This window comes from Balaenoptera musculus, chromosome 6 (genome assembly GCF_009873245.2).
Source record: "Balaenoptera musculus isolate JJ_BM4_2016_0621 chromosome 6, mBalMus1.pri.v3, whole genome shotgun sequence".
NCBI lineage: Eukaryota > Metazoa > Chordata > Mammalia > Artiodactyla > Balaenopteridae > Balaenoptera > Balaenoptera musculus.
The window spans coordinates 11,860,317-12,142,288 of NC_045790.1; the positions used below are offsets into that span (position 1 = coordinate 11,860,317).

General features: G+C 45.0%; 2 protein-coding genes across 3 annotated transcripts; one reads left to right on the forward strand and one right to left on the reverse strand.

Annotated features, from left to right (window-relative positions):
* Window positions 1-86,346: 86,346 nt before the first annotated feature.
* Window positions 86,347-201,568, reverse strand: DPYSL2 (dihydropyrimidinase like 2). 2 transcript variants are annotated; one of them, XM_036855011.1, is made up of 14 exons: window positions 201,154-201,568; window positions 158,753-158,841; window positions 156,863-157,047; window positions 119,289-119,453; window positions 117,020-117,081; window positions 116,428-116,508; window positions 115,820-115,888; window positions 109,160-109,280; window positions 99,287-99,443; window positions 98,679-98,820; window positions 96,477-96,647; window positions 91,794-91,973; window positions 90,810-90,975; window positions 86,347-88,876 (listed from the first exon to the last, which is right to left on the reverse strand). In XM_036855011.1, exons 1-14 carry the CDS (start codon window positions 201,505-201,507, stop codon window positions 88,785-88,787), a joined length of 2,034 nt encoding a protein of 677 aa, XP_036710906.1. In that variant the 5' UTR covers window positions 201,508-201,568; the 3' UTR covers window positions 86,347-88,784. The 2 variants fall into 2 exon arrangements, with proteins under 2 accessions (XP_036710906.1, XP_036710908.1); XM_036855013.1 differs by lacking the exon at window positions 201,154-201,568 and adding an exon at window positions 162,227-162,612 and having other exon boundaries at window positions 86,451-88,876.
* Window positions 201,569-201,912: 344 nt separating this feature from the next.
* On the forward strand, window positions 201,913-208,910 carry PNMA2 (PNMA family member 2). Its single transcript, XM_036854076.1, has 3 exons — window positions 201,913-202,014; window positions 204,814-204,947; window positions 205,230-208,910. The coding sequence occupies exon 3, from the start codon at window positions 205,683-205,685 to the stop codon at window positions 206,775-206,777; it is 1,095 nt and encodes a 364-aa protein (XP_036709971.1). The 5' UTR covers window positions 201,913-202,014; window positions 204,814-204,947; window positions 205,230-205,682; the 3' UTR covers window positions 206,778-208,910.
* Window positions 208,911-281,972: the final 73,062 nt, after the last annotated feature.

The window sequence follows — 281,972 nt, forward strand, 5'->3', positions numbered from 1 at the left end:
CCAGAAGAAATACTGTAGGCAAAACTCAACTGCGTGCAAGGTGTTCCTTCTTTTCTGGTGCTGCTGTGCCCCGTCTCTATCCCACCAGCCCATTTGCTCCTGGACTCCTATTCTTTCATCGTATCCTTGCACCGGGAGACTTTCCACTGCAAGCAAAGGGTCCTCTCCTACCAAACGTGCTCCTGCTTTTGCTGACACAGCTCCTAGCATTTGTAATCCCTCCGTCTGCTCAGACCATCATAACAAAGTACCACACACTGAGTGGCTTAAACAGCAGAAGTTTCTCCTCTCACAGTCTACAGGCTGGAAGTCAAAGATCAAAGTGTCGGCAGGGTTGGTTCTTCTGAGGCCCCTCTCCTTGACTTACAGACAGCCATCTTCTCCCTGTGTCTGCACACGGCCTTCCCTCTGTGTGTCTGTGCCCTAATCTCCTCTTCTTAGAAAGACACCAGTCCTGTCGGATCAGAGCCCACGCCAATGACCTCATTTAACTGCAATTACCTCTTTAAAGACCCTGTCTCCAAATACAGTCACATTCTGGAGTACTAGGAGTAGGATTTCAACATACAAAATTTAGGGGGGGACACAATTCAGCCCATAACACTTCCCTTCCCACTGTCTTCTTTCTGCCCATAAAAATTTTTCCACAATTCTTTTCCCAAATCAGAAGTTCAAATGCAGCCCTTCCTGATCACCCTCTCCAAGTTCCTACAGCGATTGTCTATAAAATATATTTAACTACTTGCGTACTTTATTGTGATCTTTCTGTTGCTTTTTAAAACCTATAACTATTTTTTCACTTTAAAATGTACTTTACACTCTACCTATATAGGTTTTGTCTTCTCAACTAGATGAAAACTCTTGGAGGACAGGGAGTGTCACATGACTTCATATTCCCACAGCAGTCCTCAGCACCTGGGTGGTCATCTCGGAGCACTGGGACCCCTCATAAGCAGGCAAGGAGAAAGCAAGGGACCACTAATTCAGGCACTAGTTACAGGTAGGGGCTGGGAGACCAGGACCGCAGGTTCTTGGGAGCACCAGATGCTCCACCAGGAAGGCTCGGGTAATAGCTGATGACAAGAGGCTTCTGGTTCTAATCAGGGTTCAGAACCCAGCAGTGGGGAATCTCAGGCTAGTGACTGTCTCCAGACCCACAGGCACGGAATCCCTCCCCGGAGCCATCAGTGAATGGGACAGACTCTAGACCCTGAGAGAAGGTGAGACAGAGCAAGATGGGATCAAGAACCAAAGCCAGGGAATTTGCTGGTGATCCAGTGGTTAGGACTCTGTGCTTTCACTGCCGAGGGCGCAGGTTCGATCCCTGGTCAGGGAATTAAGACCCCACATGCCTTGTGGCCAAAAAAAAAAGAAAAAAGAACCAAAGGCAGAACCCAGTTCTGGGAGTTGGGTCACTGAGGAGCACATGGGAGGCTGTGATCACCACGGGGCCCCAATCCCAGCAGTGGGTGAGTGCTACTTCAGTGACACCTGCCCTGCATCAGGATTAGCTTGGAAGATGGGTGCCAACCAGCCTCCAGTTAGCTTGTACTCTGCTTTGTCTCACAGCCTAAGAGTAGAGGAAAGGAAAGTCCACTGACTTGACTGGATATGAGGATGTAGACAGCCATTCCCTGCTCAGAGGCCTTTTCATTCAGACCTTCTGAAGACCACCTCCCAATCTTACTGCCCACACCCTTAGTGACTGTAGTGGTACAATCTCAGCTGCTGTGGCTCCTGCGTCTTGGGTCCCGCTGCCCATTCTGTGTGGCATTACAGTACCTTGGCCTGGTCCCCTTGCTTCTCTTGAGAAAATCTGATCCCATTTCTGTTTCATCAACCCCCCCCAAGCCCCTCATTGTAGACAAATTTATTACCTACATGGTGCTTCCCTGACAGCCGTAGAGAGATGCCTTCTCTTCTGCCTGGATTTTGCTGAGAGGCACGAGCATTTATCCTCATTTGGAAGAATCAGCGTAGCATCTGTTGCCATGCTTTCTGGACGAAGAACAATGCCACTTCGGTTCCTGTCCCCCCTGTCTCCTCCCCAGAGACTCTCATATTGGAAGTGTTCCTGGTTCCACAATATCTATCACAAGGGAACACAGTTTTGTCTAGAGTGATGTGGTTTGCCAGCTTCAATCCAATCTAGAAATTACAGGAGGAAAAATCACATGAAAAGGCGGGTCCTACAAAAGCATTAAGTGTATTTAAGCCAAAACCATCCAAAAATAGGTTTGAATGTGTGTCGCAATGGTTTATTGATTTATCCAGTAAAAAGAAGGAACTGTTTTTCTTCCCCACCCTGGTCCCCATGCCTTTTGCTAAACCCAGCCTTACCTTAATAGTGAAAAGATTTTAGCTCTGCAGCTTGGCTACTTGAAGTCTCAAGGGTGGGAAGGCCCTGGGCATATTAATCAAAAGCTGAGCATCAGTATGAATGCATCTTAGTCCCAGCGTCCTCCCCACCCAGGCCCCGTGTCATAGCAGAGGTGACAGTGGTTGTAAAGAGCTGGGAAAGAGGGAGCACTGCTGACTGGGTAGATAAATGAGCAGATTTAATAAAACATAAGGATGCTCCAATTCAATCTGATAAGTAGGAAGGCTGTTAAAAAGTAAGCTGATGAAGTATTTTTAAGAGCAAAACAAGCAAGGATTACAAATATTTACATAACAAGTTATTGCTAGTTTTCTATATACTTTCATAACGGAGTTAAACATTTATTAGGGAGTCATTGAAGAAAACAGTGGGGTCCCCTTCTTGCTTTTGTCTCCATTCCTAAGAGCTCCCCTGACCCTCTGCCTCTTTATTCCAAACATCGCATACAACCTTGATCCCTAAACTTCAGCACACGAGAGCTGCCATCCTGCAACAGAAACTTTGCTTCAGCTTGTAAAGCCCGAGTCAAAACACATGCTTTCTTCATCAGATGTGGAGGGAGGAAAATAGCTACTTTTGTCTCTGGGGTATAACAAGCCATAAGCAATCCATTTTCCAGTATTACCACACCTACTTAACCCAATATTGCAGACAATGAAACGAGTCTGCTGCATACAAGGCACTGTGATGGAATATGTAGAGATAAATTCTGAAGAGTAAAAATTACATTTTTCCAGCATCTGCTATGTGCCAAGCCCTCTGCACATTTTTGATATGGTAAAATATAAATTTTTACAGTCGCGTTACCAAAGAAATATTTTCACAGAGAACCAACATAGTGATATGGGTGTGAGAAGAATAAAAACAGTAAAGTCGTAAGGGAGTTCAGGAAAAAAAGACTGGAAAAAGTTGAGCTCTCTGTGAACCTTTTTCTGGGGTTCACCTGTGTGGGCAGGCACCCAGTTTGTTGAACCCTTGGCCTGACTTTACCCCAGAGCCCATCATAGGAGGGGAACTGGTGGATTCTGTAAGCAGGGGCCTGGGAGCCACAAGGCCTGGTCTTAATTTCAAGCCGCAACTCTGCACCTAACTGAGTGACCCTGGACAAGTCATGTGACTTCTCTTGGCCCCTTGGTCTTCCTCATCTGTGAAATGGGTAAGCAAATGAAATGGTGGAGGTGAAAACACCTCATGTGCTGATAAAACGTGTGAAATCACAGTAGGCCCCCGATAAATGCTAGCCCTCTTTCCCTGTCATTTCCCCTCACAAGTGCTATATAAATAAAACATTATTATAAATTAGATCACCTTTATGGTATCTTAAAGCACTGAAAACTCCATGTGCAGGAAGAGACGGAATAAGTCCATTTCCTTTGTTCTTCATCCTAGTTCAGGTTGATCCTTTCTAGAAGTTAGTCATCACCAGTTCAAGACACTAGTGACTCTTTCACTAGAAAGGAAGTCACAGAATGGGTGTTTTACCATTGCCTGGGTGCCGTCATTCCTAAATTTAGAGTGCCGGCCACCAAAATCCAAGTTTCAGTTATTTCTCCACACCCCGACCCCTGACACCTTCCATGATGCTATTTTCTTCTGGTTAGAAATATCCCCACCAGAACATTTTGTTTTAAATTTTAAAAGTCAGACTCACTGTGCTACTTTGAGGCTTTCCACCCAACTTTCAAATTATAGACGACCCAGAACAAGAGTTCGGAGTGCTGGTGTTTGTAATCCTTCTCACACTGACGACTTACTTGGCAAATAGGAAGTATTTTGTTATCATCATTGCTCTGTGAAAGTCTATAGGATGCAGTCATTACATAAAAGATGTGTATGTGTCTACATAACCAATGTTACAAGAAAGAGAAGTAATTTTGACCTGTGGAAGACAGCAGAGCAATTGAAGCAAAGTTTGGGTCTAAAATCATCTCAGGAAATAGGGCTGGACACCACCTGGGCTGGGGAACTGTCAGAAGTAAGTGTTTACAAGACAAAATAGCAAATTCCAGTCATGACCCGGGGGCAGTTTAGATTTCAGCCGGAATTAAAACCCACATCACGGGAGCACCAACTCATAGTCTTAGCTCTAATTTCAAGTTCTGCTCGTGACAGCCTCGGCATTTCTGTGGACCCCTTTAAATGATCTCCAGGACCCTTCTGGGCAAGTGGCTGGATAGGAAAGTCCACACTGCAAGCTCAGCTCACCACGACTCAGCCTGCCCAGGGCAGTCAGCTGGACTCAAAAGGCGGTGTTTGGCCTAGGAGCTGCCATCCTCTCCCTGCCAAACGGCCTCTCGTGACTCAGAATCTCAAACTTGTTTTAAACAGAGGGGAAAAGTCACTTTCAGGGATGAGGTCCTTGGCCCAACTCTGCTTCGTACAAACACAGTCTATGTCTATTTCGGTGTTCTGGGGTTTTGAAGCAGCTGCTGACTTGTGGCAGGGGTGAATGGATTGGTGTTGGCCCAAATTGAAAAGAAGAGTTTTCCACACTTTCAGTGCTGGGAGATGGAAAACAGAGCATCACCTCATAGGGAGCAGAATGCGACGGGGCTGCGAACAGGGAAATAAGCGTGGGCTTCGATTTACAAAGAAGCAGCTCACCAAAGTCTGAACTTGTACAAACGAAGACATGGGTTTGGAGTAAGAATTCTTACTCTACAGGAGGATAAAATTTTGATGCATAACGTTTAGCATATTGAGTATTAATATAATTCATTAAAGGTTGATCTGCCTTGTTTTTGGAGGGGACATACATCCATTACATGAAGCCAGCTTCACGTTCATGAATGTGGTCCTTACCACGCATTGGAAGGGAGGGTGGGTCTCCATCCCAACCCCCTTTCCTGCTAGCCACTGTCTTTTGAATCCACCTCAGGAGCCTATAAGTCTTCCCTGCCGTGTGGATTTCCTTCTTTATCCAGCATTTATCTGACTAAGGCACAAACCTTGCAGATTACTCTTGTCAGCACTGGGACAACAGTGATTTAGGAGATGATTTTGAATGTAAAGAGAATGAAGAAAACAGATTTGAGGAAAAATAGCTCTACGTTTTGAGAGTCAGCTTAGTACAACTCCCCCTGTTCTGTTCTGAAAAGGTAAACACTGAAGTTCCTTTTGTGTCCCTCAAACTCTAGCACATCGATAGAAGTAGAAGTCATACTGCCAAACAAAATCACCTTCCTGCAAAGGAAGCTGCCTTTCCACACGCAGCTCCTGCCCTCATTTATCTGTTCTGTAATATCCGGTGGTCTGTGGAGAGTCCAGACAAGTCAATGAGAGCAGACAGTGGTAAGCGCTAGAGCACGAGCATTCACGTGGTACCATGGGAGTTTGGTAGAAGGCTTCTCAAAAATAGTGACCTCTTGGTGGGATCCTGGAGGACAAAGTGGAATTGGGAACAGCGGGAGTTGTTCCAAGCAAGGAAGGGATGCACCCGTGCAAAAGCGGAGGGGCTGTGATCCCCGGGCATGTTCTGGGCTGCCTCTTCCTCCAGTGGGCCAGGGCAAGTGGAAGGCAGCCTTGCTCATCATGGCGGCCAACTCCCCAGCCCTCACGTCCTCTGCAGGCAAACCACGCTGGCTGTTCTTCTCACTCTTCTTTTAAGCCAAGGAAGAACCAAGGACGAGCCAGTAAATCATGAGTCCAGGGCCTTTCGTATCAGAGCTCCTGCGTTTGGCTTGGCTGAAGGGCCTTATTTTCTCAGTCTTGTGATTATCTTAGGTCTCAAGGCTTAGCACAGCATTACAAGGGGATGGCTAAACAGAAGAAAACAAGTCTAGTTCTCGTTGTGCAAATAAACATTTGCTTGAACATGAAGTAGCTAATCCGTTAGAATAACCAAACGCTTTGTTAGTCTTAACGAGCAAATCTTAGATGATGCAATTAATGTTTTTAAAAATGGAGGAATTGTTTTTTAGCAAGAAAATGGCCGTGCAATACATTTTCAAAGAAAGAGTTTTTCCTACCAAAAAAATGCAGAAAATAATTGGATCACTACAGTACCCCCAGAGGCTGCCTTTCCCACCGTCCATCAGTGAAGGGTGGGTATCTTATGCTGTATCAGGGCACATTATTATTGAAGGGGGCCTAGGGTTTTATTCCACACCCAGTGCAGCAGAGATGTTGGGAGAAACTGAAACAGAAATGAAGGCCCTGGAGCTGCACTTTTACAATCAAGCAGCAGTGAGGAGGGACTTGACTTTCTGGGACTAAGGAAAACAGATTTGGAGGTTCCTTCTGTCTATGAAAATAAATCTGTGTTTTAGTAAATAAAGCTGATGCCATTTAAGCATGAACCCCAGGACATTCCCGGCTTACTGCAGCTTTATGGCTTGTCGCCTCATTAGATCTGTTCAAAACACAAACACGGCATTTCCACATTGCCAGGGAAGCAAATGTGAGCTGACGGGCTGAGTTCAGCTGCTATGGTTTTCCTATAACCCCTACTATTGCTGTGACAAATAAGATCCCCACGAGGTGTGAGTTCCACTACGCACTGCTTGCGTACACATCCGTCTTCTCCAGGTTTGCTACTTGGTCGGTTGAGTTGATCTCACCACCCTTTCCCGCCATGTAACAAAGTTCGTCTGAATCATGCCGGGAGTTCAGTCTGTGCTCTGTGCTACAGGAGGGAGGATTCTCTCTGATGTCAGATAAACATGCTCATGTGTGTGACTTGTTATACTTGAATTCGCTGCACCATTTTGTATGGATGCATGTATATGACTCCCAGGCTGACTACAATGGCTTCTAAAGCATTTAATTCCTTTTAAATGGATTCAGTATCCTTAGAATGTGCTGTTTAAGTGTTTCTGCATTTTCTACATGCCATTTTTACAGATCCATTTGTTTCTGATGTGATATGGTGAACAATCACGTTGGTTACTTTTTTTTTTAAGAAAACAAAAGTATATATAAAGCAGATGAATAAATTATTGAAAAAATGGACTTTATGAATCATGTAGCGCACTCTTCAAAAGGAATTTATTTTATTTGTTTAATAAAGTGACTGTTCAAATTATAAGCATTTATACTGTCCTTCTAAATATGTATGCCATAATGTTTAAATTAAGTGTTGTTCAATATCTATGTATGTTCTCTAATAAAATATTTTAAACCTCTTTCTTTATACACACAGTGCCCTAGTTCTTCAATCATAAGGCATTGTTAATATGTCTGTTGAGAACTGGAGTGGGTAACTCTTAAGAAGGAGAGTTGATGCCTTCGGTCAGCTATGTGGGGTAGATTGTACATAAGATATGCGAGTTGGCAGTATTCAAGGCACAGACAAAAGCTGAAATATAACTGCATCATCAGGTTTAGAGGAAGGGGAAGTTGATACTGAAGCCAGACACACAAAAATGTTGAGTGTGTTCAAGGATAGATGTGCTAAGTAACCCAAAGCCAAGGCAATAAGTTAGGGGGGCTAGTGGTCAGAGAAGGTCTTGGGAAGCACAGTTCAAGAAGAGTTCTTTGATGGAGATTCTTGTCTGACCATGGTCTCAGAACCTGGAAGCCCCAAGACAACACTTTAGCTCCATTCCCTCAATGGGACTCCTTGGCAACATGATGTCATCATTGGGGACAAGAATTCTGGAGTCAAATTGTCACAGGCTCCAAATTCCCTCAACCTCTTGCCACCTATATGATCTGAAGCCAGTTATTCAACATCTCTAAATCTTAGTTTCCTCTTCTAAAAAATGGGGACACTTACTGTACATCGCTCAGAGGGTTGCTGGGATAATATAATAAAACAATGCATATACAATGCTTAGAAAAATGCCTGACATCTAGTTAGCACTCAGCAATTATAGGTTGTTCCTTTTCCCATTGATCTTGATGTTTTTGTTGTGGCCATTGTTTTTGGCTGCCCACAAAGACGAGCATTGCCTTCCTGGTGATAAGAGATCATTATGTTTTTTACCCAAAGTCCTTAGCATCTCAGTCAAATGACAGTACCACATCTCCTATACATGCGGATTTGGGTTTTGCCAAATGATGTCATGTCTTACGGATGCTCTGCTGGTCACGATCCAGCTTCACTCCCTGGGGTCCCACAGAGGGTGTGGAGTGCAGGGCAGAGGCAGAGTGGGAAGTCAGTTGTTCAGGCTTCGTTTTCATGGAGCATGGAACTGGCAAAACGGGTTTGTAAACTAACAGCACGGATTATCCTGATGACTTCTATTCTTAACTCATTTATTTTTTGCCCCAGGATATAGACTCTGGAAGAGAGAGAAAATGGAGATATGGTCAGTTTTGCCATTCATTAGTTCCTATGAAGGTAGAGAAATAGTTTGAAATTGATGACCGCAGTGACGTTAGGGACATATCTCTGCTGGGCATTCTTCTATGGCTAATATTTACTATGGGAAGCCCTATTCTAACTAATTCAAATGCAGTATCTCATTTAATCCTCATAACAACTCTATAAGGAAGTGCTAGGAATCAATTACCGTGCATTTGTCTGGAAGTAACAGAATACCCAAATAAAAGTGGCTCACGCAATAGGAAATGTGTAATACTATTATCAATAATTTGGCATGAAAACATTCATCTTTGCCAAAATGCCCTGAAATCAAACTGCCTGGGTTAGAATCCTATCCAGTGATATGTCAGTAAATGTTTAGCAACCACGTCTCAGGGAAAAAAAAATAAACAAAAATACCCCCACGATTTACAGCATTTGCCAATTCTTGGGGTGTAAATTCTCCCACAGTGACCCATATCAAGCTGCCAACATGAGGTCATTGAACATGGTGCTGGGGAGAGATGTGCATAATCGTCTCTCTAGAGCCATAGGAGCCAACTTTAGCACAGCTAGGATCCCAACCTTGCCCCCTTAGTAGTATGTGACCTAAGCCCACCTGTGTGTTCATTTCCTCAGCTGTAAAATGGGATAATGACAGTTCCTTCCTCACTGGATTTAATACATGTAAAGAATTTCTGTGCTTATTTCACAGTAAGCAATCAGTGGATGTTAGTTATTATTGCTATCGTCACTGTTAATACAATACGGCTTCACATAGACACAAGGCAGAAGCCATCTCAGAATAACAAAAGTGTTCATCCTTACTCAATTCCTTGAGGAGCAACTCTTCCAAAATATATGTGACAATATTACAATCCCATTTTAGACACTATATAGCAACTGATTCCTCACCCCCCATTCACATTGAATGTGCTAGTGTCTGTTTCAGACACCAAAGTTTTTCAGTGGTAATTCTACTCCTTTGCATTTTTATCCTAACCAAAGTATTTAATGATTCTATGAGCCAGTTTTCTCAAAGAGCCTCTTCATACCGAATCATTCTGCCAACCAATTATTATGATCTCTTCTGTTTATAAATACAAATTGCCTTCAACAGTGTTTATGAAAAATAAGTATTCTGTTGTGTAGGTGGACCAAAAAACCCGTTATCCCTTCTCACTTTGTTATTATCTTCTTATCCATACACTCTTTTCAGAGATAATATATGCACACGGTAGACTAAGTAAATAAAAGCACTACAGTGTCATAGGATTGGGATGAGTTTTGGGTCCCTGAAGGCTACCACACACCACCCTGTAGTCTCTTCTCCAGGAACTGTCCACAGAAACATAAGAGCCAAGTGGGAAACAAAGTACAACTCTCATTAATCCCCAAGAGAACGCTGTTCCCAAGCAAGTTTTCCTACGCTGACTTGCCTGAATCTACAATGTCCAATGGAATCTAAATGTCCAATCTAAATGTCTTCGTCCTCTGTAGGCAAAGGTACAAGGAGAGAAGCAGACGATCTTCCCACCATCCCCATATGAATAAATCCCGTTGTGGGTATAAGCTGAAAAGTAATAGTTCCACCAACTCCCAGCCCTACTCCCCAGAGGCAATCACCTTTACCACTCAACACATAATCTGTTGAACATCTGTTATATGCCAGCCATCATCACGGGATACATTAATAAACAAAGCAGGGGAAGAAAGATTTGCCCCATGAAGTTTCCATTCTAGAGCCTCTTCCAGAAATGCTCTACACGTATGCAAATATATGGATCCTTTAAAAATGTTTATAAAAGGAGAATGAGCCAGATATTCTGATTGGTTACAGTAGATGCATTTTTATAGTTCAGGGATTGAGCAATTGGTCGATCCTTGATTATCTTAGATCTGTAAAGTTTTGCCTTAACAAACACCTGGCAAAGTTAAGAGAGCAAAGTCTAGTCTCCTGCCCTTTGCAAAGTTCCTGTTTGATATTTTGAATATTTTGAATTCTTGAAGTCTAAAACGACTTCAAGAGCTTATTTTAGAGCTTCTAGCATTTCTAGGGGCCATAAACTTATTTCAGCAGTGTTGTCGCTGCTTAAAATATTTGGGGAGCTCTTTTGAGAGTACCTTTGGAATCAATTTCTATGTGGTACCTCTTCCTCCTCCTTCCCGTGTTATATACTTATGACCGTGAATATCCTAGCCTTGACCCGCTAGGTCTTTCTGGAACTTCCGGGTCCCCTCTGTTTGACTCTGTGTGTGACTGGTGCCAATGTCTCCGTCAGATTGCTCTGTCATCTTGTTGGCCAGACACAAGCTGGAAGAAGGGTTGAACCACTATAAAAAGTTATTCTGAATAAATTCAGTGGAAAACATTAGGTCGATGGTGTTCAAATTTTTTTTACAAACAGTTCAGTCCTCTCTGTGGATAGAATCGTACACAGAAGGCCGACATGCAGAACAAAGCAAAGCAGAGCCGTTCTGGAACGATGTGGGAGGCAGGGTAACACCGCAACCACTCAGACACGCCCACTGCACACACACTCTCTCCCTGGTGGCCCCTGAGGAGCCCCCGCGGGACCCTTAGGACCCCCAGGAGCAGGGTTTAAGCACCACTGAACTACACATTCTTCTGGGCCAGGGGGTAGCTCACCTTCTCGTAGACTTGGCACAAAGCAATCAGCCAATAAAGGTTTCCCAAGTGAGGGAGGGAATCAGGTAGTAAAAGGCTTTTGGGGGGCAAAGTGTCTCCCTAAAGAACTTAGTTTTTAAAGAAGCCTGCTAAAGATCAACAGAGGGCCGATAACCAAAGATAATTGCCGAGCAGGGACCCATATCTGCAAGAACGATTTGCTGAAGGTTGAAATCCAGAGCAAGCCCAAGTTTATGAAGACTGCAGAGGAAAGGGCGCTGACTCTCTTTGAATCCACGGCCTGGGTAGATGGTGTAATGATAACTGATGACAGAGAAGACAGACACTCAATTTCCAGCAGAGAGAATAATCTATTTAAAAACTGGAAAAGTAGCACACTGGTATTGAAGCAGGATTCGCAGGAATTACAGCCAGGGCAGGTGGGGTGGCCAGGAGATGCTGGGGCTCAGGAACAGTGGCAAGGGTGCAGGGGAGCTGTGGAAGAGCAGAAACGGGGATGGGAGTCTCTGCGGGGTCCAGGGTCCACCATCTGCCTTCCCTGAGCAAGTTCTGAATAAACTGTTGACCGTGACCAGGGACTAGCAATTAGTTAACACTTGTTTACCAGGTACTGTTCTAAATGTTTTCCATACACTACTAACTCATCCAAAGTTCCCAATAAACCTATCAAGTAGGTTCTATTATTTCCTCCCTTTTATAGAAGTGAAACTGAGGCCCAATAGGGCTTAGGGGGTTGGAAAATTTACATACCAGTAAGTGGCAGAGCTAAAATTCGAAGCCAGCCAATCTGACTCTGGAGACCAATCTCTTAACCAATATGCCATGATGCCTCTGGAAGCTAGGCTCTCAGTTTTATTGCTAATAAAACTTCAAGTTGCAGGAGATAGCTTATACCCGTGGGCAATTGAGCTTTGTGAGGGGCTGCCCTATCTGCTTTTTCCAAATTGTCCAATCAGGAAACGTCAGGCAAGCAATGGGCCCCCAATTCCCGTAAGAAGAAAATTCAGGGCAGTATGAAGACCCGGCGACAAAGCAAAGCCGAGGGGCTGATTCCCTGCAAATGGTGGCAAAAGGTAGAGCCATGGGCTGGGCAAAAAGTCACCAACTATGACAGTCATTATATGGCTTCAAACACCCTTATATGACAGGCACTTAAGACACACTGCCCAAGCTACTCTTCACAGCCAGCTTTTAGAGCACGTAATAAGCTCCTTTTACAGATGAGGAAACCGAGGCACAGCGAGGTCCAGCACAGCTCACGGTTTCCCAGCTGCTGCATGCCAGAGTCACGTTTCCTCTCTGCCTCTACTAAACCTCACTTTTTGGCAAAGAAGGAAGAGAAACTTGCTGCAATGCAGAATATTCAAACGCTACCCTAAATTAGTACATTGCCTTTAAAATTCTCCACTGCACATAGTCAAGCTTTTAATAAAATGTTGACTATGGCTTCGCTACAAAAGTATATTCACTGCCCACTGTTGACAATATTCTCTCATTCCAACGTTAGGACATGCAGTTTTCAAATTCAGACAAGATATTTAGAGGTGGGGCATTCCTAGACATATGGTTGCTTAACTACACTAATCCCCAGTTCCCCAAGCAAGCATCGTCAGTTTAACACTCTCCTACACGCAACTGCGTTAAGTCGCCCCTAAACTAATTTCATAGTCCCATGAGTGAGCTGATACAATCTGACTTCCTGACTTTCTGATGAGAAAGCCAATGAGAGGCCCGGCACCAATAAAACGTGGACACCAGCATGGAGGCACCAAAAATTATTATTCCTTTTGCAGCCACATTCGGCCTTGCAGCTGGAAGCCTCCCTAAGGACTCAGATCTTGAAATCCTCCAGATAGTAAATATTGCTTCCAGAAAAATTTCCTCCTAGAATTCATCGCAGTAACACTCTTTTTAATTACTTGCAAAGACAGCAGCAGAGTTAATACCCTCGCCCCCAGTTAGCTGGTAATTGGAGAGTTGCTGACTTAATCACTGCCTGTTACCCACATCAAGGGCGAGAGGGGTCCTGTTACATTAGGAGAAATATTTAGGAAGGGAACAAAGAGAGTCTTTTCTCCAGGCTCAGTACTCTGCAGAAATTTGGGAATACTGAGGTGTGAGAAGAATTCACATTCATACTTGGAAGAGACAACTTCAAGTTATGCCTCCAGCTGGAGGAGAAATACTAGATACTAGAATACTAGAAGAGAAAATACTAGAACAAAACAGGAAAGACAAGATTCTCATGTCTCTGGTACAAGATCCCTGTGCACTGCTTTGGGTCGCAGTCACCTGAGAAATAATCAGTAGAAATGAAGAAAACTTTCACTGATCAGCAAACGTCACTTTCCCACCTGCTTAGGGTTAAAAGCTGTGTAGGCAGGCAGGAGAGTCCTCAGCCTTGACCTTGAGAGGCCTCATTTTGGATATGGCAAGAAATCCACGAGGCCAGGGTGACCCTTCCAACCTTCTAGACCACATCCCAGGTACCCTGGAATGCCCAAAATGCCCTGCCCAATTGGCCCTGAGATTGTTTCCAAAGCTTGCCTGGCTTCTTCCCCCGTCTGTCCACTTAAGCCGTGGCCAAGGAGGGCTGTTTACAGGGTTGTGGGCAGAGCTTGGACCTGCAGCCCAGCGAGTTCAGACACAGGCACACACAGAGCTGAAGGTGGCAAGGAAGTGAGCTGCAGGCCAGGGGCCAGCTCTCCAGCACAGGTCTGGGCATCGGAACCTGCCTTCCAGGTCATTCTGAATGTGTATTTGTCATCGTAGGAGGAAGAACATACAGTCATTCTTGTCATGGTCCATAGCATGGCTGCAAACCTGAATAGCAAATACGGAACCATTGCTCTTAGGGGAAATACAGGGTTAGGTTCCTGGAACCCTCTGGTTACAACTTCTGTCAACTGATCAAAACATACCCTTGTTTTATGGGTGCTTCTATTTGAAGAGACCTTATTTAATATATATTGTTGGTTCATTAACATTGAACTCATGGCCAACAGCGCTGTCAGATGTCTGAACGGAGCTTATCTAACACAGGTGTTTTCTTCATAAGGCACATCCCAGCCCTCTTGCACTTGAGAACCCCAGACAGCGCTTCAGAATTAGACTTGGAGTCATTTTAAACAGTGAAATCCCCAACAAAAAGCAGAAAATGCAAAAAACATGACACTAAATAAACTACAAAAAGGACTCTCGATTACAGTTAGAGTTGAAACAAGAAAGCACACTGTTGCTTTGTTCGACCTCAGATGGGGACGCAGGAATGATGGTGAAAATGCCACGAGTATTGATTTGGGAGTTACAAATAAATTTTAGCAAGTAGACAAATTTGCAAATCCGAAATCTGGGAATAATGAAGATGACTGTATTTGATTTAAGATGATGGCATTTGGGTCTCCACTGACACTCTTGTCTCGGTCCAGAAATGTTATGGGTAAGCCTGTAGACAAAAAAAATAGATCCTTCCAGAACTGTACTCTAACTAGTGCCTGGGCAGAGGAAAACCATCAGTCCATTCGTGCAACTTGAAAAAGGTGTGGCTACAAAGAAAAATGACATGACACGGAATTCCCTGGCAGCCCAGTGGTTAGGACTCAGTGCTTTCACTGCTGGAGCCTAGGTTCAGTCCCTGGTCGGGGAACTAAGATCCCGCAATCCGTGCAGCGTGGAAAAAATAAACTAAATAAAATAAAATAATTTGAAAAACAAAAAAGAAAGAAAAATGACATGATAGATGGTTTGAGTTTCAGAACTTCCATCAGTGAAAGGGCAGAGTGGACTCCTGGGGCCGGGGCTGAAGTATTGGCTGGTGAACAGCAGCCAATACATAGACAAGCCTGATCTTGACTTAGGCAAGTTGAAGCTTACATGGATGACTAGTAATGTGCTTGGCAATATCAAGAGAATCATGCCCATCTCCCTTGATGGTTCCATGTCTGACCCTCCACTCATCCTACGTCTCAGTCCTTCTTCCCTGCGTAGCCCAGCAAAACCAACCATCTGCTACAAAACTAATCATTGCTACCACTTCTGGAGTCCTCCCCACACGTCAGGCAATATGATAAATGCTTTACATGTGCTATCATTTATCGCTTACAGCAATACGATAGATGGTTATTATTAATCCACGTTTTACCTATTAGAAAACAGAGGTTTAAAGAGGCTAAGTAATTTGCCCAAGGTCAAGCAGCTAGAGAATCAGCGCTGTGAAACAACACATGTTGATTGATGAGGTCCAATATTATTTAGTCCCTCAGCCATACTTGTCCTTGATCAACCTCACTCTCTTCAGCTGCTGCTGCAATCTTGGACGTATTTTGGGTCCCAAGACCCTTCCCCCCTTCCTACACAGGAGTCCTCACTTCCTATTTCAACAACAAAGGTTAGAAGGTAGGTGCTTCTTTGACTGTACTCCCAAACCTACAAATTTATCAAAGCTATCCCAGGAATAAAATAATAACAACTGCCATTTATCAATTGCTAAGAACTTTACAAGTTATGCCTTATTATCTTTACAGAAAAAACCTGCTGGGAAGCATTTTTGTTCCCCATTTTACAAGCAAGGACGTTTCGGGAAATTCATAGTATGTTTTATGACCTGCTAGGACAAGTTCTCCACATTATTTTTTTCCTTTTTCAAAAACTTCTGAAACTTCAAAAACTTAGACTTAACCATTTAGTCAGTCCATCAGATAAATTTTAGTAACATAGAATTTGTTTGCCACATTCTAAGAAAGTCACGGGATTTTGATTAAAATGGTATTACATTCATAAATTAATCTGGGGCATACATATCTTCACTATGGGTCTTTCCTCCTGGGCAGGGGGACCTAAGCCCAGCCTGGGCTGGTGGGGGGAGCCAGGACTGGGCAAGAGTGGATGCATCTCTTTCAGTGGGGTGACATCCTTCCAAATGCTTAACCTCACCAGTCTCTCGGAAGGAAAGAAAAGCAGCACAAAGCCACACCTGAGACAGGGCCCAGAGCCAGGGAGCTCTCAGCCCAGCTCAGCTGTATTTTTAGTCCCTTCACCCCTCCCAGGGGAACCCCCATCCCAAGCCTAATGACACACAGTGCAGGACCCACATCAGTGATTCTGCTGGGGATGGAGTGAGAGAGGGAACGAGTGATGTTAGAGGTTAAAGAGACATTAACAGGATCCCCAGCCCCCAAAACAACCAAGGATGGCTGCTGCTGTATTGTTTTCTCTTTTCAGCTTTATTGAGATGTAATTGACAAATACTACTGTGTAAGTTTCAAGTGCACAATGTGATGATTGGATGTAATACATATTGTGAAATTATTGCCAAAATAAGGTTAGTTAACATGTCAATCATCTCACATAGTGACCATTATTTTCTGTAGTGAGAACATTTTTGTCAAATTTCTTGCATACAATTCAGCATTTTTTTCTTTTAGTTTTACTGAGATATAACTGGCATATGCCACTGTATACGTTTAAGGTCTACAGCATAATGACTTGACTTACATATATTGCAAAATGATTACCACAATACATTTAGTTAGCATCTATCTAGATACATGATAAAAGGGGGAGAAATTGTATTGTTAAGTACAGTCATCATACCGTACCTTAGATCCCTAGAACTTATTCATCTCATAACTGAAAGTTTATACACTTTGAACACCATCTCCCAATTTCCCCCACTCCCCAGCGCCTGACAACCATCATTCTACTCTGTTTCTGTGAGACTGAAATTTTTTTATTTCATATATAAGTGATATTATATAGTATTTGTCTTTGTCTGACTTATTTTACTTAGCATAATGCCTTCAAGTTTCATCCATGCTGTCGCAAAGGGCAGGATTTCCCTTTTTACTGCTGAAATGTATTCCATCATAAATATATATATATATAAATTGGTTTATATGTATCTATCTATCTATATATATATCACATTTTATGTATCTATTCATTTATCAGCAGTCACTTAGGTTGTTTCCACATATTGGCTATTGTGAATAATGCTGCAATAAACATGGGGATGCAGATATCTATTTGTGAGAGTGATTTCATTTCCTCCAGATATATACCAAGAAGAGGGATTGCTGGATCATATGGTAATTCTATTCTTAATTTTTTCAGGAACCTCCATAGTGTTTTCCATAGTGGCTGTACCAATTTACATTCCCAATAACAGTGTATAAGCGTCCCCTTTTTCCACATCCTTGCCAACAATTGTTATTTATTTGCCTTTTGATAACCATCATTCTAAAAGATGTGGAGTGATATCTCATTGTGGTTTTGATTTGCATTTCCCTGATGATTAGTAATGTTGAGCATCTTTTCATGTGTCTGTTGGCCATCTGTGTCTCTTCTTTGGGAAAATGTCTATTCAGGTCCTCTGCCCATTTTTAAATTGGATTGCTCTCCAACAAAGTGTGTCCATTTACTTTTCTGCCAACAGTGTTCAAAAGCGCAGATGTCCCCCATACTCTCACACCACTCATTCTACTATTATCATCCTATTGTATTCTTTTTCAGTCTGATAGACCAAACTGACATCTTGCTTTGTAAGTATATTTGATTCCTGGGAAGGTGAAACCTTACTTTGTAAGTTTATTGAGAATCTGTATATCTTCATTTCTTTTTATATCCTTTGTCTCTTTTTCCACTGTGGTGCCTGCCTTTTTAAATTAAATTTCAAATCCCAGCCCTGCCACTGACTAGCAGTGAGGTATCCGCTCTGTGCCTTAGTTTCCTCAACAGTAAAAGAGGCGTGCATCTATTCAGTAGGTTGTTAAACGGATTAAAGGAGCTAATATATGTGAAGGGCTTAGACACATAGGTGACCTGACACATAAGAAGCACTACATGAGGGTAGGCTGTCATTCCAGTTATGTCCCTAAGTAGACAACAAATCCTAAGGTCGTCTAAGCTATACCCTGCTTCTGTCCCAGCTGCTACCAAGCCCGTGCCTTGGGCTCTATCATCTAGTTAGCCATGCTGCTCTCTGAGTTGGAGTCCTAGGATAGACATCATTAGCTTACTGGAAACATAAACATCTATTTCTTTAAACTTCCTTACTACAATAATACACACCTACATCTCTTCCTTCTGGAGTGCCAGGTTAAGGAACTGTCAGCCAGTTTAAAGGACCGGATAAGAAGGAATAAAGAGACAAAGATGATAAATGCCAGATTGGGACTGACGTATACACACTACTCTATATAAAATAGAATACTAATAAGGACCTACTTTATAGCACAGGGAACTCTACTCAATGCTCTGTAATGACCTATATGGGAAAGAATCTAAAAAAGAGTTAATATATGTATAACTGATTCACTTTGCTGTACAGCAGAAAGTAGCACAACACTGTAAATCAACTATACTCCAATGAAAATTTTTAAAAATAAATAAATAAAATAAGGGTACCAAGAAGCAGTTATAACTGATCAATTTGATATTTCCATATTCAAGAAAATTTTGTATTAATCCCCACTCCACAATCATTTCATATGTAATGTTCTAGTAAACTTGTAAATATATTTTTTAAATAAACTTTATCTAGATTCTAAAAAAAAAAAAAAGAAAAAAAAAGAGGATGATAAACGCCGAGCCACCTCCAACCTGAAAAGCCTACACCCTTGAGATCACTTGAGCTGAGTCCACCGCTGTGGCCTTTGAATTAATCTCTAATTTCCCTGAGGCGAGATCTCACCTGCTTCACTGGGGAAATGTCCTGTAGGAAGTGATGGTCCAGAATGACTCTTCTCCGGCCCTAGAATTGATTGCTTGTCTCCAGTAACACCCATTCCTCCTTTGAGAACTTCCCCTACCACAGATGCCTGTTCTCTATGGATGGGAACTCACCAAAGAGAGGAGCGTCTGGTCCCACCCCGGCAGGACCTGGAAGAACAGTACTGAACACGTCACAGGTCCCTGGGCAGATGTTCCAGTCACCCAGCAGTGTGGGTTGAGGTTATGAGTCTGATGAGAGAGCGGTCAGGATCCAGAAAACTTGCATCTTATTGTATTCACAGCTATTCCTGCCAGGTTTCCAAGCCATTTAGGTAAAAAAGGGCAAAGCCAGGCAAGTGGCAGCTAATCATAACTAATAAGGATTTGGCCCAAATCCCTGTCTGGTCTCCTGCCAAATCAACCAACTCACTCCCTGCTTAAAATCCTCCGAGGACTTCTCATTCCTCTTAGGATAAAATCCAAAATCCTTAACAAGTTCCTGGCTGCACAGGCCTCCTTCTCCATTCCTCTCTGCTCTCCAACACTCTGCCTTGCAGCTCCTTGAACTTGCCTACTCCCTCCAGCCTCTGTGAGGAAATGCCCAACCCTCTCCACTCAGCCTCTTCCTACCCACCCTTCAGAGCTCAGCCTGAGCAGCACTAGCCCCTACCCTGACCCCCAAGACTAGCTCAGATCCTCTTCATATACATTCTTGTAGCATCCCATACTTCTTGGTGGCACTTACTATATTATATATATACATAACTCATTTGTAATTATGCGACCAACATATTTAGTAAATTTCACTAAATTTAGTAAAACACAACTGTATTAGGGTTCTCCAGAGAAACAGAACATTAGGATGTACATATATAAAGATTTATTATATTTATTATAAAGAGATTTATTATAAGGTGTTGGTTCACACCGTTGTGCAGGCTGAGAATTCCCACAATTGGCTGTCTGCAAGCTAGAGACCCAGGAAGACCAGTGATGAAGTTCAAAGACCTGAGAGCCAGAGATGGTGTAGATTCCAGTGCAGGTCTGAAGACCTGAGAATTAGGAGAGCAGAGGGCATGAGAGGACCTGCGTCCCAGCTCAAGCAATCAAGCAAAGAGAGTGAACTCAAACTTCCTCTGCTTTTTTGTTCTATTTAGGCCCTCAACAGATTGGAGGTTGCCTACCTGCCTTGGTGAGGACCACCTGCGTTACTCAGTTCAACTCAAATGCTAATCTCTTAAAGAAACACCCTCACAGACACATCCAGAAACCATGTTTAACCAGATACCTGGGTATCCCATGGCCCACTCAAGTTGACACATAACATTAACCATCACAACAACAATTACCAATTTGGGGTTATACTTTTTAAATTTTCTGTTAGGATTTGGATTTTATGATACCTAAACTTCTGACAAGTATTTTTTTGCAACCAATTGTTTTTGTATCATGTAGACAGAATTTATGAGAAATCAACACAGAGACACTGCATGGTCCTTAATAAAGTAGAACACATAGAAATGACTTGGGTTGTCAAACCCTCCTCCTACTAGCTAGCTACTCCATCTCTAGGCTCATTGCCCTATGTAATTTACCTACACATCCCCACAGGATTAATATGCTAGGGCTGCTGTAACAAATTACCATAAACTTGGTGACTTAAAACTATAGGAATTGTTCTCTCATAGTTCTGGAGGCCAAAAGTCCGAAATTAAGGTGTGGGCAGGGTTGGTTCCATGTGGAGGTTTTGAGAAAGAAATTGTTTCATGCCTCTTTCCTAGATTCTAGTAGTTGCTGGAAAATCTTGGCAGTCCTTGGCTTATAGCTGCATCACTCCACTCTCTGCCTTCATCTTCACATGGCCTTCTCCCCAGTATCTCTGTGTGTCTTCTCCTTTCCTGTTTCTTATAAGGTCACTTGGCATTGAATTTAGGGCCCAACCTAATCCAGGATGATCTTATCTCGAGATCCTTAATAATATCTGCAAAGACCCTTATTCCAAATAAGGTGGTCACATTCTGAAGTTCTGGATAGATCTATCCTTTGCAGGGGATACCATTGAACCCACTATACCCACCGAACTAAATTTTCTCAAGTATCATATGGAAGGCAAATGTTCAGTAGCTATATAGAGCTATAAAATTAATTGCAGATCATTTAGCCTGGTCTTTGGTGCCTTCCACAATCTTACCTCAGCCTGTGTTTCAATCTTATCTTTCCTTCTTTCCATATGTGAAGTTAACACTTCTGCCAGAATTTTCTACTCATTGCCAATCTACACTTTCCTCTCCCTCATCCACACTGAGTAAGTCTTCTCTTGTTTTCTTCATCCTTTTTGATGCATTTTTAACCTCAACTTCTCCAGAAAGGCTCCTCTGATGATATCTGCATGAAAGATAAGTATTTATTGTTTGCACTTTCCATTTGAGGGACTCTTGCACTGTCTTTTGACATCTTTTTGTTAGTATTTGAGCCGTTATTTAAATTATATTGTTATTTAGCTTCTCATATGTTTCTGCTTTGTCTTCCCATATTTTAGGTTCTGTGAGATAGGATAACCTGTCCTTAAATTCCTTGCATCCCTCCCTCACAAGGAACCTTTGTTACTTTGATTTAGAGTTCTCCAGAGAAACAGAACCAGTAGGACGTGCATACATATATATACAGAGAGAGAGAGAGAAATAATTTATTATAAGGAGTTAGCTCACATGATTATACAGGCTAAGTCCCAAGATCTGAATCAGGAAAGCCGAAGACCCCGGAGAGCTAATGTTTCAGTCTGAGTCCAGAGGCCAGAAAAGACCAATGTCCCAGCTCACGCCCTCAGGCAGGAGTTTCTTCTTACTCAGACTTTTTGTTCTTTCTATTCAGGTCTTCAACTGATTAGATGAGGCCCACATTGAAGAAGGCAATTTGCTTTACACAGTCTACTGATTTAAATGTTAATCTCATCCAGAAACGTTCTCACAGACACACCCAGAGTAATGTTTGGCCAAATACCTGGGCATTCCATGGCCCAGTCAGGCTGACACATAAAATTAACCATCACAGAGAGATACAAAGGAGTAGCAGTTGGCCCCAGCTCTGCTAGTGAATAATGCACCACTGATTTCTAGAATCAGACTCAGCAACTTGGAACCACTAAATTTTACCGCAGGTTCATTCCAGGTTGAGTGAGATGTTTTTCTAGAACCTCCTCTTTTTAATTAGAGGCAGTTGCTCTTCCTTTAGTGGCTCCTGAAACAGGATTAATGAAATAGAGCAATGTTTATTAGCAAACCAAATAACAATGTAAATATCAGTTGGCTTCCTATCTTCCCAACCCATATCCCACATGCCATCAGTTCTGACGTTGTATGCTTGAGAGAGACAGAAATCAAGTTCATGGGGTCCACGAGGAATGGTTTAAGATTCCCTTGTGAATCATTACATTTACGCTGATGTACTATATCTGAAAGGTCACTTTAGCTCTACTTTGCACGTAACAGATAATAAATATTGTTGAATCAATGACTGCGGAATATTCATTTTTACATTTATGCTCACACTGCTAAAATATTTTCCTCCTATGAATGTGATATTGTATGTCATTTCATCATTTGGGGAGATTTATAGAAGAGAATTACAGTGTGATACTGTGATTAATACTGTGAATGAAAATGTACTGAAAATAAAATAAACTCTGTTCAAAATCTGTCTTCCACCACCTCCACTTTTGAGCTGTAGTATATAATGCCTTATCTAACACTAACTTTTTAATACTTAGCTTGAAAAAGTTTTCCTGTGACATCCCCTAGTGCCTTTTTTGTGTGTGTGATATAGAAGCATGTTTTAATACTTAATAGACTTCATTTTTTTAGAGTAGTTTTAGATGCACAGCAAAATTGAGAAGACAGTAGAATTCCCACATACCCCCTCAACTCCCCACACATAACCTTCCCCACCATCAACATCCAGCACCAAAGTGGTATCCTTGTTCCAGGTGATGAACCTTCATTGACACATCACTATCAAGCAAAGTCCATAATTTACATAAGCGTTCACTCTCGGTGTTGTACATTCTCTGAGTTTGGAAAAATGTATAATGACACGTATCTACCATTACAATATCATACAGAGTAGTTTCACTGCCCTAAAGATTCCGTGTGCTCCACCTATTCATTCCCTCCCCTAGTGCCTTTGATTTCCATCTATTTTAGGATAATGGTATCCTGTGTCTGTACCTGTGAATCTCCAGAAATAATCTAATTCATTTTAAGTCAGCATTTCTTATTCATCCAGTACATGCTGAGCCCTGGGCTGCACTCAGAGGCTTATTAATCAAGAATATGCCACCATAGCTATATCTGTTCAGCTGTCACCGTCCCGCCAGGAGAATAAGCACCACTCTAAATAATCCAACAAGGAATATAATGCAGGGGAGCGGTTTTAAATGTGTTTTTTAAAATTTATTTATTTTATTATTTTTGGCTGTGTTGGGTCTTCGTTTCTGTGCAAGGGCTTTCTCTAGTTGCGGCAAGCGGGGGCCACTCTTCATCGCGGTGCGCGGGCCTCTCACCATCGCGGCCTCTCCTATTGCGGAGCACAGGCTCCAGACACGCAGGCTCAGCAGCTGTGGCTCACGGGCCCAGTTGCTCCGCGGCACGTGGGATCTTCCCAGACCAGGGCTCGAACCCGTGCCCCCTGCATTGGCAGGCAGACTCTCAACCACTGCGCCACCAGGGAAGCCCTTAAATGTGTTTTAAAGGCTGGAAGGGCGAAAGGAATAAGGATATGAAAGGGAGGCTAGGAGAACAAGAGAAAAAAGAGAACTGTCACCCAGATATCAGAGAGCTGGCCTGGAAATCCCAAGCCCACACTAGGTGCTGGGCTACTTGAGGCATGCTCACTGCCGCTGGGGGAAAATGCTGACGACTTAGGTCAGGGTCCCACTGATACTGCTGAAAACACCTCTGCGTGGGAACCCCCAGATGCCTGTAGTCCCTTAGCCACGTGCCAGCGCTGCTGCCACTGTGCCCAGGGGTCCCTCATGTTCCTGTGTGCCTTGCTGGGTGTGCCAAGGAGGGAAGGCTTTGGGCACCGACCAAAACAAAGATGGCGACGTCCACGCAATGTGTCGTGTCTGGACTTGCCAGATTTAACAAATAAAAATACTGGACGCCCAGTTCAACTTTCATGTCAGATAAACAACAAATAGAAACAGTATGTGGGCTTCCCTGGTGGCGCAGTGGTTGAGAATCTGCCTGCCAATGCAGGAGACGCGGGTTCGAGCCCTGGTCTGGGAAGATCCCACATGCCGCGGACCAACTGGGCCCGTGTGCCACAACTACTGAGCCTGCGCGTCTGGAGCCTGTGCTCCGCAACAAGAGAGGCCGCGATAGTGAGAGGCCCGCGCACCGCGATGAAGAGTGGCCCCCGCTTGCCACAACTAGAGAAAGCCCTCGCACAGAAACAAAGACCCATAAATAAATAAATAAAAATATTTTTTAAAAAAAAACAAAAAAACCAGTATGTGCCCGGAGTAATAAAGTCCTTTTTCTCTGACTCAGGAGACTAGTATCTTCTGCCAGATTCCATGAAACAGTAACAGACTAACTTCTTAGCTTGGAAGGAGGGTAAAAATCCAATCCCAGACCTGACCTAGGGGAGCCTGTAACCCTAGGGCCTTCCAGCTCTCCAAGTCTGATCTTCATATTCAAAGATGCAATATAAATTTCTGAAGCTAAGTAATCAACACCCTCCCATTCCCAATGGCCCAATTCTCTCTCTGTCTTCTTCTTTTTTTTTTTTTTTACTGTGTGATGAAATTTTTATTTTTGATAGCTGGATTTCTTGGCTACATTTTTATTTTATAGCTAAATATAATGATTATTTGTGACACATTATAACATCACATTCAATCAAAAGTCTGAATTTAAAACCCCCCAAAATAATGAATAGCAAAAATGACAAAAATATTTGTAAAGGCTGTTAGCCTTAAGGAATTTAAGCATATACTTTACTGAGTAAAAGATATATTTTCGCTGAGGAGACGCCCATACCATAACACTCCTAAAAGTTATAATTCATGAATCTAAATGCAGTAGCTCTCCTCATCTTTGAGTTTTTCTTTTTATATTATATTTGTTTTTAGAGCAAATGCAATATCGATTAAGAACAGAGAAACCCTTAAAACTTTTTGTTTTGTTTTGTTTCTTGAAGAGCTTTATCTTTAAGAAAAAAACTTCTAATGCAAGGCAAAAAAGCTTACTTTTTAAAAAGGTACTTTTTAAAGGATTTTACATTTTCACCTCAAGTCCTGCCTTTGTATTCTCAGTCCTTCTTTTCGCAATGAGCAGCCATAGCGATGACAACTATCTACATATGCTGATTGCTTGATAGATGGTGTGACTATTAGTGCCACTCTTGGTCAGGGGAGCCCAGCGGCTGACTGAGCATGGTTGACTGTGCTGAGAGTCCTATAGTCAATGCTGTGGGGAGGCAATGGCCCAGTTCCCGTGTAGGGGAATGTGTACAAAGGCTCACATGTGCAGCATATGTCTGTACCTTCCCAGTCATGCTGTCTACTCTAGAAGGAAACTATTGGGTAGGCCAAAAAGTTCATTTGGGTTTTCCGGAAGATCCCAAACGAAATTTTTGGCCACCCCAATGCTTCAAACAAATTGAAAACTTGAGTGAATTAGTTGTGTCCTTTTGTCTAAGCATTTGCTCACCAACAATAAGGTCCAGAGCCTGGAACATGGCAGGAGGAAAATGTAGATTTGGTCTCTCCAGGAGGAAAGATTATGAAAAGACCTGCATGGAAGTTGGTGCAAAGCACACCGAACTGGACTGGGGGTATCGTGCACAAGTGATTACTTAGAAGAAAATACGACACACTTTGAGAAATCTCTATTGCGATGGCCTTGAGAGTAGGGTGAGGTCAAGGTGTCCTCCTGCGGGACTGGGTCTCCACTCTCCGGTTGTCCTGGGGCAGTTATGGGGGCTCTGGGCCGGGGGAGGTGACACAGATGGAGGCCCTCCAGGATCAGGCAGGGCAGTTGGGCCCGTCGTGTCCAGCAGCAGCTGTCTCTGTTCACTACTGTAGGTTATTCTCAGCCATTCCATTAGCCCCGAATCAGGCCATCCGTGAAGTCACAGCTTGGCTGCAGTGGTGCTGCAAGGAAATAGGAAAGGCACTTCTGCTGTCAAAAACCAGAGTGTGGGGTGTCCGTGACAGTCTGAGACAGGGCTTCTCAGCAAAAGGTGAGCCTAAAAGGCAGGTGTGTGGAGGCAGGATGAGGAGCCAGGAAGGCTGAGGCCCTGATTCCAGACCCTTCCCCGTCGGTGCCCTGGGGAACCCTCAGAAATATTGTAGCTCAGGAAGGAGGGACTTGACATGTTCAGGGGATAATGTTTCCAGAAAGTAAGTCAGTGTAGGAAAAGTTTACATCATCCCATTTTTTTTTTAACTTCTTTTTTGACTTTTATTTATTTATTTTTTAACATCTTTATTGGAGTATAATTGCTTTACAATGGTGTGTTAGTTTCTGCTTTATAACAAAGTGAATCAGCTATACGTATACATATATCCCCATATCTCCTCCCTCTTGCATCTCCCTCCCACCCTCCCTATCCCACCCCTCTAGGTGGTCACAAAGCTGATCTCCCTGTGCTATGCGGCTGCTTCCCACTAGCTATCTATTTTACATTTGGTAGAGTATATATGTCCATGCCACTCTCTCACTTCGTCCCAGCTTACCCTTCCCCCTCCCCGTGTCCTCAAGTCCATTCTCTACATCTGTGTCTTTATTCCTGTCCTGCCCCTTTGTTCTTCAGAACAATTTTTTTTTTTTAGATTCCATATATATACATCATCTCATTTTGCAGGCTCAGGATTTTGAGACTGGGCAGGTGTGAGTGCGAGGCCCTGTACCGAGCATTTAATTTGCTCTGTCCCATCTGGTCCTTACGGCAGTGCTACACCCAGTAGAGCTCTTCTCATTTTGCAGCTGAGGAAACGGAAGCTTAAAGACGATAGATAACTTGCACAAGGTCCCAAGGTCCCATAACTGCCAGAGGAAACAGCTAGGGCTCAAACTCGGCCATGTCTAACACCAAACTCCATGCCCCTAACCACCATGCTTAATTGCATGGGTCTCTCCTTGAAGGATCCAGGGACACCGAAGTCAGATGGATTGCAGAACAGAAACTTGGCCAAGGACTCCAGTTCAGTAAATCGGAGAGGGAAGTTGGGACAAGCCATCCTAACTGAAGAGAAACACCTTAGACAGTGACAGCCCATGGAGGCAGGGCTCGGAGAGACAGTTGGCGGAAGGAGGGGTGGGGGGGCTAGGGTTAGGGTGTTTCCAGAAAAGATTGGCATGTGAGTCAGTAGACTGAGTAAAGCAGATGGCCCTTCCCGGCGTGCGTGGGCCTTATCCAACCCATTGAGGGCCTGAATAGAACAAAAAGGCAGAGGAAGGGGGAATTCACTCTCACAGCCGGACTGCTTGAGCTGGACCTCCCTCTCTTCCTGTGCTCTGGCTGGGACTTACACCAATGGCTCCCTTGGTTCTCAGGCCGTCAGAATCAGACTGCAGTACACCACCAGCTCTCCTGGGCCTCCAGCTTACAGACAGCAGATTGTGGAACCTCTCAGCCTCCATAATCACATGAGGCAACTCTTCATATTAAATCTTTCTCTCTCTCTCTCTCTCTCTCTCTCTCTCTCTATCTGTCTCTGCCTGTCTCTGTCTGTCTCTCTTTCCCTCTCTCGATTTAATATATACATAAAATGTCAAGGCAGACGTCACTTTTTTCCCCCATGTTTCCTCCTCGCAACCAATCTCAACCCCCAAAATTTCCATTCACTACATCTCTTTCCTGACTCCAAAGTGTATACAGATACACATATATATACATAGCTATGCACATTTTTAAAAAGAAAAAGGAATCCTGCTATTCAAAATGATTGCATCTTACTTTTATATTATTTAATAACATATCTGGAATGAATAATATATCTGAGATGAATCAGGATATCTAGATCTACTTTGGCCACTTTTTAAAAAAATTGTCATTGGGGTATAATTGATTAACGATGTTGTGTAAGTTTCAGGTGTACAGCAAATTGAATCTGTTATACAAAAACATATATCCACTCATTTTTAGATTCTTTTCCCATGTAGTACTCTGGCCCCTTTTAATGGCACACACTATAACTTATTCAACAACTTCTCCATAAATGGTCATCTAGGTGGTTTCCACTGTTTTGCTATTATAAACTAGGCTGCAACAAACTGTCTTATGTACATATGTCTTTATGTAATAGTGATATTATTTCTAAAAAAATAGATTCCTAGAAGTGATACTGCTGAGTCCGAATATAGATCTGTCTTTAACTGTCTACTGTTAAAAATGTATTTATCAGGAGTATTTTCTTTTTATTTTATGTACACCTGTATTGCTTAAATTTTTGTAATGAGCACATAATTTTAATAATAAAACCTCTTTAAAAGAAGATAAGGTATAAAAGCCTTCGATCACTTTGAGTCATTCCCTATAAATCTTTCTTCCCAAAAATATTCTCTGCTATTCAGACTTCTCAGTCGAGACATTTGGACATGTGTGAGAGCAGGATTCGTCTGCTTGCTTTGTTGATTGGTTGGATCATTGTTTGTTTGTCTGGTTAGGTTTGAGGGAGGGGTTTCTACTGGCTCTTCATGGGTAGGTATGATAACATCTTGCAATCCAACGAGAGATTTCTACACAAAACTGCAAAAGGACCTGTGCTGTCAAACTCCAAATCCTGTTTAAGAACATCAGATCCATTTCTTCCTGCTCTGGCTTTTGGTATCGGTCCTTTACCATAATCAATCATGGACATATAGGGCTGCAACATCACTTGCTCCTTGATACACAAGTGTACAGATCTCAGAGGACAGGAAAGACACTAAAGATCCAGTTTGCTGAACTAAATCTGTATCTGCCCAGGCCTACCATTGACCGTGTGAATGGCTACACCGCCAAGAAGATTGCTGGCATCCCTACAGCGTGTGATTGGTTTTGTTGAACCAATCCAATTGATGCAACCATTTCAAGTGTTAATTCATTACCTAGTGCTTGCCCATTATAATAATTTAAAAGTAAATGAATTAAAAATCATTCAGCCTGAACTTCAGTCCAATGGGAGACTCACACACAGAAAAGAACTAATTTTATTTCCTAATGGAGCAGCAATAAGACAATAACAATCCTTTGACCTTAAATATAGAGTCTCAGGACAGGAAGTCAGGACCTGCACTGAATGAATAGGCTCCCAACCCTGAAACCTCTTGGTGAAAACCAGGACTAGTTTTAATAAAACTGTCTGCTCGACTTATTCTATTCTCGATAGACTAGTGTGTCTCTTGCCAGAAGGATACCTTTCACAGTCTCAAGTCTGCAGTCTGGCTATTTTTAGGTGCACCACTGCAATATCACTGACTCCCCTGATGCATTCCACAAAACCAAAGAGGCAGTTAAATTAAATTATGAAGCTTAGTTTTCTTATTCCTGGCCTCCTAGCATTACCCAGAGAGGCTTCTACTTCCATTAGAGAATACTCAACTATAAATCTCGCCCCAAAATGCATTTGCATGTGGCTCTGTAGTCACTGATGGGTCCCAGGGGCTTCCTCAAAATTACGCTCCACTCTTGTCTCTATTCCAGTGCTCTTCCTTGTGCTGCCTGAGGATGGGGCTTGATAGCAAGAGGGGAATAGCCACAGAGGGGACGGAAGGGAGGGAACATGGGCCAAGGAAGGAAGACAATCCTGTCCTCACAACCAGCTCATAAAAGAAGGAGATGGAGGCTGTCATTTTTCCAGGGGAACTCGTGCCTAAGCCCCTGACCCACAGGAATGCAGTAAAGCCCCATAAGTTTTATCCTCAAAGCTTTCTGAGACTTCCCCCACAGTGAATTGGTGCCATGGTTAGATGGCACCTTAATTAGAATCTAGCTGTTGTAATAGTCCTGGTTCAGTGATGATCTGACAAAGTATCACAAAAAGAGACAGACTTTATCATTTGCTTGAAATTTTGTTTTTGCCTAAGGACATCTGGCAGCAATCATAACTTACTCATTTGGACTGAATGAATGGTGTCTTATTTCCTCCTCTATGTGCAAATCCTCAAGTATGGCCATTAGAGGAGGCTGAGTTCTCGCATGTCATCCGATGCTGCTCTATGCCAAGAAAGTCTTGTTCCCTATTTTTAAGCTCTAAGAACAATCCCATTTTAGGATATTTTTATCTGGACTAGATTTTCAGTAATTTGCATCACCTGTTTTCCTTTAAAAATGATTTATCTTCTTTCCACATTGGTCACCTTTCTGGATCTCCTGGTGGAATGTTCTTGGGTCTCTATCAAATATTACTGCTCGTTCTTAAGAAGGAAGCAACCTGGACTTCCCTGGTGGTGCAGGGGTTAAGAATCCGCCTGCCAGTGCAGGGGACACGGGTTCAAGCCCTGGTCCAGGAAGATCCCACATGCCGCGAAGCAACTAAGCCCGTGCGCCACAACTACTGAGCCTGCGTGACACAGCTACTGAAGCCCGCGTGACACAACTACTGAAGCCCACGTGCCTAGAAACCCACGCACCGCAACAAAGAGTAGCCCCCGCTCGCCGCAACTAGAGAAAGCCTGCACGCAGCAACGAGGACCCAAAGCAGCCAAAACTAAATAAATAAATTTTTTAAAAAAAGAAGAAGAAGAAGGAAGCAGCCCTCATCCTTACTGAAGGAACAAGCTACAAAGAATGTCGGTGGTTCTCAACCTTTGCAGCCCATTAGAATCGCCTGGAAAGCTTTTTAAACTCCCAAAGCTCCAAAGATGACATGCATGTAATTACATTTAAATGATATTCTTAAAAGGGGGCTGGGGAGGCTACAGGGACAGATCAGTGGTTGCCAGGGTCTGGGGCTGAGGGTGGAGCTAAGGGTCCGACCTCAAAAAACGAACTAGGGAAATTTGGGGGTTGTTAGAATTGTTCTGTATCCTGATTGTGGTGGTGTAACAAGAGTCTAAGCATGTGTTTAAACTCGAAAGGAGAAATGTACATCCTCCCAAAAAAGTGAATACCACTGTATATATTTTATCTTAAATCCCAATGCCCAGGCTATATCCAGACTAATTAATTCACAATTTCTGGGTGGGATCCAGGCATCCAAATCTTTTAAAGCTCTTCCATGGTTTCCTGTGTGTAGTCAAGGTTGAGAAACACTAGTCTACGTGAGTCATGTTTGATTGACATGGAAAGTTGCTGCCTTGTCAGTAGCTGATTCCCCACTTCCCAGAGGCAAACTCCATCAGTCAGGACCCTCCTGCCTCAGGTTTGGGTGGGAGGTAGGTTTGTATGATTTGATTCTCAAAGAGATGCTTTTCCTCGTGGATAGTGCATATCTCTGTCCCTGGGGACCCATCCCGATGCCCAGAAGTAGTCCCACGAGACATAGAAGGGACTGAGGTCCAGGGTTTCTGGACTATTGCAAATTCACTCTGGCCCCTCCCCCAACCATGGAACATAAAAGACATTAAAAATTTGGCATAAAAAAAAAAAAATTTGGCATAAGTGATCCGAAAGAGGCAAGGGTTCCATGATGGTGCATTTTATGTGTCAACTTGACTGGGCCACAAGGTGCCCAAATATTACTCTGGGTGTCTCTGCCAGGGTGTCTTTGGATGAGATTAACATTTAAATCAGTAGCCTGAGTACAACAGGTTGCCCTCCATAACGTGAGTCTGATCAGTTGAAGGTCTCACTAGAACACAGAAGCCAATCGTCTCATGAGTAAGAATTCCTCCTGCCTGTCTGTCTTCAAAGTAGGACATTGGCTTTTTCCTGCCTTCACACTCAAAACGAAGCATCAGCTCTTCCTGGATCTCAAGCCTCTCAGCCTACTGGCCTGCCATTCTAGCACTACACCAATAGCTCTACTGGTTGTCAGGTCTTCAGACTTGGACTGGAATTATACCCTTGTCTCTCCTGGGTCTCTATCTGTTGACTCACCCTGCAGATCTTGGGACTTGTCAGCCTCCATAATTGCACGAGCCAATTATGTCTATGTATGTATATGTGTTTATGTAAATGTACGTAGGCATATGTGTGTCTATCTATAAGTATGTGTGTATGTGTATATGTGTACGTATGTCTATGTGCACATATGTATATATCCTATTCTATTGGTTCTGCTTCTCTGGAGAACCCTGACTCATACAGATTTCTTAAAATTCACAGCCACTGGCCAGACAGGCCTAAGCTGCACCAGTTTAATGGTAACAAGAAGCCACTGACCTGGACCTTTCCAGAAAAACTACAGAAAACTTATATTCCCTGTCTATTATGCACTTCTGTTTCAAGGCTCCACCTTCAATCCCCAGAATATGGACCTCAATTCCTTGTACTGCCTTACAGACCACTGCTCCAGAAAGGAGAGCACCAAGGAGAGGAAGGAAGGCTTTTCACAGCTTCTTCCTAGAACATGGTGAACATATCCTCCCTGGAACAAACTCAGGAAGGTTAGTTCACTCAGATCTTTGAATATTGCTTCTATTTCCATTGTTTTGTTTCCTCCTTGGGAATATCTGAAATTCTGAAGCTGGCACTCCCTTTTCTATCTTCAATTGCTATTATCCACTCCCACATCATCTTGGTTAAAAGTCCTTGTACTTTTCCTCTGCATTCTGGAAGAGATTATGACATTTGTTCTCACTTCAGTGCTTCCATTGTTTTCTCTCCACCCTGCAGTTTACTGCTTCAATGTGGATAGCAATTCAGCTGTTGCATTTTTAATTGCCTTGCAATTGTCCCTTAATTTACCCAACTGCCTTCTTGTTTGATCCTCTTATATTTTCATGGCAGCACCTTCTTTTATAAATTTCTATCCCTTCATCATTGAAGCCATGTCTTCCTGCATCTTGTTATGCAAATGATACACTAAAATGTGCTTCTACTTCTGCAAAAGGTCGTTTCAGACTTTACTCTCCCACTGAATATTCAAAAAGATGTTCCCTCTCCTTTCTTTTGAGGGAGGATTTCATAAGCCCTATGATGAAACGTTTTCTGTTGACTTAACCAATAAAGACAAGATATCCATCTGGACTCAATATTTACCAAAATTCAAGGTGTGTGGACTGTCCTTGCCCTGAAATCTCTCCACTAGGGTGATGACAATTTTATTCTCAAATATATGACTGGAGAACAGTTGATATATTCAGCTTCTGGATCAATTTTCATGTCCAGGGAGCTTTTATCTGATACAATTTTGTTAAGCTAAAATGTTATCAAATTTTACTTCCAGTACCTGACTCTCTGATGCTGTGAATAGATGAAACGCTTATAAAACTACAATCCCCTTGTACTACTATCAAGTTTTCTTAGTCTCTGACGCCCACATAGAGTGTTTAATTATGGGGAGCAAGAGAGGGAGTTTAAACTTCTCACAATGCCATGCAACCTTGCCATCTCCCTCCCTCTTCTTTGCACAAGGTTAGCGGAGGTTAAAAAAAAACAGGTCAAGCTAGGATGAGGGTGCCTCTGAAAACAGTAGCCACTCAGTATAACAGTTTTCATTTTTTTTTTCTTTGACTAGATAATAAACATCCACTCTGGGTCTGGCACTCTTGCGGATGGTGAGGATGCAATAGCAAAACAAAGGTTCTCCCTCAAGGAAATTACATTCTAGTGGGTACAGAGTGGATGACCAGCCCAAGAAACTGATCAGGTGAGTAAGTGCTATGAAGAGCACTAGCAGGGTGAGGGGGTAGAAGATGATGAAGGACGTAAGGATTTAGGGGAGACATTTCATAACTTGATTGTTGTCGGCCCTTTTTCCTCCAGAATGAATATTATATAGAATCCCAATATAGGGGCAGGACAGGAATAAAGATGCAGACCTAGAGAATGGACTTGAGGACACGGGGAGGGGGAAGGGTAAGCTGGGATGAAGTGAGAGAGTGGCATGGACATATATACACTACCAAACGTAAAATAGATAGCTAGTGGGAAGCAGCCGCATAGCACAGGGAGATCAGCTCGGTGCTTTGTGACCACCTAGAGGGGTGGGATAGGGAGGGTGGGAGGGAGACGCAAGAGAGAGGAGATATGGGGATATATGTATATGTATAGCTGATTCACTTTGTTATGAAGCAGAAACTAGCACACCATTGTAAAGCAATTATACTCCAAAAAAGAGGTTAAAAAAAGAATCCCAATATAGAAAACACAAAATATCTAGTTAAAATGGAGCACTCAGCTTCCTTTTGACCCCTCCTGGGACCCCAGGGTATGTCCACAGACCCTAGAGCTTCAAGGGACACAGCTGGAAAACCACTAAAATGAGTCATGAGGCACATTTTCAATATTTTAGTGTTATTTTTTATTTTTAAACACTCAATAGCCACTCAGAATGGACCTAATTCCTAAAGTGAATGAAAAGCCTGGGGAATATCATTTCGATTTCAAAAAAAAGTGAGAAAATTTTAATTTAATAAAACTATTTTGCCTACAAGGCTTATAAACTGACAGTTTCAAATGGTAGCAATTGTGAAAAGAAATCTCCAAATTGTTCAAACCGTGTTCTCACTGTTGGAATAAAGAGGTGGACTTCTAAAGTGAGTCCTTTGAGAGAAAGCACTTATTTGAATGAATGATCTCTGATATGTTTATTAAAAACCAGTCCCATTGCTTAAAGAAATAGTGTCAAGTGGTGGGGAAAACAAACGTGTGTTCAGACACACCTGAGTTTGGAGCCCAAGTCTGTCCCATGATAGGTACTTATGTAACCATAGGCAAGATACCTAATGTCTCTGAGCCTAAATTTTCTCATCTGTAAAATGGGAATAAAGAGATATTTCATATAAGAGGAAATACACATAGCCAAAAAACATGTGGAGATGTTCGGCATCATCTTGTTCAGGGAAATGTAAATCAAGATTACAGTGAGATGTCATTTTGCCCCAATTTGGTAAGAAAAAAATGTAAAAGTCTGACAATACCAAATGTTAGAAAGCACAGGAAACCATTACATTTCTTACAGATTAATCATAGATACAAAAATTTGTGCAAATATATTGAAACAGCTTGTCATGATCTTCTAAAGTTGAATATTTAGGGACTTCCCTGGTGGCGCAGTGGTTAAGAATCCGCCTGCCAATGCAGGGGACACGGGTTCGAGCCCTGGTCTGGGAAGATCCCACATGCTGCGGAGCAACTAAGCCCGTGAGCCACAACTACTGAGCCCACGTGCCACAACTACTGAAACCCATACACCTAGAGCCCGTGTCCCGCAACAAGAGAAGCCAACACAATGAGAAGCTCACGCACGGCAACAGAGTAGCCCCCGCTCGCCACAACTAGAGAAAGACCGCTTGCAGCAACGAAAACCCAACACAGCCAAAAATAAATAAATAAATAAATAAATAATTTTAAAAATAGATTCAAACAAAGTATATTAACTACAGCAACTCAAACAGCCTGTCAGATCAATTGGTGCAGGTCCAGGCCCAGAAAGAGAAGGATACAGGATGAATGAAAGATGAGTAAGTGAATACAGGTGGAACCAAGGGGGATTCAGAAAATGGAAACATTCAAGCACTTGTGAGGAAAAGTGAGAAGCCTGGTTTTACTGCAGAAGAGGACTGTGAAATAGGAAGGAGTGAGCCCCTGCAGCAGAGGGAAGGAAGTGGACCAAAGGGCACTGCAGACAGAATGGCCTCGGTTATCATTCTGTAAATGGGATGGGGGTGGCCCAGACACAGCACGTGGACCACTGGCACACTGTCTCTCTCCCAGAAACACACACACACACACACACACACAGTCACACACAATGCAACTCTCTTAGACGACCCCCAAGCAGAATAAAATCTGTCTGCAAAAGTTCATGTTCCCCAAGACTAGAAAAATGCACAATGATATTTTATGTCTTCAAGATAGTCCCCAGTGGGGACTTCCCTGCTGGTCCAGTGGTTAAGACTTTGCCTTCCAGTGCAGGGGGTGTGGGTTCGAACCCTGGTTGGGGAGCTAAGATCCCACGTGCCTCACGGCCAAAAAACCAAAACATAAAATAGAAGAAATATTGTAACAAATTCAATGAAGACTTTTAAAAAATGGTCCACATCAAAAAAAAAAAAAAAAATCTTAAAAATAAATAAATAAATAATAAAAAAATTTTTAAAGATAGTCCCCAGTGGATATGGAAACTATTTCAGTCACTAATTCAGTCTTTCAATCAGTTTTGCGATGTATTGACTGATTATTTATTATAAAAATATCACTATTCAACTAGCTGAAGTATGCACATAAGGAAGGGAGTATAGCACCTGACTCACGGTAGATGGGACAGCAAACAGGAGAAGGGAGAGGAGAGGAGAGGGAAGAGGAGAGGAAGGAATCCTCACATCCTGCTGGTGAAAGAGGAAGCTGATTTAATCTCTTTGGAAGATAGTTTGTCATTATCTAATAAGTTTAAGATACATACACCCTATGACCCCAAAATTCCACTCCTAAGTAATTATGAAAATTCATGTTTATGTGCTCCAGAATATGGTCATAATAGCATCATAGTTAGTGATAGCCCCCAACTGGAAACGAAATGCCCACAAAAGAATAGCTAAATTGTGGCGTGTTAATCCAATGGAATACTATACAGCAATGAAAAGGAAGGAACTACAGCTACACACAGCAAAGATGACATGGATGGATGCATCTCAAAAACATAATGTTGAACAAAACAAACAAAAATATTCATTCTGTACAATTCCATTTACACAGTTCAAAATCAGGAAAAACCAAATTAATCTTAGGGATGTATACATAGGTGGTAAATCATAAAGCAAAACATGATCCATGTGCTGGTTAATCCTATGTGTCAACCTGGTTAGGATACAGTACCCAGATATTTAATCAAACACCAGTCTAGACGTTGCTGTGAAGGCATTTCTTAGATGCAATTAACATTTAAATCAGTAGACTTTGACTAAAGCAGACTGCTCTTCATAATGTGGGTGGGCTTCATCCAATCCATTGAAGACCTTAAGGGGAAAAGACTGAGGTCCCCAAAGGAAGAAGGAAGTCTGCCTCTAGACTCAAGCTGCAACCTCAGCTCTCCCCTGCATCTCAGCCTGCGGTCCTGCCATGTCGTTTTGGGACTTGCCAGTCCCCATGACTGCATCTTAAATCTCTCTCAGTCTTTCTTTCTCTCTCACTCTCACTCTCTAAACATGGATGTATGTGTGTGTCCTGTTGATTCTGTTTCTTTGGAGAACTCTAATACAACCATCTAGAATGGGACTTTGGATCGTTAGGAATATTCTGTGACTTGTCCTAGGTGGTAATTACATAGATGTTCCCTCCTCAATAATGCATTTAGCTGTACGTTTATGTTTTATGTACTATTCTGTATATGTATTATATTTTACAATTTTAAAAAAGGATTTTTAAGAGTCTTGCTTTCCTAGCTAGCATTGAGAGGTTCACAAAGAAATGCAAGATACTGCGTCTGGCATCAAAGGACATGCTTTGTAGCTGGATAGCTGGGGAGTCATGATAAAATATCCAGACATCTCCATGTCATATTTTCTTCCAGGGATTTATCTTTGACTCATCTCATTCTCTAAAAACTCAAGTGTCCTTCTTTTGAATCCCCACCATACCTTATCTATACCTCTTTCTACCTTTTCCTGTCTCCTCGTTAGACTGTAAGCTCTTTAAGAAAAAGATTTATATCGCTTTCATTTTCGCATCCACTTTTGAGCACAGGATACTTGCCGAACAGTGGGAATACCTACAGGGATGGGGCAGGACATATGAACTGAGAGGTAGAACAAAGCTGGTCGAACACACAAAGCCAGGCAGGGAGACCTGATTCTCTAGGAAACAAGAACCAGTTGTTATTTTCTTATTCTTTTTACTTTACATGAAGCCCCTACTTTCAGAAAGGGGAACCTGCAAACTCCAGTTCTCCATGCGGTGAGATTCTTCATTACTAAAAGATCTAAATTCTATGTTAATGCAGTTCCAAAGCTACTGATGAAAGCTCCTCAAACACTTAGATTTGCTCTTTTTGGAGGGGAAGGGTTCAGCCAAGGAGAAATATAATTGTTACTAAGGCATTAATGGAGTACTTTAAAACAGAGAAATGATTGTCTTAGAATTATGGCTTTTAGTTTTTGTCATGTAAGGTTGGGACCCAGGCTCTTATATTAAATTATTGGACACAAGACACAAATGTTAAGACCTCAAAATTGGTTAGATTGAGTTTTGTCCACAGAGCTGAGTAATATTTTTCAGTTGTTTAAATGGTTATTTGGACATCAAGTAGACTTAACAACTAACAATTTAGGTTTTCACTTTCTGTGCTCCTGAGTTAATGCATTCAGTGTCTAGAAAAATTAATAACCTTTATGCTAATGTCAGTAACACCACAGAGAGATGCCAACATTTGAGGAATACGTTGGCCCATAATTTCAGTCATCTCTGTGCCATTGTTCTCTCTGAAAACTTCTTCATTGCTTTTCTTTTTCTTTAGATATCCATGGACTCCTAATGCAGCTTTCTTAACTCTATAGCTTTTTTCTTTTAGTTTATTACATTCAGAACAGAAAGATAAAGCAGCCCTCCATAATTGAGTCCTGTGTTAACAACAAAAAAATGGAATTAAGAAAAAGTAGAGAAGATGGGAAATAAGGAAAGCGTCTGAACAAATGGTTGAAATTGTGGGCAATTTTCCAGCTTGATTTATGCTGCTCTTAATTGCCAATTCCCAGGAGCTTCTTCTGCTTGTTCTTTAATAAGAGAGGGAATGATCTATGCTTTGACCCAGAGTGAACTTGAAATGATGGATGGTACGAGCATTCAACAACGATGCTCTGTGTGTACAAAGGAAACGTCTCTTGCCTGGCCTGAAAGCTTAGCTCTCTTGGTTTGTAATTCCCATAAACCCCAGAGCCCATGCTCAGTGTGCATTTGAATGCCATGGTGTCACTTCACCTATTTTCAAGGACGATGTTTGTTGTAAATTCTTTGTCCTGGAATTCACAGAAAATGTTTCATACTTCAATGCAAAACCAAGGGAGAAACACATTTGGAGGTCATTATTAGACGCTAAGGTGTTGTAATAGCATGTGTCCCCTTATGTAAAAGCTAAATATCTTATGAAAAAAAATTATAACTATGTAAAAACACACCCCCTCTTATCTTACCACACGGAGATAACCACTGTTAATTTGTGCACGTGTGTTATTCCAATGCATTGTAGGTGAGGGTGTTATGCACTGAATGTGTGTTCCCCCAAAATTTATATGTCGAAGTCTTAATCCCCAATGTGAGGGTGTCAGGAGGTGGGGCCTTTGGGAGGTGATTAGGGTTAGATGAGGTCATGAGGACTGAGGCCCCATAATGGGATTAGTGTCCTCACAAGAAGAGGGAGAGACTACAGCTCTCTTTCTCTCTCTCCCCGTGTGCACACAGAAGAGGTCATGGAAAGACACAGCCAGAAGGCAGCTGTCTACAAGCCAGGAACCAGGTTTCACCAAGAATCTAATCAGCCAGCACCTTGATCTTGGACTTTCAGCCACCAGAACTGTAAGAAATAAATTTCTGTTGTTTAAACCACCCAGTCTATGGTATTTTGTTATGGCTTCCTGAGCAGGCTAAAACAGGCATATATTTTGTAATGTGGGCCATAGGTTTTCCATCCGTCTCACTCCTAGCTTTCTTTTTTGACTTTGCCCAGGTGTGAAATGCTCTATAAAAAGAGAAAGGTTTGTCTAATAGATACTCTTCTCTATAGCAAAGTGGTTAAAAGCAAAGTCTCTAGTCTGTTTGCATTCAAATCTACCATTTACTAGCTCTGCGATACCAGACAAGCTACTTAAACTCTCTGTGCCTCAGTTTCCTCAACTAAAATAGGATGTGTACTGTACCTACTTCAAAGGGCTCTTGTAAGGATTAAATTAGTAAATACATATATTGTACTTAGAACGTCTGTTATATGGTAACCACTCTGTAAGAATTCACAGCTATTATTCCTATTACTACAATGGAGTTACTGGATGGAGTTCCACGAGCATGAAGCTGAAACTTGAGGAGGAGGTCAGAGAGCTAGAGGAGAATATGGGCAGAAGAGAAAAGAAGAAGAGATACCAGAGAGAGAAAGGTACTCCAAGGCAACCACCTGACTCCGTAAGGACTAAAAAGCCATGTAAAAGAAAAGTTGCCCTAAGCCCAGCCTGGAACAGAACTTTTTTGTATGATATAATTCAAACTCATTCTGAAAAGAAATTTCTGATCAAATGCTTGAGCAATTTTCTGAAAAACTTGAAAGGAATTAAGACTTGTTCTGGGAAACCATGCTTTGTGCTGTCAGTCAAGAGCGTAGAGGTCCTGCACCCCTGGGTGCATGGTAAAGTCCCAGGTTCATCTCAGTGTAATCAATAATCGTGTGCCTGTGCTCTCTCAAACTGTGCCAGCTGGGACAATAAACACTTTGGACAAGTATTCCTTTCTTTTTATATAGTGTAACTTTTTGTGTATAGTTTAACAATGATTAGCTAACCATTCTCTTTTCCTTTAACTATGTCTCCCCCAAAATGAACTCTTAGAATATATTAATTAGCCTTTTCCTTTGCAGCAAGATTAAAATAAAACCCTGACACATGTTCTTAAATAAGCTGCCAGAAAATATGTTTACTTGATAACAACTTGATAGGTAAGAGAAAAGGTGTCTGGTCTCATCCTTTTGTATGCTTGTGATCTGTTAGAAATAAGTTTGTTAACAGCAAAGAATAATTGGAATTTGAAATTAAAAATACAATAGTATTTATATTAGCACCAAAAAAGTACAATACCTAGGTATAATTCTAAAATATATATACAAGATCTTAGGTATAATTCTAAAAATATATATATATACAAGACCTATATGAAGAAACTACAAAGCTCTGATGAAAGAAATCTAAGAGGAACTAAGTAATTGGAAAGATATTGCATGTTGGTGAATAGAAAGATTCGCTATTGTCAAGAGGTCAGTTCTTTCCAACTTTATCTATAGATTCAATGCAATCACAATCAAAATCCCAGAAAACTATTTTGTGGCTACTGATGAACTGATTCTCAATTTTATATGGAGAGGCAATAGACACAAAATAGCCAACACAATATTGAAGAAGAAGAACAAAGTCAGAGGGCTGACACTACTTGACTTTAAGATTTACTAAAAGCTACAGTAATCAAGACTGTGTGGTGCTGGTGAAAGAATAAACAAACAGATCAATGGAACAGAATAGAGAGCCCAGAAATAGACCCACATAATTATAGTCAACTGATCTTTGACAAAAGAGCAAAGATAATTCAATGAAGAAAAGATGGTCTTTTCAACAAATGGTGATGAAACTATTGGACTTGCAGATGCGAAGAAAAGAAAAAAAAACAACATCTAGACAGACACATCTTTCACAAAAATTCGCTCAAATGGATCATAGTCCTAAATGTAAAACACAAAGCTGTAAAACTCCCAGAAAATAACATAGGACAAGGTCTAGGGGATCTTGGGTTTGATGATGACTTTCTTTTTTTTTTTGGCTGTGCAGCGCGGCATGTGGGATCCTTGTTCCCCAACCAGGGATCAAACCCGTGCCCCCTACAGTGGCAGTGCAGAGTCCTAAGCACTGGACCACCAGGAAATTCCCAGTGATGACTTTTTAGATACAATATGAAGAGCGCAACCCATGAAAGGAAAAATTGATAATTTGACTTCATTAAAATTAAAAACTTTGGCTCCACAAAAGACATTGTTCAGAGAATGAAATAAGTCACAGGCTGGGAGAAAATATTTGCAAAACACATATTTCATAAGGGATGGTATCCAAAATATACAAAGAAATCTTAAAAAAGAAAAAAAAAAAAACAACCAAGCACCAAATTAAGAAATGGGCAACAGACACCTCACCAAAGAAAAAAAGAAAATATACAGATGGTAAATAAGCATATGAAGCAATATCATACGTCATTAATGAATTGCAAATTAATTAGATCAGTAAGATACCACTAACATAGCTATTAGAGTGGCCAAAATCCAAAACACTAAAACACCGAATGCTGGCAAAGATGTGGAGCAATAGGAAATCTCATTCATTGTTGGTGGGAATCAAAATGGTTCAAGCACTTTGGAAGACAGCTTGGTGGTTTCTTGCAAAACTAAACATACTTTTACCATACTATCTCGTAATCACACTCCTTGGTATTTACCCAAATGAGCTGAAAATACGTCTACACAAAAACCTGCACATGGATGTTTATAGCAGTTTTGTTCATAACTGCCGAAACTTGGAATCAACCAAGATGCCCTCCAGTAGATGAATGAATAAACAAACTGTGATACATCCAGTCAATGGATTATTATTCAGCAATTAGAAGAAATGAGCTATCAAGCCACAAAAAGACATGGAGGAACCTTAAATGCATACTGCTAAGTGAAAGGGACAAGTCTGAACAGCTACATACTGTATGATTCCAAGTATATGGCATTCTGGAAAAGGCAAAACTATTGAGACAGTAAAAAGATGAGTAATCGCTAGGGGATCAGGGAGAAGGAGAGAGGGAGGAATAAGTGGAGCACAGGAGATTTGAGGACAGTGAAACTACTCTGTACAATACCGTAATGGTGGACGCATGACATTATACGTTTGTCAAAACTCATAGAATCTAAGCTCAAAGAGTGAACCCTGATGTAAACTATGGATTTTATTTAATAATAGAGTATTAATATTGGCTAATCAGTTGTAACAAATGTACCACACTAATGGAAAATGTTACTAATAGGGGAAACTGGGGCATGGGGATGAATGGGCCTATGGGAACTCTCTGTGCTTTCTGTTCATTTTTCTACAAATTAAAAATACTCTAAAAAGTAGTCTAGGGAATTCCCTGGAGCTCCAGTGGTTAAGACTCGGCGCTTTCACTGCTGTGGCCTGGGTTCAATCCCTGGTGAGGGAATTAAGATCCTGCAAGCCACGCAGCGCAGCAAAAAAAAGTAAGAAAATTTTTTTAAATAAAATTAAAAATTGTCTATTAAATTATCTTTAAGTTTGTTTTCTTTCTGACAGTGAACTGAGCCTGCACACCCTTCCAAAGGGGTCTTTTTTTTTTTTTTTTATAAATAAAAAATTAAATGAACAACAAAGATTCATGTTATCAGTACTTTTGTAAACTTTATCTTTTTTGTAACTGTTTATTATGAGCATTTTTCCAAGCTGCTAAATATTCTACAACATTATTTTGGCTATATTGATTTTTGTTTATATATACAATAAGTAATTAACCAATTTCCTATTTTAGATATTTAGATTGGTCCCAGCAGTTGGTAAAACAATAACACTGTGATTACATTCTTCCAGTTACGTTCTTTCAAACATGAGTGATTCTTTGGTTAGGATAAGCTCCTAAAAGCAAAATTGTTTGACAAAGTCATACACAGAGTTAAGGCTTTTAATATTGATTGCCAAATTTCTCTCCAAAAATGTCACAGTTTTCACTTCCACTGGTCTGTTCTCTTGCCAGATTGCATATTATCGTTATGTAAAATCAATTAATGTAAATGAGGGAAATATACCTGATTATTATTCATTTAATTTGCATTTTACTACTAATGAGCGTAAATATATTTTAATACGTTTTTGGCCATTTAGAAGTCCTTATGATTTTACAGAAAGGTACTTTCAGTCAACATATTAAAGGAAATGCTGGCCAGGGACCCAGTTTTATTAAAAAAAAAACTAAATCTCTCAATCTATAGGCCCACGTATTTAATAATGTCAATTAATTCAAAGAATGTTTTTAAGTAGAAGAAAACAGGTGATAGTCATTAATTTTCTTTAAAAAAAACTTTAGATTTATAATTTCCAATACTGTTAGTAGCTATCTACTGATAAAAAAGCATAGCACCTGTAAAACTTGTCTGTCTAATGTGGGAATGACTAGGAGCAATAATCAGTTTGTTCTATTATGTGATGCCCATGAACATTTTAATACATTGCAATATGTTTTATATAATTTTAATGAATTTTCTCTTCAGAATGCCAGCTATGGGTTTAAATCTGTGCTATCTAGTGTGTGTGTGTGTGTGTGTGTGTATATATATATATATATATATATATGGCCACTAACTAGAAGTGGTTAATTTCCCATTTCTTTACTATTTTAACATGGTTACCAGAAAAATTTTAACTACATTTGTGGTTCACATTACACTTCTGTTTGACGGTGCAGGTTTGGGCTATAAACTCAAAAGTAATACCAGTTGACTAATGAAAGTATAGGCATTTGTAGCTATCAACAAATAAAATTACTATTGGAATTTTTTTCAAAAAAGCTTTTTGACACCAGCTGGAAATTTTTTAAATAAGATTTTGTTGTACAGCACATCTAGTAGAAAAGAATCAATATACAGGAAGACAATAGAACAAAGCAAATGCCCCAAAGCAGGAAGGCTACTTCTACATGCTGACATTTTCATTCCCCTGTACCATGCTGAGGTTGTGCTAATTGATTTGTTTGCTGTCAATAGCTGGCCTGGATTCCTTGAAGTCTGAAAACCATCACTCAGAATGCAGTAGAATGATAAATCTTCCATTTACTTACTTTGAAACTCACCATCCTGCTATTAATAGGCTTACTGCCAAATCCTTAAAGTTTTATGAAGAGAATGGAAGTTCAACAGTAGATGAGAGATTGCAATACATCTTTGAAAGATGGGAAATAAATGGAAGTGGGTCGCCAGCGAAGCAGAGCTGAGCGTGGATGTCTTGGAACTCAGCCCTGGAAGCCTCAGACTTGCCCTGCAGACAAGGAGGATGTGACTGGAAACAGAGCCTTTATGGAAGATTTGTGTACGTGAAAGTACTCCACCCACCCGCTCTGACAGCTACCATAAGGCAAGCAGAGAAAGTGGGTGGCCACAGGCTCCTTCCCAACATACTACCAGAAAAGACAGAAGAAAAAACAAAACATAAACTAGGGATGCTCTTTTTAAAAATGAGGGACTTCCCTGGTGGTCCAGTCGTTAAGACTCCACGCTTTCACTGCAGGGGGTGCGCTTCGATCCCTGGTTGGGGAACTAACATCCTGCACACCGCGTCTCGGCGTGGCCAAAAAAATTTTTTTTTAATTAAAATGAACAATCTGCCTGGCTGTCCGCCGACTAAGGATAATGACACCATTTGAAGGGCACTTATGTAACGACTGACCTCTTACCCTCCCACCTGGTGAGCAGGTCACCTCCAAATCAATCATTTTATTGCCTCATGTTTAGACATAAGCAAGCAATCAGTGGTTACTGGACATTTAAGGAAACCTACAACACGAAAAAGAGACCAAGATGAATGTACTAATTGCAAGATTTTGTGTGACTAGATTCCTTTTACTTCACCTGCTATGAACTAGGAGCACAGCTACAAGTTTGCTGGCAAATTCCAAATGAGCAGCCAGTGTTGCTTCTCTAAAGATACACAGGAGGTCAAGACTGACAGTTTCTGTATGTGGAGCCTGGTGATAAAAAATGTCAGCCAATTAGGGGTTTCTACTAACACCTGTGACTAGCACAACTGGAGAGCATGTTAGTGTGCTACATACTTTAACACTTCATTTCATCCACTATGGGGTCAGGGTGGTACTTGCAAAATGTTTGCAAGAACTGGACTCACGTTCAGTTGCTAGTGGCTGCTCGTGCTCCAAAGTTTGGAAAAAAACGAAATGCGATTATTCAGAACTCCCCAGGAGGAAACAAAAGTGGTTTGGATGTACCTTTGTTGATGCTTGCTGTCACTGGAAAAGGAGCTGTTGTCTGACAAACCTTCATTTCCTTGCTTTAAGGCTCACATGCTGCTACCATTTTAATCACAGGAAATAGACATGAGATGCTGGTGTGTATTCCTTCACGTTTCAGGGAGGATTAAGCCGCCACACTCCCGTGATTAAATTCACATCCCAGGCAGCGGCCCCCAACGCATCCCAGAACTCCTAGAGGAGAACCCAGGCAGAACACTCTTTGACATAAATCAGTGATATTTTTTCGGATTGGTCTCCTAAGGTAAAAGAAATAAAAGCAAAAATAAACAAGTGGGATCTAATTAAACTTAAAAGTTTTTGCACAGCAAAAGAAATCATTGACAAAACGAAAAGACAACCTACTGAATGGGAGAAAATATTTGCAAATAATATGACTGATAAGGGATGAATATCCAAACTATATAAACACCTCACACAACTCAGTATCAGAAAAGTAAACAAGCCAATTAAAAATGGGCAGAAGACCTAAGTAGACATTTTTCCAAAGATATACAGATGGCCCACAGGCACATGAAAAAATGCTCAACAGTGCTAATAATCAGAGAAATGCAAATCAAAACTCCAATGAGATAGCACTCTCATACTGGTTAAAATGACTATCAGCCAAAAGTCTACAAATAACAATTTTATCAAGGCTGTGAAGAAAGGGGAACACTGGTACACTGTTGGTGGGAACGTAAATTGGTGCAGCCGTTATGCAAAACAGTATGGAGGTGCCTCAACAAAACTAAAAATAGGGCTTCCCTGGTGGCGCAGTGGTTGAGAATCTGCCTGCCAGTGCAGCGGACATGGGTTCGAGCCCTGGTCTGGGAAGATCCCACATGCCACGGAGCGACTAGGCCCGTGAGCCACAATTACTGAGCCTGCGCGTCTGGAGCCTGTGCTCCGCAACAAGAGAGGCCGCGATAATGAGAGGCCCACGCACCACGATGAAGAGTGGCCCCCACTTGCCGCAACTAGAGAAAGCCCTCGCACAGAAACGAAGACCCAACACAGCCATAAATAAATAAATAAATAAATAAATAAACCCAAAGTTTAAAAAAAAAAAAATTTTCAATCATTAAAAAAAAAAAAAGCAACCATTAAGCAGACAACAAAGGAAAAGCTGATGATAAACTGTTAAGTAAAAAAAGTAAAATGCTGAATTCTCCTCAGGACATTCTAGAGGCTCAAACACAAAATCTCACCTTGGAGGAAATAGCTTATGCTCCAAACGACGTTCAAGATTGGGCTAATCTATAGCTGCAGAAACCTGGTAATGTGTGTAGGAGTGGATTGTAAGGATGTCAGACCAAGAGGACAGAGCATAGCACAGGACTGGGAGAAATGTATTAATATGGGTCAAACCACCAGAGATGCAGGGGTTCACACGTCCGCTACTACAACTGGAAATGGTTCTAACAGTCTGCTTGGCTGAAACTTGGACTCAGCAGTAGCCTAAATCTACCGCGATTGGGATTCTAGAACTTTCCTGGCATGATTTAGAGGAAGGAATTTAAAGGGTTCTGGAGGTAGAAATGTTACAGTGGGACATCATACATAACCTGCACACCTATCTGCACCCCTTCAACACTCCCCAAGAGGGCTCAGGAGACCCTTCCTCACTAAGGCATTGAGAATTACAGCAGTGAGCAAGCACCGGGGCCCTCACAAGACTCTCTGGTGACTGTCTCCTGGATGCCAGAGTGACAGGGGACGATGCCTCTGCAGAGATGGGCTCCCGGATTGCAGGCGAATCACGCTATCTGAGAACAGCAGAGGCCAATGGCAGTACTTACCTGCCAGGGACAAGGTGGGCACAATTAGAGTGACAGGCAGCAGAAACAACATGGCAAGTCAGAAGCTTTTGATCTGTACAGGTCTTTGATCCAATGTGTCTCACTGATTAGTGTTCCTAGGGACAGAATCAACGGGCAACCTACTAACAGAGATCTTGGTCCATATAAAAGGAAAAACTCCAGATCCCGTGATCAGAAACCTGACTTGATTCACTGCAATGGACAACCTTTACTTTAGTTTCTACACTCAAACAATTTCACAGACCCTTGATTGAAGAGGAGACTAGGTCACCTTAAGGAAGGACCCTGCAACATGGTCACAGTTATATACTCCTCCAAGCCTCCTCCCAAAGGACATGTGACCCTAATAAATGGTGACTGTGCACTGGGAAAGGAGGATGCCTGGACTTCGGGGATTATAAGACGTGAGTTCAGAACAGGTGCTTATTTCTAAGGACCTAAAACCTCTCTGGGATCCACTAATCAAAGTGCGGGGAGGTTATTTATAAAAGTCAGTAGACAGGGGAAGTCTTAGCTCCAATCTACATCACAGTGGGCCCAGTAGGTCCAAGGACCATCCTAAGAGTTGTTTCTCCATTTCTTGAATGTATAATTAGAACAGCTCACTCAGCAACTGCAAGAATCCCCATCTTGGCTCCTGACCCCTGGGATGAGAGCTACTGTGGTCAGAAGAGCCCCTGAAATCTCCCCTCTCTGTTAGGATGCAAAACCTAAAGCTATACTCCATCCTGAGAGGCACGTGCAGAAACAAGGCCACGATCAGACTCTAAAGAAGGAGGAGGGGTGATGCTCATTCTTGTTTAACAGAACTGCTTGGTCTGTCGGGAGAAGATCTTGGAGGATGTTGATTATTGTAAATTTAAGCAGGTGCCGGCTTCTATCACAGCTGCTGTTCTAGATGCAGAAACTTAATCTGGAGCAAATCGAACAGTTCATAGCTTACATGGCAGATGTTTGGTTTTCTCTACACCACGGACCATAGGAAGCAATCTGCTTTCATTGGCAGAGCCAACAGCACACCTTCAGATGTTGCCAGAGGGTAGAAATATTGATGGTCCTGACGCCCCACAAATAGCATACTGGTCTACGATGTTGACATTATGCAGATCGGCCCTGATGCACAAGAAATAGCAACTAAGATGCCTTAGTAAGAAAACAGACGCAAGCCAGAGGCTGAGAGATGAGCCCTGTGGTCTCAGCAGAGCTGGGATGTCCCTTCCAAAGTGAAAACAAGATGCTGGCTCCTCTCACCTCTTACCACGGAAAAAGACGTGATAATGCTTGGTGTGTCTTTTTTTATTTTAGAGGGAACATATTGCATTATATATGCTACTCTGATGCATCAGGCTTCGGGTTTTGAGTGGGGCCCAGAGGCCAAAAGGGTATCTGTAGCAGGCCCAGTCTCCAGAGGTAGCTGCTCTGTTATTTGGGCCTTATGACCCAGAATATCCGTGATGCATGAGGTTTCTATGGAAACGAACAATGCTGTATGAGAAGCTTCAGTAGGGGAATCATAGAGCAGAACCTTAAGGTTTAGGAGCAAAGCCTTGCCCTCATCCACAGACAATTATTCTCCTTTTGAGAAATGACTCCTGGCTTTCTACTGGGCCTGATAGGCACTGAATACTTAGCTATGGGATATCACAGGGTCATGGGACCTGAGTGTCCCATTACAAACCGGCGTTACCTGATACCCTGCATCATAATGTTAGGGATGCTCGAGATCGTAGATGCACATTTCCAGGTAGAAATGGTACAATCAGGCTCAAGCAGGTTCAGAAGGCACAGGTAAACTGCACGAGCAGGTGTCTCAGACTCCCTGACGTTTCTTCTCGCTCAGTCCACGTGTACAGTCTCGTGGGGAGTCGCTTAGGACTCCCTGACTGAGGAGAGAAAAGCCCCCACCCTTGTCTCAGATGGTCCTGCAGGAGACATGAAGCTGAAATGGCCTGCTGCTTACCAACCCAATCAGGAGTGCCCCTGAAAGGCAGCAGGAAGAACTCCAGTAAGAACTCTGTTGTTCTCTTTGGAGAGGGAACCAGAGGCACAGGTCTACACTGATTCCTGGGGAGGGGCTGATGGTTTGGCAGGTGGTCAGGGACATAGAGAGAACAGGACTGGAAAACTGGTGATTAGAGTGGTCTGGTGATAAAGAGGTATATGGATGGATCTCTGAGAATAAGCATGGGGTATGGAGATATATGTGCCTGGTATGAATGCTAAGCCTAGGGTGTCACTGCAGTGGAGGCTCTTAATAACTAGGTGAGAGTGAGCCAGCCTCTTTCCCAGTGACCCAGCTCTCTCTCTGTATGTACCTGTGCAAGGGTTTCTGGTGCTCAGACTGGGAGCTTTCTTAGTGCAGGCTGCTATAAGAAAATGCCATACATGGGGAGGCTTAAACAACAGACATTTATTTTTCACAGTTCTGGAGGATGGAAACTCCAAGATCAAGGTGCTGGCAGATTTGGTGTCTGGTGAGGGACCTCTTGCAAGTTGCAGATGGTCACCTTCTTGCTGTGCCCTCACATGGCAGAGAGACTTATCTCTGTGGCCTCTTCTTAGAAATGCACTAATCTCATTCAGTAGGGCTCCACCCTCATGACCTGATTATCTCCCAAAGGCCTCAACTCCCAATTCAGTCACATTGGGAATTAGATTTTTTTTATTGTTTTAATCTTTTGGCCGCGCTGCGCAGCATGTGGGATCTTAGTTCCCTGACCAGGGATCGAACCTTCGCCCCCTGCATTGGAAGCACAGAGTCTTAACCACTGGACCGCCAGGGAAGTCCGAGAGGGGATTAGATTTTAAACATGTGAATTTGGGGGGGGGGGACACAAACATTCAGTCCATAATATGGACTATGCCTGAACCCACTAACATGGGCTTCTCTCCACCAAGGCCAGTCTAGGTATTGCCACCACCTCATCTGTCAATTATGAAGAGGAACACTGGGCCCGCATTATGGCATCCTTGCCCTGGGAAGGCGAAGCAGCTGGCTGGTAGTGGTTGAAGATACTTGACCACTCCCACAAGGGGGAAGCACAAACTCATCCTCATTGAATGGACATGCATTTGCTTTCCTGCACAAAAATGCTTCTGCTGGTACAATTATCTGTGGATTCACAAAACACCATATTCACCTTCATTTTACACAGTATTGCCTCGGACCAAGGAACTTATTTTACAGCAAAATGAGTAAAACAATGGGCTCACGGTCATGATATTTACTTATCTTAACAACTACCACATCCCTAGAATGGACAGGCCTGGCAGAACGTGGTGGCCCCGTGGAATGGTCTCCTGAAGGCTCATTGGATGTCAGTTAAAAGACAACATCCTGAAAAACTGGGCTTCTACCTTAGAAGAAATAGTATGTATGTTGAATCTGCAACTCATGTACTGATGCTTTTTTCCCTCATAATCAGAATACCTGAGTCCGAGAATCTATGGGTGAAAATGAGAGTAACTCTCTTTACTTACACTCAACAGTACCCTCGCAGAATTTCTGTTTTCCATCCTTGCCACTGTAAGCTTTGCTGGTTTGAAGGCATGGGTTCTCAGGAAAGGCATACTTCCCCCAGAGACAAATACAATGGTCCCATTATGACTATGTTGGGGTCCTCCTGCCTCTGAACCAACAGCAAAAAGGGCACTCCTAAACCAGCTAGGGTTGCTTCCAAGTAAGTGGGTCACTTCTACACAGCAGAGAAAAGAGGACATTTCTGGAACCCAGTGGTTCCAGTGGATTCTCTAAGATTCTCTTCATATTTCCCTGCCCAACAATAATAGTTAATGGAAAACTATGGCAACTAAACCAAGACAAGACCACTGAGGATTCAGATCCTTCAGTGTAAATGGACTCCTTTACACTTTGGGTTATAATTCAATACTACCTTATATTTTGTAGCTCCAATTGTTCCATTCTGGCCGTAGGAAACCCTTTCAGATTGGCTCCTATGTCCCTTTGACATACCCTCATCTTTTGGGGTTTTGATCACTTCCGTACTTTCTGGCACTACAAGATGCTCCAGGCTTATCTTATATTTTCCCTGACTTAGATCTAAAATCAGCCATTCCTTCAAAGAATTCTGGTTCTTTTTATTGGAGAATAGTATGTAGAAATCAAGATCTGGGCACTGGGGTGCTACTTGCTACTGGGGTTTCACTGTTTCTAGGCACTCTCAGTGGACAAACCCTAGTGATGTGTATGTATACTAACCCATGTGTATACACACATCATAATCGTTTTAGTATCCATATGTCTGTTTACAAATATTTAGTGAACCTGAGTTCTTACTGATGTCTCCAATTCTAATCCAGTACAACAGAGTTTATTCTAGCCTTTTATCCCTTTGCTTGTCTGTAGCTTTGGAAAAAAAGAAGGTTTAAACATTAACTACAGCTTTATAAACAAATGAAAACACAAATACTCTAGGAGCTTATGCACATTTTCCCTTTCTTGTGCTTTGTGTGCGTGGTATATATTGACTGATTTTTCTTTCTCTCTTACTTTCCCCTTTATATTTCATATAAGGATTGTTGGTAGTGGTTAACCGTTGGTTTGTCACTCAGGTGACCGAATATTCCAGGGGGCCTTTAACTGAACTTGGGGAGTAATAAACATCAACCAGAGATGAATGCCATGACTGACTCCTAGAGAGAGCTACTTTTGAGGCTTTATGTCTCCTTTTCGAGGGGAGAGTCAGAGCCTCATATATTTCATTTATGTGAAATATAGTCGCACCTGATTGGGTGGAAGCATAAAGTTGTTACTACTGTCCTTTAGCAGTTGGGATGTGTAGAAAGCTGTGTATATGAAGGCTGAGTACCAAAGAGGTGAACTCTAATATTATGCTCCGATCTCTCAGCTCCAAATTCATACTTCTGTGCTCTGCTCTGTGAGGCTAGGACTGAATTCTAGCCTCAGCAGACTTCCTGTCAGGTTCTGCCACCAGGGGGCAGTAGCGGGAGATGAGAAGGCTGTAGTAGGAAAAGGGCCATACTTCCTCCTGTGTGCTGTCTGTTCCTTCCAGCGCCAGCAGTGGAAGCAGCAGATGCTTTGTTTCCAGCCTCTCTCTGAGTTTCTAGAACCAGCCTCCTGTGCCACCTCAGAGCCTCGGGGACCTGAGTCCCAGCTCCCCAGAGACCTCCCCCCTCCAAGATGACCCTGTTTTCTAATCATCTCACACCCTTCCCTTCCCTGCCCCAGTCTCCCAAGGAGTGGTAGCTGTTCCCTACAACTACTGGCTCTGTGTTGCCTCAGTTTCCCCATTTTGCTTTGTCAATTCTCCAACTCCTGTTTAGCCAATTCTCTATATTAAATTTTCTCTGTGAAAACAATTTAGTTCCTGCTTTCCTGCCTGGATCCTCACAGATATTGAACAAAATATATAAGCATGAGGCTAAGAAACCACAAGCCACAAGCAAGGTGAAAAGAGTTGTTTCAATGTGCTGAGCTCATGGGTGCTTCTGTATCTTTCTCCAAATATTTCTAAATTCCTGGTATGCTTTGGTTTCGTAACTGTGCCCCTTCCAGAGGACAGCCTGTATCTTATGTACCACAGCAAGCTACTCCTATGCGTAATGATAGGTAAGGAAACCAATTTATGTAACTCACTGGTAATCGCCAGATGGGAGGGGACAGAAGGCAAGTGCTTGGAGAAAAAGCAAATAGAATACTGACAGAGATGCTACCTAACAGAGAAAAAAGGTTTTCTGGGAACAGGAAAACAACCCCAGAGTTCAAAAAGAGAACTTTGTTTTATTACATTAAAATTTGTCTCTCTTTTTCTTTCCCCGCCATTTGAAAGGAGATGGGGTAACAAGTGAACTGGAGTGCTCCCAGGAGAAACAAGCTGTGTTTCTGGAAGCATTCTTCAAGGGAGGCTGACCATCTGGCCGGCCCTATCCTGCGAGCTAGACTGCAAGCATTAGCACCCTCTGCGGGACGGGTCTCTGGGGATGAGTGGACAGCACCCCGCATGTTAGGGACTGAATTGTGCCCCTCTCAAAATTCACGTGCTGAAGTCCTAACCCCAGTACCTCAGAATATGATTTTATTTGTAGATAGGGCCTTTAAAGAGGTAATTAAGGTTAAATGAGGTTGTTAGGGTGGGCCCTCATCCAACCTGACCGTCGTCCTTATAAGAAGAGATTAGGACACAGACACATACAGAGGGAAGACCATGTGAGGACACAGGGAGAAGACAGGGCTCTACAAGCCAAGGAGAGAGTCATCGGGAGAAGCCTTGACACCTTGACCTTGGATTTCCTGTCTCCAGAACTGTGAGAAAATAAACATCTGTTGTGTAAGACACCGACCTGTGTGCTTCATTATGGCAGCCCTCAAACGAGTATACTGAGTCCTTGATTACCTTGGCCACAGCGCCTCTGCTTTGATCCCACTCCAGAAAAATGCATATTTTGTTTCTAGATAGGGCTGTGGTCCCAAACCCTTATCAGGTCTCCTTCACTGGTGAATTGGGCTGAACAGTGAATGGCAAGGGCTCATCACTGTCTCAAGGCCAAGGTGCACCAGCCTTCTATCCAAGAATAAGGAACATCAGGCCACGTGGCATAGTGGGAAGGGGCCCAGCTCTGGAGTCAGGTAGATCTGGTTTCAATCCCAATCACGACACTCATTGCGTGAAAAAGCAAATCAATTCCTTACAGATGCCTTCTCTGTAGAATAAGGGTAAAGATTTTTACCCCATTGTTATGGACCGAATGTTTGTGTTCTCCAAATTCATATGTTGAAGCCATAACTTCCAGTGTGGCTGTATTTGGAGATGGGGCACTAAGGAAGTAATTAAGGTGGGGCCCCGATCCACTGAATTAGCATCCTTGTAAGAAGAGACACCAGAGAACACTCTCTCTCCCTGTGCACACACGCTGAGAAAGGGCCATGTGAAGACATAGCAAGAAGGCAGCCATCTAAAAGCCGGGAAGAGAAGTCTCACCAGAAATCGAACTAGGCAGATCATGACCTTGGACTTATAGCCTCCTGAACTGCGAGAAGATAAATTTCTGTTTTTAAGTCACCCAGGCTATGACACTTTGTTATGGCAGCCGAGTTATCTAATACACCCATAGAGATGCTTTAGGGGATAAAATGAAAGAACACCTAACCAGCTCCCAGTGTTCAATAAATACTGGCAGTGATCATTAGAAATCTGAGACCAGTGGATAGAAATGAAAGGTGAGCACCCAACATGGAAGGGGACGCCTTGGCAGGTATGACAGGCACCATGAAGAAATTCAAGCATAGGCCAGAGACCCTTTGGGGAGTGCTGTCACAGTGATAATTCAAGCATCAAAAAGTGGTTGGAGAACGTGTCTTTTCAGCTCCTTTTCAATCCCAAGAGTTTTGGAAAGTTTGCACTAGGATTTTAAAGTCCCTGCAAGCTGCCTTAGTATTCACTTTCTCTGGGTAATATATTCTCAAACCTATAAAGTGATGGTAAATGCCATGAAAAATAATCAGAAAAAGTGCCCTGTTGATCTGTCGTCTTTTGTGTGTTAGCATGTGTACATGGTATGTGCCATGTGTATACATGTGTGTGTGCTTGTAGTATTGAAAATTCCTGCTTTCATGCTTCTCGAACATCAGTGTAGCAGCTTTTTCACAGACCACCTGCCGGGTGACAATATAGTCATGTACACACATGCAGAGAGGAAAAAGCCAAAAGAACAGTTCATCTGTGGCTTCTTCAACTATGTGCAACACGGCAGGGCAGCCCTAAGAAATCCCTCCCTGTTTGGCTTATCAAGGAAACTTCTTCCCCACCTGAGTCACTGCATGGGCATTAAGAGCTGATTTTATTAATTGGCAACTCAGGGGTCTTAGTCAAAGGACCCACTCTTGGCTCCAAATGTGTCCCAACATTTTCCTCCTGAAGAGAGACCGCTCCCTGGCCTGCCAGCGTCACATCACACCGGCCTAGTGTGTGAGCCAGCTTGGGCTCTGGTCCTGGGATCCCCCTCACAGGACCCCAGAATCATCACGATGACTCAGACAACTCTGCCCTTCTCCACTGGTTTCCTCTCCTTGAGAAAAGCCGCAAACAGGACACGACAATGAGCAGAACTCGATCTGTTTTAGTATTTGGAAGTAACAATTCCTTTGTCTGTGCTTTGAACACCTTTGAGTTTTGTCAAAGATGGACAACTGGGTGAGGCTGGCTACTGTCATCAGTAGATGACGGCACAGACCCAATGTGTTAAAACCACGAAAGAGGCTGAGAATCGTGAATTCGGGGATTGCGCTGGTAGCGCCCTCTGGTGGACAAAGACAATGCTGCCTCTTGGTCTCCGCAAAACTACTAAAAAATTGTATTAAACTGTGTCAAATCCATCTGATAAAGTTAATAAAGTCAAGCATATTTTCCTGTTTTCCAAAATTAATTGGTAAGTTTATTTAATGTTATTGAAGTAGCACAGTGGCTAGGAGTGTAGGATTTAAAGATAGCCAGCTTGGGGGACTTCCCTGGTGCAGTGGTTAAGAATCCGCCTGCCAGTGCAGGGGACGCGGGTTCGATCTCTGGTCCGGGAAGATCCCACATGCCGCGGAGCAACTAAGCCCGTGTGCCATAACTACTGAGCTGGCACTCTAGAGCCTGCGAGCCACAACTACTGCGCCCGCGAGCCACAACTACTGCGCTCACATGCCACAACTACTGAAGCCCGCATGTCTAGAGCCCATGCTCCGCAACAGGAGAAGCCACCGCAATGAGAAGCCCGCGCACTGCAACGAAGAGTAGCCCCCCCTCACTGCAACTAAAGAAAGCCCGCACACAGCAAAGAAGACCCAATGCAGCCAAAATAAATTAATTAATAAAAATTAAAAAAAAAAAAGCCAGCTTGGGTTTGACTCCCAGCAAAGCTATTTTGTACCTGTATAAACTTTGGCAAATTATTTTAACTCTTTATGCTTCAATTTCCTACTCCACAAAATATCTCACACTGTGTTGTAATAATTAAATGGGTAAATACGTGCAAAGTGCTTAGAACAGTGCCTAGCACTAAATAAATGCTAATTTTTAGTCTTACAAGATGCTGAGAAATCAGGTGTCTAATTCAAAGTTACCTTTTCTCCAGAAATCTTTTATTAACCAAGGGCCCTGCTTTGATCAGTGCCATAATCAAGATTCCTACCTCTGAAACTGACACAATCTTTGTATCTACCCTTCAGCAGGTGTTTCCTGCCCTCACTGCAGGCTTGTAGCCCCTGTTCTGATCGGGACTAGTCTAGCTGGGTCACACCACTATCCCATGATTGTGACAAATACAGTATGATGTCACTTATATGTGGAATCTAAAAAAGCCAAACTCAAAGAAACAGAGTAGATTGGCGGGTCCCAGGAGCAGGAGGGGTGGGGGAAATGGGGACATGTTGGTCAAAGGGTATAAACTTTCAGTTATAAGGTTAACAAGCTCTGGGGATCCTGTGTACGCATGGTGATTATAGCTAATAATACTTTATTATATGCTTGCAAGTGGCTAAGAGAGTAAATCTTAAATGTTCTCACCCCAAAAGAGAAATGGTCATTATGTGACATGATGGAGGTGTGAGCTAATGGTAGCACCAAAATTGTAATCATTTTGCAATAGAGAAATGTATCAAATGTACACCTTAAACTTACACAATGTTACATGTCAATTACATCTCAATAAACCTGGGGAAATTTTTTTTAAATAAATGTCTGGGCATGTCCTTTGTTCATTTATCTGTAGGGTCTTGTGTTCTGCTTATCTGTTTTTCTGAGTACTTCATCTATGGAGATACCGATGTCGCTCTATTAGTATCAAATATTGTTTGCATTATACTGTGTTCATTTTTCCTAAATTTTACGTTTGTTTCTAGATAATCAGGTCTTTTTTAAATAGAAACCTATCTCAATGGAAAAAATAAATAAATAATAAAAATAAAAAATGAGCCCACAGAAGGATTATGGGTAAGGCTATTGACATAACGGCATTCTTTTTTTTTTTTTAATAGATTTATTCATTTATTTATTTATTTTTGGCTGTGTTGGGCCTTCGTTGCTGTACGCAGGCTTTCTCTAGTTGCGGCGAGCAGGGGCTACTCTTCGTTGCGGTGCGTGGGCTTCTCATTGCTGTGGCTTCTCTTGTTGCGGAGCACAGGCTCTAGAGCGCAGGCTCAGTAGTTGTGGCGCAGGGACTTAGTTGCTCTGCAGCACGTGGGATCTTCCCGGACCAGGACTCGAACCTGTGTCACCTGCGTTAGCAGGCAGATTCTTAACCACTGAGCCACCAGGGAAGCCCCATAATGGCGTTCTTGAATCAGACAGATCAGAAGCCCACTAAGTTTTTCCAGGGGTTATACATCCAAATGAACAACCAGTATAGACTAAAAGGGACTGCAATAACTTCAGGCCCTATTTGAGACCCAGTCTATGCACCTCCGCAGACAACGGCCCCCTGGGCCTCAGCCACTTGCCTTTCTCCCTACACAGAGCGACCCCAGCAAAGGTTCACAGCACTCGTCTGCTCATACAGTCTGGCTGCTGCCCCATTGCTTCATCTTCTTTCCTCATACAATATTTATTGGGATATAATTCACATACCATAAAATTCACCCATTTAAAGTGTTCCACTCAGTGGTCTTTAGTATGTTCAAAAACTTGGGCAACTGTCACCACTAATTCTAGTACATTTTCATCACCCCAGAAAGAAACCTTGAACCCAGGAGGAGTCACTCCCCACCCCTCCTCCCCACCCCCAAGTCCCCGATGGTACTAATCTACTTTCTGTCTCTAGGAGTTTGCCCATCCTGGACATTTCATATAGATGAAACAACATAATAGCTGGCCCTTTTGTCTGGTTTCTTTCACTTACTGTAATGTTTTTATTGTTCATCCATGTTGTAACATGTTTCAGTACTTTATTCTTTCTATGTCTGAATAATATTCCATTGTATGGCTATACTACATTTTCTTATCCATTCATCAATTGATGGGCATTTGGGTTATTTCAACTTTGTGGCTATTATGAATGAATAATGTTCATTCATATATGAATTTTTGTGTGGACCTATGCTTTCGGTTCCCTTGGAGAACACCTAGGAGTAGAATTGCTGAGCCATATGGTGGCTTTATGTTTGACTTTTTGAGGAATGCCCACGCTGTTTTCCATGGCAGCTACAACATTTTACCTTTCCACCAGCAGCGTATGAGGGGTCCAGTTTTTCTACATCCTCACCAACACTTTTTATTTATAGTCATCCTAGCAGGTGTGAAGTGGTATCTTGTGTTTTTCATTTGCCTTTCCCTAATGGCAAATGATAACAAGCCTCTTGTCATGTGTTTATTGACCATTTGTGAATATTTTTTGGAGAAATGTCCATTCAAATCCTTTGCCCATTTTTATACATATCCGGAGAAGCTATGGTTCAAAAGGATACATGCACCCCAATGTTCATTGCAGTGCTGTTTACAATAGCCAAGACATGAAAACAACCTAAATGTCCATAACAGATGAGTGGATAAAGAAGATGTGGTACCTATATACAATGGAATATTACGCAGTCACTAAAAAGAATGAAATAATGCCATTTGCGGCAACATGGATGGACCTGGAGAATATCATTCTAAGTGAAGTAAATCAGAGAGAGAAAGACAAATATCATATGATATTGCTTATATGCAGAATCTTTTAAAAAAATGATACAAATGAATTTATTTACAAACAGAAACAGACTCACAGACTTAGAAAACAAACTTACGGTTACCAAAGGGGAAACGTAGGGGGAGGGATAAATTGGGAGTTTGGGACTGCCATATACACACTAGTATATTTAAAATAGATAACCAAAAAGGACCTACTGTACAGCACAGGGAACTCTGCTCAATATACTGTAACAACCTAAATGGGAAAAGAATTAGAAAAAGGATAGATACATGTATACATATAACATATGTATATGCATCACTTTGCTGTACACCTGAAACTAACACAACGTTCTTAATCAACTATACTCCAGTATAAAATTAAAATTTTTTTAAAAGAAATTTAAAAAAAAAAACAAATCCGTTGCCCATTTTTAAACTGGGTTTTCTTTTCATTATTGAATTTTAATATTTCTTTGTATATTCTAGATACTAGTCTTTTATCAGAGATGATTTGCAAATATTTTATTCTATTCTCACCTCTGCTTTATCTTCTAACCCTATTGATTATCACAGTCTTTCCCAAGTGTGAGGATGAGGGTTCATCACAGCTTTGTTGTTTTTATCACAGCAGTATTCAAAAACCCCAGCGCCCAGTTCAGCCAGCTTCCCCAGTGGCCACTCAGTAGGATCAGATAACACAACCCAGAAACATGAGGGAGTTAGTGCCCCGAGAGGTGGGCACTGGTTAGTGAGGGACAGAAGATTGGAAGAGTCAGCAGACAATCGCCCATTCTTCCTCCACATGATGGACGATTCTGAGATACAGTAGTTTTGATGTGATCAAGCAACCTCCCGCACTTTCTTGTGAAGGGACCCCCCCCCCAGGCTGAGACAGGGGCCCCACCTATCTACAAGACCAAAAAAGCTGGTCAGCCCTCAAAAAGGGCACATTCTCCAAAGCTCATTTCCTATGTGACCAAGGAAGATCATGGAAAAGGAAGACCATCACAGAGGCTGGAGTAAGGGACCATGGGAGTAGCACCGGGGACAAGTCAATGCCATTGACCAGAACACCATGCACTGGTTATCCATCCCCAAGGGGAGGACTCCAAACACTGCTTCCCACTGCATCTTGGTATCAAAAAACACAACATACTCAAGCACTGAATGGAACAATGCTTTACTTACATGGAGAACAGTCAGAGCAAGTTCAGCTCCAATCATGCGCAATGGTCCCTCATGACTAGTGGGTCCCCCCGGCAGCCAACAAAGGGCAGATGGCTTATGTGCACCCCTCTCATGCCACAGCCCCTCCTCCAGGGAGTTTGAAAGACTGAAAGCTGGGGGCTTACCTGAAGGCCATTGGTGCACACACTTAAGCAGAACAAAGGAATATTCATTGATCATGAAACAGGAGAAGACATTTCCACACAAGGCATAAGCCCTGCACAGACTATGTGGGCTTCCTCTTGGTAGGAAGTGTTCCAGGCCCAACACCCATCCTTCCACAGCTGAGTGGAGGTTGAAAGACCAAATGCATGAGACTCTCTTTCCCAACAAATCGTGGGTCTGCCGTCACTAGCCTCTAGGTTGCTTCCCTATCCTGTGTATCTGCTCAGCTCTTTCCTCACTTGGGTAACGGAGTCTCTGTTTCATAACATTTCTTTGAGATGCATAGAGTGATTCTGAGGTCCAAGAGTTTGGGAGTTCCTCAAAAAGTTAAACATAAGGAAATCCCCCCCAAATATGATTTAAGGACACCTCAGGATAATAGCTGTGCCTCAGGTACAGAGGAAAATCACTCCGAACTGGAGACGATCAGAAATGTCAGGGTGACTATTCCTCAGGAAGATGAGATTGATAGAATACCTGATGAGTCTGAATATCATGAGAGAAGATTTAGACAATTGTGGCTTAGGGGTTATATGTGTGGTAAGCTCATGAAAAAAAAAAATAATACCGCTTAAACCATCATTACATTGGGAAAACATAGTTTTATCCTCATATTCCATGGAGCTTAAAACTAAAAAGAAAACGCAAAAAGCAATAAAGCCATGTTCTTTAGAGTTATTGAGATAAATCCCAAAATTATCAGCTAAAAGGAATAAAAAGAATTGCTTCTGGGAGTAGCCAAGGGGCTACTGCTACTTTTTCTAACAAACCTGGTAGAATGTGGTACCTTTTAAAGTCCAAAACAACAGCATGCATAACTTGACACCAATAAAAGCTGAAAAAACTAAAATTTTTTAAAAGGCATAGGAATCTAGAGGCCTGAGCTGCACAGGACTCTCCTCCCGGCACGGAATGCAAGGCTGAGTTTTTTGTTGTTGTTGTTGCTTTTGGCTGCCTTGGGTCTTCGTTGCTGCGCGCAGGCTTCTCATTGCGGTGGCTTCTCTTGTTGCAGAACACGGGCTCTAGGCTCACAGGCTTCAATAGTTGTGGCTCGCGGGCTCAGTAGTCATGGCTCGCGGGCTCCAGAGCGCAGGCTCAGTAGTTGTGGCGCACGGGCCTAGTCGCTCTGCGGCATGTGGAATCTTCCCCAACCAGGGCTCGAACCCGTGTCCCCTGCATTGCAGACGGATTCTGAACTACTGCGCCACCAAGGACGTCCCAAGGCTGAGTTTGAGAAAGGTGAGAGTGTATTTCTTGTTGGTGAAGAGGATAATGTATTTTGCTAGTTAATCAAAATCAGCTGTTATAGCACCTTGCTCTTCTCCTCGCTCACAAATATGCCACTAGACCAGCAAAGACCTGTGAGGACCACACTCTACACAAGGACCCTGAGAAGCAAGGACCAGAGCCAGGCAGTGTGTTCTGTCTCATAGCTCTGGGGGGAGGTCATTTTAAATAATCCCAGAGAAAGAGCTCTGATGGTTTTATTTTTATTTTTATTTTTATTTCAATTCAATTGCTTTTATTTGAATTAAAATTAAATTTTGAATATAATTGGTTTAGCTATTGATTCAACTGGGTCAAACAAGTAGTTTTTTATTTTTACAAAGACAGTCATACTTCGTCTCAGGCAGCTCACCCAGCATTTTTTACAGATAACGTTGTTTATAATCCCCTTCAAAGAGTGCTCTAAACGTGCAACTAAGAGTCATGCTGATAGACAGTAAACATCTAAGTCATGAGCATTAGGATCTGCTTTCTTGTAACACTGACTTTCTATCCTTTGCAAATTATTCTAACTCTGCAGGAAAAATGGGTAGCCCTTTGGCATTGTGCCTATTAGCTCAAGAAGCTCTGATGGTTTTAAAATCTCAAGGAGGAGGTTGGCTAGAAGACGTCTTGAAGCTGCCAAAGGAAGAGGAAATCGAAGACCATTTCATCTGGGGGTGGTGTCTTGGTCATGTGTCACCTTGGCTGGGCTGAGTCACATTTCCCAGAACTGCCTTTCTTTTGTGTTTCCGGTTAGGGTGGTCCCAGGGAAGAGGGGAAAGAGCAATGGTGCAGCTCGCACACTTTGCTGAGGATCTGCTGACTCATCTCACTGGCGTGAAGCAGCTGCTGGACCTGGACCAGCTCTTCCTTCCCCGAGGGCCTCCCTCCACCTCTCCGACTCCTGGGCCAGGCGTGTGTGTTTAGCTGCATTAAAAAAGTCTCCACCTTCTGCAGGACACTCGTACCACAAGGGCAGAGGCAACAAGAACTGACACGGTTTCAGTCCATCCTCAGGGGTTCCAGCCATGCTTGCACCTTCCAGGCTGCCCCTGACATTCATCTTCCCTTCCCGACTCCCTGTCCTGCGGACTTAAAGCTCCAACATCAAGCGTGGAGACCACAGCCTCAGAGAGACTGCCTAACCAGCTCCCACGATTGTGGAGGCAGTCTCTATAACAATCCCTTGACCCTTTATCCTGTTGCATATTTAGATCCCTTTTCCTAAGGGTTCTGCTTCTCTGATTGAAGCCAGAATAATACACTTGGGATTTTTAGATGAATTTTATCTCCTTCCAGGGATGGGAATGGGGCAGACTCTTGGAGGCTGGCTTGGAAGAGTTAGAGCAGCAATGTTGCACGCTGCATGTGCGGGGCAGGAAAAGCCCGAAACAAGAGGTGACTGAGGTACCAGAGAGGTCGCAACCACACTTTTGATGGGTGAAGGAGGGAGCTGAGACACGGAGCCAGTGTCAGTCACATGCAAAACACGTTAGTAAGAGCCATGATAGTTGATGGCAGACAAGCGTCATACCTGTGCTACAAAAGCCACAGTGGCCAAGGCGCTCGGGGTTGAGTAGAGCAGAGAAGAAATTGGCTTGAGAAGCCAGCGACCCCTTCCCCCCGGACCCCACCCAGACACACGCCTGATCAGGGTGTGTTTGCATCAGCTCATTTGCATGTTGTGTCAGTCAACACCCAGAAAGAGAAACAGAAATCGCCCTGCATAGTTAGAGTAGAATGGAATTTAATGCAATGTATTGCTTACAAGTGTGTTGGCATCACTGGAGACGTAAAATAGGAGGGGTTGGGGGTTACCCAGAGATCAGGAAGCTGTTCCCAGAGCTGTAGCTGCACTTGCTGCTTCCTGAGCCAGAAACAGGAAGCTCTTGTTTTCCAGTTTCCCGCTAGGGCTTCCACTGACAGCCCTTACCTGAGAAGCAGCTAGCAACAGGGACTGGGGAAGGCGGTTTGGGGGCATCTGTGGAGCTGAGTACTAACAGCATCTGATATGCATGTAGCACTTTTCTTTTTCCAATTTGGCTACAAGGAATGGGGAAGACATTTTTATGAACCGCCGCCCTGGGGAGAAATGTGGACAAGAGGAGATGGCACGAAGTCTGTTTCACGTAGTCCCTTGGACCAATTATGATCCATCCCGGAGCAAACTCAGAGACATCAGCAGCTTCAGGAGCTGTTTTTTTGAAAGAAAGCGGGAGGGTCCGAGGGACAGAGCATGACAAATCTGCAGGGATCGGGTTTGCTGGATTGCACACAAGTGTTGAAATTCCTAGGAACATGAGACGAGCATGCACACAGCTTGTTCAGCTGTAAGGATTCAGGTACAAAGAGGGTGGGAAGGAAGATGGAACACTGCTTTGCAGGCAGAGGGAGTTTGTGAAGCTCTGAAGAGCCCGGTGCTAGCTGGCTGGGCTCCCACAACAAAGCACCGCGGGCTGGACAGCTTAAACAACAGACCTATATTGTCTCATAGCTCTGGAGGCTGGGAGTCCAAGATCAAGGTGTTGGCAGGCTTGGTTTTCCCTGAGGCCTCTCTTCTTGGCTTGTAGATGGTTGTCTTCTCCCTGCTTCCTCACATGGTCTTCCCTCTGTGTGTCTGTGTCCTAATCTCCTCTTCTTATAAGAACAGCAGTCATACTGGGTTGTAAGGCCCATCCTAATGACCTCATTTAACTTAATTACCTCTTTGAAGACCTCCTCTCCAAATACAGTCACATCTGAGGTCCTGGGGGTTAGAACTTCAACTTATGAATGGGGGGTGGGAGATACACATTTCGTCCTATAACAATTCCAGAAGTTTGCAGAGTCGGGAGCCAAAGAATTCTCAGTAATCTCTCCAGCTCTGAGCAACCACTCGTCCCTATCAGGCCTGGTGCAACTTCTCAACATAAGAAGACATATATAAACACATTAAAGTTAAAGGACACATATGCTTCTTCAACAAGTGACAGTGCTTCTGACCACCGTCAGCTAATTTATAATATTGCATGACTACAGTCAGGGTCCAAGCCAGTGTTTCTTAAACGTTCATATGCACACAAGTTTCCTGGGAGCTCGTTTACATGCAGATTCTGACTCAGTGGGTTGGGGGGATGGGGGAATGTGGCCTGAGATTCTGCATTTCTGCACACTCCTAAGGCCTACCCAGATTCCTGGTCTGCAAACCATACTTTAAGTAGCAAGGTAGTGATTCTCAACCTTGACCATGTCAGAATCTGGGGAGCTTTTAAAACTTCCAAGGTCCAGGCTATACCCTCAAACCAATTAACTCAGAATGCTGATTTCCAGGGCCCAGGCATCCGAATTTGTGTAGCTTCCCAGGCGATTCCAAGGTCCAGCCAAGATAGAGAACCTCTTCTGTTGTTGAATTCCCACTACCCAAAGTGTGATGGAATTGGGGAAAAGACAATTCCTCCACCTGTACCCGCACCATGTCCCCCCTACCAGGCATCTTTGACACCAGGTGGCACTCAGAGTGGCAGCCAGTGAGACTGCATTCGTGTGGCAGTGCCAGAAACAAAGGCATGGGACCTCTATCAGAGACAGAGAGGATGTGGGGAAACACAGGGGACTCCCCGAAATAACTGGGGGAGAATTTAAGGAAGCTTAAGTTCCACTCAGACCAGCACGTGGGAGATATGAAGTTAGAAAAGTCTGGTGTCCGTTTTAAAGTGACCACTTTCACACCACAAGTCTGGTGAAGTGCAGGTGTGAAATTCAGCTTACAGAGGTTCAAAGACCAGAGCAATCAACGAGGCGAGTGGAGCTGTCATCAGAGGCAAAAAACAGCCTAAAAACCTGCACAGCATCAGGAGAGGCGAAACTGGTCACCAGGCACAGGCCTGCCTGTTACTCTGCAAAGTGACTTAAAGGTATGAAGCAAGGCAGGCTGGTCTGGACTCATGCAAACGCTGGCCTGACTGCACACAGCTATCGTCCTGTGTCTAGCGAAAGCATTTCTTTTTCTTAGTGCATTTGGGCAAATGTACAGGACATCTGAACGCTCCCCACATACATGTACTTTCAGAATAAAGAAGAGGCTTAATTTATAGCAAACAAAAGATCCTATACTAAGTTGACAGATTTTAGAGGGAAACCGAGTTTCCTCCATATTCCAATTGTCTAAATACAACTGGATCACCCTGGGGGCTGGAGGGATGAGGGTCTGCCTGTCTGAGGTCCTCCACGTGGAACATCTTCAACCTGAACTAGGCCTCTCGATCCAGACTCCCTGGTCTCAGTCTGCCTTCCTCCTGTGCTGGGCTCCCTCCATCCCGGACTCTGCACGATGCTAAACAAGCAGGCGAAGCAGGCGGAAGGAAAAGGAATTGCCCTGTACTTCTGCTACCATGATGGCCTTTACATTTTCCTTCTCTCTCCTTGTTCAACTTTTGATGTTGGAAGCCCTCTGCCCACCCTCAACGTGGGGGCCATGTAAAGAACATTCTACAGGGATCTGTGTTATTCTTCCTGTAGGTGGCCACTCTGTACTATACGATGCACTACATGATCGCTGATCACGGGGGACAGGACCAGGGTGGGCCCAGGAGCACCTTTACCATGCTAGGCCAGTGAAAGCCCTGACCTCAGTGTTTGGAATCCAGGACACGTAGAGTTAGACCCTTGATCTGCAGGGAATCAAACTGTCAGATCATGAAGGTTAGGTCTGTGTCAAGCCAAAGCCACCTGCAAAGCAAAGTGTACAGGGAAGTCAGCAAGGAGACTGGTCTCCATGGGCCGAAAGCAACAGACACAGAGACGCGTGATCGCTGAGAGCAGGAGGGTGGCCAAGTTCACATGAAGCCCAGCGGCATCTCAGTTCCTCGCCTCAAAGTTCCATGAGAATAGGAGCTTTAAACTCGGCTTCCTTAGAGAGAGGGATTCCCAGGACTAGTGTAGCTGCTGGCCTGGGATGCGGGGCTAGTGAATTTCTCCTCCCTCCAGGTTCATGGTTCAATTACCAAACACACAGAGCGGACCCTAAGAAAGAGGCAACAGGAATTGATTTGCCCGTGAAGAAGAGCGTTTTGACGTTGGGTGATGACACGGTACTGCCTTGACATTGAAAACTGGGAACTATCGGCACCTGGGCCTGTGCTGTACCTGCTGTCTCTGAGACGGTGAGACCCTTGCTTAGCGGAATGCTGTGTTCCCATCAACCTCTCTCAGGTTCACTCACTTTGGGCCAGTGTCAAGTGATCCAGTCCTGACTGAGAAGAGTTTAAACACCATCGTTTCTTCTGTTGCTGGTAAAGATATAGCCAGGGGCCTCTGTTCTAGTCAACATACAGGTTACACCTTTTACGTAAAGCCTTAGCTCCCTGAAAAAGGGAAACCCTAAGTCAAGTAACACAGAGGGAGCCCATCTTTTCTTGGAATGGATGTCAAGGCGCTCTATTACTTTAAGGAGGCCTCGTCAATACATCAAGCATTTAATAATCCCCCAGTCTTTACGTACAAAGCAAATCACATTCCCTTAACTGCATACATTTATAACCTAGTTATGGCTCTGAGACAGTTTTATGGGCAAGTCTTTTTGAACTTGCAAAAAACAGACAATTCTTATGCTTTGTAAACTATTCTGTAGCACAGAAACAAAAGGAAACAATCCCAATTAGTTGAAGAAGATATCACAGCCCTAAAGCCAAAATCTGACCAAATTAGCATATACATAAAAAATAGACCAATCTCAATCACAAAAATGTACCCAAAAAGTCTAAATAAAATTCTAACAAATCGATATCAGTTTTCTGATAAAAAATAATATGCCTGAGTTAATTTGATTTGTCACTTTAATAGATCAAAAAGGAAAAATCACATAATCATCCCAGTAGTATTTGTTACAGTTTGGCATCTGTTCTTTAAAAAAAAGAGAATTCTTTCTAAAATAGGATTTAAAAAATACTTTCCTAACATGATAAAGAATAACTATGTGAACACAATAGCCGTATTTGGTATTTCTTAAAATGTGTTCTAAATAATTTTAGTTCTGAGGGATTTTACCAGTAAATGTAGACATGGTGCTGTGGTCAAATAAACTTGAGAAATGACTAACCAAAGTAAACAGGCTTTTATGTGCTTATGTGTATTCTAACTGTCCAAATGTTCCATACCCCTTTGACCCTATAGGACATTGTTTGCACAGAGCATCTCATCAGACTAGTATTTTGTAGGAAGTCACTTTGGAAAATGTTGTAGTGATGATCTCTCAATAATGTGGAAAACAAAATAAGAATGTTACTGGCTCCACTTTAATGTTGTTCTACAATTTCAGATCAAATTGTTCTCAGCTAACATACTAGGATGAGTTAATGTAAGAAGTAGACAGATAATCACTGTGGACATTAGGAGATTTGAGTGATTCTATCAGCCAACTTGACCTACTGACATTTACAGAACACTTCATCCCCCAACAGCAGAAAATCCATTCATCTCAAATGTGCTTGGAACATTTTCCAAGATGGACCACATTTAGGGCCATAAAACAATTCTCAATAAATTTAAAGTTATTTAAGTCATATAAAATATGTTCTTTAACTACAATTAAATTAACATAGAAATAAATAACAGAAAGATCTCTAGATAATCTCCAAATATTTAGAAACTAACATACTTCTCAATAACTCATAGATAAAAGAAGAAAGTAAAACAGTAACTAGGGTAAGATTTATGGCACTAAATGCCTATATTAGAAAAGAAGAAATAGTTCAGATTCACTGTGGGAAACTAGAAAAAGAAGGGCAAATTAAACCCAAAGCAAATAAAAGAAAGGAAATTATATGGGACTTCCCTCGTGGCGCAGTGGTTAAGAATCCGCCTGCCAATGCAGGGAACATGGGTTCGAGCCCTGGTCCGGGAAGATCCCACATGCGCAGAGCAACTAAGCCCGTGCACCACAACTACTGAAGCCCGAGTGCCTAGAGCCCATGCTCCGCAACAAGAGAAGCCACCGCAATGAGAAGCCTGTGCACGGCAATGAAGGGTAGCCCCCACTCACCACAACTAGAGAAAGCCCACGCACAGCAACGAAGACCCAGCACAGCCAAAAATTAATTAATTTAAAATTAATTAATTAATTTTTAAAAATTAAAAAAAAAAAATAAGGCACGAAAAATAAAGGCACCAAGATTAGAAAGAAAGAAGTAAAATTGTTTTTATTTGCAGACTACCTGATTGTCTAGGTAGAAAATCAAATAGGACCTACAAAAAGCTACTGGGACATATAAGCAAGATTATCAAGATTGCAAGATTGATATACAAAGATGATTGTATTTCTAAACGCTAACAACGAAAAATTGGAACTTAGAATCTATGAAACAATCCCATATAAAATAACATCAAAAATACAAAGTACTTAGGGATAAATCTGACAAACATGAAAGATCTGTACACTAAAAATCTACATGCTCTGCCCTTAAAGAAGTGAAGCATAATTCTCCACTCCTTAAGTGCGAAACGTGCATCCAGTAAGTCCCTTCCATGCTAACGAGTTCTGTTCCGGGTGCATGTTTGTAAGTCTAATTTGTTCATCAGTCCAACAAAGTTAGCACAGGTACCCAACTAACACAATCAGCTGTATAGTACTGTACTGTGATAGGTTTATAATACTTTTCACACAAATAATACATAAAAAGAAACGAAAAAATAAAGAAAACATTTTTAATCTTACAGCACAGTACCTTGGAAAGTACAGTAGTAGAGAACAACAGGTGGCATACAGGAGCTGGCATCGAGTGAACAGGCAAGAAGAGTTACTGACTGGAGGAGGGAGAGGAGGTGGGAGATGGTAGAGCTGAAGGATCGCCAGCAATAGGAGACGGAGGGCAAGCTGCAATTTCACTCAAGCCTGACATTGATGGAACAGGTTCTGGTTCCTTGTTGGATTTAATTCTATCTACCCTCTTGAAAAAACAATCCAGTTTTTTCAAATGATCCAGTTTTGCATCTTTGAAAGTTCGCAACTTGAAGGTTCGTATGTAGGGAGCTTACTGTAATGACTGACTTCCAAAGGGGACAGTAAGTAATGAAGGAAAAAAGGGTAACTTCACAGAAGAGAAACCTGAAAAACACTGCCTCAATCAGGAGACCAAGATTTACATCAATAGTAATAAGTTATGTCGATAGTATATACCCTTGATATGATGTGATGAGAGACAATATGACACTTTACCTTTGTGGTCATCCTCCAAAAACCAATAACCCCAGTCTAATCATGAGAAAAACATCAGACGAATCCCTATTGAGGGACATTCTTCAAAACGCCTGACCAGTACTCCTCAAAACTGTCAAGATCATCAAACACAAGGGAAATCTGAGAAACTGCACAGCCAGGAGGAGCCTAAGGAGACATGACGACTAATAATGTGGTGACCTGGGCGGGATCCTGGACCAGAAAGAGGACATCAGGTAGAAACTGAATACATGAGCAAAGTATGGACTTTAGTTATTAATAGCATATCAGTATTGGTTCACTAAATTTGACAAATGTGCCACGCTTACATAAGATGTTAATAATAGGGGAAACTGGGTATGGAGTACATGGGAAATCTCTGACTATCTTCACAATTTTTCTGTAACTCTAAAACTATTGTAAAGAAAATATATATATAATTTTAAAATATATATAATTAAAATTAAAATGTATATGCTGATAGAAATTCTATAAAGACCTTAATAAATGGAGAGATGTACCATGTTTACAGGTCAGAAAACTCAATATTGTTAAGATGTTAATTCTCCCCCAAATTGATCTATCCAGTCAACACAATTCCAGTCAGGCTTTTTCTGTAAAAACTGACAAACTGATTCTAAAATTCATACAGAAGTTCCGGAATAGCCCAAGCAACTTTGAAAAAGGAGAACTAAGTTTGAGAACTAAAACTAACTGATTTCAAGACTGATTATCAAGACAGTGGGACACTGGTGTCAAGATAGAAAAATAGGTCAACACCACAGACTATAAAGTTCAGAAATAGGTCCACACAGAGATGGACATCTGTTTTTTAACATAAGTACAAAGGCAATTCAGTGGAGAATGAAAAGGCAATCCATAAATTGGGAGAGAACACCTAAGAACTTGAATCCAGAATATTTTTAAATGCTTAAATATCAATAATATTAAGTGCCAGAGAAGATAGACAGACAGCAAATAAGCATATGCATCACTGAGGAAACGCAATTTAAATATTAAAAAGACAGACCATACTGTGTATTAGTTAGGGGAGGAAGCAACTGAAACTCTCATCTGCTGGTGGAAACGTAAAGTGGTGCAACCACTTGGAAGTAGCTGGGCAATTTCCTTTAAAAAGTCAAACATGCCGTGTGACCTAGCCATTCCACGCCTAGGTATCTACATATGAACACATATGTCCAACTGTACAAGAAAGTCCATAACAGTTTTTATGTTATAGCCATAAACTGGAAATAATCCAAATGTCTATTAACAAGCGAATGAATAAACAACCTGTCTCTGTGATGTAATACTACCCAGCGATGAAAAAGAAATGAACTCTTGAGATACGCAGCAACATGGATGAAAATAAATGGAATTATACTGAGAGAACGAAGCCAGACAAAGAGAAAGAAGCCAGGTAAAATGAATCATCCATACCACATGATTCCATTTACATAAAAATTCTAGAAAATCCAAATTAATTGATAGTGACAGAAAGCAGATTAATGGTTGCCTGGGGATAGGGATAGGAGGCAGGGAGGGGAGAGAGAGAGGAATTACATGGGTTCAGTGAAACTTTCAGGGTAATTGAAATGTTCATTATCTTTTTGATCATTACCTTTATCAGTATATGTCAATTATACTTCAATAAAGCTATTTTAAAATTAACACTTATTTTGGGCTTCCCTGGTGGCACAGTGGTTAAGAATCTGCCTGCCAATGCAGGCGACACGGGTTCGAGCCCTGGTCCGGGAAGATCCCACCTGCTGTGGAGCAACTAAGCCCGTGAGCCACAACTACTGAGACTGAGCTCTAGAGCCTATGTGCCACAATACTGAAGCCTGCTCACCACAACTCCTGAAGCCCATGTGCCTAGAGCCCATGCTCTGCAACAAGAGAAGCCACCACAATGAGAAGCCCACGCACTGCAACAAAGAGTAGCCCCCGCTCAACGCAACTAGAGGAAGCCCGTGCGCAGCAGTGAAGACCCAATGCAGCCAAAAATAAAATAAATAAATTTTAAAAAAATTAACACTTATTTTAACTTTTAAAAAGCAAGTGACAGGACCTCCCTGGTGGTCCAGTGGTTAAGACTCCGTGCTTCCACTGCAGGGGGCACCGGTTCGATCCCTGGTTGGAGAACTAGGATCCCACGTGCCACTTGGTGCCGCCAAAACAGAAAAGAAAAAAAAAAAAAAAAGCAAGTACAAATTGGAGAAAATATTTGTAAATATATTACAGGAAAAGGGTAAATATAATTCACATACAAAGAGTTTATACAAATCAATGAGAAAAAAATCACTATAAATTTTAAATGGACAAATGACATGAATATACAGTTCACAAAGAATAAGTACGAATGGTTAATAAAGATAAGAAACAGTAACAAAGAAACATAAATAACACAAAAAATAGAATACTCTCAACTATCAAATTGGCAATACTATTTTAAAAGTTATTATATTCAGTGTTAGGACATGAGGGCTCATATACACTTTCTCAAGGTCACTTTGATGATGCTTATCAATGTCTCAAAATGGGCATACCTTTTGACTAAAGAATTCAGCTTCTAGCAATTTGTACTAAGGCTATAATCATGAATGAATACAAATATTTATCTGCAAGTATGTTCATTAAAGAATTAATTATAATAGAAAAAATGAAAACCAACATAACTACCCAAGAATAGGGGATTAAACATATTATACTTCCTTAGAATCGAGAATTAGCCAGTCATTTAAAATGATATTACTAAAAACTATGTCTGTACAGTATACACAGAATGATATCAGTTTGACAGTGGGGGGGGGGGAATATATGAATATACATACCAAAATGTATTTCCTCCTTTTTGTTCTTTTTTTACATTTAACATGTATTACTATATTGTTTTTTAAAAGCTTACTTGTCATGTTCCATTCACTTAGGGTGCTAAGCCTTAATTAGTACAGATAAATGAATTTGCATCAGCGGTATATAAGCAGCTAATATATTACCTATTCCAGTTTTCCTAACACCTTGACTCACTTAAAATACAAATGTAAAGAGAACACCTCTCCAACACATGACTCTATAATGGAAAGCCCATGTCTCCCAAGATATCCTAAATGGCAATGTGTACCCTCATACCCCAGTACATCAAGCAGTAGGACAGCCAAACATGGGCATGGGGAGTGGGAACCGGGATGGGAAGGAATAAGATGAAGTACGGAGAGAGAGATAGAGAAAGAGATGAACTGACTCTGACTACAGGACGTCAACATGAAACACCAAAACAGCCTACAAGAAGAAATGAAGAGCCCAATCCTAGTGTATCTGGTTAGTTAGTTGACAACTCAGCTGTAAACTATTAGAAAACAGGCCGCCTCTAACAGGAAGACCATCTTATTAATGAGGGAATTTGAGACTTTGACCCCTAGTAGTCAACTGTTTTAGTGATTCGTAAAATCTACACACCCACTTTGCATTAATACATAAAACTCTCCAAACTCGGAGCCATCCCTTGGTCTCTTCATGGACAGAACGTAGCCCATGCATTAGGGAGCTCGCTGGGTGCTTGTTTAGGAATGGGTCATTCACTTTCTCTGTTCATGCTCTGTTCAAGTGTTGGGGAACTGGTGTTTGCACAGCTCGTGCACTGCTGCCATCTACTGGAAAACCTGCGCAACCTGCCAGGGCTAAGTTTTTTAATTTGTTTTATAAATTTGTTTATTTTTGGCTGCGTTGGGTCTTTGTTGCTGTGCGCAGGCTTTATCTAGTTGTGGCGACCAGGGGCTGCTCTTCATTGTGGTGCACAGGCTTCTCATTGCAGTGTCTTCTCTAGTTGCAGAGCATGGGCTCTAGGCGAGCCGGTTCAGTAGCTGTGGCTCGCAGGCTCTAGAGAGCAGGCTCAGTAGTTGTGGCACACAGGCTTAGTTGCTCTGCGGCATGTGGGATCTTCCCAGAGCAGGGCTCGAACCCATGTCCCCTGCATTGGCAGATGGATTCTTAACCACTGTGCCACCAGAGAAGCCCCAGAGCTAAGTTTTTAATAGGCTTCTTTCCAAATTTCTCAACAAACGTTTTGTCAACCGAGCCTATCATCTTGTCATAGGCCTGCCATCCAGGAGGGAAAGGACACAGCAAGAGCAGACAGGACCCTTATTAAAGTGGAATTAAGCATTTAAAGGCCATCAGGTGAAGGACCATTCTAAGTAAGAACCTGAAGAAGAGGATGCCCACTCGAATGGGTAGAAGCTGAGTGGCCAAGTGGGGTGTGGAGGAGAAGCTGGAGAACTGGGAATGAGAAAGAGAAAGAGCAATAATAATACCAATGAAGTAACCCTTTATGAACATTACAGCATTTCAATAAGTGGCCCAATATCAGATTTGCAAATGAGTCACTGAGAACGGATAGAAAATTTTTGAGGAATAAAAAACAGGACCAGAGAAATAGGACTTCTGGTCACCTTGGTCCTAAACTAAAACAGTTTACATAAAAAGCTCAAATCCAAGGATCAGGTTAGCAATTTTGGAGATGAACTAGGCCTGAGATATACAGAGAATGAGCCTATGGGTCACAGCTCTGCAGTAGCAGACTTCTCCAGGTTTTTAAAAAATTATTCTACTTTCATTTTTTGACTTATTAATTCTTTGCGAAATCTTTCCCAACCCTTCTGTCCCATTAGCTACATCCCCCAACTTGTGTATACTGTGGTTTATAGTTCTGTCACATCACTAATCACAATTATTTGCTTATACATTTGCCTTCCCCTCTAGACTGAGACCTAACTAGATCCATTTTCTATTGTATTGGAAGAGTCCACAGACACCTGGGTTTGGTGGAGATCCACCTCTCTACAAACAGTCAGCTATGGTTACCAAAGGGGAAAGGGATGGGGCGGGGAAGGAGAAATTGAGAGTATGGAATTAACAGATACAAACTACTATACATAAAACAGATAATCAATGAGGATATACTGTATAGCACAGGGAATCATATTCAATATCTTGTAATAACCTATAATGGAAAATAATCTGAAATACATATATATATGTATATATATATACACACATATAACTGAATCACTTTGCTGTATACCTGAAACTAACACAATATTGTAAATCAACTCCACTTCAATAAAAAAAGAAAGACTCAACTAAGCAAAATAAGAAAGAGGAGAAATAATGACAAGTACCACAGAGATACAAAAAAAACTATAAGAGAATAGTACAAACAGTTATATTCAAACAAATGGGACAACCTAGAGGAAATGGACCAAAAAAACTATTAGAACTAATAAATGAATTCAGTGAAGTTGCAGGATACAAGATTAATACATAGAAATCTGTTGTTTTTGTAGACACTAATAAAGAACTATCAGAAAGAGAAAGCAAGAATACAATCCCATTTAAAATGGCATCAAAAAGTATAAAATACCTAGGAATAAGCTTAGCCAAGGAGGTGAAATACCTATACCCTCAAAACTATAAAATATTGATGAAGGAAATTGAAGGTGATACAAAGAATATATCCCTTGTTCATGGACTGGAAGAATTAATATTATTAAAATGTCCATACTACCCAAAGCAATCTACAAATTTAATGCCATCCCCATCAAAATACCCATGACATTTTTCACAGAACTAGGACAAATAATCCTAAAATTTATAGAGAACCACAAAAGACCCCAAATTGCCAAAAAATCTTGAGAAAAAGGAACAAAGCTGGCGATATCAACCCCCTGACTTCAGACTATATTACAAAGTTACAGTCATCAAAAAGGCATGGTACTGGCATGAAAACAGACATATAGATCAACAGAAAAGAATAGAGAGCCCAGAAATAAATCCACACATTTATAGTCGATTAATCTATGACAAGGGAGGCAAGAAGATACAGTGGAGAAAAGACAGCCTCTTCAATAAGCAGTGCTGAGAAAACTGGACAGCTAAATGTAAAACAATGAGATTAGAACATTCTCTAACACCATATATAAAAATAAATTCAAAATGTATTTAAGACCTGAAACCATAAAACTCCCAGAAGAGAACATAGGCAGAACACTCTTTGACATAAATCATGCCAATATTTTTTTGGCTCTATCTCCTAAGGCAAAAAGAACAAAAGCAAAATTAAACAAATGGAACCTATTATAAACTTAAAATGTAACTATCAACAAAACAAAAAGACAACCTACTGAACTGGAGAAAATATTTGCAAATGATACGACTGATAAGGGGTTAATATCCAATGTAGATAAACACCTCATACAACTCAGTATCAAAACAAACAAACAAAAAAACAACCTGACTACAAAATGGGCAGAAGACCTGAACAGACATTTTTCCAAAAAGATATACAGATGGCCAGAGGGACATGAAAAAATGCTCAACATTGCTGATCTTCAGAGAAATGCAAATCAAAACCAAAAGGAGGTATCACCTCACACTTGTCAGAATGGCTATCATCGAAAAGTCTACAAATAACAAATGTTGGCAAGGATGTGGAGAAAAGGGAACTGTAGTATACTGTTGATGGGATTGTAAATTGGTACAGTCATTATGGAAACCAGTACGGATGGTCCTCAAAAAACTAAAAATAGAACTACCATAGGATCCATCAATTCCACTCCTGGGTATATATCCAAAGAAAATGAAAACATTAATTGAAAAAGATAATGCATCCCAATTTCATAGCAGCATTATTTACAACAGCCAAGACATGGAAACAACCTAATTTTTCACCACAGATGAATGGATACAGAAGATGTGGTGTGTGTGTGTACATACACACACACACACACACACACACACACACACACACACAATGGAATACTACACGGCCATAAAAAAGAATGAAATTCTGTCATTTGCAACAACATAGATGGGCAAGTCAGAGAGAGAAAGACAAATACTCTATGTTGTCACTTATATGTGGAACCTAAAAGATAAAACAAATGAATGATATAACAAAACAGAAACAGACTCACAGATACAGAGAACAAATTAGTTGTTACCGAGAGAGAGGGAAGAGGGGAGGGGCAAGATAGGGGTAGGGGGCCAAGAGATGCAAACTACTATGTATAAAGTAAATAAGCAATAAGGAAATATTGTACAGCACAAGGAAATATAGCCATTGTTTTGTAAAAACTTTAAACAGAGTATAAAAATATTGAATCACTCTGTTGTAGACCTGAAGTGAATATAATATTGTAAATCAGCTACACTTCAATAAATTAATTAATTTATTTATTTATTAAAATGTGATACCAAATCTAGGTTCCATATATGTCCACTAGGTCAAGCTTGATCATTGCATTGTTCAAATTTGTGAATCCTTAATAAATGTTTTCTGCTTTTTGTAACAGTCAATAGTAAAAAAATATATGAAGACATATATCCACAAAGGCTGTACAAAAATGCACAGCAGCTTTATTCACAATAGCCAGAAATTGGAAACAGCCTAAACGTCCATCCACTGGTTAATGGACAGACAAATGGCAATATATTCATTCAGTGGAATGCTTTTCACCAATACATAAGAAAGATTTCCTGAATTTCATGAACATTATACTGAACAAAAGAAGCTGGATGTAAAAGATTACATACTTTATAATTCAGTGTAGATGAAATTCTAGAACAGGCAAAATTAAACTATGGTGCTAGAAGTCAGAAGACTGATGGCCCCAGACTGGGACGGGGGTTATTGTGGCAGGTACTGACAGCAGAGGCATACAAGGGAATTTCCTGAGTGATGGAAATGTTCTGTATGTTAACTGGGGCACTGGTTACCTGGGTGTACACATCAAGACAATTCAGGGAATTGTACACTTAAAACCTGCACCATTTTTTGTCTCTATACCTCAATCAAGAAAAGTTAAGCAAAACAAACAAAAAACGGATGCAGTAAAACCACTTAAGAAATTCTTCAGTTATCAGGAATTCCCTGGTGATCCTGTGTTTAGACTCAGCACTTTCACTGTTGTGGCCTGGGTTCAATCCCTGATCAGGGAACTGAGACCCCGCAAGCCGCATGGTGCAGCCAAAAAAAGAAAGAAAGAAATTCTTCAGTTATCTAGGAGAGTAATAATGGTAGTTGAGATACAGGCAAAGGAGCAGAGGGGAGGATAATAGTAGGAACAGAGGTGAAACTGTAGATTTGAGAGCTACTACAGAGGTAGAATTAACAGACCTTGGAGATACTTTATGTAGAACGGGTGAAGGATAACTAGAAATTGAACATGATCACTAGATTATTGGTTTGAAACAGCTAAATAGTTTTTGGTTTCACTTTTATGACACACTGAAGTTAAAACAGATTTGTGGGGGAAAGAAGACAGAGAGTTACCTATTTCACATGTGTATGAAGTGCCCATAAACTATGCAAGTAAGGTTTGGGTCATAGCTGGATATATGGGTTTGACCTGGAAGACAAGTTACTATCACCTCTTGGGAATCATTATCACATAGATTGAAAGTGAACTATAAGGGGGCTTCCCTGGTGGCCCAGTGGTTAAGAATCTGCCTGCCAATGCAGGGGACACGGGTTCGAGCCCTGGTCCAGGAAGATCCCACATGCCATGGAGCAACTAAGCCCGTGCGCCACAACTACTGAGCCTGTGCTCTGGAGCCCATGAGCCACAACTACTGAAGCCCACACACCCTAGAGCCTGCATGCCGCAACTACTGAGCCCATGCGCTCTAGAGCCCGCGAGCCACAACTACTGAAGCCTGCACGTCTAGAGCCCATGTTCTGCAACAAGAGAAGCCACTGCAATGAGAAGCCTGCGCACCACAACAAAGAGTAGCCCCTGCTCACCGCAACTAGAGAAAGCCCGCATGCGGCAACGAAGACCCAACACAGCCAAAAATAAAATAAATTTTAAAAAATTTAAAAAACAAAACTTTAAAAGAAAAAAAAAAGAAAGTGAACTATAAGAGTAGAGGAAGGACTTCCCTGGTGGTCCAATGGTTAAGATTCCATGATCCCAGTGCAGGGGGCCTGGGTTCAATCCCTCGTCAGGGAACTAGATCCCACATGCCGCAACTAAATATCCCGCACACCGCAACTAAAGATCCCACATGCCGCAACGAAGATCCTGCATGCTGCGACTAAGACCCGGCACAGACAAGTAAGTAAATAAATATTTAGAAAAAAAAAAAAAGAGAAGAGAAGATTGCCCCAGGAGAGAATGCAGAGTGAAGTGAGATTAAAAGGCTGGTATGACAGAGCCTGGGAGGATTCTAAATACCAAGTCAGCTAGAGAAGAAAGGGCTGGCAAAGAATACTGAGCAACGGCCAGAGAGATAGGAAGAAACTAAAACAAGTGACATGAGCATTAAAGGAAGAAGGGGAGAAGTCAACCACACTAAGTGCCCCTAAGAGGTCAGGAAAGATAAACATGGAAACATCTTCCTTGGATTTAGTAACAGGGAGGTCATTTATGGTCTATTCGGGATTTGAATATATTAAGGAGTAAATGGGAGGTGGGAAAATGGATCAAGTGAATCTGTAAAGGAACCATTAACCGAAACCACCTTGGCCAGGCACAATGATAATCACTTGCATGAGTTGTCTCGCAACAAGAGGTTCCCATAAGGAACACAGCGCTGCCGCCGAAAACTAACCAGGAGAATTCGGGAGAGGCCGAAAGGAGGGAGGAGATGCCAGTGCATATGTCCTACCAACCTCCCAGAGTCCTTCTCGCTGCAATCCATCTTGGCTGAGAGATGTGAGCACCACCAGGAAGGACCCTAAGTCAGATCAAATGTGGACCAAGCAATATGATTGGCCAGAGACAACCCGGAAACTAACCCCATTACCGTAAAACCTGAGACTGAGCCATGTGGCAGAGCAGTTCTCCTGGGTTTCCTTACCCTGCTGCTCTCCGCCCGGGAAACCCTTTCCCAATAAAGTCTTTTGCTTTGTCAATTTGTCAGCACGTGTGTCTCCTCGGACAATTCATTTCCAAATGTTAGACAAGAGCCCACTCTCGGGCCCTGGAAGGGATCCCCATTCCTGCAGCAAATCTACATACCTCATCCAAGAAAACTGGCTCTGAAGAGGGGATAAAATCGAATGGTATCTGAATGGAAATATAGAGTTAGGGGAGTGATTTTTTAAAAAAAATATCTGAACGTGTTTCGATGTTGACAATATTAGCCAGTAGAGAGAGAGAGATTGAAGGTACAGGTGAGAAAGTTTTCTGAGATGGTGGGAGCATCTGGCAAAGGTAGAGGGACTGACTTGGATAAACTGTGGGATTAGGGAGCAGGATAGGGCGGGTGGGTGTAGCTGCAGATAGCTTTATTCATCTGGTAGAGAGATGTCGAAGAAGTTTCTGCTTGCTGGTTTACACCTTCCTTGTGAAGTCAGAGGCAAGAACACCTCCTGGGGAGGACATGGGGAAAAGAGGGACAGAGATTTGAGATACAGAATGTAGGGCAGCAGGATGGTAGGATTCCTGGGAAGTAGTCAGTGCTCAGTGCACAGCTGGGGTTAGTGCCACGATGTTCTCAGGATAGCAACCTGCCTAGTTGTGCAATTTCCTCGAATGTAACTCTGGGGTTCGTGCCCAAGCTAGAGAGGAGAATGGTTGGGTTCATTTAGGTTTGAATTTTGACAAAGAAGAAGCAATGAGAGGACAAAGGTCAAGGGATTTTGTTGTTGGCGAGAGAATGAATGAAACGATGTATCTAAGTAGGATAGGGAGGGAAGGCAGGAGGAAGCCGGTGGAGAGAGAAGACGGATGGAATGATGGACGGGAGCACCTGGTGCCGCCAGAGAACGGGAGCAGTGGTGGTATTTGAACAAGTCAACCAAAAGGACCAGAGGATTGGTCAGAGAAGGGATGCGATTGCAGCAAGTAGAGCATTCGGGAAAATGCAACAGCCTGGGGAGTAGATAGTAGCTAAGGCAGAGCGGGGAATGGATCACAAAATTGAAAGTCTAGGACACCGGATGGGTCATCTACATGGACGCTGAAGTAACTCCTCCTGTTTGGTGGGAGCAAAACTGTGCCATGGTTTGACACCAAATGTCTCCAAATCGGGAGACAACAGCAGGAAGCCCGGGAGGGGGCAGCGCAGCTAGATGGCCGAGCGTGGAAGAAGTATTGAGGCTTGAGCAGTAAGGTCATCAACCCCTCCACCACCTGAAGAATATGGGGAGTTAGACGCAGAGGAAGCTCCACCTGAGAAGACTAAGGACAAAACTTTGTCCTCAGAAAGGGGGACTTGTTTTCTTTTAAGACAAAGATATAGGGAAGAATGTTCCGTGAAGATGGGTGTTTATGGAATCATGTCAGTAAGTTTGTTGATCATGAAGCATATGGAGAGAGAGAGTTTGGGAGTGGGAGGCTTGGTCAAGGGGAAGACACACAGAAGAGAACAGATGCCCAGAAGGACAATATGTAGGTGAAAACGGAGAAAAGAAAGGAAGATGAGGTGCTGAGGTGCGATGAACTGGCTTTCCCTAGTCCTGTGAAAAATTAACAAATGGAAATCTCAATTAAATAGAGCTGGGCCACCAGAAGGGGGAGCTCTCACGTCCTAAGATGATCCCAGGGCCCAACAGGAAGAAGAAAGACTCTTCTTCCCTGGCAAGAGTTCAGCCAATGAAAGCCACGGACTCTTTGTTTACTAGTTCCTCCCAACTTCATTTTCCTCTATTTAAATTTTTAAAAAAAGTGTTCTCCTTCCCTTGCCCCACGGGAACTTGCACGTGGCTCACCGTGGTCACAGACGGTTAATGGCAATTCTCTGCAGATCCTGAATAAACTCATCTTTGCTGGAGACATATCTGGCAGTCTGTTTCAGGTCAACAGTCCCGTGTTGCACAGTAGTACTTGGGCCTCCCAGAACTCAGCCGTGGCCTGGAAGGAGGCCAGGCAGTTGGGGATCGGTCACGAATTCACATTCCTCACGATCTGGCACGTGGTGTGCATTGCCAGGGAGGAATTAAGCAATAGGCAGGGAGCCCTTCATCTTGGTGGGGCTGTGTCTGCCCTTTGGAGTTGGTGCTCTGGATCAAGATAGCAGTGCAGGGGCTGCTGGATGGCAGGGCTGCTATGGTTGGGGATCCAGAGCCAGGGTTTGTTCAACAGGAACAGTGGGAGGACGTTAAGGGAACTAGGAGGAGAGTGAAAACACCCACCACGGGGCACTGGTGAGATGCTAGGGGTAGGCTAACAGCTGGAGGACAGCCAAGTCACAAGACTGAAGGTGTATGACATCAAAAAGTGGGTGGTCAAAAAGAGAGTGGAAGTTCAAGCTGGAACCCCACTTCCCTGCTGGCCCCCCAGAGTATCCCAGCAGGTGGCCGGCCCGTCTCCTCCTTGCTCCCTTGCGAGACAAAGCGGTCCCTGACTACATTCTGTGCTTTCTCACCTAACACTTAAACATGTAGGAAAAGACAAAAGATGTGTGTCTCCAGCTGGGGGAAAGCAACACCACAGTAAGCTGGCCTCTATTACTAGGCTTATTCGGGAGGTCCCCAGGGGCCCCCTGAATTGCTGAGGGATGGAAACAGCAAGTCTTTGGAGTGACAGGAACACGCAAGGGGAATAACCATCAGACGTGCAAGCTCAGTGTGACGTCCACTGCACATCCGGTCTTTCCTGAGGAGGGATGGACCCTGAAGACCTGTGAACAGTCAGACAGGAAGTTCTCCCCTCCTGCCCCCTTCTCCCCTGAGGGGTCCACCCTCGGGTGCTATCCAGGGTTCCTGGTGTCCCCAGATCCCAAGGTGAAGCTGAAGGTCATCACTGGAGGAGGTCAGGACACTTCTCTCTGACACCCCCCCTCCCCCCAGCCCTGTTCCCATCACACACACCAGGTTCTGGGCTGCGGGATGAAGTTTATTAGGATGTGGACCGTTTGTGTAACTGCAGCACGGACAAGGCTTAGCTGCCAAAACGAATCCTATAAATAATCTCAATGTAATAAATTATTTGAACCATACAACTTTATCTGGCATACTGTTTGACCTTCGACCCTCCCAGTGTTCCTTCCAAGGGCCCCTCATGTCACGTCCAGCCCCGCAAGGCCCAAAGCCCTGAGCAGAGGTTACGCTCCTTGCTGCTAAGGGCCGGGGTGGTACCTACCTGCCCCATCCGACTGCCACATGCCTCTCCTGACATCAACCTTCAGAAAACGACAACGCACTCCCACGTCTAGGTCCCTTTGCTCCTCTTCAAGTATTTGCTTTTTCTTTTTTTTTTTTAAAGATTTATTTATTTATTTGTTTTTATTTTGGCTGCGTCGGGTCTTAGTTGAGGCACATGGGATCTTTAGTTGTGGCATGCATGCGGGATCTAGTTCCCCAACCAGGGATCGAACCCGGGCCCCCTGCGTTGGGAGCACAAGTCCCACCCACTGGACCACCAGGGAAGCCCCCAAAGTATTTTCAATAGACACTATTTTATTCATTCTTTTGAGATCCTTATAAAAATTATACACATATGTTCATCTCTGCATATACACACATTTGTAGTTTTTCACCAAATCAACACAACTTCCCCACATCTGGTATATAAAACATAATGGCCTCAAATTATTGTTTTCCCTTACCCTTTTTGCCCTTCTCTAAACTCTTTTTTCCCTGGCTTTCTGTGTATTTTCTAGGCCTCTCATTTCTTCTTATCTAAAGGCCACATAGCTCCAAATCTGTGTTGGGCTTCGTGAGATCATCATTCTTTTCTGCCTCTTGTTTGTCCACAATTCTCCTCCATGAGTCTCCCTCACTACCTGCACAGTCATATTCTCTGGCACTTTCCATCTCTCTTTTCCCACCCCCTTCTAAGCAGGAGATTTCTCGTAAGAGAGAGTGGAATCACCATGAGTATAAACCTGGCCACTGGCCCCAGACGGAACGGGGGCCAAAGCCTGGTTCTGAGCAAGTCACGAACGCTCTGTGCTTCCGTACCCTCATCTGTGTGATGGCATAAGTCATAGTACCTTCTTCTGGGTTGCTGCAAAGACTGAGTTAATGTGTGAAACGCCCTTTAGAGCAGGGTCTGGCACATAATAACCTCTGCTGTTATCAGCGTGACTTCAACCAACAGATTTTTTTATTTAACGACTGACACCAGCTCTGATGTCTCATCGTTCTGCGATCTCTGCAGTCAACTAAAGACCTCTGCAGTCACCAGTCTTCATCAGCTAATCTATTTCTCTTTCAGGAGAGACACTTAGGACACCGTTCCCGACAGCTTCCTGTTCCTCTACTCTGCACCGTATCTGATTTATGGCTTGTCCATTATGGGAGTTAGGTTGGGTAGATAACATCACCTCTGTCTCACAGAGAGGGGAAATCAGGCCCATAGATGTGAAACAGCTTTCCCAAACATACGTACCTAATCAGTAGCACCATCAAAACTTAACCCCATCTCAGTTCATGGGAAAGGAGGAGATCTGCCTTTTCTTTCCGTCCTTCTTTTTTTTTTTTTTTTTTGTTTTTGTTTGTTCAATACTGAATTTGATAATTTTCTTTTTAGATCTGCCTTTTCTTACAGGACGTGTACTGCAGAAACTTGCCAGACAGTATAACCTTCAACTCCCATCAATTCAACACAAAAACACTTCCTGAAAGATATGCGCTCCACTTATTCTAGATGCTCTAACGTCTGTCTTTGGATTAAATTATACCACCAGAGTTATATACCTGGCCCCACTGTTCAGCCACCTGGCACCCATGGGACTCCCCTCTTTAGAGTACCTGCCCTCTGGCCACCTGCCTTCAATTCCCTCCTCAGATGGACACAAGCCTCTTCCCAGCATCTTCACGGGCCTCTCCGTCAGAGGGCAGGCCTCACAGCAGGTGTGGACGGCCCTTGGACTGGCTGCTTGCTGGAGGTTGGGCCAGACTTGGACACATGGGCGGAGCGTCCACAGGCCTGAGCGCGGGGACTGTCTTGGAGTGGGGTGAAGCCAGGCGGGGACTAGGGGGAGGTTGGGCTCTGGGCCTGGGGTTTCCACCTCAACTCTTATCAGGGGTCCCATGTCAGGGGGAGCCTCTTTGCCCTTCTCACCTGGACGGGCTCTATTTTCCCAGATCTCGGTGCTCTACCATCAGCCTACAGTGAAGGCAGGACAAGTTCCAGCCCTAGACACGAAATACTGTCATTCTTGGGGGGAACCAGGACCTGCCCTCAGGGCTGAGGACCAGGAATCTCTGTATTCTTTTGGAAGGACTAGTTCCTCTTTGGGTCACTATAGATGTTATACGGTCTTCTGGCTATGTTTCTCTTTTTTTCTATTTGTTGCTAGAACACTCAGCGGTCCCTCAGAAATTTACCACCTCATGGCAGTGTGTTGTCCCAACCAAACGCAGACCTTATTTTTCCTGCTCTTATTTTCCCTTAACTCAAACACCCTGCTCATCAAAGCTTGGTAGAGTGTTGTGTATTTTTGTAAATCACCTCCTATCCTGTTTGCACAGGGCTGGATAGAAAACAAGAGAAAAAAAGACTTCATCAACCATATGATGGGCCAGGGGAGCCCCCAAGCACACGCCCTCTTCATGCAGTGTTTTGTGAACCAATAATACCGATGCCAGTTAACAAGGTAACTATGGGAACCAAGCATCCGGTAGGCAGGGGTGGGCATGGCTCACCCTCCCACCAAGATGTGCATCCTTGGCACTTGCCTGGAGGGTAGAGGAATGTGTGCTTTATGTCCTGGTTTCCTGCGAGCTCCTTTTTTTTTTTTTTCCTTTGGCCGCGACAGGGATTGAACCAGGCCCCCAGCAGTGAGAGCATGGAGTCTTAACCACTGGACCACCAGGGAATTCCCTCCTGCAAGCTCCTTAACGGAACACTGGATGCAGGCCCATATATCCCAGTCCCTTATCTTCCATGCCCCCCATGTGGCTTGAGGATTTTCCAGAGTGCACAAGCTCTAAGGACGCACAGATCCCGGGGGTCACTACACTAACCCACGTGGTCCCACCGGATTTCTACTTCCCGACTTATGTTTGCAGCTCGATTCGGGGGGGCTCCCTTGGCCTGTCTTGGGGTTGAGTCTATGAATTTCTGAGACTCGGGGCTCTGCCCAGAATTAGACCTCAGTGGCCTGGACAAAACCACCCGCAACACTCAGTGAAAACACCTGAATGGACACAGTCATCAAAACGAGGCCAAAGGCATCCAGAATTTTCCAGAAAGGGAAGTTCTGATGGAGGCCCGGGCCAAGCAGCCACCGCCTTGAACATCTCAACACAGACACACCCTGAAACAACCACATTTTGCTTTATTAGGCGTTCCATGGTAATATAACACAGAGTTCTTAAGGAATAATAAACACGAGACTTGTTTTTTTACCATAATTATTTTGCCATTAAGACAGTGGTAACAAAAAAAAAAAAAAAAAAAAGGTACTCTTCTGGCTACACACATAATCAGCTTTAGCACTGAAAGTTCCTCCACTCGTGGGTCACAATCACAATTCCAAGGATTAAAAACCATCTATGATTAAATCCTACACTGGTTTAGAGCATCAGGTCACTGCAGTTATTCAGTTCTGAGACACTGTCAATTTATTTTAGCATTTACACATGACATTCATTAAACAGACACACAAAGCAAGCCAACAGGTAAACATGCTTACACAGCCTGCGGAAATCTTCAGGTTTTAAGTTGTTTGAAGGAAACAATTGAAACAACCAAAATGACCATCATGGAAAAACAGGAAGACTCAAGTGAATAGAAGAGAGCTGCAAGTGTTTCTCAGAATTGAAACAAAATTTTTTTTCCGACTGGTTCAAATTCCCTCGAAGTGCAGATGAGAAAAAAAAAAAAAGCAAATATATTAAGTTAACCAATTATTCTTTAAAAGTGCAATTTACTTTTAAAATAACAAACAACAACAACAACAAAAAAAGAAACCCCAGCCATAACCCCAAAGGCAAAACATGTGGAGAGAGGAGTGTCATGACGGGATGCGCTACTTCTTGATGTTACGCTTTACAAAAGCAGATTTGGTTTTATAAAAGCCTGCAGACATAACGTGGCTTGGGAGGACCTGTAAACACGCTTGGAAGGAGATGCAACAAAGCTCAGCAAAGACAGGGTCGAGCACAGGCAGCGAGTGGAAAGGGTCTCTGAGACCAGGAGCGGGCGGGGTGTGGACACAAGGTCGCCTGCGGTCTCTAAGGGGCCACTCGTCAAATTTACAAGGTTTTCTCCCCACAAGAGCTCTGACTCACAAAACAGATTTTTCCTCTTGCAAACTAAAATGGTCTTTAAGTCAAATCTCCCATGGGTTTTCCGAGTTTAGCGGGCTTCCCTGTGTCGCGTGATGTCTTTCTAAATAATTGGACAAGAAAACAGATTTCTTTTCCTCCAAAGTGAGAAGCCCAGTGTGCTCTGGCATCCCCAAAAAATACCTAGTTGGTAAACAGCAGGCCCTCAGGGCCAGACCACCATCAGCTTAGCACCTCTGAGCTGGTGGTTGGCTTGAGGCTGATTGGCTCCCTTGGGTCTTGGGCTTGATTTACAGATGTGTTTGTGTCTTTAGCTACTTAGCATTGCACAGAGGAAAAACTCTCAGGTCCTAGAGCCTCAGACTTCTTCAACAGCTCGGCACTGTTTGAGGTCTATTCTGGGCCCGCATGTGACAGTGTGGATAAGTTGGCCCTTTTCTGCACCTGGGAAGCATCTCAAACTCAAACGCACATCCTGGCGACGTGGGTGGGTAGCACTGGTCTTATATGGGCTAGGATAGCACATTACGACGGTTGCGATGACAAAGCTCATATCTTTCCAGGCAGGTGCTTAGGGCCACAGTAAAATGGCAGACCTGGTCACTGGAAAAGACCATGGGGGAAAGAAGGCAAAAACAGCACGTCAGAGACAAGGGCCGGAAGAAACACAAAGAAAGAGCCAGACACGTGAAAATATCCATGAATGAAAAAGCAAGAGGGAGAGAGTGCGAGCAGAAAAGAGGTGACGAGAGGAGAAGAGAATCCTCAAAAGATTTCATCTGCAGCAAAATCTAGGCCAGAAAGAAAACCTGACGATGGAATGGCGGTGTGGACGCTGTACAGCCTCTCAGGAGGGACATGACGAGTCTGCCCACCACCCTGAATCAGCTTGAAGGTGACACGATTGCATCATTAGGATGTCCAGTTCAAACCCCTTGTATTAATATTGCATTAGGCTTTCCAATTCAGTATTTAAAAAAAAAACAAACCTCTCCCCGCCCTTCCCCTGCCCACCCCACCTGCAGCCCCACAAAGAAAACTTTTCTAAAAATTTTAAAGGAAAAAGGCAGCTCTGGGCAATTCACTTTATCTTCCCCTCCCCCCGATGAAAAGGAAGATGATGCAAGCACAACAGAGGTTGGACATGAGCAACGCCCTCACTGGGGTTTGCTTTGTTTCGCATGTCTGAGTGTTGGACGCAGTTCTGTGTACGGGCCTGGTGGAGAGACGCAGGTGTGATATTCGTAGATGTGTATGTAGGGAGGTGGGTGAGCAAAATTGGTGACTCCGGGTGAGGGACGGAGTGCGGGGGGGCCCGAGGGAGCCCCAGGAACTGGCTGCCCCACAGTAACTATCACAGGCTCTTTAAAAAAAAAAAAAAAAGAAGGAAGGAAGGAAGGAAGGAAGTCTCCGAATGTCCTCAGGTGTTCCATCCCCCATCCCTAAGCCGACGGCGGCCCTGAACTCTAGCCCAGGCTGGTGATGTTAGCACGGCCACCAGGGGGAGCCACGATGCGCTGGGTGGTGCGGCGGGGAATGTTGTCATCAATCTGGGCGCCTGGAGACGAGAGAGGATGAGGGTCAGAGACAGCTACACAGATCCCTGCTCTAAACCGAAATAACATAGCTTGGGTTTTTTAAATTAATTTTTATTGGAGTCTAGTTGATTTACACTGGTGTGTTAGTGTCTGCTGTACAGCATAGTGAGTCAGTTATCCATATACATACATCCACTCTTTTTTAGATTCTATTTCCATCTAGGTCATTACAGAGTATTGACCTATACAGTAGGTCCTTGTGGATTATCTATTTTACATATAGTCGTGTGTATATGTCCATCCCCATCTCCCAATTTATCCCTCACCCCTCCCTTTCCCCCTTGGTAACCATAAGTTTGGTTTCTACATCTGTGACTTTATTTCTGTTTTGTAACGAAATAACATAGCTTGGGAGAAAAAGTGTCAGGCCCATTCTTTGTCCTTCTAAAACCTCACCAAAAGTATAAGCTACAGAAAAAGGATGGGTCTCAGGTGGCCTAGGAATCACACACTGAATAAAGCCATCCTTGTAGAAGCTAGTTGGATCCCGTACCTAAAAAGTAAAACTATATGTAAAAGGACACTATATTTCAGGCTTTTGAGCAACTCAGACTACATCTTGTCCCTCTTCTCAGTGATCAAATCGAGTGTGGCTTTTCCAGAGGTGCATTCTGTTCCGCTAACACTATCCATCCTCTGTGTAATCAAAGATAGGAGTCATGATACTGAATATAGAATATAGTTCCTTGTGCTCTACAGTAGGACCTTGTTGTTTATCCATCCTATATATGATAGTTTGCATCTGCTAACCCCAAACTCCCAACCCTTCCCTCCCTCACCGCCCGCCTTGGCAACCACAAGTCTGTTCTCTATGTCTGTGAGTCTGTTTTTGTTTCATAGATATAGCACAGGGAACTATATTCAACATCCTGTGATAAACCATAATGGAAAAGAATATGAAAAAGAATATAATGTATAACTGAGTCACTTTGCTGTACAGCAGAAATTAAGCTCAACATTGTAAATCAACTATACTTCAATAAAATTAAAAAAAAAAAAAGACAGGTGTCATGATGGTCTTTATATTTCAATGGCCTGGTGAAAGACAGCACAGACTGTATCATGCCCATGTTACTTTACGGAAAAACTAATTTTCATTATTTTTAAATTTTTTGAAAATGGGTAATCTGTGTATGGCAACTTTCTAAAAACCAGTATATCTGACAAGAAAAAAAATATGTATCTGCTTTACTGTTTCTTTAACCCTCCATAAAAATTTAGATACATATCTGTGACTCAAGGAACTAGAAAAGTAGGTTTCTAATCATAGGCAAAATGAAGTACTGAAGTTCAAGTAGGGAAGCTCTAAAATCTGGACTCTTTCCTCTCACCTCCCCTGACATCACATAGTTTATCCAGGCAAATAGCTAACAATTATCAAATGGCTTGATTCTAAGCATTTTACATGTATATTAAGTCATTTAATCCTCAGAACAACCCCATGAGGTAACTACTGCCATTATACCCATCCTATAGATGAGGAGATGGAGGCACAGTTCGAATCTGGGCTACGAAGTTAAGCTGTTGAAACTCTAGAGTCCACAAGCTGAACCACTACAGTATATTGCATACGTGGGGGAGAAGAGAGTCCTAAAATACCACAATATCCTTTTTCACAATGGACATGATGCACTGAAAAAATGTCCTCTAATATCCTGGGTGTGACACATAGTGTACACATCATGACATTATATGTGATATAGACTCCTGTCAAGATTCTGAAACCCAACCCATCATCTGCTATGAATTACATCTCTAGCGAGTTACATCTTTGGGAAGAATAGGTCTATCATTCACCTCCACTTCTTCTCCTTCTCAAAAGTGATGCCAGACCCACCAGCAACACGGAGCACAGCCCTGCAGAACTGGGCCCTGACCAAACCATAACCATACCAGACAAGCTGAATCCAGACTGATGCAGGTTCCGGACAGGTGGGGCCTGCTGCTTGGCCGGAGACGTCTTAGCCGAGGAGGCCGGAGTGACTGTCTTGGGTGTCACAGACACCTCACACACAGGTCCGTCATACAGGCCACGAGGAACCCCTCTCAGCTCTGCCAGCTGCAAAAACACAAGAGCCCCTCGACTCAGGCCACATTCACAGAGGACGCCTCCTTGGCAACCCTCCTGATGGGGAAGGAACAGGTGCCAGGATGGGCCTGTGACATTTGGGGATGGAGGGCTTTCTATGGTCGGGTACAGCAGGGACACATGTCAGCATGAGGCAGGGCCCCTGGCTCCAGGGCAAAGCTACCCCAACATGGGTCACATAAAAACTGATAAACAGGTCTTCCTATTTTCTCCCAAGACACTTCACCTTAAACCCTGCAGGAATTCCCAAACATGCTGTGAAGAGGATCTGGTCTCACGTTCAAGATCTGGCCCCATACTTTCCAATCTTACTGTCCTTTTAATTGCTTTACATCCCTACCCATTCCCTGCCTCAGTCCCCAAGCACCAGTGCTGGAGATTGTTCACCACGTCCTGAATACTCTCTACATTTTCCATGCTCGTAACATTCTCTCTACTGAATTCCCTTGTCTCCCTTCTTTGACTTATCCAACTTCTACTTAACCTTCAAGATCCAACTCAAAATGCCCTCTCCCCATGACACTTTCCCTTAAGACTCCGCAGCAGCGGGTCCCTCCCCTGAACCTCATCACACACCCCTCATCACAGCAGTCTCACTTCAGTCTGGCTGGCTGCCGACATGCCTGACTCCTCCGCTGGCGTTCTGAACTCCAGGAATAAAAAGACTATGTTTCCCTTATCCATGAATCCTCTGTATATACCTCGATAGTCTGACTCAAGGTGCTTAGTGATTTTGGAATTGAACTTAATCCACGATAGAAACCACTCATAAGATCAGAGGTACTCACCCTGCTCCTTGCCTTGATACGCTTATAAACAAAGTCAGGGAAAGGCTTCCGGGGGATGTAGCGCCCAGAGCCTTCGGTGACATGAAGGGTGCCGTCTTCCAGAACAATCTTCCCCTGGCTGATGACCACCAGTGGAGAGCCACGGCACTCCATGCCTTCGAAGATGTTGTATTCGAGAGACTAGAGGAAGGGAACACAGTAAACTCAGAATCCACCCTCCGTCCTGGCGAGATCTCATCGATCTGGCGGCACCCACGGCCCAACATCACTCGGACGAAAGAAAAGCCCAGAGATGAAGTCCCTCTCCTGACTGGCCACCCAACAGGACTTAATCTCTATGTCTTAATTCTGTCTAGAACATGGAATAATCTTTCCTACCTCTCAAAAATTTGGGTTTGTTCATTCCTGGGTTTCGGCACCAAAAAAAAAAATTGGGGGGTAAAAGTAATTGAACAGAAAAATCGTATGGAAAAGCATGAGGGTTTGTAAATGCCACATGAATGTAAGAAAATGATTCCTCGTATTAGCGGTGACTTTGTTCTCACTAACTCAAGCTCCAATCAGGTTAAAATCCCAAGAAGCCTTCTCTGACCAAGTTCTAAATTTAATCTTGAAATGAGCCATCCACGAGGAGGTTTTCCCACTGGTTTGCCTGGATTTCCAATCTCTTAGAGATGTGGTCAAGCTGAAGTTCCTAAATGAAAGGACTGTGGTAACTCCAGAGACAGGCCTTTGATAAAATCTTTGAGGTTTAATTTCCCAACAAGGCGGCCATCCTTTTAGTTTCAAGCTTTTCACGGTGAAAGGGGGACGTATCCACGTGCCCTCTTGGAAACCATGTGGGGTCTCTGAGTGAGTTTGTTGCTGTGACAACAGGACATAGGGGCACTACCGTCGACGGTATAACCTCAGCTCCTCCACTGCCCCTTCCCCAGATTCCAGACACCCGCCCTGCTCCCAGGTACACATGGCCGGACCTGGAGAATTAATAGGCAGCTCCATCCATAGAAAGCAGCTGGGCTTCTGGGGAGATTCAGACCAGGCTATCAGCACTAAAGAGTCCGTCTGTTGCCCTGCCATCCAGGGTAACAACCCCTGCCTAGTGCAGAGGCTGGTGAGCATGGAGAAGCCCCAGGATGGCTCTACAGCTCACATTCGACCAGTGGTGTTGATAGAAAAGGGCAACAAGGGGCTGGCAGCTCTACGCTGAGACTCAAAGGAGTAACGTGGAAGCTACTGAAGGAATGAGGGAAAGAGGCACCTGGGGGAGGGAAGGGGACTCTACGTGTGGATTCCCGGGACCAAAGTGTGTCCCCCGCAAGCCTTTCACCGGTTCTAAGACGCTCACCCCTGGAATGAGAATGTGTCTCACAGCACATGGAGCCGCACAGTCAGTGTCAGCCTAGGCTGAACCGAGTCCTTCCAGGGAATCGGGGTCAGCTTTTCCCACCGGCCTGGGGGATGACCACACCGAGGCCGTTTTATGAGAAAGTCTCAGCCTCTGGTTTTTCTGGACCATTGCTGGATGCAGGACTCAGACCACCAACTTGCCTGACTCAGTTCAGATTCTCAGAGGAGCCGTTTTTGCCCTTTCTGCACCCAATGCCAAGGTCGAGGAAGGCAATATTCTTTGCCACCCTTTCTATCTGGCAGATCCACATCTCATTATCCCAAACTCAGCACGAGCTGGCCCTCGGCAGCACAGCGTATTTTTAAAGGAGTCTTGCATTAGACTCCTCCTCCTGGGTATGTTTTCTTTCACAGCAGTGCCTAAACTAATGGAATATCTTAAAATCGGTGGCATCTTAGATCTGGTGAAATTCAGGAGCTGTGTGACTCCAGGCAGATCAATTTAATCCTGCCTCAGACCTTCAGTTTTTTCACTTGCCTCCCGCGCAAGGCTTATGTGAAAATGGCAACACAAGAAGCATCCTATGGGTGTAGATTACCAGCAGAGAATTCTGTCCGCTCTGAAATGAACTTTGAAAGGGTCATCCTTTAAGGGCTGAATCGAGCCCCATCTCTTCCATGTTCCTGCACGGCTGTCTATACAAGCTCCTCTTGTGACCTCCTGGAGTCATGGAGACAACTTTGGCCATGGTGCCATCAGCCTGGGGTCCACATCCCAGGTCTGCTATTTGTCAGCTGAGTGACTTTGGACAAATCCCTTGCACTGATCTGAGATCCAGCATCCTCATCTATAAGGGACACGGCCCATCTTACAGGAATGATGCTAGGATCACAAGAGATAAAAGGAACAAAAGCATCTAGCCCACTACTCAGCACTAAGTAGGCATTTAGAAAATCCCTGATTGACTGTCTGGTTTTTTATTGCACTTTCCCAACAAGATTGCAAGCCCTTTAGTGTCGAAGACATCCTAAGACGCATCTATTGAGTTTAGTTGCCTATAGATGACCGATCACAGCGCCCGGAAGAGCTTTGGGCCACCTCCCATTTTTCAAAGATGGAGGAACCAGTCCCATAACTCTAAGTGACTTAAAATTAACAAGTTCAATGGTCAGATCACAGCTCGGGGCATTCAGAGCCTACTCTGTCAAACTGTGAGGCACTGAGACTTCGTCGCTTACCAGGTCTAGACATTTTTAACCTCTATCCACATAGGTTTCCTAAAATGACTCATCTGGCTGGATGCTTGGCAAATCCAAGCAGAGACTTAGCAACAGGGCTGTCAACAAGAGTTAGCTAAAATACTCCAAATTAAAGTTAATTAGTCCCATGGTAGGAAACACCGTATTACACGGGGAAAGCCTCTTGCCCGCGTTCTCCCAGATAAATAAAGCTGCACAAGCATGCTTAGTGTGGGCTCTTTCAAACAGGTGAGGACGGGCAAGAGGCACTTCTGGAAGTCATGATTTCCTATACGGGGTTGCCTGGAGGTAAAGCCAGGGCAGTGCTACTGAATGCCCGGAGGGCAGAATCTGTCTTCTCAAATCATCACTCCTTTACATCCTGTCTTGCGCTGGGTTAAGAACTCCAAACGCAGGCTCCCTAGCTAGGTCATCTGCAGTTTACATGATGAGTCCAGTCTGCCCTTTCCCTTACCTCTGGGGAGGGGACCCTGGAAGGGAGGAGAAGCATGTTCTCCCTCTAACCCTGACCAAGAGGCCGCACACGCAGTCTGGCAGGGAAGAGCCCTGGACAATTTTGGGTTCTAATTCTGGCTCCACCGCAAAATAGCTATGTAATGTTAGACTGGTCACTTAAGCTCTCTAAGTCTCGGTTTATTTATCTTCCCGATTGGGATAATAATACCATCCCTTTATTGAGAAGGCCAAATGAAAGGGTAAATGGAGCTGTGATGCTAAATGCATATGAAGAGATAGGTTCACCAGGCAGGACCCTAGGACCCCTGCCCATAAAGAAGCCAATTCTGGACCCCCGGGAGGTTATGATCTAAGTCACAAGTTGGTGCGGCTGTTAAGGCTCTCCTGCATAGCTAAGCCAGCCAGTGGGGAAGAAGGGAAAAGTCAACTATTAATGCTGAGAGCTGAGCAGCCTTCCCTAAAGGCACCCACCATCCTGGCACCCACAGGTGCCAGGGCAGCTCAAGCCCCTCTGCCCAAAGTAGAAAGACGACTGGGATTTGACCAAGAGTCCAGCGCTGTCCTGGAGAAATGCCAGAAGCCCACCCCTGAGCTGGCCCTTGGAGGGGGCGTTGGTACTTGCTGGCCCAGGCCACCTGTGGTGGGCAATCTAGAATCAGATTCCGCATTGAGCCAGCTTTCAGTTTAGACCTTGATCTTGAAGAGCCTCTTCATTCACTAAGAATTCACTTCAAGAGTCATACGGGGTGCTGACATAAAACACTCTGTCCTATGCCCATTTCTCTTCCAAAGCTCTCCCTTTGTCCTTGGCCTCTCAATATGAAACACACACACACAATTTTTCCTATGAAGAACCAATGGTATCTACACCTCTACCTAATGCCCACTGACCTCACAGAATCACAGGACACTCAGGGGCCTCGTCTAAACTGCTCATTCTCAGCTGATGAGCCTGAGACATGACATGAAGTCACCTGCCCAGGGTCCCATTAACAAGACAGGGCATCCCCAAGCTCTGCAGTCTAGACCGAAAGGCAAGAGACACCCCAGAACTGCAGATCCTAAAGTCCTAATCAGAACGGCTGCCAGGGTATTTCTTCTGTTTCTTCAAAGTCAATTCATTCCTTTAGGACATAAGAGCATCTGCCCTTTAGGCTTTCAGACGACAACATTGACATGAGAAAACAGTTGCTTCAAAGAATAAAAGTGCCCAGTGGGCATCTCGGGAGTGGACACTTGAATGTTTTATTTGGATCCCTTGCACCAAGGGACGCCATGAGAGGTGCTGCACCAAACTATTAAAATGGAATGCTGCCTGACTTCTAGAAGCTTCTGATGTCCAGGCATGATGCCGGAGGCTCTGAAGGTCCATAGATAGAGACTTCTATCCAGAGAGAGGCCATCGTACTCCAAAGTGATAAGATTAACAGTCTTATTGACCTCACTAACGAAAAGGAAAGAGCTATTTTTTCTCAGCAAATTGCAAGTTATAACATATCCTGGGGAAGAGGTTCTTTCCTATCACAGCGAGTTCTTTTCATAAATCCTGAGGACTCTCCCTGCCTCTGCCCCTTTCTGTGACTGTAGCTCGTTTGGACTGGGTCCACGCGGCCTTACACTGTTGTGGGTCTTGGCAGAGATGGTTTTCACGCTGTCAGGGTCCCAGATGACCAGGTCAGCATCGGATCCCACAGCAATGCGGCCTTTCCGGGGGTAAAGGTTGAACACTTTGGCTGCATTGGTGCTGGTCACGGCCACAAACTGGTTCTCATCCATCTTCCCAGTGACCTGAGGAGGACAACACACACATGCACAACACGCACACACACAACAAAAGCAGACTAAAAAGTTGAAGGGTGGAATACTACTTAGCCATTAAAAAGGAACACACTTTTGATACACACAACAACTTGGATACTAAAGGCATTATGCTGAGTGAAAAAAACAACCTCCAAAGGTCACGTACTGTATGATTTCATTTATATAACATGGGCAAAATAACCAAGTTATAGAGATGGACAGACCAGGGGTGAGACGGAGATTCTTCCAAGGGCTAGGGGTGGGTGTGACTATAAAGGGGCAGTAGGAGAGGGGTCTCTGTGGTGACGGAGGACATCTCTATCTTGATTGTGGTGATGGTTACATGGATCTACATATGACAAAATGGCACAGAACTATACACACACATCACACCACTGTCGATCTCTGGGTTTGGATATCACACTCTAATTATGTAAGATGTAACCATGGGGGAAACTGGGTGAAGGGTACACAGGACCTCTCTGTCCTATCTCTGCAAGTTCCTCTGGATCTATAATCATTTCAAAGTAAAAAGTTTTAAAAGAAATTTGAAGGGGCTGCAGGGCCTCTTCAGGAAACATCATTTGGCTTATGTCCTCTTCAAAGATACAGGCACAGACCTTGGCTCTAAGTCCAGCCAACAAGGGAGTCTCAGCCGCCCGTCCCGGCAGCAAACCCTGGGCGCCAAGCACACTCCCCACGTCCTTCCCCCCACCTTCTCATCTCTACCACTTGCGCCTCATGTCCCTTTAAATGCAGAATTTGAGGAGATGAATGCATTTCTCCGAGTTAGGAAAACTGCTCTAAATGCAACAGAAAAATGGGCAAAGGAAATGAGCAGGTAGTAAGAGGGAGAGAAAAATACAAATGGCCAAAAGCATACAAAAGAAATATACACTTTAGTCAGTCACTGAAGAGATTGAAAAACAATGAGACACAAAATTCACCAATCAAATCAGTGATACTTTGGGTTTTTTGCTGGTAACACCAGTTCAGACCTGGTAGAAGTTAACTGGGTAATGCCACATACTGCTGGCAGCATACAAATTGGTGCAATCTTTTTGGAAGGAATTTTGACAATATATATCAAAAGCCTTAAAAATATGCACACCCCTTGACCCAGCACTACCACTTCTAGAAATTTCTCCTACAAGCATCATTAAAGATGTGTCCAAGGATGTAGCTATAAGGGTGTTCATCCCAGTAAGAAAATCAGAAACAACATAAGGGACCAACCAAAGAATTACAAATGAATTACAGTTCAGCATTAAGATGGAATGGTCTGCTCTTAAAAACCAAGTTGTTCAAGTATGTTTAAGGATGTAGAGACTTTTTCATGCTATAGGATTTTTAAAAGATAGGCTACAAAATAGTATGCCAGTCACACACTCACACACACACACACACGTGCACTCTCTCACTGGCAAAAAATGAAAGACATTTGCTAAAATGTTCATTGCAGTTGTATCTGAAATAGGGTGTCATAAGTGATTTTTATTTTCTTTTTGGAATAACGATACACAGTTTACATAATTGAAAAAATTCATTAAGAAACAGAAAACCTATTGTTATTACGTTTTAAAATATTAAAAATAAAAAAACCCAAAGATCCCTTAAAGGTCAGTATATGTTCAAAGCGGGCTGAGCCCAGAGAGTCCAAAAGATCATTTTAAAGAAACTGAGTCCATTTCCACGAGTGGATTAACTAAGTCACCAGGTTGCTAAGGAAGCTTTTTCTGGACTGATCAAAAGAGTCATATTGTAAAGACTGGTTTTTTCCAGTCTCTACTGGTCCACAGATGATAATGGTGACAAACACATATGGGATACTTAGGAGGAAATGACCTCTGAGGAGTGGTCTTTCTTAGATTTCCAAACCTAAGAAATATTATCACACAAGTTCCAGTTTCTAGAATTCTCTCAACTGCCATTTCCAGGCCCGCATGAGACCCAGGGCCCTCGGATGAGGAGGCAGGAGAAAGCTGAGCCCTCCCCCTGCGTGAGACCACCGCTCCTTACCACAGCCTTATCCCAGATGACGGACAACCGCTCCTCCGTGCCATTGGTGCCTTCGGGGATCAGGGTGAAGTTGTCCTTTCCTACGGCCTTCTGGGCAGTGTTGAAAGTACAGTGGGCACTGCCAGTGACCTGGAGATCTCCACTGGAAGGAAAACATACCACTGGCTTTTCTCTAATCTTTGACCTCAGATCATCCTTGAACGTACTTTTTAATGGGCCACTGAAAAGTTTTTGACTTAACTGTCATCCCCCCTCAGGAGACAAGAAATTTGGGAAGCTATGGCCTGACGCGGAAGCTTCATTCTAATGCTGTGTATCTACGTCTAGTTTGTGAGGTATCTTACGAGTGACACTGCACCACAGGAGAACCCGTCTGCTACCTCATTCATCCCCTTTGGTTGACTTTCAAGATGGCCCTGGTTTTTACCCAGAATTGCCCCCAATAGCGTCAGGGTGACAATGCCCTGCTGCCGTCCGGCAATCCGAGTTTGGAGAACGAGGTCTCTTATTTGCAAGTTTGCTTCTGCCCACCACGTGGGAACCCACCGGTCAGCTTGGTCCGAGGAAAGACCAAGAACGGAAGGTGGGAACAAGTCGCCAACACTCACCAGGACAGCAAGGAGTTCAGAAAGTCCGGAGTGGTCGGGTCGGGGCTCAGGGGCGGGGAGGTGACGAAAGCAGCAGCCTTGGCCCAGTTCTTGCTCCAGTACTGGGAGCCGTCAGTCCCCAAGCTGGCGGTGATGGGCTCGCCATACACCACGGTCCCTGACAAACAGAGGGCAGAGCTGAGCGCTGTGCAAAGGTGGGGGGAGGAAACCACCACTGCTGGGACCCACTGCCTGCCCGGCAGCATGCCCAGAGCTCTCAGCACCCCTTCAAAGAAGGGGCCCACCTGCTCTCCCAGCTGAGGAAACTCATGTTCGGCGAAGTCAAATACCCCAGCCAGCCAGTCACCGATCCAACAAGTACTCCCTAAGACTTCATCTGTGACCCTTGCTCTTCTCTTTCTTTAATTTTTATTTTATATGGGAGTAGAGTTGATTAACAATGTTGTGTTAGCTTCAGGTGTACAGCAAAGTGATTCAGTTATACATATATCGATTCTTTTCCAGATTCTTTTCCCATGCAGGTTATTAAAGAGTATTGAGTAGAGTTCCCTGAGCTGTACAGTAGGTCCTTGTTGAGTATCTATTTTCTATACAGTAGTGTGTGTATGGTAATCCCAACCTCCTAATAATCCCTCCCCCTTACCCCTGCTCTTCTAACTCAACCCTCTCCCCCTAGGGGATCCCAAACATTTCCACCTCCTATTCTGTTGATTCGCAAATCTATTCACAATCTCCAGCTCAGACTGCATTCAAGCACCCAATCTCGAGAGCCATCTAGACTCTTATTTTGGGTGATCCAGGGCACCTCACACTTAACCTCACTGCTCACCAAAACACGCCCCCTGCTCTCCCAATGTCTCCCAGTCCTTCTCCCAGTGTCCAGCTCTGGTTAATGAGCCGAGACAGGAAACAACATGTGACATCAGTGGGATGAAGCATTTGAGAGCAAGTACACAACCCTCCACATCTGCCCACGAGACAGCCTGGATCCCTGAGGGTCCCCAGATTCACAGCAGACTTTGTAAGAGTGCAAAGTAAAGGACTTTGCACAGTTACGTTACTGAGATTTCAGAGTTTGCAGAAGCCTAGCCTAATACAGTATATTGTCAAGAAAGAATGTTGATTTCCTGATGCTTAAATCACATCCTCTTCTCTATCCACTCATGTCCAAGCCAGAAAATTGGGAATCATTTATATCCATCGAATGCCTTAAATATATCCTTTCCTTTCCCCTCTGCATACCTTCCCTTAAAATCAGGACTTCGGGCTTCCCTGGTGGCGCAGTGGTTGAGAGTCTGCCTGCTAGTGCAGGGGACGCGGGTTCGGGCCCTGGTCTGGGAGGATCCCACGTGCCGCGGAGCAACTAGGCCCGTGGGCCACAATTGCTGAGCCTGCGCGTCTGGAGCTTGTGCTCCGCAACAAGAGAGGCCGCAATGGTGAGGGGCCCGCGCACCGCGATGAAGAGTGGCCCCCGCTTGCCGCAGCTAGAGAAAAGCCCTCGCACAGAGGCGAAGACCCAACACGGCCATAAATAAATAAGTAAATAAATAAAAATTAAAAAAAAAAAGACTAAAGGGAAAAAACTGCACAGTATTGTACTCTAAGTAGTAGGTTTGTTTAAAAAAAAAAAAAAAAAAATCAGGACTTCATCATTTCTCCCCAGCTCACCTCCTTCCCCACCTCTTCATCCATTCTCCATGGCACTTCCAGAGTGATCTTCCTAAAACATAATCTTCCCGTGTCACTCTCTTGCATAAAATCCTCCCAAGGAGACCTTCTGACTTCAAGGATAGAAACAAACTTCTCACTGAAGCATCTCATGCCTTTCATTAGCCGGCCTCACATCAAAACTGGTCTCTTCTCTACCATCATCCAAAAACTCCACCCTGTCCTCCACTCCAATAACCCAATAATCATTCAGTTTTAAATTTTTTGATTTTTCAGACAGAGAAAGACAAATATCATATGGTATCACTCATAGGTGGAATCTAATTTTAAAAAAATGATACAAATGAACTTATTTACAAAACAGAAACAGACTCACAGATTTCAAAAACAAACTTATGGTTACCAAAGGGGAAATGTGGAGGGGAGGGACAAATTAGGAGTTTGGGATTAACATATACACACTACTATATATAAAATAGATAGGCAACAAGGACCTACTGTACAGCACAGGGAACTCTACTTAGTATTCTGTAGGAACCTTTATGGGGAAAGAATCTGAAAAAGAATGAATATATGTATATGCATAACTGAATCACTTTGCTGCATACCTGAAACTAATGCAACACTGTAAATCAACTACACGCCAATACAATTTTTAAAGAAATAATCAATTTTTGATTTTTCCACTTGATGGAGATACCCTTAGGAAAGTGACTCAATAAATGTGTGTTGAACTGATTGAAGGGTGAGATATTTTATTAAGTAAAGGCATCAGAGGCGGAGTTTGACCCCAGGCCAGCCTCACCACCACCGGGAATTCACCTCTTCTACCTGCTCCCACCAAGGGCTCCCCTACCCCCCAACTGTGGTCCTGCCAAGTGGGCTCTTTTCTCCAAACCCAGGGCCCTCAAGGCCAAACACTCCTCAGTCTGGAATGTGTCTCCTTTCCTCTCCGCGGCCTTTTCCAAGACTTTATCTCTTGGTAACACAGCACTACACCCACTCTGGGACAGCCGCTGCCCCGAGAGCTGGCTCCGGGAGCTGGCCCCCTACCTTGACCCCAGCCTCAGGAATCTCACAAAGGACGCTCTGTTCCGCCAGGGAATGTTAGAGGCCCGGCAGGCAGCTCACTCGAGGAAATCGGTGACAACCCCCGAGCAAGAGGGAGGGCTCCAGAACCCAGGGGAAGCCTCCTTCTGAAGGAACCCCCAGGAAGAGAAGGGCAATGCTCAGAATCACCTGGAAGGTCCCCAGCGTTCCTGACCTACTCAAAGCCTCCCAGGCAGGATTGGGTCGAGGAGCTGCTGGGCAGCTGCAAAACCCGCTCTAGCTCATCTCAAAGTAGTAAAACCCCTCAACAAGAAGGCCTTGGCCGCTGTCAGGTACATGTCTATGAAATGCAAATGGCTGAGCAGGCCCCAGCTCCCCCAAGGGCCACAGTTTTCGACTGGAGCATCGGCCAGAATTGGCTGAACTGAGGGTAACTCTTCCAACCCAGCCAGGTCTGGAGGTCCCACTGGCTATTGACTGAGCATGAAGGTGAGGTCTGGGCGAGTCACTAGGAAAACAAAGGACCCGCAACCCTAAAGGTTTCCTGGCTTTGTCGACATGAAACCAATCAAGAGACAGAACTGCCTGGAGAAAAAGAGTGGCTGCCAGTCTTTGGAAATCCTTGGAGGAGCATCAGAAGTTTCCTGATCTTCCCGGTAACTCGATATTCCACATCCTCTCCCTGGATCTGCACTTCAGTCCTGCCTTTGGAAACTTGAGTACAAGGAGGGGCTGGTTCCTGGAATGTGTCCTGAATCCTACAAGTGTGAGTGCCCTTGACCTCGGCCTGCATCTCACTCTGCAAAATACAACTCAGATTGGGGTGGAGGAGCTGGTAGAGGAGACAGGGCCCATCCCCTCCGTGCACCGGCCCACACACCTAGACACAAGGGAATGAACTCGGCCTTCAGCCTATGCAAAACCCAGAAATGGGTCAGAATTCAAGGCCATTGCTGACCAGACCTGCCTCCTCAGACCAAGGCTGAGCCAGGACTCCTGGGCCAGGGCCGAGCAAAGATGTGGGCACTTAGAGAAGGAGAAAGGCATCTTTCTTTTCTTTTAAATTGGAGTATAGCTGCTTTACAATGTTGTGTTAGTCTCTGCTGTGCAACGAAGTGACAGCTATATGTATACCTATATCTCCTCCCTCCTGGACCTTCCTGTCACTCCCCGCCTCATCCCACCCATCTAGGTCATCACAGAGCACTGAGCTGGGCTCCCTGTGCTATACAGCAGGTTCCCACTAGCTATCTGTTTTACACATGGTAGTGTATATATGTCAATCCCAATCTCCCAATTCTTCCCACCCTCCCCTTCCCCCTTGTGTCCACATGTCCATTCTCTACGTCTGCGTCTCTATTACTGCCCTGCAAATAGGTTCAGCTGTACCATTTTTCTAGATTCCACATATACGCGTTAATATACGATACTTGTTTTTCTCTTTCTGACTTACTAGCGTCTGTCATACAGAGTGAAGTAAGTCAGGGGGTAAAGCCATCTTTGCAGCTCATTCCTGCTTCGCCCTGTTCAGGGATTCAGAGGTCCTTGCTGTCTTTTGGGTTTTCTTCTCTTCAACCCCCAAAGGCAGGGCAGGAGTTACACCGTCCTGAGGAGGCCTCCACCTCCGCCCGTTTTATAAACGCTGTACCTGAGACAGCCACGAATGGGCTTCTGGACCTCAGTCAGGCCGCAGACACCACTGCACTGCGTGCCGGAAATAATTACCACTAATAATAATAAACCACCAAACAGGCTTCACTGGCCTTTCTGCCCTCCTCCAAACACACTGCTGATGTTTTCTTGGTGGCAGTTAGACCTTCATGCTCTCCTTCTGCGGGGAAAGTCTAAACTGAAGGCTGTGATCCCAGGCCAGCCTTTGGCAGGCTCCCTAGGATGGCTGGGAACAGCAGGGCTGGGGGTGGTGTTTATTTACAACGGGACTGAGTGCATTCATGAAGAATAAAGGAAGGCTGGGGGTTAGATATGTTTGACAGCTTCCATCCGGACGGTTAGTCATTTCCCATGAACGAGAAGCAAGAGGACAAATCCAGAGCAGAAACAACGGAAAATCGTGTGTGTGTGTGTGTGTGTGTGTGCGCGTGTATGTATTTCAAAACACAGCCACAAAAGCACAGTGAAAAACTACACAAACACTGGGACTTCCCTGGCGGGTCCAGTGGTTAAGACTCTGCGCTTCCACTGCAGGGGGCGCTGGGTTCAATCCCTGGTCAGGGAACTAAGATCCCGCGTGCCCCTTGGCACGGCCGAAAAAAAAAAAAACTACACAAATACACACACACACCACTCTCCCTCTCCTCTCAGAGACCCCAGGCTAGAACTCAACACCCCGGCACCTGTCCATGGAGAACCCTGTCAGATTTTGGTATCAAGAGTGGTTCTAAAGGAACAGACTCTTAAAGTTTTCTGAATTGGCTCTGGGGTTTCTGAAATTGGCTCTCTAATCTGATGCGACTTAAAGCACTAACGACTCCACTCCCAGTAGTTAAGAGAGCACTGATAGTACATGGCGTGATGGGGCAAAAGAAATACACAAAACACCACAGCAGGTACTTAAAACAGGCAAAGTTCTGGGTAACTGTGTATTTGACACCTTAGAACATTTTTGTCAAACCGAGTATAACAAGATTAGCTGGTTGTTCCTAATTGCACTGGACAAAGTGAGGAAAGACAAGGATGACTCAGGGATTCAAATTCCCAGCTCAAGGGTCCCATAAATAACCCAAAAGTTTCTACATCTGCCCCAAAAGAGATCATCATCTCCAGTAGCCTCAGAGCTAAACCAGCTGAAAACTGAACCCAGAGTCTCACCCTGCAAGTGGCTGAATTGAATTCCCAACTTGCAAGCATCTGCCATTAAGGTGAGGGCATTCCGCTGCAATGCCAAAGCTTCCGAGTCTCCAGCCTGCCAGCCCACCCTGCAAACTCCAGACGTGCCAATGCCCATATCACATGAGCCAATTCCTTAAAATGTGTGTGTGTGTGTGTGAGAGAGAAAGAGAGAGAGAGAGAGAGAGAGAGATCGGTTGTGTTTCTCCAGAGCCCTGACCAACACAGATCTTGGTGAGATTTTATAACATTCACAGCCCAACCCATGGGCCACTCTCTGGGTTCAAGATTACTAGGTTGTGCATTAACTTACTACGAAGGAATCGTCCCCAGGTTGGGTCAGTCCTTACGGGGCCCGTGACCATGTGCTTCTCATTACACCGCCACCATTCCTACTGACCCGCAGGGCATAGGAAGTCTCGTCTCATGTTTGGGTTGTGAATGTTTCTGCATCTGGGTTCTGGGGGGGGGGGGGGGGGGGGGGGGAGGGGTGTGCACCGGATGAGGTCATTGGGCACTGCCTACGCGCCACCACTCACACTCGGAAAGCATCAGCGCCATGCTCGACCCCTCACGTGGACAAAATGCAGTTGGAGGGTGCCTGTTCGCGAGAAATCCCGACACTGGATCCTCAGTGGAGAGAGGGCCGGCCCGGAGCCTGGAACTAAGGGTTCTATTTCCCACGGGCTGGATGACCTGGGGCAAGATAGTCAATTTCCGCATTGCAGTTTCCTTTCCGTGACATGAGCCTATTATTACATCGACCTGTGTCTAAGTTCTTTTGAAGAGTGAAAACTGCCCAAGGTATCGTGGTGCTGGCTGTGTCTTCATTTCCTTATCTGCAGAGTGGGGTTGGTGACACGCTGTCCTGTGGAAGGACACAGAATGAAGGAAGCAGCACGGGCAAGGCAGCCCCGTGGAAACAGTCCTCACTCACGCTCTGTCTCACACCTTCACTTACCTAAACACCTCCTGTCTTGGATTTAGGACCTGCAGGTCTCTGGGTGGGAGGCACACGGAGACCCGTGAGGGGAGATGTTACTACGCCAGCCATTGATGGGATTCTGGTTTCTCAACCGCTCACATTCGCAGAGAGACGTTGAGTCGTTTTACGCAGCCTGACCCCTCTAAGACCGGGTAGGGAGCTGCAGTGCGTGTCTGTGAACAGTGGCGCCTTCCCCTGTGCTCTAACCATACTTGGCTCGCGCCTCTTTGATGAACTATTTCCCATGTAACCGTCTGCTCCTGCACCCTCCCACTGCTAGTAAAGGAGCTAACAGGGCTGGGACCATTTCTCACCTCCAGCCTTAAGTATCACATAGTAAAAGTTCGTGGAATAAATAAGGGAACTCTCTATTTTACAGAGGAAGAAAAGGAGCCACAGCATGTTGGCAGTGTTCCATACCTGCCTCCAGGGTCCAGAAGAAGTCGCCTGAAGCTGAAAAACAATCCTCAGCAGAAAATCCTCGCCCCTTGCTCTGCTTTTCTAACAGGCCCAAAGTTAAACCAGCCCTTCACTCTTTAATCATCATAGTAGTAGGTACCGTTATTACATAGCCCTTACGTGCATTATCTCACTTAAGCATCATCCTTTTGCCTTTGTCACCACTACTATCCTCCCCTGCAGATGGAAAATGAGACCTAGAGGTGGTAAGTCACCTGCCCACCATCACTTGCTAGTGCCTCGTGGAGCTGGGATTTGATCCAGGACATGATACTGATCCCAGAGGCCTAACGCTCAGTACAGCTTTATGTTGTTTTTCTTCTTGGTCACTGGGGAAATCCTTGCTTCAATATTATCCATGACTCTGTTGTGTGTCAGACTCCAGTTTCTACTCAGTTTGTTGAGGAACTAAACCCCAGCAGATACCGAGAAGGAGATGGTCACAGCATTTCCCATATTAAAATAATCTCAAAGCATGAAGGTGAGTCAAACATTAATGCAGACCTTCATGGCCCGAGGTCAGATGCCGACGATCAAAGCCCAATTCCACCATTCACCAGCTCTGAGCTTCAGTTTACTCAGCTGCAAAGTAAAACAAAGTGCAGAAATTCCTACCCCGGCCACCTCCCAAAGTTGTTACGAAGTTCCAACAAGATGGAAAGAACCTAAGCGCCTACAGGCAGGTGAGGATTTCTCCTTCTTGCTCATTAGCACCCAGATGCACTGGAAATGCCTTTCTGGCAGCTCAAGTTCATCTAAAGCAAAGGCTTTCAAGGGCTACAGGGCCACTGTCTGAATGCAAGAGCCGCCCTGGGAACCACAAAGCAGGCACAGTTGGACTCACACCCCGAAGGTTCTAAATGAATAGACTGAAGTGGTCCCTTCTTGGTGCTCAGCCCCCAGTACACACACAGGGTCTAAGTCACAAAGACAACAGAGGGACATCCTGGGGCGCTGAGTCGCAGGTACCTGAGAGGGCCTGGACCCCAGCTCCGCATCTTCAGTTGGGAAAACTGAGACACACAAAGGAGAAGGAGCCGCAGCACCGCCGGCAGGGAGGCCTGGAACCCAGAGCTCCCTCTGCAGCCCCCGAGCAGGGCCAGTGCCACCTGCCCCAGAACCGAGACACCTCCATCTTGAAATTCAGACAAGTGAGACTCCGAATTGGAAAACATGGCCTCGGTGTTTAAATTCTGCTAAATTGAATGTTGAATTATATTAAAACTATATTAAAATGTTCGCTTAACTTTCTGTCTCTTATTTTCATCTGGGTATGGTACGGTTACTAAAATAAGCTGCCCCCAACCTCCCCTTTGCACACGTCGAGCCAGCTGTCCGCTCCACCCCGCTACATGGAAGCAGCGATTCTGTGATTAGCGCTGGGTGCTGAGGCTGATTCCCGTATTGCAAATGTGTGCCTGGGTGATAAAGGGCCCAGGTGAGGGAGGGTCACCGGCAGTAATCATCCACGTGTCTCCTAGAAACAACTCAGAGCTGATTCTAAGTGAATGTTCCATTTCAGAAAGGCAGTTCCTTCTAGCTGCCAGGAGAGGGCAGGTTTCCAAAAAACTGGTAACGCAGCAACCATTTCACGAAGAGCCTAAGGACAAAGACCCCAGGGGAGCTGCAAAGAACAGGGGCTAGGAATTCATTGCTGGGTCCATCTAGAGGCTATCAGCTCCTGGGAGAGGCTGACTCAGTTCAGTGGTCATTGAGCAATTTGTTCTAAGTCTTGCACCAACTCACCCACCAGTGAAAAAATCCGGATCCATGTGGATCACATCCCACAGAGAACCAGAAACAAACCAGAGAGGTCAGACTGCTCCCTTGCTGACAGAGAAAGAAAGACACATGGAGAGAGATAAAGGAATCGAAAAAGAATGAGAGGTCGTGGGGAGGGAGAGAGAGACACCAAGAAAGTGGTACAGAGACCAGGAGAAAGCTAGAAGAAAGTCAAGAGAGAAATGGAGACACTGAGCTGGAGAAATGCAAAGAGGCAATCGGGTTGGGAAATAAAACGGGGAGAGAGGGAGGAAGGAAGAAAGGAGGGAGGGAGGGAGGGAGGACTCTTCTATGACACTCATGTTCTGATCCAGCCAAGATCCACCCCAAGTCCACTAAACAGGATCAGGCTTTCTTTCTGTAAGTGGAGCTACACGCCCAAGCACAGACCACGTGGTGTGATTACCCGTACTCACAGTCAAAGGCAGGTTCAGTAGGGCTGTGCTGCATTCATAATGGATAAGGGGCTCACAGCACATCTTCTGGAAGCAGCACTTAGTAAATTAGTTTCCAAGAACCTTCCCGCTGGAACAGAGGACCAGCCTCAGCCCAGAATATATCGCTATAAACTACAGAGAGCCACTCCAGCACAAGGAGAACAGGACACGAGGGCGGCCAGGGCAAAATCCCCATCCTACGCCCCCATGAGACTCTCTCACACACCCCAGCGGAAATCACTACCAGCCACGGAGGGGAACGGTATTTAGCAATAGAACGTTCCCCAGGATTCTGTGGCACATGGACTGACGTCATCTGTGTATGTGTCTGGTCCATCTAGACTGCATCAAATTAACTCCAACTTCTCTACAGAAGTGGGGGCAGGAGGCGAGTGTGCCCATCCACCCACCCTGCGCTGTGCGCGGCTTTAAATAGATACCAACACGGCCGTGGCCCCGGAACACAAGCAAGAAACTGGAGCTCCCCGCCGTGCCCAGCTGTAATTAGGTTAATGCTGGAACGTGAGGACGGCAGGGCGACCCACTTGGCAGGAGGGGTTGGAAAAGCAGCCCTCCCCCTCCCCCCTCGCCCCGTCCCCCTCCCCTCTGGAACCTGCGCACAGTCAGACCGCAGGCGGCACTTACCTTTCTTCCGGGCCTGGGCGATGACTTCCGCGGCGCTCTTGCTCATCACCTTGGTTACGTACAGGGGGCAGTTGGTCTGGTTGGCTATGGTGATGGAGCGGTTCACGGCTTCAGCTTCGACCTGCAGTAGGGCACCCAAGCGTGAGAACTGTACCCACACTCAGTCTGTTCCCTGAGCCCGTCTCTACCCTACCCCCCACCAGGAGAGGCCACGGTGAACCAGAGACCACTGTGTCCTCAGGGCTCTACCCTGAGGGGCACTGCAGGCGGGGGACGTGACTTGCCCAGTGTCACTCAATACTGATTGGCTGAAAGGACGGGGCAATTCCTTCCCGGCCCTTGTGGATGGTTCTAAGCGTGGTCAGCATCAGCCGGGGGTCTGTAAGACATGCAGATTCTCAGGTGCCTCGGGCCCTTCTCCAGACCCACAGGATCAGTAACTCTGGGGGTGAGACCCAGAAATGTGGCTCTTACGGACCCCAGGTGATATTTACACTTGCTCATGTCTGAGAACCGCCATGCTTGGAAACGAATGGCTCCCAGTTTGATGCATTCACTCCAGGGGCATGGTCTCCAGTCAAAACATTCAGTGATGGAATTTCTGAGCTGGGCTTCTGTCCCACGCCCACAAATGAAGCCAGCATCACCCAAGAAACAATGCGACCTCACAGGGCTCTGGGAACAGAGCAGGCAGATTTGTTTAAACCAAAGGTCCCTCTGTGTAGGCAAACCGATCATCACCAGCCACAGACTGGTACACCCCTCAGCACAAGATGGGAGGGCTGCTCTAACCAGTAACCTGATTCTTTAAACCTGATGCTTCAGTGAATGATGTCCCAAAGACCCCAAGGGATTACTGCTAAATACCTGATCAGGTGAGACTAGTTCTTAGACCGTTATATCGCACAGGGGAATCAGCAGTGTGTGCTTAGCATGAGAAGCTGAAGGAGCAAGTGAGACGATGTAACAGAGGACCTCAGAAAGCCTTTTGCTCCCTCCTGAATCCTGGAAAAAGGCTGGCTTCAGCTCTTCCAGGCAAGGGACTGGGTCTTCCTTGGTTTTTTGCATCCTCCAGGCAGTTCTCCCGGGGTAGCACCTGGTACCCAGCAGGTGCTCAAAAATGTTTACTGAGCAAATAAGTGACTTCATTTTGGGTTAATGGTTAAAGCTAGGCTGTTCCATAAAGAGCTGCTACTTTTCATAAAAAATGACCAAAGCTCTGGACTGAATCATCTTAGCTAACCAGTCTCTACGGCAGCTCGGCCAAGAGCTGAAGTTCTGCAACTGCGCTAAGGGGTGATCTAATTTAATATATGAGGACATGTTTCACATTTGGTCTCTTGGGCTTCAGCTATGTGAAGAGAGATGTCTCGAGACCCAAAGGCAAACCAAACAGCTCTTGAAAAAGCTCATTAAACATCCAAGTGTTTTTAATTCCTGGCATAGCTGAACAATCAGCCTCCCCTCTCCTGGGCTCCAGTTGCAACACAAGGGCCTCTAGCCCAGGCAGCACAGAGGAGGGACGTCTTGCATCTCCGCGGTCACCATAAAAGTCCACAGGGTGAAACGCAAACAGGACGCCACTAGAAGCTGCCTGGGTTCCAGGGGTGCGGGCGACTGCCCAAATTCACTGTCCCAACCCAGACTCTTCTGAAAGCGAACAGAGGCGCTATTCATAACTTCACGGGGCGACGGGTTTGGACCAGGACTGCCCCGGGTGAACCAGAATGCACAGTCATGCTGATTAGGCAGTAAATGGAGCAGAAGTGCCCGTTCTAGGGGGCCCTACCCTGGGGCACTGGCTTCTGTGAAGACTGGTTTGGTGGGAGAATCTGGGTCCCAGGGCCCTGTCTGGATTGGCTCATCCGCTGGAAGGTGAGCTCTGAGCCCTCCCCACCCCCTAGTCGGACAACAGGCCTGCAGTGAGGGCAGAGGCTCTAAGGTCACCTCGCGGAGAGAGAAGGTCATGTAATCCCCACGTCTCCACCTTTCACCCAGAACCATGGAAGGATCCACGTGTACCATTCTGGTGTACATGTATGTGTATGCCTCTGATATTAAACATAAACCGTCTTATGTTAAACATAAACACACAGGGCTTCCCTGGTGGCACAGTGGTTAAGAATCCGCCTGCCAATGCAGGGGACATGGGTTCGAGCCCTGGTCCGGGAAGATCCCACATGCCTTGGAGCAACTAAGCCCGTGCACCACAACTACTGAGCCTGCGTGCTGCAACTACTGAAGCCCGTGCGCCTAGAGCCCGTGCTCTGCAACAAGAGAAGCCACCACAATGGGAAGCCCGTGCACCGCAATGAAGAGTAGCCCCCGCTCTCCGCAACTAGAGAAAGCCTGCGCGCAGCAACGAAGACCCAACGCAGCCAAAAATAAACAAATTAAATTAAATTAAAAAAAAATAAAAATAAAAAATAAACACACAGTGAACTCTGGCTTCAATATTATGACAACAGTATTACAGTTTAAAAATAAAATTTTGTAATTGTCTCCTTACAGAGCTGTCAGGGATTTAGGGGGTCACCTAAGCCCTGGTTTCTGATTTTAAAGATGAGCCACCCCAAGGTCCAGGGAGCAAAGCAACCTGTACAGGCACGCACAGAAGTGTCAGTACACAACACTCCCCTTGCAGCCCAGGCCCCCAGCTGTCTGCATACCCCAGTCATCCCATACCTCAAGGCCCGGTTAGGAGGTTCCCTCCCCCATCAAGAATTCTGTCACCCTTACCTCCGGTGCCCACTCTCCTCCCAGACACCAGTCTTTGTGTGTGTGTGTGTGTGTGTGTGTGTGTGTGTGTGTGTGTGTGTGTTCTGTTTGTTTGTTTTGTGCCACACCACATGGCTTGTGGGATCTCAGTTCCCTGACCAGGGACTGAACCCAGGCCACAGCAGTGAAAGCCAGGAATCCTAACCATGGGGCCACCAGGGAACTCCCCAGACACCTGTCATATGCCATGCCCCTACTTAACTTTGCACCTCCCCCTTCCTCCCCAGCTTGTCTGGAATCCCTCTCAGAAGGGCCCACTTTCTCATCCACCTCAATGCCCCCCACAGGCTTCCATCATAACACGTGCTTGGGTACCACTGACGGACAGGAGGTTTCTAGATTTCCACATCCCCTATCGTCTCCCTTTCAATCTTCTCAGCTGAAACCTGGGGGAAATCCGACTGGCAGTCTCACACGGTCGGGTTGGAAAGGGCAGCAGAAAGAAGAATGGGCTTTGTGTGGTTCAAGCACAAGTTAACCGTCATGATGCTGGCGATATGGATCATAAAACCAGGAAGGAATTACATTTTTGGATGTTCTTAACTGTTTCTTGTGCATTGGCAATATCTCCTTACCGGACTCGAAAGCTCAGTTCCCTCAGAATTCATCCATGTTTTATCCTCTATCTCTTACAGAGGGTTTAACACACTGTTAACAGATCCCTGGCGATGAACTAAAAAACCACCCCCAGCAGCCAAGGGAGAAGGGGGCAGCTGGTGCCTGGCCGCTCACAGGGCTGACCTAGAAGTGCACCTGCTCAGGGGAAGCACCGCATGCTGTGCCCAGCCTAGAGTCGGTGCCTCGGAATCAGCTGAGAGGCAGGTGACCGTGGAAAGCAGACAGAAGAGAAAGTCCCCAAAGCAGCCTCTCGTGAGACCACAGGACCCTCCCAAGGAGCCAGAAGCTCCCCGTGTTGGAGCGTTGCCGCTCTGCCAGCCCCTAAAGGAGCCTTCCCAATCTACAGCTGGGGATTCTGAGGTTCACAGTGCAACAGCGGCTACAAGAGAAGTCTCCCGGGCCTCAGTGTGGAAGAACAGGTTTGATGTTTGTGGTCAAAATAGCAACCAGGACCCCTCTCCTCTGATAGCTTTGGCCTGTTCAGTAAACCCAGGGCGGGCTTGCTTTCTATTTGGGGTTTGCACGGACCTGGGGATGCAAAGCAGACGGTGGGAGAGACGGAAGCAAGCCCCCCCGGAAGGCTCTGAAATGGAAACAAGCGCGCGGCTCTCACGAGGAGCCCCGGGTATCAGGAAGAGGGGCGTTTGCTTTTCTCAGAGGACAATATCCTCTTCCTCTTCTCAGCTGATCCGGCCCAGCCCCCGGATGAGGCGAGAGTCCACTTTCCAATGCAGGCCAGCCCCAGGTGTCGCCACCTGGTTACACAGGCCCGCTGGCTTCCCACTGAGCTTGGGCTCCGGGGTGTGTGTGTGTACACACTGAGGGGGTCGGGAGGGCAGGCAGGATACTGCTTGCACTTTCTAGCTCTCTGATGCTGAACTTCACACCCCAGTGATTTCTTTCCACGAGAGACACACTTCACCGCAGGACACCTCCGGGCGGCACCACACACAGGCAGCAGAATGGAATGGGTCCCCTGGATCCAGCCGTGCAATGGACTGAATGGCGCCCCCTGGAGTTGTGCGAAGGAGGCTGTGTTGCGTTGCCCTCACAGGACGCTCTAAAGCTGAAATGTGGGCTGTTACGCACAGTGTCTGGCACCTCTGGGTACTCAGGAAATGCTAGCTCCCGGTGGGGCTTACAAGGAAAAGAAGGAAGACGCATCCCTCTGCCCCTCCTGGAGACCTTGCAGCTCCAAGGCCTGATCCCAAAACTGTTTCAAGACTGAACGCAGGGCCAACCACCTCCAAGGAGGATGGGTCTGGGGACCGTCATGCCTGCGCCGCCCTTCCCACTCCCACAGCTTTATCCAGGGAGATGCGGTTAAAATGATCACCAAGGCCAGCCTTGAGGGGGAAACAAAGGCACAGAAAGGAATCTTCGGAGTATCTGTGCAAGTGAGATGGTGTCTGCACGTGTGCGTGTACATGTATGTGCATGTGTATGAATGTGCACACACATTGTGTGTTTGTGTGTACACGTGTGCGTGAGTGTGCACGTGTGTGTACATGTGTGCACTTGTGTGTGTGTGCACCCTTGTGTATAAAACCAGCCTCAGGTATTTTTAGCGTCGGCTACTGGGACTGTGTGCCTCTCCCGCGACCTGCATCCCCAAATCACTGCCCTCCAGCCACGGTCACAGCCTGGGGCTCCCCGCAGCCAACAACACAGGGGCCTAAAGGGGTCACTTCAGCCTCCTGCACCCTCGCGCCAGCTCCGGTTCAGCTCTTCCGCGCGCGCGGGAAGGCTGGTGATTGTGAAAGGACCTGCATTCCAGGGCCTGGAGAGGGACCACACAACAGTGAAAATGTGACAGCTTCCATCCTTTCATCTGAGACAAATGACCCCAGGGCCTCAGATGGTAATGAAGGTGCCCTGGTGTGCATGTGCATGTGTGTGACTGTGTGTCTGTGGCTCTGTGTATGTATCTGTGTGCCTCTGTGTGTATGTCTGTGTGTATCTGTAACATGCATGTCTCTGTGTGTGTGTCTCTGTGTGTCTGTGACTGTGTATCTGTGTGTGTATCTGTGCATATGTCTGTGTCTGTGACTCTGTGTGTATCTGTGTGTGTGTCTATGTGCTCACACGCAGTAAAAGGGCAGAACAAGGAACTGTAAGCCCTCAGTGTGTGCAAGACATTCTAAGTGGCTTCTACCTTTGCTTTTTTCTGCCTCTTTCCTACATTCTTTCTCCTTTTCCAGCCTCATCCCTCCCTCCCCCAAAGCCTAGGGAAAAGGCTGGGGAGACGAGCCACCTCACCCGACCCAGGCAGCCCATTGATGGCACCTTCAATGCCACACCTTCAGAATCCATTTTCTTCTGGGGGGAGCAGAGCCCACGGGGCCTAACGTGACCCCTTCCCAGACTCATAGGGGACGTCCTGGCCCTAAAGTTCTGCGATTTGGGGGCCCTGGTCCCATCCGTACCCCTCTCACCCAGCATCTCCCTCCACCTGTTTCCAGGAGGAAAAATCCTAATTTTAAGTCACCATCCACTCCCGCGATGATTTTATCTGCCTTCTCTGCCTGTCTCTTTTCCTGGAAGGACAAAATCTATTCATTTCCATGAGACCCCCAGCATCCTCTGCTCAGAGCTGCCAAGTCCTCCAACGCCTGACCTTGAGCCTTTCATTAAAGAGCCAACTCCTGAAAAGTATTCAGAGGCCACAGATTCTAATTTAGAAAAACAGGCTCTCTGCCACATAAGATGTGAGCACCCCCTTCTCACTCACAAGCCTCGCCACCCAAGACAGTGACTCTCAACATCGGGGCCAGCAAGAACCCTGCTCTGAATCTTCCCTCCTCGATTTTGAAAGATTCTGTCTCCCACACTCTGCTGATTATGTTATACCCTGTGCAGACTTATCACGGAAAAACTTACAGTCCCCCTTCTGCTTTCTAGACACTTAGAAGAGCTTTTATGGTAAGATTTTGGAGGCCCTGGCTTATGAACCACAAAACCCCAACTGCTGGATGCTAATAAAAAGCTGTTTGTGTCTGTCTACCCAAGAAAGGGCTTGAAGAATTAGAGACAGGAAGAGGAGTCTTTAGGCTAAACAAGCCATACTGCTTCACCCCACAGCACAGTCTAACCCCTCACTTCGCCTGTGTGGACACTTCTCAGTGGGTGATGTGACTTTCTCAGAGGGACCAAAATCAGCACCCGAGAAGGCCCATTCTCAACGGCAGGAAGTGGGCTCTCTGTGGCGCTGGTGGCGCCCGCCCCAGAACACGGATTCACGCATTCCGTTCAACAGGCGCTCACCTCCTCGGGCCGGCTCAGCACATGTCCCTCGGGGCCCGTGATGCCCAGATCCAGGATCCTCTGTTGTTCCTGCAGTGTTTAAAGGAAAGCGGGCTGTCAGGGGGAGCTGGATCCCAGATAGCTCCGACTGCTGAGACGTGGGTAAAAATTACTCGGGCAAGACAGCAAAATGGCACGCTGACCACTGAGCCCTCATCCCAAGACCCCACGAAGAGAGGGCACGGTACCCGGCTCTCAGTGCTGCCCGAGCTACGACAGATCGGTTACAGCCTCCCAAGTATGTACAGCTGTCCCCTGGGATGCCGAAAGCCAATGTGTCCCCAGCCCTGGGCTACACTGTAAAATATCTATACGTGGACTTCCACAGGCAGCCGTGTCACAGCGCCGAGGGGAAGGACTTCTCTGTGGAAAGGCTACACGTCCTCCAGAAGATGCCGAGGGGCAGGTGCACCACCCCCAGCATTCGCGCTGTCAGCGAGGCTGTTTGCACGGTCCCACTGGGTCACTCCGCTGTTCCCCACTGGAGCTGAGCTATGGAAGCCGCTCCACTCTCGAGCCTGCCTCTCACCCTGTGGGTCACGTCGAGGTGATGAAGAGAAAGCACATACCTCTGCAATGATGTCACCGTTTTCCGCGTGGACTTGGGCAATCGCTCCAATGTCCCGGATCACGCTCAGGACTTCATAGATCTGCAAGAGGGAGGGGGTGGGATCAGAGACAGGGACCTCTGCCTTCCTGGTCACAAGTACAACCACCGCCCTGACAGCCACAGGGACCAGCACCGGGACCCCTCGCTGCTTCTATTAAGGCCGGCTTTTCTGACACGCCCGAGGGCAGTGTTTCTGGCCACAAGTGGCAGAGCAGGACCTCTCGGTAATAGATAATTAACAGAGGCAGCGTAACCTAAAAGGGGTTGAATTAGGAGAAGCTCTTGGGTGACACCTTCTCTGCACCAGGTTTACTGAAGAAGGTCGGGGAACACCTCTCGGTCACACTGGTCCACGGCAGGTGGCTGATTCCAGAGCCTGGTGGAACACCTGTCCTGGGGGACCAGGGCACTGGGTTCGTACCCTCCCTAAAGGGAGTTACATCAGGGGCTTCATCCACCAGCCATTTCCTGTGAGCATTCACTGGAGGCAGCTTTCAAGACAACAGCAGTGGTCCGAACATACCGAATGCCAGCAAGCAGGCTTTTCTTACCTGGGAATCCGTTAGCTGGAAGCGATCTTTGAAAGCCATGTACACGAGGAAGGAATTTACCCCTAGTGGACAGACAAAACAGAGAGGTGGAGATGTGACAAATACATAAACCAATAATCTGGAAGGGAATAAGGAAGTAATAATATTATGCATAGGTATGCAGAGAGACAGAAAGTCAGAGAGAGAAAGAGGGAGAGACAAAGAGAGACAGAGATGGAGACAGAGAATGATAAAGCGAATGTGGTAAAATATAAACTGGCGAATCTGGCAACAGGGTGCATAAGGATTCTTTTTAGTATTTTTACAATTTTCTCTAAAGTTAAAACTATATCAAAATTTTAAATTGCCCGTATTTGTACACCCACGTTCACAGCAGCATTACTCACAACAGCCAAAAGGTGGAAGCAAAATGTGTCTGTGGATGAATGGATAAACAAAATGGGGTCCATCCATACAATGGGATATTATCCAGCCTTAAAAAGGAAGGGAATTCTGACACAGGCTACAATATGGATGAGCCTCGAGGACATTCTGCTAAGGGGAATACGCCAGTCACAAAAGGACAAATACTGTAGGATTCCACCTATAGGCCAAATTCATAGACACAGAAAGTAGAATGGGGGTTGCCAGGGGCTGGGAGGAGGGAGAAGGGGAAGTTATTGTTTAATGGGTACAGAGTTTCATTTTGGAAAGATGAAAAAAGGTCTGCAGATGGATGGTGGTGATGGCTGCACAACAATGTGAATGTCCTTAACGTCACTGAACTGCACACTTAAAGATGATTAACATGGTAAAGTGTACACTATGTTGTATTTTACCACAATTAAAAGTGAAAAGTTAAACATAAAAGTTGCTCCTAACTGTTGTGACTTTAACAAGAAGATGAATTAGAAGACCCTGCAGATGAAGATCTATAATAAATGTCGTTTCTCTGGTAAACCGATTGCCTTCCAGGCTGATTTTTAAGAAACGTTTTTAACAAGAAAAGGGCCGTGAGTGTGACAAGCAGATGTCACAATTCTCACCCCGGCATTTTAGAGTTCTTGCTTCCAGAGGCACCAGACCAAACATCCCTGCTCAACATTCATCACAATGGTAAACAACTGTACTGACAACCTGCTAGCCTTGGAGCTTAATTCAAGTTGCCGGGGGTGCTGGAAGCTGCCTGGGCTCAATGCCTCAGGACATCCCTGCCCTTGTCCCTTGCTAGGCAACAGTTGCTATGGGAACCCTCCAGGCTGATGTGGAGTAAATTTATTATAAGTATTGAATCCCTTTGAGTCTTGGTACTCTCAAAAGTGAGAAAGGTCAAGGGTTACCTAGTTTCATTCACATGGGACCTTCAGGCTGCAATCAATCTTAAGGTAGCTAACCCAATATCCTCATGTGAGATTTTTTTTCCTAATTGAGACTCATAAAATTTAAGTGATTTGCCCAAGGTCACACAGCTAGCTTCTGGAAGAGCAGAGAGATAAACCCAAGACTCCAGATTTTTATTCTAGGCTTTTTCTACCAAATCTATGGATAGCTACCAGATCCATGCCTAGATTTTACTCATAGCTCATGGCATTTCTGAGCCCAGCAGTCCCAGAACCCTAAAGCATAGATGCTCCCTTGACGATTAGGATCCAAAGAGGGCAACATGTGACCCCAAGTGACCTCTAGTCTATAGCCAAGGTCAAGGAGACGCCCAAAGATGATGTGGTCTGGTAACACCACCCAAACCCCCAAGGTTCCTGTGGACAAGAGGGTCCCAGAGGCACCTTGAGGTAGTTAAGACTTCCCCCAGCCTCCCTGGGAATCTTTCAGAACCCAATCCTTAGAATCTTGTTCCCCTAAATAGTCCTATGGACAAAGACAGACCCCGCAGGTGGTCCCAAAGCCTCATCACCCTCAAACCTACCCTGATTCTTCTGGGTTTGCAGGAGGAGACTGCTCAAGTCCTGTACGCAGGGTCCCGGGCTCTCTCCTAAGACCGCCCAGAATCCTCCCTGGGATATTCATGTTATCCTTTGAGGGCACATCACTCTCACAGCCTCAACTCTCCAGCCTGGCTGGTGCACACAGTTCGCTCACACCAGTAAGCTGTGACTAGCTGTCTGGCCACCTGCAATCAGCACGAGCTGCAGCCTAAGCCCTCCCTCCTGGCAGGCACGGGGGTGCAGAAGGCACCAATCAGCACTCTTCCCAGAGCTCTCCTTCAGAGCTCAGCCAGCTCGTGGGCTGAGAAGGAAATATCCCCAGAAGGTGCTGGGGCAGCACTACCTACCGTGGTCCTTCACCAGGGCCTCCATCTCCTCTTGGATGCCCTTGTGCCACTCGGTGATATCCACGTGCAGAGAGTAGTCGCAGCAGGACTTGCTGTCGGCCCATTCCCTCCACTGGTCGAAGGCAGCCAGCAGGCTGGTCCCAGGCTCGGGAACCACATGGTCAACTAGAAAGGAACAGACACGCGTCGTCACCAACAGGAGCTTCAAGGGTTGCGGGCCAGCAGCTGTTTCCCCATTTCGACCCTGAACAAGGGCTTCTTGGGTTCAAAATTGAGATGGTGATCTCTACCACCAGACTCTAAGAATTCACTTAAGCCAGCCGACTACCCAAGAAGGAGAAAGCAGAAACTTGGCACGGCACGACTCCTCCAGTGAAACCACGCACGACCTGCCCTGATCTGATTCCCCAGCTCAAAACCGCTGAAAGCACAGAGCTCGGGCACATTTCAAGGACAATGAGTCCTTACGGACAATGGCAGTGTCAAATGGCGGGCCAGAGCCGGCAAGCCCTTCCTTGTGCTGATAGCTGGCTTGCGAGACGCCCCCTACCAGACGGCAAGGAACTTGAGGATGCTGGACCGCAGCCATGCAGACGGGGCCTTTTAGAAGTTCCCCGGCATATCCACTCTCTCATCACCACTCGGATTTCTGCGGCATAATACCACTTTGTAATTTAAGGGAGATCTTTCATCCTACGAGTTCAAAGCAGTTGAAAACTGCGGTTATTGTTATATTATTATCGAGGTAGGCTGATACGGAGGACAGAGGCCTCTGGAGTCAGGCTCACCTGAGTTTGTTTCTTGGCTCCACCCCCCACCAGCAAGGTGAGCTACTTAATCTCCACTACCCTGAGTTTCTGTGCTGGTTTAAAATAGGGATATTACGTACCCCATACATTTGTTATGAGGACTCAATGAGACGGCATGTCAACATGTCACTCCCCAATTTAAATCCTCCAACGGCTTCCCCTTACTCTTCAGATAAAAATTAAAGTTCCCAACAAGGTCTTCAAGATCTTGGCTTGGCCCCTGCCTACCTCTACAAATCACCCTGGACCATCTACTCCTTGCACTCTGATCTCCAAACACACAGGCCATCTTTCAGCCTCCTCCCTTCTGCCACAGGGCCTTTGCACATGTTGTCTCTCCTAGGTCCTGAAGAGCTCTCGCCCAGTTACCATGACTATTATTACTCATCTTCTGCACAGAGACACTGAAATACAAACTGAAATGACGTGTCCAAGGTTGAATCAAACTTACACAACCAAGAAGACAAAACCCAGGACTCTTGACGCCTAAAGCAATGAATCATTCCTCTAAATATTAGATTTTCTATACCCAGGTAAGCAGTTCTCAGCTAAGAAAATGCCAGCCCAGGCAATGCTAGTGAGCTCAGATTTCTGGAGTGGATCAAATCTTGCAGACACTGCTCAACTGTAACCAACTGAGCTTGGCTTCATATGCTTGAAAATACGGACATTTGAGCTAAATTTTCTTTTGACAAAATTTACTTTTTATAAGTAGTAGTATATGTAATTAAATGGGTAAATACATAGCTGGTATTGTAATACATATAACATATAATGTTACCTAACAAAAGCAATGAGGATATACACTTCTAATACAAGTCTGTTCCATCTGTAAAATACTAACATAGAAACTCTGACAAAGTGATTTCAAGTTTTCTTCTTAAATTGTGTCCCCCTGCCCCTGGCAAAAAGAAAAAGAAAAAGAAAAAAAGGACGAAAACCTGACTTTGTAGCAATCACAGTTTGGGCAGTATCTCCCTAGTCACGCCCCTGGCTTCATCACCTGCCCTCCTCCAAAAAGCCTTCGGTAGCTGTCCACCATCTCTAGAGTGAAATTCTAACTCCTTTTCTTGGTCCTGAAGACCGGTCCCTGCTCATCTCTCCAACATAATCTCTGCCACCTACCCCCTGCTCACCACCTTCAGGCCACCCCGGCCTTGCTTCACTCTTTGACCTGCCCAACTCCCCGACCTCCAGGTCTTTGCACAAGCAGTGCTCTTTCTTTGGAAATCCATTCACCTTGCTCTTTCCTTGGGCATCTTGTTTTTCTCCTTCTGATTGGGTTAAATGTCACCATCCAGGGTCTCATCCCTCCTCCTCTGATTCGGTTAAATATCACCATCCCAAGGTCACATCCCTCTTCCTTCTGATTGGGTTAAACGTCACCATCCCAGGGTCGCACCCCCATGTGCAGTAGTTTCTGCATCGTTTCCGTACTTTACTCTCTGACTCTCCCCCTCCCACCTCCTGTCGCCGGGATGTAAACTCCCTCAGAGCAGGGGGTAGGTGCCTAGACATAAGAAGTGCTCAATACCTATTTTCAACAAATGAATGAATGCTCCCTTCCAGCTCCCACGCCACCCTGCAAGATCAGGACATGCCCTCCTGGGAACACAATCAGATTTTCCTGCTCAACTCCAAGCATAGGTAAGATCATCGGGTGCTATGTTCCTCAAAGTTCAGGGTGTATAAAAATTATCTTGAGAGCTTATTAAAACCCAGGTTCCTGGACATCACCCCCAGACTTTCAGATTCTGTAGGTCTGGGGTGGGACCTGAGAATCTGAAATTTTTTTTTTTTTTTTTTTGGCTGTGTTAGGTCTTCGTTTCTGTGCGAGGGCTTTCTCTAGTTGCGGCGAGCGGGGGCCGCTCTTCATCGCGGTGCGCGGGCCTCTCACTGTCGCGGCCTCTCTTGTTGCGGAGCACAGGCTCCAGATGCGCAGGCTCAGTAATTGTGGCTCACGGGCCCAGCTGCTCCGCAGCACGTGGGATCTTCCCAGACCAGGGCTCGAACCCGTGTCCCCTGCCTTGGCAGGCGGATTCTCAACCACTGCGCCACCAGGGAAGCCGAGAACCTGAACTTTTAATAAGCTCCCTGGGAGCTCCACTCTGAGCATCACTAACTGAGGGCAAGCCTTTTCCCACTGATTTCTTCTGCGAAACCGCCATTCACTCATGCCCGCTTTACCACCAGGGTCCTGTTTACTACACAACAGCATTATCACTGACCAAAAATACCTGGTTCCCTCCATATCCAAAAGCAGCTCCTAGAGTTATGAACCCTTGAAAACTCAGGACACAGGCAAAGTTGAGGGCTTCAGGGAAATAAACACATTTCCTCCAAGAGCTAAGGACACTCAGAAACGTGTCCACGAAAAGCCTCCACATGTTTTCCCACAGTTCTCTTTAAATAGAAGCTCTCCTGGGAAGAGCTCCTCCAGGGAATAGGGCAGAGTGTCACACTCATTTCCGGAGGGAGCAGAGATCCTCCTCTGAGGACAGAGCCTGGAAATGACTTGCATGGAACTCACAGGCCTTTTCCCTGGTGACTTTCCTAAGCCATCTGTCCCTACGAGAGCCTGGCTTCTGCCTGACCGTTGACTTCTCTCCGCTCTTGTAAGACGTGAGGGACAGATCATCAACCCAGCCTGGCATCGGACCGGGAAAGGATGGCCTTTGGGGTTGGTGAACCCCAAGTTCTGATTCTGACTCCTGCTGCCTCCCCCCCCTGCTGTGTATATTCCTTGGGACCCCCCCCCCCCTTCACATATAAAACGCGGGCATGAAACGACTACCGTTGAGTGCAGGGTTGTAAGAAGTTCAAGAAAGCGTGTGAAAGCACCTGGCAAAACATCTGGCACACGCTGAGTCTTCATTCCCTCGGGATGAGCCATCAGAAACATCACTGTGGTTTCAGTAGGAGGCCTGTGAACCTGGTTTATGAGAGAGCCAAGAAGATGCCCCAGGACGGCGGCCTGAACTGAGGAGTTCCAACCAGCGTCCGGAAGTGCTTGTATGTAGAAGACACCAGCTCTTTCCAAAGGACTGTTATTACTTCTCTTAAAACTGTCAAAGGACCCTACTTTTTTTTAACAGCTTTATTGAGATATAATTCACATACCAGCCAATTCACTCATTTAAACTGTTCAATTTTTAGTCTCGTCACAGAGTTACACAGCCATCACCACAATCTAATTGTAGAACATCACCCAAAAGAGAAACCCCACAGCCATCAACTGCCCCTACCCACGCCCTCCCATCTCTGCTACTCCCAGCCCGAATCAACCGCTAATTTGCTATCCGTCTCTACGGATTTGCCTACTCTGGATATTTCATATAAAAAGAATCATACAATATGTGGTCTTTTGTGTCTGGCTTCTTTCACTTAGCATAGTGTTTTCAAGGTTCATCCACTGTAGCACGTATCAGCACTTCATTCCTTTTTATTGCCTTGAGTGGTTTTGGTACCCTGTTGTTATGTTTATTGGATATCGGCAAAGCGTTAACACCACGTAAATATGCTGCTCCTGGAAAATTCAAATCTAGGACCTCTTTGGAGTTTGTAGTATTTAAAAGACCCTATTTTTTAAACTTCTTATAGTAACTGTAGATTCACATGCAGTTGTAAGAAACGATACATTGTGACCACCTAGAGGGGTGGGATAGGGAGGGTGGGAGAGAGGGAGATGCAAGAGGGAAGAGATATGGGGACATATGTATACGTATAACTGATTCACTTTGTTATAAAGCAGAAACTAACATACCATTGTAAAGCAATTACACTCCAAAAAAGATGTTAAAAAAAAAAAAGAAAAAACGATACAGACAGATGCTCAGACCCTCCACCCAGTAACACCCCCTGCCAACCGCGCCCCCCAGCCAGGGGTGATGTCTTGCTAACCTGAGTACAACATCACACTTAGGAAGTCAGCCCTGACATAATCCAAGACCCCAGATTTTTAAAAAGCCAGCGGTTAGTGTTTCTGATCAATTTGCATGGGGCCCTTCGTATTTAGAACACATAGAGATGCTAGAAAATCACCCCCGCAGTCCCTGTTCTGGAAATGAGGTGGCTAAGCAAGAACAAAGTTCCACGTCTGCTGGGGGGAGAAGCAGGTAAAGCAGGAGAAAGATGGGGGGTGGTCAGCCCTGCCGGGTTCCCCCTCGGGCCCTCCCCCTGCCTCTCTGAAGCCTCACACACAGACCCCTGCAGGGGCAGGTCTAGAACCTCCTGCAGTCGGTACACACACCACCGGCGCTCCCTGGGGCCTTGAAACTATCAGAACTGCCCATCACCAGCCTCCCCTTCCAGAATCAGCACTGCCTCATTCTCCAGTCCCTGCACTTAACTGTGTGTGCGTTGGCCTCGCCCATTTCCATCTTAGATAAATTAATGGACTTGAATTAAAAGCAAACCATCAGGGAGATAACAACACAAACCACCACTGGCTTATCTATGGAGTTTCGGGGCTGGCGTCTACTCAGCGAAATGCCAGGTGACCTAGTCAGCAGGGAATGGCTTTTGTTGGTAGAGAGATAAGAGCCTTTGGGGAGCCCAGCCTGACAGTCAGGATAACATGGCTTTGTTCTGAAAAAAGGCAGAAAGGGAAGAGAAAGCACCTGGGAATATGAGAGGGACACATAGGAGAGATAGTGCTTGAGCTCCTGACCAGTTCTGCCACCTCCTCATCATGTGTGACTGTGGGCAAGGTATTCAGCCTCCGTGGACTTGAGATTCCTCATCTGTAAAATGGGGTTAATACTAGTACTTAAGCCACAGAGTTCTAGTGAGGTGTAAATGAGTCGATATGGGACCTACTCCGAAGAGTGCCTGCTACACGAACACGCTGAAAAAGATCAGCAGGTAGACAAAGTTACATTCCTTCATAAGGAAAACTCCCACATAAATCCCTTTGTGAAGTATTCAGATGCCTCTAAAGCACATGCTTCCAGGGCTAACTACTCGCCTTGCACAAATATACTGCTTCTCCCACAAAGCAAGGAAGCATTTTCCTAAGAGCTGGAACTATCTAGAACATTTTTTCTTATATAAATTTATTTATTTATTATTTACTTTTGGCTGCATTGGGTCTTCGTTGCTGCGCGTGGGCTTTCTCTAGTTGCGGTAAGCGGGGGGTTCCCTTTGTTGCGGAGCACAGGTTCTAGGCACGCAGGCTTCAGTAGTTGCAGCACACGGGCTCAGTAGTTGTGGTGCACGGGCTTAGCTGCTCTGCGGCATGTGGGATCTTCCCGGACCAGGGCTCGAACCTGTGTCCCCTGCATTGGCAGGCAGACTCCTAACCACTGCGCCACCAGGGAAGCCCCTAGAACATTTGTGCCTGGTTTTCTCATCTACAAACCGGCGATAATAATGCACCTCACCGCATTTTTGTGAGCGTTCAATACGATGTAGTCTACCAGGTGCTGGTCAGATATGACCAATTACCATTCGTATTCTCTTCTCTGTGCCCCCCAAAGCATTAATTAAGCAGGAGGACTGGCACACAGAAGGCGCTCAATAGGCACAGGAGAGACCAAACATCACACGTGCCTCTAGCAAGCAAGGCCTCGGCCATCTCGAGGACTGGACCACTCTTCCTCCCAGGGGCGCAGCCATGGGACTCTGCGAATGAACACACCGAGCTTAGGACCCCTACCCTCCACCAAAGTCCTTGTCACACACAGCAATCCCATCCATCCCCCGTATAGACACCACGGCGACTGGTACATCCCAGCCCTCCTGAATGAATGCCGGCAAGGGGCCCCCAGCCTTAGGCTAGCCCTGGCCAAAGAAAGGAACAACAAACTCAAGTGTAATTCACAGACTCTGACGATGGGAGGAATGGCAAAAATAATGAATATTCATCAAGTACTTCCTACGTGTCCAGGACTAATCTATGCATCTTCCTTGGATTATCCCGCTCAGTCCTCACACCAGACCCCTGCAGTAGGAGCCGTGGTGGCCTGAGTTTTCAGTTAAAGGAGCTGAGGGACAGGACAGTGAGGTTGAGTAAGCTGCTCACGTCACTTAGGGCGCACGGGGCGGAGGGCCTGGCCTGCAGGAGGTGAGCAACGTCACAGCACCTGGGCTGCAGCCCTGCCAGGCCCTGGGCAGAACTCTGGAAGGTGGGCCATAACGTGGCTTTAGCTGGCAGAGGTGAACCGCGGCCCCAGATGGGAGGCTCCAGAGCCCCTATTCAGCCACCCTGCGCAAAAGCGAGCCGGGAGGGGGGCTCACTGAGAAGTAAAGCGCCGCCTTATCCCTTCACTTCTCATAACGACAGCAAGTAGTTCAATAATTCAATAACACAGAAGAGAACTGTGTCGTTAGCCTAACGATCGCAGGCATACTAACTGCTCGAACCTTGAGGCACTGGAGTCATCCCCTTATTTCTCTCTTTCCCGAACTTCCTTTAATGTAATCTTGCTTTTAAAACTTAACGAGTATATTCATATGAAGTAAGTCGAGCCATAAGAAACTGTTCAGGGCTTCCCTGGCGGCGCAGTGGTTGAGAATCTGCCTGCCAGTGCAGCGGACACGGGTTCGAGCCCTGGTCTGGGAAGATCCCACATGCCGCGGAGCAACTGGGCCCGTGAGCCACAACTACTGCGCCTGCGCGTCTGGAGCCTGTGCTCCGCAACAAGAGAGGCCGCGATAGTGAGAGGCCCGCGCACCGCGATGAAGAGTGGCCCCCGCTCTCCGCAACTGGAGAAAGCCCTCGCACAGAAACGAAGACCCAACACAGCCAAAAATAAATAAATAAATATATATATATAAATCCTTGGGGAAAGGAAAATGTGGTCCTAAATTTAAAAAAAAAAAAAAAAAGAAAGAAACTGTTCAGTATCCAGTGATCGCTGCTAGAATCATTAAGCCAGATCTGGGGGGAATAAGGGCCGAGGCAGGAGCCAGTAAAATGTATTTATAAAACAAACAAACAACCTCTTAAGTGACCCTATGATCAGCCAGCTTTGGAGGAAATAAACCACGCTCCTGAAATACTTAAAATCTACGTGGGAAAAAATACATTAAAAGGTACACATAGGGGTACTTCCCTGGCGGTCCAGTGGTTAAGATTCTGTGCTTCCACTGCAGGGGGCATGGGTCCGATCCCTGGTCAGGGAACGGAGATCCCACGTGCCACGCAGTGCGGCCAAAAATAGATAAATAAAAAATAAAAAGAAAGTCAATTAAAAAAAATTTTTTTTAATTTTTTTAAATAAAAATTAAAAAATAAAATAAAAGGTACATATAGGATGACTCTGCTCCATCCTTGGGCTACTGCTCTCTTCCTGCCCTGTCCTTCCCACCAAGCTCTGGAAAGGGCTGAACCGCTGTCAACGTCCCATGTCCCAGCCTCCCCTTCACACCCACTGTACCCCTATCTATCCCCTGCCTGAACACGCTCCAGATTCATCCCAACCCCGTCCCTACCACTTCGGTGTGACTACCCACAGCACCACGGACCCTGCTTCCAGACAGCACGCTGCAAGTTTCCTCTGTCTTGACTCTTCCTGTGTCTTGGGCTCAGCACTCACTGGTGGATGGATTTGGGGACCCAGGCCCTCTTTGGTCTCAGGCAAATCCCCGTGATGAGTAGCTGGAGAAGCAGGTGGGACCCCCATGCTGCAGCACCTGTAAGGGTGGCTCCTGCTGCCCAAAGAGAGCTGCCCATCCAGAAGCTGCAAGTGGGTACCTGGAGCTTCCCACACTTGCAGCCCATGCCCCCTGCCCACCAGATTTCCCTTCCCGTGGCCTGGATCTGGTGGAATGAGGTTGTCCCTTGCTTCCAGGCTACTGGAAGGTAACCCTGGGAGCCCAGGGATCAGAGCTGGAGACAGAGGGTGAGAAAGGAAAGGTGGGGAGCAGGGCAGAGAGAAGACCCAGATTCCAAACCCAGTGTTAGTTCTGATTCTAATGATGATCTTGGAAAGGCCTCTTGGCTTTTCATTCCATTTTCACAATTTAGCACAGGGCATAACCAAAGCTTCCCACTTTAGGGAAACATATCCACGCCTCCAGAAATTTGTTTTAAATAGGAAAGGGACAGTTAAATCATTTTCTAATTTCATACCACTGTTTGTATTTATTTGAGAGCCACAATATCAACCGCACCTCGGTATAGCTCTGTAGTGGTTCACAAAGTGCTCTCACGTGCCTTGTCTTGTGTGATGCTCAAACCAGGCAGGCAGGGTGGGTTCACAATGCTCGCACCACAGATGAGGAAATGGGGGCCATGGGACGTGACTGCAGAGCTCGAATCCCAACCCGCCTTGTTTGACTGCCTTTACTAACCATCACCTTCTTGGCATATCTACGAATAGCACGCACCTCAACTTTCCAAACCTGAACCCTTTTCTATCACCGAAAACATATGCAGGTTCACTTAAGTGGGCAGCTAATGAACTGAACCCGGTGGGCAGAGGGGATACAGCCAATGTGGGTCATTGAAATTCAATTTGGGGCGCCAGGTAAGAGCTTGTCAAAATGTCAGCACCTTGTAAAACCTTTTTCTTTGAGGCTTGGTATAGCTTGCACACGGCCTCCTTGCATGTACCATCAAAGGCTGAGCTAATGAAATCTATGTGTGGCAATGAAGGGTCATTTATAATGTGTAAATCCTTTAAGAGGATTTACGAACCCAATGATACGCAGAAATCCTCTCCTTGACTCATCAAAAGCAGACGTGGAGAGTCTGAGAGCCCATCTGTAGGCAACGTGTGGGTCAACCTTCCAGGAAGGGGCCCACCAGAGTCGACCGGTGGGCATGGGGAGGGAAGGGAGTGGAGTCACTTTGCCAGACAGGGCTTTACTTCAAAACCAGCCTCGGTGGACTTGATAGTTTGCTCTCCGCTCACTTGAAATGGATGTGCGGAGTAGCGCCTGCAGGCAAGGCATCATCAAGCTGAGAAAGGTGACAACAAATCTGCAGCACTGCTTGACCACCAGGAGTGCTTAAAGGACTCCATGGTTTGTGCACAATGATGGCACTAATTGCCCACGAGTTTTTTTACTAATTGCTTATTGATATAAGCAAGTCCGGCAGACTCCACTTAAAGAGACTGTTTGTTAATGCCTACAATAAGGTTCAGATCCAGAGACCCTTAGAAATGGTTCTATCTTTTTACTGATGAGGAATCTGAGTCCCAGGGAAGTTTCAAGAGTCACTAAAGACACATAAAGTGATGTACCAGTACCAGAATTAATCCCAGGTCTGAATCCAATATCTGTACTGTTGCCTTTACTTTTTTTATAACAGGATAAAATATTACCGATAATCCCACCATCCTAATCATATCTGTTCGTCTTTTTCTATATCATCTTCCACAACTGTCATGTACATATGTTTTATGTGGGTGTAATCAAAAGGCCCACTCACTCTTCCTGCATTGGCAGGCAGATTCTCAACCACTGCGCCACCGGGGAAGCCACACTCACTCTTAATTGTGGCTTTTTTCTTAATACCGTGCTGTCTCAGAGTCTTTGTAATTCCATTTTTTTATGAGAACTATTCTAAGGAGAATCTATTACAACTTTCTTCACCATTCTCCTATGTTGAACCTACAGAATGCTTCCAATTTTCCTCTATTATACATAATGTTTCTATGGATATATTCACGCAAATAACTTTCGCCTTATGTTAAATGGTTTTCTCTGGAGAGGGTCCTGGAGTCAAAGTTACTACAGTAATAATACAGATGACCACGTTGCATTCCAAAGTATCATCACTTCATACCGCCTCTAGCCACGCATCAGAATGTCACCCCAGGCAGTGCTGGTATGTTCATTTTATTTGCTTGCTATTTAAGGGAGTAAAAAACAAAGCTCTTTTCACTATTCTAGGCCGTCTCTGTTTCAGATAAATGGCCACCTTCCAAGACCCAAGTAAGGGACTAAGTAATACATAAGAGAGCAGATCAACCAGCTGTACAAAGAGGTTACTGACAATTTAAGCAGGATATGATGAAATGGCTACGGCCACCATCTTAGTTCTCCTGTCACCTTATCTCTGCTCTTAGCTTTGTCAATCTGAGCCCTAAAATGATCCCCCCTAAGGGCGCCTTGTTAGGCCTTCAAGACAGAGGCAGGGCAGCGCCCAGGCCCCTGGGCCCCAAGTGCACAGACCGAAGCTGTGCTTTCTCTCAGCAACATGTAAGCTCACAGACAGACAGACAAACAGACACTTAATAGGAAATGCCAGCTCCGAAGCCGGATGGTGAAATCGTGGCACAGGGAGAAGGCAAGAAAAGCCAAAGGTGAAAATTCCAGCCAAACTCGTTAGAAATCAAAGCTTCCAACTCCAGGCTCATGTAGAATTTCTCCAAGAGATGTTGAAATCGTTGGCTAACTGCGGGAGAGGGTTCTGTTTCCTGTAATTAGACAGGCATTCTGAGTCTCAGCCTGGAGACAAGCCAACTTTACGGCACCTCACACCCGTGTACCGGTGGGAGAAACACAAAGTTTGCTCCAGGCACGTGTTTGGATCCTGGAATTCCTCTAAGCCGTCTGAAGTCCTGGGGGTTCTCATGGACGGGGATTTCACAGGCCCTCGAGCTGGCTGGCTCTCAAATGCCCTGGTCGGACAACTGGGCCTCAACTCCACCAGCTAAAATACACTCGTGTTTATGAAAAAAACGTTAGAGCACCAGTAAGTTTTTAGAACCAGTAAGTTTTGTGTGGGAATGGTCTCCAGGGCTGTAACTGTCCACGCTGAATGTGCCGGAAACCCCACAGAGCGTTCACAGAGCCCTGGCTCCAAGCTCTCCTGTCTGGAGTTGAATCTTGGCTGTGCCACTAACTAGCTCTAGGGCCTTAGGCGAGTTACGTAAACCACCCACCCCCCTACCTCAGTTTCCCCATCTGCAAAATAAGTATAGCAACCATGGTTACCTCATAGCATAGGGGTCAAAAGCATGAACTCTGGGGTCAGACTGCCTAAGCTGGCACCCCAGCTCTGCCACCCACTAGCTGTACAACTCAGGATCCTTCACCCTCTCTGCGCCTCAGTTTCCTTACCTGTGAGACGGAGATAACAGTACCTCCTCACATGGTTGTTATGAAATGGTGTTTCCAAAAGGCTTATACCAGTGCCTGGCAGAGTAGGTCTTATACAAACATTCATTAAATAAATTGAAAGTAAAATAGGATCATCTTGAGCATATAAGGCTGCTTGGCCTAAGTCCTGGCACAAAGTCAGTCTTCTCCACGTGCTCGATTGTGTTTTGAGGTAGAATGTGAGTGGGGGTCAGGGCTCGGGCGTCGCAGGGGCACGGAATCTAGGAGGCTGAGGGCACCCTTCAGGGCTGCTGGTGCGCCAGGGTGCAGGGACAGGGCAGGGGGGAGCGGGGGGGGGGGGCGGTCAGGGTCAGGTGGAGGACCCATGAGGGTAACAGAGTGCGGGAAGGGAGCAGATAAAGACCTTATTGAGAGAAGGAGGTCCAGGGTTCCCGGTGCCACAAGAAAGGACTGGAACTTTGAAGTGTTCATCTAGCTGAACAGTCTTCTGCATAAAACTAAATAAGACTAAAACAAGCAAAACAAATCTGTCCTGTTTATACAGCAAGTAGGCATGGGTCGTAAAATAAAAGACAGTAAATGCTAGAGCAGGAAGAATCACAGAGACCCTCTGTCAAGAGACATAAATATAGACATTTCACCTCCCAGGGAATCACCCTCCCCACCCGGCTCCCGACCCCGGGACAGCATGATGGAAACAATCTTCCTATCAAATGGAATGTCTTAGGCATGAAGAAATGTATCCATTTGCATTATGAACCAAACGCAAGAAAAACGGCCAAGCAGAGCAGAAAACACCAACTAATCATCATTAACAAAGTCCATGTAATTCCAATCACAAGGCCCTGGGTATCAGGGTAATGACCAGAGGGTATGTGCATGCCTGTGTGTGTGTGCATGCGTGTGCATGCGTGTGCATGCGTGTGCATGCGTATGATAGGGGCAGAGGGGTAGGAGGTGAGCTCCCTATCCTACTTCCTGTGGACTTTTGGCCACAGCGTGCAGCCAAAAAAACAGACCCAATCTTTGCACGTGCATGTGGGATCTTAGTTCCCCGACCAGGGATCGAACCTGCGTCCCCTGCAGTGGAAGCATGGGTTCTTAACGGCTGAACCACCAGGGAAGTCCCACTCCAGGCTGCTTTGAAAAAATGGAAGAGACTTCCCAGTTTTCATCACAAAGTCTGCCATAAATAAATTCCAGAATAGAAACAAATTACGGAAAGCATGCAGGAAAGTAATGAGGGAGGGGGGACCCTAGGGGTTGGGGGGACAACCAAAAGGGACTCCGTCCGGGGCTGTAGGGCAGACTCAGCTCTGAACAGCTCCACCTCGAAGAGGGGTGGCAGCTGGCTGTGTCAGGCCACGATGAGGTGGCTGGGGAAACATGTGAGTAATGACACTTCCTCTGTTTGTCTCAGCTTTTGGTTGCCTGGGACTACCAGACCACAGATTCTGAACTGGCCTGCCAAAAATAAGAGATTACAGGGCTGTTCGGAACATAATGAAAAAATAAAAGTCACACCACAAGGCTTTCACGTGCAAAGATTGGGTCTGTCTGTTTTCGTTCCTGCTGGTTCCTTGTTGGGAAGGGAACCCGACGAGAAACTCAAGGACTTGCAGCTTCCTAATTAGAGACCGACAGAAACACACGTACTGACATACGTAATGTGAAGAACTATGTCAAAATGCTCCAGCCCAAGGCCCAAGGTCGTTGTCAATAACAGGAAAGAACAACGAGCAACTTCATCAAACAGGGTCATGTTTACACTCTTATTGAAGTAGATAAACAAACAAACCCTATGATCTGATGACAATAATCTTTCCGTGAAAATATGGACTGAAGTAGTGTGAGGTTCACACCTACTCTAATGCAGGACGTCACGTGTGGACACACACCAAATAACATAATAAAGGCGAGAGCACCTAGTTCAAACAAGAACTGTCGTAAACACTGGGTTCTAATTAGCAACTGAACAACGATTCCTCCCTTGTACAGAGCTGCTATGACACAGCCTCACTGTTTATGGTGAAGAAAACAGCAGCTATCAGACTGGAGTTCAACCCAGAAACAAAAGCACAAGGAATCTGGGCTCTATTCTGTTTATTCCAACGTTGCACAATTCTCCTTGCCTCCCCTCCAAATAAAGGCGGGCAGGGAAATAAGAGCTGGTGATGTCATATGTTGACTGGGATCTATCTAGAGCCAACATAATTGATGGGTGTTTTCCTCCTAGGAACCTGGACTGAATTCAAAAACATAACATAACATCTCTGGAGTCTGAACCATGGCCCTTGTACCATGATGTGCTCCCCATTTTGGGCTGAGGGCTGGCTATTCAATGGATCTTTTTTCCCCCGATTAATAAGACTCTGACTAACAGCCAGTGTATCTGGACAACAAGGTTTAAGCTTGATAAGGGACCCAGTTGTTCAGGGAGCCTTAATTACACTTTACAACTGTGTCGATGGTGGAGACTTCGGGTCCTACACAAAGACCACCCGCACGGCTGTACATAAATTCAAACACTTCCTCACATTATGTTCTCTTCCTTCCCAGGAAGGACAGGGGTAAGAGACAGCAACCCAGATGAAAAGGACAGCTCCAAGGGAATTTTCTTTTTATAAAACTCCTTTAAGTGTGAAAGCACTTAAATGCCAAAAACTTGGAAAACCAGAAAAAATAGAGGAAAAAAAATTTTATTATTCCATCACCCAAAATCACTATTAATATGTTGATGTGCGCCTATGAAATCTTTATTCCTACCCACTTATACACACACATATATATTCTTTATGAAAATAGTATCATAATTTTATAGTATAAATTGTACTTCATTAAACTCTTTAAAAAAAAAAAAGTAGAATCAAATTGGACATAGTGATCAAGGCCTCCTTTTTTCCATCAATATATTGTGAACATATCCATATTAATAAATATTTCCTACACTGGTTTTTAATGACTCCATAATATTTTGTCCTAGAAGCGGCCATAATTTAACCAATCACTTATTTTGGTCGCTTAGGTTGTTTCTAATTTTTTCTCATAAATAATGTTGCAGTGAACATCCTTAGAACTAAATGCTTGGGCTTCCCTGGTGGTGCAGTGGTTAAGAATCCGCCTGCCAATGCAGGGGTCACAGGTTTGATCCCTGGTCCAGGAAGATCCCACATGCCGCGGAGCAACTAAGCCTGTGTGCCACAACTACTGAGCCTGCGCTCTAGAGCCCGCGAGCCGCAACTACTGAGCCCGTGTGCCACAACTACTGAAGCTCGTGCGCCTAGAACCCGTGCTCTACAACAAGAGAAGCCACCGCAATGAGAAGCCCGCGCACCACAACAAAGAGCAGCCCCCGCTCACTGCAACTAGAGAAAGCCCACGTGCAGCAACGAAGACCCAACATAGCCAAAAATAAATAAATAAATAAAATTTATTTTAAAAAAAAAGAAACAAACAAACAAAGAACTAAATGCTTGCACATAGATTATTCTGGGTCAAGGGGTATGAATATTTTTTGCTCATAAGTTTTTAAAGCTCCTGTTAGATAGTGCCTTACTGCCCTCCAGAAAGGCCATACCAATGTAAACACCTGCCAGCAGTCTATGAGTGCCCATTTCACCACAACACTGGATGTCAGAACTCTTCTTAACATCTGAAAATTTAGTAGACAAAAACTTAGCTTATTGCTATTTTAACTTGTATTTCTTTTATTAATATTTCAGTTGAATATTTTTGCATAAATTTAGTGGTAGAATTATGTCTTCTTTTGTGAGTACCTCATTCATACCCTTTACTTTTGCGATTAAAGCATTCATCTTTTTATTAAAATGTTAAGATTTCATATTTTAAATGTATCAACCCTATGTCATATATATATTGCAAATAAAATTTCCTACTTCTTGTTTTTCTTTTAACTATTTTACTCTGATAATGGCTTTAATTTCTATGTAGTCAAGTGTCTCCATCTTTTCTGATTTCTGCCTTTGATGAAATATCTCCTATGACTCTTTGGCTGTATTTTTTTCTGGTTCTCTTTTGACTTTGTTGTTTATATTTAACTCTAACCCAAAATCTAGAAGGTATTCTGGCATATGATTTGAGGAGCTTACTTTGCTTTGTTTTTCAAATAGTTAACTATTCCAGCATAATACTGCAACTATATTATAGTTTCACCATGAGTTTGAAACGTTATCTTTTTCATACACTAAATACTTAAATACAGTTGGCACTTACAGATTTTCTTTTTTTTTCCTGTTGATGTATATGTCTCTTCTGGAGCTAGTACCATACCATCTAAATTATTCTATTTTTATAATTTTTTTAATATCAAGCCAGTAGTGGTCTCCTCCCCTTCTTCATTATGCTTTTTAAAAATTTTTCTCAGTTCTCATTACATATGAATTCTCCCACCAGAACTCCAGAATCATTCAGTCAGGTGTCCAAAAAAAACAAAAACAAAAACAAAACACAATTTGAAGTTTTGGTTGGAATCACACTGAATTTATAAATTAATCTCTAAAGAATCTGCTTCTTTAAAGTATTAGGTCTTTCTATTCATTAACATAGCACTTTTTAAATTTATTAAAGTCTTCTCTTAGGTCTAAAACATAAAAATGTATTCTTGTAATTCCTAGTTACTTTATATTTTGTGTTGCTATTGTGAATGGGATTTTTAAGTTATATTTTCCAATTGGTTATTTCTGGTATATGGGAAGGCTATTAATTTTGAATACATATTTTTATACTGGGTCATCTTAATAAACTTTTTTCTTAGAGCCAATATCTTCTTCAGTTAATTCCTGTGAATATTTAAGGTAAACCATCTAACAAATACCAGTCATTTTGTTTTTCCTTTCCAACAGTTTTACTTCTCCTTATTTTTCTTGTCATATTACATTGGCTAAGACTTCCAGAACAATGTTAAATAACAGTGATAATAACTGGCATTCTGGCTCCTTACTCATCAGGAAGGGAGACTTTGAAGTATTTGCTGGGCCAGCCCAAGTGCTCCTGCTCAAATTCCACAGCCCAGAGACCTGACGTAAGATGCAGGTTCAAGGCAAAGAGAGAGCAGTTTCAACACATTTTCCACAACTGAACAAAATGCCTTTGGGAAACACATAAGATATCGGATACCAAAAGAGACCAAATGAAGACGACGCTGATATTTCCTATGGTAAATGCCAGACTTGACAAGTGAGGGGATTAGGATGGAGATGGTCAGATGTCAGATGGTGATTCCTACAGTGAAGAAGTGTTCAAAGCCCGGTGGCCCTGGAGCCTGAGGGGCAGCCAGTGGCCCATTTCCTAGCTCTGTGCTTCCCTTGATTCTCAATAGGAGGGAGGCAGGTTCTCTCACACATTTCTTCACCTCCTCCTTCCCCAACTAGGTCCATTTCATCCTCCTCCAGGAAGCCTTCTGAGACTATCCAGATGGAAGCTGGCCACCTGCCCTTCAGATCTGGCAGAGTACTCACCTGGCTTTCACCTCCTCCCTGGCATGACTTTCCCAGAGGCAATGACACCTCACTATCTAAATCTGGCCATTGACCCCCTCACTCAAACTCCACCAAATGTCCATAAAGGACCTCCATGCAATCAAAATAAATTGCCCTTGGGAGGGGTGGTTATCGATTCTCATTCAGGGTCTGTATCTTCCTACTTTCACACAATTATGAGGATCTCAATCATCTGGTCCCCAAGCAGAAGGAAGGCTTGAAATGTGAACTTAAATGAGGGAGGGTGACAACCATAGTCAGGTACACTAACAGCACCAGTAAGTGAGAGAGGACAGGAAGGGAGGAGGCGGAGAATGATGAAACAGAGACAAATGTTTCCAACAGCTAGAGACCATTTGTGGGAGTTGTCAAAGGCCCACCACTTTGAAGGTGAGCACAGTGCTAAGACATGGACTCAAAATAATAACCCTGGGCCACAAAGGAAGGTTAAATTACATTCTGTTTCCTCCACTTAGAAGGAACTGTGCACTAGCTTTGGAAAGAAATTTTTCATCAAAATAGTTTCAAAGGCTTTTGTTTTAAAGGGTAAACTTTTCAGGAGAGGATGGAAGGGGCCTTTCAGGAAGGAAGGGACTTAACATTTATTATGAGCCAGGCACATGCTCAGGACTTTGTACCCTCTATCAAATTTAAGCCACCTCAGTAACCTTGAAACATCGTATTACAGATCAGAAAACTGCGGCTCAGAATTACCATATGATTCAGCAATTCCACTTCTGGGTACGTGCGCAGAAGAATAGAAAGCAAGGACTCAAATAGATGTTTATATACCCATGTTCATAGCAGCATTATTCACAATAGCCAAAAGGTGGAATCAATCCAAATGTCCACTGAGTAGATTTTAAAATGTAGGTATACACATACAATGGAATATTATTCAAAAGGAATGAAATTCTGACACAGGCTACAACATGGATGGACCTTGAAGATATTATGCTAAGTGAAATAAGCCAGTCACAAAAGGACAAATACTGTCTGATTCCACTTACATGAGGTGGGGGAGTTCGTGTTTAACGGGTACAGAGTTTCAGTTTGAGAAGATGAAAAACTTCTGGAAATGGATGGGAATGATGGTTGCACAACAGTGTGAATGTACTTAATGCCATTAAGCTGTACACTTAAAAATGGTTAAAAGGGCAAACTTTATGTTATGTATATGTTACCACAATTTTTTAAAAAGGAAGGAAGGAAGGAAAGGAAAAAAAAAAAACCTGTAACTCCTCTGAAAATGGAAACTACTGTCCAGCAGTGAAGGTAGAACTCAAACACCATAGGCCAGGGGGCTTCCCTGGTGGCGCAGTGGTTGAGAATCTAGCTGCCAGTGCAAGGGACACAGGCTCGAGCCCTGGTCCGGGAAGACCCCACATGCCGCGGAGCAACTAAGCCCGTGCGCCACAACTACTGAGCCTGCGCTCTAGAGCCTGCGAGCCACAACTACTGACTAAGCCCATGTGCCACGACTACTGAAGCCCGCACACCTAGAGCCCGTGCTCCGCAGCAAAAGTAGCCCCTGCTCGCCACAATGAGAAGCCGCAATGAGAAGCCCGCGCACCACAACAGAGTAGCCCCCGCTCATCGCAACTAGAGAAAGCCCGTGCGCAGCAACAAAGACCCAATGCAGCCAAAAAATAAAATAAATTTAAATAAATTTAAAAATTATTTTTTAAAAAACCCACCATAGGCCAAATTCAGAGTCCAAGACCCCTTCCCTCCACGTACCTCACTAGAACTTCCCTGCCCCCAAGACTCACACTCCATAAGAGCTGACCTTGCACAACAAAGGCTCTGTCACACCCTCCTCCAGCCTTCCAGGCTCTCTAGCAAAGGAGATTCCTCCGCCCTAAATCCCCCCTTGCATGCTGGGCCACATACTCTCACAGTCAGAGTCTCTTGGCGCCGTTTGTGCGAGTTCTCCCTGAATTTTGACAGTAAACAGAAGGGGCTAGAGACTGGAGAGGAGCTGAAAAAAAATAGGTAACTAGGGCTCACCTTCAACCTCAGGGAACAGGGAGCACCACTCCCACCCCACCCCGAGGATGACACACATGGGTATCAGGCCCTCACCACCACCCTCACCCTTCCCACTCACCTTCCCTCCAGACTCCCCCCTACACCCTGCCCTCCGAAACTCTTTTTTTTATACCCAGCAAAACTAATGTATTCGTACATTCTAAAGCATACCAGACTCTTATTTACCAAATTCCACATGCCTCAGTCCACTCACCCATGCCTCTCTTTTGCCTGGACACCCCCTCCTGCTGCCCACCCCACAGTCAGACTCCAGGGCAAAATCATGACGGGCCTTTAAGGCCCTCCAGTCTCAGACTTGTTCAGGGAAGCCTCCCCCTGACCATCTCTGGCAGATTGTCAAGATTTCTTCTTCTCTATTGCCCCTGAGCCTTCATCTAGAAACGATCACATTTTACTATAATCCTTTCTTTGTGGGTCTCCCCAGTAGATGGCAACTTCTTTAAGAATAGAGCCCAGGGACTTCCCTGGTGATCCAGTGGGTAAGACTCCACACTCCCAATACAGGGGGGCTTGGTTCGAGCCCTGGTCAGGGAACTAGATCCCACATGCATACCGCAACTAAGAAACCCACACGCCGCAACTAAGAAGCCCACATGCCGCAACTGAGTCCACATGCCGCTGCTAAGAAGTCTACATGCCACAACTAAGAAGTCCACATGTCACAAAGAAGATCCCGCGTGATGCAACTAAGACCCGGTGCAGTCTAAATCAATAAATAAATCTTTAAAAAAAAAAAAAAAAGAATAGAGCCCATATCTGCAGTTCTAATGGCTAGACCAGGACCTACCACGTGGCCTACTAAAGACCAGCAGAATGAGTCAAGGACTGTATGGATGAATGAACAGGGTTTCCTAGTGGTGGAAACCACAGAGATTACACAGAGCAATACTGTGATGGCACTGGGCAGGACCTCATCCTTCCGTTGTTATCTCCCTCCCCCCACCCACATCAGTGCAGCCCCAGGCACCCAGCACCATCCCCCCACCCACATCAGTGCAGCCCCAGGCACCCAGCACCATTCTCAGTTCGCAGTTTCATTAGGTGTTCATCACTATGATGTCAGAAGCATCCGGAAAGCAAGGATGGAGTCGCCTGAGATCCAGTGCACATACTGAAACCATGCATCACACCTGATGCCCCCAGCAACACACCAAGCAGGACACATGCTGTCCAGGGAGCCAGACGACCAGGGTCTGAGTCCTCATTCAGCCTTGTATGAGTTGGGTGGCCTTGGGCAAGTCACTTAACTTCTCTATTCTGCAATTTCCTCATGGGGGGTGGGGGATATTCCCCACCCTATCGATCTTACAGAGGGAGAGGGAGGGTCCCAGGAGACAGCAGCTGTGAGTAAAGCCTCTGCAAGCTATAAATGCAGGATGTGATTAGTTTTATTACGCTGGCCTATGGAGAGGGGGGATGCCCATCTAAGGCAGGAACAGACGGGCCTGGGAGATCCCCGGTCCTTGGCTGAGAGTGCCCCAGCCTGGCAGGCTATAGAAGGTGTCAGAAGAAGGACATTGGAGCAAAGAGGCCACTAGGCCACCAGCAACTTCCCTCCATGGCACAAGACCATTTACCTGCCCACCCACCATAAAGCAGAATGAAGGGTGGTCATAAACAACAGCAAAACAGGATTCACTCTGGGGCCCATCGTGAGACAGCAGTGCATCTGGAGGAGCAGAGGGGGGCCTGAAGGGAAAGGAGGTGGCCATTCCAGCCAGCCAGGGACAGTGAACCCCAGAGACAGTGAATCCCAGAGTACCCTCTGTGGGAGGGCAGAGCGCCCTGTTTTTCTGGGGCATCCCTAATTTCAATTAATCTTTCTCATCTCTATGAACATCCTTGTACTTTTCACATCAGATGCCCCCATGCAGGGTTAGGAAAGCATACTCAAAAACAAGTTCTCACATCATGGATCAAGAGAAGGGTGACTAAGTGTCAGTGAACAAGTGGACTGGCCTTAAAATAAAGCCTAGAGTCAGAACCACAATGAGATACCACTCACACCCCTAGAGATGGCTATAATCCTAATGCAGAAAGTAACAAGCGGTGGCAAAAATGTGGAGAAACTCGGGCCCTCTGACACTGCTGGTGGGAATGGAAAGTGGTGCAGCCACTTTGAGAAAACAGTTTGGCAGTTCCTCAAAAAGTTAAAGAGAGAATTACCCTATGACCCAGCAATTCCACTCCTGGATATATACCCAAGGGAAATGAAAACATATGTCCACACAAAGACTTGTCCACAAGTGAATATTCTTCATTCACAGAAGCCAAAAAAGTGGAAACAAACCCTAATGTCATCAACTGATCAGTGGATAAGCAAAATATAGTATATCCTACAGCATAATATTATTTGGCCATAAAAAGGAAAAAAGTACTGATACATGCTACAACATGCATGAGCCTTGAAGACATCATGCTAAGTGAAAGAAGCCAGTCACCAAAGGCCACATGGTGTATGATTCCATTTATATGAAATGTCCAGAGTAGCAAATCCATAGAGAACTTTCTGTTTTACTGTTTGCCATAGGCTGGGAAATGGCAAGCAGCTGCTAACTGATAACGGAATTTCTTCGGGGATTAGTAAAAATGTTCTGAAACTAGATAGGAGTGATGGTTGCACAATTCTGTGAATATCTTAAAAAAAAAAAAAAAGATTGTACACTTTAAAGGAGTGAATTTTATGGTAAATAAATTATATATAATTTTTTTAATTTTTAAAGAGTCAATATAGTTTGTGTAAGCCAACACATGTATTCATACATAAATAAATAATGAAAGAATAAATGAATGAAGCCTAAACTGCTAAGACTCTGTTATTCGGCATCTTTTCTTGATGCAATTCCTAAGAACAAGCAAGAACAATAGACGGCTTTATCGCAAATTGCCTTAAGGACAAAGAGAAAGAAGAAGAAAGGGCCAAGCCAATCCACGAAGAGGGAAAATAATCAGGAAAATAACATTTTTCTGGCACAATCATGGATGGAAAAGCCATCAGTCGCTAGAGGCCACTTTTAACTGGCAAGGAGACAGTGGAAAGAGAGGATTTATGTCAGAGAGACAGAAACATCACACAGCACGTGGCTTCCGGATCCCCGACTCTCTCAGAACTAAGATGGAAAAGTTTAAAAGCCCGTCTGCAAAAGCGGAAGTATCCAGAAAATACAGAGTGAGAACTTTCCAACCCCTGACATAGCAGAACCTATTTCTTTTTTATTGATCAGCTTTTCCAGTTTGTGTTTCATTAGGAGGCCCTGCCATTTAATGAAAATTCACATTTCAAAGAGGGATGATAAGACCATCTTCAGTTATCCTCTAGAAAGTAAGCTCTTTCTTAGAGTTGAGTTTTTGTGCAGTGGGAAAAGCTTCTCTCGCCATCACCAGCACTCGCTGTTGGTAGCGAACTAAAATGCACATAAGCAGCACTAGTCACAGATACAAGCATGCACTAGGGAGAAAGGGCACAGACGTGGAGAAACCCCTGGGCCTCAGTTTCCCCACTGCAAAATGAGGAGACTGCAGTAAACCACCTCTATGTCCCAGACAGAGCCCGCACCCGGAGCTTGGGATCAGGTGTCAGACTCCCATCCATCCCCCTGTGACAAAGATTTGCGTGTTGAACCTTTACCTGTCCTTTGAGCCAACCATTCATTAAAAGCACCGTTTTCTACACTGTAAAGAGAGAACATGATCAGATGTTTTGAACATCCCACTGAGCAGGATATAAAATTCGGCAAAGCGAACCCTCCTTTTCCAAAGGAAGATGGAAAATATGTTTTCCTTGGAGGGGAGTCCAGAGGGGAGGGGGGTGGCGGAACTCTCCAATAAACAGAGATGAATGCTTTCGGTCAGAAAAGAAATCCGGGCGTTGGTGAGGATGTACCTCTGTAATGTCAAAGAAAATGCCATTTCAGAGCTATGCTGACCATTTTAATTGATTCCCAGTGAAAGAAGAAAGAGAGGTGTGTAATGAAATGAGAAATGATTGCTGAAACCAATCCCCACAAAACAAAGTTAGCCCTTCAAACATCTCAGGATCCAGGCGTCATGGTAAAAAGTTTTGACCAGCAGGAGCCAAAACTGGGCTGCAGGGCCTACCTCTCCTCCTGTATAACCTGCCCAAGCCACGTCATACCTGCCATCTCACCAAATCCTTCCAGCAACCCTATTAGGCAAGAAAGGCCGATCCAGGCCCTTCTGACAATTGACAAAACCAAGACCGAGATGTGGGGCAACTTGCCTGAGCTAATAAGCAGGAGGGTCGAGGTCAGAATTAAGGTCTCCTGATTCCCGGCTCCGTGAAGATGTGTTGTCGAGAAGTTGAGGCCTCAAATTCTTTCCATTATACCTCATGCTTCTCCTTGGATGATCTCCATAAAGGAAAAAACAATGCACAGAGCAGAAACCCCGACTCTGAGCAACTGTTTGATCTGCCCTGTCCCTGGTCCTCCTCAAAAAGTGCCATCTGCCCGAGGTGTTTCCCAGCCAGACTTGTAAAGAGCTGAACCTAATGAACCTCATAGCAGGCCGTGCCAAAGCGATTCAGGGAAATGGGAGAAAACCAGATCCGGGCAAGGAGACCTTGGAAGCAGCTTGCGTAGCACAATCTGGCCATGCACGGAAAGGGGCTCCTGGGCCTCCCAGAAGAGGGATTAAGTTCAGTTTATGAATGCACGGCATGAGTTACTCCTCTTGATTGCTCTCCAAATCCCCCCGCCCTGGGATGCAGGGGGACATCAAGGTCATCAATCCAGCGCTTCTGTTGGGAGAGCAGAGATTCTCGGCACTCCAAAACCTCAGTCAGCATCTACCCCCGCTGGACGCAGCCTCCTGCTCGGTGACAGACAGTCACTATCTGATCACTTTCTCCCTTCACGTTGCAGAAACGTTACTTTTAAATAAAAGTTGGGTTGAAGGACATGATAAAGCTTGAACACCAAAATCTTTCTGTTTCTTGGGGATTGGATAGCCCAACGCCCCATCGCAAACTGCAGGTGGGCGACCGCATCTGGGATATTTGTAAGCACCTGGATGCTGGGCACCGAGCAGCGTTTGTGAGCACGCTTTTGTTTGTTTGTTTTTTGGCCGTGCCGCAAGGCTTGTGGGATCTTAGTTCCCCGACCAGGGATCGAACCCGCGCCCTCGGCAGTGAAAGCGCAGAGTCCTAACCACTACACCGCCAGGGAATTCCCATGAGCGCGCTCTCTGATTGTTCGAAAGCCAACAGTGCTCCTTATTCTGTGGTCTGAGAGTGCCACGAGCCCAGAGCGTGGATCAGCCCTAACACAGGCAAGCTCTGTGGCTCTAGGCAAGTCAGCTGGCATCTCTGGGCTTCCCATTCTTCATTTATGGCATGAGGACAAGCCCAGCTGTCTTCAGGGTTGACGTAAGGATTAGAAATGGTGTGTACAGGGCTTGTGCTGGGGCACAGACTCCAATCAATGGTATCCATTATCTGCTGCCTCCAAATCATCTCACTTTCTTCTACTGTTTCTTGTGCAAAGGACGGAATCAGGCAGCTCCCCACTATGATTCCCTGCAGGTCAGTGGAGGGGTCCGGAGAGCAGCCACTGGGTCATTCCCCTTCCGAGCTCGTCAGAGAACAAGAGAACTCAACGCGAGCCCCTTGGAAGAAGAGTGACATATACCTGGGTTTACCCGGGCAGCCCGGTTTATGCTGTTGTCCTGGGGTAACAATTAGCAGCAGCCCTTTCACTCTCAAAAGTGCATCCAATTTGGACAATAACTTACATGCCCATCGTACACGCAGGGCTGAAGCCCCCATCTAATTGTGTAAAATGACACGTAAAACACACCACCAATTCCGAGCCTGTTGCTGGGACACTCCATTGGGTTTGCATTTAAAACCCTGAAGCAAGGATTGCATTTCCTCCAAAATACTAAGTCCACCCGTCTCCACTGGGCTCAGAGGGGCCCCCAAATTATCTGTCAACCCCTCAGGACATAGTTTTCTAACTAAACTCTCTCCTTGCCTTAACTATGGATCTGTTCTGCCCGCTTTTTCTACCCCCATGATTTGTGGAGCTAATGAACAAAGGCAAAAAATAAATAAATAACAATAATAAAGACTCCCAGCTGGATGAAAGAAGTATGAGATGTGAATGTGGAAGCAAAAGCAGCTGTCTATCTGCAACAACATGGATGGACCTAGAGATTATCACACTAAGTGAAGTAGGCCAGACAAAGACAAGGATCGTATGATATCACTTATATGTGGATTCTTTAAAAAAAAAAAAAAAAAAAAGATACCAATAAACCTACTTACAAAACAGAAATAGACCCACAGACATAGAAAGTAAATTTATGGTTATCAAAGGGGAAGGGGAGGAGGGATAAATTAGGAGGTTGGGATTAACATATACATACAACTATATATAAAATGGATAGCCAACAGGGACCTACTGTATAGCACAAGGAACTAAAATCAATATTTTGTAGTGTCCCATAAGGGAAAGGAATATATATGTATAGCTGAGACACTGTGCTGTACACCTGAAACTAACAGGACATTGAAAATCAACTATACCTCAATAAAATAAAATAAAGTTTTGTAAAAAGCAGCTGTCTGTCTCTACCAGAACTGGCCACCAATGGTCAAGACCAGCGCTGTCATCTCTGAGGGGTCTGACACAGTCCCTTCATTTGATGCCACAAAAGAGGAACCGGCCCCTGGCAGCGTCTGCCCAGAGAGGAGTGAGCTGAGTCCCACAGGACTCTCATGCCACATGTCTCTGAGTGTGAGGCCCTCTATGGCTGAAAGCTTTTTTAGCCAAAACAGCCCCTGGGGAAGAATCTGTCACCAACACTGCCAGAGGGGTAACCCCAGGCCGTGCACTGGGAGCGCAGCAGGCCGCAGGGCTGTGGGAAGGGAGGTGTTTGTGCAGAGAATGCAAACCTCCATGCAGACACTGAAATGCATCCACCACGAGAAACGAGGGGCCCAGGCGTTCAACAGCACAGCGACAACTCATGATAAAGTTGGCCCCGTTTAAATTCCTTTCTTGGCTAAAAATTCAAATCTAGCAAGAGTTATTGACTAGATCAGCCACTTGTTGATGACACTGCTTTGCATCTGTGGCATCAAGTGTGTTGTCAAGAAATTTAAGCCCCAAATTCTCTAGCGATTATTTGGAAGGGGAAGAAAAGTGAAAAGTAAAAAAAAAAAAAAAAAATTTTTTTTGTATAAGAAGACATTTTAAAGGGCTTTTTATAGATGACTGTTTTTCCTGCTGCGTTGGAAACATGAACTCCATTATGGGCTTGAAGATGAAAGAAGCTCGAATTTCTTCCTGATCCCCCCAAGTGGCAGTAAAGGGAGATATCCATCTGGAATCAGCTGGAATGTGACTGCATCCTTGGATCAGGAGTGATGAACAGCGGATAGGTAGAGGATAGATAGACAGATAGATAGATAGATAGATAGATAGATAGATAGATAGCTATCAGATTAGATAGATGGATTAAAGAGATCATGTTGATTTACATAGATAACAAACAGCAAAATATACAGACTAGATATATAAGATAGATGATAGATGATGATAGCTTAGATAGGTAATTGAGATATTGATATAGAGAGAGTAGATGGCTAGATCATAGATTAGATAGGTAGACAGATCAACTGATCAACTGATTCACACATGTGCCAAAAGTGTCACAATAATCATTTTTAAATAAAATAGCACAGGGACTTCCTTGGTGGTCCAGTGGGTAAGACTCCATGCTCCCAGCACAGGGGGCCCGGGTTCGATCCCTGGTTGCCAAACTACTAATAGATCCCACGTGCATGTCGCAACTAAGAGTCTGCATGCTGCAACTAAGAAGTCTACATGCTGCAACTAAAGATCATCCCACATGCCGCAACCAAACATGCTGCAACAAAGATCCCGCATGCTGCAACTAAGACCTGGCACAGCCAAAGTAAATAAATAAATAAAAATTTTTTAAAAATAAAAAAATTTTAAAAATAAATAGTATAGCACAAACAGTCTCACTTACTTTGCATATAACCCTAAGAAATAGGAATCTATTGTCTCCATTTTATAGACATGGAAATTGCCTCTAGAAATATATTAGATGATCACACTCAAACAGAAAGTATCAGAAAGGGAAATTAAACTTAGGCCTTCTGATTGCTGGAGCTCTCCCATCCTTGTCCTGCCCTGTTCCTTGCAATCTCACCCTCTGAAACATGCTCCAGTAAATTTCACCCAGCTGAGAGAAGGAAAGAGAGGCTGGGACAGAAGATATGAATGGTTGCCTTAAAAGTCTATGATTCTGGGCTTCCCTGGTGGCGCAGTGGTTGAGAGTCTGCCTGCTAATGCAGGGGACACGGGTTCGAGCCCTGGTCTGGGAAGATCCCACATGCCGCGGAGCAGCTAGGCCCGTGAGCCACAATTACTGAGCCTGCGCGTCTGGAGCCTGTGCTCCGCAACAGGAGAGGCCGCGATAATGAGAGGCCCGCGCACCGTGATGAAGAGTGGCCCCCACTTGCCACAACTGGAGAAAGCCCTCGCACAGAAACGAAGACCCAACACAGCCATAAATAAATAAAAAAAAAAATAAAAAAAATAAATAAAAAAAAAAAAAAAAGTCTATGATTCTATGTTATTACCAGGCCCTTTTGATTTTTCCCTCACAGTCTCCCCACAAGGAAGGATTCCAGTTCTGACCTATCATTAGAGGGAGATTAGGTCATAAACACTATTGATTCAACCTAAAGACAGTAGGGTTTTCTCAGGGAAACCAGCACAGCAGGTGGCCCACAGGGCTGGGCCCACACCCCAGCTCCGCTCTGCCTTCAGCACCCCCTGTCATCCCACTCTCCGGCCCTGTCCTGTTCATCACCTCTCACCCACCCACTCTAAGTCCTAACCAGTGCCCTGTTAGGCAATCAGCTAAGTAAAACCTTCCAGGACACCAAGGACAGCAACCGAAGGAGGAGGCCCTTTTCAGGGACCTGAGCTCAGCCCCACCCTGTTTTCTAAGCTTCTGGAGGGCACCTGGCTACAGAACTCACCCACCCCAGGTCACACCAGTGGAATCCCCGTCCCTTTGCAAAGAGGACAGGATACAGCAGGGAACTGGGGTCAGAAGGCAGCTCTGGCTTTTAGGAAACCTTGGCAGACGTTCATTCAGTTTCAACAGAAGTCCAACTGTTGGACTAGGCACCTAGGTTAGGAGCAGATCCACGGCTCCTAACCTGGAAGCTTTAAAACTACCAACGCCCAGGGGACTTCCCTGGCGGTCTAGTGGTTAGGGCTCCACACTTCCACTGCAGGGGCCACGGGTTCAATCCTCGGTCGAGGAACTAAGATCTCGCATGCCACGCGGTGTGGCCAAAAAAAAATAAAATAAGTATTAAAAAACAAAAATACAAAAACCTACCAATACCCAGGCCCACCTAGAACAGTCAAGTCAGAAGTTCTGGTCTCTGTGCTTAGTGAAAACTCCCCAGGGGATTCCAGCGTGCAGGCGAGGTTTGTAACTGGCTCACTGCAAAATTCCTTTCACAGGATAGTCAGCCTCGGCCACAGAGACCCTACCCCACTGCCTCCTCCCTATCATTAGGGGCACATTTAGTCACATTCAAAGAGAGCCGGATCCCATATGGGTTAACCAGAAAGAACTCTAATTTCTACTCACTGTCATTCCCCTGGGTCATTCCCCTGGCAGTTAAGACTAAAAGCAAGGGATCTGGGTAAATGGCTATCCAACAACGGCAGACAGTTGAAGGCAGAGCCCTCAAAGCCCAGGGAGATAAATAATCATTTCCAGAGAAGCAACAGGGAGGTCTTTTCAAAGAGGAAAAAGGGGGAAAGCAGGGGAAAGGGCCCCCCATGGAGTGATGGGGACCAGAGCTACGGACAGATCCCTAGACCAACCCCTTCCTAAGATAGTCATCTATCCCTTTAAAACACTGCACATCATTGACTGTTTAAAGGACAGAACGTCCACCTCTCACGAAAAGGCACTCTTACGAGAAGCACAGCAGACGGACACCAAGCTGGGCAGGGAAATGAAATGGGGTGCTGCGTTCTAGTTCCTGTCTTGAACAGAAATCACCTTCAACAAAACCACTGAAAACGTACAGTGTGGTTAGGAGTTCTCCTAAGTGACTAAGTGGGTATGTCCCTTCTTCCTGAACACTTCTTACTTTCCCCCTACAACTCAGCACAGAAGCTATGCAGGGACCAGTCGCATTGCCAGGCTCTGGAGGGAAGGTAAGCAATGCGGGAAGGCAGTGATGGAATGGGGGCTTTCCAACTGTGCTTCCCCAAGCCCTAGGATTCCCCAGAGGCAGAGGGGCTGCCAACAGGGGGAGGACGGGGAGAAGGGGGAGAGGACCTGGGCTCTCCCATGGCCCACCATTCCAGCCAGAGCTGCCCTGCTTTCCTTAGTCTTACCTGCCAGGTACGGGGTCCCATGTAAGATTTTCATCACGTGAGAAGGGGGTGACCCCAGGACAACAATGCCAAAGATCCCAAGAGGAAGAGCAATGGGGTCCAGGTTTTGGTCCAGACTCATTCAGCTGCTTATCAGGCAGCCAGCATGGGCAGCTTCCACGTTTGCTGGGGGTCTCATAACAATGGATAGGACAAGATCTGTGCGGTCTGTTAAGTCTTTGCCCAGCTCACTCGGCCGGGACAGGGAACAAGGGTATCCCTGGACATGTGTGTGTCATGCAGGCTCTTATGTAGCCATGCGGAACCCTGAGCCTGCGCGACGCTGACAGCTGAAAGTGCGTCCCTCACATCAAAGGCCGGCAGGACCTTGCTGGAACCCATCCCATCCACATCCCCCCGGCCACGAACGGCTGGGCTGGAAGAATCCGGGCACTCCCTGGGATATTTTGGGCCGATCACCTAATACCTGGTACCGAGCAGAACAGAGGAAGAGACTGAAAAAGGTGAAGCATTCTGGGAGGTAGCACCGCTCTTCCGGCAAAGCCAGCACCCTCTTTACTAGACGCTCTTCTCAGGAAGAAGAGCAACTCTGGGCAACAGGATTGACAAGACATCCCCAACAGTCAGAATATCCCGCTCCACAGAAAGTCAGAGAACAGGCTCTGGGAACATCCACTACTGAGACACTCCATGCTCTGTACCCAGCACCCACGGGCCACGTCAGAACTAGATCACGGAGGATGCAGATGCCTCTTTTTATTTTTTACTGTTTGGCCACGCTGCACAGCATGTGGGATCTTAGCTCCCCGACCAGGAATCGAACCCGTGCCTCCTGCAGTGGAGTCTTAACTGCTAGACCGCCAGGGAAGTCCCCAGATGCCGTCTTAAGAGATGAAGCCCACCCTTCTGTGGGCTGGGGTGATTTCCAAAGCTGTAACCACCAGCTCTCAGGGCCAGAAGCCAGGCAAGACACCCTGAGTAGATTAGGATAACTGCCACAATGTCCATGAAATAGGGCCAGGGACCCAAACAGAAATGTCCCTGCTTCCGGAAGGGCCAGGCAGACCCTAAACCCAGCTGGACCATGAGGCTGGCTGGAGCCCAACCCAACAGCCTCCTTCCTGAGAAGAGCGTCTAGTAAAGAGGGTGCTGGTCCTTCCGGAAGAGCAGTGCTACTTCCCAGAATGCTTCATCTTTTTCACTCTCTTCCTCTGTTCTGCTCGGTACCAGGTATTAGGTGATCGGCCCAAAATATCCCAGGGAGTGCTCGGATTCTTCCAATCCAGCCATTCGTGGCCAAGACTTGCACGGCGACACCTGAGCAGGCCCTGTCCTGTGGCGTCTGCTTGCAGAAGGCCCTCGTGTCCGTAGGCAAAATGTGTGATCTCGCCCAAGTGGGGACTGGGGAGACGCGAGGAGAAGCAGGCAGAAAGAGCCCACTCCCACAGCCCATGGGATGACGTCGCTTTCTAATTGCCAGCCCACAGGCAGATTTAGTGGCCACAACTTGGGTCCTGGACTTCGAGACTTTCGTCTGATGTGGTCAGGTTTTTCTGTAAACACTTTCTAACCCGAGTCAAATGAATGATGCAAAGGGAATAATCAAAGTATCGATTACAGACACATTCATATTACAGTGCGTGTGTGTTCACACGTGGACCCGTCAGAGGCGGGGGAACAAACCCAAATGCCACATGGACGAAGAAACGACAAGCAGTGGATGTGCCCCAGGGACACTCCGAGGACACGCCTCCCCAGGAAGGCCCGGCCAGCGGGGGCTGTGGGAAGTCACCTAGCCTCGATCTAGGCCTCCTGCCTCCGCAGGCGTGGCTCTCTAGGAAGAGCTGGACAAGCCCGAGGGGTTTCGGGGATGACTGCTGAGTCCACCGTGGCACTCAGGGACCACCCCATGCACTCGGAGAGCGAGCTCTCTCATGGGAGGACCAGCATCCCCACCTCCTGCCGAAAAGACGGGGGGAGAAATACCCATTCGTGACCTCAGGCCGATGCTCGAGCTCTGGGCTTTCCCCTCCTGCCTCTCTCCCCCTCCAGCTGTTGCCACACCTGACTGGACCGCAGGGACCAGGGGGCTGGAGCGGCAGAAACGGGGCACTGCTGAAGAGACAGCTGTTTCGGTGCAAATGAACGCAATTAACACCAGACGCGTAAACCCTCCTCCCGCCCCAGGATTTTCGGTCCTCTGGCATCACACTCAGATGAAGCAGGAAACCAAGTCCCACGAGTATATAAACTCATCCAATCATTCATTCATTCATTCATTCATTCAACTGCAGGCATCGATGGAGTGAAGTGTCTCAGGAGTGAGACACTGCTGGGCGGGGAACATTAACAGAAAGAGGCAGAGGAGCCTTGATCAAACTGTAACACAGGATGAATGTCCCGAGGGCCAGGCCATGAAAACCCACTGTTGGCCAAGGCGCACAGAATAAGTGGTAGATTACGGCAGAGGGGGCTGCATGGGGGCTTCGGGACGGAGGTAACACCTAAGCTAGCCCTTGAAGGGTAACGAAGATTTCCAGAGGCAAAGGAAAGAAGGGAAGGGCATCCCTGGCTGGGGTAACTGACAATGTAAGTCTCGGCTGGGGCAGCAGGATTGGGTTCTGCCACTTGGGCTGCATTCTCAGAGCCAGAGGGGGTCGCTGAGGGCTTCAGAGCATGGAGGTAGCATGATCGGTCCACAAGAAGAGCCCAGGCTGCAAGGTGATGTATGGGCTGCAGAGGTAGGGATCAGGGCAGTGAGACCCTCAGAAGCTGGGGCCAAAATCCAGTAGAGACGACAAAGGTCTGGATCGGCAAAGGAAGAGATAATACAGAGACAGAATTAACTTGATTCGGCACAAGGTGACCGTGGGTTTGAGCCAGCAGGACCCTGAGGGCAGCCCTCTCCAGGGTTGGGCGCTGGGGTAGCAGCAGGAGATGGAGAGAAGAGGGTGAGTCTGACTGGGGATGGCTGGGTGCAGGAATCGGGGTACCCCTGGGAGCCACATCCAGCAGGTAAGTGACAAGTCCAGAGTTCAGGAGAGACAGCCCCTTCCAGCCCTGAGGCAGCTGGCTGTCCTCGCCTTGTCTGTGCTCAAGTCCCATCCTGGTCTCTCCTGTACAGCAGCTTCAGGGCGGGGAAGAAGCCCCCTTGGATGTGTTGTGCCGGGGGCTCCACACCCCTAGGGAAAGCCCTGAGTTCAGGTTAGCAGAAACATTCAAGCTCTCTTCGCTGAGCAGTGGCTTCCGATCCTTAGCGATCTAGAGTCTGTAGATCTGGCATGGACCCCCGAGATCCAGACTTTCCAACAGCTCCCCAGGTGCACCTGACAATCACCAGATTCAAGTACAGATTCACAGGTGCCATCAGCAGACTCTCCACTTCAAGGGGCTGGGTGGGCCCAGGAAGCTGAATGTTTTAGGAGGCGTTACCCCAAGTAACACCAGGGTACCCAGTCTGCTGACCATGCTTGGAGGACCCCTGCTCCCAGCAAATGTTTGGGTCAGACCCTACAGCTGGAGCCTCTTTTCTCTGCCTCTGTTGAGAGAGTTGAGATCCAGAGGGGGCCTCTATGGAGATGGGCGGTTGCTGGTACCTGATGTGAGATGGAACGATAATAACCACCACGGCTGAGTGATAACTGCGGGCCAGGTACTATTCTGATGCCTCCACTGTCGATCTCTGTAACAACTTTCCCGGTTTTGCAGGTGAGGCGACCGAGGCTTAAAGCAAAGGTCACGCTGCTGGCAGGTGGTGGAGTCACAGTTGCAGGTGTGTGCTCCATACCCGCCACCTGCGCTGGTGCGCGGGGTGAGTGCCCTGCCCTCTGGCTTCCCCTCTGTGAAATGGAAGTAACTGTTCCTGCCTGCTTCCTGGAGATGCTGGGGTCTCAACAACTCTGATGATCATAAAGTCCCCGGGACGCCAGCAGCGCTTTCTCCAAGCAGCACCCCTGCCGCTTCCGTGACCCCTCAGCTGGTCTGGATGCCGCCTACAGGGAGCATGTCTAGAGCCTCTGCCCACGCCTCATTGGATGGGAAGGGCAAAGGACATTCCCTCTGCCCCACACGGACGGCCCCTTACAAAGATCTCATTGTACATTTCTCAATGGGAGGCTCTGTGTGATGGCAATAATATTATTTTCTGCTGCTGACGTGTCACCTCCGTTTCCAAACTGGGAATATTCAGCTGCATTTTCCACCACAGGCTGGGCCATTTCAGATCGAAATGGAGCCTCCAGGTCCCGTGACCTGGGAAACACACAGCAAGCGGCAGGTGAAGACACATCAGGTGACATGTCTTGGAGCAACTCAGAAAGCTGGGAGGGAGGGGCTGCCGGGGGTATGGTGCCAATTTCCTTCAATGGCTTTTGTTTCTGTAAGTTTTCACTTGAATCCCTTCGGAGTGCCCGAAATACTTAGTTCTGGCCTCAATGCTCATTAAAGAAGCTACAATCTCACTGAAGCAGCAGGTCGCAGGTCCCGACCCACTAAGCTAGCTATGCCTCTTTGGAAGGCTCCCACTATAAAGCAGGCTCCAGCCGCGGACTCACTTAAAGCAATGCAGAACGCATGACTGGCAAGCAGAAAAAAGAACCCTGATTTCCTCATCTGTATTATTGCCACGTGATCTCCTGAGGGAAGGGCAGGCAGTGGGAATTCTATAGAGGTCAGTAACCACAGGTGAGCATTTGCAGGAGTAAATATTTTTCTCAGGATACACAAGCAGTGGAGTTTGGGGTGTGACAACTGTGACCACATCGCCACTACCTCTGATTACTTTCGTCCTTTGAGATCTGCTCCTTAAATCGTCCTCCTCTTTGACTGCATCACCACCCCTGCATTAAAATACGCTCGCGTTCTGCTCAACTGAGAGGGGCAGGCAGTCTGATTTCTCCCTCCTCCTTCGTTCCGAGCTGCCATAAGGTCATCCGCTGCCTATTCTGGGCCCTCAGTACAGGTGCAGGACTTGTGGAGACATCCCTGGTCCCTGCACACAAGGAACCCACCTGGCAGGAAGGGAAAGATACCCACAACCGCTGAGAAAGAAGGCCAAAGGGAAGGTCAGGGTGTCAGCAGGAAGGGATGCGCCCACATGTGACGGTGGGGGGGTGGGAGGGGAGGGAAGGCAGAAAGGGACAAGAAGCAGGAGAGGGGCCAAAGAACCGGTCAAGTGTTGAGGAGTGAAAACGCACATTCGAGAATGCAGGATGGGGCCTTTCAAGTAAGTCGGAGAGAAAGCAGGGCTTTGATGCATTGTGGCGCGAAGTGCATCTGATTAGAGGCAAACCCTGTCTCTGAGCGCAGTGAATCGCCAAACGTGGGCGCTGGAAAGGGCATCCAGGGTCATCTAGTGCAAATCCTTCACTGTGCAGATGAGCAGCCCAAAAAAGCGAGGTGACTCGCCCAAGGTCACACAGCAAGTTAGTGCCCTGGTTGGGGGTATTTCCACCTCGGAGGGCTGCCCCTCAGCCCAATGATAGATGTCACTGATCGCTCCCTTAGGAAATATTATTTGTGACTTATTAACACACTGTGACCAAGGCACAGGCCTACAGGGCCGCCACCGGGACTCCAAACTGAGGCCGATTATAACCTTGACTTGGTCTTCTAGGCTGACACGCAGGCCATCTGTGCTTCTCCAAGCTCCAGTGTGGCTCCACGGCTGGCCCTGGAGGAGGGGCAGAAATGCCCACTGGCGCCAGGGAGTCCTGACAGATGCCACTGACAAAAGAGCAGGCGTCAACACTAGGCCAGAGTCCCAAGGGGTGTGCAGATGCCAACACCGCCCCCACCAAGAACAGCGCCCTCTAGGTTAGAAGGTAATACGAGCGGCGAGAAAGAGGCAGCAACAGTGAGGCTTACACTTGGATGCCCTTTCTGATCAGTGGTGACACCCCGAAGACCAGAAAGGACACAGGGAGGTGAGTGTGTGATTTAAAAAGTCGAAGAGCTCGAACTAGAATGGGATAGCAATGTTCTCCTGGGTGGTAGGGCAGACAAGAGGAAGCTCAGAAACACACCCTGAAGTTACACGTAAAGAGAGCATCATTCTGAAAAGTAACCAGCAAGATAGGTTTTTTTCTAAAGCAGAAAGAGCTAAGTTCTTTCCACTTGGACCCTCTTCTGAACTGAACCATAAGCTTTTAAGACAGACTGTAGGGGCTTCCCTGGTGGCACAGTGGTTGAGAATCCGCCTGCCAATGCAGGGGACACGGGTTCGTGCCCCGGTCCGGGAAGATCCCACATGCCGCGGAGCAACTGGGCCCGTGAGCCACACCTACTGAGCCTGCGCATCTGGAGCCTGTGCTCCGCAACGGGAGAGGCCGCGACGGTGAGAGGTCCGCGCACCGCGATGAAGAGTGGCCCCCGCTCGCCGCAACTAGAGAAAGCCCTCGCACAGAAACGAAGACCCAACACAACCAAAAATAAATAAATAAATAAATAAATAAATAAATAAATAAATAAATAAAAAAGACAGACTGTATATTGACTTTCACTCTTGGATAAAATCTTTAAAAAAAAAATGAAATAGTGCCAATTGCAGCAACATGGATGGACCTAGAGATTATCGTGCTAAGTGAAGTAAGTCGGACAGAGAAAGGTAAATATCATATAATATCACTTATATGTGGAACCAAAAAAAAAAATGATACAAATAAACTTATTTGCAAAACAGAAACAGACTCACAGACATAGAAACAAACTTATGGTTACCAAAGGGGAAAGGGGAGAAGGGATAAATTAGCAGTTTGGGATTAACAGATATGCACTACTATATATAAAATAGATAAACAACAAGGTCCTACTGTATAGCACAGGGAACTATATTCAATATCCTGTAATAAACCATAATGGAAAAGGATATGAAAAAGAATAGATACATATAGATATGTAACTGAATCACTTTGCTGTACACCTGAAACTAACACAACATTGTAAATCGACTACACTTCAATAAAAAAATAAAAATTAAAAAAAAAATGTGTCTGGTGGGCCACTGTGCAACTTGCCTACCTCCTCAAACTCAAAATGATATTTGCCAAAGGGACAATCGACAGGCATGCTGGAAACTGACCATTCACAAGCAAACTCTTCACATTTGTTAGGAAGTATACTTTAGATTTAGCTGAATGAAAAGCATAAATCCAACTGAGCGATATTTACAGGGCACCCAGCTGTTCACAGCAGCAATTTTCGTATCTAAACAACTGATATCTGTGGGTGCTTCTCCAAGCAGGACTGCCCAATTCCATTTATGTCAAACCCAGGCCAGGAAGTAATCCCTCCATTGGATTTTCCTATCAGTGGAATTGACGTTCCTCGTTCAACAGTTCATTTGCTGTACCCCAGCCTCATTGCAAGAAGATACACACTCAGGAATTCTTTAAAAGTCAAAATCAGATAGTTAGGAGCAAAGGCTCAATACTAATAGCTTTGAAGATTACTCCAAATGCTGTGTTTTCAAAGTGACCACAATCAAATCACATTTTCAGGTTAAGGAAGACAAAAGTTCTCAAGCAGAGAAAGCAAGAAGCCACTCTTTTATCCTACCAAAATTCTCTAGAAGCGTATTCTCAAGTTCAACTGGAGAACCTCAGAGCTGGACAGAAAATGAGACTAAGGCTGGCCCACCCTCACCCCCTTACGTGGTAGATCCGTCCACTGCTTAGCTCCGCAACCTTTAAAAGGAAAGACTCAAACAACACAGACTCATTTTCAAACGATAATGGTTCCCAAGCCCTAAGATTATTCTTTGTAAGCTGTCTTACTGATCATGGTGGTTCCCCCAGCCAGGGCCGCCTTGGTGCCTTGAAAGAAGTCATCAGCAGAGGTCATCCCCTGATCGGGCATCTGGAAGCGGGTATGGACATCGATCCCTCCAGGGATCACCATTCTGGAATGGGCTTCAATGGTCTTCACCCCTCCTGGCACAATCAGGTTTTCTCCTATTTGCCTAAATAAACAGGGTGGGTGATAATGATTGTAAAGAAATGTCCTAAATCAAATGGGATCTGACAGACATTTTCACCAAGCCGTAAACAACCCCTCCCTATGTTCTAAAGACTCTTCAGATTATTGTTATCATTCATAATCTGTGCACCCCTCACTCCCTACCCTCAAGAGGCAATGCAGAGCATACTAGAAAACAAAATCTAAATAAGGCATCAGAGGCCAATCAAAGAGGCTTAGTTACCAGAAAACCCATAGGATCAAATGATAACAAAGCCCTGAGATATTTACATAAAATATCATTATACTTTCCTTACAACACTCAGTTGAGTTAATTATCCTATAACAATTTTCTCCAGACCTGGTTGCACTTTACAAACATTTATTTTCACCATATCCTTTCCAGCTAAGAGAAATGAGGAGTAGAAGGGAAGGGAACAGAACAAAACAAAGCAAAGATAATAATAATAAGTAAACACTATGATTGCAACTATTTAAAAATATGGAAGCGTGGGATCAGCAACTCAGATAACAAAGGCAGCAAAATTAATATTCATTAAGTTGGGTAACAAGGATTCATCTCCAATTTTTAAAAAATATCTCTGCTACATCTTTATGCCAGTTTTTTGAAAAGGAAAAAGTAATCAAGGGGGAGTTGGTAAAGTTCTAAAACAAATTAGTGATGACTAAAAATAGCACACAGGCTTGTTCACTTCTAGGCCAGAGTGTTACAGACCAGATCATGCTGCTTTCCACTTGGGGGAAAATGGAACATGAAAGTCGTGGTATTTTAGAGCCTGGAGCTGAGACTGTCACAAGCAAACACACATGGAGAAAACATTAAATGTGGAAATGTTAAAACCTCTTTTAGGATCATAAATCAGGGTGTGAGTTTCCAGGCAACAGACATGTCCACTACAATTTTCCACTCCTCTGGACTGGTTTGCTGCTAGCCCTTGATAAATGCTGCTTATTTAAAAGATGTCATTTGCGGCAGTGTTTGTCTTTAAACAGATGTGCTATTTCTTCAGAGCCCTCTGAGTTGTCCCAGTCGGAAGGGCACGAGGATATTGAGATGTTCTCCGCTCACTTAACCCTCTAGGACCCAAAAATACCCTAATTCAGTAACTGCTTTGTTGTTTTCTCCTTTGAAACACAATACACAATAAACAAAAGGGCAGTCCTATTTGTGTTAGTTGCCACTTAAAAAATGAAATCTAAAATTCCCTCGGAATGAGGCAGTAATTTGTCTCTGTGACTTAAGTAATTAATTTGGTGTCCATTGCCCCCAACAACTTAGATTCTTGATTAAGAAGGCAGATGTGCTATCATGATAGAAAAGGCTGTACTTCACGTTTGTGTCCTTTGATTGTCCTATCCACCCCACACAAGTACATTCTAGTAAAACCTTTAATATAGTCAATGGATCATAACCTGAGTATGTGGCAACAAGAAGATGTTGTGTCACCTCGGTTAAAAATAGTCAATTACATAACACGTAAGGAAATGGGTGTGCATTTAATTGTGGCTTTGAATTCCCTAAATCTGAGTTTTCAAACTCACTCATTACCACCAATCAAACTAGGCTTAAACAGATACTGAGTTAGTCTCTAAATCACTACAGCTTGATACTACGGGTATGAATTGTAGCTAATGCTTAGGAACACTGCAAGGTACCCAAATTTGTGGCAGTAATGAGTTACACTTACTTGATCAACCCATCTTCCATGTATATGTCTGCATAGAATGACTGGTCATCATTAACGATTTTACCTCCTTTGATCAGAAGCCGATCACTCTGAAACAAAGAAGTAGTAAGGTCACAATTCGTAACTGATCCATGAGAAGCAGTTGGTAGTAAGATAAATGAGCTAAGACCACATTTTCACTGCTCAAAATGAGCCAATTTTGGAAAGACTCAGTGACAAAGGTGAATCTGTATTTGGCAATCTACTCATCACTTGATGAGTCAGAACATACTGGCAAAGCTCAAAGCTTATCCTAGAGAAAAAAAAGAAAAAGAAAAAGAAAAAAAACACAACAGAGACAACAACTATCTATTTCCATTAGACCTACAAGCACAAAAGAGAAAGAATGAAAAAAAAAGCCTAACAATCTTCCTTTAAAGATCAGTAAAAAGATTTCAGATAAAGAAGGCAATCGCTTTAAATGGCTTTAGGCTAAACTTCATTTAAAAAAAAAAAAAATACACCCACATGTAGCGGAAGTAGATTCTTGGTGAGATTTGTGCCGGGAAAATTTAACCAAAAGTCTGTTGTCATGGGATACTATACAGAAACACACTTGGTTCATCCATAGCAAGGTTTCAATTCAGTATGTTCTTTATATTTGCATTTATCTTCGAGGTAAATCACAGCAATTGTAGCAAAGAGGGGGAAAAAACACTTCAAACATGCACCATTTTAACTATGAAGCTGTTAAGAAAAAGGTAGTTTTAGAATAAAGCAGGTGAGATGGCAAGTTCTAAAATCTAACACCATTATTGACTGTAAACATACTGATACTTTAATTGGTACAAAAATATATGACAAGCAGCATATAAGGGCCAAGAATGTAACAGAAATGTTACCTTATGATTCATCTCTATCCCAAATGCTGTTGATGGAACGTTATGCTAAAATTCTGTGTTCGATGTGACACGCACCTGTATTAGTCCCTGCTGGGTTTAAATGACTGCTTTTTTAATATACAGAGCACTTCAAAGAACGGCGTTCATTTTGACAACGGTTAACTCAAAATTCAGTTAAGAATAATATTCTCAGCAAGTGCTTTATATTTAGCACCTACCAAGAAGAAATTACAGCAACTTTTAAAAAATATATATAAGCTACTAGAGACCTAGGAAAAAAGATACTTTTACACAGAAATGCACATACACCTGGGTTTAGAAAGTATTTATTGTTTTTCTAACATCATGAGAAACACTAAGATTATTTTAATTGTTACACTGTAGGGGCCTTCATCCTGCTGTAGACTTTGGAAAGTCAAATGGGAATAAATAGTCAGAAACGATTCCTGCATTTATATAAGGTAAAGGTTAAGACCTTTACAAAATCCTGTCCTGTAAACCACGTCACCCAAGCCTCAAATCAAATCTGTGAGGTGATGGGAGCTAGATTCTTGTCCCAAGGACACATAAAGAAACTGAGGCTCAGAGAGGTTAAGCCACTGGCCCAAGGTCACCTGATCCAGTGCACTTATCTGCCTACAGTGATCTCCCCCTCTTCCCCAGAATCCAGCTCTGATGGGATAAACATCGCCTGGGAGGCAAAGAGAAGCCCTGCCCTTCACCACCTGTTCCCCTTAGTCACTGCAGTACCTGTTCCAGCCATCATGCGAATCCCCGAGCCAACATCATGTTGAGAAAAAAAATGAAACATCACAGCCCCGCTCACTCGAGTGGCATCTTACATAACAGGCTGGCCGTGCTGACGGAGGAAGGGAAACCATGCTATAGGTCCTATGATAATGCCACCAGATTTTGTTAAAGGGCAGAGGGGGCGCTCTTCTAAAAATCAGTCTTGTTGATTGTTTGCTTTTTAAATTTTTTTCTCCCCACACTGTCAAAACGAAACTGCCTTTTTCATTCACGAAGACAGCAGAGTACTTGAGGCTTGCAGCAAATCTGCTCTCCACCCCACTCCCCAGATTCCTTCCTGCAGTGCAAGGAACACATAACGCTGGGTCCCCCGGCCCTCTGCCCTTTGGGATCTTGGGTCCTTGGCCCTCAAGAAAAAGCTAGTACCCACCCCCCGCTGTAGAACCCCTCATCCTGTAAATCCTCCCGAGCACACGCCCCTTCCCCTGTGCATGTGCTCCCACATCTCTCTCCTGCGGATGGGTGTGCCCTTGTACATCCAGTGGAAGTCGGGGTACCCGTGGCTAAGGAGGAAACCAGAGCGAAAGCACGCCCTCAAACCCAGCCCTAAACACATCTGGACTTTTCAAAGATTCTTTCGGTCACCGCCTCAGCCCTGGGTTCTACCCAGCAATCAGCCGGCCCATTGCAATTGCACATCATTACATAGCAATGAATTTCCCTCGCGTTCCTCCCTCCCCGGGATTTCATTCGGGGATGTAGAGAAATAGGACTGGCGAGACTTTTCCGGGAAAAGATGGGGAGAAGATGGGGGCGGGCGGGGGAGCAGCGGGAACAAGAACCTGTGTTCATCGCCGAAGCATCGCAAAGTCATCGCTTGGAGCTTCTCGCGATTTACAAACTAACAACCCCAGGCCCCAGAGCTGCGCCGGCATCTCCGGCCTCTGCGATCATTGTCTGGCCGAGGCCGGGCCATCTGCTCCGCGCGTCGCGCAGCGCCATTACCTCCCGGAGCCCGGCTCGGCGCTGTCCCCAACGCCCACCCTCCCAGCCCGCTTTGTATGCGCCAACACGGACGCCTCCCCGGCTGCAGAAGGGGCAGAAAGACACAAGAAAGCGAGCCCAGAGCCGCCAGGGTCCCAGCCCCAAACCACTGGGCGAGGAAGCCGAGAGGGCCACCAAAAACCGGTCCCGGTCAACAAAAAGCCCAAGCCTACCTCTCCCCCTCCTCTGCTCATCACCGCGTCCCTATTTTTCCTTCCCGTTTCCACAGGATCCCGGTACACCCAGCCCTTTTCAGCATCCCTCTGCTGTCATTACGCCTCCGGGCTAAAACCCGCTCCTTTTTCTGAGGAACCGGAGGAAGTCTCCAGAACGCCCTTTACGGTGGGGGCGGGAGACGCAGGGAGAATCCCTTTCCCCATCTCCCCATCCAGCTCCTGGAGTCCAGCTCCTGGAGTCCAGCATCGCAGCACGCAGCCGGGAGAACAATATCCGAGCTTCAGCCATGCATATTCAATCTGGCATCCATTTGCTTACACCCCGCAGGCCAGCACTACAGCATCTCGCTCTGACAATAAAAGGATACAGCGGATCTGGCGCGCTACGTAAAACGACCTTAATGCACTCACGCTCCTATTTTAATGCCTTAGAAACTATATGGCTTACAATTCTATAGGTTTGCGTCTCCCATCACGATCGCCCTCTTTAGCAACAAGGGAAAAAAAGGAAAAAAAAAAAAGTTGGGTCTCTCTTCCTCCCCCTCCTTTAAAAAAAATCCTTATATGTTCTGTGCCACAAAAGGTTGCTGGCCGATCGCAGATTTCACAAGTACCAAACTCACCGTGATGCGCGGAATATTTTTCTTCCCCTGATAAGACATCTCTCTCCTGGGAAAAAATTAATTTCAAGAGGGCAGCTTTAAAACAAAAATTGCCCGGAAAGAGACTTGGTATTTTTTGCAGGATTGAAAAATGTGCAGCCGCTTAGCTGGTCTTGCTGATAGAAATTTTCAGGAATGTTAAGAGATATATGCAATCCTCTGTCTCCCTTTCTTCCTCTCCTCCAACACTGCCTCAGCTAGGGTGGAAAAAAAGAAAGAGAGAGAGAGAGAGACAGAGAGACAGAAAGAGAGAGAGAGACAGAGCAGTAGGGAAGGGGGTGGAAATAAACTACAGCAATAAAAGCCTCGGTTCAAGTCGGCCACCGCGGCGCATGCGCCGCCAGCCACTCCCTTTCCTCTCAGGCCAAAGCCGTCCGCTTCGAGATAGACGAGTCCTGATTGGCCACAATCGTGGGATATGCAAATGAGTGCAGGAGGGGAGGGGTGCGGCGCGAGAGCGCGAATTGCTGCAGTGTGCGGCCGAGGGCGGCGGTCGGTGCATGCGCCCGAGCGGGGAGCGCGCCTTTCGCGCCCTTTCTTTGCATTGGTGCATCGGCCACCCGGGCTGGCAGCGGCCCCAAATGCAGCATCAGCAACGCAGGGACAGCGGAGGGGTGGTCATTACGAGCAGGGAGAACCGCGCCCCGCGACGGTGGGCTTCGGTGCGGCCCGGGCGGCGGGCCTCGGTGCGGCCCAGGCGGCACGCACCCGCTCGCGCGCGCCCCGGTGGATGCTCGCCCGCGCGCCAATCCGCGGAGGCCGCCGCTGCAGCCCGCGTGGGGTGACTGCGCCGAGCCAATAGCTTTGCTGGCGGCGAGCGCGCGACTGCACGGCCGGCCGGCGCCGCGCCGCCCGGGAGGGGCGCCTAAGTACTCCTCTCGCCGCCGTCGCCTTTCGCGAAGGCTCGCTCGGCCTCCGCCCAGGAGTCGAAGGGGGAATTCAGATGGCCGCGAGCGGAGGGAAGGGGAGCGGGGCGGGAAGTCTCCGCGCGGCGCCGCGCCGGCCACGCCCAGCCCCGGAGAAGGGCAGCTGGCCGCGGGCCTGCGGGCGGCCGGCGCCGGGCTGGGCTCCCCCGGGGTGGAGGAGCGCGGGCCCGAGGTGAGGCAGCAAACAGGAAGTGGAGCCGGAGGCCGGGCTTCGGGCATCAGTGGCCTGGCAGCTAGCTGGAAAGGAAAGTCCGAAGCCCTCACTGCTCTGAGTAGGGAAGGAAGGCAGCCGGGGAAGACTGTAGCCCGCTGCTGGGGATGGAAACCCCGCCCTGAAACGTCCTTTTGTGCCTTGGGGTCGCAGGGAACTTGGGGGCAGGGGGGGAAGCAGCAGCCGCCTGTTGAGGCCAAAAAAGGCCCAATCTAGGGCCCGGGTCTCCCCTCTAACAGTCACGCTCACCTGCACCCATTTGGGGGTATGGTGGAGAGAGTGCATTTCGCTGCTGCCTGCAGTTTTGTTGAGGAGAAACTGTTGGGATTGCAGCGCCCTAGGAGCCCAAAGGATTTGCATTGCTGTAGGCGGGCCCCTACTTAACATGATGAGGCCAGAAGCCGGGAGATGAACTGGAGAAGCAGGAGGAATGAAAAAAAGGCGAGCTTATATCCTAAAAAGCAAGGGATCCTGAGTCATGGAGAGAACCTCCCAGAATCTGAGTTTAAAACACGGGAGGAGACTTGACTCCCCAGCCAGAGATCCTATCACACTTACAGCAGCTTTTAAGGCCTCTCTTCTTGGGCTAGCAACTGAGCAGGCTGGGACCCCTTGGCTCTGTCCAAGTCCTGCTCTGATGCTCTTACTTCAGAATCCCTGTAGAAGGAAAAAGCTGGACCAGTTGATCCCGAGCAATCTACCAAAAGTCATCTCTTTGGAAAGCTGCCCAGCCAGGTACAATGACTAAAACATCTGGGCTGGCCCACAGCTTTGACTTCTCTGCTCGAGATCAAACAATAGATAGAATCCCTACATAATCAGGCCTTCAGGCAACCATGAAAAAAAAAAAAAAAAGAATCTAATTGGCTCACACCTGATCAGCAAAGATTAGCCAGATAAATGCAAAATAATCCTGAGGCTACTATGGGCCCATGTTTCAAAGTCTTTCTGCATCTGGCCACTTTGGATGGTTATTTGTCCAGAAGGTGTAAAATGCACCCTTTCATTCCTATTCCTGTAAATTCTGAAGTCCCAGAAAGGGGCTGTGAGGCATGCAGCAAGCTTCCCGGCTGGTTATTTCATTCCAGTTCCAATTAGCTGTGCATCTTAAAAATTAAAAGGGAGCATTTCCCCCTCCAACTACGTGATGTGCTAAGAGCCAAGTGAGTTGAAGTCAGCAAGTATTGGTGTCACCCTAAAAGGGTCAAAGTCACAAGTCTGAGAAAGCATAGAATGTACCCTCCTACACTGAGAAAACCCACTGTAGGCTCCAACTAGGAGGGGGGGGAGGGGGGGGAGAGGGCAGCAGGGGGACGAGTGTCCTATTAAATCATAAGGAAAATACTACTTGGCAAACAAATAATGAGTCAAATTAATTTAAAACAAAATAACCTCTAATTACATTATTTGTTTATATTCTTGTTCTATCTTCCTGCTCCTGAATTGCTTGATCATAACAGCTTTAACTGTACCTTGTTATTGATCAGTTTGCCCTTGAATATTTTACTCCCAGGAGCTTTTATGTCCGTCTTATTTGTATCAGTCTTATTTCTACACCCATTCATATGAGGTTCCTAGTCCGTGATAACTGATATTACCACTCATAAATATCTAAATATGTAAGGTGTAAGTTGATTTGTCTGTTCTGAGTAGAGCCTAAGAGTATTTGGCACATAGAAGATTCCAAATAGTTTTAGCTGACCAAGGAAAAGAACTGTCAGTAATCTGCATTTTTTAGCATACTTACCACTCAATGCAATGCAGAAAAGTAAAGGACGTGGGGGAGACTTTTCCACCCACTCTGCATTGACTGACTTGTTAATATACAGTATTTTTACACTGTCTTTAGACAAACACTCAATGACAATTGCCTGTAAAATTAAAAATCATTGTCCCTGAACCATATATATGAACCGATTCTCAGGCATTGATTTTTCTGAATTTTTAAAACATTAAAGCATTATAAGCTGGCCTAGTCCACATTCATGACCCCTTCCCAGAGCCCCTGCCTCCCCACTTCCCATACTCCTCCCCCAAAATCCAGAAAGAGCAAGAAGTGATGAACAGTGGGTTAATGAGCTGGTTCTATCCCGGGCATCCTGGTGATCTGGAGGAAGGGAGAACTTGCCTCGTGATCCATGAGCGGCAGGAGTGAGTTCTACTCCGGTGCTGTACCAGACCGACCACAGTCTCTCTGGAGCCTCATCTCCCATCTCTCAGCACCCACGACCCCACACCCAGGCTCGGGGGGGGGGGGCGCATGCAGACACACACCAACACACGCACTGCCCTCCGGGCCACGTGCCTTCTCAAGTCCAGGCCTGCGGATGCTGGTCCCTTTTCCTGCTCCCTCAACACTTCCTCTAAGTGCGAGCTGAGGGACTTCCCTGTTGGTCCGGTGGTTAAGACTCTGTGCTTCCGTTGCAGGAGGCACGGGTTCAATTCCTGGTCGGGGAACTAAGATCCCACAGGCTGCACGGCGCCGCCAAAACAATAAATAAATAGATAACACTGAGCTTAGGCTTCCCTGGTGGCACAGTGGTTGAGAATCTGCCTGTTAATGCAGGGGACACGGGTTCGAGCCCTGGTCTGGGAAGATCCCACATGCCGCGGAGCAACTGGGCCCGTGAGCCACAACTACTGAGCCTGCGCGTCTGGAGCCTGTGCTCCGCAACAAGAGAGGCCGCGATAGTGAGAGGCCCGCGCACCGCGATGAGGAGTGGCCCCCGCTTGCCGCAACTGGAGAAAGCCCTTGCACAGAAACGAAGACCCAACACAGCCAAAAATAAATAAATAAATAAATAAATAAATTTTAAAAGAAACAAAAAAAAAAAGAGTGAGCTTAAATGTCACCTCCTCACCGGGTGCATCTGCACCCATCCACCCCCCAAAGCATTGAGCACAGCCTCCTCTATTCACCTCTGCTGGAACACACATCCTGTTGCATCGTAATTACTTGTCCATTTCTTCTATCAGAGCATGGCTCCCAGAAGCTAAGAGCCTTGTATTCCTCTTTTTCCAGTGACCAGCACACTGCCTGATCCGTGGCGGGACCCTCAACGTTTGGTACATAAACAAATGCTGTCATTGCTATTACAAGAAAAAAGACTCACATCCCTACGGAGGTGAGCTTGGTTGTCAGCAACATCCCCAGCTCAGGCCTTTCTTTTAGCCCTGCCACCTTGCTGGGGCTTCCTTCCTGGCCAGTCCACTCCTGCCCTCTGAAACTGCATGAGGACCTTGTTAGAATGCAGCTTATTATTCCTCGCACAGGTGTAGCTGCCTGAATCTTAAGCTACGCCTCCCCTAAAAAAACCTGCCACATACCACCAAGACTAAGAAAACACGGGGAGAGAGCATCGAATCCTAAAACAACTCTAGCATCAGACGAGGCGTCTCTAGTCATTTTTTTCTCAGCATCAATTTCTTCAATCGTTCTTTTCTCCACCCTCCCATTATTCCTTGCATGTGCCCATATTATGCCATTTATCGTATTACTCCATCAACACACTACTACCCTCACCTATAACCAGGTGAGCACGGTTTTCCTTCCATGTAAAGTTTGAGTTCATGGAGTCCAGGAACTCTCAAAAGTCTTACTCATCTCTTACGCTAATATGGGGCCCGACAGCGTAGGGGCTCAAGAAGGACGGGGTGCATGGAGTGATGACGTCCAATCAGGATTTTTGAGGTGTTCCCATGCTACAACCTGCCAGGAACTGCGGGCGGGAGGTGAGGTACTGTCACTCAGGCACTCCGGGGTGGCTGGGCTGCTTTCGGTTCCTCGGCAACCTCAGCAGCAGTCCCTGACCAGCCCTGCCACTGCCCTCGGTTTCTTCTTCCCCCTTTGGGGAGCAGGGGTAACCATTTCTGCTTCTGTGGCCCCCTGGGTCTCTGTGGAAGTGGAACCTAGAGGATGTCACCGAGCAGGGAAAGTCCAAATATAAATTGCTGGCAAAGAAGAGAAGATTTCAAGTCCCCACTTTGCTGCAGTACAGACGCCAAGGGCTGTGGCCTCAAATGCAGCCTGCTGCAGAAGGCAAAATTAATGAGGTGGTAAAGAGAAAGGACTGGAATTCTGCCTTGCCAAAAACTAAGGGCATCGACTAGGACACCGAACGGGAAGTGATGCCTGCTTCTCTGCAGCTGGAATCAGGCCATGACGGTCCTTTGTTTTGTGCATGTAACTCTGAAGGGGCAGAGTCTGCAGAAGGACAGCCAAGGACCAACAGATTCAAGCCTGCCCACTGCCTTTTCCAGTGGGTGCATCCTTTACCGGGGGGGACAGAGTGGGGGCAGATGAGGGTCGGGAGTGACTGGCCCTCTGAGCCAGATGCTGATTTTGCTGGAACTGGAAGTTGGGGCTCTGAAGCATCCTGACGAAGTCCTTACTGCACGAAGAAGCAAGTTTCATCGTCCAAATCTTGTCCGACATCAGGGCACAGAAGAAAGCGTACACTTCACAGAATCTAGTAGACGTTGGCTTTCTCCTCTTATCTCCAGTTGGCACACAATCCTCCCAAATGACCCCTGCCTTATCTGTCTCGCACAGCACCCTCTGTGGGACTACAGATTTTCCCTGGGCTCTTTCAGTCAGAGCCGAGACAGATAGCATCTCGCTCTGGCCATCGTGCCTCAAGCTTGCCCTCTGGTGGCAAATGAGGAGAGTGGTTCTGGTCCCCTTGGTCCTTGTCTGGTGTGATGGATGATGACTCAGGACTAGGAAAGGGTCTTGGAGACACTTATTCCAGTGTTCCTGGGTCTTAATCACCTGGAGTGATTTTGCCTCTGTGTCAGAATCATCCAGGACCCCAGCTCAGACCTGCTGATTAGAATCTCCAGAGATAAGGCCCAAAAATGTTTTTAAACTAGTCTAACTCTGGCCTGTAGACCACCCCTACCCTCCTTTTACAGAAGAGGAAGCTGGGAGAATATGAACTAAAATGCAGGTCTCACTCCCTACCCGGGACTTCCCCCTCCTCAAAGTACATCGACGGTCCTGCTCTTTCCCCAGTGCGAGCATCTTTTGAAAGAGTAATTAATATCATCATCACTATCTTTCTACTTATCTGTCCTCACTGTTATGTAGTCAGCAAGGAGGGAATTGACATTCATTGAGCACCTACCATAGTCTAGGTACAGCACTGGGTGCTTTAAATACATCTTATTCAATCCTCCCCAAAATCTTACTAGGTAAGTCTCCATATCCTTATTTTCTAGGCAGGAGAGTAAAGCTCAAAGAAACCTCTCTTTCAAGTGCAAGAGCGGGATTCTAATCCAGGTCTGTGTGGTGACCCCAAGCCCAAGGGGCTAGTTCTTTGAATGATTAAAATACTTGTTTAGCAGAAACCAGGACCTGCCATGAAAGAGGTGGGTGTAGGTGGTCTGCAGTATCATTCTTTTTTATTATTATTATTAATTAATTTTATTTATTTATTTTCTTTCTTTTTTTTTTGGATGCATCAGGTCTTAGTTACAGGATCTTCGTTGAGGCATGCGGGATCTTCCTTTGAGGCACAGGCGCTTCGTTGTGGCACACAGGCTTCTCTCTAGTTGTGGCGCCAGGGCTTCTCTCTAGTTGTGGTGTGCGGGTTTTCTCTCTCCAGTGGTGCACAGGCTCCAGGGCGCGTGGGCTCTGTAGTTTGCGGCACGCGGGCTCTCTAGTTGAGGGACGCAGGCTCAGTAATTGTGGCGCATGGGCTTAGTTGCCCTGTGGCACATGGGGTCCTAGTTCCCCGACCAGGGCTTGAACTCCCATCCCCTGCATTGGAAGGCAGATTCTTTACCACTGGACCACCAGGGAAGTCCCTATGGTCTCTTTCTTCACCCCGTTTGCTGCCACTCGAGGCGCCGAGAACTTCCATCAGTCAATCAGGACCCGTGTGCATTACTTAGACACTTCCCCGGTCCCCAAATTAATTCTCCATCTCGTTCTTTCCTCATCATTCAACGGGATTCAGTTTCTCTCAGTGGCCCAACTTTCCTCTCATTGGAAACATGATAGATTAACATGTGACTGACAGGGGAAGAGCTTGATTGGCTGCTTCCATAAATAAAATGCAAACTCTCACTTCCACCTTCTCCTCCCCAGACTCTTCCTGGGCTCCCTATCCTCCCCCACTCTGCAGCCCCCTGGTTTCCTTCTGTTTCCTCTTCTCCTATTCATGGCAGGGCCGGCTCCTCCTCACCCTTCAATACCCTCTTCAGCGTGCTCCTCCCCACCCAGCCTGTCTGAAGTCAGCCCACATGGTCGCCACTCTTCCCTGTCTCAGCAGCACCTCAGCAGCAATGATCACAAGTTGGAAGTATTTTTGTGTATTCGTTTACTTGGGGAATTTCGCTTCTCCCTCTCAACTGCAAACTCCCTAAGTGACCTTGCCCTCCACCCCACCCAGGACAGACCTCACAACACTAAATAAACACAAGGTGAATGAGCAAACCGATGGCGCGGCCTTCCTAACGACCCCATGCCGGCATCCTCCTGCCATCCGGCCCCGCTGAGCCAGCCCGCAGCCTAGGTCAGCACCTCTGCCTCCCTGATGTAAACCCCAGGTTTTTAAAATGCCAGATATCAAGAATTCGCCTCATTGGGTTGAGTCCTGTGGGCTGGGTTCCAGTTATCCATGGCAGAAAGAGCAGATGCCCTTCCCACTAGGATCTCTCCTCCAAAAGCATCCTAACACTCAGCGCCACCTGCAGGCCAGCCTTGGACACTGCAGACAGGTTCCTTTTTCCAAGCCCGCACCTCAGGCTCGGACTCACCCACACCCAGAAAAGACAGCGGATCCTCGTCATCAGTCTGGGCCCTCCTTGATTCAGAAGCTGTGTCAGTTCCAAAAAGGGCCGAGAAAAAGGATGAACTCTGTTCCCAGGGAATGTAAATAATATTTCAGGAGTTTAAGTCTCTTAAAAGAATCCAGCCGTGTTCCAATACTGAGAACTACTACTCACTGATTCAAAAACACTCCATGCCTCTTGACTATTTTTTTAAACAGGTTCCCTAGAGACCTCTTTGGGGCGATTTATTAGCTTAGACTGTGAATTCTTGGAAGTAGTCCAGTTGGATATTGTGTAAAGGTTTCAAGAAACGCGGAATTTCCCCTTAATCAGATTGGTCTGCCTTACCCCCCTCCTCCTTCCTTTCTCTCCAGCCCACCCAATGTTTGTTTTCAAGTTAGCCAGAGATTATTATCCACTGTGGACCAGCCCAAGACCGAAGGGAAATTGGGAGGTGAGCTCACAAGCTCCCTACGCACAGCCCCTCCTTGCATTACGACGCAGTGCCGCGCACGGCGAGGCCATTGGGCAACGCACGGGTGCTTGACAAGCTCCAGAAAAGTGTGCCCCTCTGCCCTAGGCCTGGGCTGCGGGCTCTGTGCCCCCAGAGTGTCACCCATCCAAAGACTGAGCACAGCCGGCCTCCCTCCAGAAACAGAACGAGACCTCACTAGACACAAGCAGATAAGGAAGTCAGAGAAAGATGAACAGCCAATGGAAGCTGTGCTGTGAGCAGACTCTCCATTGAGGACGTGGGCCTTTAGACCAGGTTCTACACCCACGGGCAACACTGACTTCGTGTGGGCGCTGCAGTCCAACCGTGGGAGGAGCTGGAGTGCCTGCACTGGTCCGCCGGCTCAGAAGTTCCCCTCTGTTCCTCGGGAACTGAGAAATGGAGTTAAATTAGTAAAATGGCCACTTTAAAGTGACTGGGCTGAAAGAGGAAGAAAGTAATCCTGGAGGCCTAAGAGGCTAAGGGGGAGGCGGTGCCCTTCCTCTCCCCTTCTCTCTCCTCTCCATCCCAGGCCACTGCCTTCGTCTGAGGTGTCACCATCTCTCACAGGCCTAATTAACTGGGACCCTGCTTCTGGGCCTTATCCTGTCCTGAAGTCAGAGTACTTTTTCAAATGTGCACATCTGGCCATGTTACTCTTCTGCTTATAATGCTAGAATGGCTCCACAATACCTGTGTGTTAAAGTCCAAAATCCTTGGCATCGTATCCAGGCTTTCTGAATAATCCAACCTCTGCCTACTTCTCTTGCCTTCCTTAGCTCTCTCTGCTGCCCTAGTTCACACCCTGTGCTCTAACCACAGCAAACTCTTTGCCTTCCATGAAGGTGTTGGGCTATTTGTAGCCTCTGTGTCTGTACCCACATCTCTATCTCCCCCAACACCCCCATCCCCTCTCTGGCTCCTGTACCTTCTCTGTGCAGCCATTCTTGAGCCCCCAAGTAGAGCTGACCACTCTCTCTGTTATGCACCGTTGGGCCCTGTGCAGACTTCTAACAAAGCACCTGAAACAGTTTCCTGCACCTATTTCTTTATACCTTGTCTCCCTCTCCTAGACAATAAGCTTTTTGAGGGCAGAGATGACACTTTCTTTTTTGCAGCACCCACTGTAGTGCCTTACAGACAATAAGCACACAACAAATTCCAAAAGAGTGGATGGGTGGGTAGATGGATGGATGATGGATGATGGATGGATGGACTGATGGGTAAAGGGTGGATAAATGAATAAATGAATAAGCTCCCTGAACAAATGTCCCAGTTATAAAATACAGTTACACTGGAACTTGAGTCTAAAATGACCTTCTAAGGCACAAAATTCACAACTAGGCTCTGTCCTAGGCCCCATCCATTTAGTGAAAGCTCCCAGGAGGACCGACGGGCACTCAGGACAACTGTTCTCTCCTAGTAGAAGAGCCTGTGGACCTGTCACTAAGGCCTGGGTGCCCTAACTTGCTACCAGTACCACCTTATATTCATAGATGGATTAGGTCTTCTCTGGGAGACACTCTCCATTTGCAGAAACTTCTAGAATCTGTGGATGTATCTCCAGACACTTCTCCTTAATGGATATGGGATAGAATAGCTTGAACAAAGGACTTCTTTATAGCACTGGCATCCTCCAGTGTGACAAATATCCTTCTTGGTTGGCATGTGGGAAGTTCAGATAGGCAAAGACAGGACGATCAAGGTCACCTTGTGAAATGTTCCTTCAATCCAGTATTGGGATATATGTTCTTTATCTTGCCTCCTCTCACTTTTTTTTCTTTCCTCTTTTTCTTTTTTTTTTTTTTCTATATCAAGTCATTTGGCCATTTTGCCTACAGAACCAAAAGTGGTCATGATCTGGTGGGAGATCGAGGTTATCATCAGAACTGCAGGGGTCTGAATCCTAAACTCATGACCTCTGGGGAGCCATTGGTTTGAGCCCTTCCCTTTCATCCCCCTTTGGGGTCAAAGCCAGAGCTGAGAGACACAGTGCAGATCATTTCCTGAGTCCTCATCTGCTGGGGAGGCCAGATCTGGGCATTCATATGATGACCTCAAAAGCAGAATGATGGAGAAGAGCAGTGGGGAAGAGTACATCAAGGCCATTGTCATTTCTCCTAGCAAAGATGCAGCAAAATATGTTGTCAGGCTGCAAAGTCATAATGAAGAACACAGCATGCAGTATCAGGACACATGGCCATTGCCAGCTTAAGCCACCCTCTCCGCCTACGCATATCCATAGCTGATTGGCCAAAGTGCAGCTGGCTTACATCTCTGTTTCAGCCTACCTAGGTTAATGCTCAGCAGCGGTTCCGACTGGGACAACCCGGGAAGCGTTCCGCGCTACTTGTGCAGGTTAATTTGGTCCTCCGAACGACAGCGAAGAGCTGGACAGCTGGCCACGATCCCACTCGTCCTCTGCATCACCACGAACAATAGGGAAGTGACTTAGCCTCTCTGCGCCTTCGGACCTTCAACAACTCAGACAGCAACACCTGACTGAATGCCTGATTCTCCCTTCCCCGACCATGGCAGGGTCCTTCTGACAGCTTCCTCCAGGCCTGTTTAAATTGCAACGTCATGTAGCTCTCCTGTGGCAATTGTGTCTGCCCACACCAGTCTGAGTCCAACCAGCGAACGTGTGGCTGAGAGAGATGCTGCCATGTGGAACACGACAGGCTGTGGCTCTCATCAAAGCATGAAGATATAGTGGCTCCAGGTGATCACAGGCTGCACCCCAGCCTGGTGAAGTCCAGGCACTGGGATGATCGGATGGGAGCATCTCCTGAAAAACGGCGGGCCTCCCCTGGAATAGCTGCCCGCTACCTACCAGCTGGCATTCCTCAGAGTCCTACTCTCAGATCCCATCCCAGGGCTCTACTTCACTGGTGAACCACTGGCCTTTGCATCCTAGAGATCCCCCCCCCCGCCACAAATGCCACCACTGCCACCCATTTTGCCTGAAAAGTGACTACAGGTAGCCTAATCGTTTGACGGATGGTACCTGCCCAACTAAGCACCAGTGCCAACCTCTGTTTAAGAGTCAACCTTCCGGGGCTTCCCTGGTGGCGCAGTGGTAGAGAATCTGCCCGCCAATGCAGGGGACACGGGTTCGAGCCCTGGTCTGGGAAGATCCCACATGCCGCGGAGCAACTAGGCCCGTGAGCCACAACTACTGAGCCTGCGCGTCTGGAGCCTGTGCTCCGCAACAAGAGAGGCCGCGACAGTGAGAGGCCCGCGCACCGCGATGAAGAGTGGCCCCCGCTCGCCGCAACTAGAGAAAGCCCTTGCACAGAAATGAAGACCCAACAAAGCCATAAATAAATAAATTTAAAAAAAAAAAAAAAAGAGTCAGCCTTCCATATTCATCCTGGTGCAGACCACAGCCCCTTCCCACTGGAGGAACCAAGAGTTCTGCCTCAACGGTATTAAGATAAAACTCCTCCTCATGCAGGGGGTGGATCTCTTACACTCAGGGTAGAGTGGCTAGAAACAGGGTGGAGAGGTGGGATTTTCCATCCATCTGACACTGTCAAGTCCCCATAACTCACCAAAGTTACAGCCCTGAGAAGCGTGAGACAACATGAAACTGCACGAATCATTCCTCTGACCCACATCCTGGTTATATGACAACACCTAACAAATCAGGGCAGATAAAACATAGCCGTATGTCTACGTCTAAGAAAGGGAACCACTTCTGACACGACATCGCCTTTCATGCCCCTTCCATCTAGAGCACTGTGCTTTGTAAAAGAACTTTCTGTAATGAGAGAATGTTCTATACCTGCTCTGTCCAACACAGTCGCCACTAGCTGCCGCCCATGCCTAATGGAGCAGTAGGAACGTGGTTAGTGCGACTGAGAAACTGAATTTTTAATTTTACTTCATTTAAGTTAATTTCAATTCAAATAGCCTCTTGTGCTTATGGCTATTGCATTGGGCAGCACAGATGTGGAGACCAGGGCTTATAACTGGCCTTAATTGACACAGAATACACCACAAGTCGCAGATTGGTGGCCCAAGGGCTAGATCAGCCCAGAGACACATCTTGTTTGACTACGCAGTGATTTTAATTGATTTTGAATTTGTAGCCAACATTTAAAAATTAGGACACTTTGTATGAAAAAGCCACACTTCTACCTTCAGAAGCTCTAGGCAACTCTAGTGTCTGTCCCCAGGTGACACAGATGGCTGGAGCAGGGTAGCGGCTGCCCTGGAGGGGGCCCTGTGTTCTGTGCAATTTGCCACACCCCCGCCACTTCCCTCACACTGAGGCTGAGTTCCAGCTACCGTCCCTCATGTACCGCGAGACCCTCCTCATTCATAACCATTGCACATCTACCTACCTGGATCCAGGTAAATTTTGCTCTATCCAGCCACAGACCTCTGGCAACTGTTTGAACAAAGTTTTCCCTCTGTCTGTGACTTTGATGAGCCTTAAATAAGTAGAAGGAGAAAAATAACTTCTGAAACAGCTACTCATCACCAAGAAATTGTCACCTACATTATCCATTTACCACTGTGAAATCAGTGCTATTGCTCCCATTTTACAGATGAAGAGACCAAGGCTGGAAGAAGTTAAATATATAAGTTAAATAACTGGGTCAAGTTCAGACAGCTAGAAAGTAACATACCCAGCATTCAAATGCAGATAAATCTGACTCCTTTGAACACCATCTGTCCACCCCACAGTGTCATTTCCAGACCATCACTCTCCCATCACGTTGCAGAAGCCCCACCCCAGTGCACCAAGTGCCCTGTGCATCTCTGTTTCCAGACCTCTCTCCACATTTATTCAGGATGTAAGCCACTGGATCGGTCTTTCTCTCTGTGGCACTGCAATGTGTCAGAGGTTGCCAGCTGTTGAGGAAATCCATGTTCCTTCTCCTTCTAAGACAGTGGTCCCCAACCTTTTTGGCACCAGGGACCGGTTTCCTAGAAGACAATTTTTCCACGGAACAGGGGTAGCAGTGGGGGATGGTTTCGGGATGATTCAAGCACATTACATTTATTGTGCACTTTATTTCTATTATTATTACATTGTAATATATAATAAAATCATTGTACAACTCACCATAATGCAGAATGAGTGGGAGCCCTGAGCTTGTTTTCACTTGCCACTCACTGATAGGGTGTTGATATGAGTCTGCAAGCAATTGATTTATTATGGTCTCTGTGCAGTCAAACCTCTCTGCTAATGATAATCTGTATTTGCAGCCACTCCCCAGCGCTAGCATCACCGCCTCATCGCCACCTCAGATCATCAGGCATTAAAGTCTCATAAGGAGCGTGCAACCTAGATCCCTCGCATGCGCAGTTCACGGTAGGGTTCGCGCTCCTATGAGAATCTAATGCCGCCGCTGATCTGTTAGGACGCAGAGCTCAGGCGGTAATGAGAGAGATGGGGAGTGGCTGTTAATACAGAAGAAGCTTCGCTCGCTTGCCCACTGCTCACCTCCTGCTGTGTGGCCCGGTTCCTAACAGGCCACGGCCCGGTACTGGTCCATGGCCTGGGGGTTGGGGACCCCTGTTCTAGGACACACACCTGGACTACATTTCCCAGCATCCTCAGCAACTAGATATGACAGAGTTTCTAGCCAACTGAACGTGGTTGGGTGACAACTATGGTTGTCTCTTGGGGACCTTGAGATACAGAGAACTCCCTCTATGCTCCTGCAAGCTCTTTCCTCCTTCTAGCTGACTGGGATGATGGTCCCCCAGACAACCTTGGGAGCTATGTGTTCTAGGTGGTAGAGCCATCAGCAGCCCAAGTCTCCAATTCACTGCATGCAGCAGGAACCCTGTGTCCATCCTTGCCTGAGGATCAAGAACACACACCTTGAACTATTACATGGTACAGAAATAAACTCCTCTTGTGCTTGAGCCATTATATGTATTGGAGTCTATTTGTTATAGCAGCAATATCCTTTCTATCCCAACTCCTATCATAATCCTATTTGGATTTAAAATCTGTGTGAAACACACACACACACACACACACACACACACACCTCTCAGTTCATGCACCTCCTTGATCCCAGCAACCTTGGCTTGCCCTTATCTTCAGCCATTGCCTCTCAGGGCTACATGAGCCCTCATCCCCGCCACAACATCAATAGTTGAATCACCTTCTTCCCTCCAAGCTGGACTCCATGGTCCATCACCTGATCAGCTCTCAGCGGCAGCATCCTTTATTCCTCTTACCCTGCAAACTTCCTGTCCTGGAGCAATGCTAAAAGTCACTATTCCTGCACCGATGCAGCGGAAGGAAGGCAGAGAAAACTCCCACTGCCTTAAAAATTTGGACAGATAACCCAGAAGAGCCTCTCACTTGCACTTGTCCTTGCCTTGGTCACCCCCTCACGTGTCTCAGCAGCTGTCATGACCTTTACCATCTTCTCGGGCCACACTCAAACCTGCCCTCGTAGAACTCACAGTCCAGCTGGCAAGGCAGATGCCGAACAAAGAATTACAAATGGAATGAGTATTCCTAGGAGAGAATCGTGCACGCCCATCTTTTCCACTTCCCCATGGTCTCACTGGAAGAGGTCAGCCTGTTCCAGGGTTATTCCTGAATCCATGCTGTGTCCCTCCCTCCTGGATCTCAATCTCTTTCTCTCTACTGTTCACTCCCTTCAGCTTGGAAACATCCTTCATCCATTTGCGACACCCCCCCACCCTTGGCTCTGTGTTCCTCAACAGCTATTGCCTTGGCATTGATCTCCCCTCACTGTTAAGTGGCATGGTCACCATTTCCTCAACTTCAACTCCCATTTGCTTCTCAGCCACTATAATGTGGCTTCTTCCCCTGATTCCATTGAAAGAGCTCTGGCAACAAGCCCCCTCCTTGACAAACCTAAGGAACATTTTGCAGTCTTCATCTAAATTAGCCTCCCTGTGGTACTTAACATTATTGCCTCTACCATTTTTCTTCAAATTCCCCTCCCTTCCTTCCTTGATATCTTTCTTCTGGCTCTCTTTATGGCCTTTCTTTCTAAATGTTCATTGTGGGTTCCTCTTACGCCATCCTAAATACCAATGATCCTTGACGTTATCTCCTGAGCCTCTTTCTCTGCCGTGGTTTCAATAACCACTTAAATGTTTGTGACTTCCAAATCTTCACTTCTGACCCCTCCCAGCCTTCATTCATTCATTCAACAAGGATATATTAAGTGCCTCCTATGTGCCAAAAGATACAGTAATGAAAAAAACTTATTCCTCTACTTACGGAAGTTACATTCTATAAACAGGTAAAGAAACAAATACGCAAGAAAACTACAGATTGTGGTAAGCACTATCAATGAAATAAACAGAGGATAGAAAGATGGAGAGGCCCTTTAGATACAGTGGTCTAGGAAGGTCTTTCTGGGGAGTTGACACCTGAGTGGAGATTTAGTCACAAGAGCAAAAATCAGGTCTTTGCCTCTGGAGGGAAAATTCTGGACTTAGCCTCAGGCAGCAGAGGTCAAAACAGACTCCAGAGGCAGAAGTCAGAATGTGGTGCCTGGGAACTGAATTGAGGGCTTCATCTCTGGCAGCAAAGCTTCAGACTCATTCTGTGAATCAACAGTGAAGACTTAGTCCATCTCTGGACTAAGATAAGAAGAGAGTTCACATCAGAGAGATCAAAAAGCTGGAAAAGCTCTGAGGTTAGGATTAGGCAGTATGTTTTTAGAACAGAAAGGAGTCTGGTTTGACTGGAGAGCTGTGAGCAAGAAAGACAGAGATGAGTGTGGCAGTATAAAAACCAACGTTTCCACAATTCTTCGACATCCTCCTCTTACGGGTGGTGTCTGTGTGCCCTCCCCTTGAATCTGGGTGGGATTGTGACTGCTTTGACCAACAAGTATGTGAGAAGAGATGCTATTTGCCTTCCAAGTATAGCTCATCATATACCATGTCCTGGGTTCTGAGCCACCAAGTAAGAAACGCACTACCCTGCGGCCACCATGATGTAAAGAAGCTCAAGCCATGGAGAGGCCAACACAGGAATTTCAATGGACAGTCCCTGCTGAGCCTGGCTTTTCTGCCGTCATTGCCAAGGTGCCAGACACATGAATGCAGAAGTCTCCAGATGCTGCTATTCCCTTGTTCAAGTCACCCAAAGCCATTCAAGTTTCCCCAAACGAATCCCCAGACATTGTAGAGCAGAAACAATATATTCCTGCTCTATTGTATCCAAATTTCTGACCCACAGAATCCATGAGCATAATAAAACTAACGTTGCGGAATTCCCTGGAAGTCTAGTGGTTAGAACTCTGCACTTTCACTGCCGAGGGCACAAGTTCAGTCCCTGGTCGGGGTACAAAGATCCCACAAGCTGCGCAGTGATGACAGAAACAAAGAACAAAAAACAAAAAAACAAAAACAATTGCTATTGTTGGTTTCTGCCACTCCATTTTGGGATAGTTTGTTACACAGCAATATCTACCTTGTACAACTGAAGTTAAATCAATAGGTAGGGGCCACATATAGAGAACTTTCTAGACCATAGAAATAAATTTGGATTTTATTCTATGTTTATAAGGAAACCATTGAAAGGTCTTAGAGAGCAACAAAATCTGATTCATACTTTCTGTATTATTCTAGCTTCAGAGATGAAAGGATTGTTGGGAGGCAATCCATAAGAAGGGGAGAGTTGATCTAGCTGAGACTAGGGTGGGGCAGGTAGCATTGAGAGAAATGGACAAATATGTCATTGACTTTGGAGGTAATATTAACAGTTACCACTTTTTCAGTAATTACTGAGCCAGGCTTTGTTCTGAGTACTTTACATGTATTAGCTCAGGTTAATCCTCATAATACTTATATTTAATACTCACAAAACCCCTGTGAGGTAGGGTGGAAACAGAGATTAAGGAACTTTCTCCAGGACACAAAACTGGTAAGTGGCAGAGCCAGGAATCTAGCATCTGCTGTCTGGCCAGAGTCTGAGCACTTACCTCCTCTTACCCACTCTTGTTGCTACAGTCAGCAGGAATCACCCACAGATTGGATAGGAGTTAAGGGCAAGGAAAATATCATGTGGGAATTCCCTAGTGGTCCGGTGGTTAAGACTCTGTGCTTTCACTCCTGAGGGCCCGGGTTCGATCCCTGGTCAGGGAAATAAGATCCCACAAGCTGCACAGCCAAAAAAAGGGGGAAAAAAAATATATATATATATATATCTCAAATGTGAACCCTAGATCTGAGGCCTGATTCTAGGTGAATGGTGGGCCTATTGATTGATATCAGGAAGACCAGGGGAGAATCAGGGTGACATGTGAGTGTGAGAATGTGGGAGCTGGTCAAGATTTCTATTTTTGAGGGGGAGGAAGATTTCCATTTGAGGCATGGTCATTTGAGATGTGTTTAAGACATCCAAGTGAAAATAAAGCTCTCAGGTGAGAAGTCAGGGCTTAGGATTTTAATTTAGGAGCCATTAGTCATGGATGGTAATTGCTACATTTTGAATGTTTTGTCCTCTCAAAATTCATGTATTGAAACCTAATCCCTAAGGTGATGATATTAGGAGGTGAGGCCTTTGGGAGGTTATTACATCATGAGAGCCTTCCTGAAAGGGATTAGTGCCTTTATAAAAGAGGCCTCAGAGAGATCCCTCGCCCTTCTACCATGTGAGGACACGGCAAGAAGACAGCTGCCTATGAACCAGGAAGCAGGTTCTCACCAGACACCACATGGAATCTGCCGCATCTTGATCTTGGACTTCCCAGCCTCCAGGATTGTGAGAAATAAGTTTCGGTTGTTTATCAGCCACCCAGTCTATGGTATCCTGTCATAGCAGCCTGAATGGGCCAAGACAGTAATTAAAGCCAGAGGACACCATGAGACCACCTGGGGAGAAGGTGAGGATGATGGGAAGAAGAGGGGCCAGTTCTGCTATTTCTAATTCAATTAAAAAAAAAAAATCTGCGGTGAGAACGAAAAAGGAGTGGCCAGAGATAATCAGAAGGATGTGGTGAAATGGGCACCAAGGAGGAAAGCCCTTCAGGAAAGCGGGAGTGGTGGATTAAGGCTGCCAGAGGCTGACAGAATATCCCCACCCTGACAGCCTTCGGGCATGTCACCTCAGACACGCTCAGTGACAAACTCCTGGATGGACCTTTCTCTTCTCATTTGCCCACCTTGCTTCTTTGAAGGTTACCGTGGGCGGGCAGAGAGTGAAATAATTGATGCGACAGCTATGGGATTATATAAGGTGTGTTAATTACCACGGACAACTGCTCTCTCCTCTCCTCTGTGAGACTCTAGTTCAAATTCAAATTCCTCTTTAGACCTGGAGGCCCCATGAAAACTCATCCTATAATTAATGGAATTTCTTTCCTTTCTGGTGAGAAATAAGTGCCACCAGCAGATTGTAAACTCCTGTCAATTATACTTAGGTGGATCACCCTGAGGTCCACATGCATATTTACGTATACAAAAATGAACTCAAAACAGATCAAAGACCTAAATGGAAGAGACAGAACTATAAAACTCTAAGAAGAAAACATAGGGGTAGATCTTTGTGCCCTCAGATTAGGAAATTGGTTTCTTAGACATGACACCAAAAGCTCAAGCAACAAAAGAAAAGATAGATAAATCGGACTTCATCAAAATTTAAAACTTTTCTGCATCAAAGGACACCATCCAGAAAGTGAAAAGACAACCCACAGAATGGGAGAAAATATTTGCAAATCATGTATCTGATAAATGGCTAGTATCCAGAATATATAAAAAACTCCTAAACTCAACAACAAAAAGACAAACAACCTGGCTAAAAAATGGACAAAGGACTTGAATAGATGTTTCTCCAAAGAAGATATACCAATGGCCAATAAGCACATGGAAAGATGCTCAACATCATTAGTCATTAGGGAAATGCAAATCAAAAGCACGATGAGATACCACTTCACACCCAGCAGGATAGCTATAATCAAAAACACTAAAAAAAAAGTGTTATCGAGGATATGTAAAAATTGGAACCCCTCATATACTGCTGGTGGGATTGTAAAATGGTGAAGCCACTGTGGAAAACAGTTTGGCAGGTCCTTAAAAAGTTAAACATAGAGTTACCATATGAACCAGGAATTCAACTGCTAGATATATATTTAAGAGAACTGAAAACATATGTCCATACAAAAACTTATACATGAATATTCATAGCAGCATTTTTCATAACAGCCAAAAAATGAAAACAATCCAAATTCCTGTCAACTGATGAAAAAATAGTATATCCATATAATGAACTATCATTCAGCCCCCAAAAAAGGGAGTGAAGTACTAATACATATTACATGTGGATGAACTTTGAAAATATTATGCAAGTTCCGGCTGCTATACCAAAATGCCATAGACTGGGTGGCTTAAGCAACATTCATTTCTCACAGTTCTGGAATCCAAGATCAGGATGTCAGCATGGTCGGGTTTCGGTAAGAGTTCTCTTCCTGGTTTACAGATAGCAATCTACTCATTGTACCCTCACATGGCAAAGAGAGAGAGAGAGAGAGAGGACTAGCTCTCCTTCTCTTTTTAGAAGGGCACTAATCCCATCATGGGAGCTCCACCCTCATAACCTAATTACCTCTCAAAGGCTCCACCTCCTAATACCAATCCAGTAGGGATTAGGAATTCAACATATGAATTTTGAGTGGACACAAACATGCAGTCCATAAAACTAAGGGAAGGAAGCCAGTCACAAAGGGCCATACATTGTATGAGTCCATTTATATGAAAGGTCCAGAATAGGCAAGTCAATAGAGACAGAAAGCAAATTCATGGTTTCCAGGGGCTGGGGGTGGAAGAAATAGAGAGTAACTACTTAATGGGTGTCCCTGGGGCATGATAAAAATGTTTTGAAGGTAGATGGTTGCACAATTTGTGAATAAACTTAAACCACTGAATTGCATTCTTTAAAGGGGTAAAAATTTTGTGGTATGTGAATTATATCTCAATAAAAAATGCTTTTTCCAAAACTCACTCCTCTCCTGAGGTTCACTCTGACCCCATTTGCCCTTGGAAGACATCTTCCCCTCCCCTTTTACCTAAAACTTGAGCCCACCGGGGACAAATTCCCTCAAGTGCCTCTCTTCACCTTCAGCCTTATCCCTGGGTTCACACAGTCTCTTCCCAGCTGCAAGAGAAAGTGCTGATCATCCCCAAGCAATGTGATCATCCCCACATTTACCTCTGCTTGAAGCCAATCCCTCCCTCCTTATCAGGGAACCACTCTCCACTCTCTAACAGTCCTGCCCTCCTACTGGGGCCTTCCTCTCACTACGCAAATACATACAATCAGGGTTCCCCATCTTACAAAAAGCAGATGAACTTACAAACACACAAGGATCCTCCCTGTGCCTGCCTCCCTAACAAATTTCCTGTCTTTCTTAAGGATACCCAAATGTGATCCCCTCACCTACCTCCACCACCTCACTCCCACTCTCCCCAACCTCACAGCACACAGCAGCTGCCACCCACCCTCCATCAAGACTGCTCCCACAAAGACCCAGAGCCTAACAGACAACCAGCGGGCCCTTTCAGGCTTCATCCTACTTTATTTTATTCTGCATTAGACACTATTGACCATCCTGCCCCTTCTGAAATTTCCTTCCCTCCCTTCTCTATCTTAACTTTTTTGATATTAATTAACATCACAGGCCATCGATTAAGCACCTGCTAATACCAGGCGCTGTATGTCTACAATCCTCTTGGTTAATCCGAGTGGTGCTATGGAATAAGGGTTGTCTCTGTTTTTCTTATTGGCTCCAGAGCTAGCAGATTCATTATACTGAGGCCCAGAATAAAATAATTGACTCACCTCCAGCTCTAGATGGCTCTAGCAGTGCTCTATCTGCCATGCTACCACTCTTGCTTGCAATTCATCCTATTCCTCTAGCTGCTGCTCCTTAATCTCTTTTAGTCATTTTGCCACCAGACTTATCCCACCTCTAATAAATTCTTCACCCTCCTGCTAGGTCATTAGATAATGATAAGGGGATCAATTCATCAAAATGATATAACTGTAAATATATGTGCAGCCAACGTTGGAGCACCTAAATATATTAAGCAAATACAATACTAACAAATCTGAAGGGAGAAATAGACAAGAATACAATAATATTAGGGGACTTCAATATCTCACTTTCAACAGCGGATAGATCATCCACTCAAAAGCGACAAGAAAATGTTGGATTCGAACTACACTTTAGACCAAATAGACCTAACGGACACATATAGAACATTCCATCCAATGGCCGAAGAATACATATTTTTCTCAAGCAGATCTGGAACATTCTCCAAGATAGTTCATATGATAGGTAACAAAAAAGTCTTAACAAATTAAGAAGACTGAAATCATGCCAAGTATCTTCTCCAACCACAATGGTATGAAACTAGAAATCAATAACCCGAGGAAAACTGTAAACTTCATAAATATGTGAAATTAAACAACACACTCCTTGAACAACCAATGGCTCCAAGAAGAAATTAAAAGGGAAATTTTAAAATATCTTGAAACAAATGAAAATGGAAACACAGCATACCAAAACTTACAGGATGTAGAAAAGCAGTTCTAAAGGGAAGTTTATAGTGATAAACACCTACATTAAAAAAAAAATCATAAACAACCTAACTTTATACCTTCAGGAAGTAAAAATAGAAGAACAAACTAAGCCCAAAGTTAGCAGAAGGAAGGAAATACAAATATCAGTGCAGAAATAAATGAAATAGAGACCAGAAAACCAATAGAAAAATCAACAAAACTAAGACCTGGTTTTTTGAAAAGATAAACAAAACTGACAAACCCTTATCTCAGGAAACTCAGTGAAAAGGAGAGAGAATTCAAACAAATAAAATCATGAATAAAAGAGGAAACATTACAACTGACACCATATAGGTACAAAACATCATGAGAGGGACTTCCCTGGTGGTGCAGTGGTTAACAATCCGCCTGCCAATGTAGGGGACATGGGTTCGAGCCCTGGTCCGGGAAGATCCCACATGCCACGGAGCAACTAAGCCTGTGCGCCACAACTACTGAGCCCACGTGCTGCAACTACCGAAGCCCGCGCTCTGCAACAGGAGAAGCCACCGCAATGAGAAGCCCACACACCGCAATGAAGAGTAGCCCCTGCTCGCCGCAACTAGAGAAAGCCCACACACAGCAATGAAGACCCAACACAGCCAAAATAATAATAATAATAATAATAATTTTTAAGAATGTAAACGCACCTTTTAAGAATGTGAAAGCATCAGTGCTTGAGAAGGGCTGATTTAGAGGACAGATGGAAGACTGTGAGTCAGCAAAGAGGACTGAGAGGGAGGCTGGTGATTAGGAGGAAAACCAGGGGAGTGTAGCATCACAGAAATCAGAAGAGTGCTTCAAAAAAGAGTATTAAATAAATGGGTTCAAGGTGGCCCCTATAGCTTGGCCCCTATATTATTCACTTCTACACAGTACACTGGGACGGTTGGCTCAAAGCCCGCCAGCACCAAACTCAAATTCTTATACATCCAATTGCTTTAAATATAGCCCCAGTAAGCTTATTTTTAGCCATTTGAAGCCTGCCTGCTTTGCATATCCTGAAAATCTGCACCCAACATCTGCTAGCCATAGATTTTGAAAACCTTTTGTCTATAAAAGACTCCAAAGTGGTGCTGCCCTTCTGAGGCTTTGATGCAGACACACACCGTGCTACTGAGCAACACTACCTAGAATCATAAGCTCCTGCCCCCACCGTGTATGACGCCCCTCTCACCCTACGAGTTCCCTTGCCCTTTTTCCCTTCTGGGGGCAGCCCACACCTCTGTCCCGGGAAGGTCTCCTGCTGGGAGGGACTTCCCCTCTCTAGCAACTTGTCAAAGCTCCGCCCAAAAAAGCTCATTGTGTGCTACTGCCATCTACTGGTCACGTTTTTCCCTTTACCTGCCCGAATTGTCCTCACACCCACTACAGTGCGCACCCTCATAAACCACTGGGTTATAGGGTAAGATAATGACAGGAAAGGGTCCATTGAATCCACTCCATGGAAAATGTTATGCTCTCGACGAGTTTCAGTAGGTGTAGAAGTCCTGTGGGAGTGGGTTGAAGGGTGAGTTGTTGTATCCCAAATACATGAACAACTCTTAGAAACCAAAAAGAAAAAGACACATATTCCCACAGAAAAATGGGTAAAGATTATAAACAAGGCAGTTCCCAAAAGAAACTCTATACACGACCAGTAACTATATGAAAATGTGCTCCATCCACTAGCACTCAGACAAAGGCATGTGAAAATTATGAGATACCATTTTTAGCCTATGTGACTGGCAAATCTTTAAAATTTGGTATCAGGGGTCGGTGAGATCATGGGGAAACAGGTATGCTCTTATATGGCAGATGGGAGTGTGAAAAGGACAGTCCCTTTCAAGGGTGATTTGACAGTATCTATAATAATGTTAGATGTGCTTACCTGGGACCCAGAAGTTTCACTATCCAGGGTTTACCACGGGGAAACACTCACAATCCCCCACAAACAAACAAGCACGTGCAGGATGCCTCCTGAAGCATTGCTTATTATCAATAAAAACTGGAAACAACAGAAAAATGGCTAAATATGCCATGGTATATGCATACTCTAGAACAATGTCATGATTAGGAGCACAGACTCTGGAGCCAAATGCCTGATTTTATATCCTGACTTCATCACTTACTGAGCAAGCATAACCTTAAGCAAATTACTTAGTTGTTTTCTGCCTCAATTTCCTCATTAAAATGGAGACAGTAATACCTACTCCCCAGCGTCATTGAAAGCCCTAAGTAGGTAACTGCAAGTAAAACAATTAGAATAGTGCTTAGGACATGGTCAGCACACAATGCATATTAGCAATCATTATTGGCATCAGCAGTTAAAAAGAATGTGAGTTTATAGGAAATAACATAATTTATATACATTAACAAAGACCTCTGAAACACAGAGAGAAAAAAGGAACAGGCTGCCAATATAGAGTGATATCTTTTATGTAAAACAAACACACACACGCATGCACACAAATAATACTACACATTTTCTCCAAGGATACATGCACATGTAAATATGTAGGAAAGGGACTGGAAAGATACAAAGGAATGGATAAACCTTGGTTACTTCTGGTCAGGGGAGGGGACCAGAATGGGGAGAATGGTCAAAGTGGGTTTTAGCCTTATCTCTATGCTTAATAATATATTCCTGTTGGTATATATAAAGTTCATTTTTTAAAAACAGTGAATGGGAGAGGAAGAAGCAGAAACAGCAAATATAAATTAGACTTAAGAAAAGTTTGCTAAGAAAAGAGTAGAAAAATCGCAGGATCTGGAGAGGATTATGGGGTCAAGAGAGGATTTCATGAGTTTTACTTCTGTTGTTTTATAATGGAGGTGTTAAAGGATGTTTGTGTGCTGATGGAAATGATCCAGTAGACGGCAATAGGGGTAGACAGTTTCCAGAGGGGGCAAGCGATGGTATTCAGGGCGTACGTGAGCAGGTGGCCATGGGCAGAGTAGGGACCTTCCTTCTGCTGTGAGCTGAGGGGAAGGGAAGTCAGTCCCAGTGATGGAAGGTGAGAAAATAAATGGGTTCCTCCCTGAAGATCTGCTCCTCCCACTACCTCCCAGTAAATAAAGTGGAGTCATCCACTGAGAGAAGGCAGAAGGAAAGAGTGTGTAAGGTTGGAGTGGAGAGAAGAAGATGTAGAGCATTTGTCTTTGTACTCAAAAGGGTTGAATGTCCATCTGCAGTTTGTGGCCATCAGTTAAATGAAAATAAACTCTTCCCACCTTGGTGCTCCAAGTAATGCCTCCATACTTTTGCTATGGACCTCATCAAATGGTGCTCTAATTATTTATACACACATCCATCTCAGACTCATTTTACAATAACACGTAAGATTGCAGAGCCCCTACACAGGCCAAGCATTTTACATACACTATTCCACTCAGTCATCCCAGTAAACCCATAGGGTCACTATTTTGATGTCCACTTTTCAAATGAGGAAGCAGGTCCAAAGGAATAGGTGATTGCTCAAAGCCATCATCCGGTATAATCAAAAACTCTCCATAACATGGAAAACTCTCCTAACCTTCTGCATACTACATTCTCCAGTGACATTCAAGGAAACTTTAAGAACTGAGTGTGAAACACAACACCAGACTGGTTTTCTCACAGAAGTACATCTTCTTACCTAACAAAATGGCCAAAAGGAAAGAAACAGAACCAGCTGGTGATAATGTCAAATACTTAAGTGTTCTAAAAGCAATCTAGAGTCCTCCTGGGCCCAAGAAGTTCGTAAAATGTCTCTGCATTGCTTTATCTGGCTCCAAACTTAGATAATTCCATGCAGGACTTAATTCCTGAATCCTGCATGATAATTTCAGAGTCCTCACCTAATTAGGATATGACCAAAAATGCCACAGATCAGTAAAAGGTTATATCAAGAATAACTTTTTTTTTTTTTTTTGGCCATGCCACGTGGCTTTCGGGATCTTAATTCCCCGACCAGGGCTCGAACCCAGGCCCTCAGCAGTGAAAGCGTGGAGTCCGAACCACTGGACAGCCTGGGAATTCCCTAACATTTTAAAGATATACTACTGCTGGTGTATTATTGTTAAGTTAAGGACCACAGGGCAGTGATTAGCATGCTCACTGAATGATTTATGGTCAGGAGGTAAAGCTGATCCTTCCCAGAAATCCTGTTTTTGCTAATTCTGTCACTGCAGTTGGAGGGTATTTAGTGAACAGAACTGTAGATAATAGCTTTTTGCAATTCATTTTTTTTCTAGTCATCTTCACTACCAATTTTGGCATAATCATATGCCCTGTAAGAAATGTAGTTCATTTACATAAATAAATTAAAAGCCCAGCAATGTGATGGACAGGTTTTGGCTCCTTTGCTTTTAGTGACGGTGTCTATAACTCTGAACATGCATGAGGTTTTTAAAAGTCAGATTATGGAATATGAAAAAGAATGTATATATATACACATATAATTGAATCACTTTGCTGTACAGGAGAAACTAACACAACATTGTAAATCAACTATACTTCAATAAAAAAAATTTTTTTTAAAGAACTAAAAGTCAGATTATGGATTTCTAGACTTAAAAAGGCATTAGGGGACTTCCCTGGTGGTGCAGTGGTTGAGAATCTGCCTGCCAGTGCAGGTGACACGGGTTCAATCCCTGGTCTGGGAAGATCCCACATGCCGAGGAGCAACTAAGCCCATGTGCCACAACTACTGAGCCTGCACTCTAGAGCCCACGAGCCACAACTACTGAGTCCGTGAGCCACAACTACTGAAACCCACACGCCTAGAGCCCGTGCTCCGCAACAAGAGACGCCACCGCAATGAGAAGGCTGCACGCAGCAACAAAGACCCAACGCAGGCCAAAAAAAGAAAAAAAAAAAAAAAAAAGGCATTAGGTCAGAAACCCCGGATAGAACATTCCCACTAAAATAGTAATGAAGATCATACAAATACAGAAGCGTCCAATAATCCTATAAATCTAAGACCAACAGACACATACCTAAGGCCAGAATCTTGTAATAATCTTAGGTTTACTATTGCCAGCTAGTATTAGTATATTAATCATGCCTTTTTACGTTCTGTATTTCTAGTCCTTGGACATCTGGGGCCTAGTTGACCCTGGAGAGACTGCCCCTCCCAGGGTTAGCCAGTTCCTAGATTCCTAGACTTTTCTGGGAGCGCACCTTTCATATGCAAACCAATCAATCCAGAATGCATAACCCCACCTGCCGCCTTTTTGAAGCTCTTAATCTCAGGGCCACTTCACCTTTCCTAATCAGGTATCAGACAACTAGAGACAGCCCCTACGTCCCAGGGCCCACTAAAATTATCCAAACTAGCCAATCCTGTTTACCCTGCCTTGCCTGTTCCTTCCCAGAAATCAGAATAATGGCTCTTACCCCTGTCCTCCCCTCACTCCCACTGCCTCCTGACTGACTCTGGTGCTTCTCCATGTAGCCCTGCGTGCATGCTCTGTCTCCTGCTTCTAAGAATCTGTGAGAATAAAGACTTGTTCCTTCATGGCAGTCATTTCCACGTCCGCATGTCTTCCCATACGTTATTGAAACAAATCCCAGGTGCATTTTAAAGCAATTGGCGATGCTGGCCTGGGGGAGGTCATGTCTCTTTTAACCCACAGAGGTGAAAACTTCTGGAAAGAGACTGTGCAGGAAAGGCCAGACAGGTAAGAGGGGTGTCACCTTACCAAGTGGGGGAGGGTTGGGGGGAGGGATAGATTGACAGTTTGGGAGTGACACGTACACACGGCTATATTTAAGACAGATAACCAACAAGGTCCTACTGTATAGCACAGGGATCTGCTCAATATACTATAATAACCTACATGAGAAAAGAATTTGGAAAACAATAGATACATGTATATGTATAACTAAATCACTTTGCTGTACACCTGAAACTAACACAATGTTGTTAATCAACTCTATTCCAATATAAAATAAATATATATTTTTAAAAAGAGATATGCCACCTCAACAAATGCTGGCCTGGCAGCCAATGCCAGGCTGCCTGGGGCAAGGTGTTCACAAATCTAAGTCAAAATGAGAAAAATAAGGACAATACATATAATTTTTCATAAAGCTCAATTTATGCATATGTTTAAATTCTAGAGTTATTTTTCTCTTTATTAGTTTTAGTGCAAAAATGTTCTTCATTTTGTAAGATGATACTACAGAGTTATGTTGGGCTTCTTTTTTTTTGGTGTCCCTATTTTGGCAACATAAAAATTTGGCAGCCCTTAAGTTGTTCCCCAAAATTGTTTTTGAAATTTAACTGAAGAGTGAAAGCCAAAGTCTGCAACTTCGGCACCAGAAAACGGGAATTGGATAAGAAGTTGGTGTTTGAATCAATCTTCAAACTCTAAGCCTAATAAAGATTCAACTGGTACACACAGTCAGGGAATGAGGCCAAAGACTGTTCACACACTCATCTGCTAAAATCATGAATTCTGAAGGGACCTCACCTGAATTGAAGATAAATACAAAGGAAAAAATATCAAGCTTATGAAAAATTATTACAGAACAAAGAATAAGAGATACTACCTCCAGGGGGAAGGGAAGGAGAGTTCAGGAAACTATTTGGCATCTTCAGTGGAGGACAGGAAAATATCTCTCAAATATAAACAGACATAAAACACTACAGAATAGACTGTATCACACCAAGCCCTGATGTTAACAGCATGTTAAGAAACAGAAACTACTTGCCAAGAGCTGGCCTGGCACTCACAGCAAGGCCTGAGCGATCTCTTGTCAAATGTAAATTTCACAGAGCATCAGTATCAGAGAAGGCCACCCGGTGACCACGACGGATCAAAATAAAGACGAGACCCTTCCAGAAAATCACATCTGATAAAATATGAACGTTGTCCAAGTCACAAAATACCAAACAAAATCCCCCATCCGAATTAATATGAGTAACCACTGCTTATTTACCACCACAGCTTTAGCTTCAGTCTAATCTGCCCTTAGAGATAAGAGTTATTGAGATACCTAATCACAGAAGTGTCACCCCTTTATGACAGCACCCAGCCCAGAAGGAATGCTCGCTTCCTTGGGCCCTCACCAAAATCACCACACCAAAGCCCAAATCTCTCTCTAATGCCCTCCTACAGATGCCCCATGGTTCCCTATGGTGTGTGGTCTCTCTCACTGCAGCAAGTAATAAACCCAACTCATTCGATTCTCATTAAAGTCAGAAATCAAACAGGGAACCCTAAAAAAACCACCATTATTCAACATAGTTCTAGGAGTTCAAGCAATGTAATCAGACCAGGAAGAGAAATAATAAACAAAGGCATTAGAAAAAAGATATAAAATTAATATTAGATAATTAAACTGTCCCAAAAGAATTAATTGAAAACTATTAGAATGCAAACTGAGTTCAATAAAGCAATCTATTATAAATTAATTTAAAACTCAAGAGTCATCCAGAATGTAAACTACAAAACTTCTCGGAATAAATGTAACAAAAAATTTCAGAGGAATAAAGCAAAATATCAGGAAAAAATGGCAAAACATACTATAAACTGAGGTAGAAAGACTCACCATCTTAAAAATAAATATTTCTTATAATTCAATATATAAATTTAATATAATTGTGGTAAAAATCATATCAGGTTTCTGCAACTGAAAATATCTTTCATGGAAAATGCAGTTGAATGGTGGAAAAAAATGAAGAAAATTAAGATATTAAAAAGTTACAGTACAGCACAGGGAAAAAAGCCAATATTTTATAATAATCATAAATGGAGTATAATCTATAAAAATTTTTAATCACTGTGTTGTACACCTGAAACTAATATAATATTGTAAATCAACTACACCTCAATTTAAAAAAAGTTACGGTAACTAAAGTGGTATTGAATCACTACGAAATTAGTAAGGCAAACCAATGAAACAGAGCAGGAAGACAAAAACCATGCAGACATATATAAAAAGTTGAGTATATGAAAAATAAGTGAAGAAATATTAATTATTCAATAAATGCCATTAGGAAAACTGGCTAACTATTTGGAGAATTAAGTTATACCTTACTTCAAGTTATAGACAAAAATTAATTGCCAGATTTAAATGTAAATAAACACAAAACCCAAAAGGTTTTAAAAGAAAATACAAGTAAATAAATCTTGAAAGTTAAAAAAAAACATGTCAGAAAAGACGAACTGACTGAACTACGTAAAATTTAAATTGGATGTCAAAAAATAAAGGTAAAAAAAATTAGGTGCAAACTAAGAAAAAACGTGTAACAAGTGATTTTAAAATGTATCCATTTTAATATATGATTTTTTACATATCAGTGTTTAAAATATGAATACGTTAATAGGAAAATCTGCAAAAAGCAGGATAACACTTGTCACCTATAAATTTGAGAAATATCTATAGGAACTATAATACCCAGTGATGTCAGGGATGCTGAAAAACAGTATTTCTCATTCACTTTTGGTAGGAGTATAAAGGCTGTATAATACACAAAATGCTATCAGTGGTTATTTCTAGCTAATAAGATTATCACTGATTTCTTTTTCTTTTAAATTGCGTATCAGAGTAATCTACAATAAACATAGTACTTTGTCATGTTATTTCTAAAAAATAGAACAAAATAAAAATTGAATTCAATTAGTTTCTCAAAGTTATTTTTCCTAAATTCAGCTTGTTAGTCACTGCCCTCCTAATACCATCCCTACCACTCCCAAATCACTGGTTTAGAAAACAAATTTTCTACTTCACTAAAAATATATATAAATATATTTATACATATAAACACATATATGTGCGAATACACACGCGCGAGAGCATTTTCTTTATATGAACAGGATTGTGAGACAGAAAGATCAGACTTAGGCAGTACACAGAGCACTCAAGAATACTGTGCTATTGCAAGTGCGATTCTAAATGATTTTCAAGGCTCCCATAAAACAACAGAATTTAGTTACATGAATACGATTCTAGGAAACAAGGCCCTGGAACTTCTTTGCCAGATTTCATTTGATCCAGTAGTTTTGAGAACAGCCAGGGATAATATAACATCAAAAGCATGAGCAACAAAAGACAAGACAGATAAATTGGACTTAAAATTAAAAGCTTCTGTGCATCAAAGGACACTATCAAAAATGAATAGACACCCACAGAATGAGAGAAAATATTTGCAAACCTTTTATCTGATAAGGGGCTAGTATCTAGAGCATATAAAGTACTCCTAAAACTCAATAACAAAAAGACAAACGACTCAATTTAAAAATGGGCAAAGGATTTGAATAGACATTTCTCTAAAGCTATACAAATAACCAATAAGCACATGAAAAGATGTTCGAAGTCATTATTCATTAGGGAAATGCAAATCAAAACCACAATGGCATACCATTTTATACCCACTAGGATGGCTATAATCAGCAAATAACAAGTGTTGTGCAGGACATGCAGAAATTGAAGCCCTTGCATGCTTTTGGTGGGAATGTAAAATGGTGCAGCCATTGTGGAAAACCGTTTGGCAGTTCCTCAAAAAGTTAGACACAGAATTAGCATATGACTTAACTATCCCACTCCTAGGTATACACCCAAGAGAACCAACAACATATGTTCAAACACAAGCTTAAAAGAATATTAATAACAGTATTATTCATAATAGCCAAAAAGTGGAAACAACCCAAGTATCAATCAACTTGTGAATGGATAAATAAAATGTGGTCTATACAAACAATGGAATATTGTTCAGAATGAAGTGCTGATACATGCTACAATGTGGATGAACCTTGAAAACACTACACTATGTGAAAGAAGCCAGACACAAAAGTCCATATTGTATGATTCCATTTATGTGAAGTGTCCAGAACAGGTAAATCCATGGAGACAGAAAGTAGATGGTTGGTTGCCACAGGCTGGGATGATGGAGGATTGGGAAGTGACAGCTTTAGAGATACAGGATTTCTTTTTGGAGTGATGAAAATGTTCTGGAATTAGTAGTGATGATTGTATAAGATTGTGAATGTACTAAAAGCTATTGAATTGTAGACTTTAAAATGGTGAAAATGAGAATTTTATTACATGAATTTTACCTCTATAAAAAAAAAAAAAAAACAAAGAACAACCAGGGATAGCACAGCTTTCTTTCAGAGCCTTTAGTGGAAATGGGAGAAGGAGATTAAGGCCTGGCCCAGTGACAGCCCCAGGTAGGTGACTGTGCAGGTAGCACAGCTTGTGAAGACAAAGCCAGGACTATAAGCTGGGCTTCCTGACTCCTAGCCCAGAATTCTTTCCTCAAGGGAGCTGCCTTGGAATCAGAGCCCAGGCAAGCTGTCTGTATGTCTCAAAAGCAAACCCCAAGCCACCTTCAAGACCAGGTGTTTTCCCTTCAAGGCACTATTTGTTTGCAGCTCTTGGCCTAAGTTACCAGCCTTGGCCATGGGCTGCAACCAACCCAACTCAAGTGTCCCTCAAAACACCTGCCAATGTTTTTACTGACTCCCTCATTATTTGCTTGTAGTTCATGATTTACATCAAGTGGGAAAATCACATTGTCATCACATTGCTCTAATCTTAGAAAAGCATGTCATTCATACTGTCAGGGTTGGCCTCTGTCCCAGTGATATTTGAAGCCATGTCTTGTGTTTAAAAAAATGATGGACAGAATATCAGCAGTGTAGGGCACATCCATAAAGACAGATCAAAGGTCTCTTTCATAAATGGCTTCAAAGAATACATTGCAAAACGGAAACAAAAAAAGTAGATTCTCAGAACTACTCAGAACTATTTTTACAATAGTTAATTCTTCGGAGATAAAATGAGAAAAGAATAATTAATGCAGAAAGCAATTCAGTACATCACAATGATTAAGATGTTCTTTAGTCACATAGACCTGGGTTCAGATTCTGCCTCTGGCTTTTAGTTAGCAAGTTGCTTTGCAAGTTTCTTTTACCGTCAGATATTCCTTTTACAAAATATGGATAACAGTAGCACCTGCTTAATAGAGTTGTCTTAGCATAAATAAGATAAGATACCAAGGGGGAAAGGCGGGGTGGTGGGATGAATTGAGAGATTGGGATTGACATATATACACTATTGATACTATGTATAAAATAGATAACTAATGAGAACCTACTGTATAGCACAGGTAACTCTACTCAGTGTTCTGTGGTGACCTAAATGGGAAGGAAATCCAAAAAAGAGGGGATATATGTATACATATAGCTGATTCACTTTGCTGTACAGTAGAAACTAACACAACATTGTAAAGCACCTACACTCCAATACAAATTTTTTTTAAAAAGAGAGGATATATGTATATGTATAAATGATTCACTTTGTTGTACACCTGAAACTAACACAATATTGTAAATCAACTATACTGCAATAAAAAATTTTTTAAAAAGATAATGCATATAAAGCATTTAACACAGGGCATACCTCATAGAATATATAAAGTTTAATGGGATATGAAATATTTTGCCTACAAAACTAAATTGTACTTTTAAGTTCACTAACTATTTCTGCAGTGGAACTGAGTCATAGAATGGTGTCTTGCAAGAAGAAGTAAGGGACTGAGTCAGGAAACCTTGGTTCAAATCCTAGTTCCAGCACTTACTAAATAGCAAGACCTTGGAATAGGTCAGGCAATGTTACTACCTCCCAGTGTCCTTATTTACAGAAAGGGAATAATGCCTATATCAGAAGGTTTGGGGACAAGTCTTAAAATAATATATTCTACACATTCTAAAATACAGGATCTAGAATGTAAATGTACATTCTAGGGAGCAATCAAGATGGTGGAGTAGTATGATGTGAAGCTCACCTCTTCCCACAAATACATTCTAGGGTTATACAGTGCTACATAGATAACAAGGTTTTACTGGTGTAGGACTGCAGTGGGACTGGGCAGTGAGAGGGACAGTCCTAGTCATGTGACTGTCACCTGAGTTCCACAGGGTGAAGCACTGTCTTTCTGGGCATCGATTTCTCCGCCTCTAAAGTGAGGTGATCATTAGGTCTCTTTCAAGCCCAGACATTCAATGGTAGTACACATGTGAATCCATGATCAATTTTGACTCTCCCTTCTTTCTCAAAGAAGTAGAGAGGAACACTGTCACCAAAGGACCCATAAGAATACTTAGCTTGTCTTTACCAAGGGTGGGAAAATGCCCCGCCCATGCCTGATTTCCATGGTCCACAAGTTTGTGAACCATGCAATGTTTAAGAGGTCATGGCCAGATGTTGTCACGGGAGGTTCAATAACAGCAATTCTCCTCTCCACCCTCAAGCTACAAGGGAAGGAAAATGGAAGAGGCTGTTTAGCTGGTAGGAGTTTTCTTCTACTCAGGCCTTAGGCCCCAGGCTGGGTGAGTCTATCTCATCCCAACTGTAATTCTTCTCACTTCCTCTCACAATGAGATCATTGCAGATCAATTAATTGAGTTACAAATGTTTCAATCATCAAGAACTTGTTAAAATTTAACTGATTTTAGGAATATTATTCAGCCATGAGAAAGAAAGAAATCTTGTCACAGGCTACTACGGGTGAACTACAGGCTACTACTCAGGGTGAACCCTGAGGACATGATGCTAAGTGAAATAAGCCAATCGCAAAAAGACAAACTCTATGATTCCACTTACGTGAAGTACCTGGAAGAGTCAAATTCATAGAGACAGAAAGTAGAAGGCTGGCTGCCAGGGGCTGGGGGGATGGGAATAGGGAGTTAATGGTCTAATGGGCACAGAGTTTCAGTTTTGCAAGATTCAAAAGTTCTGGAGATTGGTTGCACGACAGTATGAATATATTTAACATGACTGAACTGTACCCTTTAAAATGGTTCAGAAGGTAAATTTTATGCTATGTGTATTTCACCACAATTACTTCTTAAATTTTAGCTAATTATATGATCATTTGGGAAATCAAGAGTAACCAATAATTATGGATCACCACGATCTCCTTCTCCTCCCCAAGTACCCCTCCTCCTTCGAACCCAGACGGGTCCTAGGTATTTTGGAATCCTGGACACACGAATGTTCATATTTGTGTCTCCCCTTTTGAGACGACGTGGCCTCTAAGATATCAAATTAATGCCCTTGTTCTAGGCTCCCAGCCAAATCTCTACCACACATCCCACTAACTAGACATCTATTTTGTTGAACAGGCTAGTCTATTATCAAACAAGTATCTCTGGGGACAACTTGTGTATCAGTTACTCACATAAGAGATGGATGCCTTCAACCATTGGGATTTCTCTCTAGCTAAGATTAATATGAGGAAGAGATTTTTTTTTTGATGTGGACCATTTTTAAAGTCTTTATTGAATTTGTTACAATATTGCTTCTGTTTTATGTTTTCGTATTTTGGTCGCGAGGCATGTGGGATCTTAGCTCCCTGCCCAGGGATCGAACCCGCAGCCCCTGCATTGGAAAGCAAAGTCTTAACCACTGGACCACCAGGGAAGTCCCGAGAAGAGATTTTTGAATGGGAGAAGTTGGGGGGGGGGCAGGAAAGGAGAAGAGTGATTTCAGAACCCGTTGGTTTTGGAGAAAGAAAGATCTAGAAAAAGCATCACCATTAGGATGGTGTAGGGGTGGCATTGAACAGTAAGAGGGCAGCAGAGTCACTGGGCATCTAGGGCTGGGAAGATAATCAACATGGGGAGAAGGGATGGGGGCACGGAATGGAAGGGACCATCAGAAAACATTTCACAGACTTGGGGATTTTGTCACGTTCCGCAGTCCTCTTGTATAGTTCACTCACTGGCACCTGCCCTAGGAAAGTGGAGAATCACTCCCCTGACACTCTAGTCTATGCAGGTTGTTTGCTGCTGGGAAAAGAGCCTGGGAGCCCCTTTGGAAGGGATGCTCATGATCCAGTATCCCTGGCTGAACAGCTGGTTCTGGCTAAACTGTGTCCGAGGTGGAATGGAGGGAATTCCTAGGAAGAAGGGGGGAGGCTGAGGGACCTCTGGGCACTAGCAAGGAGAATTAGGCCAACCACGTTGCTCTCTACTCTAAGAGGCTCAGAGTCCTTCACGGGTGGTGATCAACTTAATCTCACTGCAGCCCAAGGTGAACATCCCCAAGGACACAAAGGAAAAAGAGAGTAATGAGATAGCTGTCCTCATTCACATTCACTACACCGGCTCTTCCCTTTCTCCACAATCTACCAACCCAGCCCAAGCCACACCCATTGCTTTCTGGTGCCAACCTGCTCACACCTGCAAATGCAAATGCAGGTGGTCAACCACCCCTCCCTCATCTCCCACAAGCCATGTGGCATCTGAGCTAAGGAAGCCTGTACCCTCCCTTCCCAAAGCCTTGCTAGAAGAACAGCAGGACCTCTAGAGCGACAGGTCCTCTGGGTGGACAAAGCCACTTCTGACCATACAATAACGACACATGTAAGTATAGATTCAGGGGAGGAGGGAGGCATGAGTCAGGGAACCCAGGATCCACTCACTCTAGTCTCCTCCACCTCTCTCTGTTCCAGGACTTCAGATAGGAATGCCCTGGAATGCTGGCAGTTACCCTGCTCGTTAGCTGAAAACTAAGTAATGGCTACTCAATTCAGTCAAAGTGGTGGGTTCAATCATGCTTTTGGAAATAAGCATTACTATATACATAGATATAGATATAGATATAGATAGATACACAACCCCAAATTCCTTTTCTCTCTTGTATAGACATGAAATCTTCAAACACTGATCCTGGTAAATGTACCAATCCTGGTAAAAGCTTTTAGTCATGAATGAAAAAAATCCCACAGGAACAGCCGTTATGTGATAAGGCAACACTGAAAATTAAATTTCAGGGAAGGCTGCCGAAAGACCAAGCCAGAATCACTCTGTTACTAGTAATTGGATACCTAAAGCAAATGTGGGTTTGCAGAGGCTAAAACTGCCTGGGGTATTGGTTGGGTATTTCATCTTCAAATCTCCCCCTCCACGTGCCCTAGGTTTACAATTTAGAATTTCTATTAAATTCAGACAGTGTTCAAACAAGCAGCTCTGATGATCAAACATCCAAGCTTCTAAATGGGCAGGAAAAGAGATGTGTTATTCAACCCAGTGAAGCTTGGCCTTTCAAACTTGAGTTTTAATTCACTGTCATCATTATAAAGGCGGTCACTTTCAACATCTGCCCTCTGATCTGCCATTTTTTAGATGATTTCTTCCTTATCTCAAGGTATTTTTCTGCTTCCTTTAGGACATTAGAATTACCATCACAACTAGTTGAAGATGAGGGTATTACACAACCAGGATGCTATACAATCACTCATTGGGTGTGGCCCTCACCCAGTGTATTTCATATCACTCAGCTTTCAGTGTAAGTCACATTATTAGGAACTTTTACTTTGATTGTCTGATCACTTGGAACAAAGTGACTTCTTGGATTAAGTTCTTCCAGTTGACTCATAGTGAAATATGGGTAGCAGGTACCTCCTTCCCATGTGCATAAATCAGAGGACAGAGCTGGGGGAGGAGGAATCAAGTAATTAGCTGTCATTTGAAAGTGACAGCAAATGGTTTGTCTCTCCTAGAATTGATCCTATAAAAGTCAAAAGCTGCAAAACTCTGTGCCACATCAGGAAACAGTAATGTGTTCAGACCACTGTCATCAACCCTTAGTTGTTCTTTGATGAGTTCACTGTAAGCCTACAACCTAAATGCACTTACTATCACTCGGTGGATAGGTATAGACCACTCCCTACTACTCTGGAAGACCCTTAAGAAGAAATCACCTTGAACTTTTAATAGCTAACCTTCACCTTACCCAGAAAAGCAAGGCACACAATAGGTATTCAATAAATAATCAATCATTGATTTCTTGTCTTCACCAACGGGCATGGGAGATAAACAGCAAACAAGTGCTGAAACCTTTCACACTGTAATTTATCACTTGAGAAATTAAGGCTGAGGGGAAAAAAATTGCACAAGTATGAAGGTCACCCTGATAAAGAAAAAAACACGTGGTATGGGAAGACTTAAAATGCACACTGTACTATTTGCCAGAGATAAACATCTTCTGAAATTAGGTTTACCAAATTGGTCTTCTTTGTTTCCTCATTAACACAGTCTAGGGGGATCTAATCCATCTGTGACAGTCTATTCAAAATGTGAGGGTTTTTCCCTTTTCTTTTCTTTTTACCCTTTGAATATAATCCACGCAGTGCCCATCCCCAAAGCCCCTCCCAAATAGTGGCCGGGGGGACCGCTCTGGGAAACCCTTGCCGAGATACTTAGCGGAACTTTGTTCTCCACATGGGCTATTTAGGAGCGTCGCGGTTTCCTCGCGTGATTCCACTGCCTCTCGGGTTCTTCTCGCCGTGCGAACAGGAGTCAGGGTGCTGAGATAGATTCTCCCTTGCGGTCCGGGGAGGCGCTGACCATGGTCCTTGCCTACGAGCTTGGGCCGCGAGCGCGGAGGGCGCAGGAGGAGAAGCGCCGAGAAAGCTCGCAGGGCGCGGCGGGGAGCAGCCGTCGAGGCCCCCGCCCCTCCCGACCCCCGGGGAGCCCGCCGGCCTGTACGCGAACCCTCCACTGCACGCTCAGAGCTGCATCGAAAAAGGGTGGGGCAGCCAGCCGCAGCTGCAATTGGAAGCCGCCCGGGAGGATTTAAGAAGAATGGAACCGCGGCCCATCCCCTCCCCCTCCCACCATGAGACACCACCGGCCCCCACCCCCAGCCGGAGATAGGCCCATCCTTTACCCCCACCCCCTCCTTCCCAGGCCCAGGGAGGCGCGGGCAGCCTTTGTGGGCACACAGCCGCCCACCAGCGAGCCCGAGCCCCTCGGCACCCTGCACGCAGGGCCGGGTAGGGTGGGGTGCGTGTGCACATGCAGGGAAGCAATACTCGAGGCGGGGCAGGACGGTGGGCACGCTGGGATCCTCGGTTCTCCACCGAACTGGAAGGGGGCGAGGGAGGGGCCACCCCCACGCCCCATCCTCTGTCTCAAACACCGCCTCCCACCCGTACCAACCTGGTCATTGATGTTCTGCAGGGCTTCCTTGCCCGAGGCCCGCCGGATCTCCACCTTCCGGCCCGATTCAACAGATGGCTCCCCGCCGGCGCGCCGGCCCTGCCGGGAGTACGGCGGCTGCGGGTCCGGGCCCAAGTGGGCGACGTCCCGCTGCTGAGCCACCACCTGCCCCGAGCCCCGGCCCACCGACAGCGAGTCGAAGTCGATGGTCTTGTTCTCCGAGGACCCTTCCACCGGGCAGAACATGCCACAGAATTTCTGCCGAGGCTTGGGGCTGCCTGAGCCCAGGTTTTTAAAAAAGGCAGGGACCTCTTCGTCCTCTGCCGCCTTCCCGGATTGCTTCCTCTCGGCCATGGCGTGGGGAGGCTTGGGGAGGGTCCTCTCCGTCCGTCAGTCCGTCTGCCGGTCCCTAAGTCTGCCTGTCTCTATGCACCAAGCCCCCGGCTGCTGCCGCGGCTGCCGCTCTCTGCCTCCCGCAAGGTGTACAGAAAGGAAGGAGGGCTGGCGAGCGAGCGACCCACCCCTCCCGGTCCCTCCTCCTGACCCCGCTTTCTCCCCTCCCTGCCCACGCCCCCCGCCGCCGCCGCGCGAGCTCTGGCGAGCAGCAAAGTTGGGTCTGGGAGGGTGGCCGCTGCGGCAGCGAGACTGGAGAGGCTGCCAGCTCCCGGCAGCTGCGGGAGGAGGGAGGCGCGGGCGGCGCGGGGGCGGGGCGGGGCTCCGGGGAGGGGAGCGCAGAGGCGGGGAGGCGGGGAGGCGGGGAGGGCCGCGCAGCCCAGAGCCCCGCGCTCCGGAAGTGAAGCTGCCAGACCACCGGCTAATGGATGCGGAACTGAGGGCCCGCTGACCGCTCTCGGCGCCAGGGTGAGTATGGGGCAGGGCACGCGGGGGCGAAGATCGTGGGGCGCAGTGCCTGGCCCCCGCGCCCCGCTCCCAGACCAGCCTGGCCCAGGCGCCTCTCCCCCACCGCACTGCGGAGGTGGGCCAGCGATGAGGGCTCACCGTGGGGAGCGCTCCCTCCCTCTTACCCGGGGTGTGAGCTGATGGATGGGGAAAGGGGCACGCAGTGGCAGGCGCCAGGACACCGGCGTGGGGGGCAGAGGAAGGGGCGGCGCTGAAGGTGGGGAAGGGATGGCGCAGGCCGCGCGGAAACCTGGGGACCATACGAGGCGCGGACACCAAAGCTTCAGTCTAACCACGGGCCTTGGTGGGCTGCTGGGAGCAGAGATGGAAACAAGGTCCTCACTTAACTGCACCCACGGTAGTAGGGGGGCGCGCAGCATGGTGGGGAGAGACACAGGGACGTAGCAAATACGGAGGGGGTGGGTATGGAGAGAGACACCTAGGTCTGCGGTCTGTGCGAGTGTAGCAAAGCGTGCAGTCTGCAAATTCCAGCCCAGCACGGCCCCTTAGGCGTATAGTGAGGTAGGACGCAGGCCCGCTATATTGCCCGAGGGCGCTGTGTACCGTAATTGTGCCAGTGCGCCAAGCAGGGCCCAGCAGAATGTCTTCCTTTGGTATCTTCCGCCCCGCTCCCCCGCCAAAGAAGGGGGAAAGATACACACTGAAGCCCACTCCCCAAATCTCCAGCCCTTCTCGACGCCCGGGGCGCCCCACCTCGTTCCACCGCCGTTGTGGAGGACTGCGCCAGAGCCGCGGGGTTTCCTGCGTTGCCAGAAGCCAAGCGCCTGGGGCGTTAGTGCGCGTGCGTCCAGGGCTGGGTAAGGAGATGGGGTGATGATTGCCTTGAATTGTAAGAGGCCGAGCAGGGGAACGATGTATGGGGACTTGGTGTGTCTGCGCGACTAGATCGGCCACAGCCACCGGGTTGGTGGCATCAGAAGGCATCTTGATGTATGACAGTAACACGGCCTCTGAAGGTCCATTGCTGAGGGTCCATTGCTTACTCTTATCCCCGTGTTTTGTCCATGTCTCAGTCCCTATCCAGGGTGGATTACAGCCCCGCCCCTCTCTCCACAGTGGCAAAACCCTGCAGAAATGATGCGCATCCTTTGGCTGGCTCGAATAGGAGCTCTGGGCATGCTCAGTAACCAGGGCGGGTTTGGGCTGGGAAACTGTTGACCGCAGGAGCGTCGCGCCGGGCAGAGCAACCAAATATTCTGTCCCATTGTCCGTCCTTGCCCCTGGCAGGATTAAATGCGGATACCCTGCCCTCCGCCACAATTGTGAGGGATAGTTGGGCGAATGGAGTTAAATTTGGAGGACAACCAATCCCAGCTTGAAGATAAGCCCACCATGATAAGTGGGCAGGAGTCTACGGATACGAAGGAGAGGAGGAAGGAGAGAGGAATGTCCGCATGCAGGGGGATGAGGGAACCAAAGGCAGGCACTGGGACTTAGCACCAGATGTGCTTTACATTTGAATAAAGGGCTCCCACACGAATTATATCATTTCCTACTCCCAGCATCCCCCTGGCATGAGTGCTTCCTTATAACCACTTTCAAGGGTTCCAGGGTAGGAAACAGATTTAGATGCTTTGTCCAAGGTAACTATCTAGTTAAATGATCCAACAATTCCAGTGGGGTCTTCCACCTGAAAGTCTGGTTCCTTTTCCAACTTATCCTATCTTTATGTGAGAAAAGACAAGATTTTCTCGTTTTTTTTCCCATATCCAAATATTTCCAATCCTGGCCTTATTGTGTATCAGGGACGTTTCGCTTGCCGTCTTTTTATTTGAAGGTTGCATTGCAGGTAGAGATTGCCTGGAGGAAGAAGCCACCCAAAGGTAGCCTAACTTCAGCGTGACAGTTATGTAGACCTTGGAGATGTTTCTTCCTGGGTATCTGATGCCTTATGACATCCCACGTTTCCCCTAAATATTATAACGGAGAGGAAGGTCACTCCCATAACTTAGAAGAGGACGGTGAGGCATGGAGGGAGGTGTCACTGGACTCAGATCCCTGGAGCTGCTGGGCGAGGACGCGATCCAGCATTTTGCCCTCCCCGCCCTCTGGCACGCACCCTCCTTTCAACCTTCCAGAAGGACTTGGGAAATGTGCCTGCAACAGCTACCGCTGTAGCTGCAGGTTGGTGTCTGTGGCATATGGACCCCATTTGGACTGATGGAGATTTTTAGGGGAAGAATGGTCATAGCCCTTTAACACACACTCCACGACAGCAACGGGAGATAGACGCTCTTCCCTTTTTACATTACCCAGTCTTCACCGGCTCGACACAGACTTGCCTCCTCTTTTTTTCTTTGTCCTCAAATGACCCATTCAAGTTCAGATGCTATGAAGAAAGCATCATGTTACTAACTTAACATTTATAGCAAAAGAAACCCCTAGTTATGCATTTGCAAAGCATAGCCAGGCATAACCAAAGAGAATTAATTCATAACTCCAAGTTTATTTGGCTCTGAGATTTTTTAAATTGTTAAACCTGTATTAAATTGTTGTATCTATGTTATTATATTAAAGTATATTATATAAGTTATATTGCTAAACCTATATTAAATTGATTTTAAAAGTTTGAGTGTTTCCTAATCAGATTTTTTAATCAAAGAAATGAATCAACTCAATATTGTTTAGTAGATTTAATTAAACTGTAAAGGATTGTCATGTTTTTGAATAAGTGCATTAACAGTCTTCACGTTGGATATTATAGAGTCTTAAAAGTACACTATTATTATATTTATACAGGGCAGCTTGGCTTGGCTGGAGCTGAGAGACACCCAGACACGCCATTGTGCAGCGTTGGGTGACATCTTCCTGTGCTAGAAGCAGAATACATAAGCTCTGTGGCTGTCATGGAACGTTTTGGAATGCATACACAGGTATCTAGTCATGTCTCCTGATTTCATTCTTCACGCGGGAAAGATCGTGGTCCTGTCCACAACTGGGGCTCCATTAATTGGCACGCCTGATGAGCATACGGTGGGGAAGCCTGATTGCAGGAGGGTCCCCAAGAGAACGAAAAAGTCACTGTAAGCAAAGAAGACTCAAATACCATGTGAGGCAGAATCCCTGGTCCACCCCCCACTTCCATCCCTAACCAGGTACTGATGCTTCCTGGGACGGAGAGGGCTGTGTGGTAAAACTGAGCCTTGTTTCCCTAGGAGCCCAAGCCACTCTGCTGGGAGACTTCCCTCCAGGAGTTCTGGGCGCAGGAGTGAAGGCGACTCCCCACTGGCTAGAGAGGTGAGGCGGCAGAGACCCCGAGGGCAGTGAAAGCAGCTCTTGCACGCGCTTCCGATGGGGCAGCCCCACCACGTGGCTGCGTGAGAGAAACAGCAGCCGCTGGGCTGCAGAGCCACGGGCCATGGTCCTGTCATAACTGAGATACTAACCACCCACCTTGGGTCAGGTCCCGAGACCTCACGGAAAGTGCCGAGCTCTTGCCACTGAGCAGTGAGGGTTATTGGTACAGAAAACTAGGACCTAGGACCCGTTCACTGGTGGGTTATAAGTTTAGAAGTTCATCCAGGATATTCTCAATCCTAAGGCAACGCCCATCTACCCCACAAACTAATCGGTCGCCATAGAGTTCAAGCGAGTCAATATCTGGGGCAATGGCGCTGGCCCTGTTGGAGGAGTGGTGTAGGATCATGAGTGTGGATGATCAGAAATCACTGATGGTCATGGGGATACCAGTGGGCTGCAATGAAGCCGAGATTCAGGAGGTCCTCCAGGAGACTTTAAAGTCTCTGGGCGGGTATAGAGTGCTTGGCAAAATATTCAGGAAGCAGGAGAATGCCAATGCTGTGTTGGTAGAGCTTCTGGAGGACGCCGACATCTCCGTGATCCCCAGCGAGGTTCAGGGAAAGGGGGGTATCTGGAAAGTGATCTTTAAGACCCCTAACCAGGACACTGAATTTCTTGAAAGATTGAACCTCTTTCTAGAGAAAGAGGGGCAGACGGTCTCGGGAATGTTCCGAGCGCTTGGGCATGAGGGAGTGTCTCCAGTGGCCGTGCCCTGTGTCTCACCAGAGTTACTGGCCCATCTGCTGGGACAGGCAATAGCACACGCCCCTCAGCCTTTGCTCCCCATGAGGTACCGGAAACTGAGAGTGTTCTCAGGGAGCGCTGTGCCCGCCCCAGAGGAAGAGCCCTTTGAAATCTGGTTGGAACAGGCCACCGAGATAGTCAAAGAGTGGCCGGTAGCAGAGGCAGAAAAGAAAAGATGGTTGATGGAAAGCCTTCGTGGCCCTGCCCTGGACCTCATGCACATACTCCAGGCAGACAATCTGTCCATAAGTGTGGAAGAGTGTTTGGAAGCATTTAAGCAAGTGTTTGGAAGCCTGGAGAGTCGTAGGACCTCCCAGGTGAAATACCTGAAGACCTATCAGGAGGAAGGAGAGAAAGTCTCGGCGTACGTGTTACGGCTAGAAACCCTGCTGCGGAGAGCTGTGGAGAAGCGGGCCATCCCGAGGAACATCGCGGACCAGGTCCGCTTGGAGCAGGTCATGGCCGGGGCGAGCCTCAGTGAGATCCTCTGGTGTAGGCTTAGGGAGCTGAGAGACCAGGGGCCTCCTCCCAGCTTCCTGGACTTAATGAAGGTAATCCGCGAAGAAGAGGAGGAAGAGGCCTCTTTTGAAAATGAGAATACTGAAGAGCCGGAAGATGGGGATGGCTATGGCCACTGGGATAACGAGGCCAATGACTAAAACCCAACCCACAGGGGGACCCACAGCCGGCAGGGGGAGAGACAGCCGTTTTACCAGGCTAAGACCTTTTCAGTCTTTTTTTTTTTCTCTAATTTACACAGTTGAAATCAAGGCATTCAAGCCCGGTCTTGATTCTTCTTTCTAAGAAAAAAAATATCTGAGAGTTTTTTGGACCCTACATAGATTATTAATAAACAAAAAATTAAATTCCAAATACTAGATAGTACGCCTAAAGGAATCTGGACCAGGTTTCCTTTAAATACCTCCCAATAGACCAAAAGAAAGAAATGATGTGAGAAAAAAAAAAAATCTTCTGTCATCTATGTAAAAATCCAAGCTCTTTGAATTATCAAGTGTTTTCCTTTCTCACATCAGCAAGAGTACCGAGTACACACCTCTGAGTACCAAGCCATGTGAGGCAGTGTTCAAAGAGCTAACGGTCATAAACCCACCGGCCTTGCCCTGCTCTCAGGGAGGACATAGCCTCCGAGTGTGAAAAGCTAAATAACCTTACGTGTAAACAAGTTCATGACTCCAATAGAAGCCAAGAGAAATGTCGTTGCCAAATGAGCACGACATCTCTATCTTAGGTTTCTCTCTTTTCTTACCTGGGACGCACTTCCCGCTTCTCTGCTGGGTGTCAGATAGATGGTTCCAGGCAGTGTGTTGGGCCCTGAGGACACAGAGGTCCACGGTGTGAGGGACATCCTCAAGAAAGGGTAGACATCACAGGAGGGCCTGACGGAGCATGGGGCTGTGCAGGCCACGTTGGATTCGGGCCAGCCTGGATAGAGAGGAGGATTTTTAGTGGCAGCAAAGGGCAAAGAGGAGAGGAAGAGAGCTCACAGTTACTGAGGACCTGCTCTGTTCCGGGCACTTTATACGTATGTCATTTTATGTGTACAGCACCCCCAGTGTGGTATAATTATGCTCATTTTAAAAGAGAAGGGAAAAAAAACTCAGGTGGGTTACATGGTCTGCTCAACATCAAAATGCTAACAGGTGGCAGAGCCCGGACGGAAGTCCAGATCTCTCTGACACTGGCTAATCCTCTCTGCACTGTGACCGCGGTTTTCAAATTGTGCTTTGTAGTTCTGCAGGGATTTTTCGGCAGTTCCATCTTGAAAATGTATGTTAAACTCTTTAAATCTCTAATAAATAACAGATAGACACAAGCGTGTTGATATCCGAATTTTAACACACTGGCATTTACCAACAGGCTCGCTTTTGTTTTCAGATTGACTCATTTTGTACAGACCTTGGAAGAAAGGTTCCCTTGAGATATGTGAGCACACATCCAAGCTTATTTTAATTCTTCATAGATTAAGGAAGCCATAGCACGTCAGAGGTGTTTAAATCAGGCCCGTGCATGTCCTGTGACGTCAAGTGTGCTTCAAGCATAAATGAGCATCATTCAGTTAAATGCTAGGCAAGGCTCCAACACAACTGATGTATAGCATCATGGTAGCTTTGTATGTACGATAAACAAGTGGCTTAACTTCTTGAAATATCAGTTTCCTCATCAGAAAAATGGAAGGACAATAGAATAGGGTTGTTGCTAAGATCAAATGACATAATGCCTTTTAAGCACTTAGTGTGATGTCTGGAACATAGAAAGCCCTCAATACATTGAGACTCTTTTTATTATTTTCACAATGCTTATTGTCCGGTCAATGCATGCTCTCTTCCTTTTTGAACAGTCCTGCAGTAACAAGTAAATATGTAATCTGCCTGTGAGGTTGTGACAACATTGCATTAGACACCATTATGGCTCTTGTGGTAAGTTTGAGTGCTTGTTGTCTGTTATCTTTGTGATAAATTTTCCAGCCATTCTTGACTATTGTTAGTGATTATAAGAAATAACTTCTTCTTTCCGATCGTGAATAGTTTTAACTGAAGAATATCCTGAGATTGTAAGAAAAACATTTTTTTTAAGAGGTACCATTTGTGATCATTTATCTAGGTTATATTTTTCAGTACTGTTCAACCAAAGTGACACAACTGTCAGCCTATACACCCTGATTTCATGTGTTTTTTGTAGTCATGAAAATGGCCTTGTTGTTCTCATGTAGTCACAGTATGCAAAGTAAAGTGTTATAAATGTGAAGTTATAAAATAAATACATGCTGGTAGAATTCTGAGTTTTTTCTGCTTCATGTGTCGTGGTTCTGTATAAACTATGCTTGAAGAAGGGATTTCATTACTAAAAAAAAAAAAATTGAGAGGTAAGATTAAAAGATCAAACTAAAACCAAAAGCTCTTGCCTCTTCTAGAAAAGAAAACCTGAGAGCAAAATGCTGGAATGGGAATACTTGGGCTTTGTCTCCAAGGATGAGAGAGAGCTCAGTCCACCCGTCATTGATTTCCCCTTTAAAATACAAGAAATGACAGATGGAGGCCAGTTCCCTTGGAGACCTCCAACTCATTTGCTTAGGCAAGTAACCGTACAGATACATTCACCAGCCCCTATTCTGCTAAGGGTGAAATGACCTAAAGGTGAAATACTGCATTTCTTGGATGAAATCATTTTTCACTATATAGATGTAGAGAGGGGATAAAATTTCTCTTGCCTCTGGCCCTCGAAATTTCTCTTCCTCTTTTCTACAGCGCGATGAGGGAGCATTCCTCAAAGGCCGTACACAGTGCAGATTGACCCATTGTATGACGGGTGTCTGCAGGAATACCCAGCAGTCTCTCCCAATCACTTGAGCAAAACCTTCCGGGAGATCAGTCTCACCTTGTACTTAATCTGTCTCCGGTCCTGACCCTGGAGACCGAGGCTTCCAAGATTACATAACCCATGGCTGAAGTTAACTTTTCACCAGGGGCCACCCACCTCTTCAGGCCGTAGGTGTCACCTGACATCTCCACGTGTGCCAGGCAGCCCTGCCAAGCCTCTCCTTCTGTTGTCTTCTGCTGTTCGTCCTAAACCCAAGACTCTCTGGTCATCTGTTCCCATCTTTACTCTCATGTCCATACTACACTAATGCCTCCTCCCAACTGTTGATCTTTAAGACCCTCCGACATGCCTACTGGATATTCCATGAGGTCCTAAACAAACTAGCCTATATCATCAAAGTCCTTGCAGAATACCCTGTCACCATATTCCTTAATTGAACTCTGGTCCTCCTGGTGGTCTGTTGCCCTCAAGTCCCTTGAGCGGAAGCTGCTCAGTGTCCCTCACCTCAGGAGAGATTGGAGAGTGGTGACAGCCTCGCTTTCATTCACCATCATCACTTCCCCACTTGCAAACACCTTTGCTCCCTCCTGGCGTGTCCTCACTCACTCTGCTGCACCACCCACTGGGGCTCGGTCCTGACAAGCCTGGACAGAGCATTGGCAAAGAAGCTAATGTTCTCGGGGTGGGGGGATGCGGCATTTAGGATGGACTCTGGCTGGGTGTTATCACAAGAAATAGGAAGAAAAAGCTAATGAATACAAACCGTGTCCAAGGGAGACCTACAAGTAAGACTGGAAAAGCAGAGTTTTTAAGCTAGAGCGTTGGAAGGTAGAGTTTTTAAGCTAGAGCGTTGGAAGGTAGAGTTTTTAAGCTAGAGCGTTGGAAGGTAGAGTTTTGAAGGAGTGGAACCTGAGATGAAACATACAAGTGCAGTAAGAGGGTCTGAGACAAGTATTGTCAAACTCACTCGGGGTGTGTTTTGTGGTGGTTGTCTGACCAGCATAATCTTTGGACGGTCTAAAGGTCCAGGATCAGGGCAGACATCTCTCCCATCCCCCACCTGTCTGGGTGGACCAGGATCTTCTTGAGTTTGCCCAGGGAAGACTTAACACTCATCCAGAAGCTCTCTTGGGGTGGAAGATGGTGTCCAACAATGGGCTTCTCCGAAGCTAGCCTTCTCACTCTAGCAGGCCCTGGAGTTGTCCCTGGTCCAGACCTCCGTTACCCAACTCTCTGCAGTGCCAAAGTGGTCCTTGACATCCCAAACGGACATTTTCTTAAAAACCAGAGTAACTCCAGAAGTGTATGCCAAAGTCAATTCTATCATAAGAGAAAAAAAACCAGTGTAGGATTTCAGTGTCTCTTTCAGGCCACCAGCTGGAGCTGCCCATTAATTGTCTGGGCTGCTTTAAGCGGCAGCTGAGACTTCCCCATCTGCCCACAGCCTGCCCCTGCCCCCTTGAAGGGAAAAGTTCCCAGAGGGAGGAGTTACCCAGACTGCACCGTGGTGCTCAGGCTGGGAGCCACTGCAGGATGTCCCCAGGGAAGGGCTGGGAAGCTCACCCCCATCCCATCCTGTCTCAGACCTGCCCCTGCTCTGCAGGCCTAAAGGCAGCCCCACTGAGGGCCTCGCCTGGCTTCTTGGCTCAACAGCTTTGCCAACAAACTCAATTACTAAAAATGAAGCTTTCTTGAAATAACGAGCAATTGTCGCAAAAGGAAACTTTGTTTTTCCAGCTTCACTGAGGTATAATTGACAAAAGTTGTATATATTTAAGAAGTACAGTGTGATGTTTTGATGTAAGTATACATTGTGAAATGATCTCCACAATCAAGCTAATTCACACATCCATCACCTTGCATAGTTACCGTTGTGTGCGTTGTAAGAACACTTAAGATATACTCTCTTAGTAAATTTCAAGTGCATACTGCAGTATTATTAACTATAGTCACCATGCTATACATTAGCTCTCCAGAACTTATTCAATCTGCATAAGTGAAAGTTTGTGCCCTTCGACCAACATGTTCCCATTTCCCCCACCTCCCAGCCCCTGGTCACCACCATTCTACTCTCTGCTTCTGTGAGTTTGACTTTTTTAGATTCTACATGTAAGTGAAATCATACAGTATTTGTCTTTCTGTGTCTGGCTTATTTCATTTAGGATAATGTCCTCAAGGTGCATCTATGTTGCCACAAATGGCAGGATTTCCTTCTACAAGAGTAAACTTTGTATTGTAAATGAACATATGTAAGACATTGGAAACTAGGTTGGTAAAAAAGGGACACTGATTAAGAAAACATGATGACTAAATGTAATGTGGTATACTGGATGGGATCCTGGGACAGAAAACAAAATTTAGAGAATAACTGAGGAAATCTGAATGCTGTGTGGACTTTAGTTAACAATAATGTATCAATACTGGTTCATTTGTAACAATGTACATATTGTTCATAATAGAGGAAAGTGGGTGTGGGATATACAGGAACTCTGTGTACTATCTATCCAATAATTCTGTAAATCTAAAACTGTTTTAAATAAAAAACACATTAACAACAGCAACAAAAAAAAAAAAAAAAAAAGAAGGGACACTGAGTTCTGCTGACTGGCCAAAATAATGCATTCCCTGGTAATATCCCATACAAGGGTGTTAGCCTTTAATGACATTTCCTGAGCTTGGGGACCTGCTATTCCAAATAGTGGCTAGTGAGATGCAAACTGGTAAATATAGAATGGATAAACAACAAGGTCCTACTGTATAGCACAGGGAACTATATTCAATATCCTTTGGTAAACTATACTGGAAAAGAATATGAAAAAGGACATATATATGTGTATAACTGAGTCACTTTGCTGTATAGCAGTAATTAACACAACATTGTAAATCAACTATACTTCAATTAAAAAAAAATTACCCAACTAGTGGCTAATGAACATTTTAAAGTTTCTAAGTAGAAAGCTGTTATATAGGCCTGAGGCAACTGTAAATGTCTAGAGCTGGGCGTGTTGCCATCTTGGGAAAAACATCTATCAACCAATCCAGAATTTCCAGGGCTGTTTCCAATTTCAAGGTGATTTATGGGTCTAAAACTAAGATAGTAATCCTTTGGACTCCCAAGCCCTGCCACTGGCCTGGGTTTATGGCTACAGTTGGCAATGTGGGGTGAGGACCCAGCCTGCAGAGGTTCCCCAGGCCATATTCAGGGCCTTGGATGGGCTTTTAGTTGATGACTAAGAGGGCAAACTGGCAGGACCATAGAATTCCTAGGTCATATTCCTCCCCAGGACCCTAGATTTTATCAGCAGCTGAACTAGGGGGGAGCTAGTCCTCCTTGACCAGAGCCTGGCTGGTGGTTCTTTGATGCTTCAGAGCCCTCAGTGGCATGGACCTGAAATGTATTCCACCTGTGACGAGAATGGTTTTGGTTTAGGAATCCATCAAAGTTGTACTACAAGGGATAGGGTTTGGGCCCATGTGCCACCTCTGTTACCAGGTGGGCTGTGATGTTTGCCAGGAGTGGGCAGGTTAACCTGAACTGAGCAATCTGTTTATGAAGTAGACAAAGTCCTCAGGGCACAGGGATGGGCCCTGATACATATTGAGAGATAAGAAGAGAGGCCGAGAGGGCTATTCGTGCCTCCTCCCCCGACCCCAACTCCTGACACTTCCAACCTACACCAGAAACAAACGACAGAGCAATGGAAATTAAAACCTAGAAACAGACAAGGAGTGAAACAAAATATAAGTAAGGGAACAGACAACCCCAGACAAGTATGAAGAAAAACACATATAGGCACATCGTAGTCAAGCTGCTGTAACAAAAGATAAACTGCTGTAAACCAAGAAAATCTTGAAAGTGGCCAGAGGAAAATGGCATATTTCATAGAGAAAAGTAATCATGGGAATTACAGTCTTCCCTCAGTATCCTAGGGGCATTAGTTCCAGGACCTATCCACGATGCTCAAGTCCCTTATATGCACAGTAATTGCATATAACCTACACACATCCTCCCGTCTACTTTAAATCTTCTCTGAATTACCTATAATACCTAATATAATATAAATGCTGTGTAAATAGATTTGCTTTTCGGAACTACCTGGATTTTTTTTTTTTTTTTGAATATTTCCAATCCGCCTTTGGCTGAATCCACGGATGCAGAACAGGCGGATATGGAGGGCTAACTGTACTGCTGACTTCTCTTAAGAAAATATGAAGGCCAAAAGGGCAATAACATATTTAAACCACTGGATAAATAAACCTTGTTCAGCCAAGATTTAGTACAAATTTGTCTTTAAAATCATCTGAACCTAGAAATATTTGGAAGTGGTTGGCAGGTTATTGAACTATTTGGGTTTTCGGTCTCTGAAGTCAATTTTAGTAGCTCAGATTTCTGATTTTTTTCCATTTTATCTAGTTTTTAAAAAATGTATTGGCATAAATTTGTCGGTGTTCTATTCAGATGTTTTTAATTATTAATGCTTCTACAGTTATGGCTCCTTATTCTATTGTTTGTGTTTTTGCTCTTTATCTCTGGGTTAATATTCCTAGAAGTGTAGCTATTCCATCTATGTTTTTCAAAGAATCAGCTTTTGGACTTGTTCATCCTCTCCATCATTATTTTAGTAATTTTTGTTCTTTTTTTTATTATTTCTTTCATGATGTTTAGAATTAATATACCATTTCATTTCCAGCTTCTTGAGGATTGTTTCTTCTTTTCTGTTTCATGATTTTTTTTAAAAAATGTATTTAAGCATAGAAATTTATAACCAAGTATCATTTTAATTACATCCCATAATTTTGTTATATAATACTTTAAATATTTTCATTATTTTTTTTTCATAAACCATGAATTAGTTTTTTGAGGGGTGCAAAGTAGTTAAAGATGTTGTGATTTACAATAAATATGTATTTCAGTCTTCCAGCCATAGTTCCTAGCTCACAGCTCTCAAAACTCTTGCAATTTCCTGAGAAATAAGAGCAAAGGGAGCATCTTTTGTTATAATGTTTGTTCCCTTGTTCTCAGTTCCTGAAATGGCTTCAGAGCCATAAAGGTAAAATAGGTGTCTTGTTATTCACAAGCCCATTTTCACCAGAACTGGGTTTGTGTTAATGAGGTGACTTTTGGAAGTCCCCTAAAGATGGGGCACTGGTTGCCAGGGGGACCAATCATGAACAGAGGGTTGGAACTTTCAGCCCCACCCCCTGATTTCTGGGGAGGGAAGAAGGGCTAGAGGTTGAATCGATCACCAATGGTCAATAATTTAATCAATCATGCCTTTGTAATGAGGCCTCCATAAGACAACCAAAAAGGAGGGGTACTAGAAAGCTCCAGGTGGGTGAACCAGAATGCTTCCATGTGCCACCATGCTGGACCCCAGGGCTCCACAGAAGCTCCTTTATTCAGAACCTTGCCCCATGCATCTCTTCATCTGGCTGCTAATTCACATCCTTTAATTTCCTTTGTAATAAACTGGTAATTTGGTGAGTAAACAGGTTTCCTGAATTCTGTGATTCACTCTAGCAAATTAATAGAACCCAAAGGGGGATGTGGGAACTTCTGATTTATAGCCAGTTGTTCAGGAATATAGGTAACAACCTATAAGCCTTGAAAGCTATAAATTTCCTTTGTGAACTGCTTTACCTGCATACCACAAATTTTGATTTTTTTTTTATTGTTAGCCATTTCAAAGCATTTCCTAATTTCTCTTATGATCTCTTTTCTGATTCTTGAATTATTTAGTACTATGTTGTCCAGTTTCCAATATGTGGGTTTTCAATCATCTTTTTGTTACTAACTTCTAATTTAATTCTTTTGTAGTAAGAGAATACACCCCGTGGTTTCAAAGACTTGTGCTCTAACATATGGTCTATCTTGGTGAATGGTCAATGTGCACATGAGGATAATGTGGACTCTACTGTTGTAGGTTGCAAGTTTTAATTAAGTCAAGTTGGTTGAAAAAGTTGTACACTTTTTTTATTTCCTTGCTCATTTTCTGCCTACTTCTTCTGTGAATTACTGAGACAGGGCTGTTACAATATGCAACCGTAATTGTGGATTTGTCTGCTTCTCTCTTTTGGTTCTTCCAGGTTTTGCTTCTTTTTTGCATATGGATATCCAACTGTTCCAGCACCATTTGTTGAAAACACTATCATTTCTCTACTGAATGGGTTTTGAATCTTTGTCAAGAATTAATTGACCATATATGTGGGCATCTGCTTCTGGACTCTATTCTGCCCCGTTGATCTATTTGTCTGTCTTGGCACCAATACTGACCATCTTATTTACTCTAACACTATAATAAGTCTTGACATCAGGTAGCGTAAGTCCTCCAACTTTGTTCTTCTTTCTCAGAGTTATTCTGTTTGTGATCCTTTGCATTTCAATGTGAATTTTAGAACAAACTTCTGAATCTCTACCAAAAAAGCCTTCTGGAATTTTGTTGGAATTGCCTTTAATCTATGGATCAATTTGGGGATAACTAAAATTTTGACAATAGTCAATTTTCTGATCCATGAACATGGTATGTTTAATTTTTATAGCAAAATTTTGTAGTTTTGAGTATTGGGGTCTTACACACTTTTTGTCAATTATATTCCTAAGTATTTAATATTTAATGCTATTGTAAGTCATTTTGTCTTTTAATTTGTTTATTGCTAGCATATAGAGCTACAATTAATTTTTATATATTGATATGTGTCCTGCAACCTGGCTAAACTCAGTTATCAGTTCTAGTAACTTTTTTTTGATGTCATGGATTTTTTTGCATAAAAGATTATGTCATCCGAGATTAAAACAGTTTTACTTCTCTCTTTCCAATCTAGATATCATTTATTTTTTTCTTGACTTATGGCACTGGCTGGAACCCACAGTACCATATTGAATAGAAGTGGTGAGAACAAACATCATTGTCTTGTTCCTGATCTTAAAGGGAAAGCATTCAATCTCTTACCATTAAGTTTGATGTTAGCTGTAAATACGTTTTTTGTAGATATCTGCAATAGGTAGAATTTCTAAAATGCTCCCCCAAAATCTTCCCACTAATTCCTTGAAAGACTGAATATACAAAATGACAATGGGCAAACCATATATAAAAAAATAGATCTCTGACTCACAACTTCTGCAGCAACCAGCCCCAAAGAGTCAGCACTTGGTCAGTAACTGCTAGCTTCCCTAATTTTTGCCTCCACTTCCAACTTAGGAACAAAAAGAGAAAGCCAGGGCTTCCCTGGTGGCTCACTGGTTAAGAATCTGCCTGCCAATGCAGGGGACACGGGTTCGAGCCCTGGTCTGGGAAGATCCCACATGCTGCGGAGCAACTAAGCCCGCGAGCCACAACTATTGAGCCCGTGTGCCACAACTACTGAAGCCCGCTCGCCTAGAGCGCGTGCTCCGCAAAAAGAGAAGTCACCACAATGAGAAGCCCGTGCACCACAATGAAGAGTAGCCCCTGCTCACTGCAACCAGAGAAAAGCCCGTGTGCAGCAACAAAGACCCAACACAGCCAGAAATTAAAAAATAATAAAACAAATAAATAAATTTTAAAAAATAAAAAAAAAAGAGAAAGCCAAATATCCTACCCTTAACAATCACATGGGATGTTCTGCTTACAATTAGCCCATCTCCACCTTCCATATGCCAAAAGCCTTCAATAAGAGCATATGGTAAGCCTTCCCCTTTTCCCACTCCCCATCCTGATTTTGAGTCTCTGCTAAATGCAAGTGATGGTGTCTTGCCTTTGTTCTTATATCAGTGATCTTCATTTATTCCCATGCCCTGGAATCTGCGAGCATGATGAGATCTCGCTCCTGTGATTATGTTATGTTATACGGTACAGTTGACATTAAGAGGGAAATTATCTGCGTGGGCCTTATCTAATCACATAAGCCCTTAAAATTAGAGAATTTTATGGGCCAAAGACCTTAACAGACACCTCACCAAAGAAGATATACAGACAACAAATAAGCATGTGAAAAGATGCTCCACATTATATGTCAATCAGGGAAATGCAAATTAAAACAAAAATAAGATACCACTACACACTTATTGGAATGGCCAAAATCCAGAACACTAACAAACCAAATGCTCACAAGGATGTGGAGCAACAGGAAGTGTCATTCATTGCTGGTGGGAATACAAATGGTGCAGCCACTTTGGAAGACAGTTTGGCAGTTTCTTGCAAAACTAAACATACTCTTGGAAATTCCCGGGCAGTCCAGTGGTTAGGACTCGGTGCTCTCACTGCCGAGTCCTAACCAGGGCCCAGGTTCAATCCCTGGTTGAGGAACTAGGATCCCACAAGCTGAGTAGCTCGGCCAAAAAAAAAAAAAAAAAACTAAATATATTCCTACCCTACCATCCAGCAGTCATGTTCCTTGGTATTTACCCAAAGGAGTTGAAAACTTATGCCCACAGCAAAACCTGCATGTGGTGTTTATAGTAGCTTTATTCATAGTTGACAAAACTTGGAAACTACCAAGTTGTCCTGCAGTAGGTGAGTGGATAAGTAATCGTAGTACATCCAGACAGTGGAATGTTATTCAGCACTAACAAGAAACGAGCTATCAAACTGTGAAAAGACAAGGAGGAACCTTATATGCATATAACTAAGTGAAAGAAACCAATATGAAAAGACTACTTAACTGTATGATTCCAACTATATGACATCCTTGAGAAGGCAAAACTATGGAGACAGTGAAAAGATCAGCAGTTGCCAGGGGTTGAGGTGAGGGGTGGGATGAATAGGCAGAGCACAGAGGATTATTAGGATACGAAACAACTCTATGATACTATAATAATAGATCCCTTTCATTATACGTTTGCCTAAACCCACAGAATGTACAATACCAAGAATGAATGTAAGGTGAACAATGGACTTTGGACGTTGATGATGTGTCAAAGTAGATTTATCAATTGTAACAAATATGGGGGATGTTGATAATGGTAGGAGCTGTTGAGAGGGGATACTCTGGTAAGGAACGTTGATAATGGGCGGGGCTGTGCATGGTGGGATAGGAGGAATATGGGAAATCTCTGTACCTTCCTCTCAGTTGTGCTGTGGGAAAAAAAAAAAAAAACGCTCTAAAAAAAATCTAAAAGAAAAAATTAGAGGCTTTGCTCTGATTAATAAAAAGGGAAGTCAGGCAGATTCAAAGTGTAAGAACTTGATACATCTTGTTGCTTTGAATATGAAGGGGGCCATGTGAGAAGAAATGTGGGCCTCAGGGAGATGAGGGCAGAGCCTGGGTACCGGCCAGCAAGGAAACATAGACCTTAGACCTTCAACCTGCAACCTAGAACCAGGTTCTGCCAGCAACCTGAATGAGCTAAAAAATAGATTCTTCCCCACGCCTCCAGGTGAGAGCCCAGCAACACCAAAATGCGAGATCCTGTGCAGAGGGAGAAGTCCAGCGCATTCTGATTTCTGTGTTCAATGTTCTTTTATAAGATTTTTAAATGAGGGGGAAAAAAAGTCTTTTATATTTACTCACTCATTTAATATTTCTAGTACTCTTCATATTTTTATGTACATTTGAGTTTCTATTTCATGTCATTTTCCTTCAGCCTGAGGAAACTCCTTTTACAGTTTTTTGCAGTGCTAGTCTATTGGCAATGAATTATCTCAGCTTGTTTTATCAAAAATGTCTTTATTTTACTCTACTTTTAAAGAATCTTTTCACTACATACAGAATTCTAGGTTAGCAGGGTTTTTTTCTTTTTAATTTCAGCACATTGGATGTCATTCCTTTAACTTCTGGCTTATACTGCTTCTGACAAAAATTCTGTAGTAAATCTCATTTTTGTTCTCTTGAATATGATGTGTCTTTTTTTCTCTAGTTTCTTCAAGATTTTCCTCTTTCTCACTGGTTTTCATCAGTTAGATTATTATGTGCTTTGATGTGCTACCTATTTATTCTGCTTGGTATTCACTGAACTTGTTGAATATTGAGATTTATATTTTTCATCAAATTTGGAATATTTTTTCCTATTTTTTCAAATTATTTTCTGATCCCTGTCTCGTTTGGGGAGACACATATGTTAGACTACATGATACTGTCACTGAGGCTCTCTTCCTTTTCATTTTCCTTCAGATCTTTTTCTCTCTGTGCTTCAACTTAGAGAATTTCTATTACTACATCTCCAAGTTCATTAATTTTTCTCTTCTTTGGTGTCTAATCTACAGCTAAGCCCATATGGTGTATTTTTCACTGTAGACATTTTATTTTTTCAGCCCTAGATGTTCTATTTGATTTCTTTTAATACCTTCAATTTCTCTCCTTATTGTCTTCAGGTTTTCCCTTAAATTTCCGTTAAAAAACACAGTGCTTCCAGCCTACTGTGTTCTTCCCTGGCTGTCTGCCTGCCCTATGGACTTCAGGCTTGCTTAGTCAATTCCTACAATTGTGTAAGCCAGTTCCTCTAATAAATTCATGTCCTATATATATGACTCCTACTCATCCTGCTTCTCTGATTGAACCCTGACTACTTAACCCTTACACTGGTCATCGTGAATATTAGGTTGTTGAGTGTCTGGATTTTGTTCTCTTCCTTTAAAGGGTATAGAAGTTAGCTCTAGCAGATAGTTATTTGTGAAACAGCTTGCATCCTTTGACTGCATCATTTGGCTTGTTTTTAAGCTTTGTTAGGGGAAGTCAAATAGGGCTGATTTAGCCCTACTACTAATGTATGACCCTTCTGGAGTCTTTACTAAATGATCCAGGTGTTCATAGGGGTTTCTCTCCTTTGGCTAGTCATAACTCAAACACCTCTAAGCCCTACATGAGCTCTGGGAATTGTTCCATTTGGGGAATATAGTTTTCTTTGCCTGGTGATGTGGAGTTTTTTCCTATGTGGGCATAACTAAGTACTCAGCCAAAGATTCAAGGGGACCCCAGTGCTGACTTCTGGAGAGCTTTCTCTACATGGCTCCCTCCTCTCTGATACTCTGTCTGGCAAATTCCAGCTACTTTGGCCTCCCCTCAACTCACTGAGACCACTGGCTCTGCTTGGGTACCTCTTGTGCCATCATCAGGAAAGTGTCTCCAGGCAGAAAGCCAAAGCAATCTTAGGGCTCATCTCATTTGTTTCCTTTCTGTTGGGAATCACAATTCTGCACTGCCCATTCCCTAATGCCTGAAAACATTTTTTTAATATAGTTTGTCTAATGAATTGGTGTTTACGGCAGGAAGGTAAGTCTGGTACTAGATATTCCATCATGGACAAAAGTGGAAACCCACCTCCTTGTCTGGAAGATGGAAAAGACTTTCAGCGCATTCAATGCTGGTAGGAAAGAACCATTAGAGAGGAAGAAGTTGAAGATAGAAAAGAGGGGGTGACTGATGGTCAAGGTCTCTGGAGAGCAGGGCTTTGTGCATACATGGCCTTGGGGAAGAGGAGAGAAGAGAGTTGGGGACCCTACAAAGAGAGACAGCAGCTGTTTGGGTTGATGTGCAGTCAGAGTGTTAAGGCTGGAATTGTCTTAAGGACTGTCTAGTCTAAAGCTCCATTGTACAAATGAAGAAACTTCAGCTACCGGGATTGTGACTTGCTCAAGGTTATAGTTTCTCTGAGTGGCAAAAGCAAATGCAGCCCCTCTATTTCTGTCTCTTCCAGGTTTCCTTCCTAACTTGCAGCTCTATTTCAGAATGCTTTGTAGATTCCTTTTCCTCCACCCACATCTTCCAGACTCCAAATCTTTATTGCTCTTATTTGTGCACCAAGCCAGAAGGAGGGCGGCTTCAGTTAGGCTTGAAGATGTGAGCTACTTCAGGATGGACAAATAAGGGAGAGAAGGGTGATCTGAGTCTGGGCGAACAACCAAAGTAGAGTTACAAATGATGCATTCTTCTGGGAGCAGAGAGGAAACTGAGCCAGCTAGAGCAAAGAATTTTGTCTATGAAGGCTGAAAATTAGGGTACCAGATTATGGAGAGCTTTGAATGCCAGGGGGAGGAATTAAGAATTATCTCTGCTTTCATTTATTCATTAATTTATTTTTTTTAATGTATCAAATGCTTACTATGTGCAGTCTCTTTGCTTGGGACTCAGTTGAGAGCCATTGAGAATTTTAATGAAGGGAGTGAAAAGATGAAAGAGGCAAATACCAGGATGTACATGGAATAATACCAGGTCCTTTGAAACATAATAAGTAAATTCACACTTGAATGCTGAACCTAAGAGACTTGTGCTTACTACCAAACGTAAAATAGATAGCTAGTGGGAAGCAGCCGCATAACACAGAGAGATCAGCTCGGTGCTTTGTGACCACCTAGAGGGGTGGGATAGGGAGGGTGGGAGGGAGGGAGACGCAAGAGGGAAGAGATATGGGGACATATGTATATGTATAACTGATTCACTTTGTAATAAAGCAGAAACTGACGCTCCATTGTAAAGCAATTATACTCTAATAAAGATGTTTTTAAAAAAAAAAGAGACTGTGCTTACCTGAAAATATAGGTATTGTCTTTGTTTTCCTGACATGGGCGCACACACAGTTGGCTGTGTATTAAGTTCAGCGAATGGCAGAGTGGAAAACCCCAGAACTTGGGTTCAGAAGACCTTGGTTTTGGTCCTGTTCTGCTTCTGTGTCCCTTCACTTTCTAAGCCTTTGCCTCCTCGTCTAAAAGAAAAAAGAAGAAAGAAAGAAAAGGAACAAAAGACCAGAGATTTCTCTTTTGATTTAAATCCTAAAGCTTCCTTCTCTTGGGCAGGATAAGATTCATTAACTTATTCAGGGATCTTTATTAAGTGCTTTCATGCTAAGCACAGTGGCCAGGATACAAATGGAAGAAGATAGCATCCCAACCTCAAAGCATCCCATTCCGGGATCTCATATACATTAAAATACTGTAAATGTGCATGGATGGAGAAGCAAGGAGATAATTACTTAGGTCGCCCAGCCTCCCGCGCTGAATCACTTAGACCCGTCTGGCTTCCTTTGCTGTTAAGGGTGGACACTGGGCCTCCGTCAGTCACTTCACAGAGTACTGTAGCCAGTGAGAGAAGAGACCTTCAGACACGTCAAGACACAAGTGTATCACAGGTCGCGTGGTGAGGGCAGTGAGCTTGCTGGAGCTCTTGGTGGAGCACATCCCCCTCTGAAGGGAATGTAAAGCAGATAATTTTAGACTGACTTTTCCTGAGTCCCAGTCTGACAAATGGAGCCTCTGCAGCCCAGGGGCAAGTCGTATTTGAGTGCTCGGGCTGCCACAACAAAACACGCAGACTGGAGGCTGGAAGTCCAAGATCACTGCGCAGGCAGGGTTGGTTTCTCCCGAGCCCTCTCTCCTTGGCTCACAGACGGCTGCCTTCTCACTGAGTCCTCACATGGCCTTTCCTCAGTGCTGGTGCATCTCTGGTGTCTCTGCTGTGTCCAAATCTCCTCTTCCTATAAAGGCACCAGTCAGCTTGGATTAGGGCCCACACCAGCGGTCTCATTTTAACTTAATCACGACTCTCTAAAGGCCCTATCTCCAGAGTATACAGTCACATTCTGAAGTCCTGGAGGCTAGGACTTCAACATAGGAATTTGGGGGGACCACAAGTCAGCTTACAACAGAAGTCAGGTCTGGGTCTCACTGCTTAGTACAGTGGGGATAGGGATGGGGGGCAAGGGCAGGGGCAGCTCTCCTCTGAGGCGAAAGCACTGCCCATGCACCACGGCACCAAAGAACCAAAAAAAAAGGAAACAAGCAGCTTCCGGGGCAGGCACAGTTGCACAGAATGTGCGAACATGGCCCTTTTCCAAAATTAGAGAACTCTGCTCAATGGTGTGGCTCTAAATAGTGCCTGTTGATGCTGCTGTCAGCTCTTTTCAGACCTCATCCTTGGCATCTTTTAACCCTTTGGTGAGCACCAGCGTGGCCCTGAGGACGGAGGCGCTGAGTTCTTCTCCTGCGAGAGCCCTCTTACCAGCCTGTGGGCTCCGTTCATCTGGATGTCCTCTCCTTCTCTGATCTCATTTTCAACGCTGGCCATTACTCCCAAGAAGAGAAAGGCGGGGGTCTGGTGCACCGAACAAGAAATTATTTCAAAGAAAGCCAGTTGCCATGGGAACCGGTCGTCAAATGCTTTTCTGCGCGGGAGGTGTCGAGCGGGGCCACAGATTTTCTTAAGCACTGCCTGCTTTTCTTTTTAATTTGTGACAAGAACAATGAATGATTGGAGAGGGCGATGGGCAGGAAAGCACTTGTCTGTCAGAAATTCATCCTGACAGTGAGCCAGGGGCTTTAGGTATGGCCTGTTCTAACGGAGCCTTCAAATTGCAGTGCTTAGGGAGGGGGCGGGGGCCGTGGTGGAGACGGGATGAGGAAGCAGTGAGAAAGCCACCTTAGATGGATCAGAAAATGTTCCTAGAGGGACTTCCCTGGCGGTCCAGTGGTTAAGACTCTTCACTTCCAATGCAGGGGGCACCGGTTCAATCCCTGGTCTAATATCCCACATGCCGCGTAGCGCGACCAAAAAATTAAAAAAAGAAAAAACAAAGAAAATGTTCCTAGAGCATTTACTCTGTGTTCAGCCTCAGGCTAGGCTCTGTCGGGGATGCTGAGGAAGTCAGATTAGTCTGTAGTTTTGGAGAGTCACAATCTCACTGGGGAAGTGGAACGAAGACCCATAGAAGAAGAGAAATGACAGAAGCCAATGTATGATATTGACATGTGTTTCCTCTGTAAAGATGCCCCACCTACACGTGCAGTTCTGCCTGGAGCGGATGCAGACTCTGAGAGTTGCATGGCTATGCACGACCCACATCCTTGAATGGCTGTTTCCCTTTGCTTGGGACCAAAGCTCCGGCCCAGCCGCTAGACAAGTGGTTAACTGACAGACACCTTTAAGTCCACCTCCGCTTCGGCGTCAAAGCCACCCTCTTCCTGGGGTGGCTTGGACAGTGACCGAGCATGACGCGGCATGAGTCCCCAGCCGTTCCCACCCATCACTCCTCTGCAGGCGTTTGCTCAGAGCTCCCATCAGGCTGCAGGGGACAGTTCTGTATCGTGGTCTGACTGAACCCACCCTGCCCCATCCCGCTTCCTGCCTTTTCCTCTCACAGGTGTTACTCCTGATAAACTTTTTCACTCTTTTTTTGGGGGGGGGGTATAGTTGCTTTACAATGTTGTGTTAGTTTCTACTGTACAGCAAAGTGAATCAGTTATACGTATACATATATCCCCTCTTTTTTGGATTTCCTTCCCATTTAGGTCACCACAGAGCACTGAGTAGAGTTCCCTATACAGTAGGTTCTCACTAGATATCTATTTCGTACCCAGTGGCAAATATATGTCAATCCCAATCTCTCAATTCATCCCTCTTCCCCCTTGGTATCCACGCGTTTGTTCTCTACATCTGTGTCTCTATTTCTGCTTTGCAAATAAGATCATCTATAGCATTTTTCTAGATTCCACATACATGCATTAATGTATGATATATGTTTTTCTCTTTCTGACTTACTTCACTCTATATGACAGTCTCTAGGTCCATCCATGTCTCTGCAAATGACCCAATTTCATTTTTTTTATGGCTGAGTAATATTCCATTGTATATATGTACCACATCTTCTTTATCCATTCCTCTGTCAATGGACATTTAGGTTGCTTCCATGTCCTGGCTATTGTAAATAGTGCTGCAATGAACATTGGGGTGCATGTGTCTTTTTGAATTATGGTTTTCTCAGGGTGTATGCCCAGTAGTGGGATTGCACGATCATATGGTAGCTCTATTTTTAGTTTTTTAAGGAACCTCCATACTGTTCTCCACAGTGGCTGTATCAATTTACACTCCCACCAACAGTGCAAGAGGGTTCCCTTTTCTCCACACCCTCTCCAGCATTTATTGTTTGTAGATTTTTTTATGATGGCCATTCTGACCGGTGTGAGTTGATACCTCATTGTCGTTTTGATTTGCATTTCTCTAATGATTAGTGATGTTGAACATCTTTTCATGTGTTTGTTGGCCATCTGTTAAATTTTTTCACTTAACTCATCTCAGTGTCTGTTTCTCTCAGGACCCCAGCAGAGACAAATTTTCACCGGTCAGGAGGTGACTACTGGAATCTACAGTTAATCAGAGAATGTTGGTCATAAAGGTGGCCTTAGAAAGCTTTAGCGCAGATGTGCCTATCCTTTGGGGCTAAGGGATGCCTCCGAATCTGGAAAAAAAGCCTCTAGATAGAGTTTCCAGGAGCAGTGGAGGCAGCTAGCATCCAGGATGGACATGCCTCCTGGGTGCCTGAGCCCAGTGGCAGAGCGCAAGCTGGGTCCTTCTGACTGTGGTGTGATTTGTTTCCGGAAGCACAGCCTTGGCCTGGTTTGCCATCCTTTCTAGAGAGCCAATGACCTGCCCAACATCCTTTCCTCAATTCCTTTTCTTCTTAAATTACCCAGAGACAATTTCAGCTGCTCATCACTAAGAACCTGCTCTAATTCAGGAGCGAGGGGACATTGGATTACAGGAAGTGACTTTCCTCATGATAGCGGAGGAAACATTGAATCTGAAAAGTCGCTGGAGATGAGGCAGGTCCCAAAGAGAACGGCTAAAGTGCAACATTATTCATAAGGAAGTCTAATAATTCAGACGTTTGAAGCCAATCCCTGCTGAGCTTCTTTGAGGAAGGATGCATGTGGATGACCAGAGATGTGCAGACGGTTCTCTGCCCCATCATCCCCAGCTCACTGAGCCCTCACCCACCTTGCCTTCTGGCTGCTGGGTACCTTCCTGCTTCAGTTAGAGCCTCCAGTGAACAAGGAAGGGTAAAGGTAGGCACAATTTAATAGGTTAAATTGTGCCCCCCGCCGGCAAGATTCATATGTTGAAGTCTTAACCCCCCTGGACCTCAGGCAGTGACTTTATTTAGAAATAGGGTCACTGGAGATGTAATTAGTTAAGATGAGGTCGTACTGGAGTGGGGTGGGTCCCTCATTCAATATGACTGGTGTCCTTATATAAAGGGGAAATTTGGACACAGACGCGCACACAGGGAGATCGTCACGTGAAGATGAATGCAGAAGTCAGGGTGCTGCATTTATAATCCAAAATGTCAAACATTGCCAGCAAACCACCAGAAGCTGGAGAAGAGGCATGGGACAGATTCTCCCTCACATCCCTCAGAAGGAACCATCCTTGCTGACACCCTGATCTCAGACTTCTGGCCTGCAGAACTAGAAGACAATGGATGTCTGTTGTTTAAGCCACTCGGTTTGCGGTACCTTGTTATGGTAGCCCAAGCAAACAAATTCAGTGGGAGGGGGGAAGAATGCATGCCCCCATTTAGGTAACTTAGAGTTTTGGTTTGGGGCAGGGATTGCCCAGCGCCTGGTGATGACCTATGTGAAATATCAATTAGACCGCCAGACAAGTTGGGATTGGAAACTCCAGGTTTCAAGTTAATTCATATCCTGATGACATTCGCTCCAACTTCCCTTCTATATTTAGTGCGTAGCCACATGGTTGTATTTGGAAGAAGGTAGAATTTGTAAGAGGGAGGTGGAAACTTCTTAAATCTTTGTGAACACCTCTTTCTTAGACTTAAACCAGGATAATGCTTCACTCCCCTGGTAGATTAGACATTTGCCGGAGTGCCAACAAAGATAGCACCAAATAGTGTCTAAAAGTTGTCCCCAAAGACTAAAAAGGCTGCCATGATTAGGGCATGGGTCCAGGTTGTTGTAACAGGAATATGGGAGATAAGTAGTACAAAATGATGATGTCTTTCCTCCCTACCTCCTTCTCTGTCCCTTTGGGCACCTGGTTATGCTCCATCCTCAAGCTGCTCCAGAAGCCCAGCTTCTCCGAGACATGCCCTGAGCACACTAGGCTCAGTGCCTGGGGCTGATGGGAAGGTTTTCATGTTAATTTTTTTTAGAGTCAGATGGGAAAAAATGACTGTCATAATAATGGATTTATAATAGTGAATCCAGCTTGGATTACATTCACATTTATACCAATACAGCTGTAATACATAATTTCATCTTTCATCAGAGGAAGGGGCTATGTCCTGACACCAACTGGGTTTCCTACAATTCCGCTGAGTTCTGACACTAACTGATGTTAGCACAGACTCACAAGTTAATGGCTCAGTCCTACAAGACCACCTTCACTTCAAACACCAGCCACGGTCTCAGGTATTGCCAAGCTACCCATGTTTCCGCCTAGCCAGCTGCAAATTCGGGAGTTCCCACAACACCTCCCCCACTTGATAATTCACTAGAACAACTCACAGAACCCAGGAAAGCACTATACACACGATTACCATTTTATTATAATGGAGACAACTCAGGAACAGCCAACTAGAAGCAACACTTAGGGCAAGGCCTAGGGAGGTAGAGGTGAAGGCACTTCTGTCCCACTGGGGGGATATATTGGTATATTGATAAGTTCACTAACCAGGAAGCTCCCTGAGCTTTGTTGTTCAGTTTCTGCCAAGATTTCAATACTCGGGCCTGGTTGAGGAAGCCAATGGCCACGGGATCAAACTCAGTCTCCAGCCCCTCTTCCTTCCCTGGAGGTGCATGGTGGGGTGGGGTTGGGTGAGAGTTCCAACCCTCCGATCATGCGGTGGGTTTTTCTGGCACCAGTCTCCATCCTGAAGCTATTTAGGGGCCCCGCCATGAGTCACCTTGTCCGCATAAACTCAGGTAGGTTTAAAAGGGGCTCATTACAGGGACTTCCTTGGTGGTCCAGTGGTTAGGACTCCGAGCTTCCACTGCAGGGGGCACGGGTTCGATCCCTGGTGGGGAACGAAGATCCCACAGGCTGCACAGCCAATAAAAAAAGGGGGGGCACTCATTATAAATAACAAAAGATGCTTCCATCATCTGGAAAGTCCAAGGGTTTTTTTTTTTCTTTTTTTCTTTTTTTTTTCTGGCCGCACTGCGAGGCTTGTGGGATCTTAGTTCCCCGACCAGGGATTGAACCCGGGCCCTCACCCTCAGCAGTGAAAGCACCGAGTCCTAACCATTGGACCGCCAGGGAGTTTCCTGGAAAGTCCAAGTGTGTTTGAAGATCTGTGCCAGGAACTAGGGACAAAGACCACGGTTTTCTGTTTATTTGTTTTTGTTGTTTTTTATTTAGTATCCCATAGGGACCCATGAAGGCAAGCCAGCCCAGGGTCCCACAATGCAGCCCCTGAGCTGTGCTCCCAGGGCCCAGTGGGAGTCATCCTAAAGCCCACCCCACCCAGCAGTGGTCACAACAACCCAAATCCCAAGGTGGAGTGTTGCTGGAACCCCCAAATCTAATCTGGTCTCTGCTGGTCCCCATCCAACCTGCAGCTTTGCTCAGTCTTCCCACCTGCAGTCTCCCCTAGGCTTTGGGACCCTCAGTGTAGCACGTGAGTTTGTCCCCTCCGTCCTGGCTCGGTGCTCTCACACTAACTTTGTTTTTTCTCACACTGGACTTCCCGGTCTCAAGACACTCATAAGCCACCTCTGTGGAGCTCGGGCCCCCTCCCCTGGCCTCTGCCCCTGAATGGTCAAGTATGAACACAATCTCTTTAAACGGTTTCCACATCAAAACCGATCCTGTCCTGTATCCGCATCCTCCTCCTCCTCTCCTGCCGAGTCTGCTGGCTCCTCAAGCCCACGCTCTCGGCTGGCTGTCTCGGGCTAGTAGAACGGTACCAAAGAAAAGGTCAAGTCCGCAAATCTGTCCCGGCTCCCGCATGTCCCCAGCAACCCCAGGCTGGCCCCACTGGCCATCCCACGACTACTTCATCTACTTGCATTTGCCAGGAACTGGGACATTTTAATAAGGGGAGTAAAAAAAGCTATCGTCTAATTTTGGAACTTCAGGCGCTCCGACAGCTGGTGAGGGGAGATATTTGGGGGGAGAAGACGTAACTCAAATCACACCTCCCAGGAGGCTGCCTGCTCAGCCTCCTCAGACAGCCAGCCCCATCCATCACCACGCCCTTTCAGAGACCGGGAGCGACGCTCAACGCAGCCTGTGCTTTCGCTCAAGATACTGACTTTGTAAATGTTGAGTTGAAAGCCTTGTAATAGATGAGACTCAATACAAAGAGAAGTGGGGCAGTGGAGGTCTTCAGGGAATTGAAAGAACATAAATGACCAATGCAATGAAACTTGCAAGAGAGGAGAACTTCGACTTACTTCTGCTGGGAAGACCTGTCTTCTCAATATACTTTTCCCTACATTCTTCATTTCTTCAGGTTCCTTCACAGGAACCCCATGCATTGCCTATCCTCTTACAATGAAATAGAGAAGAGGGGAATGGGGCAGGGGCGGAGGGGAAGGGCGTGAGTTCTAAGCTGCAGAAAGCAGTCTATCTATGGGGCCGGCCAGGGGACTCGCCGAAACCACTCTGCTATGGGGTCCAGTAAAAGGAAAGTACAGTTTGGCAAGTAATGCTGGGTCCCAGATGGCAGCTGTTTCCAGTGGCAGGCCAGGCAAACAGGTGGCAATAAGTGGAGCAGGGTGGGAGGGGGTGGAATTCTAAAAAGTAGAAAGGAAGGGACTGATACTTATTTAACTCTTTCCATATGCCAAACGCTATGCCAGGCACTTTGCAGATATTATTTCATTTAACCTCTTGACAATCTCTACCAGATAGTACATTTTTTTTAAGATTTTTTTTTTGTGATGTGGACCATTTTTAAAGTCTTTATTGAATTTGTTACAATATCACTTCTCTTTTATGTTTTGGTTTTTTGGCCATGAGGCACGTGGGATCTTAGCTCCCCAGCCAGGAAATGAACCCACACCCTCTGCATTGGAAGGCGAAGACTTAACCACTGGACCACCAGGGAAGCCCCCCAGATAGTCCATTTGAAAAATGAGGAAACCTCAAAAAACTAAAAATAGAGTTGCCATATGATCCAGCAATCCCACTCCTGGGCATATATCCAGACAAAACTATAATTCCAAAAGATACATGCACTTCAGTGTTCATTGCAGCACTATTTACAATAGCCAAGACATGGAAGCAACCTAAATATCCATCAACGGAGGAATGGATAAAGAAGATGTGGTTGGTACATATACACAATGGAATATTACATAGCCATAAAAAAGAATGAAATAATGCCATTTGCAGCAACACAGATGGACCTAGAGATGATCATACTAAGTGAAGTAAGTCAGAAAGAGAAAGACAAATACCATATGATATTGCTTATATGTGGAATCTAAAATATGATACAAATGAACTTATCTACAAAACAGAAACAGACTCACAAACATAGAGAAGAGACTTGTGGTTGCCAAGGGGGAGAGGGGATGGGGGAGGGATGGATCAGGAGTTTGGGATTAGCAGATGCAAACTATTACATATAGGATGGATAAACAGCAAGGTCCTACTGTATAGCACAGGGAGCTATATTCAATATCCTATAATAAACCATAATGGAAAAGAATATGAAAAAGAATGTATATATATATATGTATAACTGAGTCACTTTGCTGTACAGCAGAAATTGACAGAATGTTGTAAATCAACTATACTTCAATAAAATAAATTTTTAAACATTTTAAAAAATAAAAATGAGGAAACCAAGATTCAGCAGTCACCCAGTGGGTAAATGACAGGGATGGAATCTGATCCCAGATCCTGGCCTCAAAGCCCATGGTCTTTCCCTACAATACTAAAGCATATGAGGGGGAGGGATAGATTGGGAGTTTGGGATTGACACGCACCCACTGTTGTATTTAAAACACATAACCACAAGGACCTACTGTATAGCACAGGGAACTCTGCTCAATACACTCTAATAAGCTAAATGAGAAAAGAATTTGAAAAAGAATTTTTAAAAACTATTAAAAAAACAAAACAAAATAAAGCATCTGAGAAGTCAGCTAAAGCGGGTCCACAGGGGCTCCATGGCAGGTACCAACCCTTAGAAGGCAGTCTAGAAAGAGAAAGGCCATTCCCCTCTAACTATAGGACCCAACTACTCAAGAGTCACCAGGGCAGAAAGCTAAGGGCTGACCATTAACAATAATATCTCAATGTTTGAGTTATAACGTGGGGCTGGAGCTGCTTGAATTCCTCCTGCCTCAGGTCTGGACTCAACTGTGATTTATAACCTGCCCACTATTTGTCTTTCTTACTAAGCTGTGAGTTCCTTAAGTGTCCTTTGTGTCCACAGCTGGTGGTGCAGCACCTGGCTCCACCAGGGGTAGGCGCTCCATAAATGACAGTGGGATGTGTGAATGAATGAATGGATGAAGGCGTCCTTAATTGAGGGGCAGCATGGCAGAGACTACTTAATCAGGCAGTGACTGAGCAGACAAGGTATCAAGGGGAAGCTAGAGTCCCCCAGTCCGCCGCAGGAACTTCAGCGATCCCTGGTTAGAATTCTCTACTAGGATTCTTTGTACTTCTGAGTGGGTTTGACCACTCAGTTTTTTAAACCCAAACACACTTGGATTATTAAATAAACACAAGGTTTATTTTTTTATTTTATTTTTTTTTACAAGGTTTATTTTTTTTCCTACAAATTTAAGGCTGAATTGACTTAATTTTTCATTTCACTTGCTTTTTGTATGTGGCGGGGGGGGGGGGGGGTGGGCACTGAACACAGTGTTAGAGAAGGTCGAGGGAAAGTTCTGGGCTTCTCAGAAGCAATCAGTTCATTGCTTATCCAAGGCCACAAAAAGCCTGGAATCCTAGCATCCTCCTTCTGAGATGTTCCCATGGAAACCATGCTTGGGCTATTCTTGCACAAGGGCAACTTCTAACACAATCAGCCCTGGCTCCTGAGAGAATGTAGTGCCTGAGGTAGGAACCAGCAGACACGTTGTGAGAAGGGAAAAGCACAAAGATTGCTGCTCTACAACCAGAACATACATCTTCCTCTTCCCTCCTCTCACCCCCACTTTCCCAGGCACCCCGATGGGAAATGTGCCAGCCCCTTAATGACATGAAGCACAGACCTCCCCTGGCCTGAGTGATGGGACAAACAGGCATCTGCCAGGGAAGGCAACAATGTAAATTGCACCCTGTCATGTCAGCGGAGGAAATGAGACGGGGCTGAGGGGCAGAGAAGGAATTTTGCACAGAGCAATGAATTTGGTGCATTCTGCCACATGGTCTGACGGTGATCAGGTATAACCAGGACAAGAGGGAGATGCTGCTGCTTCCCTGGACAGGGAGACGATGTCCATCCCAGCCATCACCCCACTCCTGGTCCACCGGTTAGTCGTTAAGGCAGGAGCCACTGGAGTTGCCACCTTCGTTCCTAATGCCAGCTCCTTATCTGCTTCCATGCCACCTGCTAGGTGTGTGACCTTGGGACACTGCCTGACCTCTCTAAGCCTCTGCTCCCTTATCTTTCAAATAAGGGTAATGAGATCAGATGCGTAAGGTTCTAGCAAAGGAGGTGATATATGGGAGGTCCTCACCATATCTCTATAACTGTTTATACAGCACATGCTCGAGCATAAATTAGAATCTATTGGCAGCATGCAGGAATATCTTGTAGGACATCAGGAGGGGAATAGACCCAGTTCCTTTAAGGGCCTGGAACAAGGAACTGGGACTAAACGGTCTCTTGTCTCTTGCGCTTTAGTCTCTCCGCCTCTCTGTGCTGATCAGCTCGCCCCACCTCTCTGTGTGCAGGGAAGAAATGGTCATGCCAGCCCCGACTCCACGTAGCCTTCCGACTCATAAGCTCAATATGAGCTAGAAGAGTCTCTGTGCCAGCCGCCGGTTCCAGGAAAATTGTCTCATTCACCCACGCTCAGTCAGGGTTCCCCGCTATGGTCCATCAGGTGTGACCAGACAAAGCCTAGGGTCACCTCTCTCCCTTCCGCAGTGAGGCATCTCAGATAAGGGAGCACAGACCGAACAGGCACCCAAAGTATCCTCTGGTTCCTCAAGGTCCTCCTCGGTGGAATTCTCCCAAAATCTCTGGGCAGATGACTCAGCAGGAGGCTGTGGTCCAGACTTTCTCCTAATATATACCCTGTCCTGCATAAGACAGTCTGCGAGCTCCTGGGAGAAACAGAGGGGCCCCATGTGCCCCCATCACGTGGTCACATCATCCATATGTGAAAGGAGTCAGACAAAGCCGAACTCAGGAACCTCCTTCCTGCTAGCCTAATGTAGGGTGCGGAAATTCAGATCTCACAGATGTGTCCAGATTTTAGCCTCTGGAATACTGAGAGCTTCCCTGGAGCTCTAATGAATGGTGATGATGTAAAACACAAGCTGATGTAAAATATTTCCAGCCTAGTTGCATGTTGGGAGAAAGAAACATTATTTTATTATACTGGATCTTTTCCCAGAAAGTCAAAAGCCATTCTCCCTTGCTGAGTTTAATAAGATTCATCTGTCACCTGGGTTAGAGTCACTCACGTTTTGGGGCGATTTTTTTATCTGTGTTATTATGCCAGCCTCAGAAGAAGGTAGCCAGGAGGATCAATTAGTCCTGTACTGAGAATCCCCTAGGGAAGTGATTCATTTAGTCACTCATTCATTTGACAAATATTTATCGAGTGCCTGTCAGGAGGGTGACAGTGTATTAAGCACTGGATAAAATGGTGGGCAACAGCAGGCAAAATCCTCAATGGCACGGAGTTCACAGTCTAATGGTGAAACGGGCACTGTGAAAACCACACAATCAAATCACACCTGTGACAGGTGTTCCGCGGGAGAGAGAACCTGTGTTATAAGAAGGAGGTCTGTCCCGCTCAGGAAGCTGGCTTCTTTGCCGAGTGATGCTTGAGCTGAGTGGTGAATACTGAGTAGGTGTTCCCAGGAACCGAGGCGAGGAAAAGGACTGTGGCTGGACAAAAGTGCATGTGCCGATGAGCGGAGTGGGGAGTGAGGGTTGCGGTAGAGGGACCCTGTCAGGGTTTTACTTATTCTGCAAGCAGGAGGGTAACGTGAAGAGATTTGCCTGTTGAAGAGGTCTCTCTAGCTCTCGTCCCATTTGCAGTCCTTTAGGCGAGAAAAAAGGTAGCCTGAACTAGGTTCTTATTGTATTTGGTGGTGGCAGTGGAGACAAGTGAATGGATTTGAGAAATATTTTGGAGCTGCCATTGCCAGGACCTGGATAAGGGCATGAGGGAGTGGAGTGATGGAGGGTGACCCTGAGGGCTCTGGCTTGCCCAAGTGGATGAGACAGAGATGGGGGCTGCTGGAAGAGGACCAGGATTGGGTGTTAAGCATTATAGATTCCTCCACTTCTATATGCCTTTCTTTGTCTAATCTAGTCTAGGTTTATCTCAAAGAGGGATCAGCACTTTCACAGAGCTTGGAATAAATAGGTTAATAAATCTTATCTGGGGGACTTCCCTGGTGGCGCAGTGCTTAAGAATCCGCCTGCCAATGCAGAGGACACGGGTTCGATCCCTGGTCTGGGAAGATCCCACATGCCACGGAGCAACTAAGCCCGTGCGCCACAACTACTGAGCCGGCGCTCTAGAGCCCACGAGCCACAACTACTGAGCCTGCATGCTGCAACTACTGAAACCCATGAGCCTAGAGCCCGTGCTCCGCAGCAAGAGAAGCCACTGCAGTGAGAAGCCTGCGCACCGCAATGAAGAGTAGCCCCCACTCGCCACAACTAGAGAAAAGCCCACGTGCAGCAACGAAGACCCAACACAGCCAAAAATTAAATTAATTAATTAATTTAAAAAAAAAGTATTATCTGACTTCGAGGGATCAGCAGAGCCCAACTGTCACCTAGGTTACACATTTTATGAAAAGAGAGCAACAGATAGAAAATAAAGCAGCATGTGAGCAGATGCAAACATCATATGTCATTAGGCCATTGCAAGTTAAAACCACAATGACAAACCACGACACACCTATTAGAATGGCTAACATCCCAAAATCCAACAATACCAAACATTGACAGAGGAACAGGAACTCTCATTCATTGCTGGTGGGAATGCAAAATGGTACAGCCACTTTGGAAGACAGTTTGGGAGTTTCTTACAGAACTAAACAAAATCTTACCATACCATCCAGCAATTGTGCTCCTTGGTATTTATACCCAAATGAGTTTAAAACATATGTCTACACAAAAACCTGCACGTGGATATTTATAGCAGCTTTATTCAGAATTGCCAAATCTTGGGAACAACCAAGATGTCCTGCAGTGAGTGAGTGGATAAACTGTAGCACACCCAGACAATGGAATATTATTTGGTGCTAAAAAGACATGAGCTATCAAGCCATGCAAAGACTTGGAGGAAACTCAAATGCGTATTACTAAGTGAAAGAAGCCAATCTAAAAGAGTTCATGCTATATGATTCCAACTATATGACATTCTAGAAAAGGCAAAATTAAGACAATAAAAAGTCAATGCTTGCCAGAGATTGGGCCGATGGCAGTGGGGGATGGAGGGAGGTGGGAGGAGAGAAAAGAGTGATGAATAGGTGAAGCACAGGAAATTTTTAGGGCAGTGAAGCTAATCTGTATGATACTTTGAAGGTGGATACATGTCATTATATATTTGTCCAAACCCATAGAATTCTTTGTACAACACGAAGAGTGAAACATGATATAAACTATGGACTTTCGTTAATCATAGTGTATCAGCTTTGTTTCATTAATTGTAACAAATGCACCATACTAATGCAAGATACTAATAACAGAAGCAACTGTAGGGGAGAGGGGTAGTATATGGGAACTTTCTGTACTAGCTGCTCAATTTTTCTGTAAATCTAAAACTTCTAAAACATAAAACATATTAGTTGAAAAAAAGAGAGCAAATGGACAATGTTTATTTCTGTGTGATAAAAGTGACATTTTCTTTTGTATTTGACTGTAATCCCATAATTGCAACATAAGGTTTCATTATTTATTTTTAAAATTGTTAATTACATGATTGATACATAAATACTTCCTTCTTGAAAATGTGTGAAACACTACAGAAGGATTTAGAGTCAATCCCATTCCATTCTGGAATGGTAACCACAGATAATTTGGTGAGACGCCTTCTGGGTAGTCTCTGTGCATCTTCTCTGGATATACATACACCAATGCACAGTTGTTTTACTTGGAAATGTGTTCATCTACAAACTTTCTTTAAAGTGACTTAAAGGGGGGTTTGATTTGACTCAGAGTCCAAGAATTCTGGACATGAGTTGGTCCTAGAGTTAGCCCAGAAGCTCAGTGACATTAGGTGACACCACTGTCTTGATGATTCTCAGGAGCTTTTACTCCTGTTTGCGACCTCGTGGCTACAAGATGCCTGTACCCTTCCAGTGGTCCACCTGCTACACCTCTGTGTTCAAGGTGGGAAGAAGAGGCGAGAACTGCTGTATCTGATCTTTTTATCAGGAAAGCAAAGATTTCCAGAAACCTACCAATAGGCTTCCGTATGTTTCACTTGCCAAATGTGTCCCATGGCCACCTCTAGATGCAGTAGAAGCAGAAAGGCAAATGTTTAACTGTTCCAGCCATCCAAGGAGATGGCACCAAGGAGGCAGTTTGACAGCTGCTTTTGGATCTATCAACAGCTGTGTCTGACGGAACTGCTACTTTTAAAATATGTATATGTTTTTCAATTAACAATATTGTATGTCTTAGAGATTCTCTGTCAGTAATTTTATACCGTTTTTTTAAAATTCTGTATTATATTGCATAGTATAAATCGATGACATTTTTTGTTTCACATTGATGAACACTTAGATTGCTCCTAAATTTCCCGATTTCAAACAATGCTGCAGCGAACTCCTTGTACGAGTTTCTTTGAGCACGTGCAAAAATATTGTTCTAGGATAGTTACAAGTGCAATTGTTTGTCAAAGGATTAGTGCTTTTAAACTGATGGATTCTGCTGAATTGCCCTCGAAATGGGCCGACTTACATCCCCACCAGCATTGTATATGAGTGTCTATTTCCCACACCCCTACGAACACTGGAAATTCTAAATATTATCCAAATAAGGAGCAAAAATATCATTGTTTTATTCTTATTTATTGGATTATGGGGTTTCAGCTGATTCTCTAGGATGTTTATAGTAACTGCCAATAATAGTCTTGTCTCTTCAATATTTGAAATTTTTATTTGGATTAGCCTTTCTTTGGGTTTTGGAAGGCTTTACAAAAGCCTTTTTTAGTTAAACACTTGGTTCACTTACGTTCTGTTTATTATTTTCTAACATGTGCATTTGAGGCTATACATTTACTCTGGCTACTGCTTTGTGTTCATCCATGGGATTTTATATATGATGATCTTTTTATGTATATTTAGAAATATATATATTTCTAAATAACTTATTTTTTGAGTTTTTTTATTGTAAGAAGGGAGATTTTGCTCATTATATATCTTATTCATTTGTTATTTTATATACTTGTTACTTTAGACACTTCAAAATTACACACAATAATAATAAATTCGAGCAAATACTTCATACATGAGGCTATATGTAAAAATGCCCAGACCAACCTCCAACTCTTCCCCAGAAGTAATCACTACCAACAGCTTTTGATTCTTTCTTAAGTACCATATGAATGATTTCATTGTATATATTTTCTTTTGCAATCTTTTTTTTATTGTAGCCATCTGCATTTTTCAAATAGAAATTTTGTGTGTGTGTGTGAGACTTGGTAGCTAATTTTTATTCATGTACCATAAGTGTGTAAAAATAATGTAGTTTCTCTTCATTGGGTATAAAATTCTACATATAGTTATCTGTAAAATGTATTCATTTATTCAAATCCTCCGTGTCCTCACTTAATTTTTGTTTACTTTGTTTGTCAATATCTGAAAGAGGTGAATTTTTAAATCTCCCACTATGATTATGGATTCATTCATTTCTCTTTATACTTCTATCAGTTTATGCTTAATATGTTTTAAAGCTGTGTTATTAGGTGCATAAAGATTTATAACTACTATAGCTCTTTTTGTGAATTATAGCTTTCATAATAAAAAACGAAACCCTTCTCTTATAATAATTTTCACTTTGAGTTTTATTTTTCTCTGATACTTTCTTTTTACTAACATTTACTTAAAATATCTTTTTTCATGCTTTGTTTTTAACACTAAGACGTTTTGTTTTAGAAAAGTCTCCTATAAACTGTATATTCCTTGATTTTTTTTTCTTAACCTAATCTGAGAGACTTTTAATACAATATTTAAACCCATTTTTATTTATTGTAATTATTGATGTACTTAAATTTGTTCCTGATTTTATGTTTTATACTTACCATGTTTTCTTGTTCTTTATTTCTTTTCTGACTTTTATTGGATTGCATTTTTCTTCTAATGATTTCTACATTATTATTCTATTTTTCTACAGATATCCTTTAACTTGAAACTCATTTTTTTCCTATCAAAATCTAGTGCTAATGAGAATGTACATCATTCCCCTAAATGCTCTCAGTATGGGTAGAGGGGAACTAATGACTAAGCTTGGAGGCCCCCCTTATTAAGGATATATTTACTGTCATTTCGTGGGATTTGGGATAGGAGAAGAAGTAGATGCATGCACTCCATATGCCATTTTGATCCAATCTTTCTTCTTTTTATTATAAGGGGAAAAGCAACGGAGGAAATTATATCAAAACAAAAAGTTGAGAAGAAAGCAGAGGATAATGCTCAAGGAGAAGGGATGGGTTAGTGATGGGAAAATTTTAGGCATCAGGGTGCAGTTTAGGGGGCTTGGAGCTTTTCTAGGGCAACTCAAATTACCCTGTGAAGCTAAACTTCTCTTCCAAGCATAAGTTCAGCATTGCTTGTTGTGTCTAGTTTGACATTGGCCAGAAAGAAATGAAAGCATAGAGCCTGAAGAGTTGGATGACAGGCTTACTCTCAGGCTAAAGAAAGCAAGGCTAAAGAGGCAAGGGGCCAAGTCCCATTTTGAGAGTCACCAGGAATTACCAAGATTGGAGCCAAAGAAAGGCTGTATATTATTTTAATCAGGTATAGTAAACATGCAGGCATGAAAATGACCATCATGAAGAAAGAAGTCTTTATACTCAGACACCCCTAAAAATAAGCTATATGACATGCCATGCAGGGCCACGTGGGGAAGAACCAGGGTCAGTCAGGGGGCAGAGGGAATGAGAAAGAAAGAGCCCTTACTGTGGTTTTTGCAGGAAAGGCAAGGCAGGGGAAGCAGGCTTAGGATTGGCTAATTTGAGTAACTCCAGCAGGCTCTGGGTCACAGGCGTTGTCCCTAGTTGTCTCGCACCTGGCCCTGGGATGATTAGGGCAGGCGGACATTGGCTCAGAGGGTGAGAGCAGATAAAGGAGGTGGCTGGAGGTGTGGGGTCTGGATTGGTTGGATTGCTTATGAAAGGTGCACTTGCAGGCATGTCTTTACTAGCTCTAGAAATTGCCCAGACTGGAAGGGACAGTCTCTCCAGGATCAGCAAGCCCTAGATGTCAATGCATCAGGAAATATCAATACAAAAAATTAAAAGGCATGATTTATACAAAAGTCGCAGCTCAAAGTGGGAATTGAGGATCAGGGATCACCAAAAAGATCAAGGTGCTGACAAATTGGAAGATAAGAAATGGTTGCCTGGGACCCACTGTTCTCTAAAGAGGACCTTAGGGGTGCTTTCAAAAGGTTGCCCGCTAATAGGCTAACTCCAGCCTTCTCTCTTATGTCTAACGTTTTAAAGGCAATTCCTCACGTTCAGAAGCAGAAAGATGTGTCCCAGCTGGAATATCTTACGTCTGTTTCCCCATGGCTCACACAAAAATAAGGGCAGGTCACTGTCCAAAAGATTTTTCTTAATTAGTGAATTTACAGGAAAAAACCTTCACAAGGATAAAACATTTACATCACATTTAACTGTTACATTTAGCACTTCATCGCCATTCCATGAATAAAATGACGATAATCTCAACTATTCCAGAAAAACCCAGACCTGACTCGTCTTGTTCCTCCGTGTGCACAGCAGTCCGGTTTCCATTAGGTAGTGGAGGGGAGCCACCTGCCCTGCTGCTGAGCTTGCGAGAAGAAGGCAGGAGTGACGGGAAGCTGCCAGGCCTGCAGACGGGCACACAGACAGGATGCCAATGTGCAAATCCACCGAAGTGGACCAGCCACGTCCCCTGGGATCGCCAAGTCTGCCAAATCCAGCTGAGACATTACACAGAGTCCATCGGTGACAGAAAACCCGGCCAGCCTAGAGCCAATGCGTCTGGTGTAATGAAAAGGCCTTTGGCTGGTGGCACTAGATGCAACAAGTACAATCATCTGCGATGGCTGAGAAACTCCCTCATTCCCTTCTTCTGCAGTCTTGGCTGCTGCACTTGTTCCAGAACAAAGAAATGCTGAAGCAGCAGGACAGCTAGGACCCAGGGTTTACGATTCATAAAGGGCAGGAGAAAGCAGGGCTCGGTCAATTCCTTCTCAGCTTCCCATCAGGGAGAGAGGCAACAAAGCCCACGGCTAGGGATTCTCACCTATTTTTATAACCGTCAAACATTTGTACAGCCCCTCCGAGCCAGGCACCGGGCAAGGTACTGTGGGCCATGCAAAGAATAAACTCCAGGGGCTTCCCTGGTGGTCCAGTGGTTAAGACTCCACGCTGCCACTGCAAGGGGCACAGGTTCGACCCCTGGTCAGGGAACTAAGATCCCTTATGCTGTGCAGGATATGTTAATTAGCTTGATTGTGGTGATTATTTCACAATGCAGAGGTATTTCAAAACATCCAGGGAATTCCCTGGAGGTTCAGTGGTTGGGACTCCGCACCCTCACTGCCAACGTCCCGGGTTCAATCTCTGGTCGGGGAACTATGATCCCACAAGCCACGTAGCACGGCCAAAATTTAAAAAAAAAGAATAAACTCCAGGCTCTGCCCTTCAAGAACTCATGGACCAGAAAGGAGATAAGGTCAGCACCTGAGGCTGGGACAGACAGAGAAAGAGAGTCAGAAAAGGCCTCATGGGGGAGCAAGGAGACCCACCCCCAAACCAGCAACCACCTACAGCTGGTTGGACCACACTGTGCTGGAACAAACCACCACCCTCGGGAATTCGGCCTAGTCAGGGGAGCAAAGGAAGGAATGCACCCAGACACTTCCCCGCCAATGCGGTAGGTACCGTACCTACAGCACGTACGGTGCGCAGAAATAGCACAGTGGAGCGCGTGAGCTGGGTTTTTAAAACACAGGCAGGATTTCAACAGCGCAGGGAGGAGAGAACATCAGTGTTCTTGCCAGAGGGGGCAGTGGATGCCGAGGCAAAGAGGCAAGGATGTTCAGGGTACATCCAGCTGAGCTCAGCAGAAAGAGCAGCTATGGGAGGGCCTTGAAAACCAGGGTGCAGAGGATAGATTTAGTCAATTGATCCATCAGTCATTTTTTTAAAAATTGTGGTGAAAAGCACATAAAATTTATCATCTTAACCATTTTTAAGGGTACAGTTCAGTAGTGTTAAGTATATTCACATTGTTATGACATGGGTCTCCAGAATTTTTTCAGCCTGCAAATCTGAAACTCTGCACCCATTAAACAACTCCCCTATTCTCCCCTACTCCCATCGCAGGTAACTCCCATTCTACTTTCTGCCTCTATGAATTTGACTATTCTAGGTACCTTATACAAGAGGAATTATACAGTATTTGTCTTTTTGTGACAGGCTTATTTCACTTAACAGTATCTTCAAGGTTCATCCATGTTATAACCTGTGACAGGATTTTCTTCTTTCTTTTTTTTTTTTTTTTTTTTTTTTTCTTTTAGTTTTATTGATCTTTGCTATTGTTTTCTTTGTTTCTATTTCATTTATTTCTGCTCTGATCTTTATGATTTCTTTCCTTCTGCTAACTTTGGGTTTTGTTTGTTCTTCTTTCTCTAGTTTCTTTAGGTGTAAGGTTAGATTGTTTACTTGAGATTTTTCTTGTTTCTTTAGGTAGGCTTGTATAGCTATAAACTTCCCTCTTAGAACCGCTTTTGCTGCATCCCATAGGTTTTGGGTCGTCGTGTTTTCATTGTCATTTGTCTCTAGGTATTTTTTGATTTCCTCTTTGATTTCTTCAGTGATCTCTTGGTTATTTAGTAACGTATTGTTTAGCCTCCATGTGTTTGTCCTTTTTACGTTTTTTTCCCTGTAATTCATTTCTAATCTCATAGCGTTGTGGTCAGAAAAGATGCTTGATATGATTTCAATTTTCTTAAATTTACTGAGGCTTGATTTGTGACCCAAGATGTGATCTATCCTGGAGAATGTTCCGTGCGCACTTGAGAAGAACGTGTAATCTGCTGTTTTTGGATGGAATGTCCTATATATATCAATTAAATCTATCTGGTCTATTGTGTCATTTAAAGCTTCTGTTTCCTTATTTATTTTCATTTTGGATGATCTGTCCATTGGTGTAAGTGAGGTGTTAAAGTCCCCCACTATTATTGTGTTACTGTCGATTTCCTCTTTTATAGCTGTTAGCAGTTGCCTTATGTATTGAGGTGCTCCTATGTTGGGTGCATATATATTTATAATTGTTATATCTTCTTCTTGGATTGATCCCTGGATCATTATGTAGTGTCCTTCCTTGTCTCTTGTAACATTCTTTATTTTAAAGTCTATTTTATCTGATATGAGTATAGCTACTCCAGCTTTCTTTTGATTTCCATTTGCATGGAATATCTTTTTCCATCCCCTCACTTTCAGTCTGTATGTGTCCCTAGGTCTAAAGTGGGTCTCTTGTAGACAGCATATATATGGGTCTTGTTTTTGTATCCATTCAGCCAGTCTATGTCTTTTGGTTGGGGCATTTAATCCATTCACGTTTAAGGTAATTACCGATATGTATGTTCCTATGACCATTTTCTTAATTGTTTTGGGTTTGTCTTTGTAGGTCCTTTTCTTCTCTTGTGTTTCCCACTTAGAGAAGTTCCTTTAGCATTTGTTGTAGAGCTGGTTTGGTGGTGCTGAATTCTCTTAGCTTTTGCTTGTCTGCAAAGCTTTTGATTTCTCCATCAAATCTAAATGAGATCCTTGCCGGGTAGAGTAATCTTGGTTGTAGGTTCTTCCCTTTCATCACTTTAAGTATATCATGCCACTCCCTTCTGGCTTGCAGAGTTTCTGCTGAGAAATCAGCTGTTAACCTTATGGGAGTTCCCTTGTATGTTATTTGTCGTTTTTCCCTTGCTGCTTTCAATAATTTTTCTTTGTCTTTAATTTTTGCCACTTTGATTACTATGTGTCTCGGCGTGTTTCTCCTTGGGTTTATTCTGTATGGGACTCTCTGCGCTTCCTGGACTTGGGTGGCTATTTCCTTTCCCATGTTAGGGAAGTTTTCGACTATAATCTCTTCAAATATTTTCTCTGGTCCTTTCTCTCTCTCTTCTCCTTCTGGGACCCCTATAATGCGAATGTTGTTGCGTTTAATGTTGTCCCAGAGGTCTCTTAGGCTGTCTTCATTTCTTTTCATTCTTTTTCTTTAGTCTGTTCTGCAGCAGTGAATTCCACCATTCTGTCTTCCAGGTCACTTATCCGTTCTTCTGCCTCAGTTATTCTGCTATTGATTCCTTCTAGTGTAGTTTTCATTTCAGTTATTGTATTGGTGATCTCTGTTTGTTTGTTCTTTAATTCTTCTAGGTCTTTGTTAATCATTTCTTGCATCTTCTCAATCTTTGCCTCCATTCTTATTCCGAGATCCTGGATCATCTTCACTATCATTATTCTGAATTCTTTTTCTGGAAGGTTGCCTATCTCCACTTCATTTAGTTGTTTTTCTGGGGTTTTTTCTTGTTCCTTCATCTGGTGCATAGCCCTCTGCCTTTTCATCTTCTCTATCTTTCTGTAACTGTGGTTTTTGGTCCACAGGCTGCAGGATCGTAGTTTTTCTTGCTTCTGTTGTCTGCCCTCTGGTGGTTGAGGCTATCTCTCTTCTTTCTTAAGGCTGAATAATATTCCATTGTGTGTATATACCACATTTGTTTATCCACTCATCTGTCAATGGATAAAGGCAGGTTGCTTCCACCTTTTAGCTCTTGAGAATAATGCTGCTACGAATATGGGTGTACAAATATCTCTTTGAGTCTTTGCTTTCAACCCTTTTGGATATATACTAAGAAGTGGGATTGCTGGATGATATGGTAGTTCTATTTTTAATTTTTTGAGCAAGCGCCATACTGTTTTCCATAGTGGTTGCACCATTTTACATTCCTGCCAACTGGGCACAAGGGTTCCAATTTATCTACATCCTCGGCAACACTTGTTATTTTTTGTTTTTTCGATAGTCGCCATTCTAGTGTGTGTGAGCATCCTTCAGTCATTTTTGAGTAGGGGCATGATGGAATCAGAGCTGCATGCTGGAGGTTGTCTCTGGCAGCAGCAAAGTCAAGAGGCAGGAGATGGTCAAGGCTTTGGCAATGGTCAGAGTGTAGGGAGGGACTCCTGACCAGGGCTGGTGGTAAAGGAAAGAAGCAGCTAGACTTAGGGCAGGAAAGGGGAGGCAAGAGAGAGGGAAGAGCTAGGCGAGACTCAAGTTTCAAGCACAAAAGACCGAGAAAATAGTGATACAATGAGAAAAATAGGAAGCTGGGATGGAGGGCTGCTTGTGGGGAGGTTCTGAGATCGGGCAGGTGCCCGCAGGTGCAAGGTTAGTGGTCAAGGCAGGGCTGGTGCCCTGAAGACAGCTCAAGGCTAGACACGATCACGATGTCGTTCCTACGGCACTTTTATTTATATGATCCCCTCCGTGCTCATGACACCTGGTGAGCTGAGTCCAAGCAGGTGTCATTTCCACCAGCTGAGCGATGAGAAATGAGAAAGTATAAACGACAAGCCAAGACCACATGGCATATCAGACAGAACTAGAGCCTGGGTAAGCGCCTGAGTCTGATTCTGGTCCTGTGGCCTCTTTTCTTGAGATAAGACTTGTCCAGGAGCATGGAGGGCTCAATCAGTGGAAGACACATTCATTCATTTGACAAATATTCTTTAAGTGACTGGCAGTGCTCTAGGTGTTGGAGATTTACTAGTTATTAAAATCAAACAGACATGATCCTCCCATCATGAAGCCCATATTCTTGTAGATGACGGAGTAAACGTGTTGGCCTTCTGACAATTTTCCTAGAAGCCCAAAGAATTCCTCAGGAGAAGTGTCCCAAGGCAAATCTGTGCCTCCAAAATGGAAGCTGCTCTGCCGAGTCTGTCATGTTAACTCAAGGTGGACCACGTGCAGACTTAACGGACCATATTCAGGACAACAGCAAAGGAGGGCATTGCCTAGAATGAGTCCTTAAAATATTTAGGCACAAAAGGTACTTCTGGTTGACTTTCAGGGAAAACATTATTCTTTTCTCTCTATTCTCTTTTTCTTTTACTCAAAACTCATCAGCAAAAGTCTGTCTTCTTCACTCAGTACCAATAATCCATGTCTATAGAGGAGGTTTCCAGCATACCCACGTTCATAGCAGCATTATCCACAATAGTCAAAAGATGGAGCAATCCAAATATCCATCAATGTGAATGGATAAACGAAATGTGATATATACGCACATTGGAATGCTATTCAGCCTTAAAAAGGAAGGAAATTCTGACACATGCTACAATATGGATAAACCTTGAAGCCATTATGCTAAGTGACATAAGCCTGTCACAAAAAGACAAATATTGCATGATTCCGCTTACATGAGGTACTTAGAGGAGCCACATTCAGAGAGACAGAAAGTAGAATACTAGTTACCAGGAGCTGGGGGAAGGGAAAATGAGAGTTATAAGAATGGGTACAGAGTTTCAGTTGGGGAAGATGAAAAATTTCTGGAGGTAAATGGTGGGGATGGATATTGTGAACGTATGTACTACCACTGAACTATATACTTAAAATGACTAAAATGATACATTTTATGTTATGTATATTTTATCACTCTACATACATTATTTTTAAAAAAAGGTTTCAGGCTTCCCTGGTGGCACAGTGGTTAAGAATCCACCTGCCAATGCAGGGGACACTGGTTCGAGCCCTGGTCCAGGAAGATCCCACATGCCACGGAGCAACTAAGCCCGAGCGCCACAACTACTGAGCCTGCGCTCTAGAGCCCGCGAGCCACAAATACTGAGCCCGCGTGTCACAACTACTGAAGCCCATGCGCCTAGAGCCCGTGTTCCACAACAAGAGGAACCACCATGATGAGAAGCCCGCGCACCGCAACGAAGGGTAGACCCCACTAGCTGCAACTAGAGAAAGTCTGAGCTCAGCAACGTAGACCCATTGCAGCCAAAAATAAATAAGTAAAATAAATTTTAAAAAAATAAAATAAAAAAATAAAAAAAAGGTTTCCATGCTGCCAGTAGGAAAGCCAGCAAACAAACCTCTTCTCCATCTTGAGGGACTTAGTCTCATCATCTTTAATAAGCGAGGCTGACTAGAGGCTTCTGGGTCTGCAGTCTAATGTTTCCATGGTAACCACAACAAGCAGATGCCTGGCGAGCAGGATTTCACCATCAAAGCAACAGGGTTCACCTTACTGGTCTCCCTCCCATCCGCTCCATTCTCTAAGTTGCTACACAGAGAGCTAAAAATCTGTCCGATATGCCTCTCTCTGCCTCTCACGCCATCACTCAGGTGCTCTGAAGCTCAGTTATTCCAGCATGCCACGCTGGAGTTTATTCCCACATGCTCTTCTCTCCATTCTAGAACACCTTGTCCTTCTCATGCCCCGCTCCCCCAGCATGTTCCTTTACTAGCTCTTCCCTCTCCTTCCAATTCTTCAGGGCTCAGCTGCCATGTCCCTTTCTCCAGGAAGCCTTCCTCTCCTGACTGCCTGAATGACATTACATCCTCTGTTACATGTTCCCGTGGCACCCTGCCTCCTCCCAGGGGAAGACATTCACGGAACAAACCCCAGTGAGGATGAGAAAGGCAGGCAGTAGGCGAAGGGAGAGTCATCCCAGATGCCTTTTATTAAAATTAGAGAGAAGCCTGTGAGCATTATGGACTTTGGACTCAGAACCCATCAGACCGGAAACCCCAGATCTCCTTCTCAGGAGTTGTGTGACCGTAACCAAGTTACTTAACTGCTTCAAGTCTGTTTCCTCTTCTGTAAAGCTGAGATAAAATTTCCTAACTCTCCGGGGTGTTGAAAAGTTGAAGGGAAGTGGCATATCCCAACAGCTCTAGTCTTGGGTCATTCCCCGCCAGTCGCCAGTCAAACGTCTTCAGCCCTCCTTACCTAATACCTGATTCCTGCCTGCACTCTGCTTCCTCCCCAGCTCAACTCCCAGACTGCAGCCAGAGCACCTTTCTAAACTGCACAAGTGATAACCCTCTGCTTGCCTGTAGTCGTTCTGCATTGACTCCAGGGTAAATTCTACACTCATAGTTGGTCCCCTGCTGTGCTCTCTGGCCTCATGTCTCTCCACTGCCCACTACGGCCTGAGCTCTAGCCACACGGAGTTTCAGCTCAGGCTCTCTCCTGCCTGTGGGTCATCGCACCCATTTCTTCCTTAATGTGAAACACCATCCACAATCCCACGCTTTGCCTGACAACACTTACTTGTCCTCAGCTCACTTCTGTGAAGCCCCACCTGACCTCTACCACTTGCATGCACAGCCCCATAGAACTCTATGATTTTCATCTTCCTGCCCGTTATTGCATTTTTTGTGTGCATTACCATTTTTTTTAAACTGGCTTTACCAGTTTTATTAATGTATAATTGACATACCATAAACTGCACACACTTAAGTATATAATTTGATTAGCTCTGACATGTACACACCCATGAAAGAATCACTACACTCAAGATAATAAATTTAGGGACTTCCCTGGTGGTACAGTGGTAAAGAATCCGCCTTACAGTGCAGGGGACGCAGTTTCAATCCCTGGTCAGGGAACTAAGATCCCACATGCCACGGGGCAACTAAGCCTGCACGCCACAACTACTGAGCTCGCGTGCCTCAACTAGAGAGTCTGCATGCCACGAACTACAGAGCCTACGTGCCCTGGAGCCTGTGCGCCACAACTAGAGAAGAGAAAACTCGCACGCCACAGCTAGAGAGAAGCAATGAAGAGCCCGCACGCCTCAATGAAGAGCCCGTGTGCCGCAACTAAGACCCAATGCAGCCAAAAAATAAATAAATAAATCTTTTAAAAAATGATAATAAATTTATCTATCAGCCCCTCAAATTTCTTTGTTGTCCTCTGATAATCTCTTCCTCCAGCCCTCTCCAACCCTTCTCTCATTTTCAGGCAACCACCGATTGGCTCTGTCACCATATATTAGTTAGCATTTTCTAGAATTTTATATAAATGTAATCATTAAGTATATGCTCTCTTTTGCCTGGCTTTTTTTACCCAGTGTAATTATTTTGAGATTCATCCATGTAATAGCAGTAGTACATCCTTATTTTATTGTTGAGTAGTATTCTACTGTATGCATATAATACAGTCTGTTTATCCATTTATCTGTTGATGGACATTTGTGTTGTTTCCTGTCTGTATGAGCGTATGCTTTCATTTCTCCTGGGTAAATATGTAGAAGTGCAATGGCTGTATTATATGGCAGCATATGTTCAACTTTTTTAACAAACTGTCAAACTGTTTTCCAAAAGGGGTTGTACCATTTTACATTCTCACCAGTAAAGTATGAGAGTTCCAATTGCCCTACATTCTTGTCAGTACTTGGTATGGTCAATCTTTTTAATTCTAGCCACTGTAATAGGTGTATGATGGTATCTTATTGAGGTTTTAAGTTGCATTTTCCTAATGATTAATGATGCTGAGCATCTTTTCACGTGCTTATTTGCCATCCACACATCTTGTTTGGTGAAGTCTCCAAGAAATTTTAAAAGAAAATAAATTGTAAAAACTAAACCTGTTAGGGAAATCTTTTCATGAACTTACTTTCTATTCTTTACTCCACGATCTAAAGTGGAATATCTATAATTTTTCACATTTAAAAATTGTGGTAAAAAATACACAACATAAAATTTACCACTTTAACTGTTTTTAAGTGTATAGTTCAGTGGCATTAAATACATTCACACTGTTGTGCAACCATCACCACCATCCATCTCGAGAACTTTTTTTCATCATCCCAAATTGAAACTCCCTACCCATTAAAAACTAACTCCTCATTTCTCCCCACTCCTCCCAGCCCCTGGCAACCAACATTCTGCTTTCTGTCTCTATGAACTTGACTACCCTGGGCACCTCAGATGAATCATACAACACTTGTCTTTTTGTGACTGACTTACTTCACTTAGCATAATGTCTTCAAGTTCATCCATGTTGTAGACGTGACAGCATTTCCCCCGTTTTAAGGCTGAATAATATCCTTTTGTATGTATATACCACATTTTGTTTATCCATTCATCCATCAGTGACCACTTGGGTTGCTTCCACTTTTTGGCTATTGTGAATAATGCTGCTATGAACATGGGTATACAGATATCTGAGTCCCTTATTAATTGCATTTTTAATTTTTAAATATAATTTTAATTAATTGCATTTTAATGGTTGTATACTACATTGCCTACAACAGTGCCTGACACATAGCAAGCATTTAATAAATATATATGAAATTGACAGCTAGATGAGCGAATGCGTGAGTGAATCCCAAATTGGACATCAACTCAGACAGAGCTGTATCATTTGTCCTGTGGGTGTCAGTCACAGTGTCCTAATGTCAGGATGCTGAGTCAGTTAAGAAACTGATCTCTTTGGATCCCATCCAAGAAGTGAGGAAAACACTTCCCCTGCTTTAATTTGTCACCCTTGCCTCTGCTTGATGTCCCACGGGAGGCCCAGCTGCCTGAGGTCTCTGGGTTAGTCACAAGATACTCACTTGGGGGGAGGCATAGCTGAGGCTATTCTTTCCTCTGAGATATCTGAAGAACCACTCACTACATTCTGTCCCATGGAATAATAATAACATTAAAAGCTAACATTTTTGTGTGCTTACCCTGGGTCGGTGCTTTAGAAGCATTATCTCATTTAATTGTTAAATAACCCTGAATTAGGCACTGCAAGACTCCTCACTTCACAAAACAAAAAGCAAAAGCACAGAGAAGTTCATTAACTTGCCCATGGTCACCCAGCTAGTAAATGTCAGAGCCAGAGTTTGAATCCAGGCACTCTTGACTCCAGAACCTACCAGGCAGAAGAAAAAGGCACAACCAACCACTCAGGCTGAGAGCAGTTTTCGTTTAGTTACGCTGGAATTAAGCAGAGTCCTTCTAAAATGTTTTTGTCTAAGTCTGAATAATATTTACTGAATACATTTTGGAAAACACATTAAAAAATGTTAAGTCAAGTAATCCCACCAAAAAGATAACCACTCAACATACCGGATGTTTCCTACCCGTTTCTTCTCCTTACTTACATACTTGAACTTAGCTGATATAATGAGTGTCTTCATTCTCTTAAGAAAAAGGCAACAGTCCCCCCGTCTTGATACATCTGCCATTGGCACCCATTCCTCCCGCTTAATTCTCTTCTGTAGGTCTCCATTGTATTCCTGCCAAATGATGCAAAAAAATGGGAACATTAATTTATAGTAATAATGACGGCCTTTGACACTGAGTGCTGGCAAGCCCTGTGCTGAGGAAGCACTTCCGTACGTTATCTCATGTAGTTCTCACCGTAACAGAACTGTATTAGGTGGGCACCATTATTAAGCTCATTTTACTGATGAGGAATCTGAGACTAAAAATTTAGCATGTGCCTCTTCCTCTTACCTTTTCATTCCTGAATAACTTGGTCCTAAAGCCATTGGGTGAAGCCTAGAAAAACAGGTGTCCACATGGAGGTTGGAGGGGTTTAGACTGGGGTGTCGGGCCCCCACTTCACCCCAAGCAGGTGGAAAGGACGTCTGCATGAGGGTAGAAGGGCAGCTAAGTTTGATACCGAGCAAGACCCTGTGGCGCTCCTGGGCACAAAAGCCTTTCTTGTTCCCCATTTCTTTGATTACAGGAAATAGGCTTCACTCAGCCTCCATGACCTTCCCTGAGTTCCAATACGCAGGTTCAAACAGTTGTTAATCAGGGAAGGGAGGGGTTGGGAGACAAGGGAGGAACAGTCAAGAGAAACAATATTGCAGCCTCGGGGCAGGGTCCTGGTTCCCCATCAAGGGATACACATAACAATATCTTTGAGCTGTTTTGCAGATACTGAAACCCCAAATAAGTGGGAGAAGTTAACGGTTGACAATGGTATGCTGCCCACAAGCATGTAGACCCCAGACCAGCTGGAACCAGAAGGTTGATGATGCCGACTCCCACCTACCTCCCCACCAGCCAATCAGAAGATTGCCCATGAGCTGATCACGCCCTCTTTGAACCATTACTGTAAATCTCCTCACTACCCCCTCCAGGTCAGGACACATGGTTTTGAGGGCATTAGCCCACTGTGGTCACCTTTGCCTGACAAAGCAATAAAGCTATTCTTTTCTACTTCACCCAAAACTCCGAGATTCAATTTGGTGTTGGGGTACAGAGGCCGGATTCGGCTTCAGGTTCAGGGGGTGACAGTGTGAGGTCTCAGACACTGAGCAGTGTGAGGAGAACCCACGGGGGTATTGAGGAGTGCCCCAGTGTGGGATGTCAAAACCCAAGCATATGGAGGACAGAGTCCAAGCAGGAAGGAGGGGGTGTGGCACAGAGTATCAGATCCTGAAAAGGGTGAGGAAGGCAACTGTGTGTGAGTGAGGTGCTGGAGTTCAAGGGGGTGAGGGTGGCATCCATAGAGGGAAGGGGTACCTGTGGCAGTGGGAACCAGTTACATAAAAAGGGGGTGATCAGTAAGTAGCCATATTACAGATAATGTAAGCCAGATTTCTCCCTGTTGGAGAAAAGAGTTACAAATAAAGAAAGGGAGGAAACTAGAATGAATCTTTTGATGCCAGATTGGAACTGGAGGTATTGGTGTGAGCTCATTCTTTTCACCAGTACATTTCAATATAGAAATAAATATATATGTACAGATGCAAATATACAAATGTATCCTCGTGTATATCCCTAGCTCTGTCCGCTGAGAAGGCACGGGAGTTGCAACACTCCAACTGTAACAAGCACACCTACCACCCTAATCTTGGTTTCTAAATCATTCTCTGCTAAAAAGAACTGGTGCTGCTAGGACAAATGGCTCAGAATACAAAATGTGCCTAGAATATTCTTATACTAAGTAAGGAAATGCTTAAAGGTTGATGGGAACATTTCAAAAGGACATAAATACAGACAGCATCTCTGCCACCAGGAAACTCACATTTCAGATAAGGAGTTAAGATTCAGAAACATAAAACAGTGGCAGGCACTCATGATCATATATAAACATGTGAAATGACTGAATGCTATTTGAGTTCACAGAACAAGGCTGGACCTGTCAGGGAAGGACTGGAGATGGAGGTGGGGCTGCACTAAACCCTGAGGATGAGAAGGATTGACTGCAGTGGGAGAGAATATTCTAGGTGTGTGCATGGGGAGGGGGGTATCCTGAGAGCAGGTATAAGGATATAAATGAGCTTGCTGAAGAGAGGGGCAGAGGTAATGCTAAGAAGGACGATGGGCAGGAGACAATGGCCTGGCCACAGTGAAGAGGGGCCTCACAAGCCACTACACTCACTCAGAGCTGCCGCTAGGTCTCACTGGGTATTTCAATGACATCAAGAGCAGCCTGCTCAGTGTCCTATTATGTAAATCTCTGCGGAAAGACCTTACCTCCAAGAGTGAGCCTGTCATCAAAGCAGAGCCCACCTGGAGAAGGAAACGAAGGCGGGAGCCAGGTTCAGGAGGGTTGGGTTGACTACTGCTCGTAGGAGAGAGGAAAGAAGGTACACACTTATTTGCATTTATGGCCACATTCTGCGTCTCAGCCCTGACTGTCCCATTACTCAAGCTACTTCCTAAATCACGGTCCCACAAGGGGAAGCTTCACCTGTCCTGGCCATTGTCCAGGGCATTCACACAGCCCGCCCTGCCCCTGTCATGGGAGTGTCATGACATCTCTCCCTGCCAAGTCCGCCACACCTCTGCACCTTCCTCCTCCCCTCCCTTTGGGCTCTCCCACCCTCCCACCAGGCTCTTCCATGTTGCTTCAGCTGGATCTCACTGGGAGGCTGCACCCACTCCCATGCCACAAAAATGACCGTCCCACCCACCACTGCCTTGTCGTGGGAGGAGCTATTTAAGACTGCACCTAACCTAAAGGAAGCTAAACAGCCGGTATTCTCACTCTCGGGATACAGGTGGAGAAACTGAGTCATGGAAACTCCTTGCCAAGGCCTTCTCTACTCCTCCGTGACTCAGCGAGGTCAAAATTCCACAAAGCCCAACGCACAGGCTGTGTGACTTCAGGCCAGTCACCCTGCCCTGTGCTTTATCTTGGACATGGGGCCTGGCTGGTGCCAGAAGTTTTGCCCAAGGCTCATCAGTGACAGCTCTGGGAACCCGCCTCTCAGACCTATTATGTTGAATCCTGAACCCAGCATAGACTTGCAAATCAAGGAATTCTGGCTGAAGATAATCTGGATGGTTCTATATCCCTATGAGAGAGAGAAAGTCACCAGCTGTGTGTGCCTGTCCATTCTAATGCAATCAGTACCAGTAAACTCCCTCTGTTGTGCTAGGTAAGGATCCCCAAGGAAGTCTAAACAAGTTGAGACCATAGTCCTAAGGGGTGTGCATCTCAGAAGCAGATGGTGGGTCAGGCCAGGCGCCTATTCCTTTTGACTCTTAAGACATCTATTCTGTTGAACTCTATTTGGCTCTTAGCTGTGTTTGTAAAACGTCCAGCGAAGCCTCACAAGTTCACTTTCTTCTCCTTCCAGGAGGGAAAAGGACTAAGTTTATTAAGCAGAGCCATGCTGGGAACTGCTCTAGTTTCACATACATTATAAATCTTCCCAACAGTGAGCTACTGTCCCACGTACAGATGAGGACTTGAAGGCCCAGAAGGGAAGGGCCACCTCAGCGGGTCACTCTGCAGGCACTGGACGGGCCGGGACCTTTCCCGCTCGCCTCCCACTCCTCCAGCCCTCGACCCCAGCAGGCCCGTGCCCCCATCATCGCACTCCCTCGGCCTGGAGCACCCACCTCTCCACTGGCCAGATCGCCCCCATCTTTCAAGGCTCACGCCTTCTCCGCCCTGACCCTCGCAAACCCCGAGGTCAGACCCCCTTCAAGGGGCCCCTGCACCGGCCCCTCTCCCAGGTTCCTCATGGTGACCTTGTACTCCAGTTCCACAGCCTACAAACCCGCACCACGCACACGGGAGGCCCCGCTGTGGGTCACTGAGAGACCCCACCTCTCCGCCCCGCCAACCAGCGCCGGGGACACGACCCCGACGTCCCTCGCCTCCCGCGCGGGGCAGCAGCCAAGGGAGGGAAGGGCGGCGGCTGTGAGAACAGCCGGCCCGGGAAGAACCCAAATGCCCGGAGACGTGGTGTGACCGGAAACCTCCCGGCGCAGCGACGCGAGGAGCCAAAGCTCTGCGGGCGGCTGCAAAGCCGATCCCGGCCTGGCGCCCCCGCGGGCCCTTCCCTCTCCCGCGCCCCCTCCTCCCGCAGCTCAGGCTCTGTCTCTTTCCCTACTGGACCAGTGATGATTCACCAGGGACACTGTCCTCAGCGGGACGCGGCGACCCGGCCGGGGCCAGGTCTCCGCCCCTTCCCCCATACTCCCCTCCCCCATACTCCCCTCCCCATCCAGGCCCTCCGCCCTCTTCCCACCCCGCCCCTCCCCTCCTTCCCTCCCACCCTGTCACTCTCTCCCCTCCTCTCCTCCTCCCCTCCACCCTGCCCCACCCCACCCTCTCCCCTCTTCCTCCCGCCCCTCTCTCCCTCCTCTCCATCCTGCCCTGTCCCCCTCTTCCCCCCACCCCGCCCCGCGACCAGTCCGCTCCCTTTCCGCCCCGCCCTCTCCGCGGCCCCGGCGTCCCGCGCACCCGCGGCGCAGCCTCCCGGGCTCCGCGCGTCACCGCTCGTCCCACCTTCCGCCCAGCCAATCAGTCCTCTCCTCCGCACCAGGCCTGCCCTCCCCGGGGAAACCTGTGGCCGGAGATGCAGAATCGAGTACGTCGTGTGCAATAACCTGGCAAGAGGGCAATTTCCAAGTGCAGAAGAAACAGGAAGACGGCGGGGGGGAGGGGGAGTCCAGACATCAATCATTTAGCCGCAATCCGCGAGCTGAAGTTAGTCCAGTGTGTTTAGCACTCTTGTCACTTACAAAATGCTCTCCTACAAATGCTCTCTCTCGGTCCTCAAAACAGGCCGGTGAGGCGGAGGTTATCTCCTTCTCACAGCGGAGGAAAGGACAGGGGGCCGAGACCGAGTAACTGCGCCAAGGTCCCAGGCTGGGCGGCGGAGCCCGGCTCGGTCACACGCGGATCCAGGCCGGACTCCACGTCCTCCTGCTCAGAAACTGAGGGCCACTGGAGGCACAGGTGATGCTCTCGGTCTGCCCCGTCTGAGATCCACTTGCCTGGACGACTCTTCTAAGAGTTTCGATGGTACAGGCGTGGAAAAACAGGGGAAGATAGCAGGGATGAGAGGAGGAACTTAGGGCGGGACGTTTAGGTAGAGGAAGCCGAGAGAAAAGGGTAAACTCGAAGGGTTGCCTTGGTATTTCTCCCGTTACTAGCCTGGCTAGTGTAAGGGGAGGGGCAGGGCGGGGGTGCATTTTAAAGAGAAAGTCTTGGGAGCTCTGCTGGAGCGACAGAAACCCTGGGCAAGCAAGCTTTACTCGCCAGTGCCCCCGAGTTAGCACAGCGCACGGCGCTCCTAGCATCCCAGCGCCGGGAGATCTTGCAGCGCCGCCCAAATCGCCGCGCTCAGAAACAGCGCCGCCAGGGCACACCCAAAACAAAAGGCCTGGGATCAAGGCCGAGTGAGGATGAGTCGGCTTCTTCGGGAGCCTCCTGCACCTGCTCGCTGCTGCAGCTTCTTCCTCCGGGTATCTGCGGAGCTCACGTCCTCTACTCCAAGGCCCCCTTCCCAGCGAGGCCTCCCGACCCCTTTCACTGTCTACTTTTTCTCCCTCGCATTTATCAGGGTGTAAGCAGTGCTTCTCCACCCGGAATGTGCTGGTGGATCCACCTGGGAAACTTGTTACAACACAGATGCACATTCAGTTGGTCCAACGTGGGTTCCCACGTTTCTAACCCGTTCCCACCTTGTGCCTCTGGATCTGTGGGCGACCCTTTAAATAGGAAGGACCTAAAACACTAGACCATAGTTTTCATATTTATCTCGCTCTACTTTTTCTCCCTGCACTAGAATATAAGTTCCAGGAGGGTAAAGATTTGGTTTATTTTGTTGCCTACTCTACCTCAGCACCTAGAACCTGACACACAGTGGCGGAACATGGTTATTTATTGAAGGAAGGAAGGAGTGAATGAAATATAAGCCAAAAGAGAAAGCAAAGATGACAAATCCAATGTCATACAAAGTGGAATTCAAGGTGAAAACTGTAAACGGAACAAAGGAAATGGGGAAAAAATACATTTTTTGTATTTATTTTAAAAATGGGAGGAAATAACAGTCACAGACCCGTAGGTCTTGAGTAGTATGATATACTTATTTAAAGTAAAAACCATCCAAAGAACAAGGAAAATCACAAATACCACGTTGAGTTTAGAAACTTTAACTCCTTCTGTCTTGGTCACATCTCATAGGAAAATGGTGACATAGAAGAACTGAAAAAGGGGCTTCCCTGGTGGCGCAGTAGTTAGGAATCCGCCTGCCAATGCAGGGGACACAGGTTCGTGCCCCGGTCCGGGAAGATCCCACATGCCGCGGAGCGGCTAGGCCCGTGAGCCACAACTACTGAGCCTGCGCGTCTGGAGCCTGTGCTCCGCAACGGGAGAGGCCGCGACAGTGAGAGGCCCGCGCACCGCGATGAAGAGTGGCCCCCGCTCGCCGCAACTGGAGAAAGCCCTTGCACAGAAACGAAGACCCAACACAGCCAAAAATAAATAAATAAATAAATAAATAAATAAATAAGCTTTCATTAAAAAAAAAAAAAATATATATATATACATAACATAAAATTTAGCATTTTAGCCATTTTTATATGTATGGTTCGATGACATTAAGTATGTTCACATTGCTGTGCAACCATCACCACGATCCAGCCACAGAAATTTTTCATCTTCTCCACCTGCAGCTCTGTACCCACTAAACTATAACTCCCGTTTCCCCCTTCCCCCCAGCCCCAGGCAACCCATAACCTAATTTCTGCCTCTGAATCTGACTATTCTACCTACCTCACTTAAGTGGAATCTACAACATTTGTCCTTCTGTGTCTGGCTTATTTCACTTAGCATAATGTTCTCAAGGCTCATCCATGTTGTGGCACGTGTCAGAATGTCCTTCCTAGTTAAAATTGAATAATATTCCATTTTATGTATATAACACATTTGTTTATCTATTCATTTGTGGATGGACACTTAGGTTGTTTCCACCTTTTGGCTACTATGATAATGATGCTATGAACGTGGGTGTACAAATATCTGTTCAAGTCCCTGCTTTCAGTTCTTCTAGGTATATACCCAGAAGTGGAATTGCTGAGTCATATGGACCATTCCTTGTTTAATTTTCTGAGGAACCACCATACTGTTTCCCGCAGCAGCTGTATCATTTCCCACATGCAATGCACAAGGATTCCAATTTGTCTATATCCTTGTCTAAACTTGTTATTTCCTTTCTTTCTTTTCTTTTTTTTTTTTATAATAGCCATACTGTTGGGTGTAAAGTGGTGTCTCATTGTGGTTTTGATTTGCATTTTCCTAATGATTAGTGATGCTGAGCATTTTTTCACATGCTTATTGGCCATTTGTATATCTTCTGTGGAGAAATGTCTATTCAAGTCCTTTGCCCATTTTTGAATTGTATTGTTTATTTTTTTGTTGTTGAGTTGTAGGAGTGTGTTACATGTTCTAGATATTAATTCCTTATCAGATATATGATTTGCAAATATTTTCTCCCATTTTGTAGGTTGCCTTTTCATTTTGTTGATACTGTCCTTTGAGGCACAAAAGTGTGTAATGTTGATGAAGTCCGATTTATCTAATTTTCCTTCTGTTATCTGTGCTTTTGGTGTCATACCCAAGAAATCATTGGCAAATCCCATGTCATGAAGCTTTTTCCCTATGTTTTCTTCTCAAGAGTTTTATAGTTCATTATTTTTAGGCTCTAATCTAAAATTTTTTTGTACCCACATTTTTATTGAAGTATAGTTGATTTACACTGTTTCAGGTGTATAGCAAAGTGATTCAATTATAGATACATATATATTTATTCTTTTTCAGATTCTTTTCCATTATAGGTTATTACAACATATTGAATACTGTTCCCTGTCCTGTACAGTAGGTCCTTGTTGTTTATCTATTTTATATTTAGTAGTGTGTGTCTGTTAATCCCAAATTCCAAATTTATCCCTCCCCCTCTTCCCCTTTGGTACCATAAGTTTGTTTTCTATGTCGAGTTTAATAGTTTTAAGAGCTTTCTATTTACTTTTACAGAGAATATATATTCTTTTTAAAAAGCTTTATGCATTCCAAAAGTAGAAATTGTACAGGTCACAATATCTAACAGCAATGCAATAAAAACTAGTAGTTAATACACTAGTAATTGTATATTTGAAAGTTGCTCAGAGACTAGATCTTAAAAGTTCTCATCACAAGATTTGTAACTATGTGAGGTGAAGAATGTTAGCTAAAGGTACTGCAGTAATCATTTCACAATATATACATATATCAAATCACATTATACACCTAAAACTAATACAACGTTATATGTCAATTACATCTTAATTAAAAAAAAGAAAACAAAAAGCCTTGGAAGCTGATGCAAGTAATCGAGACTTAAGATTCTCTATAAGAGTTGCCTTACCTGCCTCTGTGTTTCCTGTGGAGTTCAACATATGCCCTCACACAGCTGATGTCAGTTAATGCAGGTCAAATAAACAAGTTTCTCCTAAACACACACAAAGACACTTACACAAATAGCCTTCCAGCCCACCCCCATCCCACCATCAAAACACACAAACAAAACTAGTCATTAGTCAGGAAAGGTTAACCATTTGGAAATCTTAGGAGCCCTCTCTTTAACTCCTGGGTCAAAGAGAAACTCAAGCTGCAATGATAGATTCTTTAGAAAATAACAGAGAACATTTACATGTGAAAAAGAAACTTAAGGGAATCAAAAGGAAGAAATGAAGGACGAGAAGGCAAAAATTAATATTTCAAAAATTAAAAAGCAGTGAACAAATTAAAAAATAAAGGTTTTTTTTTTTTTCTAATTAAGAAAAATGCCTATAGGAGATGGCCAGGAACAGGGGACAAATGCAGGTGAGGCCAAGGGGAAGACAGAAAAGGAGCCATAGTCATATTCACCTCTTTCCCACTGCCTGCGTGGCCTGAGGCCGCCCCCTCAGAGTTCAAGTCTGACAGTCCTTTCACACCCTAGGTTTGTGCACGTGGACCTATTACTCAGTCTCTCACACTGAACTTCAGAACATCTGAATAGTAGAGATATATTACAGGACTAAATACAGGGCTTGGCACATGGGGATGCATATTATTATTATTTTGTTAATGATGATATTGTTCATGAGAATATTCATATTTTGTTTCACCCTATGGGAGGTCCTAAAGAGGAGAACGTGAGTGGCATCAACCTTAAAAAAAAAAAAAAAAAATTGACAAATTAGGAAAAGCAAAATGAAGTTCATTCGGGAAGAACAGGGGAATTGCCATCCAGGACAAGGAAGCTATGGTGACCCACGGGCAAGTCAAAAAAGACAAAGGGAAGGTCAGCTTTTATTAAGGTTATAGGAGGAAACTGGGAGGGTTGTTTTAAGCAAAAGTTTATCAGAGGAGAAGGAGAGTTCAAGGTCGCGGCAGTTTCTCACCAGCTGCCAGTGGTAGCCGGAGCGCTGTTGCTGGAGCAGGGAGGGATCTTCCTTCTTATTCTTAAAAACAGGAGATAAAATCCCCCGGGTGGAAAATGCCCTCCCTTGTCAGAATAATTCTCATCTTTTGTTCTCCCTGCTGGTGACCTAGGCTGAGTGTGTGAGAGCTCCCCTTTCAGAGCTGCCCGATTCCATTTTAAAGGAGGTCTCCTTTATCTATCTTCACGGTGGAAAAGCGAGTGCCAAGTTGGGGGGCGGGGGGAGGAGGGCTGTTCACCTGGGACAAAGGGAAGACAGGCATCCAGGGGGGCCGCGGGTCATCCCGATCCAGGAGGCCCATGCTGGTCAAGGCACGACAAGGCTTCCCTTCCTCCATCGCCCCACAGGCGAATGAGGGTGAAAATGAACATCTCACCACGGTCCATACTGGAAGGGGCCTGGGCTAGTTGTCCCTGGGGCTTTTCCTAGTGCTGTCGGCCTATGGTCAGGGAACTCTTAGGCTGAGCAACATAGAAGAAAAGCCAGCCGGAGGGAAGTAGGGCAGTTTTCCAGCTCAGAGGCTGAGCGCGGTGGCGGTGGTGGTAGCAGGATGTTTATGGAGCCGTGACCCAGGTATGGACCTCAAGATGTTTTTAGCTTCTTGCTTGCCTGTGCTGAGAGAGGTAGGAGCAGGCCAGGTGGGAGCAGACTAGGTTCCCCGCACCCCCGGGAGGTCTGTGAAGGGAGAAGCTGATGGGTGGTGGGCAGTCCCAAAGGACGTGATGCAAGGAAGAGCGCCCAGGGGCCAGCCACTTCCAGTGTCACGGCCCTAGAGGCACTGACAGCAGACAGCCTCTAGGTACTGAGCTCAGCTCATTCATTAGGCAACCTCTCCCGCTGGCTCTTATCTCTGGTGGGCAGGTGAGGAAACGGGGACAAATGCCAGATTCCTGATCAGAATAAAGTAAAGGCTGGACAGAGGTGCGTCCATCAGAACCACATGAACAGAAGTCAACAGATGCAATGTCTACCCATCATGTAGGTTGCCCACAAAATCAAGACGGCCAGGAAGCAGCTGGTATTTACAGCTGGGGCTCTCCCCTTGCCCTCACTCGGGCAGAGGCAGAGAAAGAACATTGCCCAGCAGCACTTCGGGGAATTCCCCCTCACACACACATTCCATGATAATGGAATGTTGTTATGATTTGGGCAAGTTGCCTCCAAGGATGGGCGTGTGACCCATGAGTCCTGTGGAAAGGTGGCCATGGATTTAGGGGGGAGATCTTTTTTCCGAGATTACCTTTGTAAATCTGGATGTGATCAGGGTGGGTGGAGGGTAATCTTAGCCACCCAGAGGAGAGATCCTTCTGGACAGTGAAGCAACACTGAGGACGGCAGAGCCACGCCCTTGTGCTTCAAATTACGCAAGTAGGTCAAGTCCCTTTCTTCCCCTTAAGCCAGAGGTTGTCTGAAACTTTCAACTGGCATAGGCGTAACACACCTGTGTGGATTGAAGTGTGTCTCCCAAAAAGACGTGTCCAAGTCCCAACCTCTGGTACCTGTGAGTGTGACCTTATTTGGAATTAGGGTCTTTGCAGATGTGATCAGGCTAAGATAAGGCCCCATTAGATTAGGCTGAGGACACAGACACACACAGGAAGTAACACCGTGTAGTGATGGAGGTAGAGATTGGAGCAACGCATCTACAAACCAAGGAATGCCAGGAGCCACAGAAGCTCGGAGAGAGGCGTGGAAATTCCCTCAGATTCTCTCTCAGAAACTCCAGAAGAAGCCAGCCCCGCTGACACCTGAATTTTGACCTTCTAGTTTCCAGAACCCCGGGGGGAATAAATTTCTGTTGTTTCGAGCCATCCGGTTGGTGGTGCTTTGTTACAGCAGCCCTAGGAACCTAATACAACCCCTCACTGATGGTGCTGGCCATGGAATCACCTACCCCTTCCTTCTGAAAGACACATGCAAGAGACTTTTAGGAAGCGCTCTTGGTGGTACCCCCTATTTTACCTAAAGATGCACTTTGGGGAGTTGTTTGCATCAGATCCCTGGCTTTTTGGCTCTCCTGCTCAACTCTTCCCCCAGCACCTATGCTATAAGACATCTTAGTGTAGGCCCTCACCATATCTTGCCTAACTTGCTAAAAATCGTCTGCCATTTTTTCTCTCTTGGTTCATCCTCCATACTGCCACTTTCCCCCCAAACCAACCGATTCCATCATTCCTCTTGTTAAAAATCTCCATTGGTTACCCAGGCCCTACAGAAAGCTCCGTAACATGTGATCGGAGAATCTGAAGAATCTCGTCTCAACTTATCTCTGTCCTGTCTATTCTCATTCCCTTGCCATGTGCCCCATCCCTTTGTTTTTTTAATGAAATGACCTGCATGTATTTGTGTGGTTTTTTTTTTGTCTGTTTGTTTGTTTTTTGTTTTTTGGCCACACCATTCATTACGTGGGATCTTAGTTCCCCGACCAGGGATTGAACCCATACCCACTGCGTTGGAAACACGGAGTCTTAACCACTGGACCACCAGAGAAGTCCCTGTGCCCCATACTTTGATGACACTAAGTGTGCACTAAGGTACTCTCTCCAGGGTTGTCACTCAGCAAATAGTATCTCCGTGGGGGGGGGGGGCGCGGGGCAGACAGCATGAGGAGCCGGCCTGAGAAGGCAGCACAGGCAGCAGGCTGTTGGGAAAAGAGCCCCATCCTCAAGTCAGGAGACCTGAGTCCCAGCCCTGATTTCGTCACGAATTCGACGCACATCACAAGCATGGCACCCACAAGGTCTGTCCACCTGCAGACCAGATGTTTTCCAACTTCCCTTCCTGCTCCCCCACTCTGATTTTTCACATCTGCAGACTGAACGCCAGGCCAGGTGCACGGTGAGTTAGGAACAGAGCAAATGGCCACGGGGAGTTGGTTCCCTAGCAGCCACCGCCTCCCCTGTCTTGCCAACCCCTCCACGTCGCTGCTTCTGCCTGTGCTGATTTGGTAGCTGCTGTGTGATGCACAGGAGGGAGAGGAGGAGGAGGGAAGTTATGGGGAAATGGTGTTGGATGCGGAGCAATCAAACCACATGTGTGAAGCAGAAGCTGTGATGCCCGAGCCAGAACCACCGCCGGCCAGAGCCCCCCGGGTCTGGAGGATGACCCTTCGCTGACACGGAGGGGAGTCCCCCAAGGCCACGAACTGATTGGTACTGTGGACACAGCTGACCCCTTGCCTCGGGGTGGGTCAGCTCTGCAGTGCGGTTTACGTTCTAGAACCTTCGCCCTGTGGATTAAGCCAAACCTACACTTGACTTGAGGCTGCATCCTGGCTGGGGCCCAGCCTTTCCCCCTCTCCATCCCGCTTCCCTCTCTCCCTTAGGATTTTTTTTGGAGAGCACTCTCTTAATAAATCACTTTCACAAGAATATCTCTCTCAGGTCCTGCTTCTGGGGACTTGATCTAAAACAGTGTGCTTTTAATAAACAAAAGTAAAATACCATTGATGGGTAAAACATGAATGGGGGCAAAACATATACGGGAATGTGGGAAGGAAACTCCAGATTCATTTTAAAAAGGGAAAAAGAAAAGGCTACGTGAGTCCGTTTGTAGGGGAAGGAAGCAGAGCTTCCTGTTTGTCCCTGGAGGGCAGTAAACTGAGTAGTTTCCCTGGTATTGAAACCCTATTTCGCCTGGTTCATTTCCTACAGGGCAGCTGACAGCTTCCAAAATAAAGATCGGTCCCATGTTCTTGAAAAGCAGCAGTGTTGACTCACGCAAGAAAGTATGTCCTCTTTTTTTTTTTATTTTTTTTTTTTTTGGCTGTGTTGGGTCTTCGTTTCTGTGCGAGGGCTTTCTCTAGTTGCGGCAAGCGGGGGCCACTCTTCATCGCGGTGCGCGGGCCTCTCACTATCGCGGCCTCTCTTGTTGCGGGGCACAGGCTCCAGACGCGCAGGCTCAGTAGTTGTGGCTCACGGGCCCAGTTGCTCCGCGGCATATGGGATCTTCCCAGACCAGGGCTCGAACCCGTGTCCCCTGCGTTGGCAGTCAGATTCTCAACCACTGCGCCACCAGGGAAGTCCAGTATATCCTCTTTTGAAGGTATAGTAAAGGGGCCAGAAACTCCTTTTAATGAAACTCCAATAGCAAATGCGGTCCTTTTCCTTTTAGAGAACAGACTGATCTGTTGAATCCAATTCAAAAAGTTCATAGAGGCCAAAACTGGCCAAACTCACACAGCCCACAGTGGCCACTCAAGTTCCAACTGAGATCATGCCTAATAAAAAGTTCTCCTGGACCCATGCACTGCTCTCAGGCAAATCAGTCAGATCTTCTAGCACGGTGGCTAAGGGCACAAGGTCTGGAACCAGAATGCATGTGTTTGATTCCTGGCTTTGCCCCTTGGTGGCCCGACCTTAGCATCCCCATTGGTCAAATTCGGGGCTCATGTGTTATTAAATGCATTAATACAGGAGATGAACAGAAAATGGTGTTCAGCCCACCGTGAGGTTCAATATGTGTTAACTTATTATCATAATAAGCAATGGCTCATTCATTTGAGGGCACCTGGGTCTCCACCACTAAGTAGCTCTACATATCTGAGCAATACACTTAAGCACTTCAAGCTCTTAAACACTAGGCTCTATAGGATGCCCTCTGAAGTCCTTTCCGGACCTAAAATTGAGCTCAGCCTGGTTCCCTTTCCAGGTCCTGAACGGTATTTGTAACCAGGACATTTTTCTCGCTGATTCATGTGAGATTCGTGATGGATGATTTTGTGCGTCAACTTGATTGGGCCACGGGGTGCCCGGATATTTGGTTAAACGTGACTCTGAGTGTGTCTGTGATGATATGATGAACAATACCACTGGAATCCTTGCAAGAGGATCTGAGAGCCAGGAAGGGGGTACCACACAGACCCAGCAGGGCTTGAAGCTGGAGGGTTCCTCCCAGGCCCCGCCCTCTCCAGGCCGGCTGGGATGTGTCCCCTGACATCCAGGGAGACCTGGACGACCCAGCTTCCCTGGACCATACAATAAACAAGTGGCTGGGGCACTTCTAAGTATTGTCAGCTGTGTCCTGGCTCAAGTTTTGTCAACAAAACAGATGGATTTATAACTAAGGTTAAAAACTGCTGAGATCTAGTTAAACAATTCTGTCCGTTTTCCCGAGAAAAATGAGAGACACTTCAGCAGTATTTACGGTGGCAATTGGAGGGCCACATACGGGTCATGCAGGGGACGTGCCCAGAGGGTGGACTCTTGAGAACAGCGGTCCATAAAATGAGCATCTTTTTAAGGTGAATGAATTCACAAAGTAACAGTAACTGCCATTCACTGGGCCCTGCTCCATGGTCTTTACGTGTGTCAGCTCAGCTAGGCCTCCCAGTAAACCTACCAGGCACATATTATTATCCCCCTTCCTTGTTTTTCCATTGCAGTAAAATAGACATAACAAATTTTACCATTTTAACCATTTTTAAATGTACATTTTAAAGTGTACACATAAGCATTTTTGAGTGTACCCATGTGGCATGACGTTCACATTGTATACACATTCTGTTCCCGTTAAACAACAAATTCCCTTTTCTCCTGCCCACAGCCCCTGGCAACCACCATCTACTTTCTGTCTCCACGAGTTTGACTACTCTAGGACCTCATATCAGTGGAATCATACGGTATTTGTCCTTTCGTGGCTGGTTTATCCCACTTAACATAATGTCTACAAGGTTCATCCATATTGTACCCCATGTCAGAATTTCCTTTCTTTTCAAGCCTGAACGATATTTTGTTATATGTATATATCACATTTTTTAATTCATTCATCTTTTGATGAATGCTTGGGTTGCTTCTGCCTTTTGGCTATAGGAAATAATGCCGCTGTGAACATGAATGTACAAATATCTCTTTGAGTCCCTTCTTGCAATTCTTTAGGACATATAACCAGAAGTGGAATCAATTGATATTATTCCCTTTTAAAGAAGAATAAATCGGGTGCAGAAAGATTATCTTGCCTACGTCTACGCAGCTAAGTGTCAGAACAAGGATTCTCCCCAAGCAGGCTGACTCCGGTATCCAAGCTCTTGGCCACCACACTGCACCGCCTCTCACCCATCACTCTTACATTCTGATACAACCACACCTAGAAGGTTACAAAGCCTGGCTATACTGACCAGAGGAAGGATGCCTGGGGCCTCCCATGGCCCCCATATTCTCTGACTCCACACCCCTCCTACCATAGGCTTCCAGAACCCCAGACTGACATGACAAAATCTCCTCCAGAGGTTGGACATTCCAGGTTCTTCTCTACCCGTATCTGAGTGTAAGTTAAACTATTTGCTTTGACTGGTTCTTGTGTGATTATGAGCGTTTACGGGGCAGTCCCTCAAACAGGATAGATGTGTGTTGATGACAGTGGTCCATCTCTTTGGCTGTTGGCTAAGTTTTGGAACATCTGAGGGTCCAAACCCGGGCCCCCTTCTCTTCTTAATCCACGCTCTCTAGGGAGGGCACCTCATCCAGAGCAACAGCTGTACATACCACCTATCATAGATGACTCCCAGATTTACATCCCCAGACCTGTGTTGTTTTTTTTTTTTTAACAAGGAGAGAATCTTTTTTTTTTTTAATTAATTAATTTATTTATTTATGGCTGTGTTGGGTCTTTGTTTCTGTGCGAGGGATTTCTCTAGTTGCGGCGAGTGGGGGCCACTCTTCATCGCGGTGCGCGGGCCTCTCACCATCGTGGCCTCTCTTGTTGTGGAGCAGAGGCTCCAGACGCGCAGGCTCAGTAGCTGTGGCTCACGGGCCCAGTTGCTCCACGGCATGTGGGATCCTCCCAGACCAGGGCTCGAACCCGTGTCCCCTGCATTGGCAGGCAGATTCTCAACCACTGCGCCACCAGGGAAGCCACAGACCTGTATTTTTAACCACTTGTTGACTTCTCCACTGGATGTCCAATGGGCATTTCAAATTCCAAACAGTCCAAAAAGAACTTCTCCACCCCAATGTTCATGGTATCATTGTGTACAATTGCCAAGATACGGAAGCAACATAAGTGTCCATCAGATGAATGGATAAGGAAGATGTGGTATGGGGCTTCCCTGGTGGCACAGTGGTTGAGAATCTGCCTGCCAATGCAGGGGACACGGGTTCGAGCCCTGGTCTGGGAAGATCCCACATGCCTCGGACCAACTGGGCCCGTGAGCCACAACTACTGAGCCTGCGCGTCTGGAGCCTGTGCTCCGCAACAAGAGAGGCCGCGATAGTGAGAGGCCCGCGCACCGCGATGAAGAGTGGCCCCCGCTTTCCTCAACTAGAGAAAGCCCTCGCACAGAAACGAAGACCCAACACAGCCAAAAATAAATAAATAAAAATAAATAATTTAAAAAAAAAAAGAAGATGTGGTATGTGTGTGTATATATATATATATATACACAATGGAATACCACTCAGCCATAAAAATGAATGAAATAATGTCATTTGCAACAACATGGATGGTATCACGCTAAGTGAAATAAGTCAGACAGAGAAAGACAAATACTATATGATATCACTTACATGTGGAATTTTAAAAATACAACAAACTAGTGAATATAACAAAAAAGAAACAGACTCACAGATATAGAGAACAAACCAGGGGGGAGCGGGAAGGGGGGTGGGGTAAGATAGGGGTAGGGGAGTAAGAGGTACAAACTATTATGTATAAAATAAGCTACAAGGATATATTGTACAACACGGGGTGTATAGCCAATATTTTGTAATAACTATAAATGGAGTATAATCTTTAAATATTGTGAATCACTATATTGTACACCTGTAACTTACATAATATACATGTACATAATATACAACACATATTGTATAATATATATAATGTACAACATCAACTATACTTATAAATACTCACAAACAAATACTTATAAATAAACAAAATAAATATTGAGAAAAAAAGAACTTCTCTTCCCACAGCCGCCTCATTTGCTCTTCGCCCAGACTTCTCCCTCAGTAAATGGGACCACCATGCACTCTGGCTCAAGCTGGAAACCTAGAAGTTATCTTTGATTCCTCCTTCCACTCAACATGCATGTTAAACCCATCAGTATGTCTTGCTGGCTCTGTCTCCAAAATGCATCCCAAATGACTCCATTCTCCATCTCTATCACTATCTCCTACCAGGATGACTACAATAACCTCCTAACTCATCTTCCTGCTTCCCCTCTTTCCCCTGAGTGATGCATTCTTCCCACAGCAGCTAGGGTGATGGCCTCCAGACTTAAATTGGTTAATTCCTTCCCCAGCTAGAACCTGCCATTGGGTCCCAATGGCTCTTACAATAGACACCACTCCCCAGGGCAGAGCAGACCTTCTCCCTTGTCCTCAATCAAGCCATAGTAGGCTGACTAACCACCACCCAAAGATACAAGATCCTAAGCCCTGGAACTTGTCAATGTTACCTACTAAAGGGTCTTTGCAGATGTGGTTAAGAATTTTGAGATGAGGCGCTTGTCTTGGATTATCCAGTGGGCCCTAGAGGCTACCACAAGTGTCCTGATAAGAGAGAATAGGGGGAGATTAGGTGCACACATGGGGGAGAGGGCCTGTGAATGCCTGGAACTTCCAGAAACTGGAAGAGGCAAGGAGGGCTCCTCTCCTGCAGCTAATGGAGGGTGCACTGCCCTGCCAGCAACGTGATTTCAGACTCCAGAACTGGGAGAGAATACGTTTCTGTGGTTTTAAACCTTTAAATGTGTGGTAAGTTGTTACATCAGCCACAGGAAACTAATGTGCAAGCCAAACTCATGGTGCCTCTGGGCCTTTGCACTGCATGTGCAGACCCTATCCGTCTGACCTTTGTGTGGCCAGCTCTTTCCCGTCTTCAGGTCTCAGCACAGTTTAGGTCTTAGTTCCTCTGAGAGACCTTCTCCAACTCCTACAGCCTTTCCTGATAGGCCCTCATCACTTGCTATTACATCACCCTATTTATTTTCTTTGTAGCACTAAATGTTATTTATTTAGCTTATACGGCAGTTATAACAAGACACATATATAATAAAAGATGATATACAATAAATTTATGTATCTTATTTATTTCTTCCTGCTCTAATTCATAAGAGCAAGGACTTTGTATTATTCAAATGTTTAAATGCCAGGGCCCAGAACATTGCTGTGTTAGTTTCCTAGGGCTACCACAACAAAATACCACAGACTGGGGGGCTTAAACAGTGGATATATATTTTCTCACAGTTCTGGAGGCTGGAAGTCCAAGATCAAGGTGTTGGCAGGGTTGGTTTCTTCTGAGGCCTCTTTTCTTTCCTTGTAGATACCATCTTCCCCTGAGTCCTCACATGATCTTCCCTTTGTGTGTGTCTGTGCTCCGGTCCCTTCTTCTTATAAGGACACCAGTCATGTTGGATTAGGGCCCATCCACATGACCTCATTTTACCTTAATTATTTCTTTAAAGGGCCTATCTTCAAATACAGTCCATTTCTGAGGTACTGGAGGCTTCAACATATGGATTTTAAGAGGACAAAATTCAGCCCAGGGGGCTTCCCTGGTGGCACAGGGGTTGAGAATCTGCCTGCCAATGCAGGGGACACGGGTTCGAGCCCTGGTCTGGGAGGATTCCACATGCCGTGGAGCAACTGGGCCCGTGAGCCACAACTACTGAGCCTGCGCGTCTGAAGCCTGTGCTCCGCAACGGGAGAGGCCGCGATATTGAGAGGGCTGTGCACCACGATGAAGAGTGGCCCCCACTCACCGCAACTGGAGAAAGCCCTCACACAGAAACAGAGACCCAACACAGCCAAAAATTAAATAAAGAAGTAAATAAATTTATTAAAAAAAAAAATTCAGCCCATAACATAAAGTAGGCATGCAACAAATGCGCTGTTGCATGAATGACAAAACTATAAGAATAGCAATGAAAAACAAACGAAGGAGATAAATTGGAAAATTGAAAAGAAAAACTCAAATGGACAGTAAACACATAAAAATATGTCTGATCTCACTAGACTCAAAGAAACACAAGTTAAGACAACAAGGAGATACTATCATTTGCCTATCAAGACAGCCAAGGTGAAAAAGAATGGACAATAGCAAAATGGCTAAGATTAAGAAGAATAGACAATGGCCACCTGTGGACACAGGGAACTCACCCTTTGATGTCTTGCTGATGAGGGTGTACTTGGAACACAGCTTCTGCAAAGCAGCTTAGCATGACATACTTTGCAAAGTACAGTGTTCTGAAGGGTGAGCAGACGTCCTTAAAGTAGTGATCTGAAAGGTAGGTCTTAGTCAAGTGAAGGGGGAAAAAGGACCAAACGAGGCAGAGATAACAGTTTGTGCGAAGGCCTAGAAGTCAGGAAACACGGTGCCTTCAAATATGTGGAAGAGTAGGGAGGCGAGGTGTCCGATTATGTTGTCCCTCATAGACCAAGATCAACACCAATGTCATCTTCCTCCCCAAATCACACCTCTACCAACATCTACGTTCACATCTAGTGCATCACTCTATTTTATTTTCCTGTTGCACTTATTGTTATGTAAAATGGCCTTTTTAATACAATTTATTTAAACATCTGTTTATTTTCTAAATTTATTTACTTTTTTATTTTTTATTTTTTGAATTTTTGAATTTTATTTTATTTATTTTTTTATACAGCAGGTTCTTATTAGTCATCAGTTTTATACACAGCAGTGTATACATGTCATTCCCAATCTCCCAATTCGTCACACCACCCCTGCCACTTTCCCCTCTTGGTGTCCATACATTTGTTCTATACTTCTGTGTCTCAATTTCTGCCCTGCAAACTGGTTCATCTGTACCATTTTTCTAGGTTCCATATATATGTGTTAATATACGATATTTGTTTTTCTCTTTCTGACTTACTTCACTCTGTATGACAGTCTCTAGATCCATCCACATCTCAACAAATGACCCAATTTCGTTCCTTTCTATGGCTAATATTCCATTGTATATATGTACCACATCTTCTTTATCCATTCGTCTGTCGATGGGCATTTAGGTTGCTTCCATGACCTGGCTATTGTAAATAGTGCTGCAATGAACGTTGGGGTGCATGTGTCTTTTTGAATTATGTTTTTCTCTGGGTATATGCCCAGTAGTGGGATTGCTGGGTCATATGGTAATTCTATTTTTAGTTTTTTAAGGAACCTCCATACTGTTCTCCATAGTGGCTGTATCAATTTACATTCCCACCAACAGTGCAAGAGGGTTCCCTTTTCTCCACACCCTCTCCAGCATTTGTTGTTTGTAGATTTTCTGATGATGCCCATTCTAACTTGTGTGAGGTGATACTTCATTGTAGTTTTGATTTGCATTTCTCTAATAATTAGCGATGTTGAGCAGCTTTTCATGTGCTTCCTGGCCATGTGTACGTCTTCTTTGGAGAAATGTCTATTTAGGTCTTCTGCCCATTTTTGGATTGGGTTGTTTGTTTTTTTAATATTGAGCTGCATGAGCTGTTTATATATTTTGGAGATTAATCCTTTGTCCATTGATTCGTTTGCAAATATCTTCTCCCATTCTGAGGGTTGTCTTTTAGTCTTGTTTATGGTTTCCTTTGCTGTGCAAAAGCTTTGACGTTTCATTAGGTCCCATTTGTTCATTTTTGTTTTTATTTCCATTACTCTAAGAGGTGGATCAAGAAAGATCTTGCTGTGATTTATGTCAAAGAGTGTTCTTCCTATGTTTTCCTCTAAGAGTTTTATAGTGTCTGGTCTTACATTTAGGTCTCTAATCCATTTTGAGTTTAATTTTGTGTATGGTGTTCGGGAGTGTTCTAATTTCATTCTTTTACGTGTAGCTCTCCAGTTTTCCCAGCACCCCTTATTGAGGAGACTGTCCTTTCTCCATTGTATATCCTTGCCTCCTTTGTCATAGATTAGTTGACCACAGGCGCGTGGGTTTATCTCTGGGCTTTCTCTCCTGTTCCATTGATTTACTTTTTTATTTTTGGCTGCACCACGCAGTTTGCAGGTTCTTAGTTCCTTGCGCAGGGACTGAACCCAAGCCCTTGACAGTGAAAGCGCGGCGTCCTAACCACTGGACCACCAGGGAATTCCCTGTTTACTTTTATCTTTCTCTGCTTAACAAGAACAGGAGTTTGGCCTTTATACCAATGGCCGTTGTAAGCCATTGAAGGGATTTAAACAGAAGGCTGTCTGATCAGATTTGCATTTTAGAAAGACCGCTCTGGCTGCTGTGTACAGAATTCTCTGAAGGCTGGTAACATGCAGGCAGGGAGGCCCATCAGGAAGCTGCTTCATAGCTCAGAGCAAAGCTTATAGCGAGCAAACCAGGGGAGAGGCAGTAGGGAGAGGGAGAAGCAGACGGACTGGAGAAATATCAGACTAAGAGCCAACAGACTTGTGATACATTTGAACAGGGGAGCGGGGCAGAGAAGGAATGTGGGTGCCACCCAGGTTTTGACTTGAGTGGCAGAGTGCTGCCAACACTTCCCGTAGGGGGGAGACAAGGAACAGGAGGAGGAGGACTTTGAGGGGAAGGGGTTAAGTTCCATCTTCGATGTGTTGGATTTGAAGTACTAGGAGATCTCCGCATGGAGAAGTCCCAGGAGGCAGTACCTATAAAGATATTATCTACATAAAGTCAAACTGGAAGCCAAAACCTATAGTTGGGATGAGATCACCCAGGTATGGGTGTGAAGACTACCCAGGACTGGGACTTCCCTGGTGGTCCAGTAGGTAACACTCTGGGCTCCCAATGCAGGGGGCCCGGGTTCGATCCCTGGTCAGGGAACTAGATCTTGCGTGCATACCGCAACTAAGAGTCCGAATGCCACAACTAAAAGATCCTGTATGCCGCAACGAAGATCCCGCGTGCTGCAACTAAGACCCAGCGCAGCCTAAATAAATAAATAAATATTTAGAAAAAAAGACTACCCAGAACCTGTCCACCCATCCCCAACCTCTAGGGTCCTCAAGCAAGAAAGCCAGGCAGGGTCAGGGGGCTGCCAGAACCTGGGGGATGTTACAGGTTGTATGATGGAGAAACACCATGGAAGTTAAGCGCTGTCCCCGCAGAAGGCTGATTCTGAGAGAAGGGTTTCACAAAGAGTTTATGAACTACAAACTTTATCATACAGCATCTTCCTTAATGGCCCTTCCCGAATCCTGGTTCCTCCCTTCTCCGCACTGTATCCACTTACATGTAAATGGGAACAGGGGAGGGGGGCTGCCTTAGAAGAAGAGGCAATTTTTCTCTTTGTCATATTTGTTGAACAGCATTTTCCATGTTTATCATTTATCTGCTGACTTTGTTTATGGTATTTTTAATACACAAGTTTACATGTTTTCGATAATCAACTTTAAGTCATCAAATATTTTCCTTAGGATTTTTGAGGTTAAGACTGGGGCTCCAAAGTTTCGACAGAGGCTTTTTCCTTTGTTTTTTATGAGTCAGTTCTGAAGATTATAAAAAGACTAAGAGCTCACAAAGACAAGATCAGCAACATCTAAGGAAAGGGCTCTTCGACACAAGCCAGGCTATGGTTTGCTGGTTCATTGATTTTTTAAAAATTCAGTATTGTATTTATTCTGGAGATAACTGTTGAGCATGCAGGTATTGATAGTACACCGTGCCCTTTTTTAATATTTCTCAGGGGGGAAAAGTCTTTCAGGCATCACTAATCAGAATTACACAATGGGCTTGTTTTAATTTTTTGGACTGTGCATGCTGTATTGGATTATGTTTCCCCCTTTACACTGGGTGCTAGGATGCTCAGATCCAATTTTTTTTTCACACTTCCTTTAATAAAAAGTATATCTTCACAAAGCATGTGTTTGGGGAATTAATATTTGCTCTGACTTTAAATTTTTCTCCTTTCTTTTCTTTCTCTTCCTTCCAATTTATCTTTTAATTTTTAAAAATTTATTTATTTATTTATTTATTTTTGGCTGCATTGGGTCTTTGTTGCTGCATGCGGGCTTTCTCTAGTTGCGGTGAGCAGGGGCTACTCTTCATTGCGGTGCGTGGGCTTCTCATTGCGGTGGCTTCTCTTGTTGAGGAGCACAGGCTCTAGGTGCGCCGGCTTCAGTAGTTGTGGCACACGGGCTCAGTAGTTGTGGTGCACGGGCTTAGCTGCTCCACAGCATGTGGGATCTTCCCGGACCAGGGCTCGAACCTGTGTCCCCTGCATTGGCAGGCGGATTCTTAACCACTGTGGCACCAGGGAAGTCCCATCTTTTAATCTTATACTCATCTTTGATATGGTATATCGAGTCCTTTTTGAAAGGAGGTGGGAAAGAAAAGAATGAAGAAGAGAAAGAAATGGAAGAGAGAGAGAGAGAGACATTTCTTCCAGAACATGTACTTAGCAATCGCACTAATTATTTACATTACCAAATTACATTTAACTTCACCATGGGATTCCTTCATGTAGAGTTCTCTGAAAATATTTACATTTTCATTTGCTTTATTAAACAACAATTCCCGATAGGCACAGTATCTCTTCAATATGTTTGCTGTGTAAAGTGAAGTATTGGTTTTTTTTTTTTTGGCCGTGCAGCATGCAAGATACTTAGTTCCTCAAACAGAGATCAAACCCCTGCCCCCTGCAGTGGGAGCACAGAGTCTTAACCACTGGACCACCAGGGAAGTCCCTTGTATAAAGTGAATTTTATCTGTATTTCAAAATAGAGAAAACCATCCATTTCCAGCAATATCTATAATGTGAAGAACTCAGCTATGGGCTGAACTTGGCTGTTATCTAGCCCAGTTCCCTTTGGTTGTTTCCCTTTATTTATTCTAGATGGCCTTGTTATTGTTTGATACATGTCAGCCCCTGTTCTTTTACATGTATATTTCTTTTAATCCTCACTATGAAGAGACTGAGACCCAGAGAATTTACATGATCACTCAAGAAACCCAAGTCAATGGCAAAAAGATAAGAATTCCTCTCTCCACTGTCTGGGCTTTGGCTACCACATAACCCTGAATTCTTGCTTCTCAAATAATTCCAATTGTATTCTCAGTGCTAATTAGCAAAAATAGGCAGTTTATACCTATGCAGTCTCTCTCTCTCTCTCTCTCTCACACACACATACAAGTGACTGTTAACTATGCTGTCTATCTAACTTAACGTAAATCATTTCCAGATAAAAATTGAAAATTTAAGTCATGATCACCTTACACCCATTTAGGACGGCTACTGTCAAACAACAACAACAATAAAAACACAGTTTTCACTTGGCAGTGAAAGCGCGGAGTCCTAACCACTGGACTGCCAGGGAATTCCCCGAGATGGGTGTTTTTCAAGTGGATCAGATTGGCCTTTTAATCGCCAAAGCAAGTGTGAAGTTATGGAACCTGCCCAAGATGGTGAGGAATGTGTGGTCCAGTGGAGAAAGAAGAGGCAACAGTGAAAAGAGTCATTTTACTCCCAACACAGTCCCAGGAACCCCTGGTGAGACGGTCTGGAGGTGGGAGCCAGCTTGCAGGACGCATATTAAGGAGGTCAGCATTGCATCAAGGTAGCAAGGTAGGACCTGCTAGGTCATGGTCAAGACTTCTAAATATTATCTAGAAGGAAATAAGAAGTCACTGCTGGGGGGAGGGGGGGCAGTGAGCAGAGCAATGGCTGGTTTGAGCCTTGGACTGAGGTGGTAGTGGTGGAAGTTAGATTTGGGATGTATTTTGAACATAGAGGCTAAGATTTGCTGATAGGTTGAATATTGGAGTGTTACAGAGACACAGGCAGAGAGGGAGGAAGAGGTGACCTAAGCCACTGAATGGACCATGTTGCCATTTAATCAGATGGAGGGAAATGCTGGAGAAATGAGTGGTCTGTGTCTGTGTGTGGAGGGGAAATGTATTTTGGACACAATAAATTTGAGATGCCTGATAGCTGTCCAAGTGGAGGTGGGAAGCAGACAGATGTATGAACCTGGAGTCCAGGGGCCAGATCGCAGCTACAGACATAACTTGGGAGTCTTCAGTAACTAGATGCCATGAGATGCTGGGCGCTCATGTCCAGGGAGCACTCTGGGGTGCGCTGGAATCAGGAGGCAAGAGAGGAGGGGCGTCCAGCAAGGAAGCCTGAGGAGCAGCTCCCGGGATGTAGGAGGGAAAAACACAAGAAGGCAAGATCCTGGAAGCCGAGAGATGAAAGTGTGTGATCTATAGTCTGGAGGCTCCCGCAAGGCCGGAGGTCTTTGCTGGGCACGCAGCACAGGGGCCTCCGCGCCTGTGTAGTTTGCGGAGTCTCCTCCACTGTGACCTTGGCGGTGCCCCTGGGCTGCAGCTCGGCTGTGAGGCTGGCTCCTCCTCCCTCGGCCTCAGCTTCCTACCAGCCGGGGTTTATGACGCAGTGCCTGCAGGAGCCGTCCTCTGCCCCGCAGACACCAGCTTTCCAGAGCTGGCTGACCTTGGCCCTGCACGCACCCCCTGTGAGGGCTGCGACTCCCCATCTCCAGCTCCACTGCCTGCTTTTGAACTAGAGCCCAGAAGGCCCCGCAGTTTCCACCTCTGCATGGGTCTCTATATGTTATCCTGTTTTGAGAGTGGATATAGCTTTCCCTTCTTTAAAAAAAAAAAAGTTATCTATTTGATTTGCTTAGAACAGGTTGGAAAGAGCTCCTTATAACATCATTTAAGCCAATAAATATTGCTTGTAAAATGATTTTTAAGGGCATGTTTGCAACTCCATTCAACACTTGCAATTACCCCAGTATAACTTTTAAATCCATGTTAACTTTCTTTGCCTGTTCCCATCATTTTTGGGATAAGCAATCAAAACTACCATTGACTGAGGGTGTTTCCAGTTTTCCAATCAGGATTTGTTCTTAACATGAGGATAATATGAATAATATGAGGATGTGGGAATCTGGGGGATGGGTGATGGAACTGCTGGGTATCTTGGTTATGTTGGGAGTTATATAACTCTATGCATTTGTCAAAACTCGAAGAACTGTATACTAAAAAGTTTTACTTTATGTAAATGAAGCCTAATTTTTTCAATGGAGAAAAACAAGTTATCTGGTAAGTACAGCTTTCTCTGAATTACAATTTTGACCCAGTTGTGAAATACAACATCTCTTTGAGTGCCCCCCAAATAATCCACTTAGTCTCTGGAACAAGCAGGGCAGACTTCACTGGAGATTTTGTTTGGGAAAAAGAGATTTACATTCCAAAGTCCCTCTCAGCTAGAGAATATCTGTGGCCTCTTTCCTCTTCCTCCGTCCCCTAGGGATCTGACCTCTACACTCACCCCAAATTCCTCTGCCTGGATTATGAAGACCAGTTTAGTTTTCTAACTTGTGCTCTCAAACTTACATACCAGGTGTGACTGCAAGGTTGGATGTAGTTTCACACATGCCTTTAAAAAATCGCTTTAGGGACTTCCCTGGCGGTCCAGTGGTTAGGGCTCTGCGCCCACGTGCTGCGAGGTGCGGCCTCCCCCCCCAAAATCGCTTTACAAGTAATATTTATTGGTTTAATGGTGTTGAAGGTAAGCGCATCACTGCGCTCAGGAAAAGTGCCCCACCCTCCAAGGCGGGGAATGCGTTGGCCTTATGCGACAGGGGCTTGGAGGAGAGGGTCTCAGGGAGACCTTCTGAGGCAGCTTCCTCCTTCTCAGGGCCATTGATCTTAATGGAGCAAAAAGAGACTAGAGCAAAACCCTGCCCACTTGTATCTCTCCTTCACCTTCAACTTCTTTTTCTACTCCATCCTTCTCTTACCATTTAAATATGCTCAAACCTGTTCAGCTTAAAAAAAAAAAAAAATCCTCCCTCAAGTCCCTATCCCACAGTCATCACCCTGTCTCTTTCTTCTCCTCCGTGGCCACGTGCTCCCGAAAGGGCTGCGCCCATTCCTCCTCCGCCACCTCCTCCACAAAGCCCTTTAGTCCAGCTCCCAGTGCCAGCCACCTTCCAGTGGGGCTGTGGATCCGATCAGTGTTTCCATGTTGACGAAACCAGCAAATGCTCTGCAGTCCCTCATGTAAACTGATCTTTTTTTTAATAAAGTGACATATGCTTTTTTTTTTAAAGGAATTCATTTTTATTATTTATTTATTTATTTATTTATGGCTGTCTTGGGTCTTCGTTTCTGTGCGAGGGCTTTCTCTAGTTGCGGCAAGCGGAGTCCACCCCTCATCGCGGTGCGCCGGCCTCTCACTATCGCGGCCTCTCTTGTTGCGGAGCACAGGCTCCAGACGCGCAGGCTCAGTAGCTGTGGCTCACGGGCCTAGTTGCTCCGCGGCATGTGGGATCTTCCCGGACCAGGGCTCGAACCCGTGTCCCCTGCATTAGCAGGCGGATTCTCAACCACTGCGCCACCAGGGAAGCCCTGTAAACTGATCTTGAAACAACGTTTGGCATCGCGGCTCTGTAAGTACACTCCTCTCCCGGTTCCCACTCCTGGCTTTCCTCCTCCTCCCTGGCTCTTCCTTTTCAACCTCATTTTTAGCTTCTTCTCTGTCCAAATCTTTCAGTGTTGCCATTTTCTGGGGCTCTTTCTAGACCTTCCTTCTTCCCTTTCACTCTATCCCTCTAGACCGTAGCACCTCCTCCACGGCTTCATCTACCATCCTTTTGCTGTTTAAGACCAAACTCGGTGTCCACAGCCCAGCTCTTTCCTCTGAGTTCCAGACTCATCTATCCAGTGACCTGGTGCACACGTCTGCTGGGTTATCTGACAAGCCCTCAATCTCATTCCGAACCACTAGACTTGCTGTCCCTAAGGAAATGGAACCATCACCTGGTAGCAACCTAAGAGTAACCCTTTTCATCTTTGGGTGACATAGCCCATCATTCACTCCATCCCATTGATCTCACTTCCTGGGTATTCCTCAAATCCATTTTTCCCCCATCTCCACAACCACAGATTTTGTTTTAAGCCACTATAGGGACTTCCCTGGCGGTCCAGTGGTTAGGACTTCACGCTTCCAGTGAGGAGGGGGTGTGGGTGGGTTCGATCCCTAGTCAGGTAATTAAGATCCCACATGCTGTGTGGCATGGCAAAAAAAAAAAAAAAAAAAAAAAGCCACTGTAATCTCTTCACCCCACATCCATTCATGTCTTTCTCAAGTTCATTCTCTAAGTTTAAAAGCGTGGTCTTTTAATTACGCAAATCTATGCCTGTTGGTTTTCTGTTTAAAATCCTTCAACGACATCCCCGAACTCTTGGAATGAAGTCCACAGTCAGTATCCTGGCCTCCCAGACTCTGCATATTCTGTTTGTTGTCTGCCTCTCCAGTTTCTCCCCAGTGCTCTAAATCACATCACTGCGACCTTCTTTCAGTTGTTCGCACATGTTTTCTTTGACTTTCAGAGCTTGTGCTGCTCCCTGTGTCTAGAATGGCCTCCTTCACCCTTTTCTTCCCGCAGCTGCTTCTCAGTTTCCAGGGCGCGGTTTAAGGCCACCTCCTCTGCTCCTTCACATTTGTTTAAATCTCCATATGATAGGCTCTCAAAGTTTCCTTTTCTTCTTCTTAACACTTACTGCAATGATTTGTACGATTACAGTAAGTCCCCTACATACGAACCTTCAGGTTGCAAACTTTCAAAGATGTGAACGTGCATTCACATGTCCAATCACGTAAGTTAGTTCATGTGTCTGGCGTACATTGTCACGTGCGTGCGTCCTCTACAAGTGGTTGTGCTTTTGTGTACTTTATTTTTGTGTGAAAAGTATTATATACCTATACAGTACAGTACTATATAGCCCATTGTGTTAGTTGGGTACCTGGGCTAACTTTGTTGGACTTGCGAACAAATTGGACTTACGAATGTGCTCTCTGAGAGGAACTCATTCGTATGTAGGAGACTTACTGTATTTATTTATTTCCCTGCTAGGCGGAAAGTTCCACGTCTGTTTTGTTGAGTCATAGGTGACATTTGCCTTTCCTTTTAGTGACTCGGCACCTGAACTTTCTATGTTGGAAGAATCAACGATTTAGTGAATCCTGGTGGGAGGGGCAGGAAGGCGAAAGACCATCCCCAGCTCCACTCACTTTACCAGGCTCTCCTGTACATAGGACATGAGCATCTCCCATCAGGCACATCGACAGAGGATTTAGAGTCAAGAACTGATCACACAAGAGGAAAGGGTTGGGAGAGTCACTTCTCTCTTTCAGGCAGAGATAATGGTGGTGGCTCCAAGGGCGAGCGCCTGGGACAGAAGAAGCTTTGGTGCTGGCAGCGGCAGGGGCTGCCGAGTGAGGTCCTGGGAGTAGGACTGAAAACTGTCTCTGCTGGGACTTCCCTGGCGGTCCAGTGTTTAAGACTCTGCGCTTCCACTACACGGGGCGCAGGTTGAATCCCTGGCTGGGGAACTAGGATCCCGCCTACCATGGGGGCGTGGCTGGAAAAAAAAAGAAGAAAAAGAAAGAAAAATGTCTCTGCTGTACAACAGAAACTAATACAACGTTGTAAATCAACTATACGCCAATAAAAATCTTAAAAAAATAAAATAAATGACCATCAGTTAAAAAGAAAAAAAGAAGAAAAATGTAGTGCCTGGGGTTCAGCAGTTTCATTAGTTCAGAGGAGTGGCTCTCCAGCCCTCTCAATGATTCTGTCACTTGTAATGAACTTTTTAATAGACACCATGTGCATCAGACTATACCAGCATCCACTAGTCAGAGGTGACTAATGAATGCAGCAGCTATTAATCTGGCGTCCCAGAACAGTCCCTGGCACGGAGCACGTACACCATGAATATTCTCTGGTTAAAAGAATGCATGAAACAAAATGGTCATAGGTGCCTTTGTGGACTGAAGAGCCCTTATTCTTACAGAGAATGATTTTTAAAATTCACATTCACCTTACATTTAAATGGCAAAAATCACCAAGGTTAAACCAAAGTTTGGAAAACACTGCATTTGTTGATATTGGAAATTCCTTTAAGACTGTGCTCACTGCATTAATACCTGATTTTCCCACTAGGAAAAAAAAAAAAATCACATCCACCAAAGAATAAAAAGTTGACTCAGGGCTTCCCTGGTGGCGCAGTGGTTGAGAATCTGCCTGCCAATGCAGGGGACACGGGTTCGAGCCCTGGTCTGGGAAGATCCCACATGCCGCGGAGCAACTGGGCCCGTGAGCCACAACTACTGAGCCTGCGCGTCTGGAGCCTGTGCTCCGCAACAAGAGGGGCCGCGACGGTGAGAGGCCCGCACACCACGATGAAGAGTGGCCCCCACTTGCCACAACTAGAGAAAGCCCTCGCACAGAAACGAAGACCCAACACAGCCATACATACATACATACATACATAAATAAAAAGAATGTAAGCAGACAAGAATAGCATTAAAAAAAAAAAAAAAAAGTTGACTCAGCAACCGGGTAGTGTGCATTACGGGAAGGACAGTTCACCTGGAGCTAAGGGTCACCAAGCTAGAGACTAAAACCCAAAGGGATTCAGAAGTTGTTCTATGAGCAAAAACATAGGTGAGATCTGGGTCATTTATTGAACCTAGATTTTCTCTTCTGTAAAATCACGAGAGCAACAACATGAGCTGTTGTGAGGATTAAAGAATGTAAGAGCTCAAGATTCCATTTCTGGCCCATGCTAAGTGCTCCCCCAAACTTTTCATATTTCCTTCCAACCTCCTATCCTTCCCTTGCCCCTTACTCCTCACCCCAAACAGTGATTTGTGTATGAAATCACATAGCTAACACGGCAATGTTTCAGAAGCCAGTGATACTGACAGTTTCTTTCTTTTTTCTTCCTTCCTTTTTTTTGGAGTATAGCTGCTTTACAATGTTGTGTTAGTTTCTGCTATACAATGAAGTGAATCGGCTATATGTGTACATATATCCCTTCCTTCTTG

Excerpts from the sequence above, each read along its gene's own strand:
- DPYSL2 (XM_036855011.1), bottom strand. The coding sequence starts at position 201,507 with ATGGCCGAGAGGAAGCAATCCGGGAAGGCGGCAGAGGACGAAGAGGTC. Across the intron at positions 109,281-115,819 it reads TGCTGAGCCGGCCCGAGGAG|GTCGAAGCTGAAGCCGTGAA; the intron begins GTGAGCGCCTGT and ends GCCCTACTGCAG. Across the intron at positions 99,444-109,159 it reads CGCCCAGGCCCGGAAGAAAG|GGACCGTGGTGTATGGCGAG; the intron begins GTAAGTGCCGCC and ends TCTGTTTGTCAG.
- PNMA2 (XM_036854076.1), top strand. The coding sequence starts at position 205,683 with ATGGCGCTGGCCCTGTTGGAGGAGTGGTGTAGGATCATGAGTGTGGAT.